The 284,123-nt window shown below is 41.2% G+C and overlaps 8 protein-coding genes across 16 annotated transcripts; 4 read left to right on the top strand and 4 right to left on the bottom strand.

The window, feature by feature from the left end:
* Positions 1 to 18,080: 18,080 nt before the first annotated feature.
* Positions 18,081 to 41,227, top strand: ifngr1 (interferon gamma receptor 1). 2 transcript variants are annotated; one of them, XM_061231665.1, is made up of 8 exons: positions 18,081 to 18,133; positions 18,244 to 18,317; positions 29,367 to 29,484; positions 30,084 to 30,262; positions 33,676 to 33,845; positions 34,497 to 34,650; positions 39,821 to 39,942; positions 40,259 to 41,227. In XM_061231665.1, the coding sequence occupies exons 2-8, from the start codon at positions 18,251 to 18,253 to the stop codon at positions 40,697 to 40,699; spliced, it is 1,251 nt and encodes a 416-aa protein (XP_061087649.1). In that variant the 5' UTR covers positions 18,081 to 18,133; positions 18,244 to 18,250; the 3' UTR covers positions 40,700 to 41,227. The 2 variants fall into 2 exon arrangements, with proteins under 2 accessions (XP_061087649.1, XP_061087648.1); XM_061231664.1 differs by having other exon boundaries at positions 18,123 to 18,317.
* A 23,733-nt stretch (positions 41,228 to 64,960) lies between these two features.
* il22ra2 (interleukin 22 receptor, alpha 2) lies at positions 64,961 to 69,173 on the top strand. Its single transcript, XM_061233260.1, has 6 exons — positions 64,961 to 65,075; positions 65,758 to 65,899; positions 66,196 to 66,374; positions 66,531 to 66,700; positions 67,101 to 67,262; positions 68,968 to 69,173. Exons 1-5 carry the CDS (start codon positions 64,997 to 64,999, stop codon positions 67,248 to 67,250), a joined length of 720 nt encoding a protein of 239 aa, XP_061089244.1. The 5' UTR covers positions 64,961 to 64,996; the 3' UTR covers positions 67,251 to 67,262; positions 68,968 to 69,173.
* A 21,377-nt stretch (positions 69,174 to 90,550) lies between these two features.
* Positions 90,551 to 101,103, top strand: LOC133122891 (delta-type opioid receptor-like). Its single transcript, XM_061233155.1, has 3 exons — positions 90,551 to 90,960; positions 94,929 to 95,284; positions 99,363 to 101,103. Exons 1-3 carry the CDS (start codon positions 90,710 to 90,712, stop codon positions 99,893 to 99,895), a joined length of 1,140 nt encoding a protein of 379 aa, XP_061089139.1. The 5' UTR covers positions 90,551 to 90,709; the 3' UTR covers positions 99,896 to 101,103.
* Positions 101,104 to 103,070: 1,967 nt separating this feature from the next.
* On the top strand, positions 103,071 to 104,973 carry sf3b5 (splicing factor 3b, subunit 5). Of its 2 annotated transcripts, none has more exons than XM_061232439.1 (2): positions 103,071 to 103,203; positions 104,410 to 104,973. In XM_061232439.1, exon 2 carries the CDS (start codon positions 104,416 to 104,418, stop codon positions 104,674 to 104,676), a length of 261 nt encoding a protein of 86 aa, XP_061088423.1. In that variant the 5' UTR covers positions 103,071 to 103,203; positions 104,410 to 104,415; the 3' UTR covers positions 104,677 to 104,973. The 2 variants fall into 2 exon arrangements, with proteins under 2 accessions (XP_061088423.1, XP_061088422.1); XM_061232438.1 differs by having other exon boundaries at positions 103,145 to 103,299.
* Positions 104,974 to 109,893: 4,920 nt separating this feature from the next.
* ltv1 (LTV1 ribosome biogenesis factor) lies at positions 109,894 to 128,932 on the bottom strand. Of its 2 annotated transcripts, none has more exons than XM_061232541.1 (11): positions 128,694 to 128,932; positions 121,432 to 121,563; positions 119,184 to 119,384; positions 118,535 to 118,622; positions 118,225 to 118,357; positions 117,701 to 117,932; positions 116,634 to 116,761; positions 114,349 to 114,485; positions 112,830 to 112,882; positions 111,390 to 111,590; positions 109,894 to 110,528 (listed from the first exon to the last, which is right to left on the bottom strand). In XM_061232541.1, exons 1-11 carry the CDS (start codon positions 128,694 to 128,696, stop codon positions 110,415 to 110,417), a joined length of 1,422 nt encoding a protein of 473 aa, XP_061088525.1. In that variant the 5' UTR covers positions 128,697 to 128,932; the 3' UTR covers positions 109,894 to 110,414. The 2 variants fall into 2 exon arrangements, with proteins under 2 accessions (XP_061088525.1, XP_061088526.1); XM_061232542.1 differs by having other exon boundaries at positions 117,701 to 117,917; positions 128,694 to 128,928.
* A 4,871-nt stretch (positions 128,933 to 133,803) lies between these two features.
* Positions 133,804 to 136,236, bottom strand: LOC133111276 (piggyBac transposable element-derived protein 3-like). Its single transcript, XM_061221467.1, has 2 exons — positions 136,206 to 136,236; positions 133,804 to 135,500 (listed from the first exon to the last, which is right to left on the bottom strand). The coding sequence occupies exon 2, from the start codon at positions 135,284 to 135,286 to the stop codon at positions 134,009 to 134,011; it is 1,278 nt and encodes a 425-aa protein (XP_061077451.1). The 5' UTR covers positions 135,287 to 135,500; positions 136,206 to 136,236; the 3' UTR covers positions 133,804 to 134,008.
* Positions 136,237 to 143,737: 7,501 nt separating this feature from the next.
* On the bottom strand, positions 143,738 to 211,055 carry phactr2 (phosphatase and actin regulator 2). 6 transcript variants are annotated; one of them, XM_061221678.1, is made up of 14 exons: positions 210,827 to 211,055; positions 186,339 to 186,435; positions 183,135 to 183,302; positions 173,635 to 173,709; positions 171,321 to 171,440; positions 162,181 to 162,402; positions 158,604 to 159,135; positions 156,287 to 156,465; positions 150,252 to 150,408; positions 149,261 to 149,316; positions 147,073 to 147,134; positions 145,354 to 145,491; positions 145,081 to 145,157; positions 143,738 to 144,662 (listed from the first exon to the last, which is right to left on the bottom strand). In XM_061221678.1, the coding sequence occupies exons 2-14, from the start codon at positions 186,370 to 186,372 to the stop codon at positions 144,647 to 144,649; spliced, it is 1,836 nt and encodes a 611-aa protein (XP_061077662.1). In that variant the 5' UTR covers positions 186,373 to 186,435; positions 210,827 to 211,055; the 3' UTR covers positions 143,738 to 144,646. The 6 variants fall into 6 exon arrangements, with proteins under 6 accessions (XP_061077662.1, XP_061077654.1, XP_061077672.1 ...); XM_061221670.1 differs by lacking the exon at positions 186,339 to 186,435; XM_061221688.1 differs by lacking the exon at positions 186,339 to 186,435 and having other exon boundaries at positions 162,241 to 162,402.
* Positions 211,056 to 256,055: 45,000 nt separating this feature from the next.
* Positions 256,056 to 273,694, bottom strand: capn9 (calpain 9). The gene is made up of 20 exons (XM_061222975.1): positions 273,373 to 273,694; positions 270,986 to 271,055; positions 270,373 to 270,491; positions 267,886 to 268,019; positions 267,521 to 267,689; positions 267,280 to 267,363; positions 266,974 to 267,059; positions 266,817 to 266,891; positions 266,267 to 266,427; positions 265,615 to 265,772; positions 265,179 to 265,387; positions 265,010 to 265,046; positions 264,044 to 264,124; positions 262,706 to 262,763; positions 262,494 to 262,558; positions 261,260 to 261,328; positions 260,650 to 260,728; positions 256,983 to 257,099; positions 256,665 to 256,723; positions 256,056 to 256,455 (listed from the first exon to the last, which is right to left on the bottom strand). The coding sequence occupies exons 1-20, from the start codon at positions 273,565 to 273,567 to the stop codon at positions 256,429 to 256,431; spliced, it is 2,052 nt and encodes a 683-aa protein (XP_061078959.1). The 5' UTR covers positions 273,568 to 273,694; the 3' UTR covers positions 256,056 to 256,428.
* Positions 273,695 to 284,123: the final 10,429 nt, after the last annotated feature.

The raw sequence follows: 284,123 nt of genomic DNA, 5'->3' as shown, positions 1-284,123 counted from the left end.
GGGGCTCCGTTTGGTGGAGTCTCTGGCGTACCCGATTGTACTAGGTCACGTGTGGTTAATAAAACATCAACCCCAAATAAACTGGGGAGACCGGAGCAATCCGGTGTCCCGGTGGGGCCCGCAGTGCGCTAATCACTCTGAGCAGACGCACACTCCCGCAGCTCCACCCGTAGAGACCGATATAGACTCCGAGGGGGACGAGGGGGAGGCTAGGGGGTTCCCCAGCGTTCAGGCTAGTCCTCAGGTATCGGATGAGCAGGCGGAGAGTCTGGAATGGGACTCCGTCTGTGACTGGAGTCCCCCCGTGGACGAGGGGGAGGTCAGTGACGTCACCGACTGGGACTCTGAGAGATCCTTGCAGGGCTCTGACAGTGGAGATGAGGGGCGGATGATAGGGGCGATTGCGTTTCCTCGCCCGCAGAACGTTCCCAGGGAATATAGGGAGGTAGCGGAGGTGTTTAGCAAACAGCGAGCCACTACGTCACCACCGCACCGACCCTATGACTGTGCCATTGAGTTATTCCCTGGAACATCTCCACCTAGGGGGTCGTTGTATTCGTTGTCGGCACCGGCGAGCAAGGCTATGAACGAATACATTCGCGAGGCATTAGCTAACGGGTTTATTAGACCATCTACGTCACCAGCGGGGGCCGGGTTCTTTTTTGTGAAAAAAAAGGACGGGAGCCTGAGACCCTGCATAGATTATAGAGGGTTGAATACGATAACCAGTAAAAACAGGTATCCCCTACCGCTAATGAACTCCGCGTTTGAGCGCCTGCAATCTGCATCTGTCTTTACTAAACTCGACCTCCGTAATGCGTACAATCTTGTACGCATACGCGAGGGCGATGAGTGGAAAACGGCGTTTAATACCCACACAGGGCATTATGAATATCTAGTCATGCCGTTCGGTCTCACTAACGCCCCCGCAGTATTTCAGGCGCTGGTGAATGATGTGCTCAGGGAGATGTTGGAGAGATTTGTGTTCGTCTACCTGGACGATATTTTAATATTCTCCAACAATCTCACCGAACACATTCAGCACGTGACCCAGGTCCTCACACGTCTTTTGGAGGCTCGCCTATTTGTCAAGGCGGAGAAATGCATTTTTCACGCGAATACCGTGTCTTTTCTTGGGTTTATTGTGTCTGAGGGGAGAATTGAAATGGACCCAACTAAGGTAGCGGCTGTTAAGAACTGGCCTACTCCTGCGTCAATAAAGCAGGTTCAAAGGTTTTTAGGGTTTGCAAATTTTTATCAGAGGTTTTAGCACGGTGGTTGCGCCCATCACTGCGCTTACCAAGAAGACGGTTCCAGCGCGCTTTGTGTGGAACTCTCGTGCGGAAGCGGCGTTCGCGGAGTTAAAAGAGAGGTTTTGCACGGAACCCATCTTAATAACCCCAGATCCTTCGCGCCCATTTATTGTGGAGGTGGATGCCTCCGAGCTGGGGGTGGGCGCCGTTCTTTCCCAACGGTCTCCCCTAGACCAAAAAGTGCATCCCTGTGCGTTTTTTTCTCGGTCCGAGAGAAATTACGACGTGGGAGACAGGGAACTGCTGGCGGTCAAGTTAGCTCTGGAGGAGTGGCGTCACTGGCTGGAGGGGGCGGAACACCCGTTCACTGTATGGACTGACCACAAAAATTTAGAGTACATACAGACGGCCAAGACACGGAACTCGCGGCAGGCCCGCTGGGCCCTATTTTTTGCACGCTTTTCATTTACCCTGACCTACCGTCCCGGTTCCAAAAACACTAAACCCGACGCCCTCTCCAGGGTGTTTGATAACACTGACAGGGAGCACACTCCTCAACCTATCATCCCTGAGGAGCAAATAGCGGCGCCAGTGGTTTGGGAGGTGGAGGCGGCGGTGCGAGGAGCGTTGCGCCTCGAGCCGGATCCAGGAGGGGGTCCACCTCATTGCCTTTTCGTGCCCGCGGGGGTTCGGTCTCAGGTACTGCAGTGGGGACATGCCTCACGGCTGGCAGGGCATCCCGGGGTTCACCGCACTAAGGACTTCTTGTCAAGGCGATTCTGGTGGCCCGGGATGGAAAAGGACGTTCGGGAGTTTGTGGCCGCGTGTCCAGTCTGTGCCCGTAGTAAGGGATCGCACCAACCTCCCTCAGGGCTATTACGTCCCTTACCGGTCCCGAGACGTCCGTGGAGTCACGTGGCCCTTGACTTTATTACGGGGTTGCCGTCATCTGATGGCAATAAGGTGATCTTGGTAGTGGTTGACCGATTTTCTAAGGCGGCTCATTTTGTGGCACTACCGAAACTACCGTCGGCGGCGGGGACCGCAAGGTTAGTAGTCGACCACGTCTTCAGACTACATGGTCTGCCCCAGGACGTGGTGTCCGACCGCGGACCCCAGTTCGCATCTAGGTTTTGGCGTGTGTTCTGCTCCTTGTTAGGGGCCTCAGTAAGTCTGTCCTCGGGCTTTCATCCTGAGACCAACGGGCAGACGGAGCGCGCTAACCAGACGCTTGAGAACACACTGCGGTGCTTAGCCGCGGCCAACCCCACGTCCTGGAGTCGTCAGCTCGCGTGGGCCGAGTACGCACACAACACTCTGCGCAACGCCTCCACCGGGTTCTCACCCTTCGAGGCTCAATTTGGGTACGTGCCGCCATTGTTCCCGGAACTGGAGAAGGGGGCCAAGGTGCCCTCCGCGGAGGCTTTTGTTCGGCGGTGCCGAGGCACCTGGATAAAAGTACGGGCGGCACTCCTACGGGCTACTGCTACCCAGAAGCGACTGGCCGACAGACATCGCCGGTCGGCCCCTTCCTACAGGGTAGGGCAGAGGGTGTGGCTGTCCACGCGCGATCTGCCATTGCGAGTGGAGTCGCGGAAGCTCGCCCCCCGCTACGTGGGCCCATTCCGTATTGTTAAAAGGATCAACCCAGTTACTATGAGACTCCAACTGCCCCGGTCCATGAGGATCCACCCCACCTTCCACATCTCACGCCTTAAACCGGTGCTCACCAGCGTGCTGGCCCCGGCGGAGGTTCCTCCACCGCCTCCACGGTTAGTTGACGGGGGTACGGCCTATACGGTGCGCCGCATCCTGGCTGAGCGTCGCGTGGGCAGGGGTAGAGAGTACCTTGTGGACTGGGAGGGCTATGGTCCTGAGGAGCGCTGTTGGGTTCCCACTAGGAACATTCTGGATCCAGAACTCATCCATGAGTTCCGCAGGCGGGGGGCTGAAGGAGCGTCTGGGGCCGCTCCTTAGAAGGGGGGTCCTGTCAGGGTTGGAGGTAGTACTGATGGTGGCCACCAGGGGGGCTTATTACTTTCACCTGGTGGTCGTTAGTGCCTACTTGATGTCTACCTCCTGAAGGTATTTAAAGCCCTCATTTCCCCTCAGTCTCCGCTTCGGTGTCACTGTTCACTCTGCCACCTAGCCGGTATTAGCACATGGTAAGACTCAGCATTCGAGTCAGGTATTGTGCTGGTTCTGTGTTCAGAAAAGGTAAGGAAGGGGTCTGCGCGTTAGTGTGTGTACACTGCAGCCGCCTTCCTGTAGGTTCTTTTGTTCTTTGTTTCTTTTTGTTTTCGGCTCGTGTGAGTCCGTGGGTGAGGGACGTTGTCCCCGGTATTTTGTATTTTGGTTTGTGTGTTTTTTCGGAGCTGCGACTCCTGAGTCTTTATTTTTGTTAGCCCAGTCTTTTATACTGGGTTGTACTTTTATTTTGGGTTTTCCCCGGTCCGGGGCAGAAGTGCTAGCCTTTATGCACTCATTTTTTGTTTGTGATTTTCGCCCTGGTTTTGGAGGGTAGTTTTTATTTTCTGAGCCGTTATTTGGGGCTCTTCCTTTTATTTGTGCGGAGTTGTCTCCGTGTACAGTGCTGTCTCCTCTACCCCCCCGGGGTCTTAGTGGCGGGCTCGTTTGTGGGTCCGCTTACAAGGGGTCACCCCCTTAGTCGCACCTGGCTCTCCGCACCTCCTCAACCTCACAGTTAGAGCGTAGCAAGGAAATGGAAAACAGGTGCGATGGATGACAAGTTTAACAAGGTGATTAGTAATCGTTAGTAATAAACCTATCCTGCCCTAGCATTAGTAAATTAGTAAATGACATGCACGAGAAACGTAAGGTAACATGAACACATGATTAGTTTGTTAGTTTCTACCCAATCCTGATCTAGCGTTAGTAGTTTTAGTAAATAGACAAATGGAAACAATTAGGGAGTGAATGACAGAAAGAGAGAGAGAAAAGGCGGAACGCAAGGTTTGCGGAAAGACATGTAAAAGTGTATGCATAAACAACGACCAGTTAACGTAACAATAAACATAAATCAAAACATAACACAAAGCGAAACTAAGACGATAACCACTCAACATAACAAGGTAATATAATCGTAACGAAACATAACTAGACATGACGAGAAAATAAATCGTAACAAGAAATAAACTAAACAACATGACGAACCTAGACTAACATAATACATGATAAGACACTACGTGGCTAAGACAACATGAATAAACATAAAACATGGCAAGACAGACCTGAAAGGTGACATTATCTTTATTGATAATTATTACACCCCAGTTTTGCTTATGTTCATTAATACTGATGTTTTTATTTCAGTTTTTAGTTAATCTGCTGAGTTTCAGCACAAATGTAACATATAGGAGTAAGGATTTCATGTTTTTTGCAACCAAAAAACAACATCAATTCAGGGTAAAGGCTATCCACTGTAGAGCCCAGTATTTTTGTTATTTATTGTTTAATTGGTTGCAGTGTCTTCAAAATAAGTTTTATTCTCTGAGCACATTTCCGCCAGGTACCCTGCTGAATATAATAAAACGCAATGGTATGTCCTATTGACATGGCTCTATGTTGTGGTTACTCCATACAATCAGTGGATCATTCTAAATACACATCACAAGCCATGTGACCATGACTGTGCTATGTTGACTGTCCCCGCTGACCCCCTGTGAGGACTTAGCGGTCACAGGGGGACTATGGAACTGCCAGTCTGCCACTCGGAAGGCTGACTTCATCCCTGCATATGCCTCCCTCCAGTCCCTACAATTCCTTGCCCTAATTGAGACCTGGATCACACCTGACAACACCGCTACTCCCGCTGCCCTCTCATCCTCCTTCTCCTTCTCTCACACTCCCTGGCCTTCCTGCCATGGCGGTGATACTGGTCTTTTAATTTCCCCCTCATGGAAATTCTCTGTTCTCCCCCTGGATGGACAACCACCATCTAAAGCTCAACCCAGATAAGACTGAAATTATATTCATCCCTGCCATTACCTCTCCCCATCTGGATCTCTCCATTTCCCTAGGGGATACCACACTTACGCCATCACCCTGTGCAAGGAACCTCGGCGTGGTGATGCAGACTGTCCCTCTCCGAGAACATTGCGGCGGTGACCCGGTCATGCAGGTTCTTCCTATACAACATACAGAGCATCTGCCCCTTTCTCACCCCCTACTCGACCCAGCTCCTGGTCCAAGCGATGGTTTTGTCCCACCTGGAGTACTGCAATTCCCTCTTGGCTGGCCTCCCAGCGTCCACCTTCAGACCCCTCCAACTTATCCAGAATGCAGCAGCTCGTCTGGTCTTCAACCTTCCCAAATACTCACATGTCACGCCCCTGCTTATTTCCCTCCACTGGCTGCCTGTCATGGCTCACATCAAATTCAAAACATTGGTGCTAGCCTTCCAAGCAGTTAAGGGGTCTTCCCCAGCTTACCTACAAAAAAATCATCAGACCCTACACCCCTGCCAGACCTCTTTGTTCAGCCTCCACAGGCCACTTGGCACCTTCCCCTCTCCAAACTTCCATCTCACGCTCACGACTACTGTCTGGTCTGGCTTCACGGTGGTGGAATGAACTCCCATTGAGGTCAGAACTGTAGAATCTCTTCCCACCTTCAAGCGCAAACTGAAGATGCACCTCTTCAAGCAGCACCTCTCCCTGTCCCTCCCTACCTCACTGTAAACCTTAATTGTTGTCTATCTGTGATTTACTTGTGTATCAGGATGTTTTAGTTTTGTTCATGCATTTGCTATATGTTGCGGTTTATAAAAAATAAAATAATAAATAAATAAAAAATAGGCCCTGTTCCTTATCTTTGTTGTGCAGGTAGCAGTTGAAATTGTACTTCTCTCTAGGGTCTTTCAGCGCACTTACCCCTGGTTATGGGTATGCACTGGATAAGAGCGTCTGCCAAATGTCATGATTGTAATGTAATGTAATGTTGGAGGACAAGCTTTTCAAATCTCAGGTCAATGACAAAACATATAAATTGGGAGATAACAGACACATTATGGGAAATTTATGCACAGTTTATGGTTGCTTAAATCGAGCTGATCCAGAGAGAGAAGTAATTTTTTTAATTTGCCAAAAATTATTACACACAAATTGAATTGAAGCAAATTGAAGCAAATTGAAGCAAATTGAAGGTTGTCAATAGAAAGAAGAGCAGGGTGGATTTTGAATATAAGTAGGCAAGATCTTACAACAGATAAAATGGAATATATATACAAGTTTGTTCAGTTCATTTTGTCACTGTTAAGCTTACTTTTGATGCATTCTATCATACAACTACTCACATTCAACTACAGGCCACTAGGGCGTAGCATAGTGGTTAAGGTAAATGACTGGGACATGCAAGGTCAATGGTTCTAATCCCAGTTTAGCCACAATAAGATCCGCTCAGCCGTTGGGCCCTTGAGCAAGGCCCTTAACCCTGCAAGGATTGTCTCCTGCTTAGTCTAATCAACTGTACGTCGCTCTGGGTAAGTGCCAATAATGTAATGTAATGTAATGGAAATGTAACTAACCAATAGGGGTACATAAGTACGGCATTTGTGTGAAATACCCGTTCAACCAACTAAATGGGGTGACATTGGCTCAGGAGGTAAGAGCAGTCATCTGGAAGTTGGAGAGTTGACGGTTCGATCCCGCCCTGGGTGTGTCGAAATGTCACTGAGCCAAGACACCTAACCCCCGATTGCTCCTGATGACCTGGTTGGTGCCTTGTATGGCAGCCAATCGCTGTGTGTATGAATGGGTGAATGAGAAGCATCAATTGTACAGTGCTTTGGATAAAGGCACTATATAAATATAAATTTCCCATTTAAATTATCTGTATCCATACTCATACTTGGAATTGGGTGTGACGTATACAATCCCCCGTATTACACTGTGATTTGCAGTAAAGTACCTTGTAAAGCCAAGACTTTCACCTGAAGCACTACTATAGTTTTCCACAAAAAAGTAAATCACAGAAAGACAATTAAGGTTCACACGGAGGTAGGGAGGGACGGGGAGAGATGCTGCTTGAAGAGGTGCATCTTCAGTTTGCGCTTGATGGTGGGGAGAGATTCTACAGTTCTGACCTCAACGGGGAGTTCATTCCACCACCATGGAGCCAGAACAGACAGTAGTCGTGAGCGTGAGATGGAAGTTTGGAGAGGGGGAGGTGCCAAGTGGCCTGTGGAGGCTGAACAAAGAGGTCTGGCAGGGGTGTAGGGTCTGATGATTTTTTTGTAGGTAAGCTGGGGAAGACCCCTTAACTGCTTGGAAGGCTAGCACCAATGTTTTGAATTTGATGCGAGCCATGACAGGCAGCCAGTGGAGGGATGTAAGCAGGAAGGTGATATGTGAGTATTTGGGAAGGTTGAAGACCAGACGAGCTGCTGCATTCTGGATAAGTTGGAGGGGTCTGATGGCGGACACTGGGAGGCCAGCCAAGAGGGAATTGCAGTACTCCAGGCGGGACAGAACCATCGCTTGGACCAGGAGCTGGGTCGAGTAGGGGGTGAGAAAGGGGCAGATGCTCTGTATGTTCTATAGGAAGAACCTGCATGACTGAGTCACCGCCGCAATGTTCTCGGAGAGGGACAGTCTGCTGTCCATCACCACGCCGAGGTTCCTTGCACTGGGTGATAGCGTAAGTGTGATATCCCCGAGGGAAATGGAGAGATCCAGATGGGGAGAGGTATTAGCAGGGATGAATATCATTTCAGTCTTACCTGGGTTGAGCTTTAGATGGTGGTTGTCCATCCAGCTCTGGATGTCAAGCAGAGATACGGGCCGAAACCTGGCCAGGCAACCTGGAAGAAGCGACCAGAGAGGTAGGACCCAATCCAGTCCAGGGCTGTGCCACAGATCCCTGTTGCTGACAGGGAGGACAGGAGGATGGAGTGATCCACGGTGTCAAAGGCAGCAGAGAGATCTAGAAAAATGAGGACAGGAGAGGGAGGCTGCTCGTGCCACATGGAGTGATTCACTGATGGAGAGGAGCGCGGTCTCTGTCGAGTGGCCAGATCTGAAGCCAGACTGATGGGGGTCTAGCAGGTTGTTGTTAGAAAAAAAGAAGAGAGTTGACTAGAAGCGGCTCGTTCTATGGTTTTAGAAAGAAAAGGAAGAGATACCGGGCGATAGTTCTGGATGATGGAGGGATCCAGAGTAGGCTTTACCAGAGTGGGCCCTCTTGGAGGATGCTGGAAAACAGCCAGAAGACAGGGAGGAGTTGACAAGGGAGGTGATAAATGAGTGAATGTCATGTGTGATAGTCTGGAGGAGAGAAGAGGGGATAGGGTCAAGGGCACAGGTTGTAGGACGGTGGGAGAGCAGGAGTTGAGAAACATCAGAGTCTGTGAGGGGGGAGAAAGTGGAAAAGGAAGGGATGGGCCTGGGGGGGGAAGCGCACAGTGAGGGGGGCGGTGGTTGTAAAGGATCTGCGGATGCCTGTGACATTTTCATTGAAAAGAAATCAGCAAAGTCATCAGCAGCGAAGGAGGACTGAGGTGGAGGAGGCGATGCGTTGAGGAGAGAGGAGAAAATAGAGAACAGTTAGAAGTGGAGTTCTGAATTTGTGTTTCATAGTATTTTGCTTTGGCGGCAGTGACAGCGGAAGAGAATTCCACCAGGAGAGACTGGTAAGTTGTGAGGTCTGAAGGGTCTCTGGATTTTCCCCACTTCCTCTCCGCTGCATGGAGGCTGGCCCTGGAGGTACGGAGGGTGTCAGATATCCAAGGACTGGGAGGGGATGTGCAAGGTGGCTTTGAGACAGGGGGACAGAGAGAGTCAAAGGCAGAGGAGAGAGATGAAAGGAGGGTGGCAGATGCAGAGTCAGTGGGGAGTTTGGAGAAGGATTCGAGAGGGGGGAGTGAGTCGGTGACAGTGGTGGCAAAGGAAAAGGGTGAGAGGGAGTGGAGGTTACGGCGGGCTGAGGAAGTGTGGGTGGGAGGAGGGGGAGGACGATGGGGAGGAAGAGAGAGAGAATGAGATGAAGTGGTGAACAGATGTATGCAGAGGGGTAACTGTGAAATCGGAGCATGAGCAGTTCCTCACGAAGACAAGGTCTAGGACATTACCTGCCTTGTGGGTTGGAGGAGAGTGTTGCAGGGAGAGGTTGAAGGAGTGGAGTAGTTTTAGGAAGGCAACAGCCTGGGAGGCTGTTGTTATTAATTATTAATTATTTTTTTATAAGATAGGATCTAATGAACAGAGAGAATCACCATTGTGGGATGAATGAATTAAATCAAGTCATGTATTTAGCTTTTCTAAGATTGTTGTCATTATGAGAGTTGCAAGAGAGTAGAAGAGTAGACGACAACATATGGGAAAATGCAATGAAACCCCGTCGGTTTCAAGACAAAATCCAAGGAATGAATTGCCACAGAATTATGAAAAGCACTCCAGACCTGAAATGAAAACGATAGATGCACACAACAAAAATCTGACTGAAAAAAATGGAGGAAGAATACAGAAAGGGTTCAAATGGACTATACTAATAAAGCATAACCACAGTAATCTGCAAGGAAAGAAAGAACAAGATGGACAGCCAACACTTCTAGGAGGTTCTCATTAGAGATCCGTCCCTACACCTTGTTGAAGAAATCAAGACCCATGAAGTTCCAGAAGGTCTGAAATCAACCACTGAAGAAATTCTCAGTTATCCCATTGCTGAAGAATGGGAAAGCTATGATTGCAGATGATCAGTATGACCTTTCTGACCTATTCAAAATTCAGGATGTTTCTGGTCTGCCGGTCTGTTACAAGGGCTGCCGGAGCTAGAAGTAACTAGAAATGATAAGTGAACCAGACACAGTGTGTGGAATATTCTGGTGCTTTCCTTAATTGATTTGCTTCTTTTAACTCTCACCAGAACTGAGTTTCCTCATCACTGTTGGTTCAGAACGCTATCTACAGGAACTAACTAGTATGACATGTTAGCTTTTAACTCAGAGAATACTTGGTAACTTTTAAATGATAGAAAAATTGTGAAAGAATAGTGGGGTACTCAGTCCAAATACAGAAGGTTCATCAATGCTGAAGTGGGGTGTTTCTCAATACCATGAACAGAAGAATGGCCATGTGTACTTGGGAAGGACATTCTTGCCATGTGTTCTTGACGAGAACGGTCTTGCAAGAACACACGGACAGACAACACTTATTGCATGTCAAATGCATGTGTGCTTGTGACGTGTGCATGAACTACCGCTACAAAACAGGCAGCAGCCTTTCCTGACAGCTACTCACTACCTTTCTTTTCTTTGTAAAGCTGCTTTACTATGGTTTTTGGTATAATTTTTTCCAACTGCGGACAAACTGTAGCCTACTTAAAACATTAAAGTGAACAAAGCGTCCCTTTCCCGCAGAGTACTTAATGCATTTAGGTTGCTTCAATCCCCACAAAAATCTTACTAGCGCTTACAAAACAGTTGGATGTTGTATGCTAAAAATGAGCTGATATTCAGCGATTGTAATACATATTTCTTGCTAGATTTAAGCAACATTTATTGCAGAAATGGTGAAATTAAACACCTGATTTGTGATCTTGGCTTGTCTCATCTGCCATCTCGCAGCCACAATGAACGGTGGGATATTAGGTCAGTTCTTGTTGGGCAAGAATCAATGGCTGTATCCCATTATTTTTCACTCCACCCTCCTTTACTCCACTCTCACTATCAGAAATAGCAGAAATATGTGGAGCAAAGGATTGAACGAGTGGGAGTGAAGAAAATCTTTTTGCTTCGCCGTCATCAAAGTCGACATCCTGTGTTGAAGAAATAGCCCTATCATTATCGTTATTCTTTTGCCGAGCCCACACCTACTGTATTCCCATAGCCAATTACAGATCTTACACGTGGTCATTTAAAGCTACAAAATCACTTGTAAGTTTCAAGTACAAGCTGCATAGTAGGATACAATAGCCTGTAAAAAACAGGAACCGGGCATTATTTAGTGTAAATATGTAAGCAGCAACATTGCATAGATTTTTAGTTTGACCCAAGCATAACTATTTGCTATAATCCCAGAATCACAATGTGTCCAATCTGAACACCGTGTACTATAATAGTTTATGTCTTGGCTATTGTCAGTTGCATCTTGCATACACCAATTCAGAAATATTTCTGTAAATTAATGGCATAGCCTATATGGCGCTTCATATGTCAGTTATCGTTTCCAATATTCAGTGTTCACATTGAAAAAACATTATTGGTAGCACTTTACAATAAGGTTACATGAATTTGCATTAGCTAATGTAATCGTTAATGATCTAATTACTGAGATGTTAATCTGAACAGCTCTGTTTGGTATTTGGACATCATTAATTCATGTTGCAAGTTAATCAGTAACTGCCAATTCATGTGACCTTACTGTTAAGTGTGACCCCATTATTTCCCACTGTAACATCAGTAACACATTTATTAGTAATAAATATGTAGTTTGGAAACAGTTGGTTCAATAGATTCATCCATGCATGTTTACATAGGCTATTAATTGTAGCGACCATGCTTATTTAGAATCAAGCTGGTTTTATTTACAAATATATAAACCCTGATTTAAATTGCCACATTTGTTTGTTGGATATGAGACACAAAAACAAACTAACATTTCACAATCTGGGTAGGATGATATGCACAATAATAATGACACACTAATTTGGCTAAATATTATGCATAATTGGGAGAATTCAAGTTCCCTGCCGTCTCTGTTTTCTGGATCTGGACAGTGCCAGATTTGGTGGGTTGGGTTTTCATAGTACGTGGGTGTGAGCGTAATGAAGTCATCCAGAAATGTGAAAAGATTTCAGTTGAAACATACATCTTTGTACACTACACCGAGGGAGTGGAGGAGGGTGAAGTTTAAGCCATTTTGTTCAAATACTTCAAAAATGGGACAGTGGAGGGAGGGAGTCCACAAAGATCAGTTTCTGGGGCACGGTGTGGAGGAAAGTGTTAGTGGAGTGAAGGAGTATATGCTTTCCGGGTAATGATGCAGCTGGGTAGGATATCCCATAATTCTTTGTGATTAACCTAAGGCATCTTACTTCCATTAAATTAATAGGCCTAACTCACATTTCCAGGAAGGCAAACTGGAAGCAGGGTTGGCAGCCTTCCTGTAGCTTGGTTCTGAGTTAGTTCATCACAGAAAATGGATGAGTCCCAATCACAAAACTGGTTCTGAAGCAAATAAAGCTTGCAGTGTTTTTCTGCTTCATCTCTAAGACGAAACAACCCTATTTGTCATTTAATTCCTTTCAACGCACACCAAAGCTGTAGATAAGGACTATTAGGAGAGATGAAGGAGAAACAAAATGCAGCTGGTAGCACTGTCCTGTGCAATGGTTCTGTCTTGTAACATAACTTGTCACTGCAGTGAGTCGTACAAACTATTGTATAACCAGTTGATTGCGTTTTCTTAGGCTAGAACACTGATACTTAAGGACCAAATAATTCAATATCATAAAAGAAAAGCTTTAAAACCACAACAATAACTAGGCCATTGTTTGATATAGGCAAATATGCATGCATAAGTATCACAGACTACTTTTGACTCCAAATCTTCACATATTATTAATATGAAACATAACCAGATAAATAGCTAGTGAAAATGCTACAAACACCACCACAGCTAGCTAGATGCTAGTTGGCCTAAGCGTTGTTCCTTTAGCTAGTGTGCCCAGGCTGAAACAAATACAAATACAAAATGGAAGTCCCCCATTCATCTATACATATAAATATGCATATGTAGATGTACATCTCAAAATATTCTAATATTGTGGAAAAGTACATTTTTTCCCGTAATTTAATTCAAAAAGCGAAACTATCATATATTCTAGATTCATTGCACATAAAGTAACACATATCAAGTCTTTTGTTGTTTTAATCTTGATGGTTAAGGCTTACAGGTCATGAAAAATAAAAAATCCAGTATCTCAAAATATTAGAATATTACACAAGACCAATCAAAAAAGGATTTATAAAACAGAAATGTCGACCTTCTGAAAAGTATGTTCCTTTATGCACTCAATACTTGGTTGGTGCTCCTTTTGTATGAATTACTGCATCAGTGTGGCATGGCATGGACACAATCAGCCTGTGGCACTGCTGAGGTGTTGCTGCTGAGCCCAGGTTGCTTTGATAGCGGCCTTCAGCTCGTCTGTATTGTTGGGTCTGGTGGCTCTCATCTTCGTTGTGGCTTACCCTCCTTGGGGAGGGTGTTAATGAGTGTCTTCTGGATAACTGTCAAGTCAACAGTCTTCCCCATGACTGCCTGACCAAATATTGAGCGCATAAATGAACATACTTTTCAGAAGGTTGACATTTCTGTATTATAAATCCTTTTTTTTTTTTTTATTGGGTAATAAAAAAAAATTTGAATGTAATATTCTAATATTTTGAGATACTGAATTTTTGATTTTCATGAGCTGTAAGCTGTAATTATCAAGTTTAAAACAAAAAAAAGGCTTGAAATAATTCACTTTATGTGTAATGAATCTAGAATATATGAATGTTTCAGTTTTGAGAGCTGTGGTGGTGCATCAGGCTAAGATGCAGCGGTTGCAATTCATTGTATTCGATTCCCCCAAAAAAAGCAGAGTTCGGCCGGCTCAGAGTTTCAGACTTCTAACGGTCAAGAGAGGATTTACAGCAACAAACACCTTCAAACCACAACATTGTTTATCCTACCCCTTCTCTGTGAACGCACTGATGTTGAAACGGCATTGGCTGTGGCAATTAGAACCAATTTTTAACCAATGAGCTTGAATTATTGTACAGCTATACAATGTTTTGGTACAGAGTGCCGCCCCGTCACCTGCATATTTTGAAACCCGAATTTAACATTTAACGGCAAGTTAACTTGGTAAAATGACCTCAAATTACCCTGAAACTAATCAACACTTAATTCTGCAGCTGACTGTAGCTATATTGCAAGAGCTGGACAGGGCTGTAGAAGAGAAGACAATTTCACCCTATTTTGTACTGGTCCTATAAAAGTGTCAATATCCCAAGAACGAATTACTGCACACACTTGGTTGAAGACTTAAATTAAGGAAGAGGCTTGTACCATTCAGAAATTTGAAACGGCACAAATTTATGTCAAATGTATGTCATTTACAGTACTGTGCAAAGGTTTTGGGCAGGTGTGAAAAAATGCTGTAAAATAAGAATGCTTTCAAAAATAGAAATGTTAATAGTTTATTTTTATCAATTAACAAAATCCATGAACAGAAGGAGTGAATGAACAGAAAAAAAAACTAAATCAAATCAATATTTGGTGTGACCACCCTTTGCCTTCAAAACAGCATCAATTCTTCTTGGTATACTTGCACACAGTTTTTGAAGGAACTCGGCAGGTAGGTTGTTCCAAACATCTTAGAGAACTAGCCACAGTTCCTCTGGATTTAGGCAGCCTCAAATGCTTCTGTCTCTTCATGTAATCCCAGACAGACTTGATGATGTTGAGATCAGGGCTCTGTGGGGGCCATACTATCACTTCCAGGACTTCATGTTTTTCTTTACACTGAAGATAGTTCTTAATGACATTGGCTGTATGTTTGGGGTTGTTGTCCAGCTGCAGAATAAATTTGGGGCCAATCAGATACCTCCCTGATGGTATTGCATGATGGATAAGTATCTGCCTATACTTCTCAGCACTGAGAAGACCATTAATTCTTCAAATCCCCAACTCTTGCAGCCCCAAACTTGCAAGGAACCACCACCATGCTTCACTGTTGCCTGCAGACTCTCATTCTTGTACCGCTCTCCAGCCCTTCGGTTAACAAACTGCCTTCTGCTATAGCCAAATATTTTGACTCATCAATCCAGAGAACCTGCTGCCATTTTTCTGCACCCAGTTCCTGTGTTTTTGTGCATAGTTCATCCACTTGGCCTTGTTTCCACGTCGGAGGTATGGCTTTTTGACTGCAGTTCTTCCATGAAGACCACTTCTGACCAGACTTCTCCGCACAGTGGATGGTACCTGAGTCCCACTGGTTTCTGCCAATTCTGAGCTGCTGGACATCTTCCGATTAAGCATGATGTGTCTTTCATTTGCTGCAAAGTTTCCTTGGCCGACCACTGCGTCTACGGTCCTCAACGTTGCCCATTTCTTTGTGCTTCTTTGACAGAGCTTGGACAGCACATCTGGAAACCCCTGTCTGCCTTGAAATTTATGCCTGGGAGAGACCTTGCTGATGCAGTATAACTACCTTGTGTCCTGTTGCTGTGCTCAGTCTTGCCATGGTGTATGACTTCTGACATTAAACTGTCTTCAGCAACCTCACCTTGGAAGCAGAGTTTGGCTGTTCCTCATCCAGTTTTAACCCTCCTACACAGCTGTTTCATTTAATGATTGTGTTCCAACCTGCATATTAAACTATATGCCTCCAAAATCCCTGACTTTGTGCAAGTGTACCTAGAAGAATTGATACTGGTTTGAAGGCAAAGGTGGTCTCACCAAATATTCATTTGATTTAGATTTTTCTTCTGTTTAGTCACTTTGCATTTTGTTAATTGATAAAAATACTAATAACATTTATATTTTTAAAGCATTCTTACTTTACCCCATTTTTTCACACCTGCCTAAAACTTTTGCACAGTACTGTATGTTTAGCTGAACACGGATGATTTAACATGTAAAGAGATAAAAGGAACATGTAGTTGCCCAAATTGCACTCCAGACAAGCGATTTGAAACTCTGAATTGCTTATTTAGTTGGAAAATGATACCAGTTCACTATCAGTAACAAAAAGCAAATTAGCTATAACCAGTTACCTAAATTTACAAATTTCCACCTGAAGCAAAATGCTTGTGCAATCGCTACTATGTTCGTATTGCCTATACTTTATTGTAAGAGGATATTTGTAAATTTGTCAAGCTAACTATAGCTAATTTGCTTGTAGCCACCGATAACAAACTGTTATTTTATAACTAGATATCTAGTCTTCACTTGGATAATAAGTAATAGTATACAGAGTTTCAGTAATCACTTGTCTGTTGGGCAATTTTGGCAACTACACGAACAATCAGAATAAGCCCCCATGCCATTGGCTGTGGCAGTTAGAACAAATTTTCAACCAATGAGCTTGAATTGTTGTACAGCTGTACAATGTTTTGATACAGAGTGATACACTTTGAAACGCAAATTTAGGGATTATAAACACAGGCGAGGTGAGTCAACATGTCAGTGAGCCTTTTTCAATGATAGGAAGGGATTTACAATGGTCTTGTAACTATGTGACCTCAGCTACTTCTACCTAACTAACACAAAAAACTCACCTATTGTATCTTTAAGCCTCCAAGGTTAAGTTGTTGTGAAGAAAATTCATTTATTTTAATATTGGCATGGCTTTGTCTTCCCTTTGTAATTATAGAGTTTGGAGGTGAGTACTAGTGTGTGCCTGCATGTGTGTGTGCGCACATGCGCATGTGTATGGTGCCCCACCCAGGTAAATGGCCACCAGCCACACTGATTAGGTGCTGAGACTTTGACCACCAGTGCAGACTGAAGACGTATCTTTTCAGGCTGCACCTTTCATTTGGCTACAACATGTGGTCACAAGCTACAATTCTAATGAAAATTCACTGTTGGGATGGTTGTCACATTTACTTTGGGGTTGGTTGTCATATCTCATTTTTCATGTCAAATCTATAGCCTAAAAAAATGTCTATTACTACACATGTGAAATGTTATGAAATGTTTTGTCCGTCAAAGACAAGTGCTTTTTACCTAAGCAGTACCTTACTTAATTGAAGAAATTTTGCTATGAAAGGTTGGATAAGTGGTTAACCCACTTATCCTGAACAGGGTTGCAGGGGGACTGGAGCCTATCCCAGCATACATTGGGCGAAAGGCAGGAATACACCTAGGACAGGTCGCCAGTCCATCGCAGGGCACTCACACCCATGGGCAATTTAGTCCAGTCAGCATGTCTTTGGACTGTGGGAGGAAACGCACATGACACAGGGAGAGCATACAAACTCTGCACAGAGAGGGCCCCAGCCAACCGGGATTCGAACCCAGGACCTCCTTGCTGTGAGGCAGCAGTGCTACCCACTGCACCATCTGTGCCAGTGAAAAAGCAGTGCAAATTTATTTTTATTTTTTTAAGCAATAGATATTTCACATCTCAACAAATGTAGATCTTATTTGGGGACTACAATATTTATATTTACATATATTTACAATATTTACAAAAAGATTATTTTATACTGAAAACTGGTTGGTGACAACCAGCCCCATATCGTTGTCACAAAGCGACAGGTTATCTGTGAGCTTCTAACTTTTTCTTATATTAATGCAAAAGGATAATAAACTATACTATTACCCAAGATTTAAAGGGTTGCACTAGTGTTGAAATGAATTGATATTGATTTGCTGAAATTGAAAGGAGAAAAAATGTCACAACCATCCCCAGCCTCCCCTAATTATTTCACAAATGTATACTTGTTTTACTATTCTTAGTGTTATAGTGTTATATTTGCAGAAACTGTTTCAATGCTGCTTCTTGGTCAGTTTTTTATTTGATTCATCAACAAGGATTAAAGTTTGTATCTCTGTTAAACTGCTTAAATCTCTATAAAATAACATGCAAACATACGAAATTGCTCTTTAATTTTTTTCAACATTAAGAAACCGATATTGTGCGATATGCTTCGGTTGCATTGACAAAATCTACTATTTCGGTTCTATACACAACTGCGCCTGCCTGTAGGCTACTTAAATTTATTTTAATAGCAATATAGTATATTGTATTCTGCAACGTTTGTTTCGTCGATAACCTGTGCATTGTTTGTCAAGACACTCCCTCCACAAAAAAACCCACGGCTATCAGTCATGCATATGACGCAGCCAACCACCTCAGGTGATAAGGAAGTAAGAGCTTGTCGAACGTAGTTCTTCGTACTATCTAGTCTTTGGGAATTACTTCAGTCGATATTTATATTAGTTTAAGAGTGATAGTCCTAATGTTTTTTTCCTTTTAGCAACACTATGAAGGAGGGTCCGCTGGCCTATGTTCTCATTCTGATTGTTATAGTTCAACATGCACGCACATTAGGTAAGTGCCGGCTGGAATCACTTCAGTATTACTACTTCAGTAACCTAGTTACGTACAGTAACCTAACCGGTCACACTTTACAATAAAGTTACACGAATTGGCACGACCTAATGTAGTTGTCAACTAACTACTGAAAAGTTCTAACAGAAATATTAGTTAAATATATGAAAAACAAGCTATAGTATAATTGTGCATTTTTACACGTAGGTATTAGGATACAGCACCAGTATAACGTCAGTTTGATCGCAAGTTAGGGTGTGAAGTCCATTCTAAATGTTACATTGTAACTAATTATTAGTTAGTTTAAAGCTAAGGTTGTGTCTTAGTTCGGTTGCTCAATTCATAAGTAGGCTTAACTTTGTTCAGAGAAATGTCCAGGCAATTTGTGCGTATAATGAAGTTACATTGGCTATCTCGTTTAAACGAGCTATAGTTATTTTACAGGCTTGCTATATTACCGCATGAGCATTCATTTCAGAGGTGCGGTAGCGCAGTGAATCAAGATCCTTCAAATCGCTACGGTTGTCTGTGTTATCGTATTTGAACAACGTCACATATGACGTTGACACGCTGCCTGAAAGCATAATGCTGCGGGCTGGGAACTGCATCGCATCTGTGCATATTGGTTGATCGTAAAACGTGGGTAGCTAGATGTAAGAATAATTTTTAGTAGGGCAGGCAGTAGGCAAGGTGATGGTAGTTACAGGACTTTCTTCCCATCTTACTGTAAATGGCAACACTTATGTATTGGCACTATTATTTAATGTGTGCATTTAGTCATATGAAGTTTACAGAAATTGTCAATCACGACTATTTTTCTGTTAATTAAAGACTGTCATACTTCAAAAAATAAAATAAAAAACATTTTTTTTAAACTTAGGCTGTGTTAGCTAAGTTGACAGGAAAAGCAAAACGTTGTTGCATGTAGTTGTGTTTCTATGTTCAGACAAAGCGACCACTAGCTGGTTGACCAGCTCATACCCAGCTTGACCAGTTTATGACTAGCCTGAACAGCATGATTTTCATGCTGGCCAAGCTGGCATAGCTGCATTTTACAGCAGGGAACGTCTGCATACAGCATTCTAGCTGGTAATTCTTTATGGGCTTTTAGTGTTTTAGCTTTTAGTATTTGGACTGCCGTAACCCTTGTATGGTGGTCAGGTCTGTGGAGTGTGGGATCCGTTTCAATGTTTACTAAAAGAAAGATTATACAATTGAATATTTTTCATTTTCTGTGAAGAACATGTAAAATAACACAATTTTATCCCCGCTACACATTTATATGACATGCAGTGCCCTTCATAAAGATCCATAATTTATTTATTTGTCTCTGTACTCCACAATTTGAGATTTGTAATTTTAAAAAATCACATGTGGTTAAAGTGTATATTGTCAAGTTCTAATAAAGGGCATTTTTATACATTTTGGTTTCACCATTGGCGGCAGGGATGGTGCAGTGGGTAGCACTGCTGCCTCACAGCAAGGAGGTCCTGGGTTCGAATCCCCATCGGCCGAGGCCTCTCTGTGTGGAGTTTACATGTTCTCCCCGTGTCTGTGTGGGTTTCCTCCGGGTACTCCGGTTTCCTCCTGGGACAAAGCAATGTTATGTAAATGAAAGAAGTCATGTTTAGTATTTTGTTGCATATCATGCATGCATGCAATGACTGCTTGAATTATCCGATTCATGGACATCACTAGTTGCTGGGTGTCTTTTTTGGTGATGCACTTACATGCTTGTATTGCAGCCATCTTTAGCTCATGCTTGTTTCAAGAATTGACCATTTTTTAGCTTTGAAAAACTATTTTGTTGCTTAAGCAGTATGTTTGGGATCATTGTCTTGCTGTGAAGGAATATTAATTAAAATATCCTACAGATTAAACGAATGCGTAGGTATCTAGTACCAAAAGATCACTTTCTCAAAAGATCACTTACATGGCAATACACATTATGTTTCATTGTGGCTAATTACTAATAGACAGCTACATATGTTTGTGTGTATGTGGATTGCAGGATATAGGCCTATGCAGTTTAACAATAGCCGATTGGAAAATGCTGGGATGCAATGTATAAGTGCAACAATGCAGATTTTGGAACGCACTGGGATCAAATTCTTGTCCTTGTCAGTTGTGCAGATGTTTTTGACGGTCCCCCCTGTCTGCTGATACCCATGTTACGTTAAAGTCAATGACAGGCGCTCGTAAAAGTCTACATAGGCTACAACATATTGTATGCCTACCAAAACAACTTTAAAATAAAAATGTAACCGTGTTTTATTTTAGTAATGCAATGTCAGCTCTATTTCTAGCAATGTTCTGTAAAATTAAAAGCAAACAAGCATGTCCTTCCTGTGATGGACCTATTAAGCAATTAGAATTGATCAATGTAATTCACTCATAGGCTGTTCCTATAGCAGCTCCTAAGGCAACTTCCCCTTGGTTTTCTTTATCACAGCAGTTCTTAAAAAAAAAAAAAAAGGTTACGCCATCACTTCATTACATTATTATTATAAGGGCTAGGTTTTTCATTCTGAGTCAATATAGGAGGGGCCTTGTGTCTCAACCTTGCTGGGAGGCCCAGCAGAATTGCGCTACGCCACTGACTGTAGGCATTCAATGGCAGCTCACAGCCATACAGTTCTAGCTAAATCCCTTATTTTTAATTTGGCAGTATTCCCCCCAATTTTTCTATTAAGTGAAATCCCGGCCAAAAACATGTACTACATACAAAAGAAAGACGTGTGAATGCATAAAAAAATTCTGTAAATAAAAAAAGTATATATTTTTTGCCCTGAAGACTCTATATGACTCTTATTTTATGAGTCTCTTGATCTTACATTTCCACATAGACTTGTGATAATAATTTTTCTAATCATATTGTAATCAATCTGTATATTCAGCCATGTCTGGTATTGCCAGTCAACTGCCGAAACGTCAAGCACTACTTTTACCTTATTGGTATATGGAGCTCCTAATGTAAGAAAGCAGGATTTGGATTTGTTTTGTGCAGCTCCAATGGCAAATTGTATCTTGCTAGCTAGCAAGACAGTTAGCCAGGCAATATTGATTGTGATAGCCTATTTTATGCCTTAGGCAAATTTTAGTTAGCAGACACGGTTCAGCAGTCTAACATGCAGTTGGCCTAAAAGTAGCAAGGTGATGGGAGCTGAACATTTCCAAATCCAACACTACCTAGACAATACATATCCAACTGGGAATCATGGCACAACCCAGTCAGATTGTACAATTCATTAATCACATCCAAATAATTAAAGTTCAAAGTTCAAAGCCCTGTTTTCAAGTAGGTTTATATTAATTGTGAAAATATTTGAGCAGCAGAAAGGGCTAGGCTATAACAGCAAAATAAATAAATAAATACACTTGCTGAGCACTTTATTTTTGTACACCAACTTATTCATTGTGATTATCTAATCAGCCAATCTTGTGGCAGCAGTGCAATGCATAAATTCATGCAGATACGGGTCAGAATGGGGAAAAAATTGATCTCAGTGATTTTGACTGTGGCATGATTGTTGGTGCCAGACGGGCTGGTTTGATTATTTCTGTAACTGCTGATCTCCTGGGATTTTCACACACAACTCTCTAGTCTCTAGAGTTTACTCAGAATGGTGTGAAAAACATTCTGCAGTGCTGCAGACGGAAATGCCTTGTTGATGAGAGAGGTCAGAGAATGGCCAGACTGCTGAATTTGGCGCCAACAGCATGAATCCATGGACCCAACCTGCCTTGTGTCAATAGTCCAGGCTCCAATGGTGTGATGAATGTTTTCTTTGCACACTTTAGGCCCATTAATACCAATCAATCACTGCTTGAATGCCATGTGCATCCCTTCATAGCCACACATCTTCCAATGGCTACTCCAGCATGATAATGTCACAAAGCAAAAGTCGTCTCAAACTAGTTTCATGAAGTTCTTCATTGGCCTTCCCAGTCCCAGTCATGATGCAATCATGCCAATATTGAACAGAATCTCAAAGGAATGTTTCAACATCTTGTGGAATCCACAGCACAAAGAATTGAGGCTGTTTTGAGAGCAAAGGGAGGCCCTACCCATTATCAGTATAGTGTTCCTAATAAAGTGCTCAGTGACTGTATATACAGTGGGCTCAAGAATTATTGGCACCCCTCACCAGCAATGCACAAACAAGGCTTAAAAAAAGAATAATATAATTATAGAGAAAGGTAATACACCAACATGTGCCAAATACTGTACTTTATTAATGTTTCAATGGAAACGACCAAAATCATAACAATTATTTAATAAAAAATAAATTTCAACAAAATCAAGGTTTCAGAATTATTGGCACCCTTCACCTAGTACTTGGTGCAACCACCTCTGGCAAGGATAACAGCATGGAGTCTCTTCCTGTAATTTTTGACAAGATTAAGGAACACATTTGGAGGGATTTTGGACCATTCCTCTTTGCATATCCTTTCAAGATCCTTCACCTTCTTGGGTTTGTGCTTATCAACTGACCTCTTCAACTCAGCCCACAGGTTTTCGTTCAACGTTCTGCAATGCAGAACGTTGATTTTGTTGTCACGGAACCATTTCTGTGTGGATCTTGAGGTGTGTTTTGGGTCATTGTCTTGTTGGAAAGTCCACCTACGACCAAGTCCCAGACTTCTGGCAGAGGGAACCAGATTTTCAGCCAAAATTGCCTGATACTTGCTGGAATTCATTATGCCATCAATCCTAACCAGTGCCCCTGGACCTCTGGAATTAAAACAGCCCCAAAACCTGACTGACCCACCACCATATTTCACTGTGGGTATGAGGTGCTTCTCCTTGTATGCATCTCTGTTCCTACGCCAAACATACCGATGCTGTATCTGACCAAAACTTTCAATTTTGGTCTCATCTGACCAGAGAACCTTGTTCCAGTCATAATGTAAATGACGTTTGGCAAACTCCAAGCGCTTTCTTCTGTGTCTTGTGGTCAGAAAAGGCTTTCTTCTGGCAACCTTTCCAATGAGGCTGTGGTTATGGAGGTGGCGTCTGATGGTGCTTTTTGAAACCTGGTGACCCCAAGATGCCACCAAGGCCTGCAATTCGTTCACTGTGATCCTTGGGGATTTTGTTGCTTCTCTCACCATTCTATTCAGTATCCTGGGGGGCAAGATGCAGTTGCGTCCTCTACCCATGAGATTTTCAACAGTTCCATATCTTTTGAACTTTTCAATAATTGCTCTGACAGTGCTTAGTGGTATATTCAATCGTTTGTGAATTTTCTTGTAGCCATTACCACGTTTATGAAGGTCTACGATCATCTGCCTGTTTTGAACTGCCAATTCTTTTGTTTTCTTCATGGTATTGGATGACAAAGGGATATTGCATGTGTGTTACCTCAGTTTTATACCCTAGTGAAACAGGAAGTGATGTAATCACTCAATACAGTTCCTTAACACATAGATAAACTTAAATAAGTGGAATTTAAAACCTGGTTTCATTTTGGTAGGTGTTATTTACAATAATCTTTAAGGGTGCCAATAATTGTGAAACATTGATTTGGAGGAAATAGATTTTTAATTAAATCAGTAAATGATTTTTGGTTCCATTGAAACATTAATATAGCACAGTATTTATCACATGTTGGTATTTTTTTGAGTATTGTTTGTTCATTTTCTGTCAGGGGTGCCAATAATGTTTGAGCGCACTGTATATGCAATTTATGTAAAAGAATACTTCCCTTTTCTTTCACATGTTTGCTGTGAAGCTTCTACATTGCCTTTTTGCAAGGGGCAAGAGTCTATGTCATCCATGCCTGAAATGTACATTTTGTATTCATTAATACCCTCTATAATATATTGTCACACAAATAGATGATATATAAACTTTTTATAGATGAGGATGAATGAATTCTGCAAGGCATTTTGGGATAGGTGCTGACAGAAGTCCAGAGACCCTCCCCTGACTCAAACTAGTGAAGTGACCAGAAGGGCAGGGAACATGGCTTGAGTGCCAGGCAGCTGATTGATTTGTCCTTCTACTCACACCCTACTTTCCTACTTTTCTAATGTTCAGTAATTCATTTTTAATTTAGGTAATTTGGTAAATTACTTACTTCATTACTTACTTCATTTAAGCCTATTGCTCATTATCATCTGGAAAAAACAGAAGAACATGGTATTGTAGGTCAGGTGATTAAGTAGTTCCCAATGAATTTTCTGTGCCATGACTGATAGGAAGGCATCATATTTCAGAAATGTTTGGAACCAGGACTCTCAGGTGGCAATAGTATCAGGCAGTACTCTTTATTCCTATCATGTTTTTATAAAGTTACAGAACAAAATAAAAAAAGTATTCCGGGAAAATAATTACCCAAGGTACTGGCATGAGGAAATGGAAGTGGTTAGGTTACTTCTGTCAAGCAACACGACAGTGCAGCTTGTATCAGTTCCTGTAAAGGGTGAGGGAATATCTGCTGCAAGGAAAGCTCTTGCTTAATTTGGTTTCTGTCATGTGTTTCTCTTTGGTGGTTCTGTGTTAGCACTGAGATTGTGTAATGCAGTGCTTGACTAAGCTGGTGTGCAAAGCAATAAATTAGAACCAAATCAGAACTTTACTTTGATTTGCTAAAAATCGAAATATATTCCTCAACTGTTATTAGCTCTCTGGATTATTTTGCTAACTGATTTACCATGTGGGAAGCAATTTAATGCCATTAGCAGTAATTCCATGGTAAAGCCACTATCACTATCAGCCAGTAATCATTTCATTCCCAGCCAGAGCACACTGTGCCATGTAGGCTTAGCATACATGTTAGCTTACAGGTCATGCCAATAATTCTCATTAAGATTCAGCATGAAGATTTAGGAATTAAAGGAATACATGCAAAGCTTTATGCTACTGTGTGTTGCCTTAAATTAGCGATACATATGTCCATTGCATTTGTTACTTGGATTTAATGAATTTTGTTTGAAAAGTGTCAGGTTTGAAAAGCTTCCTTTACTTGGTACTTTAATGCCGATTTTGTAGCCATTCTCTTTATTAAGAGACATAAGTTCCACCATACGTTTTCCACAAACCAAACACAATGCAAACTCAAGCCAGTTTAGAATTGTCTGAATTTAAAATAAAAAAGCCTTGTTGTCTAAGGCTAAAACATTTAAGTAATTAATCCTGGTGTAAAATCCAGCTATGACCATCTTGAAATTACCAGCTGCCTGCTGTTTAAAAACATAGCTTGAGCTGTTTTTTTCAGCATGGAAAACATTTATTGACTGAAATATTGTGCAACCTCTTCTTGTGGGAGGAGCATTGGACTGTACCAGATTTGTCCATGCATCAGACTTTGGCCAGTCTGTAAAGTGATTGATGAACTGCCATTATTTTGTGTCTACAATGTGGGGAATGACTGAGTACTACACTGGTTTTGGAATGTAGTAGAAGAAGAAGGGTTTTTGCATGTGTTCTACCGAAAGGGAGGGAATGGTAATCTTTTGGTTGTTTCTTTTCTCTTCTCCTTGTTTCTTTGCAACAATCCTGGGGAGAAGACTTTGACTCGTAGACTTGTCCCTCAGTGCTGACAGCAGAACCCTCATTTTTATTTTGTGTAACTTTTTGGCTTTTTGTTGTACAAGAGTACCCCAAGGCTGAGACTGAGGCTGTATGTGGACTTTCCAGCAAGACAATGACTCAAAGCATACCTCAATATCAACATAGAAATGGCCCAGCTAAATTGTAGGGGGCTCATACTGGTGACTCCCCACTGACTCTTTACAGGGCTGCGCCCTTCGCCCCTTGCACCACCACTTCTCAGATGTTCAGGAGGGCCATTCGCCAAAGAGATGTTGCCCATTAATAGACACAATGTTCAATAAATAGTGAATTCTGGGCCTGGATGCATTTCCTAAATGAGGATGTGAAGGCGGAGCACAAGTCACTTTATTCAGCTGCTTAATCTGGTAGTAACAGAAGAGACGTGTTTCCCACTTTGTATGACTTCAAAGGAATACAAAAGCAGGTGATTTTAAGATCCTTCTGATATGATAGGAGACTGATATGATAGGAGAATGGTTTGTGGTCGACTTGCATCTAACCCGGTACTTTGACGGACAGATATAATTTCCTTTTGCAAGTTATTGATGAAAGGTCTATCCGGACCGTTGTGCACCTAATTTTTATACAATCACTGTTTGTTTCACAGAAAAGGACAGTAACAGGCTGAGACTTATTGGAGGTTGGTAGACTCAGAATGAGTTAATCTGCATTTATTGGCCAGTTCTCAGGAATCTCTTCTAAAATGCTCTGGTTTATAAGCCCAAGATATATAGTACCACTAACCACTATTAACATATTGTTTCGAAATGATTGGAGGCCAGACCCAGCCCAGTGACCTGGCAGGAATGCAGTTTGGCTTGACTCATTCTGTGGATATATGACAAACATGTTGTACAGTTTAAATCTTATCAGTATTTATTGCATACCATGTAGTCAATAGTTAGCTGTGCCAGAAGGTATCATGCCAGACCTCCATATAGCCTACAGTATGATATGCACATTCTCATTAACACCTCTGTCAGAGTAGTTTGCAAACTATATTGTATCAATATATCTATTAACGTTATCCTTATGTTCAGTTCAGCATTTAAGTTATGTTTACAGTTAATCTCTGCTTTGAAAGACTGTTGAAGACAACTTTTGATGGATACATACACAGTAGGGGCAGTCCTAAGTCATGTAGTTCAATGTTCTTTTTAATTTGAATACATTCAATACATTACAAAAAGTTTTATGTTGCATACTTTAAAGGTACAATAGGTTTTTGGGTTAACACATTGTCACAAGACCTTTCCTATCACTGAATAAGGCTCAATAACATGTTGACTCACCTCCTGCCTGTGCTTATAGTCCTTAAATTTGGGTTTCAGAATATAGAAAATATATTGGTTGAAAATGGGTTCTAATTGCCACAGCCTGTTTACAGAGAAGGGGGAGGGATAAACAGTGTGGTGGTTTGAAGGTGTTTGTAGCTGCAATTCCTCTCTGACCGATAGAAGTCTGAAATGACCTATTGTACCTTTAACTTCCATTCCCAAATTGGAATTACTCTGCTCCCTAGTGGTCAGTAGTTAGTTTGACACTATTGTGTGGATTTATTCCTTTGTTTGTGAGGCCTGTATTGAATCAGCATTTTCTTTTTCAACCAGCATTTGCACTTTACAAACTCATTTTGGCAAGTTAGATATGAAGATCACCAAACACACAAAACTGTGTTCATGTTGAAAAGGAATAATGATTGCCTGTAATTAGTCAAAGTGATTTCATTTAATCCCAGGCACAATTTTATGTATTCGGCTTCATTTGTGATAATTTATTCGCAGCAGTTCTAGGTCAGATAAAATACTATAATTATATTGTGCATGTATGTGTGCATGTTAGCGATACTATGATAATCTAATGTTGCTTATCTTTTTACTTTATTGGTTGTATTCGTCAATCATAATTCTAATGATACCATTATAAGCAATAGGATCTGGGAAAAATACAAATGAACATAGGCAGGTGCATGTAAATAGATGTCAATCATTCTTCATGAAACTAGACTATTCTGGGCTCCAGAATTCTATAAAAATACTACAGTTATTGAAATAAGCTTCATTTCCAAGTATATTATGTGTAAAATAGTGTGGTTTTAATGATTCAATGGAATCAACCAACATTAAATGAAAAATGTATTTCCCCCAAAACAGTTACACAGTTATTGGTTTAGCTTTGTGCAAAACCCCTGGTAAAGATGAAAGCAATGAGTCTTTTCTTGTGATAAGGTTAACCCATTTGGAGGGATTTTTGACCACTCCTGCTTATGGACCCCACTCTTCAATTCAGACCACAGGTTTTTGATGGTACAGTATTTAAGTCTGGATACTGAGATGGCCTTTGCAGAGCATGGATGTTGTTTTCACTTTCTGTGTGGATTTTGATGTATGCTGAACAGTCGATCTATGACTTCCTAGCAGAGACAAGTCAACCATATTTTCTGTGAAATTCCTAGTAATTATCATTGTGCGATTGATATTAAATATATTGATGGTATGTATGACCAAAACTTTCAATTTGGCACACTCTAATTCCAATTAGGTTTGGCAAAATACAGATGCTTAGTTTTGTTTCTTGTTGTTTTCGTGACACCCTTCCAAAGAGTTTGTTGGTATGGCGGTGCCATTTAATGGTTCTTTTTGGTGATCTCAGCCATTCTTAAACTGTGATCCTTGGGTTCTTTATGGCCTCCCTGACCATCACTGTCCCATGCTAATGGATGCTAAAGGGATTTTGCATGCTTGTCACCTCTATACTCTAGTAAAACGGAAAGTGATGGAAAGACACAATGATGGAATCATACACTGAGATTAACTGAATTAAGTCAATGCTATTGCCGATTTCACTTTGTTTGATTTTATTTACAATAATTGCTAGGGGTGCTAATAATTTGGACACCTATGGTTTTCAGAAAAAAAATTAGATTTCTTAATAAAACACATTGAAACGTGAGAGGGAATGTATTAAAATAAAAGTTTTTAAACTGATTTCCCATATGTTTGAACATAACATAGATTATTATGTGTTTTTTCTACATTTTTATTAAGGGTGCCAATCATTTTTGGTGCCACTGTATATGGTAAATTAATTAATGTCATGATATTGGAATGTAACCAAAGCACGTGCAATACAAAATCCCTTTAACGGACAATCCACGGGTCTGTGCCCCAAGTCCACCCATCAAATATCCCGTCTTCTTGACATAATTGGTATCCAGCCCAAGGGATGCATTAAGGAGAGGATATCCTCTGTTGTTAGTTGACAGTTTGTCTGGAGAAAGGATTTTTGTTATTTTCCAATGAGAATGACAAATTGAAACATTGTCACCCCCCTGTGTCTGAAATAAGTGACTGGAAGAATAATAATGAATGTTTATTTTTATTTTTTATATTTAAATATTTTGGCAATGCAGACTTGGTTTGTGCTGTTGACATATATCCTTTTTCTATAATGCAGGCTAGTTCACTGTGCTATCCTTTTTTCAACAGTTCCTGCTTCATTGGATGTGGAAGTGAGATGCCACAACTTTGAGACTTTTGCCAATTGGACCTACGACAAAGGCTCTCTGCAACCAATCTTCAGAGTGCAAATCTTAAAGGATATCAAGTGGGTTTCCATTGACCATGCATAGTGTCCAATTTTCCTTTCAACAATACCAATAGATCTCCACGTGTATGCCTTAGAAAGTTGTTGCAATGAATGCTGTTGATGAATGCCATGCAGGAGATTGCAGAACCTGGAAAATTCATCTTGAAGCTACATATGTTTGCATATTGGGAGCTACAATCCAGTACCTAAAAAAGAAACATCTGGCTACCCAGTAATTTACTTCAGCTAACGTTACCCATTACCTTCATTTAGCAGACGGTCCTAACCAGAGTGACTTGCAATGTACAATGCAAGTTGCTCAGCATGGGGCAATCTATATAATGCATCCACCAATATTAATATGAGCAATACAGTGCTAATAACATTCCCAGACCATTGTGTATTTAAAAAGAAGAAGAAATTAATGCCAGTCATATGGAATCGAAGAACCAATGTACAAATAAGTATTTTTTCATTGTTAAGAAGGTAGTGTTACCCCATATTCCTTCTATATAATTGCTATTTTAAACTGTTTGTTTTTAAAACCACTGAGAGAGTACAACTGTAATTGTTAATGCTTTGATAACCTCAAATTGTTTTAATCTTTCATTATGAAGTAATGCAGACTCTGAAACAAATTGCACAAGCCTCCATCATCTGAATATTTCATCATCTGTCACACACATTTATGACACTTACTACGTGAATGTGTCTGCTATGAATGGATCGAATAAGTCAATATCTGCAGTGTCACCTCAATTCTCCTACCGCAAGGATTTACCAGCAGAGATTCGCTGTGAGTTGCCTTTTTCTGTCACAGTGTGCTTTCTTGTGCTTGAGGAGGGGTGATGTGGTTAGGGCGCCATCTGCAGACGGAGAGGTAGCGGCTTAGCTGGCATGTAACCGTTTTGTGGACACCTCACCCCTTGTTTCCCCGTTCGCATTCTGTTTGGTTTTGTTTTTGTTTTCTAGCTTGAAAATAAAGACGTTAAAAAATATGGATTGAGCGGTTTGTGAGAGAGCACCCTAGGAATTTGTTAGTGGTGGTCTTCTGTTATTCGATCCACCCAGTCTAGAATCGCCCGCTTCAGGTCCTAGTAGTTGGATCTGGAGGATGTTGGCAGGTTGTGCACTGCTTGCACAGCCCATTCCTCTGTGGCACAGCACAAGCAGCCACTGTACCCTCAAACATGTGTTCACGTCTTCAGACGATGCCATCCATGGCATCTGCAGTACGGCGTACCTGCCAGTTGGGGCTGTCGGTGACAGCTGTCCTTCTGGATTTGACTGCAGGAGAGGCCGATCCGCCACATGCTCCTGTGTCAACTCAACAAGGGGGGCAGTCTGCCCTCTCTTGCCCCTGTTGCAATTTCATCAACCTCGCTCCCGCTTGCCCTTCCATCGATGTTTCCGTCTCTGCTGTTGTCCTCTCTCCCCTGTTCAGGCCACCACTGTAACTAATTCCCACGTTTCTCTCTCACAAACCACTCGCTTAACGCACACAGGTATTTCTTTTTTACATACAAAACAAAACCAAACAGAACACCAATGCAGAGAAGGAAACAGGGAGGGTATGTATCCACAAAAATTTGTCTCATTCCCGTGTGTGTCTATTGCCTCTGCCCCCATCTCTTCTTCTTTTCAATTAGGTTGGTGGACTGAACATCATCCGGTGTATAACCGGCAAATGATTTTTATAGGTTGTCTTGTTATAACATCCATAATATAATAATAAATAAAAAAAACTCCAACTCCTAAACCTCATTCCAGTCCCTTATTTTTGTCCTTTTTCCTTTTCTATTTTCCTTTTCTTGCCCCTAGCTCTCCTCATCGTGAGAGGCTAGGAAGAGATGAAAGTAAAAGAAGTAAAGAAGGGGAAATCGAAAAAATGCTAATTAGGCAAATAGAATGCCCTTGCACCTTCAAACATCAGTTCGAAGCCACATCAGTTACAGATGTGGCAGATGCATGGCAGATGGGGAGAGGTGGATCCACAGGTCAATCATTTATGTATCAGACTTTCCAAAATAATAGTTGCACAAAGGATGCACTGATGTTTTCTTGCTCAAAGGAAAGATTGGGAGTTCCTAACTTCTACTTCTAGCTCCTAGAAGGAGCATTAAAGGAGTTGGAATGTCTTTAAAGATGGCAGACCTCAGTCGATTTCCGGGTCAGTGGTTCTAATCCCACTGTAGCCACAATAAGATCCACACAGCCGTTGGGCCCTTGAGCAAGGCCCTTAACTCTGCATTGCTCCAGGGGAGGATTGTCTCCTGCTTAGTCTGTACATCGCTCTGGATAAGAGTGTCTGCCAAATGCCAATAATGTAATAATGGGTCAGGGGCAAGTAAAAGACAAAAGAGAAGAAAAATATAAACGGATTGGAATGAGCCCCCACAATCTTTCCCTGGTGTCTGACTCCCCCCCCAAACCCTTTCTTCAGAGATTTCCTGGATCTCATCCCCCTTCACATGAGTTATTATCTTTTGTTGCATCCACCACCATCCTGCTCCTTTCTCATTTAGTCTCAATTCCACATGATCACCATTGCTATAAATGCTAAACATCTTCCTCAGTCCATACTCATGCTTTCTCTGTCATATCCCCTTTCCTGTTTTTTCCACTGTCACAATTCTATCCTGTTCTTTCCTCCCAATTGCCTTTTCTGCTCTTATTCTCTTTGCCACTTCTGCATTTAAGGTTGTGATCTGTTCCACATCACTTTCCATTTTCCTTCTTTAACATTGCCTTGCACCCACGTCATGATTTGGCCCTCTTTCCCACACCTTCTACACTAAGAGCACCTGTTTCTGGCCACGAGTCCATAATCCTGACACCAGTACCACCTAAATGGAGCACTTTCAAACACTCTCACCCAGTAGCTTAGAGAGTCCAAATAGTCACCTTCAAATTTAGCTTTCTTCTTCTTTCCCTTCTCTGTAACTTCTCATTCGCCTTGCCCCACAAAGCCCTTCCACCTCTAGGTCAGCCTCCACAGACAGTGGGACCCTACTAAGTAGTAATGACTATCAAATTGCTGCAGCTGCGGTCGGATGCCGGCTAAACTGCTGCCTCTCCATCTGCAGATGGCACCCTAACCGTGCCACCCCTCCACAGTCTTCTTTCAGTAAAACAAAATGAATGTGTTTTTTCCACACAATGTGTTGCTACAAATGTAGATAGACCACTACATGAGAACAAACCCCAAGAAAGATCTGCTGCACCTGCCATTGTATGTACGGGCATTGTATTTCAAAAGTCTTGAAAAAAGAAATAGGCCAGCAGGGTAGTACTTATTTTTTGTTGATGATTTAACTGACTTCAGGGACACATGCAGCGGGCTCCAGAATTATTGGCACCCCTGATTGGCAATGCACAAAACATACATACAAAAATAAAGAACATGATTACTGGGATAATCAGTAAGGACAAGATTTACTAAAGGACTGCGACTGCTTACCAGACATAAATAACAGTCGCTATAAGGTGGCAATATCTGCGTGGGATTTATTAAACAGCCAAAATTATTAAATGGGTCAAAATCGGTATTAGAATGTAATTTGTGGGAGTTGGGTCACTCTGTGACTTTCCTGTTGATGCATGGGTAAATATGTTCATGCATATGTATACTTGTAGCAGAGGCGCTAAAACAGTGTGGATATTAAGTATGCCATCTGATTTACTAAAGCAGACATTAATTGCAACTCCATTCCCTTCTCCTGAAAGCAGGTGTTATTTTTATGCACCTGTCACCTATAGCTCACACACATGATGCCAGGGTGCTCGGTTCTAGGCTAAGCACATCCATGGCAGCATGGATGAATTAATGCATTAACCTTCTGAAAGGAGACAGGATTTAATTTTATTTCACATCTGTTTCTACCATCTCTTCTAATGTATTTTCAGATGTGAAATTATCTTTGCAATGACGCAAAACATCGATTGAAGTCAGCTAGCAGTTAGTATAAACACTCAGTTTTGAATTAAAAATTCTGCATAGGCATTCATTCAGGTAGTTACAAAATGAATTGTGCGAAAGAGGGTGTTTAATTTATTTGACTGCATAATTAGTAATAGTCTTTAATTGTCCTAAAAGTCCTCCACAGACAAGCCACAGTAGAGTGAATGTTTTTGCGTTGTGGCTGTTTCCTTTGTAAATCTCGCCCTAAGATTTACCCAACACTTTTCTTGGTCATTTCCTCTTCTCAGGTATGTTGGACTTCCCAAACGTGACCCTATCAGTCAAAGGTGGACAGATCACATTTACCTTCTCTCACCCATATCAAGTCTACAAAGACACCCCTACAGTGAAAAACCTTAATAGGCTATATCCTAATGGATGTGAAGAATGCAAAAACTTTAAGTACAGAGTTGGAATGGTAAGAACATAAATGCCTACTTTTACACTGTTTAAAGACACATCAGTGAAGCCCATTTGAGTTTAGTCAAAGTACATTTTTTTGTCATTAAAATTAAATGTCTCTGTACCACTGTTATGGATCTAGCATCTCAAGACAGGGGCCTGTGTTTTCAATTACGGTTACTAATGAATACAGCAGTAATGTAACATTGATAACATAGTACTGTGAATACTGCAAAACAAGATGGACAATTGACAATAGCCATGAGCACTATAACATTAATTAATGTGCATTTGTATTTAAATAAGTCATAATTACATTAATAATTAATTATTTGGTTGTTGATAATGCAGATCCTTTGTAATAATGTACGCCCTTTTCAAAAAATGCGTGGTGGATGGTGTAACCAAGGGTAAAGGTGTTTCTTAAACTCATCACTTTGTATGCTTCTTAAAACTATAGTATAATTGGACATAGAAGTGTATGCTGAACTCTACAAACTGTTAGGTTAAAAAAAGATTTGCTTTCATGTAGAGTAAGAACCAATCAATGAAACAGAATTTTAAGAAATGTAATCGAATAGTATAGTATGTTCCCAGCACCCCTGTTGAGGAAGCTTGATCTGAAGTTTTGGTTTGTTGATACGTTTCATAAATCTTTTCTCATTAGGATACATTATATGATGAGAAAATTTGCAAGGAGGAAGTATGCAAAGGAACTTTTCAAGTACCTGGAAATAGTGAGCGGTACTGCATCAGCTTAAACGGAACAGACCTAAACACCAAGTCTGGGATGTTATGTCAACTTGAGGAGAGCCAAATTGGTAAGGATCAAATGATGTCAAAGTGAAGTTAACCAGTTAACACTGACGTTAACAAGTGATCACTTGTTTCTGTTGTCTGTTGGCAAACTCTGTGTTTGAATATTTGTGTACAAATCAACTGTTATTAATGGAACTAACTTTTACATGTTTTTCAAGTGTAAATTACTATATTTTAATCGGTATAGGGTGTAAGATATCTATTGGTCCAAAAGTCTATCCAAAGCCTGTCAGAAAATAATAACATGCTTTTTGTCCATTAAAAGCATATAGTGAGGTCTGTAAATATTTGGATAAACGGCAGGTGTAAACTGAAGCGTGCAAGTGAGACAGAAACACAGGCTCCAAATCTTGAATAGCTTTGCACTGAAATAATCTTTGCAACACAAACTCCATCAATCAGGGCTGCATATCCCGTAGCCTTCTTAACGCTACGTCGTTTGTAAGTTATACTTTAAGCTCTACCTTAACATTTCAGCGTGTTTCCCGAAATGTTCTTAGCTAAGTATACCATCTGTGAGTGGTACTTTCGGCAATTCGGTTGGTCTGGACCACTCTTAGCTATCCCTTATTGATGTTGTCAGCTCACTCCGCTAGTGGCCACCCATGTTACGACCACAAGCCTCTGAAATCAGCTGTTGCTCTTAGTTATATCTCAATCTGTTAAGCAATATGTACACTAATAATTATAGTTGTAGTTGGCAAATAATATTACTAAAATACAACATTAATGGGGTTGTTTTCATGCAAAGAATTGTACATTACGAAGGATGCATGATGCTCTTACTTGAACATGTTGGCTAATTGCCTTTTAAAGGTACAACATGTAAGATTTTTGCGTTTAAACATTGTTACAAGACCATTCCTATCATTGAAACAGGCTTGCTGACATGTTGACTCACCCCCTGGCTGTGTTTATAGTCCTTCATTTCAGGTTTCAAAGTGTACATTTGTCAGGTCGTTACTCTGTATCAAAACATTGTACAGCAATTCAAGAGTTCATTGGTTGAACATTGGTTCTAACTGCCACAGCCAATGGCATATGAGACTACATATCTAGTTATAAAACAATACCAGTTTGTTATCGGTAGCAACAAGCAAATTAGCTATAGTTAGCTTGACAAATTGACAAGTATTCAGAAATAATTTACAAATATAAAATATAGGCAATACGAACATAGTAGCGATTGCACAAGCGTTGTGCTTCAGGTGAATATTTGTAAATTTGGGAATCTGACTAGTAATAGCTAATTTTCTTGTTGTTACTGAAAGCAAACTGGAAGGCTATTGTTTTCTAACTAGATCAGCAATAGTATACAGAGTTTCAGTGATCACCTGTCTGGAGTGCAATTTTGGCAGCTACATGTTCCTTTTATCTCTTTACGCGCTCAATCATCCGTGTTAAGCTAAACCTTTATTTCACTCAAACTGTAAGTTACAGTTAACCGATACTGCTTATGACCGCTTATGTGTCATATATATATATATTTTTTTCTCTCACTGGATTACTGAGAAATTTTATAGCAAATTAATTTATTTTGGGCCATCTCAATAGTTAAATGTAAGTCAGATAATAGTAAGTCAGCCTAATTGGCAAATTAAATATTTACATTTACATTGACTTTGTGCAGTGTAACCTCACAGTTGCAGTTAATCTTAGTTAATCTGTAGTTAATCTTCTGTTTTTGTTTGCTGTCGCAGTCAAATTGAGTTTGCTAGGCTTTTCAAGATTGTCTTTCTTTTTGTGTATTCCTCTAACACGATACATTTCTCCTCCCCTGAAATTTGGCTTCCTTTTTTTGTTTTCCATATTTTCAGTTTCGTAAAATAAAATATAGCTAGGCTACCGTAAATTATGGGTTAAAACCTCAGTGAATGGAGAACATAACTTTAAGATTCTTATTTGAATTATGTATAGCCTACAGTCAATGATCATAACCGATGACATGAGGGCATCCATGGTTACAGTCAAATATTACTAGAGCAAAACATAAGCGCTTAACTGTTTCCCTTACTTAAGAAAAACAGGTTTATATGCAACACCCTCAGGTAATTCCCTTAGCTAAGGGGAAAACGTAAGGTGTTTTATGCAACCGCCCACAGTACTTTTGAGTAAAGTTTCCCGCAGATTAAAGACACTGGCATGTAGTTGAACATTCAGTCTTTCTTCAGTAAAATTGTAACAAGTCATTTTTTGGTCTCTATGAAATGATTAATTCCTTATAGCAAAATTTATGGATCCTAATGTCAAAGGTCCCACCTGGTCCCAAAAAGCTAGATATAACAGAAGACCATCCAGGTCCGGCGACTTTCCTCTTTTATAGAGATTTAACTTCTAACTTGAGTTCCTCTAGGGTTACTCCGATTCCTGGCTATCCAAAGGGTCAAGACTTGGTAGGACTAGGCTGTTCAGGAAGGATATGCAACTATCTGTGTCAAGAGCATATTCTGATGTATAACGATTGCTATAAAACTCTCATTACATTTCTTGGGATCTGTCACCACCATTCCTTCTGTACGAGTCCATTTATCACTGTTTTAGCTTCGCTCTGTTTTAAATAATAATCTGCTAGTGCTAATAATCCCCCTCATATTAAAACTTTCGTTTAGTTCTATGTAAAATAAATTCAGCCTTATTAATGGACAGACTTAAACTGAAACTGAAAGAGTGTACTGCTGATAGCAGGTAGGAAATTGGCATCAACTATTTGGCGCAGAAATAGATGATGACAGATCGTCATATAATTTATTAAGATTAGCATAAACAAATCTCCCTTAATTATCATTACCTTCATAGTCTATAGAAAAACTGCAGTTTTCTTTCCCCTAAAATCAGAACACCTTTATATTTATTTGTTGTATATGAATGACCAATAATAATGTTTGTTTTGGAATCGGCCGACATCATTTGCAGTCAGGTGGGTTTCCTGAATAAGGGCATCTGCGGTGTAAATATTCTATACAGCGAATGCGCTTTACAGGCAAATTCAGGCCCCAAAGTTTCCAACTAATGATTTTTAGGGTATCCATTTCCCCAGTGTACACCAATTACAGAGAGCTGAGGGGGAAAAAAACACCACCACCTCCCCCTTGGAGTATCTGTTCTCAAAAACCAACAAGAAATGCAGAACGGAAATTTACCTCACATAAGCTATCAGCCATACAGTAGTTTTTACACAAATGAAAACAACATAGAAACACTATATACACTCTCTGAGCACTTTCTTAGGACCATTTTTACTTTATTACACCTACTTATTAATGTGATTATCTAATCAGCCAATTGTGGCAGTAGTGCAATGTATACAATCATGTAGATACGGGTCAGGAGCTTCATACTAAATACTTAATATTGAGTGCAACCACTATCCAACTTTTGTTTTTGTGTGTTGTAGTGTTCTATAACCTATAATTATCATTGGGCAGAACTACTAGCTAGCTTAACTACATTTTTCAGTAGCCTACCATGGGTAACTATTTCCATGAAGTAGAAATCAAGTAGAATGGCACCTCTATTGGCATAAAAGTACAATTGTTAGACCAGTATTATGTATTATTACTGGATGGGGGGGGGGGGGGGGGGGGGCATCGTACAGTGCATCCGGAAAGTATTCACAGCGCTTCACTTTTCCCACATTTTGTTATGTTACAGCCTTATTCCAAAATGGAATAAATTCATTTTTTTCCTCAAAATTCTACACACAACACCCCATAATGACAACATGAAAGACGTTTTTGAAATTTTTGCTAATTTATCAAAAAAAAACAACTAAGAAATCACATGTACATAAGTATTCACAGCCTTTGCTCAATACTTTGTTGATGCACCTTTGGCAGCAATTACAGCCTCAAGTCTTTTTGAATATGATGCCACAAGCTTGGCACACCTATCTTTGGGCAGTTTCTCCCATTCCTCTTTGCAGCACCTCTCAAGCTCCATCAGGTTGGATGGGGAGCGTCGGTGCACAGCCATTTTCAGATCTCTCCAGAGATGTTAAATCGGATTCAAGTCTGGGCTCTGGCTGGGCCACTCAAGGACATTCACAGACATTCATTGTCCTGAAGCCACTCCTTTGATATCTTGGCTGTGTGCTTAGGGTCATAGTCCTGCTGAAAGATGAACCGTCGCCCCAGTCTGAGGTCAAGAGCGCTCTGGAGCAGGTTTTCATCCAGGATGTCTCTGTACATTGCTGCATTCATCTTTCCCTCATCCTGACTAGTCTCCCAGTTCCTGCCGGTGAAAAACATCCCCACAGCATGATGCTGCCACCACCATGCTTCACTATAGGGATGGTATTGGCCAGGTGATGAGCGGTGCCTGGTTTTCTCCAAACACCTCCAGGTGGGCTGCCATGTGCCTTTTTACTAAGGAGTGGCTTCCGTCTGGCCACTCTACCATACAGGCCTGATTGGTGGATTGCTGCAGAGATGGTTGTCCTTCTGGAAGGTTCTCCTCTCTCCACAGAGGAATGCTGGAGCTCTGACAGAGTGACCATCGGGTTCTTGGTCACCTCCCTGACTCAGTTTAGACAGGCAGCCAGCTCTAGGAAGAGTCCTGGTGGTTCCGAACTTCTTCCATTTACGGATGATGGAGGCCACTGTGCTCATTGGGACCTTCAAAGCAGCAGAAATTTTTCTGTACCCTTCCCCAGATTTGTTCTTGAGACAATCCTGTCTCGGAGGTCTACAGACAATTCCTTTGACTTCACGCTTGGTTTGTGCTCCGACATGCACTGTTAACTGTGGGACCTTATATAGACAGGTGTGTGCCTTTCCAAATCATGTCCAATCAACTGAATTTACCACAGGTGGACTCCAATTAAGCTGTAGAAACATCTCAAGGTTGATCAGTGGAAACAGGATGGACCTGAGCTAAATTTTGAGCTTCATGGCAAAGGCTGTGAATACTTATGTACATGTGATTTCTTAGATTTCAGAAATTTCAAAAAATGAATTTATCCCATTTTGGAATAAGGCTGTAACATAACAAAATGTGGGAAAAGTCAAGCGCTTTGAATACTTTCCGGATGCACTGTAAATACCCTCAAATCAGAGCTATTAGTTAGCACTTTAACCTCATATGCATCGTTTCATTTCAAATCCAGTGTGCTGGAGTACAAAGCCATACCCCTGCATAACAAGTAACCCCCTAAAATCTTTGACTGGTTTACAGGTTGGATAAGTGTCACCATCATCATCATCGTTCTGTGCATTATGACTGGCTCTTTTATCGTGTTTGGGGCAATAGCGTGCTCCATAACAAGGAAGACTATGCCATCCCTCCCCAAGCCCTTGGTAAGTATCTCTATACACAATCCACAAATAGATTTCTCAAACCATAAGTATATAACACTGTACACCAATTTCTCATAGCACTGATCTGCATTGACCAACCTGTTTTCCATCTTATTCTCTCTTGTGTGTTTAATCAAAACATGTAAAGGAAGACACAATTATCTAATAATAGTACACTGCATTGTAAATAGGGACAAAGATGTAACTTTAGTGCAGTAGATAGCAGTGGTAGTAGACTTGTAACAAGCAGCTGTATTGTGAGTACAGCTTTGAAATTTATATTTAACTGGCTTCTGTGGGTATTTGATTTTGGTAGCTCCCCTTGGGCTTCAAGATGCACCCAGAGAACACAATGATGCCTAAGGACTACAATGGGCAGATTGTGTTGCCCTTCGTCAGCCACAAGCCCCTCTTTCTAACTCCCAAGGAAGAGATCCCTGTAGACACTCCCAGCTTAGCTGCACCCCATGAGGGCTCTCGGCTCCGCATTGGCCAGGCACACCTGGAGGAATGGAACAGCAACCAGGAGGCCATGCATCTCATAGAGCTCAGGGACCCCTGCCACAAAGTCTGGAGTGACCAGTCCAGACAATCGGGACCGGCAATGGAGGAGCCAGTGGAGAACAGCAGTGGCTCCCCGCTCGGCTGCAGCCTTTCGGGGTATGACAGGCCACAGGTTCTGGAGGTGGAGATCAGCCCTGGGGACATCGTAGACGGATATGGCCTAAATGACCATACCAGTCAAATTGTCTTCTAAAATGAACATCAACTGTTCTTGCTGTTGCTGTATTCTACCACTTTAACCTAAACATGAATGAGAAATGCAAGACCCATTACTTGAACATCCAGAGGCATTTTCTTGAAGCTAGTGGTTAGGGGAACAGCACTGCGGTGTTGAGACATGGCTGTAGTGAGTGACGTAACTGTGTTGCCATATTTTGCACATTTCTATCCAATACCAGACACACTCGTTACCAGATACACTACTTTACTCCAAAGCAAGGGGTGGAATGAGAAAAAAGGTAAATTATTAATTTATGGGCTATTAGGGAATTGACAGTCTTGAATGTCTTGTCTATAAATTCTAATACACAATGAAACCAGTCATCTGCTGAGACAATTATAAGGAAATTGTTTTTTCAATTATTCAGCTAATATTGTAAAATAGTGACTGATATATTAAATGTTCCTGGTGGGGATCCTGACTTGCCATTTTACCAACCCAATTATACTGTGTACTGAGGACTGTATGCAATAAATAATACTGCTAAGTTTGTTTACATTATATTACATTTCATTTACTTTCACTCATAGCCAAAGTACCTTACCGTGTAAGATAGAGATTATGTGCTGAACATCCCAGAACAGGCCAAAAACATTCCCAGTCCCAGACCAGTGAATGTATGTGCAACATCTTATGAAGTATACCAACCTAAAACCATGCCAGTAAATGCATGACAAAAAAAGGGTGAAAAGTATTCCATGATATTCCCAGCGGAAAACTCATTTTCCACCAGCAGCTGCTCCTGCCGATATCAGGAGGAGATTGCAGACAAATGATGAGTCTCACTTTTACCACACTGCAGAGGCACCACTGATCATACACTGCCCATGTCACTGGAGGAGGAGGAAGTAGGCATAATCTATGTGCTTCTGCAGGAGCCTGGTCTGACCAAGAGTGGCCGCTATAGGGAAATTTAACAGAAATGCCAGCTTACCCCAAATCATTCCCCGGTGAGGCTGAGCCAATTGTTGCCTCACCAATGTGGACTTCCGGCAATGGCACGACTGGGACTTGAACACCCAGGCCATGTCCAAAACAGCTTATTTGCCTACTATTTCGCATATTAATTCAGTACACTGGAAGAAATTAAGTGATTCTTTCTCCAAATGTAGTGTTTTTTTGTTTGGTTTTTTTAAATCCCCGGATGATCTACAATGGTTTCAGAAAGTTTTCAGACCCCTTCACTTTTTGTACAATTTATTCTGTTGTATTTCATTTTAAATGGATAAAATTGCCATTTTTGTCCATCAATCGACACTCAATAACCCATAATGACAAAGTGATAACATGAAATCTGAGGTATTCACCCTAGTCTGAGGTCACGTGGGCTCTGGGGCAGGTTTTCTTCAAGGACCTCTCTATATTTGCCTGCGTTCACCTTTCCCTCAATTCTGACCAGTCTTCCTGCCCCAGCCATTGAGAAGCACCCCGTAGCATGATGCTGCCACCACCATGGTAAGGTATTAGCTAGATGATTATGACCTTATAGTATATACACAGGTGTGTGCCTTTCTACACTATGTCCAATCAGTTAAATCTGCCACAGGTGGACCGCAATCAGGTTCTAGACACTTCTCAAGGATAATTAAAGCAAGCAGGATGCAGCCAACCACGATATGGAGTGCAGCAGCGAAGGCTCTGAATACTTATATGACAGCTTTCAGTTTTTGATTTTTAATACATTTGCTAAAATCTCTAAAAACATGTTTTCATTATGGGTTATTAGGTGTAGAAATGGGCAAAAAATATATTAATGGGCATGTAAAATTACATCTACAACACAATAAAATGTGCAAAAAGTGAAGTGGGGTCTGAATACTTTCTGAAGCCACTGTACATATTTCCATGGTTTCGCTGAGTGTGGACATCCCCGAAACATCCATTCATCCATCCATTATCTTAACCCACTTATCCTGAACAGGGTCACAGGGGGGCTGGAGCCTATCCCAGCATACATTGGGCAAAAGGCAGGAATACACCATGGACAGGTCGCCAGTCCATCGCAGGGCACACACACCATTCACTCACACACTCATACCCACGGGCAATAAAAAATCGATAGGAATATGGAAATTACTTTCTGCTCCACTGTCATTTATGCTTAATACGTTTTTCCATTCCTTTATATTAATGACAATGATGAATTTAGGTGCTTGCAATGGCTTTTCAACATTAATATACTTTTCCAGAATGTAGCGTCACTATGGGATTTAATGTGCTTTCCTACATTTTATTTAGTTTATATGCATATATCGTGAAATATTATTTTGGCAAAGTGATTGTAATAATAAGGATTTAATGTTTCACTTCAATTTTCAATTGTTTATTTTTCAAGTTGTCGTGTCTAGGAAACGACAGCGTCCAAATCTTCAATTTGTCGAAAAAAATCTTTGCGAGGGAAAAGATGACACCAGGCAGTAAGATCTTCAGGAAAATCAGACTTTATTAGCAGCAGAACATAAAGCCGGATAAAGCTCTCCAGAACTGAACCCCGACTGTCATTTTTACACCCATTTTATACACAGTTACTCCACCTACAACTCCTCCTCAAACCTCATTCTGGCAAATCACCCACACTTTTCTTATCGTAACTCCTCCCAATGCTCCTCCCACAACGTCATTGTGGCAAATTGCCAACGGTCCTTATGCTCTGCCAACGTGTCCTCACTTCACCCGGCACCTGCTCTTGGCAAACTACCAGACCTCATAAAGTTCTGGATGCCCTCCCTCTAACACGTCATCCATACACGTCACTCGGTATCTTTCGCTTTTATAAGACGAACTAAGCAGCAGTAATCATTGAAAATATACAGACAAACTAAACATTTCATTAATATTCACTTCTAATTTACTTTTCTAATATACAGACATACTAAACATTTGATTAATTATTCACGTCTAATATACTTTTCTAATATACAGACATACTAAACATTTGATTAATTATTCTCTTCTAAGGGAGTAAATGTACGTAGCATTCTTTGCTCTCATTTCAACAGTTTTCACTGTCGTTTCTTGCGTTTTCATAAGCTCAACTATAAATGATGTTCTAGGTCAAATAGATACATATCCTTCACAACAGATGCATAAAACATCGAGAGTCCCGGAGAAATCAGCTGTACAGTCATATCTTGCTCTGCCCGTGTCTGTCCTTGACAGTTTGGTCTACACAGTACACAGTTCAAGACGGCCCCCCCCCTGCCAGCTGGCTGGGCTCACTGTGTAATCCTAGCACAATTTAGCAGTTAATCAGTTTGAAACTATACAGGGTACATATCATACTTTAATACAGATATATTGATAAACTTTTAGCACACATCGTCGAGAGTTTTGGAGGAACCAGCCTGCTCACTAAGGCGGAGTCTGATTTTGACTTGTGATTGGTTATCATGCTTTTAGGAGGGAGATCTGTCGTTCTGTGAATTTTCCCCTACAAAGTCTATGTTCCCGAAGTAAAATTTAAGAGGTAAACTGAAATATGCGAACTTCGACAGGATACTAATCTTAAAACCTACAAAACAGGGAAGCGATTTTTGCCTCAAGGAACTTGAGCAAGAGTTGCGGAAAGGGTCGTAAAACATGTCAAACAAATTATGTTCTCTTAAGCTGCTGACTTTTGGGAAACGCTTTACTTCCAAAAAGGAAACAACTCAGCTCAGGACCTTTGTGTGGCTTTGAGCAACATCACTACATACGGAAGAACTGTGGTATTTAAGTTTAGGTCGCTGATTGTTACCAGACTAGAGCCCTCCAAGGTACAGTGACTTTCTTGCTAATCAATTATTACGTGATGTTTTCGCACGATCAGAGACAAGCTAGCCTGTTGTAATTCACAGTACTCACCCACATACACACCTTCTTTCACCTCGGATTTCAACGGACTATTTTCATGTCAATTTCATGCTCCGATTTCAGAAGGTAGAATTTCCATCCATCCATTAGCTGAACCCGCTTATCCTGAACAGGGTCGCAGGGGGGCTGGAGCCTATCCCAGCATACATTGGGCGAAAGGCAGGAATACACCCTGGACAGGTCGCCAGTCCATCACAGGGCACACACACACACCATTCACTCACACACTTATATCTACGGGCAATTTAGACTCTCCAATCAGCCTAACATGCATGTCTTTGGACTGTGGGAGGAAACCGGAGTACCCGGAGGAAACCCACGCAGACACGGGGAGAACATGCAAACTCCACACAGAGAGGCCCCGGCCGATGGGGATTCAAACCCAGGACCTCCTTGCTGTGAGGCGGCAGTGCTACCCACTGCACCATCCGTGCCGCCAAGGTAGAATTTATTTTTATTTTTTTAAATCACGGTTTTTTTTTACGTTTATCATTTTAAACCACAATATGTAGCCTGTCAGTAGATATTCTTATTGAAAATTGTTGTGTCAAGATACAGTCCCCTCCAACAATATTGAACAGGGACAATTCCTTTGTTTTTGCTATACACTGAAGACAATTGAGTTAAAAGATGTACATCAGATGATTTCCGCTTTTATTTCCTGGTATTTTTATCTAGATTTGAACATATCACCTTTCGTATCAGACCACCCAATTCCTAGGTGAGCGAAAGTATTGGAACATGTGACTGACCGGTATTTTTTATTGCCCAGATGTGTTCTGTTAGATCGATTGGATGAACAATAAATAGTTCTGAATGTCTACTCTTGATTTTTGCCTTGGGTTTTGCCTGTGAAGACTGCATTTAAGTTAGAAAAGATAAACCAACATGTAGAGCAGAGCCGTCTTTGGGAGAAAAGCAAGCCATTTTGAAGCTTAGAAAAGAGAGGAAATCGATCAGAGCCATTGCACAAGCATTGGGGATAGCTTGATAGGCTACGTTTGAACTGAAGTACAGCTGGTGCAACCTAGTCCTACAGGGCATGCAAAGGGTTGCTGCAGCAATTAAGTTCCCTCCCTTAGATCTTCTGTTACAAGTCAAACATCCAACCTAACCTTGAACTGATATTGACTGGGCACCATCATAATATTTTTTTAATGGATGCCATGTCATCTAGGCCTAATTTAACCCCTGCCTTTTACCACAAAAATGAATGGGTTGCTATGGCCATCCTCCAACACGTCATCATCAAGGAAATTGTCACGTGATTAAGAACAATCCATAGCAGGATCTACAGGATTTTATAGGGGAAAACATTTTTAATGTAATGTAGCTTCTATGTTTCTGCAAGTTAAATTAATACATAAGTCTGGAATAGAAGCATTTGGCAGCATTTGACTATAACATTACAGGGAATGCTAATGTAATGTAAGCCAGCTAAAAAGACTGAATTAGTCAGAAGTTGTCGTTAGCTAGTTAGCCAACTAAATAACTGTTATGTTTGACAAGCTAGCCATTGAGTTGTATCACAGTAGAACAGTTGTTGCTGGTGAACTAACATCCGAACAATAACTCTTAGCAGGTGCGTGCTGTGTGATGTAAAATCATGTGGACCAAATTGGAATTAAATAAATTCCAGATCTTCTTCTGTGTGGCTCAGAAAATAATATATTTTGGCCAGGGTCAATTCATAGGTTTGAATGGACTGACAAAAGAGGCTCACAAAACTACAATACCTTGGGTAACCACTGGAGTTAGTCAAGCTTCTCAGAGAATGGCAAACCCTAGGCCCCAGGCCCACGCCCCATGGTACCAGTGGTTCCATGAGAGTGACAGCATTATGACCAAGGCACTCTGTTGTGAAGGATAGTTTTTTTTTTAAATGACAAAGTAAATTTGTGAGTAAAAATGTTGGGGTGACTGGGGCACAAACTAACACACAAATTGCAAATACCAGAAAAGCGAGAGCGAGAAACAGATGAGCCAGACCTTGCCAGAGTATTGCGCCCTTCTACTTTCAGTGCCACAAGAACAAAATAAATTAGCTGGAGAACTCAGAGCCAAGGAATCACCACCAAAATAATCCTTCTCCTCAAAAAATCGAAATTCTAACAGACAAACTTGTTCCTGCAGCCATCTTAAATACCTTAGTCAGGCTACCCATGGATCCTTGGAAGGAGGGGGGGTGTCATAGTCCTTTAGGCCTTTGGGCTAGAACAAGCCCATCTACGAGGACAATGTACTTATTAATTACTTTGACCTCATAAATTAAATTTAAAGCAGGGTTAAACACAATTATATTATTATGAGAAAATTAATGGTTTTAGTTTCTTTTTAATTAGACCCGCTTAGCTATTGAATACCTCTGAACTTTTTACTTCTGCTTCCAACACTCCGGTTTCCTCCCACAGTCCAGAGACATGCAGGTTAGGCTGATTTGAGAGTCTAAATTGCCTGTGAGTATGAGTATGAGTGTGTGCGTGAATGGTGTGTGTGCCCTGCAATGGACTGGCGACCTGTCCAGGGTGTATTCCTGCCTTTCGCCCAATATATGCTGGGATAGGCTCCAGCCCTCCTGCGACCCTGTGCAGGATAAGGATGGAGATTGTACAGTATGTTGAATGTTATAGCTTGCATTCAAACTTAAAGCATGGAAAGTCACACTCCTGGAAGGGCCCTGCCCTGATTCTGGTGTCTCTTCAGTGACTAACTCAACAGGAGGTCAACATATCTTACAAACCATAATGCAAAACATGCTCGCTCATGTACAGTATTTTCATATTTTCAAGGTTCACAGAATGCAAATATCATTACTGGTCTAGCCTACATTAATATGTATTAAATCAATTTCAGTATTCAGGGTATTCTAACTGCCTACTGTGGTATGCTAGTTGGAAAGTTGATGTACTCTTCAAGGGTTATAGTTTTATCAATGTGATCACTCTAGGACTTGGAACTGTACTTTCTTCTAGGGTCTTTAACATACTTGTCCCTGGTTCTGATTTGCACTTTATTTTGCATCTGCTAATTTACATGATATTACAAGGAATTTAGCAGACGCTCTTATCCAGAGCGATGTACAACAAAGTGCAGATCAAACACAAGTACAAGTGCGAAGAGGACCTGAGAGGACAGTACAGTTCCAAGTGTAACCATGCAGATACAATTGGAACCCTTGAAGAATACATCAACTTCCAAACTAGCATACCACAGTTGGCAGCTAGAATACCCCGAGTACAACAACACAATAGCTAATACAAAAAAAAAACAACAACAATATCTATACAACTATATACAGTGGTGTGAAAAAGTGTTTGTCCTGATTTCTTATTTTTTTGCATGTTTGTCACACATAAATGTTTCAGATCATCAAACAAATTTAAATATTAGTCAAAGACAACACAAGTAAACACAAAATGCAGTTTTTAAATGAAGGTTTTTATTATTAAGGGAGAAAAAAAATCCAAACCCTGTGTGAAAAAGTGATTGCCCCCCCTGTTAAAACATAACTTAACTGTGGTTTATCAAACCTGAGTTCAATTTCTCTAGCCACACCCAGGCCTGATTACTGCCACACCTGTTCTCAATCAAGAAATCACTTAAATAGGACCTGCCTGACAAAGTGAAGTAGACCAAATGATCCTCAAAAGCTAGACATCATGCCGAGATCTAAAGAAATTCAGGAACAAATGAGAAAGAAAGTAATTCAGATCTATCAGTCTGGAAAAGGTTATAAAGCCATTTCTAAAGCTTTGGGACTCCAACGAACCACAGTGAGAGCCATTATCCACAAATGGCGAAAACATGTAACAGTGGTGAACCTTCCCAGGAGTGGCCGGCCGACCAAAATTACCCCAAGAGTGCAGCGACGACTCATCCAAGAGGTCACAAAAGACCCCACAACAACATCCAAAGAACTGCAGGCCTCACTTGCCTCAGTTAAGAAAGAGACTGGGCAAAAATGGCCTGCATGGCAGAGTTCCAAGACGAAAACCACTGCTGAGCAAAAAGAACATTAAGGCTTGTCTCAATTTTGCCAGAAAACATCTTGGTGTTCCCCAAGACTTTTGGGAAAATACTCTGTGGTCTGACACAAAGTTGAACTTTTTGGAAGGTGTGTGTCCCATTACATCTGGCGTAAAAGTAACACCGCATTTCAGAAAAAGAACATCATACCAACAGTAAAATATGGTGGTGGTAGTGTGATGGTCTGGGGCTGTTTTGCTGCTTCAGGACCTGGAAGACTTGCTGTGATAAATGGAACCATGAATTCAGCTGTCTACCAAAAAATCCTGAAGGAGAATGTCCGGCCATCTGTTCGTGACCTCAAGCTGAAACGAACTTGGGTTCTGCAGCAGGACAATGATCCAAAACACACCAGCAAGTCCACCTCTGAATGGCTGAAGAAAAACAAAATGAAGACTTTGGAGTGGCGTAGTCAAAGTCCTGACCTGAATCCTATTGAGATGCTGTGGCATGACCTTAAAAAGGCGGTTCATGCTCAAAAACCCTCCAATGTGGCTGAATTACAACAATTCTGCAAAGATGAGTGGGCCAAAATTCCTCCACAGCGCTGTAAGAGACTCATTGCAAGTTATCGCAAACGCTTGATTGCAGTTGTTGCTGCTAAGGGTGGCCCAACAAGTTATTAGGTTTAGGGGGCAATCACTTTTTCACACAGGGCCATTTAGGTTTGGATTTCTTTTCTCCCTTAATGATAAAAACCTTCATTTAAAAACTGCATTTTGTGTTTACTTGTGTTGCCTTTGACTAATATTTAAATGTGTTTGATGATCTGAAACATTTAAGTGTGACAAACATGCAAAAAAATTAGAAATCAGGAAGGGGGCAAACACTTTTTCACACCACTGTAAGTGCCATTACATTCTATGGCATATATAAGGTTAATCATGGTGGTGAGTTAGGGAGGGAAAGGTGTAGCCTTCAGTCTGCGCTTGAAAGAGGTCAGAGACTCTGCCGTTGTGACATCCACCGGGTAGTGCAGGTGTGGCGAGGGGGAGGCGCAAGACGGCACAAAGTGGCAGAACGGAGGGGTCTTGCTAGAGTATAGGTCTTGATAAGTGATTAAATATATACAGGGGCTGATCCCTTAACTGCCTGGTATGCGAGCACCAAAGTTTTAAATTTGATGGGAGCCATAACAGGCAGCCAGTGGAGGTTGCTGAGCAGGGGGGTGACATGTGAATGCCTGGGAACATTGAATACCAGACGGGCTGCAGCATTCTATATCAGTTGTAGGGGTCTGATGGCAGATGCCAGCAGAGAATTGCAATAGTCCAGGCGGGACAGGACCATTGCTTGGACAAGGAGCTGAGTGGAGTAGGTGGTGAGAAAGGGTCAGATTCTCTGGATGTTGTACAGGAAGAACCTGCATGCCCGGGTCACCGTAGCGATGTTCTCGGAGAAGGACAGCCTGTTGTCCATCACCACTCCAAGGTTTCTTGCACTAGGGGATGAGGTCACTGTGGTATCCCCTAGTGAGATGGAAACATCGGAGAAGGGAGAGGTTAGAGCAGGGATGAAGATTACCTCAGTCTTACCTGGGTTGAGCTTTAGATGGTGGTTGCCTATCCAGCTCTGGATGTCTCTCAGGCAGGCGGGTAGAGACCTGTGTGTCTGATGGGGGGAAGGAGAGAAAGAGTTGGGTGTCATCGGCATAACAGAGATTTAATCCAGTCTAAGGCTGTGTCACAGATCCCTGTAGATGCCAGGGAGGCTAAGAGGATGGAGTGGTTGACCACGTTGAATGCTGCAAAGAGGTCAAGAAGGATCAGGACAGAGGAGAGGGAGGTTGGTCATGCAGCCTGAAGGGACTCATTGACGGAGAGGAGTGCGGTCTCCGTCGAGTGGCCAGGTCTGAAGCCGGACTGGTGGGGGTCCAGCAGGTTATTCTATGAGAGGAAGGAAGAGAGTTTGTTGGAGGCAGCTCATTCAATGGATTTGGATAGAAAAGGAAGGAGGGATACCAGACGGTAGTTTTGAATGCAGGAGGGGACTAGAGTGGGTTTCTTTAGGAGTGGGGCGATGTAGGCCCTCTTGAATGATGAGGTAAAGCAGCCAGAGGACAGAGAGGAGTTAACAAGGGAGGTGACAAACGGGAGGATGTCAGGCGTGATTACCTGAAGGAGGTTTGAGGGGATGGGGTCCAGGGCACAAGTAGTAGGGTGGTGGGAGAGCAGGAGGTGAGACACATCAGCATCTGTAAGGGGACAGAAAGAGGAGAAACTGGGCAGGCACAGAAAGGGAGGCATGCAAGGTGCCAACCAGCTCGTCAGGAGCATTTGGGGGTTAGGTGTCTTGCTCAGGGACACTTCGACACAGCCCAGGCGGGGGATCAAACCGGCAACCCTCCGACTGCCAGACGACTGCTCTTACTGCCTGATGACTGCTCTTACTGCCTGAGCCTAAAAACACACCTTTTCAAACTGTACCTTAGTCCTACCTCCTGATTTCCCCCGCGTCCTTTCTGTTATCCCTATCCCTTTTGTCTAACCCCAAACTAGTTATGGATGTGATGCTTTAACTTGTGGAAGAACCTATGCACTCGCTTTGGATTAAAAGTGTCTGCCAAATGACAAAAATGTAAATGTAATTTTGGCAGTGGTGATAGTGGAGGAGAATGCCGCCAGGAGAGACTGGTAGGAAGAGAGGTCTGATGGGTCTTTTGATTTCCTCCACTTCCTCTCAGCTGCACGTAGGCTGGGCCTGGAGGAACGTCAGAAACCCATGGACTGGGAGGGGAGGATCGAGCAGGCCTGGAGACAAGAGGACAGAGAGAGTCAAGGGCTGAGGAGAGAGGGGAAAGCAGGGCAGAATATGCGGAATCGGTGGGTAGTTTGGAGAAGGATTCAAGAGGAGGGAGAGAATCGGTGACTCTGGGGGCAAGTGAGGAGGGTGATAGAGAGCGGAGGTTACAGCGGACAGAAACAGTGGGGGTGAGAGAAGGGGATTGAGGCAGGAGAGCTAGGGGGATGGAGAAGGAAATGAAGTGGTGATCAGACATGTGTAAAGGGGTAACAGTGGGGTTAGAAGAGGAGCAGTTCCTCAGAAAGATCAGGTTTCCAGCCTTGTGAGTTGGGGGAGAGTGCTGCAGGGAGAGGTCAAAGGAGTGAAGTAGTGGTAAGAAGGCAGCAGACTGGGAGGCTTCCAGGTGAATGTTGAAATCTCCCAGCCGTGAAGGGCCACGTCGTTGGAAGCGCATTCTGTAGGGGAGAGTGCAGACTGTAATGGGGTACTGACACACCATACCATGCCAAATGGGAGGGAGCGACGCTAGCACCTATATAAACTGCTAATTACCAATGCAATCTAGCAATCTAATAATTACCCAAACAATTGCAGCATCCAAAGTATCTAACTGATTCTGATCACCTAATCAGAATAACAGTAACGAGCAAAACTGCCGGCGGCTGGTGGAAAATCCACTAGATTTGCTAACTAATAACAAAATGCAACACACCGGGTCTAACTAACACAGCAATTTCACTAACAAATCTACCACAGCTGATAAACTCACAATGTTTCCTTAATACCTAATGCCCACACGTAAAAAACTGAAACAATACTTAAGCTCTCTGGACGGTCTTCAACAACTACACGTACCTAGTGGAAAAAATGCACTTCTCTATGCACGTCACTAAATGACTGTAATGTAATGTGACTATTCAAAAACAATAAGAAACAAATAGTTTGGTACGCGCATGGAATTAAAGTTGTTTTTAATAATCATTGGCCAATAGGCTTACATTTATTGGAATATACACTCACTTTATTAGGACCACTGTACTGAAACTGTTACCCTTTGCTCTCAAAACAGCCTCAATTCTTTGTGGTATGGATTCCACAAGATGTTGAAAACATTCCTTTGAGATTCTGTTCCATGTTGACGTGATTGCATCACACAATTTCTGCAGATTTGTCAGCTGCTCATTCATGCTGTGAATCTCCCATTCTACCACATCCCAATGGTGTTCCCAATGATGTTCATGAAACCAGTTTTAGACAAATTTTGCTTTGTGACATGGTGTATTATCATGCTGGAAATAGCCATTAGAAAATGGGTACATTGTGGCCATGAAGGGATGCACATGGTCAGCAACAATACTCAAATAGGTTGTGCCATTCAAGCAATGATTTATTGGTATTAACGGTCCCAAGGTGTGCCAAGAAAACCAGCCTGGACTGTTGACACAAGGCAGGTTGGGTCCATGGATTTATGCTATTGGTGCCAAATTCTGACCATACCATGTGCATGCCTCCGTAGAAATAGAGACTCTTCAGACCAGGCTATGCTTTTCCAGTCTTCAACTGTCTAGTTTTGGTGAGCCTGTGACCACTGCAGCATCGGATTTCTGTTCTTGGCAGACAGAAGTGAAACCCAACGTGGTCTTCTGCTGTTGCAGCAGAGTGTTGGATGTTCTTTGTTTTTCACACCATTCTGAGTAAACTCTAGAGACTCTTCTGTGTGAAAATCCCAGGAGATCAGTAGTTACAGAAATACTCAAAAACAGAAAAACCAGCGCTGGCAACAACAATCATGCCATGGTCGAAATCACTGAGATCACATTATTGTAATGCAGCAGCTCATCTGGTCTTCAACCTTCCCAAATGCTCACACGTCACCCCCTGCTTACTTCCCTCCACTGGCTGCCTGTCATGGCTCGCATCAAATTCAAAACATTGGTGCTAGTCTTCCAAGCATTTAAGGGGTCTTCCCACAGGCCGCTTGGCACCTCCCCCTCTCCGAACCTCCACCTCAAGATCACGACTACTGTATGTTCTGGCTCCACGGTGGTGGAATGAACTCCCCATTGAGGTCAGAACTATAGAATCTCTCCCCACCTTCAAGCGCAAACTGAAGACGCACCTCTTCAAGCAGCACCTCTCCCCGTCCCTCCCTACCTCCCTGTGAACCTTAATTGTTGTCTTTCTATGATTTACTTTGTGTATCGGTATTTTTAGTTGGCTAGGTAAGCAGTGTTTGGATAGTTAAGTTTGGTCACTTTTGCTTTGTTGTTTGTTTGTTTGTTTGTTTATTTGTTTGTTTAAAAAGAAAAAGAAAAATTCAAATAGGCCCTGGACCTTATCTTTGTTGTGCAGGTAGCAGTTGAAATTGTACTTCCCTCTAGGGTCTTTCAGCGCACTTATCCCTGGTTATGGGTATGCACTTTGTTGTACATTGCTCTGGATAAGTGTCTGCCAAATGGCATTAATATAATGTAATATTCCAGGACCAGCCAGCCACAGACACAGGCTGTGCACCTGCCATGCCTAGCTTTATGTGTGTGCCTGAGCCACCAATACCAGGAAGTCTGGTGTTTGACCCTAGGGGTGGCTTTGATTGAACCAAACTATTAATTATCGCTTCCTCCCAGAGCTCAAACAAACAAAACAGTGGAATCAGAGCCAGAGGTGTAACAAGTGGAAATTGCAGAGCAGAACAACTGTTGTACTTTTAAGTTAAATCTAAAGCACTTTGAGTTCATTATTTGAATATTGATTTAATTTACATAAAGGGAATTTGTATTCGATGCATTTAGATATGCATAATTGCATTATTACATGTTGTTTGTTAAATACTACTGTAATTGACAAGCAGTGAGTTCATGAGTTAAGAGTAACTATGTTACCCATAATGCATTGTGGAAAGCACTTCCTGAATTTAACTACGTGTCTAGAGGGAGACAAAATGCTAGTGATGTACACGTGAGATTCGGCTAGTAAAGTAAAGTAAAGTTTGAGTGTTTTTTACCCAGTTTTCAGACTCCATTTATTTGCCGGCTAGTTAGATTTACAGAACATTGTTTGGTGCTGAAACCCGGGATATCTAGTCTGCAAACGACAAAAGAAAATGGAAGAACACCTGAACAGATCGATATGAAAACGTGGAGCAGTGCGTGGAGCTACAACGAGACTCCTGCAAACTATCCAAACGGAGCTAAGCCAGGAAAATGCGGATATCGGATGTTTGCGTGAGTTATTGGTGAACTTGTCTGCTAAAGAAGAAACATTGCTGGATTTAGACCGTGGGATTGAACAAGGAACTGCTACGGACGATTTGGATGCAGAAATAACGAACACGGAGGAGTACAAGGAATGAGTCATCACAATGAGGACACGTGCACAGAGAGTGATACAGGCTTGTGATAGCGTGAGTAGCCCAAGGAGAAGGGCAGGAGAGAGAACTCCAATTCAGAACTCTGTTAAATTACCCAAGTTGACGATTCAGAAATTTAGCGGAGAAATAAGTTTATGGAGAAAATTTTGGAACCAAATTTTGGACTGCTATTCACAAAAATGAGACTCTGAGCAAAACAGAAAAGTTCACCTATTTGAAATCGTACGTCTCTGGCACTGCAGCTAAGACAGTAGCAGGACTGATGTTAACAGACAGCAACTACGACCATGCGCTGAAAATACTGCATGATGGATATGGAAGAAAAGACCTTGTAGTGAATGCGCACATGACAAAGTTGCTGAATCTTACCCCTGTGAAGAAAGCGTCAGACGTGGTTGCATTGAGACAGCTCTATGATGAATTTGAGATCCAGATATGCAGTTTGGAGTCACTGGGTGTTGTATCAGTGACATTATGGCAGTTTGCTCTGCCCAATCCTGCTGCAGTTGATACCTGAGGAGATAGCTCTTCAGTACAGTAGGCAAAGAGGAATGAGCGATGAATGGCGAGTCTCTGAAGTGATGGGCTTTCTTCAGAATGAGATCCTTAGCCGAGAGAAACATGCAGCTGACACGAGGCAACAAAGAAAGGGATAACCAGAGCCACCATAAGCCATTTAAATGGACTGACACAACGTTTGAGCTAAAACAGAAAAAACTGAGCCTGCCATCAGCTGCTGCTTTGCACACTGCCAGCCAGAGAACACAGAATTGTGTATTTTGTAACAGTGCTGAGCACAAACCCGAACATTGTCCCTCACACAATGTAACTGAGCGGCGGGATATTCTGAAAAAGATGGGAAGATGCTACGTGTGCCTAGGACAGAGGCACATAGCAAGAAACTGCAGAATTAAAGACATGTCATGTGACCAATGTGGAAAAAGACATCACAGTGCTGTGTGCGGGAACGGTGAAGAGCCTACGCCCATCACCAGTGACAAAGTAGAAGATGTGGTCTCTTCATTCACCACTCATTCCATGAAGGTGAGACCTAAAGGCCAGAATACAGTGCTGTTGCAGACTGCCCAAGCACATGCAGTGGGTCCAGGTGGACGGGTAGTAGTAGATGGTGGAAGTCAGAGGAGCTTTGTGTGTGAAAAACAGTCAAGGGCCCTGAAGCTTCCTGTTGTAAGACAAGATACCTTCACTCTCCACACATTTGGCTCTGCTGCTCCCGTGACAACCAAACGCAACACTGTAAAACTGGTTCTGGAGAACCTTTGGAATAACCTTTGGGTTGAAACACCACAAGTATGCACTGCTGTGACGAAGGTTCCAGGTGAGGAGATCCAGTGTGAACTGAAAAAAAGAGGACTGCAGTTTGTAGATGCTACTGAAGATGGCCCTGATGACACAGAGCTATCAGTGCTAATAGGTGCAGACTACTACTGGAGCACGGTATCAGGCCGTGGAGAAAGACTCACTGACACACTCGTGGCACTCGAGAGTGTGTTCGGATGGTCTGTGCAGGGTCCAGTAACAATGTCAAGCATTACTGAAACAACATGCATGCACATTCACATTGAAAGGGACACACTGATTTCAAGCCAGCTGAAGGCCTTCTGGGAAATAGAATCTCTTGGCATCACGAAACAAGAACCAAGTGCTCCAGAAGAAGAAGAGGCGCTTCAAAGCTTTGAAAAAAACAACACGATTCAAGAATGGGTGATATGAAGTGGCGTTGCCATGGCGGCATGAGAAACCAGAACTCCCTGATAACTATAGAATAGCAAAAAGAAGATTTGAAGGACTGAAAGGGAGGCCACGGGCAGATGTGGTCTTCTTCCAGCGATACAACGAGTGTCAGGGTTGGGAGGGAGTACCGGCTGTGGCCACCAGGGGGGTGCTTTATTACCTTCACCTGGTAGTCATTAGTGCCAGCCAGGTACCTACCTCTGGAGAGTATTTAAAGCTCTCATTTTCCATTGGTCTTTGCTTCGGTGTACACTTACGCTCTGTCACCCAAGCTGGTATAGCACACGGTAGACTCTGGTAGTTGAGTTGGTATTGTGCTGGGTATCGGTTCTTTCTGAGCCTTTTCTCTAATCGCAAAACTATCAATATAGGTAAGGAAGGGGTTCTGCTCGCTGGCAGTGTGCCTTATGCGAACACCTTCCTTGGGGTTGAGTTTCCTTGTTTACTTTTATTTTTCGGCTCGTCTGAGTCCGTGGGTAAGGGACGGTGTCCTGGGTATGTACTTTTATTTCTAAGTTTTCCGGAGCTGCGACTCCTGGTGTTTTATTTTCGGTGCCTAGTATTTTACACTAGGTTGTACGTTTATTTTGGGTTTCCCCCCGGTTCGGGGTTTGAGTGCTCACGTTTATGCACTCTGTTTTTTGTTGTTATTTCTTCGCCCTGGTTTTGATGGGTAGCTTTATTTTTTGAGCCGTTATTTGGGGCTCTTATTTGTTCGGAGCTGTCTCCTATTGTACCATGGTCTCTGCTACTCCCCCGGGGTCTTGGTGGTCTGTGTGTTCGCTTACTTAGGATCACCCTTCGTCGCGTTGGCTCTCCGCACCTCCTCCTTGTCACAACGAGGTGATAGAAGATTATCTGCAACAGGGCATTGCCGAAGACGTGACTGAGGGTCAGTGCTCATCATCAAATGTCAGATACCACTTACCTCACCATGCTGTGCTCCGAGAGGACAAACTGACAACCAAGTTGAGAGTGGTGTTTGATGCCTCATCACATGAAACAGGCTGTCCCTCTCTGAACAACTGCCTGCTGGCCGGCCCAAACCTCAATCCTCACCTGCTTGGCATATTAATCAGATACAGACTGCATGAAATTGCATTGATGGCAGATATAAAGAAGGCATTTCTCTTGCTGAGAAGGACAGAGATGCAGTGAGGTTTCTGTGGTCACTGCCCCACCCAAAGAAGACACAGGTGAGGAGCTGCGCGTGCTGAGGATGACCAGGGTGGTGTTTGGTGTGTCCCCAAGCCCCTTCCTCTTGGCAGCTACTGTGCGAAGACATCTGAAGCAATATGAAGAACAGCACACTGCACAGCTTATCAAAGAGTCGCTGTACGTGGATGATTTTGTGGCCAGTGTCTGTGATGTCGACAAGGCTGTGTCTGTGACGACAGCAGCAAAGGACATCATGGCTGCTGCTGGCATGGACCTGTGCAAGTGGATGACGAACTCAGCAGCACTGAAAGAAAGGTGGAAAGAGACACCCATTGGCATCACTGAGGAGCCAGAGGCCCATGGAACAGTGCTTAAGGTACTAGGCTTAGTCTAGGCTAGACCTCTGCTGGAGAAACTGACTAAGAACAGCACAAAGAGTAGCGTGCTGCAACACTCTGCCAGTATCTTTGACCCCCTCGGCTTCCTAACACCTTTTACTATACGGGTTAAATGCTTGCTGCAAGAGATGTGGGAGAGAGGGCTGAGCTGGGATGAGGAGTTGCCAGCTGATCTGAATCAACAATGGAACAGCTGGCGCTCTGAACTCCCCCTGATTCACCAGATCTGTATACCGCACTGGTATGGAGAAAAAGATGAGCAGAGCAGCAAGACAACCAGACTCCATGTGTTCTGTGATGCCAGTGAGAAGGCGTACAGTGCTGTGGCTTACCTAGAGTGGGAAGAAACGACAGAAAGATGGCTGTTAGTCTGGTCGCCTCAAAGTCCAGAGTGGCGCCATTAAATAAATTGTCACTGCCATGTTTGGAGCTGATGGGAGCTTTAATCGGAGCAATGCTTGGAAGAAATTTGATAAACCTGCTGAAAATGGAAACCCATCAACTTCACATGTGGACAGATTCAATGATCGTGCTACACTGGATTTGCAGCTCAGCGCACAAGTGGAAGCAGTTTGTTGCAAACAGGGTGACAGAAATCCAGTCCCTTACAGACCTAGCCTTCTGGTCTCACTGTAAAGGAAAGGAAAATCCTGCTGATCTACCCACTCATGGCCAGACTGTGGTGAACCTGAGTCAGAGTCGCCTGTGGTGGAAAGGGCCTGCATTCCTGACCTTGTGTGAACATGAGGAAGAGTCTGATGACCGATCAGCGGAAGACGATGCGGCTGAAGATCAACTGAAAGTAAGTGAACATGTAACAGTACAACTCAGCACTGAAGAGTGTGAGAAAATAGAGCCGGTGCTAGACCTACAAAGATACAGTAAGCTCAAGACTGTATTGCAAATAACAGCTTGGATAGAAAGATTCACAAGACAACGCACGCTCTACAACAAAGAGACGTGGAGAGCTAACAGCTGAGGAAATGCTTCAAGCTGAGAAGTACTGGATAAGGCTTACACAACACCAGAGCTTCATTCAAGACGTCGCTCTTCTGAAGGTTGGAAAATCATTGAACAAGGATTCAAAAATCAGAGAGCTGAGGCCGTTCCTGGACGAAAGTGGATTGATGTGTGTTGAAGGCAGACTTCAGCATTCAGACTTTGGCAACAGCACCCATGGATTTTGCCTGCAAAGAGCAGATTCGGTGAGTTGTTAGTTCAACAGAACCACCAACACCTGATGCGGAGGGAGACAGCTTGTGAAGGGTGTTCTGTCAAGGTGTCACGTGTGCAGAAGATTCAAGGCGAAGCCTGTGCAGCAGGTTACTGCTCTGTTACCCCATGACAGAATCACAGAATCCCCTCCTTTCGAAGTTACAGGTGTGGACTTTGCTGGGCCGCTATATGTGAAGGTTAGTGGTGCACTTTGCTTACATTGCGTTGTTCACCTGCGCTGTGACCAGAGCTGTCCATCTCGAGCTTGTCTACAGTCAGTCAACAGAGAATTTCCTGTTGGCTCTGAAAAAATGTATTGCTAGAAGGGGACTATGTAAAGTGATTTACTCAGATAATGCTAAGACCTTCAAGTGAGCAGAGCAAGATCTAAAGGAACTGTGGAGAAGCATCAAGGATCCACAGCTCCTGGAATACTTTCCAGACAGGGGTATAAGCTGGCGATTTAGCGCTGAACAAGTCGCCTGGTGGGGTGTTTTTTGGGAACGACTTGTCCAGTCAGTGAAAACCTGCCTGAGAAAGGTGTTAGGACGAGCTTCCCTTAGCTTTGAGGAACTGACCACCATCCTCACGGAGGTGGAAGCTACCTTAAACTCCAGACCACTTGCCACTTGCGGCTCATCCAATGACCTGGATGAGTCGCAGCCGCTTACACCTGCCCATTTCCTTGTGGGAAAAAGATTCATCTCTCTGCCACCAAAGCAGCTTCCAGCTGCTAGCGGGATTACAACCCTGAACTGAGAGGAGATGACCAGGAGATGGCGCTACCGGTAGCGCCTCGTGACAAGATTCTGGAGCAGTTGGCGAAAGGACTATCTCTTGGACCTGAAGTCAGCTCATCACTGTGACAAATATCAATGAAGAATATCAATGACGTGCTGAACACCTGTCCGATGTCATGGCAGACAGGTGGGATGGAGGACAGGTCAGGAGGGGTCTCAGGAACGGCAGGTGAGGAAGCAGGCTGACTGGAGGCAGACAGGAGACAGGATTGGTGACAGTTGGGGCTCTAGCCGGTGATGGTTCCCCAGACCCAGTTGATTTGGGGATTGTGTTGGAGAAGCCGGAGTCTGCCCAACACCAATGGAGACTTCATAATGTAGAAGGTGATCTCTTCCTGGTGGTTGCCAGAGATCTGGAGCTTGCAGGAGAGGTGATAGTGTTGACTGCAGCCAGGGGGGTGCCAGTGAACGCGTTGGTGCAGAGAGCTTGGGAGTGTGTGGAGATGGGTATTCCAAGCCGACGGACCAGAATAGGGCAGATAAAGTTGGCTCTCGAGGTCGAGCAGAACCCGCACCTGGTGTCGCACTCCCTCCCAGGAGATGAAGGCGAGCAGAGTGGAATGGGAGTGTCATGGACTAGCGCCGTGACAAGACTTACACTATTACCGACACGCAACACAAACACCGCAACACAACACTCTTTACATTTTTTCCAGCATCAGTAACGATAATAAACAACGCACAGTGAGTGCATTCACGTATGATTGTTTTAATTTCTGTTTAGTACCCCCTTTGTTGTTCTTGTGTGTTTAGCTGTTTATTATTATTGTCATGGCCATGTTTGTTATGTTCTGTTTGATCATTTTCTGTTTTATTTTGTTAATTGATTTTTTTTTTTTGGTTCATGGAAGGTGCCAGGTGGGAGGGGCTATGCCCATATAGCTCCGGGCATTCATAGCTGCGGGAGAGAGTTGAGTGGGGAGTTGTTGTTTTTTTAGAGTTGGAGGTTGGTGTGCTGTGTCATGGGCCTACTTTTCAGGCATAGTCAAAGTACACAGCATTTTCATTTGCATTTTATTTTGTTTGTGTTGTTCAGTTTTCTTCTTAAGTTTATTATTATTTTTGCTCCTATTTTTGTTTTTGTTGTTGTCACTGTAAATATTTCTGCACCGCCACCATTGCACCTGTAAATAAATGACACCATCAGCACCTCAGTTTGGTGTCAGAAGCGGGATTTAGCCCCTATCCCTGTGGGGCGACCCATTAAAAAAGGGGATTTTTACACTGAGTTTTGATTGCACTTGGACGGCGTTTTGTGGACATGCCAAGAACTGGATTTCAGATCAACAAGGTCCAAAGGGAGAGCCAGATGGGGCTGATGGTGGACCATTGAGGACCCAGACAGAACAGTGGGGCCCAGAAGTGGGAGCAGCTGGAAAACCCCTTGATTGGCCGGGGAGCTGTAGCTGGCTCTTTTGGAAGGGGTACTGGTCCGGAGCCTTATGGGACAACAACTCTGAAGGCCAGTATGAGGAGCCTGTAGCCCATTGGGAGGCAGTCTCCTGGCCCTGCAGGGTAGTTTATGCCAGAGGGAGGAGCTGCCTAGTGTCCCTAATCGGGGGGGTGCTAACCTCGACAATCTAGGAGAGGAGCTACCCAGTCGGATTTCACTATCATGGACTGTTCTTGGTAAAATTCAACATTCTGAATTGACTGCTTGGGAACATCTGCCCCTTGTCTTGCAAACTGTGGTATGCAAGACTGGAGAAGGGGGAGGAAATGTGAAAGAGTGGCCCTTCATCAGCCGTCAGAGCTGGTCAGTTTATAGAATTTAATTGGTTGATTACTTGAAAGCCAGGTGTTGGTGTTTAAAATGGAACACAGGTGCCACTATATGGCTCTGCCATTTCAGTGTATCAGTTTGAAAAGGAGATGGAAAAGGCAAGTCACTATGTTCACTTGTGGGTTTGTAAAATTATTACTTTTTATCTCAGTTGTTTTTAAAGCCTTTTTTACAGGGAGGTTGAGGGGGGTGGATCCATGGTGGCATGAACTCCAAGTTGCATCGGTTAAACTCAGTAAGTAGAATCAGGTGGGTAAATAATTAGTGTGATTGCGTAGCAACACAGTATTGTTATCCGAGTTATCGACACCAACCATGTCTGGCATGGTGTGCTTGTTCACAGCTTGTTGATATACCCATTACGTTCTGAGATATTTAAGGTTTTTCAGCAAAAAAGTCCCATTGGAATGAATGGAGGAATGTTCAGTTTCTACAGTGGTGACAGGTGGAATAAATGTTGAATTTTTTTAGACCGCCTTTACACAAGTGAATTGCATTAAACTACTCCGAGGCAGGAGGACTCAGCAGGGTGAGGCTCACCGCATGCAACAACATTCCCACCCACAGAGAGGCTAAGGGGCTAAAGAGCACTAGTGTGCTTGTCTCGATTGTTTATTGTTAATTGTGTATTCTGTATTGTATGTAAGGTGCACAACTGATAGCAGGTAGCAAGCTGATTATTGTTGGAGTATTTGTTGATGTATTTGTCTTGTCGGCCCAAACAGTACTGTGTTTATTATTTTATAAAGTGATTATAATAACTAGAATAATAGGGTTATATATAATGTTACTAGTTAACTTACTTTCCATAAAACTGTATTTCTGTTTCCCTCCTCAATGCTGAAAACATGCAGCCATAGCTAGCTGGGAGCAGAGTCCAGTGGTCAGAAAGTAAAAGTCCTGCCACATGTGTTTCTTCCACTCATGAACTCAGGTAGTTGATTTCACCCATTGATTCTTCTTCCTGGCTGAAGAAATGTGCTAATGAGCAAAAACAGGTGATTGGAACAAAATATTGGGGAGGACCTTTACTTATTTTTGTAAACTGTTCAAAAAAGGTGTTTTTCCAATAAGAATAAAGATGTGTTGGTTTTGTTTTTTTCTTCTCCCAAGTGTGAAAAAAAACCCCTCTTTCTACTTCTCTTCACCTTTCTCAGCAGCACCTTGTAGTTTTCCGTTTTCATTTCAAAAGAGAAAAATGACTGAACCGATGCAGAGACACTATTGCAAAATGCACACCATCTGCCAAATAATGATTGATATTTCACTGATTCAACTGGTCTATTGTAACTGCTAGTTTATCACTGGTTTGTAAATGTGAAGGGTGTGAGGTCTGAACTTTCTCAATGAAGGCCAGCTGCAGTCCCCAAAAGAGGAAACCTCATCATCAGAAGTAAGCTGACCTTTTGGTTTCTTCCTCACTTTGTCTCTCTCACTTCACCTTTATGATAAACATGTTATTCAGCTGATTTCAAGATTTTATGGTGCTCATGAACTCAAATTGCCTGCTCCTCCAACAAGATAATTTATGAAGCATGGTGAAGAGGTTGGAAGAAAGTGGTTAGGCTGAAAAAAAGCTGAACATTTTAATGGTGTTTTGGAAGTGTTTACAGTGGGGTTTTACAGATTAAATTAAATTAAGCACAGTCACCCAATAGTGAAGTCTGACAGAAAGTACAAATCACTCTTTCTCTACACACAATATATATCACAAATACCAACAGACAGCATTAATTTGGTCCAGCTCTCTTATTCAACTCCAAGCTTGGAAAGGATAACTTGTACTACGGTGTACTAGAAAAATGTTTAAATCACGGTGGTTGTCTCAATGCAACCATCATTCAAGCCAAACCCATCTTTGGACAACTACCTAGTTTTGGCAAAGACAACACATTAACCTTTCTACTTGGGTTTAGCCAAGTCTTTATATTGTAAATATTCAGTACACTGTGTGAGCATAAATTTGGCACCCCTGGTAAAAAAAATCATTTTACAATTAATATATATAAGTGAAAAGAAGCAAACCTGACCTCTAAACATTAAACATGACATTTCTTTACATTTCAAAGCAAGATTACTTTTTATTCAAATTTTTTACAGTTTCAAAATAAATAATTAAATAAAAAAGGCCCTGTGCAAAAGGTATAATATTCTTTGGCTTGCCCGTTTTGTTATTGACCCTTTACCTCGTTTTGGATTATCCCTGCTATCTCTGTTTGCTGGTGTACTGACCCTCTGCCTGGACACTTGTTTACAAACAGCCTATTCCCTGCTGATTCTGTTTGCCGGCTATCGACATTCGCCTGTATACTGAGGCGAACGCCCCTACCCAAAGCATCCCCAAATGACTTTGGCTCAGCTTTGGCCCGGGTTATATCTTTGTTTCTGTTACAAAAAATATCTGAAAAGTAATTTACGTTTCTAAAAAATATATACATCAGTATATAAGTGGAAGTATATTTATTTTGCTTTAAATGACTAATGGTGTCCAATGGGAAAACAAATTTTTATTACCAGCAGGGATGAGTTTACATCCAGTGCTGAGGTTAAGAATTGTAAACTTGGGCCCCAAGTAAATGCCATGTGTTATGTAACCAGTACAACCCTGTCTTGTGCCAAAAGAGACAACAAAAACAGCAGCCCTGAGATCAAATATGCTTCAAATGTCAGTGACACTGGATATGGTCATACATAGTAGCTATATCAAGCATCCGCAGAACCAGGCATTTCTTTCCCAGTTGTAAAATAATCCACTGTTATTAGAGATATCAACTGACAGTGTTTGTTCTGTCTGTAAATGAATATAGATGTGGGAAGGTGCCATAATTAGCCTTGCTCCAGATATTTTTTAAACTGACAATATGTTTAGTTAAATCCTTGTTTGTCTAATTATTTGTAAAATGATTTCACAAACAATTTAGACCTTATACTGCTCTGTTTGCTTAGAATATTTACAATGCATATTTATTACCATTGTATTATTGATTCTGGATATCTGGTCTCAGTGAGAAAACTTCCTGATGAAGACAATTCCTGGCATTACTCTTGGCTGGCCACGCATATATGGCCAGGGGCCAAGAGAACACCCTTAAAAGGCAGCATCTGAGAGAAACTAACAGTTCCTAGTTACGGCAACAGTGTGCTGCTGAATCTGTGTACGAGTTCAATTTTATGGAAGTCATGGTTCAATATCTGCAGCTTCCCGCAGCTTTTCTAATGCTGTGCTTCTCACTTATCCAGTGCTCTAAAGGTAAGCAATTATCTTTAAAGTTTTTATGTAATTCACTTAGAATTATCTGCTTATAGTATCTTTTATTTATACCTTTCTTCCCTGGAAGAATAATATTATGAGTTTAGCTGTGTCTAGTCATATATCTTCTGTAACTATATATAAATAAATGTGTAAATAAGTTTTTTAGTTTTACATTTCGTAAGTGTAAATGAGCCTCTGTGCCTTCTTGGTCATAGCACATTTTTGCATTCCTGGGAGTAACACTGATGGTCTCCACTATTGTACATTGCTCTGGAAAAGAGTGAGTTTAAGGTAATTTAAGGTACAGTAAAGGCAAGGAAAGTGTTTTGGTTTACCTATAACAATTGTTTACTTTGGTTGAGCTATAGCAATGCTTTCTATTCTGTTCAAACATGTAATGCTGTGAAAAATGTAAAAGTGCTGTAACAATTATTTTTCATTTTCTGTTCAGATTTAAAGACGACATAAAACAGAAGGATTAAATGAGCCTTGAAAGTAGTTCAAGCATTACTTTCACAATAAAATTTACACAGTAAATTCCTAGTATTAGGAATATATTCCTTGCATTTTACCTAGGGTTTGTTTACTTTTATTCAATATTTTGTGTGATTCTATTTTTCAATCAAAACCCAACTGAATACTTGGTTGTTTTTCCCATGTTGTTTTTACTCAAAACAAGACTTCAAGTCCAGTCCAGATGGCCAGGGTGAAATCTCACCGCAGGACGTAAAGTTCCATTCTGTGGACTACAGAAATGTTTTACACTGGAAACCCAATGCCCTGTTTTCCAGTGAGCAGAAATATTTTGTCCAGTACAAAATGTGAGTTTTACCACAAAGCTGAGCCAAGTTTGACAAAATATATTGTTTTTAAAACATATATTTTTTATTTAAATGAATATACTGTTGTGACAGTCTTACAGAAGAAAACAAAGAAATTGAGTATGTCTTAAGGAATTATTCCAAAATACATTCATAATATTTAAATTACCAATCCTAACTTAATAAAAAAATGAATGCTCATCAGAATGTTTCTCATCAATACAGTGCTCATGCCACAGTTGCCATTCTCCTGTTGCCAGATCCATCTCATGGCTTTTCTTTCCCCTCTTTCTCAGCTATGGGGATAAACACTGGATCAATGTGACACACTGCCAGGGTATCAGGCAGTACTTGTGTGATCTGAGTGAGGAGACCGCAGATGCCCGGGAGTATTACTATGCTAGGGTCCAGGCAGCCCTTCCAGGAGTCCGTTCCTCCTGGGTGCTCAGTAGCAGGTTCAACCCACACTGGCAGAGTGAGTACAGGAGCACACTGGTGGTAACCACTGGCCACTGGTCATATTGGAATTATAGCTAAGGCTTTGTGTTTACCAACATCAGAGTTTGGTTATTTAGGTGGTCATCACTGAACTTGCCGAAATGTATTTGCAATTGTGCATTGTTTTTTCTAGCTTCATTAAGCCTACCTAAACTGAAGCTTGAGGCGACAGAGCAAGGCATTGTTGTCCAGCTCAGAGCTCCAAGCTCACCAAACATGAGGAAGAAGGACAGCTGTGTTTCCATAAGGAAGTGGCAGAGGCTGATTTACAGAATATATGTCACCTGCGATGACATAGTACAGGCAAGAGTACTTCCTGCATGGCAAATAGTTTACTGACAACTGGAGACACACAACATTATTTCCTCTATTAGTTAATAGGGTATGAAGAAACCATAACAAACCAATTCTTATTTGTGTCTGTCATTATTGTGTCATAGCACTAGCTTCTAGACCTGGCATGGTAAATAGATATGTTGAATAACTGCAAAATAAACTAATCCATTTACTTAAAAAAAAAAAAAAGATTTATGAGACCAACAAGACTCATTCAAGTCTAACCTGCATGCTCACATACTCACAGATCTCCTCCAAATGGAAGCTGTTTACTGACTGTTTATCTTAGTTAATGACCCACTACACGTGACACATAAGGGCATCCACATCCAAGCCGTAACTGTCTTTCTTGCTTCCGACTGGGCAGGAAGAACACAGCATGGAGGGCTGCGTAACTGAGCTCTTGATTGCAGACTTGAGACCACGGACACCCTGCTGCTTCCAGGCAGAGGTCCAAACACAGAGACTGGGTCGCACCTCTGCAAAAGGGAAGAAGTCATGTATCACCACGGTCTAAAGCCACATTCTCGTAGGTACATCTGTTTTTACACAATTATATTGATATATACAGTCATGGACAAAAGTATTGGCACCCCTGCAATTCTGTCAGAAAATTGTTGCAATTACAAATGTTTTGGTTTTAATATCTTTATTTGTTTGGCTTGCAACGAAAAAAAAAAAAAACACAAAAAGCAATAGACAAATCCAAATCAGATATAATTTTACACCTAAATCTAAAAAGGGCCGGACAAAAGTATTGGCACCCTCAACTTAATATTTGGTAGCACAGCCTTTAGAAAAAATAACTGAAAACAATCGCTTCCTGTAACCATCAATGAGTTTCCTACACCTCCCTACTGGAATTTTGGACCACTCTTTCTAAACTACCCCAGGTCACTCAGATTTGAAGGGTGCCTTCTCCAAACTGCTTTTTTGAAATCTCTCCACAGATGTTCTATGGGATTCAGATCTGGACTCATTGCTGGCCACTTCAAAACTCTCCTTTACCAAAAAGCTCTACTTTAGTCTCATCTGTCCACAATGGAGTTTGCCAAAACTTACCTGAGGAAGCCAAAAACCTTTTGGGAGAACGTCTTGTAGACAGATGAGACTAAAGTAGAGCTTTTTGGTAAAGGATATCAACGCAATGTTTACAGAAAACAAAATGAGGCCTTTAAAGAAAAGAACACAGTCCCTACAGTCAAATATGGTTGAGGTTCCAGGATGTTTTGGGGTTGCTTTGCTGCCTCTGGCACTGGACTCCTTGACTGTGTGCATGGCATCATGAAATCTGAAGACTACCAAAGAATTTTGGAGCGCGATGTTGGGCCCAGTGTCAGAAAGCTGGGTCTCCGTCACAGGTCATGGGTCTTCCAGCAGGACAATGACCCAAAGCACACTTCAAAGCACTCTGAAATGGTTTGAGGGAAAGTGCTGGAGAGTTCTGAAGTGGCCAGCAATGAGTCCAGATCTGAATCCCATAGAACATCTGTGGAGAGATCTCAAAAAAGCAGTTTGGAGAAGGCACCCTACAAATCTGAGTGACCTGGAGCAGTTGGCAAAAGAAGAGTGGTCCAAAATTCCAGTAGAGAGGTGTAGGAAACTCACTGATGGTTACAGGAAGCGATTGTTTTCAGTTATTTTTTCTAAAGGCTGTGCTACCAAATATTAAGTTGACGGTGCCAATACTGTTGTCCGGCCCTTTTTTGATTTAGGTGTAAAATTATATCTGATTTGGATTTTTGTCTATTCTTTTTTGTGTTTTTTCCATTGCAAGCCAAACAAATAAAGATATTAAAACCAAAACATTTGTAATTGGAACAATTTTCTGGGAGAAACTGAGCATTATCTGACAGAATTGCAGGGGTGCCAATACTTTTGTCCATGACTGTATATGTATAGTGCATTGACTGTGTCCTTGTGCCACTGACTGAATCACAGTCCTATTGATATACAGTATAACTGCTCTCCCACTCGTGATATCGTGACATTTTGTTGTAGAATGGAATGGAACACCTAAAAACAAATTACATAAGCAGCTATGATAACTATAATCCATCAAAAAGAGTGAAAACACCCCTAAGTTCATTTTGGAAACTTTTTGCCATTGTACAAATGCTCCTATTGTTATGTTCACTTTTTAATACTGTGTCTTTGTTGTTTGTCATCATTAAACCAGTCTAGAGTTTCTTGAATGTTCAGCCTCTGGCATAATTCTCTTCTTTCTGTTTCAGTGATACTGGGACAGATGGTGCTCGATATCAAAGGTGCATTGAAAATCAGAGACATATAATTATCTGAAAGCCAAGCTTGCTGATTATGAGTCATGATGTGTTTACATTACCTCTTCATCACCTTTGATGCTGCCAAAGCAGGGGTGCTCCTTGTGTTTGTACTGTATGCAGTTGTTTTGTAGGCAGATGGATCTTTTTCTTGTATGGTCAGCTGAAACTTGTGCTAATAAAACATGTAACATTCTAATTATAAATAAATGTCTTATAAATGTCAATTAGTTGTGACAGTTTTCTACATTTCAGATAGCACTTTGGAGTGTGGAAGGACACAATGATCCACATTATTTAAAATGAGGAAAACATGGTTCATTTGAGGCATTTAGCTCAGTCTTATCATGTGGAACTAAGAGAGATTACCTTTGTTTACATAAAATCCACTTATACAGCAGGATATTGTAATTCAGAAGGCAAGTACCTTGCCAAAGGGTATAGCCAGTGAGCAAAAGCCAGAATCTAGATATCAAGAGGGGTGGAAATCTATGTTAGAAATCAAACAAAAATGGACTAGGTTGACTCCAATATAGCTCAGTCAGGTTTTACCTTGATAAACCTTTGCTGCGTCTTGGCAGCTATAAAGACTTCACTTTTCAACCAAACAAAAGAGGAAGATTATGCAAAAAACTGAAAACAACATTAGTTGCATCAAGCTACAGTGCAGTCCTTATGTATTTGGGCAGTTGGTACAATTTATGTTATTTTGACTCTAGTCCAGCACACTGTATTTGAAGGTGAGGTTAAAGTGCAGACTGTCCCCTTTAATCTGAGGGTATTTACATTCATATCAGGCGATGTGTGAAGGAATCACATCCATTTCTATACATAGTCCCCCCCCCGCCCCCCATTTTAGGGGACCAAAAGTAATTGGAGGGTTGGTTTCTCAGCTGATTCAATCGCTTCCTTAGTGCAGGTATAACAAAGCTTTCAGTATCTAGTCTTGATTCTAAGCTTTTGGTTGCCTTTGGAGTCAGTTATTGGCATTTGTCAACATGAGGCCCAGAGCTGAGATTTTATGGCAAAAAAGGTTGAAAAAACCAAAGTTGCGATGTCTGCATCTAAATAGAGAACCTCCTTTGGGAGACTTCCAAGGAATCTCGTCTGTCTAGCCTCTTAAATATTCTCGAGTTAATATTTCTGAGAACGACCTTTGGCTCCACAATAGAGGGTATTTTCATTGTCGTGACCCCATTTTATATCAGTGAAAATGTTAATATATTCTCAAAATATTGTATTATTTTTCAACATGCTTATAAATAAGGAGCAAGCCTGCTTTTGAATAATAAATAGCATGTGAAATTGTGGAATGTGTTTGACTTGTTCATGGGGTGTCAATCAATGGACCTTAATTAGTATACAAGATGGTAGAGGTGCCAATTTGTCTTGCCACATCTCATTTTCAGTGCTGTGAGGCTATTGTTTCAGAAAGGATCTGTTTGTTGCAGTAATGGAGAGCACCTTTAGGCATCAGACAGGCAACTCTTCTTGCCTACATGCCACCGTGTGTGTTGATACTGCAGTAATTTATTCCTGCTGAAGGAAAGCAATGTCTTATCATGGATCATGAAAGCTGGACACTGTTCTGTGATTACATATATTCAGTCATAACTGTTTTAATGTAATGCTGCATCATTAGAAACATCTAAATGTGTATCTAAACATCTAACAGCTGACTAATGCTCCCATTCCTTTCATGAAGCAATAGTATGAATATGAAAGCATTTTCTGCCACATGAGAGCTTTCCTATAGCTGGAAATTCAGTTCAGCACCGATGGCACTTAATTCTATTGAATGTAGGGCTGGTGGTGTGGGTGTGGTGGTGTGCCATGTAGGTGATCCCATTTTCATTTTCCCCTTTTATGAGAATCTGTTTGTTTTTTTTCCTGGCACTTGAAGGACCTGTTTTTCAGGGTTGTGTGTAGACCAGAGATTAGTATGGTATGCTATTGTAAAAAAAGACACTCCAAAGGTCACTGTAAAGAGCGGTATTTGTCTTCTGTATGCCTTATATAATTCTGGAAAATTGGAAACTTGTAATTTAGCATTTGTATTTCATGTCACTGTATATTCAGTCAGGTGTAGAATTATTGGCACCCTTATAAATACAGTCCCCTCAAAAAGTATTGGAACAGCAAGGCCAATTCCTTTGTTTTTGCAATATACTGAATATGTTTGGGCTTCAGTTAAAAAAATGAAGACAAGACATGAGTTCAACATTTCCAACCTGGTCTCAAGGTCAATATTTAATTTCAAACTTACATTTAGAAAAGCTTTCTTATTTCAGAATTGCACTTTAATGCATTATGACGAGTTATTCTCTAGCTTTTTTTATTGCGTTTATTATGACACATAGCAATTCTTTTTTGTATTAGCTACTTACCAGCTGTTTAAGCTGGGTAGGTGCACTTAGATTAGTGAGGCTGCGGTATTATGATTAATAATGTGTTTATCTCGTGAGCTAGTCATCAGCGTGTGTTGTTTCCAGTTCTTTTTAAAAGTATGACACGAGAGAACCACATAGATCTATTTTCAGGAAAAACACGGTCTGGACATCTTTGAGGGACTTCATTTCCCAGAATCCAGTGTACTGTCTGTATGGACAACCAGGAATTTTCATTACCCCCGCAAATGACAGTGGTTAACGGATGTATTGCAGTTTATTAGGTCTCTGGTGCCAAAAAGCACATTTCTCCATTCAAATCCATTCAAAAGCAAAATTATAATATTTTGAATATTTAGACATTTAATTTCTAAGCTGGGCAGATGAAGATATAAGATTTTATTTTCATTCCTATCCATGCCTCTAGGTTTAGGTACTGATGACAAAAAAGCCAAACATGGGAGCCTAACTACACTTCCCATGATTCCACAGGACACTTCCGCAACACAACCCTGGCATGACGTCTAGTTACATTACATTACATTACATTATATTATTGGCATTTGGCAGACGCTCTTATCCAGAGCGACGTACAACAAAGTGCATACCCATAACCAGGGATAAGTTCGCTGAAAGACCCTAGAGGGAAGTACAATTTCAACTGCTACCTGTACAACAAAGATAAGGGCAAGGGCCATTTCTTTTTTTTTTTTTTTTGGAACAAACAAACAAACAAACAGAGCAAAAGTGACCAAAGTTAACTATCCAAACACTGCTTACCTAGCCAACTAAAAATACCAATACACAAAGCAAGTCACAGAGACAACAATTAAGGTTCACAGGGAGGTAGGGAGGGATGGGGAGAGGTGCTGCTTGAAGAGGTGTGTCTTCAGCTTGCGCTTGAAGATGGGGAGAGATTCTATAGTTCTGACCTCAACGGGGAGTTCGTTCCACCACCGTGGAGCCAGAACAGACAGTAGTCGTGAGCGTGAGGTGGAGTTTCTGAGAGGGGGAGGTGCCAAGCGGCCTGTGGAGGCTGAACGAAGAGGTCTGGCAGGGGTGTAGGGTCTGATGATTTTTTGCAGATAAGCTGGGGAAGACCCTTTAACTGCTTGGAAGGCTAGCACCAATGTTTTGAATTTGATGCGAGCCATGACAGGCAGCCAGTGGAGGGAAGTAAGCAGGGGGGTGACGTGTGAGTATTTGGGAAGGTTGAAGACCAGACGAGCTGCTGCATTCTGGATGAGTTGGAGGGGTCTGATGGCGGACGCTGGGAGGCCAGCCAAGAGGGAATTGCAGTAGTCCAGGCGGGACAGAACCAGCGCTTGGACCAGGAGCTGGGTCGAGTAGGGGGTGAGAAAGGGGCGGATTCTCCGTATGTTGTATAGGAAGAACCTGCAAGACCGGGTCACCACCGCAATGTTCTCGGAAAGGGACAGTCTGCTGTCCATCACCACGCCGAGGTTCCTTGCACTGGGTGACGGCGTGAGTGTGGTATCCCCGAGGGAAATGGAGAGATCCAGATGGGGAGAGGTATTAGCAGGGATGAATATCATTTCAGTTTTACCTGGGTTGAGCTTTAGATGGTGGTTGTCCATCCAGCTCTGGATGTCCCTCAGGCAAGCAGAGATACGGGCTGAAACCTGCGTATCAGACGGCGGGAACGAGACGAAGAGTTGGGTATCGTCCGCGTAGCAGTGGTAGGATTGCCCATGTGCAGTGTTCACAGGGCCAAGGGAGCGAGTGTAAAGAGAAAAAAGAAGCGGGCCAAGGACTGAGCCCAGGAGAACTCCTGTGGCGAGGGGCCGAGGTGTCGATACCGAACCAGCCCAGGCAACCTGGAAGGAGCGACCAGAGAGGTAGGACTCAATCCAGTCCAGGGCTGTGCCACAGATGCCCGTTGCTGAGAGGGCAGACAGGAGGATGGAGTGATCCACAGTGTCGAAGGCAGCAGAGAGATCTAGAAGAATGAGGACAGAGGAGAGGGAGGCTGCTCGTGCGGCATGGAGTGACTCACTGATGGAGAGGAGCGCAGTCTCTGTCGAGTGGCCCGATCTGAAGCCAGACTGATGGGGGTCTAGCAGGTTGTTGTTAGAAAAGAAGGAAGAAAGTTGAGTAGAAGCGGCTCGTTCTATAGTTTTAGAAAGGAAAGGAAGAAGAGATACCGGGCGGTAGTTCTGGATGATGGAGGGATCCAGGGTAGGCTTTTTTAGCAGCGGAGTGATGTGGGCCCTCTTGGAGGATGCCGGTGTGGTCAGGTGTGATAGTTTGGAGAAGAGAAGAGAGGATAGGGTCAAGGGCACAGGTTGTAGGGCGGTGGCAGAGCAGGAGTTGAGAAACATCAGAGTCTGTAAGGGGGGAGAAAGTGGAAAAGGAAGGGATAGGCCTAGAGGGGGGGAAGGGCACAGTGAGGGGGGCGGTGGTTGTAAAGCATCTGCGGATGACTGTGACCTTCTCATCGAAGAAATCAGCAAAGTCATCAGCAGCGAAGGAGGACTGAGGAGGAGGAGGCGGTGCATTGAGGAGAGAGGAGAAAATGGAGAAAAGTTTCCGGGGGTTAGAAGCGGAGTTATGAATTTGTGTTTGATAGTATTTTGCTTTGGCGGCAGTGACATCGGAAGAGAATGCCACCAGGAGAGACTGGTAAGTCATGAGGTCTGAAGCGTCTCTGGATTTCCCCCACTTCCTCTCCGCTGCGCGGAGGCTGGCCCTGGAGGTACGGAGGGTGTCAGATATCCAAGGACTGGGAGGGGACCATCACTGTAACACCGGGAGCAATATACTTTCATAGTATAAGAGCTAGGCTAAGCATTGTTCAGCCCTCTTTTTGCCCTCTTCACCCTCTCAGCCCTTTTTCACTTCTGGCCTCTGGCTCCTGTAACTGCGTTGCCCTGCTCCCGACACTCGGACAAAGGCTGAGTTCTCCACAGCACACAACTAGGCCTCACAGACACAATTAGCTTACCTCGCAGTAACTTAAAGTGGCCTATTGAATGGAAATCAGCTCACCACAAGAAACTGCAGCGAACAAACTTTTCCACATGGAGAAAGGACCAGCGGACGACGGACCAGCGGACAAAGGAGCAGTGGACGACGGACCAGCGGACAAAGGAGCAGCGGACAACGGACCAGCGGACGACAGACCAGCAGACAACGGACCAGCAGACAAAGGAGCAGCGGACGACGGACCAGCGGACAAAGGACCAGTGAACAAAGGACCAGTGGACAAAGGACCAGCGGACAGCCCACGGGACCACCCCAGCTTTGCGCACCTCCATTCGCCGCTTCTACAAGGACAGCACCTCAACTGATATTGTGAATCTGTGTTTTCATATGTGTTTTTGTTCAACATTTGAATGCATTCTGACTGTTAGTTGTTAATATGAATCGGTTCGCCATCTTTGGTTCGGTTCGGTCCTTGAAACTAACTTTAACACTCTCATTCAGATCGCTAATGTAGCGGGTAGTTGTGAATAACCGACTAACCATGTATTGTAATACTTTGAGTTGAAGCTATGTGTAGTATCTTCACATAGATATTTATGCAACAGACACCAGCTTCAATAGTGTTCACTCTTTATTTAGGAGAACAACATTCGTGGCAAATACAGACTTGCTGGCTACCTATTTCTTCTTCTGCACTCCAACCTCGGGGCCCGGGTTGACTAACCTAACCTAGGGTCCCTCTATAGGAGAAGGCATGTAATTGCACTCTATAACACTATGCTTCTCTCTTTGTCGAGTGATACCTGTTAGTTTATTCCACCATGCAGGCCTACACTAGCTACTGATACCCATTTCCTTCCTTTGTTCAGACAAAATACACGTGTGCTTACGTGCACATGTGCACAGGCAAAATCATTACCTTATCCTACCTAACTTCACATTAGCTCAACCCCATATATGTTCTGTGTTTGTATGTCTGTGAAATAAATTAATTGTATTAATTCATTAGTCTGTTTTGGTGTCATATGAACATGAGAGCCGAGTCAATCAGTCTTTCGAAGAACTTCCAACCTTCAGGTTATGTTCAATAATTAATATTGGTTATTTTAATTATTAATTAAAATACAACATTTGTGGTTAGATTTTGTAGGGGAAAATTCACAGAACGGAAGATCTCCCTCCTAAAAGCATGATAACCAATCACAAGTCAAAATCAGACTCCGCCTTAGTGAGCAGGCTGGTTCCTCCAAAACTCTCGACGATGTGTGCTAAAAGTTTATCAATATATCTGTATTAAAGTATGATATGTACCCTGTATAGTTTCAAACTGATTAACTGCTAAATTGTGCTCGGATTACACGGTGAGCCCAGCCAGCTGGCAGGGGGGGGCCCCGTCTTGAACTGTGTAGACCAAACTGTCAAGGACATGGGCAGAGTGAGATATGACTGTACAGCTGATTTCTCCAGGACTCTCGATGTTTTATGCCAGGAGTGTATCTATTTGACCTAGAACATTAATTATAGCTGAGCTTATGAAAACGCAAGAAACCACAGTGAAAACTGTCGAAATGAGAGCAAAGAATGCTACTTACATTTACTCCCTTAGAAGAGAATAATTAATCAAATGTTTAGTATGTCTGTAGATTAGAAAAGTATATTAGAAGTGAATATTAATGAAATGTTTAGTTTGTCTGTATATTTTCAATGATTACTGCTGCTTAGCTCGTCTTATAAAAGCGAAAGATACAGAGTGACGTGTATGGATGACGTGTTAGAGGGAGGGCATCCAGAACTTTGAGGTCTGGTAGTTTGCCAAGAGCAGGTGCGGGGTGAAGTGAGGACACGTAGTTGGCAGAATGCCCTGAACTTTGTACAGAGTTGGCAGAGCATAAGGACCGTTGGCAATTTGCCACAATGACGTTGTGGGAGGAGCGTTGGGAGGAGTTACGATAAGAAAAGTGTGGGTGATTTGCCAGAATGAGGTTTGAGGAGGAGTTGTAGGTGGAGTAACTGTGTATAAAATGGGTGTACAAATGCCAGTCGGGGTTCAGTTCTGGAGAGCTGATCCGGCTTTATGCACGTCTGCTAATAAAGTCTGATTTTCCTGAAGATCTTGCTGCCTGGTGTCGTCTTTTCCCTCGCGAAGATGTTTTTCGACAAATTGAAGATTTGGACTCTGTCGTTTCCTAGACACGACAATTTCAGATAGCAAGAGTAATTTTATGAGACTGATTACTTTTTGCAGTTATACTGCTACATAACGTTAATTGGCACCATACAAGGGCCATATCCCTTACAGTTTGTACGCCCCATCTGAGGACTGAGACATATACGTTTCAAATAGTCATCCTTACTATTTTGTAGAGTGTAAAATCCCTACATAACTTGGCGGCCCCTGTGAGGACCTTACATGTCAGCCTGTTTGAACTTAATCTGGCCCAGAATGAGCTGCTCTGCATCCATATCTAAGTCTGATCTCCTCTGATCCATATATATGTTTGATCTCGTCCAAGAAGCAAGAGCAGCCAATGACCATCTTCTGGTGTAGACTCAATACTCCTCCTCAGATTGCATCTCGGAACCCTGACTTGATTGTGTAAGTCGGATATAACATTTTAGGGGTATATTAACAGTATATAACATAGATACTAGCCATGTTCCTACCATTTTGGCTATTGTATTACTTGCATTATACTGTTTCTTTAAAGAACTGACAATTTATTAGCTCTTGATAAGTGGGTTCAGTTGTCTCACTCTCTGTTTGGGTTTTCAATCACTATCCTTGTTGCTATGCAGCCATATTGCTGGATTGATTTGTTAAACAATAGTAAATAGTTCTGAATGTCTAATCTTGGTTTTAGCATTGGGTTTTGCCTGTGAAGACTGCATTTCTGTAGGAAAATATGTACCAACATGAAGAACAGAGAGCTATCTTTGGGAGCAAAAAAAGCAAGCCATTTTGAAGCTTAGAGAAGAGGGGACAAGCACAGCTTATACAACAACTTGGAATGTCCTGAAAAAGAAAGAAACCGCTGGCGTACTGAACAACAGGCATCGAACAGGTCAATCAAGGAAAACAACAGCAGCTGATGACAGAAATATTGTGAGAGCTGAGAAGAAAAGTCCCAAAACATCAATCAGTAACATCACAAACTATTTTCACAGGGCAGGGCTGAAGGTATCTCAATCAACCGTTCGGAGAAGACTTAGAGAGCAGCAATATAGAGGCTATTCCACGAAATGCTAACCACTCATCAGTGGTAAGAATTGGAAGGTGAGATTACGACTTGCAATGAAGTACAGCGATGAGCCACAAAAGTTCTGGAACAAAGTTTCATGGACTGATGAGACCAAGATGAACTTCTACCAAAGTAATGGAAAGGCCAAAGTGTGGAGAACGAAGGAATCTGCTCATGATCCAAAACATATGAGCTCATCTGTGAAGCACGGGAGAGGTAGTGTCATGGCTTGGGCTTGCATGGCTGTTTCTGGAGTGGGATGACTAATCTTTATTGATGATGTTAACTCATGATGGTAGCAGCAGGATGAATTCAGAAGTGTACAAAAACATTCTGTCTGCCAACTTACAGAAAAATGCTTCCAAACTAATTGGGAGGACCTTCATCATGCGGCAAGACAAGGACCCAAAACACACTGACAAGACAACAAAGGACTTCATTAGGGTTTTAGACTGGCCAAGTCAATCACCAGACCTTAACCCAATTGAGCATGCATTTCACCTCCTGAAGAGGATATTGAAGGGAGAAACCCCCCAAAACAAACAACAAAAGGCTGTAGTAAAAGCATCACAAAAGAAGAACAGTTTGGTGATGTCAATGAGTTGCAGACTTGATGCAGTTATTGCAAGGATTACATTACATTAATGACATTTGGTAGACTCTTATCCAGAGCGACATACAGTTGACTAGACTAAGCAGGAGACAATCCTACCCTGGAGCAATGCAGGGTTAAGCCAATTAAGCCAATGGCAGTTCAGATCTTATTGTGGCTACACCGGGGATCAAACCACTGACCTTGCGGGTCCCAGCCATGTGCCCTAACCACTACGCTACAGGCCGCCCAAGCAAGGGATATGCTACCAAATGTTAAGTGTTATCTACTTTCATTTACTTACATATTCTCTGTTCTAATACTTTTGCTCACCTATAAATTGGTGCTATGTTTTAGGTGTAAATACCAGGAAATGAAAGCTGAAATTATGAACTCTTGTCTCGTGTTAAACTTTTTATCTCAACCCCAAATGTATTCAGTGTATTGCAGAAACAAAGGAACTGGCCTTGCCATTCCCATACTTTTGGAGGGCTCTGTAAGTACAGTCTGTGGTACAGGCTACCAAATTGGGATAAAAAGGGAAAAATGTGGAAAATAAAATATAAAAAAAAAAAAAAAAAAAAAACGAACATAGGGACATATTCGCCGTCAATTACTTTACCCAGCTCCTGACGTCGGCGTCCTCGCCATTCCACTCCAGTGGGGTATCGATCCCTGATTGGGCCACCACAATATTTAGATGCTCACTAATATAAAATGGGGTCACGTCAATGAAAATGACAAAGGTTTTTTCACGGTTTTCCTCAGAAATATTCACTTGAGAATTTTCAAGAGGCTAGAGAGACATGAGATTCCTTGGAAGTACTGCAAAGGAAGTCCTCTATTTAGATGTAGGCATTGCAATATGTTTTTTTTTTTAGTAAAACATCAAACGTTTTGGCCATAAAATCTCAAGAACTGCCTAACAGTCTCAGTATGCATATTGAAAATGCTACAGTTTTGTTACGTAGGCAAAATATTACTGTGTTGTTTTATGCAAGCCTAACAAACTGTACATCATTGGAAACGTAATGTGATTCCCTAAAATACTTCTCAGACGCTATTTCAATACCATGCCACAGGCCAGTTCTAGGCGGAGCTGAAGTTATAGTGTATTTCTTGCTCACAGATGGGGATCACACATTTACTGGGCAACTGGATTACAGATACTGGTCGTTCATAAGTTGTACCTTAAGCTCTACCTTAACGTTTCAGCGTGTTTCTTGAAACGTTCTTAGCTAAGTATACCTTCTGTATGTGGTACTTTCATAAGGTTGGTCTGGACCACTCTTAGTACACTAATAATTCTATAGTTGTAGTTGGCTAATAATATTACTAAAATACCACATTAATGGGACTGTTTTTATGCAAAGAATAAAATTGTACATTACGAAGGATGCATGTTGCACTTTATTGAACATGTTGCCTAATGGCCTTTTAAATGATATTCATAAATTGATGATTTCCCACTCTCTCTGTGGGCTGGAGCGATGTTTATCCATAGTTCTTTCTTTGTTTTGTTGGACACCGTAGCCCTAAAACTGTAAAATACCACATGCAGGGCCATGTAATTCCAATAGAGGGAAGAAGGGTGAAACTGATGTATGGCAGGTGGTCTTTATTTTTTTAAGATTCTACATGTCCTGGAGCACCAGTTAAGACGTGATCTTGAACTCCACTACCTACCAACATATTGAAATAACAAAACAATGCACCCCCTGGCCCAATGAGCTTACAAGATTTCCATTTTCTTTTAAAAATGTAACTTCTTTTTTATATATATATAAATTTATTTCAAATTTTTCTGCTTTTCTCCCAATTGTACCCTATCTAATCCAATTAGTGTTAGCTGGGGTTAGCCAGGCTACCGTGCTGATCAATATAATTTCCTGTCTTTTAAGGCTTTCAGCAAATGCAAACATTTCACCTAAAACATACTTTTTAATTTCCTTAGTTTTTATAAAAATGTGCAATAAAATGAATATGCAATAAAAATTAAATTCTTGGTTGAGAACTGCCTTACATTAAAGAATCCATTTGGGCCAATTTTCCAACATGAACTAGAGTTACAGTTTTTCTCAATCGCTTTGGCCCAATTGTTGAATGACAATTAACATTCTCAAAACAATATGTGAAAGCCTCCATCGCTTGTTCACTGCAGAACACCATTTCTCATTGCATTCTACAAATTGCAAATGTGAAGGATTTATGCAAATGATAAAGTACAATTGTCTACAATTGCTGATCAGAAAAGATTTTTTTCTGTTGAATAGTTTTACTATCAAACACATCTGTGCAACTACTCTGTGTGTATGTCATCATATGCAAAACGGTCCATCCAACCATCATGATATGTCAAGTAGATACCCCATACATTTTTGACATGTAATTGATAAATTGCTTGTCGGGTGAATCTTGGATTTTAATTACAAAGGGAAGTTTCCCACATATGAGATCATAAATTACTGTCAACACAATACAAGTACTACACATTCTGATCATGGAGGAACCTGCTTAAGCAGGCAAGTGCCTGCTCATCCAAGAGGAAGAGAAGTAATGATGCATGGTGATATGGTTAGCAGAAGACCACAAAACAGAGGAAGTGGCAGAAGAGGACAGATGCACAGAGTTGTCTCCAATTAAGTGGTCATACAATGGCAGAACCTGGTTGAAGAGTGCAACCTAATGTGGGCCAGTCCACGGTGTTATTAATCATATCAACATTCCGAAGGAAAAACAGGTGCAATATTGTGTGTGTGTGTGTGTGTGTGTGTGTGTGTGTGCTATTTTTCATGCTATTTTGGTTTACAATCAAAGCATTTTTGAAGTTCATAAAGAATACAGGAACTATACATTTTACATTTACATTTTAGTCATTTGGCAGACGCTTTTAATCCAAAGCGACGTACAAGTGCATAGGTTCTACCATAAGTCAGAGCATCACATCCAGAAACTAGCAAAATACACAGGAAATGCTGTTCAAAACATAGTTGTCATCAGAAGTGCAATTTTTATTTTTATTTTTATTTTTATTTTTTTTTGGGGGGGGGGGTTAGACAAGGATAGGGATATCAGAAAGGAGGGGCAGGGGAAATCAGGAGGGAGGACTAAGGTAGAGTTTGAAAAGGTGGGTTTTGAGTCTGCGTCGAAATAGGGGGAGGGATTCTGCTGTTCTGACAGTGGTAGGCAAGTCATTCCACCACTGAGGAACCAGAATGGAAAACAGGCGTGAACGTGCAGCTCGACCGCCAGGTGCATGTAGAGAGGGAACCGTAAGGCGACCAGAGCTGGCAGACCTAAGTGGTCTAGCTGGGGAGTAGGGAGTGATCAGGGATTGTATGTAAGGTGGGGCAGTCCCCTTAGCAGCCTGAAATGCCAACACTAGGGCCTTGAAACGGATGCGTGCGGCAATAGGAAGCCAGTGGAGGCCAATGAGAAGCGGGGTGACATGAGCCGACCTGTGCTGACTGGTGATCAGGCGGGCTGCAGCATTCTGGACCAGCTGGAGGGGCTTGATGGCACATGCTGGGAGACCGGCTAGGAGGCAGTTGCAGTAATCCAGGCGGGAAATGACGAGCGCCTGGACTAGGAGCTGGGTGGCTTTCTCAGTCAGGAGATGACGGATACGGCGTATATTATACAGAAAGAACCTGCAGGTTCTGGCAGTGGAGGATACTTGTGGAGCCAGGGTGAGGCAGTTATCAAGAGTCACCCCAAGATTCTTTGCCGTACGGGAGGAGGAAACTACAAAGTCCTCAACAGTCAATGAGAGGTCGATTGACGGAGAGGACTTAGCAGGGATGTAGAGAAGCTCAGTTTTGGCAAGGTTGAGCTTCAGGTGATGGGAAGTCATCCACGCAGAGATATCAGCCAAGCAGGCAGAGATCCGTGTGGTGATTTGGGTGTCGGGGGGGAAGGAAATGAAGAGTTGGGTGTCATCAGCGTAGGAATGATAAGAAAAGCCGTGGGAAGAGATAACAGAACCAAGAGACATGGTGTATAGCGAGAAGAGGAGAGGCCCAAGAACCGAGCCCTGCGGGACTCCAGTTCGTAGGGGGTGAGGGTCGGAGACTGCGCCCCTCCAAGTCACCTGGTAGGAGCGACCAGAGAGGTAGGAGGAAAACCAAGCGAGTGCAGAACCTGTGACACCCATCCCAGACAGCGATGAGAGCAGAATCTCATGGTTGACTGTATCGAAGGCGGCTGACAGGTCGAGGAAGATGAGGACAGAGGAGAGGGATTTTGCTTTAGCAGAGTGGAGTGCCTCAGTGACCGCGAGCAGGGCGGTTTCAGTGGAGTGGCCACTCTTGAAGCCAGACTGGTTGGGGTCATGGAGATTGTTCTGGAGAAGATAAGTGGACAGTTGGGAGCAGACCGCCCGTTCCAGAGTTTTAGCGAGAAAGGGAAGAAGAGAGACAGGCCGGTAGTTGTTCAGGGCAGAGGGGTCAAGAGTAGGTTTTTTGAGCAGGGGAGTGACTCTGGCCCTCTTCAGGGAGGAGGGCATGGTGCCGGAAGAGAGGGAGGTGTTGATTAGAGAGGAGAGAAAAGGGAGAATGTCATCAGATATAGATTGTAGGAGGGGAGAGGGGAAGGGGTCAAGAGGACAGGTGGTTGGGCGGTGGGAAGTAAGGAGTTTCAGTGTGTCGGCGTCAGAGAGGGGAGAAAAGGAGGTTAGGGAGTTGGGGAGGGTAGGAGGGTCAGCAGGGGTGGAGGGTTGGGAGAAGGAATTGCGAATAGCATCGACCTTCTTTTCAAAGAAGGAGACAAAGTCATCAGGTGTGAGTGATGAGGGGGGTGGGGGGGAGGGGGGGCCAGAAGAGAGGAGAAAGTTGAAAACAGTTTGCGGGGATTAGAGGCGGCCGCGTTAATTTTCGAGTGAAAGAAGGAAGATTTAGCTAGAGAGACAGAGGAATGGAAAGATGATAAGAGGGCATGGAAGGAAGCTATATCACTGGGGAGACAGGACCTTTTCCATTTTCTCTCCGCCGCCCACAGTTCGGTTCGGACAGCTCGTAGAGCATCAGAAAGCCAAGGACTATACTGTGAGCCAACTATACTGTGATGTATTGGTGTTTTTCAATTGATTCCCATGCATTGTTGTCTTCTCTGTTCACTCTATTGCACTGTCACAGTATCAATAAACTCAAATAACTACAGGAGACTGATTTGAAGTTACTCTGACAAACGTTCTTCCAGGGTACACTGTCCTAATGACAATAAGTCTAACCTTTTTGACGGTCTTGATTTCAAACATTTATAAAGGAACTTTTTGTTTTGATGACACTGACTTTGAAACAATTGTAAACTGTAAACAAATCTAGTCTTGCAAACCCATTACTCCCCAATTCTTATATGCGATGGCCATCTACTGGCAAAAAGTGGTATTTGCCATTCATTGAACTCAACCAAAGGTTTTTTTTTTCTAGCTAGCATGCATAGCGATGCATGATTTAGAAATATATATCAATACTTTTCCATTTCAACGATAATTCTGCTGTCTGAAACACATTTCTTCAGTCAAATCTTAAGGAGACGGCCACTGTATGCCATCAACGCATATTCTGTTATGCATTTAATGTGTTGTTTTAGCAGCCCCTGCTGGATAATATTATATTTATTTGTGTTCAGGTAATTTATCTGATCCAGGAACCTGTATTTGCATCTTCCTGTCAAACCAGGAAGTAGTGTTCAGTAATGTGTTCAATGCAGCAACAAGCTTGCCTCATGGCAGATATTCACTAGAAATATAAAGCCATCCTTTGTTTGTGTGCCCTGCGTAAGCATCGATTGTAAGTATTCTGTTATCTTACGTACATCTTGTGATATATTTTGTATGATGATGTAGTTTATGTACTTTGGGAACGTTTATACATTTTTCTGTGTGCTGTGTAGATAAGCAGCCCAGCTCATTTACATTACATTAATGGCATTTGGAGGCGGCACGGATGGTGCAGTGGGTAGCACTGCCGCCTCACAGCAAAGAGGTCCTGGGTTCGAATCCCTGTCGGCCGGGGCCTCTGTGTGGAGTTTGCATGTTCTCCCCGTGTCTGTGTGGGTTTCCTCCGGGTACTCCGGTTTCCTCCCACAGTCCAAAGACATGCAGGTTAGGCTGATTGGAGAGTCTAAATTGCCTGTGGGTATGAGTATGAGTATGAGTGTGTGTGTGAGTGAATGGTGTGTGTGCCCTGCGATGGACTGGTGACCTGTCCAGGGTGTATTCCTGCCTTTTGTCCAATGTATGCTGGGATAGGCTTCAGCCCCCCTGCGACCCTGTTCAGGATAAGCGGGTTAGGATAATGAATGAATGAATAATGGCATTTGGCAGACGCTCTTATCCAGAGCGACATACAAAGTGCAAAGTGCATATCCATAACCAGGGATAAGTGCGCTGAAAGACCCTAGAGGGAAATACAATTTCAACTGCTACCTGCACAACAAAGATAAGGACCACGGCCTATTTGATCATCGGAAAATATTTTTTTTAAATGTAATTGTAATACCGCAACACGCAAATGTATGAACAAACCTCTCACCTAGCCAAACTGCTTACCTAGTCAAACTAAACTAAACATCCTGATACACAAGTAAATCACAGAAAGACAACAATTACAGGGTTTACAGGGAGGTAGGGAGGGACAGGGAGAGGTGCTGCTTGAAGAGGTGCATCTTCAGTTTGCGCTTGAAGGTGGGAAGAGATTCTACTGTTCTGACCTCAACGGGGGGGTCGTTCCACCACCGTGGAGCCAGAACAGACAGTAGTCGTGAGCGTGAGGTGGAAGTTTGGAGAGGGGGAGGCGCCAAACGGCCTGTGGAGGCCGAACAAAGAGGTCAGTCAGGGGTGTCGATTTTTTGGAGGTAAGCTGGGGCAGACCCCTTAACTGCTCGGAAGGCTAGCACCAATGTTTTGAATTTGATGCGAGCCATGACAGGCAGCCAGTGGAGGGAAGTATGCAGGGGGGTGACATGTGAGTGTTTGGGAAGGTTGAAGACCAGATGAGCTGCTGCATTCTGGATAAGTTGGAGGGGTCTGATGACGGACGCTGGGAGGCCAGCCAAGAGGGGATTGCAGTAGTCCAGATGGGACAAAACCATCGCTTGGACCAGGAGCTGGGTCGAGTAGGGGGTGAGAAAGGGGCGGATTCTCCGTATGTTGTATAGGAAGAACCTGCATGACCGGGTCACCGCCACAATGTTCTCAGAGAGGGACAGCTGTTCATCAACACGCAGAGGTTCCTTGCACAGGGTGATGGCGTCAGTGTGGTATCCCCTAGGGAAATGGAGAGATCCAGATGGGGAGCGGTAATGGCAGGGATGAATATCATTTCAGTCTTACCTGGGTTGAGCTTTAGATGGCAGTTGTCCATCCAGCTCTGGATGTCACTCAGGCAAGCTGAGATACGGGCTGAAACCTGTGTATCGGATGGTGGGAATGAGATTAAGAGTTGGGTATCGTTCACATAGCAGTGGTAGGATAGACCATGTGCAGTGTAAAGAGAGAAAAGAAGCGGGCCTAGGACTGAGCTCATGTATCCTGCTATTAGCAGCAAACTTTGCATATTTTATACAAGCCATATTTAATTTGATTCTGCATTATGTATTTTTGCAGTTTCACTCCTTTGTCATTTGCACACGTTCCGAGTCTTCAATAAACCTGGAGCTAGAAGGCTATTTCCTGACTCTCGTGTCATCCGTGATAGGAGTTTGGCTGGCTGTCTAATTTTGGTTAGATACACCTTAAGAAGAACAGTACAACGCGCTATTTCCATATTAAGTTAGATTTTGCTTGTGAGATTACATGCTCTCTCATATAATGAGAAATATGCCATATCAGCCAGTCAGCTAGCTATCAAGGTATAACTAATTTTAAAATAGGCTAGCTAGTTAACTAGCTAGCATTAACACTGTCACTGCAATTTCTCCAAGTACCTATCCAATGTGGAGATCAATGTACAAAATCAGGGTGGGCAAACAGGATCGAGCACAGGTGATACACTGGGGTGAACAACAGCAAAAGACAAGGCATGAAGTCAAATAAGTTGAGATATTTGTCATACACAAAATTCAATCAGTAAACAAATTAAAAGGGCTAGGTGAGAGTTGAAAGTCAAACAAAAATACGGTCATACACAAAGTCAAAGTAATGAATGACGATCAATGCAAAATGCGGCATTGAAAGTGGAAGTGGAAATTGCCAATCTAGGGCAAACCTAGAAAAAAGTAAACCAACGATAGTCATGCATATAGCAAAGATGCACAACTGTAAATGAAGGTTTATAAGGCTGTAACAGTAGCCACAGCTTGCAGAGCATTCAAGTGTAGCCCAAACCTTTGTCAGGATAGGGAGAGCATCTCTTTTGAAAATACCCCTTCTCATACACCAAGAGGGCCAGGAACTATGTGACTCCCCAACCCCTCTCTCACACACACACACACACAAATCATCAGTGCACTTTGCAACATTCTAACCTTACCAATAAAGAGAACGCAGACTCCCAACACCCACAACAGCAACATAAATAAACATGCTATAATATGAATTGTACTGTATATACAGTGTTGTGAAAGTATTTGCCCCTTCTAATTTTCCATATTTTTCACAATGAAACTTAGACAAAGAGAACCTGAGAAAGAGAAACAAATTTTTAAAAATGATTGATTCAGTGATTCCAAACGTCAGTGTCACCCCTGTGAAAAAGGGGTGCCCCCCCCCCCCCTTAAATGTAATAACTGGTTTTCACCTTTATTAGCAATAATTGCAAACAAACACATCCTTTAATTTGATGCGGGGGAACTGGGGGAACTGGGGGAACTGGGGGAACTGGGGGAACTGGGGGGAAGGAATCAAGGGCTCAGGACAAGAAAACAGGACAAGGCGAACTAGCAGCATGCAACTGAAAAGGACAGGTATAAATACACAGGGGAATGAGACAAACTAGGCGGGGCATGGGAGTGAGGGCGGTCTAACAAATAAGCATCAGGTGAGACACATGAAAGGGTAATAGGACAATAACGAGGGGGAAATGAAAACGCGGACTGGATTCACAAAGACACACATGTAATACAAACGGCTCCGGACTAGGGAGTAGACAATTTGCAGAGAATCGGGAGATGCAGAGATACGAAGAGACAGGTGCAAATACTTCGCTGAAACTAAGCAAGTAATCAGTGATAGAATAGGGAGGCAGAGTTACAGAACAGAATTGAAACTGGAGAAGCATTAGTAAGTTAGTTAAGTGATTTAAATTACAAATACCCAAAACTAGTGAATGTTAGTTTGTTAGTTTGACAAACATATTAGTGTGTTAGTATAATTAGTACTGTACAACTTCTATGTTAGTTGGGATTAGTATATTAGTGCTATGTACAAACATGAAATGGAGAGAAAGCAGGAAGTAAGGAATGCAAGATTGGAAGGAAGGTTGAACCCCGGAACTACCGTAAACACCCGAATAGTGGGGCACGCAGACAGGGGAGTGACTGGGCTAGTAAACATTCAGACTCAGACATCACAGGGGAAGACGAGTGCAAAGACTAATGAATATAAACAGAACCAGACATGAAATATGAAAAATAATAAATTACAAGAATAATGATAAACAATGATAAACTAACACAGGACAGAACACAGGAACATAACACAATCCAATTAAAACTGTTAATACCTTTGATTCTTGTCTCTGCTTCTTATAAGTTATATTCGTGTTTAGCCAGCTAGCTAGCCAGCTCCAGGCCAGCTATAGCTGATTTGTTGCTAGTCACTGGAGTTGGCTTGTTGGGTATAAATATAATTTTACAGAAGGCTAACACGATTAGTCTAGCTAAGTAAATCTTTCAGCATGGATAGGTGGCTCATGAAAAAACAGGCATCCTCAACCCCAGTGCATGCTGCCTCCACTGTTGAGCCCAGCACATCTACCAACACCGAGCAGTGTTACTGCCTCTGTGTCAGGGGCAGCAAACTTCTGTCCTTCAGAAAATCCAAACACACCATCCTCCAGCTCTGCCATGTCTGCTCCTGACTTAAATATGGATAGCCAATCCCAGCCAATTTTAAGTAGTTATATCAAGTGCCCATTTGGACAAACTGTGAGTAGTTACTGTAGGCTGGTACCAGTCTCGACTATAGCTAGAATATTCTGTCTTTGATGTTTCCAAAAAAAGAGAGGACATTCATTAAGCGTGGATACACTAGTTGGAAGAGTGCACTTAATCAAGACAGTAGTTCCCTAAAACATGCCTCTAGTATTCCTCACATTAGAGCATTGTCTGCATGGCAGGAATACCAGCGTCTCTCAGAGACAGGTGAAAGTATTGTGCAGCTCCTGGGTCAAATCCAGATTGAAAAGAACAGGTACTATGTTAAAAGCAGACAAAGTCAATTCGTTTTGCACTGTAAATGCTCTTTGTCGGCACCGTCAGGGGGATGGGAATGAGGCAGATTGAGACGGATGCGTGGGGGGTTGGACCCAAAATGTGACTCAAACAGTGGTGTAATAGTCCCGTCAGGGCTTTATTCGGGGACTATCCAGAGAGCGTGGTCAAAAAACAAGTACACATGCAAGAAGTCTGGTAGCCAGGAAAGCTGTCAGCGGGGCAGAAGTACAGGCGGGCGGTAGGCAGGCTCAGGGTCGATGACAGTGCAAGATTCAAGACCGAAGTCTGCTCCGCAGGGCAAAAGTACAAAAAAACAGCAGGCAAAAATCGTGGTACAGGCAGGCAATGGTCAACAAAACAGAAGTCAATAATCTTTGGTCAGTAAACAGGCTTGGCTCGTAACAGGTAGACAATGGCTTTGCATAACCACTCAAGCACCGCACTGACAATTCCAATTTCACACAGACATGACATGAAACTGAGCTTATATGCAGGTGTAGACAAGTGTAGACAATTAGTTTGAGAGCAGCAAGAGAATGGAAATCAGGTGTGGATGATTGACAAGTTAACAAGATAATTAGTCATCATTAGTAATAAACCTATCCTGCCCTAGCATTAGTAAATTAGTAAATGACATGCACAAGAAATGTAAGGTAACATGAACACATGATTAGTATTACCCAATCCTGATCTAGCATTAGTAGGTTAGTAAATAGACAAGGGAAATTGAAACAGAAAGACATGAAAAAGTGTATGCTAAATCAATGAACAGTACAACATAACATGGAACATAAATTGTGACATAACCAGTTTGCAAAACAATGACAATAAACTATATAACATGACATGGCAAGACTAATAATTAAATCATAACAACTAAACCTGAAACATAACATGACATGAAACATAAAAACGTGGTGAGACTACACTACGTGACTAATATGTGACATGACAATAACATAACCAAGACAATAACTAAACATAAAACATGACATGACAAACATGAAACGTGACACAGATCTTTTAATTATTCAAAAAATTTGAAAAAGAAAATTGCTAAATGCATCTCTGAAAATGGCACGGATGGTGCAGTGGGTAGCACTGCCGCCTCACAGCAAGGAGGTCCTGGGTTCGAATCCCCATCGGCCGGGGCTTTGGAGTTTGCATGTTCTCCCCGTGTTTGCGTGGGTTTCCTCCGGGTACTCCGGTTTCCTCCCACAGTCCAAAGACTGATTGGAGGGTCTAAATTGCCCGTAGGTATGAGTGTGTGAGTGAATGGTGTGTGTGCCCTGCGATGGACTGGCGACCTGCCCAGCGTGTATTCCTGCCTTTTGCCCAATGTGTGCTGGGATAGGCTCCAGCCCCCGGCGACCCTGTTCAGGATAAGCGGGTTCACAGATAATGGATGGATGGATGGATGGATCCCTGAAAATGCTAAAAACACATCAAATGTCATTCAAAACGAAATCATTGAAACCCCTGCCAAAAGTTTAGTGCCAAATATGGAAGTTGTATATAAAAGTGATACCACCAGGGATCACTGTAACATTGAGAACTTATCAATAATAATGAGATTTGTCCGCAACTCGACCCATCTAGGCCGCCATGGGATGGGGTCGTAAGCGGTTTATCCCCAGCTAACTGAAATACTAATAATATAACATAATAATGTACAGAGCTGATCTGGATCCAGACTGATTGTTCATGTTACGTCATCTATGTCAATAATGTATTTGGGAAAACTGACCCCCATCCCGGTCAACTTCAGCAGCACACACACACACACAGGCGCCACTTCAGCAGTCTAACAAAATGGAGTGAAAATAAAGAAAACCGTTTCGTTTGACACAAAGTTAGCTTGTAAAATACATAAATACATTATACAAATTATAAAGAAGGAGCCGTTCTGGGTGCGCCGCAGTCTGCATTGAATGTACGATAGTTTGCCCTGAAATCCGTCATCTTTGTAGGATTATTTGGTTTTCGGCGTCTGGCAACACTGGTAGCACAGCACTTACTGCTCGACGAGTGATTATTACGAGATCCTGTGTGCAAAACTCAGCTGTGCCGTGCACCTTAATGCAATTGGTGGAATAAACGGAACGATAACTGAACAGTCCGAGCTTGTATTAGGTTATCCGATAAAACTACACACCATGGACAGCTTCATCAATGCGTCAGACGACCTGCATCCTCCTATTCATGCGTTCATGGCTAACAGCACCGTTTTCTGTCGAAACTTCAGCAATGCCGTCTCTCTTTTCGGAACGAACGGGTCCGAATGGGACAGGCCAGATGCTCTGGATTCTACTCCTCTCATCATCGCTATTCTCATCACTGCGCTTTATTCTGTCGTCTGTGTTGTTGGGTTGATTGGCAATGTACTCGTCATGTATGTTATTATCAGGTAAGATTTTGTTAACTTGTTTACGAGACCGTTTCCTCTGTTTCTTGTTTCCAAATTTTTTGTTTCGTATCGCACCTTCGTTTAGCCTATACACTGATGCTTTACATGCTTTAGTTAAATCCAAACGTAGGGATTGCCATATAAACAAATAATGAGTAATCCTACTTGTATCCTAACATTTTGATCATAGGGAGGAGTCATAATATCACACCTGTTGCAAGATCCGTTGGTGGGGTCCGTAGTATATATTTTTTATCAAATATATTGGCTACATATAATATTAGCCGTTTTAGCAGCCAAAATAGTTGCGTAGGCTATTTCTTTAAGTGTGATCGCTGAATGGGTCCCCCTTTACGCAAACGAACCTATTTATGCAATAAATCCATCGAACGTTATTTAAAAATAATATTGGTGACTCAAAAGGCGAAAATAACATTGGAATTGTTCACTTCTATTCAACCTGTGTATACGCAGGTCCTTTCATAATGGCATGGCATCTTCACTAGAACCCAGACGCAAATATGCTTTCCATTCGAATAAATGCATTGTCCAAATGCCCATGTTGTAAATGATGTTGGGAAAGATAAAATAGTTAATTTTGATAACATGTTGCCCTAGTTTGGTTCACTAGGTTGCCTTTTCAGACCGTTGCGCAGTGTAATTGTAGACTGCAGTCTTCGCTCCACTCGCTTTCGTCGTTGTTGATTTGAAAAAATTGACATAATATTTAGAAAATATATAACTAAATACTGCTAATAATTAGCCTACCATCCGCAATGTTCTGCATTCTGCAAAATGTAAAAAACTGGGATGGGAAATTACATCTCATACCCCATTCTGCATCTTTAATTGCGCCAGCATGCCTGCAAGCCAAGCTTCATGCTTTAAGTGAGGGTTTTTTTGGCATTCATTCCTTTTTTCAGCCTGCAATTTTCAATCACTATGGTAACAGGATATACCGTTTGAAAGCATTAAAACTCGCGGTTCTATCCGTATAACCAATTTTAACATACCATTGCTTTAGTAACAGTTGCTTATTTTGTAACACATTGTTGGTAAAACAAGTGTGGGTGGATCTCACCTTCTCTGTATTTTGGAAATCCGCATACTACAAGAAACAAGGTAACAAGGGTAATGCTTTAGTAATGCTTTTTTGTTTGATCCCATTTACTCCGAATAGATAGAGATCCCATGTTTGATGACATGTTACTTTTGTCCCTACTGCGCAGGACAAAAGTAACACAGGAGTGGGTCGAAAGTAACAGTAAACTAGGGATGCGCAGTGTGTTGTATCTCTGTTTTTTGTATTTGTAATTGTCTTTTCTTTCAATTAATGCACTAAAACACACATTTTCCTGTTTGTATTGATTCAATAAATTCTATAGATTCGAAATCCATGAAAATGAACCGTGCGCAAGCATTGCACTGTTGTGCAACCAATAAAATTAATTGGACTAAAATTCAATTTATTAAACCTGTCAATAAAAGTAGCCTATATCGTGAGTTTGTGATGTTTGTAGACTCATTTTCAAACATTATGTCAGTTCATTTTGGCAACAGAGACCCTTGAACATTTTATTAAACCTGTAGATAAATGACAACGCAAAGCTTATCAAGCAGTCACAATTCTAATGATACCATATTTGTAGACTCAAACATTAGGTTGTTGGTTTTGGCAACATAGAATTAACTATAAACAAACATATTTTGTCTATTTTTTACTGCAGGCTTAAACAAGTATCCTGAACAACGGGTAAGAGTAGACATAAGAAAGTGCAAGAAAAAGAAACATATGGAACTACAAACGATTAATGAACTTCAATAGATGACATAAGCCATGCTCATCTGCGCACAGATAGCTTTCCCAGTCGGACATATGTTTACCTCGCTGTGTCGGGAGCGTGTCTATGTTCCCACAGCTCTATGTTCCCACAGCCCTATGTTCCCACAGCTCTATGTTCAGTTGACTTCACACTCAGCAGGCTGCTTGCATGGGACCTGAAGAAATCCAGTGTATGTTTGTGCAATTTAGACACAGTACACGTTCAATTATCTATAAGTTTTTAATGAACAAGCAAACAAGCGAAATAAGAAAAAAAAAAAAACACTATTTGTGCAGTTCACTTAAAACTGGAAAGGGCTCTACATCAGTACTTTTCAACCTTTTATGTGCCAGGAACAGGCATCTGCAAGTGCTGTCCTTTGAGGACTATTTTGACAACTAAATATATAAAGTTCAGTTTACACGATCAATAATAAACATTTAGAAAAAAAATTAAATCTTAGAAATGTGGGAACATAGGGCTGTGGGAACATAGGGATGACCCCGCTGTGTCTTGCTAATTTACTTAAACAAGTAAACACAATTCTGCTATTGTACTATCTACAACCTTTTTATCTACAAAAATGTTTTCCAAACGTGTTCCAATGGCGCAAAAATTTTGTATGAAGCTCATGCACTATTATATTCACATGCACAAGTGTACATGATATGCACATGCACAATACCAGTTCGCCATCGGTAGCACCAAGCAAATTAGCCATAGTTAGCTCGACAAATTTACAAATAGCCACCTGAGGCAATACGAACGTAGGGTAGTAGCAAGTGTTGCAAGCATTGTTGCACACGCGTTGTGTCTCAGGGCGATATTTGTAAATTTGGCAAGCTAACTAATGGCTAATTTGCTTGTTGCTACCGATTATGCACTGGTATCGTTTTATAACAACAGGCTCTGTCAACTTTTAAAAACAGTGCACGTTGTGGTTTGAAAGTGTTTGTTGCTTTATTCCTGAAATGAAGCTTTGGAAGATTATAAATCCTATTCATAGCTGATGTATTATTTTGGCAACTAAGCAGATGGCGTTTGTGCAGTATCATCCATACTGCGAATCATAATTAAACAGATGTTCAATGTATTGACCACCTGCCCGCATAGCAAGTGACGATAAATTCTATTATCTACATACAACCGTCTCTGAACAGTATTTGTAATTTAGTTGCAGAGAAAATGCGTTAACCACATCCATGTGCAAGAAAATTCAGTTTAACTTCAGCTCATCAAATAACCAACTACAGGCATGTTATTGAAGTGACGACTAAAAAGCATTTTAGCTAATGAAATTACGTTTGCTGTAACGTAAATTGCCGTGTTCCGAACAGTGCAAATTTGATGACGAATAATAAAATAATTACTTCAAGATCAGCTTTGGTTTTTGTGTGTAAAAAGAGCAGAAACTGAATAGAGCAGTTTGTGCTCAAAACCCTACCTAATTGTCTAATTTAATAAGTGTACAGGTGTTCTTAATAAAGTGCTCAGTGAGTGGATATCGATTATAAAAGATGAACTAAAGCTAAAAAGCAACAAAGTGTGTTGCTGGTTTTTACAGTTCCGTCACCCACCACCGCCACAAAAGGGGCTCAAAACCAAACCATGGATTTAGTGCAATTTGAAGTGACATTGGCTCAGGAGGTAAGGCCATCGGAGGGTTGCCGGTTTGATCCCACACTGAGTCCCTGAGCAAGACGCCTAACCCCCAAATGCTCCTGACGTGCTGGTTGGTGCCTTACATGGCAGCCAATCGCCGTCAGTTTGTGAGTGCGTGGATGAATGGGTGAATGAGAAGTATGAATTGTAATGAGCTTTGGATAAAGGCGCAATATAAATTCCAACCATTTACCATTTAGAAAAACATTACAATTGAGAAGGACTAAGAATAAGAATTAGTCGCCGCAAATTCACAGTGCATACAAAGACAGCAGTTGATTAGGCTTAACTCAAAACTAAATCTATAAATCAATAAAATGACATGAAAGCACAAATTTCAGACTCACAAAATAGGATCTCTATACCTTTAGCTCATAGGAATGCAGGTAATAATCTTTGTTGCCAAACAGTCCAACTTGCTTCCATTGCACTTTTGCCTCCCTGAAAGGTATGTAACTGCTGCATGTTTTGTCCCCATTCCAGGTATACCAAAATGAAGACGGCCACCAATATCTATATCTTCAACCTGGCATTGGCTGATGCCCTAGCCACCAGCACGCTACCATTCCAGAGTGTCAATTACCTGATGGGCACCTGGCCCTTTGGGGATGTGCTCTGCAAGATGGTTATGTCCATTGACTACTATAATATGTTCACCAGCATATTCACACTCACCACCATGAGCGTGGACCGCTACATTGCTGTCTGCCACCCAATTAAGGCTCTGGACTTCCGGACACCCCATAACGCCAAAATCATCAACGTGTGCAACTGGATCCTGTCTTCAGCCATTAGCCTTCCTGTCATGATCATGGCCACCATTGCCATTGACTATAATGGCAAGTATTCAATGTCCTTAAGGGTCTCCCTGTTGCCCCTTGCTTGCCGTCAAGACTATAAGTATAACAATAATGATGAAGATAATAATGTATAGCATCCACCACGTGTGATTTTTGGTTTATGTTCACCTGGCGATAAAAATTCACATGCTGAACAATCAACACTCACAACTAGTTTTAAAAGAATTCAAGTTTTAAAAGAGTCTTGCCTAGCAACCGGGTCCTGTACGTAAGAGCATCCTTCTTCACATGTTTTGCCCTCGATTTTACGTGGACACGCATCTGAGTCAATGTAAAATAGCGTCTAACAAAGAAAACATATGTACAAATGGAAGCATTTTGGAATATAAAAACTTTTACTTGAACAAAATAACCTTTAATATGCATTTATTGGATATACAGTCCCCTGAAAAAGTACTGGAACAGCAAGGTCAATTCCTTTGTTTTGCTAAACTCTGAAGACAATTGAGTTTGAGGTCAAAACATGTACAGTACTGTGCAAAAGTTTTGGGCAGGTGTGAAAAAATGCTGTAAAATAAGATTGCTTTCACAAATAGAAATGTTAATAGTTTATTTTTTATCAATGAACAAAATCCATGAACAGAAGAAGTGAATTAACCAAAGAAAAATCTAAATCAAATCAACATTTGGTGTGACCACCCTTTGCCTTCAAAACAGCATCAATTCTTCTCGGTATACTTGCACACAGTTTTTGAAGGAACTCGGCAGGTAGGTTGTTCCAAACATCTTGGAGAACTAGCCACAGTTCATCTGGGGATTTAAGCAGCCTCAAATGCTTCTGTCTCTTCATGTAATCCCAGACAGATTCGATGATGTTGACATCAGGGCTCTGTGGGGGCCATACTATCACTTCCAGGACTCCTTGTTCTTCTTTACGCTGAAGATAGTTCTTAATGACATTGGCTGTATGTTTGGGGTTGTTGTCCAGCTGCAGAATAAATTTGGGGCCAATCAGATACCTCCCTGATGGTATTGCATGATGGATAAGTATCTGCCTATACTTCTCAGCACTGAGAAGACCATTCATTCTGACCAAATCCCCAACTCTTGCAGCCCCAAACTTGCAAGGAACCTCCACCATGTTTCACTGTTGCCTGCAGACACTTATTCTTGTACCGCTCTCCAGCCCTTCGGAGAAACAAACCTCCTGTAGCCTCCTGCTACAGTCAAATATTTTGACTCATCAGTCCAGAGAACCTGCTGCCATTTTTCTGCACCCCAGTTCCTGTGTTTTTGTGCATAGTTCAGCCGCTTGGCCTTGTTTCCACGTCGGAGCTATGGCTTTTTGGCCGCAGTTCTTCCATGAAGACCACTTCTGACCAGACTTCTCCGCACAGTAGATGGGTGTACCTGTGTCCCACTGGTTTCTGCCAATTCTGAGCTGATGGCACTGCTGGACATCTTCCAATTGCGAAGGGAAGTAAGCATGATGTGTCTTTCATCTAAATGATTGGCATTTATATCGCGCCTTTATCCAAAGAGCTGTACAATTGATGCTTCACATTCACCCATTCATACACACACTCACACACTCACACACACTCACACACTCACACACTCACACACCAACAGCGATTGGCTGCCATGCAAGGCACCAACCAGCTCGTCAGGAGCTTTTGGGGGTTAGGCGTCTTGCTCAGGGCCACTTTGACACAGCCAGGGCGGGGGATCGAACCGGCAACCCTCCGACTGCCAGACGACTACTCTTACTGCCTGAGCCATGTCGCCCCTCATCTGCTGCAAAGTTTCCTTGGCCAACCACTGCGTCTATGGTCCTCAACGTTGCCTGTTTCTTTGTGCTTCTTCAACAGAGCTTGGACAGCACATCTGGAAACCCCTGTCTGCCTTGAAATTTCTGCCTGGGAGAGACCTTGCTGATGCAGTATAACTGCCTTGAATCTTGTTGCTGTGCTCAGTCTTGCCATGGTGTATGACGACATTAAACTGTCTTCAGCAACCTCACCTTGGAAGCAGAGTTTGGCTGTTCCTCACTCAAGTTTAACCCTCCTACACAGCTGATTCTGTTTCAGTTAATTATTGTGTTTCAGTTTGAGTTTGAGTTTGCATGCTCTCCCCATGTTTCCTGCGGGTACTCCGGTTTCCTCCCACAGTCCAAAGAAATGCATGTTAGCCTGATTGGAGAGTCTAAATTACCCATGGGTATGAGTGTGTGAGTGAATGGTGTGTATGCCCTACGATGGACTGGTGACCTGTCCAGGGTATATTCCTGCCTTTTGCCCAATGTATGCTTGGATAGGCACCAGCCCCCCTGCGACCCTGTTCAGGATAAGCGGGTTCAGATAATGGATGGATGGATGTTTACTCTTGTTTTTAGCCTTGGTTTTTGCCTGTGAAGACTGCATTTCTGTGAGAAAAGATAAACCAACATCAAGAACAGAGAGCTATCTTTGGGAGAAAAGCAGCCATTTTGAAACTTAGAAAAGAGGGGAGCCATTGCACAAGCATTGGAGATAGGTTGTTTGTAGAACAATTTGGGATGTCCTGAAAAAGAAATAAACTGCTGCTGTACTGAGTAACAGATATTGAACAGTTCGACCAAGGAAAGCAACTGCAGTTGATGACAGAAACTTTGTGAGAGTTGTGAAGAAAAACCCCAAATCACCAGTCAGAGACTTCACAAACAATCTCCATAGGGCAGGGGTGAAGGTATCTCAATCAAGCATTCGAACAAGACTTAAGATCTGCAAAATAGAGGCTATACCACAAGATGCAAACCACACATCAGTCGTAAGAATATTAAGGTGAGATTACAATTGGCAAAGAAGTACAGAGCCACAAAGGTTCTGGAACAAAGTTTTATGGACTGATGAGACCACGATTAGCCTTAACCAAAGTGATGGAAAGGCCAACGTGTGGAGAAAGAAGGGATCTGCTCATGATTCAAAACATACACGCTCATCTGTGAAGCCAGTGTCATGGCTTGGACTTACATGGCTGCTTCTGGAGTGGGCTCGCTAATCTTTATTGATGATGTAACTCATGGTAGCAGCAGGGTGAATTCAGAAGTCTACAATAACATTCTGTCTGCCAACTTATGGAGAAATGCGTCCAAACTAATTCGGAGGAACTTCATCATGCAGCAACACAACTGAAAGAGTAAAATTCGGGAAAAGCATCACGAAAGCAGAATGCAACAGTTTGGTGGTGTCAGTGGGTCACAGGCTTGATGCAGATATTGCAAGCAAGGGATATGCTACCAAATATTATTTTTTATTTACTTAAAAACTCTCTTCCAATATTTTTGCTCACCTAAAAATTGGGTGGTCTGGTACCAAATATGCTATGTTCTAAGTAGTTTAACACATCTAAGTGTAAATACCAGGAAATAAAAGCTGAAATTCTGAACTCTTGTCTCGTGTTCATCTTTTTATCTCAACCCCAAATATATTCATTGTATTTGGAAAACAAAGGAATTGGCCAGCTGTTCCTGTACTTTTGGAGGGCACTGTAACTGAAATTACTGCAAAGTACATTGCCTATGGACATTTTAAACATTTTTCTGAATGATTTATTCTGTGATATCAGGTGCTGTCCTGAAAGCTAAAAGGGTGTAAAATTTTCTCTTATTCAAAAAAAAAGTTTATAGTGTCCTTTAGGGTGTTATAAGCAATGGGGAGGTTGCTTTTGTTTTATTGTCCTGAGCTAGAGGGAGAAGAGATAGGCTACAGACTAGCCTTGTTAGCTTTAGAAGTGTCTTATGCACGCTGACATGAATATAAACTAAACCTGGCTTTAGCAGGTTGTAAAGCATGTTGGGATAGGTTGCGATGTGTAGCTTTCCGGGCAAGAGGGCGATGCGGCGTAAAAGATGGGAAGAGTTTATCTCCAAGTGCCTGGCCACACCACTACACCTCGCGGCAGCAAAAAAAAAAAGTCTAAATTGTCCCACCTTTCAAATTTTAGTTCCCCATTCATTAGTTCCGTTGTCACAGAAAAATTGTCACATTAAATTGCTACCTCTCTCTCTGGCTCTCTCACATGTTATATTCTCCTGTCTGGTATGCATTTTACTCTCCACCATTCCTCTATCCCACAGCCTCAGGCAGCATTGAGTGCACACTGATTTTTCCCCATCCCTCCTGGTACTGGGAGAACCTGCTGAAGATCTGCGTCTTCATCTTTGCCTTCATCATTCCCGTCCTCATCATCACTGTGTGCTATGGCCTGATGATCCTGCGGCTTAAGAGATCACGCATGCTGTCCGGTTCAAAGCAGAAGGACCGCAACTTGCACCGCATTACCCGTATGGTACTGGTGGTGGTGGCCGTCTTCATCATCTGCTGGACGCCTATCCACATCTATGTTATCATCAATGCACTGGTCAATGTCCCTGGCTCCCTGCTGAAGTCGGTCACCTGGCACTTCTGCATCGCTCTGGGCTACACCAACAGCTGCCTCAACCCTGTGCTCTATGCTTTCCTGGATGAGAACTTCAAGCGCTGTTTCAGGGAGTTCTGCTTCCCCACTGCCTCAGGCCTGGTGCTGCAGAGCTCCACTCGCACCCGTACCCTGCACCGGGATCGCAACTCCAGTGGCCTCACCCTGGAGCGGAGCAACCATCAGGTATGACTAGGCCGGGAGATGTCCTCCCTGGACTCTCGATGCCAGCAATCCAATGACACAAACTCTGAGGGCACCCAGGTCACCACCAGGCTCTGATGTTTTATAGACCTGGCTGTGGTGTGATGGCATGGTCGATACCCTATTCTGCAGACTGGTCTGCTTTTGCTGAGAATTTCTGCAAGGTGATGTCCTCAGGTTAGTTGAGGCTTACTTGAAAATCACAGTAAGATACACTTTATCGAGTATTGTCCTTGAGTTTCTGTGATTTGAAATGCCTACAAATGGTTTTCTCATGCTAACCCTCCTTTGTAAAATTCAGTCTTGATCATAGTTCATTATTCTTTCATAGTGGCCTCACAAATATTTACAAATGTGCTATACGATTGTCAGTTGCTTTAAATGCACTTGAATATTTTTTTGTGGTCTGCATTTTGTGATATATTTTTGTGATATATATTTGTGATTGTACAATTGTACTTTTCTGTGATTGCAGGGGTGTTTCCTTATGCAAATCAACATGAATTGCCCACACATTCAATTTAACAACCGTTTGCATGCAACCTCTAATACATCTGGGATTAGGGTGCAAAGGAAGGGAATTTTTCACATGTTCAGTAATTTTAGCAATTGTCCTGGAGTTTTGGAAATTTCTTATGACATTTGTCATCTCATGACATCATGCTGTGGTCGAGAAAAATATATAAAAATAATATCCACTCAGTAAGCACTTTATTATGTATTTATTATACTATATTTATTCTACTGCTGTAGCCTATCAACTTAGAGTTTTGATATGCTCTTCTGCATACCACTGTTGTAATGTGTGGTTATTTGCATTACTGTCACTTTCCTGTCAGTTTTGACCAGTCTAGCCTCTTCTGACGTCTCTTATTAACAAATCACAGTTCTCCAAATCGTGTGTGTGCACCCAGATAGCCACAGTAGAAAAAACTGACTGACACGTTAATGTTGTAAAAGGTTGACAAATAAAAAAAAGATTATTCTATGCTTCTATTATCTGTATATTTATCGGTTTGTAATTGAGCTTCGCAAAGGTTTATATGCTTTCTATAGTTCTTATGAAGGCTTGTAATTAAAGTGTCACCTCCACTGAGATCAGTGCCAGAAGAAAAATGTCCCTAATGTATTTCCCCATTTCAACAACCTGCAATTATAAGGGGCATGTTTTTTTAAATACAATTTCAAGACTTCAATATTTTGTACATCGTTGTCTTTTCTCTCAAACATGGTATTTCCTAGGTCGTTTGGTTTAAAATTATACAGATTACAGTCATTAATATTACATAGGCTACTACATTAACAAACAACAATCCCCCACAGTATGGAGTCACCAGATTATACGTCACTGCCCTTGCTTTTCAATGACTGGAAAATGCTCATTGTGATATATACGAATTGTAGACAGCTTCCATTTACCAGTGGTAATTTATTTAGCCATTTATTCAGCCTCTGGGGCCGCTTGCACCAACAGGACATAAAAAAGTTGGTATTGACCGTCAGGTGTAGCTACGTTCAACGTTGTGTTCAATATTTACACCTGTTACACCATCTAAAATACAGCTAGGCACAGCTATGTCTAGCTTGTTGATTCATTCTATCAGGTGAATGTTGCTAAGCAGTATGCGTTGCTAGGCTACAGTACTGCTACTGCTTGATATCGCTAACCATCGACTAGGCTACCTGTCCATTTATATTTTACAGAAACAAAAAAGTGAAAACTACATAGACACAGAAATGAGAAAAATAATTGAATCATAGCTATTGAAAATATATGCCAATGCTAAAGTCCAAACAGATTAACATGGTTACAAATAAGAAAAAGCAAAAGAAGTATAGGAGAAGCTGTCAGTTGGATGCAGAAAAAAAACAGCACCATTATAATTGACCTTCATGAGGAAGACTCGCCAGCTTTCTGTGGTCTAAATGCTGTAGATAGCACAGAGGAAGGGTTGAAAGCTGCCAAGGCTGAAAAGAAAAACCTAAGGCCAGCCTCCAACATCAGTCTGACATCAGACTCCAGTCTGATGGACACAAGTCACAAAGGTACCTATAGCCTGCCACGGGTGTTTTCAGTCAGGTAAACAATACCAAAATAGCGTAAGCAGCCATCAAACCAGAGTGGAAAGCAAAGTTTACCTTCAGAATGTCCGACTGGAGAATATGAGGTGCGGATTCAATCGAAAGTCTGTGGAGAACAGTGCAGGGAGCGTCGAGGTGAGGGTAACCCACGCAGTAGATCGAGGGTAACCTGCACAATGGATCGAGGGTAACTGTCAAGGAGTGGGCAAGACTATGGCGTTTGCACATCTATAACTTATTCTGTTCCTAAAAAAGTTGATGATACTTTTGAAAAGATGCTAAACTCACCTGAGACTAATGATGATATTGGTCATATTACTTACCCAATTGATGAGAACTTGCTATATTTGTGCAGGTGATATCATTTTACATTTTACTCCATCAGTGGGTCAGTTCTCACACTATATGGGGTAAGTTGTCACATTGGATTTTTAAACAAATAACAGAAACAAGTTGTGTTTTTTTTTTATTCATTTCAAATTCAAGACCCTGTTATTGTCAGCGGCGAACCCCATTCCCCGTCAATATTCAACAAGCACCCAAAGCACCCCCCCCCCCAACGACAACCAACAATGAACAACAGCAGTACACTGTGGCTTGTGGCAGTTGTAGTCTACTTTCTATCTGACTAATCTAACTCTTCACAGTCAGATTCACAGTTCTGGCACATACTGTGTACTGTACATTGTGTGTCCTTGGGTACAAGCATCAATTTGCTCAGCAATAGCTCAGCTGTTGTGTTGTCCAGGGAAATGAACTCTATGTGTCGTTAACAATCAATTTAGAATAACACTGGTACATTTACAATAACCTTACAAGAAACATAGTTGAGGATGATACAATATCACAACAATGAAACTATAGAGCATTTAATACTTTATTGCTTTAAGTATTCTGAGGAGATGAAAGAGGTAGTATTACAGCTTAAAGAGAAAAGATTGCATTTGTATTAAAGAAATATTTTGCCAAGAAATTCAGGAGATCTGTTTTTTATTTTTATTTTTAATTAAGTATCTTTAAAAAAGTTCATTAATAGATTTTTTTTTCCTTTTTTTTTGTTAAATAATATTCCCGATTCACACTCCATTCCAGTAGGTGGCGATAATGCACCTTTATGTTGTTCAAGAACAGTAAATTAAACACCTCGAAGAAGAAACCGCAGTAAAGGAAGCCATCTTCAGCTTTCCTGTTTAAGATCTTGGTCATCGTTTGTGGTACGTTTCTAGTATCTTTTTTTGTGTTTTAACTGAAGATATATTCTTGAACTTTTTTACAAAATAAATATTATTAATATATTTTTCTGCCAAACGGTAAGACACCCCTTTTCAAGCATTTTCGTTTATTTTGGTAGGCTTCAATGTAGTTCAATGCATGTGTTACTTCTATGAACTAGAAACTAAGAGTTGGCTAGCGAGAAAACAAGTTGTATACCAATATGGTCGAATGATCTTAAAAATGTATCATTTTTACGTAACGTATGCGGTATATAGCTACTGTTTAGCTGGCTACTTGGCTAACATCACACTGTAGCTAACAATAGCTAACTATTCTACAGCACCGTTGAATGCTATCCGTTTGAGCTAGTTGGGTGTCTGCCGCTATTACGTAGCTACATAGCCAGCTAACTTTATCTAGCATCATCTTTCATATCAGCGCAACATTACCTAGTACGTTATATAACATATACTTGACCAAAGAGTGTAAATCGTCTAAAGATCAGGCTGTATGTTCTCACTGGGGGTAATCATGAAGTGGGTGTAAAGCAGTGAGAGAAGGAAGATTGAAAGTGAGGTTGAACCCTATGGGTTGAACGGACTAAAACATTTGTGATTTTAGTCTACAAAGAGAGTGAGGGCAGACAAGGGAACTGTGAGGAAAGAGCAGGACCGAGTTGGGTCAGTGGAAAAACAACAGAGGTGATGGATAGAAGGTTTTTGGCATTTATTGCCATAGTTATAAATTGTGCCAGTAAGATTAAATGGGAGAAACTAAATGGGAGAAAATCAAGATGGTGATGTACACTGCTGGGGAGATTCCATGTAAGCAAAATACAGGGGATTTCGGAGAAAGGGCTTTGTGGGAGTCAAACTTCTGGGAAAAATAGTTGGTGAAGGTGGGTTTAGGAATGGGAGTCTTACTTATTTATAAAGAATCAAATGTAATTTGATTACTTTCAAAAGTAATGTAATGCATTCAGTGGGTGGTCTTAATACACAAATATTTTTATTTTTTCAACCACCATTAAAACCGAAAGAACCATCTGGTCACCAGTTAGGTGAGGTGAGCGTACTAAGTCTGATAATTAGTGTTGGATGAAGGATGCTAATGCCATGTTTGGTGTACGTGACTACGTGTCTAGCTGCATAATTTAAAGCCACTCATAAATTCTAAAACCGAATTATTTGGTGTTTTGTCCGCAGTCCAATATGACCGACCGATACAACATTCACAGCCAGCTGGAGCATCTGCAGTCAAAGTACATTGGGACTGGCCATGCCGACACCAGCAAGTGGGAATGGTTGGTGAACCAACACCGGGACTCTTACTGTTCCTACATGGGACATTTTGATCTGCTCAACTACTTCTCCATTGCTGAAAATGAAAGCAAGGCCCGTGTACGCTTCAACCTCATGGAGAAGATGCTACAACCCTGTGGCCCTCCGGCAGACAAGCCAGATGACGCATAAATCATCTGAGGAGGGATTATTTTGTGGTGTAGTCATCTGTTTCAGTGGCCTGAAAGGATAGACATTGTGAACATAAAGGACGTGAATATATATCTTTTTCCCCTATAATTCATTCAGACATTGCATAACACACACTGTGCCAAAATTGTATTTTGAATATTGCTGAAACTATTTGTGGGAATTGAACCTTTGTACTGTGATTTTTCTCTGAGCTTTTGAATTTTTATTTTCAAGTTGGCTTGTGAAAGTGAACGGATGCATTGATACAATAAAAATGCTGTGTCTGGCAAAAAAATATATATATATATTTTTTTTTACTTGCTGTGACCAATTAAGTTGCATAGAATGACATGTAGGATATGTGGATATTAATGAAGTCTGCCTGGTCTTTAATTCTCCTGTTTGAAACATTACAGTTTATGTGCGGAAAGAACATTAGCTACTAGAACTGCACTGATTCTTGAAACACAAGCAGCTGTTGAGACAGCCTATGAACAAAAGATCTTTGCACTCTTGTGAACTTGAGAATTAACATCAAAACCTGAATCTTGGTATGTACATTTAACCACTTTAACCATATAACTTTAAGAATGGCCTTGCTACTCCCCCCAGAGTAATTTGAGTCTTATTTGCTTCAAGACAAATCCTCTAAAAAGTACTGTAGTTATATTCTGCAAACTTGTATCAAACACTCACCTCACATGTTTACCTGTGCATGCAGTAGTTGGCAGTACATTGCCATGGCAAGTGTTTGCCCCACTTCTTGACTTCCTCTCTTGACCATTAGGAGTACCTTTAAAGTGTGGAAAGACAAACTCCTGGCAGGGCCCTGACAACCCATGAATACCAATGTATTCTGGTGTCTTCAGTGACAACTGCAGGAGGTAGGGCCCATAGATCATAGGCCTAGATTAGGGCATTTTAGACATTGATGTTTGTTCAGCAGCATTCTTAGAAAAATATGCCCTGTTCCCTCTACCCATCAAAGGCCATAAATCTACACATAACATTTCTCACAGAAATAACATGTAAACAGTAGGCCTGAATGTTCTTTTTGGGTTTAATTTGGTGATAATGCATTTTATATACATTTATTTTGGCTTTCCTGAATAGAATTTAGTGTTCCCCGCAGGAACTGTGGCGAGGGGACTTTGAACCATATTGGGGGGTATGGGGGCATTAGGGTAGATCATTAAAAATCAAAAAAGAAATTCCCATTTTTCTCCCAATTCGCTAGGTAAATGGTTGGCATTTATATAGTGTCTTTATCCAAAGCACTGTACAATTGATGCTTCTCATTCACCCATTCATACACACACTCACGGCGATTGGCTGCCATGCAAGGCACCGACCAGCTCGTCAGGAGCATTTGGGGGTTAGGTGTCTTCTGACTGCTGGACAAGAGCTCTTACTGTATGAGCATGTCGCCCCATGTTAGGTAACTGTACCCTGTTTATTATCAATTCCCATGTGCAGCAGAAGAAACGCTATCGCAACCCTGCTCCCCGGCAGCCGGAATTAAAACTGCCTTCTTCAAGCCTTACTGTCTCTAGTCCCGGACTGTAATTGCAAGGCGATCCTCCCTGCTGAGTCCCTCCTCCATCCAATTATTGCCACTCCCACATCCGCCCGCTATACTCGGATCTGGCAGGACCAGGATGCGAACCCCGGTCCTCGGTGGGTGACTGCATCAAAGTCCAATGCCTTAACCGTCCCCTTGAACAAACTTATTTCCTGCATTTCCGCTGTTAACCAGTTGCAGCTTCCAAAGCTGTCGCCCCCTTATGTTGCATCACATAGAGCATGGTAGATGGGAGACGGCAAAATGGATATCATTATAGTTCAGAGCACAATGGTAAAATATGATCAGGACAATAAAGAACTCTGTCGGTCTACGGCAGACGACACCAGATGCGTCGCTCTCCTGCAAGCAGCGGATGGCCATGATCAGTGCCTGGGTGTGGACCACCATGCGTGAACTGCATCATTCTACCTCACTCAGTTAAGCTGGTTGGCAGAGGTGGAATTCTCTGGTAGCCCAGGATTCCTTCTGTCTGGTGTGGTCCCTCTAAAAAGACAAGGGTGGGTGCACTACCTAGTAAGTCTTCTGAATCTTCTCCAATTAAGGCCCTCCTATTGTACCTCCAGCCTGCCAATCAGGCAGCCCCTGCAACAGCCTCCAGTGAGCTCCCCGTACCGGGATAAAAAGGCCTCCTACAGCAGTTTCTATGAGAAGGAGTCAAAGGAGGAATCAGGCTCTTGAGTGTCAGATCCCAGAAGATGGATAAGGGGACATTGGGGAGTTTGGAGCAAGAAGGCTCCACCATCACCAGGTTCAGAGTATAGGCACTGCTTCCTGGTCCTGAGGATGTGGAGGAAAAGCCAGGGTGTTCCCTTGGGGATGATTCTGTTCTGTTCTTCTGGGAACTAGTGCACACAGATGCTTGGCCCTTTTGGGGCCAATCAATTTTAGGGCCTATTCTTTTCTTCCTGGACATGCTCATTACTGCTCAGTTCTCAGAGAAATACATTATCTCTTTCCACTGTTATGTGGACAATATTCAGCTTTACCTCCCTTTAACAGCAAATGACAAGTGTTCCCTTAAGATCCTGTCTGGTTGTCATGCTGACATTCAAAGACTTGATGACAAAAACTTTCTCCAGCTAAATGCATGCAAGACGTAGGTGATCCTGTTCAGTCTGCCTGACTCTCTTAGAGGTGTCTATTGACCTAGGGCTTCTATCCCACTCTTGGATGTCATTTTTTATTCTGCCCTTACATTCAGCAAACACATTAATTCTGTCATTAAAACCAGCCTTTTATTTTTTTTTTTACTTCATTTGGTATTTATTAAGACTTCTACTGCTGTAGCCTATCCACTTGATGTTCTGTTCCTGTCAGCTTTGACCAGTCTAGCCATTCTCCTCTGACTGTCTGCCGAACTGCTGCTCACTGGATTCATTTGTAGTTTTTTTGCACCATTCTTTGCAAACTCTACAGACAGGTGTAGTTGAAAATCAGCAGTTTCTGAGATGCTCAAACCACCCTCTCTGACCGTGGAATGATTGTTGGTGGCAAAGTCACTTCCCCATTCTGATGGTTGATATGAACATTCACTGAAGCTCCTGACCGTATCTACATGATTGTATGCATTGCATGCTGCCACACCATTGGCGGATTAGATTATTAAACCTATTTATTCATGCAATTGAGTTAAAATGTTCCTAATAAAGTACTCAGTGAGTGTACACCTTCAAATCCTAGCTGAAATCGCACTTCTTTCCCCTTGCTTTTAATTCCACATGAGTCTTTGTTGTTGTTTATGGTGTAATCTGTTTTTATTTTTTTACATACACTCCCCTCCAAAAGCAGCAAAGTCCATTCCTTTCTTTTGGCTATACAATGAAGACAATTGCATTTGAGGTCAAAAGATGTAAATGAGATTCCAGCTTTTATTTCATGGTATTTTTATCTAGATTTGTTAAACAACTTGAAACATATCGCCTTTTGTATCAGACCACCCAATTTTTAGGTGAGCAAAAGTACTGGAACATGTGACTGACAGGTGTCTTGTTGCCCAGATGTGTTCTGTTAGATTGATTAGCTAAACAATAAATTGTTCTGAACGTCTACTCTTGGTTTTAACCTTTGGTTTTGCCTGTGAAGACTGCATTTGTGTTAGAAATGATGAAGCAACATGAGTTGTCTTTTGGAGAAAAGCAAGGCAATTTCTTGAAGCTTAGATCACTGGAGATAGCTTGGACAACAACTTGGAATGTCCTGACAAAGAAAGAAACTGCTGGCGTACTGAGCAAGATGTTGAACAGGTCGACCAAGGAAAACAACAGCAGTTGATGACAGAAACAATGTGAACATTGTGAAGAAAAACCCTAAAACATCAGTCAGTGACATCACACACAATCTCCACAGGGCAGGGGTGAAGGTATCTCAATCAACCATCTGAATAAGACTTAGAGAGCAGCAATATAGAGGCTATACCACAAGATGCAAACCACTCATTAGAAGTAAGAATCGGAAGGCAAGAGTACAATTGCCAAAGAAGTATAGCAATGTGCCATAAAAGTTCTGGAACAAGTTGTATGGACTGATGAGACCATGGATGGAAAGGACAAAGTGTGGAGAAAGAAGATATGAGCTCACCTGTGAAGCACGGTGGAGGAATCGTCATGGCTTGGGCTTGCATGGCTGCTTCTGGAGTGGGCTCACTAATCTTTATTGATGATGTAACTCATGAATGTAGTAGCTGGATGAATTAAGAAGTCAACAGAAGTATTGTCTGCCAACTTATGGAGAAATGCGTCCAAGCTAATTGCGAGGACCTTCATCATGCAGCAAGACAATGACCCAAAACACACTGACTTCATTAGGGAGAACAAGTGGAAGGTTTTAGACTGGCCAAGTTAATTGCCAGACCTTAACCTGATTGAGCATGCATTTCACCTCCTGAAGAGGAGATTGAAGCAAAAAACCCTTGAAACAACAGAAAGAGGCTGCAGTAAAAGCCTAGATAACCATCACAAAAGAATGCAAGTTTGGTGATGTCAATAGGTCGCAGGCTTGATGTAGTTACAGCAAGCAAGGGATATGCTACCAAATATTAAGTGTTACTTTCATTTACTTAAGTACGCTCTGTTCCAATAGTCACCTCAAAATTGTGTGGTTTGATACCAAAGGTGCTAAGTTTTAAGTAGTTCAACACATCTAGGTGTAAATACTAGAAAATAAAAGCCGAAATTCTGAACTCTTGTCTTGTCATGTTTTATTTTTATATTTTTATTGCAAAAACAAAGGAATTGGCCTTGCTATTCCAATACTTTTGGAGGAGACTGTATATAGTAATTAGAAATTGTACAGCACTTTGGTTGACGGCAGTCATTTTAAATGTGCTTTATAAATAAATGTGACTTGACTTGACTGTTGGGGTGGGGACTGGAGTGGTCTGGCAGCACAGAGCAGCTGGAGGGCTGAGGTGCAGACAGCAGGACACATTTCTATCCCTCCAGATTCTTTCCCCATGGGAATGGAGTGGAACAGATCTCGCACAGATTCAGCAAAGCCAATGTGGAGAAGATGGAACAGATGGCCCTGTGATTCTTGTGTGATCAGGCAGTTGTAGATTACATGAAGTAAATTTTATGATTGTTCTGGGCCTCTAACCCTGTTAGAATTACTGATGGAAAAAAACCACCAAAACCTAGAGTACTGAACAGCACCACAACAGCTACTGCTCAATGCCATTTTGTGATTTATTGTTGTTCATGGCAAGATGTATAAAATGTCGTGTCAACACATAATTTCACGTTTTAATACTTTCTTTTCCACTGCAGAAATGCAAATAAAGTTCATTACCTTATGAATAAGGTCAGGAAATCTGTTGATCTATAGATAATTGCATAATTCAGCTTATTTGGCAAGATGATAGTCCAGAAAGTACACAGGCACAACAAACCTAGATGTCTAAAATACAGGAAATGCCCTAGAAATATCAAAATGGCGCAGTGGACACAGATCTGTACGTATCAAACATTTCCAGGTGAGATGAAGGAAAGTCTTCAAAATCATTCAGAATTAAGCAAAGGTGGTGTCTGGGAATTCCCCTGTATGGTCTGAAGACAGCTTGGAGGGTTCCAGCAGTAAAGCGCACTCATGTCCCACAGTTGAAAGCCATTCTCACAGTCAGGGTAAGATGCGGGGAGCCGATTACATACAACAGAGGCTAGGACAGTTTGAGCCCTTGCATGTTGGTCCGAAGGTTTATCTGTTCCATTTCCTGCCGGGTTTTCTCTTGCTTGAATGCCATCTTATTGGCCTTCTTTTCCACTCTCCTTTCCTGTTTGGATAAAGCAACAGTTACTGCACATTTTTGCATTTAGCATCACAGTACTACAAATGCTTGCCTTTAGAAAACAGCCAAGTACAGGTGTAGAGAGGACTCCACACTGAAACTGAAAAAATTATGAGAATGCTAGTGAGGTAAAGGGGAATTTTCAAGGGATAAGATGAGATTACTGAGAATTAGAATAATATTACAAGGAAGAGTGCAAAAGACACAAAACAAACAGAACCGGGGGCTGCTAGGTAGCTCAATCTGTACAAGCGCTGCTTGCACAGTGAGGATCACAGTTGTGGATCAAATCTGGCCTATGCCACTGCCAACTGTGACCAGCAGCCCTGTAGGGGAGGAACTTTATTGGCTTGCCTCACCCAAGTGATATATGGGAGGAATTCAGTCGGATTCATTACCATAGCAAGCCCTGTTGGCCTTCTGGGTCCCCGTGGTTTGCTCTCTATGCATAAATAGGTTTGGGTCTCCCCATCCTGTGCAACTTGTGGCTGCAGCTGGCTGGCACTGCTTTCTTCAGAAAGCATGAGTCGTCATGGCTCTTCCAAGCCAGTAGCAGGGGGTGTACATGAGCACGCTTGTGCATAAAAACCAAATAAAATGGCGGAGACAGCCAACAAGCTGCACAACTGCTTGCCACGTCCAGTGTACAGGGAGGCCCGTAAGTATTTCAGGAGTGACAATTTTTAATTCCTATGCGGTTCAGGGATGCAAATACCCTCAAATGTAAGTGTGGACTGCCAACTTTAATTTGAGGGTATTTCCATCCACAAGGAGGAATTACAGCCCTTGTGTCACTGTCCAAATACAGAGGACCTCACTGTAGATGTGGGGTGAAGAGTGAATCACCTTGCGCTCCTCTTTGATGGTCTGTTTCCTTGCCTTTCTTGCTTCCTTGCACTCCTCTTTGGGTCGCGGTTGTGTAGAGACACGGGGGAGGTCCAAGTCGTTGATCCTCTCCATGCGCTCGGCCTGCTTGGCCGTGAGACCTCGCCCTGGCAGGACCTCCTTTGGGATTCCACTCTTGCTGGACACTTTGATGGGCTTCAGCTGAAAACGCAAGCTCTGATTCAGCCACCTAACATACACAGTGGGGCCTTCACAGTCAACTCCTAGTCATGAAATGGAGGCTACTGAAGGTTAAATTAATGCAGGTTTCTTGTTGGTCAAACAGACCATTTTACTGCTGATGGTTTTTTGTGAGAGTTCAGTAGCCTTTTAACTTAAGCTTCCCGTGTGACATGTACAATGATATACAGTGCAGCTCTGAAGTATTTGGACTGGCTCTTTGTCTCTATAGTCCACCACATTAGATTTGAGATGAAAAATGAATGAGGTTAAAGTACAGACTGTCAACGTTAATTTGAGGGTATTTACTAGGCTTGGGCGGTATACTGGAAATACTCTATACCGGGGTATTAAACCTTTTCTCATTTCATCTCAGCCAATGTTTGGATGAACAGCATGTGTATAGAATACAGAAGTGCCAGGTTTCTTTCCAATTGCTTCAGCTCATTTAGCATATTATTCCTGGAATGCTGCTTCCAAACAAACTTGCTAGAAGCAAGCAGCCATTTCCTGGTCATGCTGAGAGACAATGCTCACTAGCACCACTGCAGTTGGCTCCAGTATAGTCTACATACTGAAAGCTGTCTTATACGGAAGCGACTGAATACACCCAACTAATTGGAGCTGAAAAGCAAACTGTGCAATTGCTTTTTGTCCCATAAAATAGAGGGACTTTGTATAAAAAGGGATGCGATTCCTACATCGATCCCGAAATCCCAATATGGTTGTAAATTGCCTCAAATTAAAGGTGACAGTGTACAAAGAGTACAGTGCCAAAAGAACAAAAATTGTAAGACTGTGCAAATACTTACAAACTACAGTCTAAGCTATTCATAATGCACCAAGATTAAGTCTGTCTCTTCTCTAAACGTGATTGTGACTGTACATTTGTAGATGGTCAATCTCTAGTTCTCATATTGATATTACATTATAGAATAATATAATTCTAAGCCTGTAAATTAAAAAGAGCTTAATTTGGCTAACCTGAATATTGAGGTAATACTTAACTTTTTTACGGTTAACAAATGAATGGGGGAAAACAAGTTTCATAATGGTGTAGTTTACTGTGACATGGTGCAGCACAATTAATTGTACAACATAATAAAATTACTAACCTGATACAACATATATTGAATAGTGAGTGCATCATATCAAGTGATCTACAATTTCCTTTTATAAAAAAATTACACAAATGCTCTTCTCCTGAATAGACACACTTACCATAGGTGGATCTTGGATAAGCTTTGGATGGTTATACAGGTTTGAGTAAGTACCTATAAATATATACAGTCAAATTATCATGGCACACATTTGAGAACACATATAGAAATGATTAGTCGACCAACAAATTAAATAGCCTAAGGTTAACACTATGTTCGACCAGTTGAACACATTTGCTAATGTTAGCTAGCAGTACCAGAAAAATGCACTACCACAGCTTTGTTGCATCAATCTCAGACGGCTTGGTGACAGATTTCTCAGCAATCACTAACGTTATACTAAGCGCTATAACCAGCTAGCTTGGTTAGCTAGCCTACTATGTTATATAATACAAATACAAATTGTTTCAGATTATATCCCGATTACATTACACAAATCCAGCTAATGCAGAGCACTAACTTTTTGAACTGGTGGCACTGGCACCACTAACGTTTTCAACTGGTGGCACAATCACAAAATTTAGTGCCGCACATTTAAGTTGTATACATTATATTTCTCAAACTTTTTTGATGGATGTTTGGAATTGAAATATTGTTCAAGCTCATGGTTCAACAGGTGGACACAGTAGTTGTAGAAGCAGCAGAAGGTGTGAAATGTAACTATTCACTGCAAGCATACAGCAGAGAGCGTCCCGAATGCATCTGTGTCTGAAACAGCCACATGCCCTTGTTTTACTCCCCGCATCGACACGCCAACCTGCTGATGCACAACCATGATGATGAACGTGTGAACTGATCAATGGCACTTGATTATGTGCAAATATAATACTAACCCACAGAACTATAATTCTAATGGTGAGATTTTAAAGTAAAGAATATTAGAAAAGTTTTTGGGAAAAGAAGAAAAACATCTACAGTTAGTTCACAATGCACATATAATATCGATATTTCTAAAAACTACAGGGAAATATTTCTTAAAACCCAAAGGCACAAGTACAGTATTCAGGCATTAATTACTACGTTTGCGCTTTTTTGTCTGTCTCTTCATAATATTTGCCATGACAAAAAGGCACTTAAATAGCAACACCACTGAGAGGCCTTGTCATTTAGTCATTTTTAAGTTATTTGTTTTGATCTTATGTACATAATGACATAGAATGGTAATCAACAGTCAGAGATCTGCCGTATCTATACTATTCCACTATTACTATTCTACATTTCTATTGACTAGGTTATGAAATATATAAATAGTCAAAGAGCTGGTGTTTTTTTTTATTCATAATGGTTTGGTTTAGGAAGAAATGTCCGCAGCCGCAGGTTGCAGCCATGGTTAATTTTTGTATCACATTATTCCACTATTGTATCACACTGCAACTTACTGAGGGGGACATGGAGCAGTGTGCAGTTAAGAGAGCAGACTGAGTGGTGCAGAGGATAAAGATTTTCAAAATTTTTCTATTTTCAGAAATTATGCAGGTCTAATATCTAATCTATGTACATGAATTAAATTTACAATGATACTTAAATATTGGTGGACCCCACCATTTACAAGTCACAACAAGGTTCTTAAGAGATCTTACTGAGAACAGTTTCACAGTCCCATTTCTCTGTGGGTGGCTCCTCGATTAGTATAGTCTCTATCTCTGGTTTCTCCAGTTCCTCCTCTTCATTCACTACAGGAAGTGGTTTTGGACCCAGGTCTTCAGGCTTCTGGTATCTAGTCACACATATACACCAGGGTTAATCACCAAATCCACTCAAGCAGTTAAACAATTTTCAATAACTAGGGCCACAAGCTTGATTTGCTGGTTCTTGCATGGAATTCAGTCCTTGATCAAAGAGGTCAATTGTATCCCAATTACCACACTAATCATCCAAGCAGAAATCACACTGCTAGTTTTTCCACTGCTAGAGTGAACTACCATGGATATTTACCATATAACAGTATAATATTTCTTCATGTGTATCCTAGAATCCCCATAGCAACACTGCAACTCTGCACTGTTCTAGTGCAAAAAATACCAGCTACCAGCACAGTCATCAAAATCTGTAACCAAGTCTAATTGGATGTTATCATGATGATCAAAAAACCTGACAGCCTTAATACATTTTGAGCTGGTTGACACAGAAGCTTATTTTCTGCTTGCATATCGAAACATCAAAGCGTGCATTAGCCAGCTGTGAACTTTAGTTGGCAAAATTGTGCCAAGACAATATAGGAACTATTAATTTATATCAAACAGTTAAGCCAAGAGCCACCATTTCTGGTTGAACTGCCCCTTCAAGTTCAGTTTCATTTATAGAGGTTCCTGCTGCAGTAGATACTAGGGATGTGACATTCTTGTAAACGTTTACCATCCCATTTGTTAAACGGTTAACCGTGTCCCCGGTACTGCTTATGACCACTAGAGGCCGCATCTTATTTAAAAAAGAAAAAAAAAGAAAATAGACAAATTTAATTGCATTTCATTTTGGGCCATCTTATTAGTTCCATTTAAACGTCACATTGTCAACGAATCAGATAATAGCCTAATTGCTAAATTAAAGACTTAAATTCACATTGACATTGGACAGTGCAACACAGTTACAGCAATCTGTAGTTAAATCCCTGTATTTCATCGGTTAAAATGATAATTCTTCATGTTTTCATCCCTCTTGTCTCTGGCTTCTGCCTGACTTGATTATCATGAAATGTGTAAATCTGCTGCTGTTAAAAACTTTGTTACACATTGGGCAGGGTTGAGCACTCAATATTTTCCTGATATAATATAACTCCAGGTCTATTCAACCATGGAGTTATCCTATAACTCCATTATATAAGGCGACTGATAGAGGCGATCATATAAGGCGACTGGTCTGATGAATTTACCTTTATGCCAATACAGGTCTCTATACAACAGCATACATTTTCATGTAATGGTAAACTTTGTTAATGCATTTGATTTTATATGGTACAGAGCAATCGTGGTGATGAGATTAACGTGGTGCATTTTTCGCTGAAAGGAATTTTTGCAATAATATGCAATAATGACAGGCTACTTGTCTAAAGACTAAGCTCTGGCCAACATTAGATAGAACACAAGACTGTGATTGCACTATTAAGAAGACTCAAAAGTTGTTAGATTTAATAAAATGAAATTATAGCCTTTATGTGACTTTTTCAACTTGCTTACGGAGTAATATTGTGTGCAACATTTGTCCAGTGATGTATTGCTTTGTGTATTTTTATTGTAGACACGGCATACTGGAAAGCAACGTTCAGTTTGCTGGTAGTTTGAATTTGTGGGTCAACGAATAAACACGGATCCTCTGTGAACCTCTAGAAACAACATAACGTTACAATAAGCCATACTTGATTCAACAGCTACAGATTTAAAACACAAATAAATTATTTGATAACTATAATACTGTAGCATTCAATTCCCAGTGGTATTTGCATTTTAAATCCCCTGATTTAAAGATTGCTTGCTACTATAGCTTGTCGATTGCTAGTTTAGAACATAAACAGCAATAATATGCCTGGTGGTGAACGCACATTTATTTTAAACTGAGTTTACGATTTCAGCTTCAGAAAAAACTATAATACTGTAGCATTCAATTCCCAGTGGTGTTTGCATTTTAAATCCCCTGAAATGGCCAAAGATTGCTTGCTAGAACTACTATAGCTTGTCGATTGCTAGTTTAGAACATAAACAGCAATAATATGCCTGGTGGTAAACGCACATTTATTTTAAACTGAGTTTACGATTTCAGCTTCAGAAAAAAATTATCGGTTAACAATTTTTTGTGAACGTTTCGAGAGTTTTGGTTAACTATTCAAACGTTTAACCGTTCACACCCCTAGTAGAGACTGCCCCACACTCACTCTTTTGCCTTCTGTATGAAGTAATCTTTAATGACTTCCTCCAAACGAGCATTGTTAGGGTCTATGAAACCTTCTAGCTCTGCATTGTCCAGGGCCCCAATCTCGTCATCGTCAAACTGTTCAAAAAACTGAAGGAAGAAGGAAAGATTTTGTTACAATTTACTAAGAACTGCAAATTGATTCATGCCTAAAGCCTATTTATTTCACAAAACAAAGTGCTTTTGCATTTGGAACAGAAGAAACCCTTCCAGGGTGCAATATAACAGACATTGGTTCTACGACTTATTATGAATTGGCATCCTGAGATGATATAGTCCTGGCAATTGCTGGGCAGAGCCATTCCATTATAAAAAAAAAAAAAAAAAAAAAAAATCAGGCTGAAAGGAAGAGCAGTATTTATGGACACATTTATTTATTTATACAGTTCATTGCCTTTAGTCCCACACAGAATTTGTACACCCCGCTATATTGACTCCTTTTGACAGGTGGCGGAGTTCATATGGCAGCTGTGCCAGACCACTGGTGACCATTTACCAAGTCTAAATTTAAGACAAGACTGGAAGTCGAATAATAGACAGCAGTTTGAGAAATGCAATCTCTTTCAGACTGGCTGGAGGCACAAGCTTCATTAGGCATTATCGGAGTATTCAAGCTTTCATAAATGCAAATCTTCCCAAAGAGAGGAAATGCAACAGATAGAGGCAGACTTCAGAAATATAAATTAGGAACAGGGTGGTTCAGAACTGTGTAATGTTTCTAAGTTTGAAGTTAAAGTTAACATGCATTCATTTTAATTTGAAAATGTAATCGTTTGAAATTGTTACCTGCATTATTTTTAACAGGCTCTTATTGTAGCAAATCTTAAATAACAAATCATTAAACAAGCCACAGGCTGTCACAGGCTGTCATTAAAACATTAAAACATTAATTAAAACATTAATTAACGTTCATTTAATTAACAGTGTGTTCCCCTTGGAACTGGGTTAATCAAATAAGTGCTAGGGTTGGACGGTATGATGGTAATATGGTATACGAAAATGGTATTTGAAAATAACAACGGTGCTCACCTTTTCAAAGCGGTCATCAAGGAGTGTGAGCTGCTCATTCCTTCTCATGACTGAGGAGGTCAGAGAGTACTCAGTGAAACGGCTCTTTGTTTCCTCGTCCGCAAACAGGAACATTGCATCGCCCACATCCTCTGAAAGGGGGCCATCTGAATTACAGTCGGTGTCCTCTTCCTCACCACTCTCTTCCTCGTCTGTGTCCTCCCACTCATCACTGTCACTACAGTGGGAGAGACTGATCCATAAACAGTCCGCAATATAAAAATACAGGCATGTCCGCAAATTCATTCCTTCTACAGTTTAACATGGTTCACAGTTAACTTTTCAGTCCTTTTATGACTTCCACAACCACAAATCTCATGCTATTCAAATGCCAATTTTGCCTCAAAACTAAAATTTGTTTTACAAAATTATCCTACGGGGAAATATTTTGATTGCATGCAGTCACAGTCACATGGTAGTCCTTACATGGGCAACCACTGATATACAATTGTACAGAATTCTAAATGCTGCATCATCACACTTACCCCTCTTTGTCATCTCCTACAACATTGTTGGCCTTCAGAATGAAGTCATCCTCAAGCACGTTCTCTGGGTCATCATAGTCAAAGTCTTCATCTAGAGCTGCCACAATATCAGGATCCATATCTAGCCTTGGACCTTTAAAAAAATAAAAAGTAAAAAATAAAAAAAACAGAATTTGTTCAGTCCTAGAATTTGTTCAGATCACTGAAGGTAAACGTTAATACTTTTTGATCTTGTGATTAATCACAGACTAACAAATTGTTTAACAGCACAAATATATTACCAGCTCATCAGCTTACCGAGACCACTCACCTGATATAGGTGCTGCTTTGTTCAACAAACCCACTTCCTCCTCAAACTCAGATGCGAAAACAGAGGATGGCAGATTGATGGATACAGCCTAATGAATAATATTGCAAGAAAATTACCACACAAAAGTCCTCATTTTCCAATTCACACACATTATTTATAAACAGCAGCATAATTATTCAAAGCTCAGCAAGCTGAAAGAATATATACAATGAAACAAATGATTCCCCCCTTACAAGAATATAAACAAGAGTCCTGTTCTTACAGTATTTCCCACACAAGTGAATTTCTTTTTCTTTCTAAAAGCATTATTTTTACTGTTCAGACTACCACATCACATCTAACATATGTTGCTTGGGTAGTAGGTCTGTGCATATTCCTTGTGTAGAGTGCAGGTGCTCAATCAAGCACAGGAGTCGTGTACAGTAAGAGGGCAATCCCACTGACTAAAACCCTCCAATACTGAACAATGTTCTGACCGTTAAAGCACCACTGCCAACATGCCAGAATTTGATACCAAACCTGGGATATATCTACACATTGGAACCCCCTGTTTTATAAGGATGAGCCCTACAGCTCCAATTTTTGGCTTTAAAAAAAATGTTGCGTTTACAGGGCATTACAAGTTTAAATATTTTACAGAATGCCTTACAGGAAGTGTGTGCGTCTGAAGCTCTTCCTCCTCCACCTTTCCGCCCTCGGTGATGATCACTCGTCCTTCTTGCAGCGGTAGGCTGGCACACACCAGCTCTGTGGGACACATGGGCTCCTTGAGGTGTTGCAGGTAGTCGTAGCCATCATCAAAGAACACACCAAACTGCCTCTGCTCCTCTTTTCTCTTCTCAGCCTCTACCTGCCAGGATGGCAAGATGCGCAATGGCAGGCAATACCACATGTCAACCAGGGGATCATTTTTCATGGATACCTTTGTTCCCGATTCTCATGTTAATTTTAATAAGCTTAAACTCCGGTTGTGCTGCCGTCCAATTTGACCAATTTACAACTTTTCTGTGTCAAAAACATGGTTTCTTTCTTAATTGCCACAGGGTTTCATTAATCTGTCCATAACAGGCATCTGAAGAAATGGCATCACTTTCAATACATTTTAGGATTTTTATCCAAATATTGCACATCCGTCTCATTTCCAGTCAAATACTGCTGGTCATACATGGCTCCAGATGGGGAGTAAAATGCGACTTGAAACATCTGCTGGTGATTGAATATTTAAGATTGGTCGCTGAATGTGTGCTACCCTGCCAGTTATAATGTAAGCAGAAATCTTGTTGAACACCTTTTCCGGCATTGTTCCTGTATACTGCATTATGATTTATGTTGAATCTCTCAATGTGGAAATCCGTATTCTTGTTTTTGTAATCCGTAGCCTATGTTTTGTAATTGGTGTGATTAGTTGTGTTGTATGAGCTAGCCAATTAAACAGATAAAATAGCCTGTTAACTAATCCAAACATGAAATAAGTGTTGCTTAGTAACTTAATGAATTCAGTATAGAGATCCTGTTTTTATTTAAAAGATTTTAAAGACGTGAAAGATTTAATAATAATAATTAATATGTAATCAAATTAATAATTAATCAAAAAGCTTATCCTCAAAGGACTGGAGAAACAAAAACCCTATCAGGAAATCTGTCTGTACTTTTTATGAAAGAATTTGCTTTGGCACCAAGTGGGTTTTGGTATCAAAGTCAGAAATTTTGTATCAAGCCAAGCCAAGCCAAGCCAAGCCAAGCCAAGCCAAGACCACACACACACACACACACACACACACACACACACACACACACACACACACACACACACACACACACACACACACACACACACACACACACACACACACACACACACACACACACACACACACAAATGGGACTATTCAGCCCAACAGAGCCTTGAAATGCATGCTTCACACACCATTGCACTGGAGAAGCAAGAAATGTTGCAAAACCACAGAGAATAATGAAATAAGTTGTCAGACCAGACCAATAATTGACATGTTTGAATGTGCAAAAGTTTTTTCTGTCTGTAAAAACTGTAAGAATCTTGAATAGAAACCTGAAATAGCCAATGAGAGCCCAACTGACTGGGAAGTGGAATGGTTGTTTGTTCTGAAATCATGTTGGATCACGTGTTTGTGCAAGATCCCATGTTCCAAGATTTGCTTTGGATACTATATGGATGCAGACCATTTACCATTAAAATAAATGTTAAGTGTGTGATGCTTCATCTTGTGTGTGTGCATTCTGACAAATGAAAGACAACAACAATCTGTGAAATCGGTTACGTGTGGTCTCCCAAGCTTTCAATATCACTTAGGATTTGAAGTCCTGTAGTGTGCACCAGCCATACACCACACTGGAGCCAATATTGAACAATATTTCACATATTTACACAGCGATTTGAATTTAGGAATTTAGATCTTTAGGAATGCCCTCCATTAGGATAGAAATGTTCATTTGGACATAGGTTTTCAGGTTATGACGTCTTTCACAATAAAATTGCATTGGTCAGTTTCGACCAATAACACAACAGTTGTCATTATATGGCAGAAATTTGAAAAGGTATTAAGAAAAAGCTTTACCAAAGTCAAAATAATACATAGATTATGCTTCTTTTTCTCAAATTAGGTCTACATTAGGTCTACAGACCAAATTCCAAAAAGAAGGGTAAAACTTGTGATAATGACTGGGAATGAAGTTTGTTAAAAAAGAATTAAACAATATTAGGTCTTAATTTATGCTTAATGATTGCTTGATAAACATTTAGACCGCCCGATTTAGGACGGGAAGACATACTATACTCGAAAACACAACGAGTCAAACCACTGCCACTGGGTGGATTTTCATAGCTGCCTTAATCAGCTGGCACATACCGATTGATTTACCTTATTGGCAGGTAGCAACACATGCTGAGGGGCCTTCTCATCAGCCACTAATGGATCTCTCTGGCTTCTGTGGACCAGGTGAAAGGTCACAGCCTTCTTCTTCTCAATGAATGCTTTCTTCTTTCTGTGAGGCTTTAAAAAAAAAAAAACAACAACATTATTTTCAATAGACAGACAAAAACCTAAAACAGCGACAGGTAGATCAGTCATCAGTGGCCAGACCTCATCCACTCCACCCGGGTCCGCCGCTCTGAGTTCCTGGACCACTGCTGTCCACCTCCTCTGGTTAATCCCCATTCGTCAACACATCCTGGAGCTACTAATGCATTACCCCTGCCCCTCTCGACCTTTAGGCACGTGATTCTTGTTAGTAATGTGAAAGGCCAGTAATGATTAGATGAGGATTGTTCCTTTTGATCCGTTCCTATAGTGAACTCTCTTTCTAAAAAATAGGTAAGGCTATTCCACGGGTCATATACAGTACTGTGCAAAAGTTTTAGTCAGGTGTGAAAAAATGCTGTAAAATAAAAAATAGAAATGTTAATAGTTTATTTTTATCAATTAACAAAATGCATGAACAGAAGAAGTGGATGAACCGAAGAAAAATCTAAATCAAATCAATATTTGGTGTGACCACCCTTTGCCTTCAAAACAGCATCAATTCTTGTCGGTATACTTGCACACACACAGTTTTTGAAGGAACTCGGCAGGTAGGTTGTTCCAAACTAGCCACAGTTTGTGGATTTAAGCAGCCTCAAATGCTTCTGTCTCTTCATGTAATCCCAGACAGACTCGATGAGGTTGAGATCAGGGCTCTGTGGGAGCCATACCATCACCTCCAGGACTCCTTGTTCTTCTTTACGCTGCAGATAGTTCTTAATGACATTGGCTGTATGTTTGGGGTCATTGTCTTGCTGCAGAATAAATTTGGGGCCAATCAGATGCCTCCTTGATGGTATTGCATGATGGATAAGTATCTGCATGTACTTCTCAGCATTGAGAAGACCATTCATTCTGACCAAATCCCCAACTCTATTCGCAGAAATGCAGCCTCAAACTTGCAAGGAACCTCCACCATGCTTCACTGTTGCCTGCAGACAATTATTCTTGTACTGCTCTCCAGCCCTTCGGCGAACAAACTGGCTTCTGCTACAGCCAAATATTTCACATTTTGACTCATCAGTCCAGAGAACCTGCTGCCATTTTTCTGCACCCCAGTTCCTGTGTTTTCGTGCATAGTTGAGTCACTTGGCCTTATTTCCATGTCGGAGGTATGGCTTTTTGGCCGCAATTCTTCCATGAAGACCACTTCTGATCAGACTTCTCCACACAGTAGATGGGTGTACCTGGGTCCCACTGGTTTCTGCCAATTCTGAGCTGATGACACAGCTGGACATCTTCTGATTGCAAAGGAAGTAAGCATGATGTGTCATCTACTGCACAAGTTTCCTTGGCCGACCACTGCATCTACGGTCCTCAATGTTGCCTGTTTTTTTGTGCTTCTTCAACAGAGCTTGGACAGCACATCTGGAAACCCGTCTGCCTTGAAATTTCTGCCTGGGAGAGACCTTGCTGATACAGTATAACTGCCTTGTGTCTTGTTGCTGTGCTCAGTCTTGCCATGGTGTATGACTTCTGACATTTAACTGTCTCCAGCAACCTTACCTTGGAAGTAATTCCTCTGGCTGTTCCTCACCCAGATTTAACCCTCCGACACAGCTGTTTCTGTTTCAGTTGATGATCATTAGCTCCTGTTTGGTATAATTGGATAATCACAGACCTGACTATATGCCTACAAAATCCCTGACTTTGTGCAAGTGTACCTAGAATAATGGATGCTGGTTTGAAGGCAAAGGGTGGTTACACCAAATATTGATTTGATTTAGATTTCTTCTGTTCACTCACTTCGCATTTTGTTAATTGAAAAAAATAAACTATTAACATTTCTATTTTGAAGGCATTCTTACTTTATAGCATTTTTTCACAGCTGTCTAATACTTTTGCACAGTACTGTAAGTTAAACGGTAAAATGGATAGAATGCAAATAAGATACTTTTTAGAAAATATTGGAGGTGCAAAATGTAGGAAATTGGAATCCACCATGCACAACACTTGCATAGCCTAAACCACTGATTTTATGGTATGGTATGGTCATAAGACTGTGTGACTCGGGAAACAGAGAAAGATTCCCATGACAATGTCCATCTCTGCAGGACATCTTCATTAGATGTAGTTTGTGTGGTGATCCAGAATCAAAAAATGTTTATTTCTTCTAAATGGCTCGCTGAGTATTGCTCTGTGAAAAGGCTTTGTCTTAGAGGGAGGGAGGGAGGAGGCAGGCCAGGTCGCATAACTCATAAATGTTCATTACAGAAAGGCCATTAGCCCTCCTACTGTCACCTGGTGCTGAAAAATTGTGTTAGTAATTTATTTTATATTTCTCATTGGATTTGCTACAATATTTTGCCATCGTTTGATATCCAATACCTTCATTAACAAATGTCAGTGATCCACAAAAAGTGTTACTATTGGTCGTGTTTTTACAACATTCCTGTACGTGATCAAAACTACAATTTACAAGCTGGGTTTCTAGAGGGAGCAATTTACAAACCACATACAGGTGCATCTCAAAAAATTAGAATTTCATGGAAAAGTTCATTTTCATTTCACCTGAATTGTTTTAGTTTGAGTCTAGTTTTAGTCTACTAAATATCATAAGATTTACGTCGACTAAATAAACAGTAGATTTAGTCGACTAAAATCTAATGGGTTTAGTTAAAGTGTAATGCATTATTCAAGCATTTCTCTAGAATTTCCAAACTCATTATATATTCCTGGAGGAAACATCTATTAACCTGTTATTATGGAATGGTATTAAGGATTGAATGTGCAATACAGACACAGGTAACTGTTGTGATTATATGAAACATATCTTTATCATGAAATTTAATGTATATAAAACCAAGTCTCATAAAGAAACAAGAATACGGCCTTGCTTTTCACAAAAGACCAATAATTATATATGCATTGTTTATAACAACTTGCATATGATATTCTTCCTTCTTTCAAGCAGAAGTGCAAAACAAATATTTAAAAAAGAAAAACTGTATTGGCTGTAATGCCAGAGCTGGTTTCTTCTCCTTCTGCTGTGGTGAGTTTAAATGCTGCCACCATATTACTCCCATTGTCTGTTATTAAGTAAGGATCTTCTCCTTTGGTATGCCCCACTCTTGGATACATTTGTCCACACATGTCTTGATTGATCGTGCAGTATGTGGGTGGGCTACTTGTTCAAGGGCCAATAATATGTGTTTGGGTTTATTTTGTTCAACACAAAAGTAGCTTGAACTTATAGCAAGAAATGAAGCTGTCAGTCCTTTTTTTTTTGTCCGCAAGTCAATGCCAATAGATACTCTCCAGGCAGCAGCCAGCTTCTTTTTGAATTTTTGTCTTTCATCTTCATAATGTTTGTCAATCAGATGGCTTATTTTAGTTTTCTTTGGAACAGTCAGCCTCCTATCTACTGTCTCCATCATTAGAACAAAATCCTCATCTTCAATCGTTGTGACTAGTAAAATCCTGTGCGCCCAATCCGTTTTGCCATGGCCTACTCCTTGGTCTGTTGTTCTTTAGAGTCACTTTTGTACTTTGAAGCACTCAGAAGTGCTGTTGAAATATTCTGCTGGGATGCACTAGCTTCATTTGCCCTCAGTGGCCCGTCCTTGTCATTGGAGGTCTTCTGTATCTATGAGGTTGAATAAGGGGGAAAAATCAAGTTCAGATTTTTCTCTCACTCCCCTCTCTCATACACACGCGCGCACACAGCTCCAAGTTGTCTCTATACTAATTTCTCCCGTCATATGTCTAACAATAAGTAAACTACATTTCTTAAAACATGCATTCTTCTTTTTATTACGTATTTGTTTCAATTTGAGGACAGTGAAACTTCATACGTAGGCTATTATCTTTAGCATGTCAATCGATCTTTTGATTCACGGCCTAAGATTAGGAACTCTGAGCCATTCACTTCTCTAATCAGTACAGGACAGCGGTGGTTTCTTTTAGCTTGTATTGTATTTCAAGTTTAGCGAAAACACACCAGCTCAGTTAGCTGATAAAATAGCGTTAGCTTGAAGAAAAACATTTTAAGTAAGTGTGCTTACCTTTGCATGAATTTCGGGATGACTCGTCTGCAAATGTTTACAAAGACTCTTGTTTTCCTTGACATCAAATGTGAAATTTATCCATGTCTGTTCTTCTCTTTCTCCCAAACGTTGACATTTCTGTACTAGTTTATGATGCGTCATGCAGCCAGTGTATTCTAGTGCATCGTTTCTCAATCTATAGGCCGCGGACCGGTGCCGGTCCGTGGAGATGTCGCTGCTGGTCCCCTGAATCCTGCCCTTCCCCCACTCAAAATTCAATTTATTTTACCATCTATGATCGCGACTCTGCCCGGCATGCCCCCGTCCCTACGTCGCCCATCCAACATTCTCTAACGTGAAGCTTTCCCGCCCGCGAGAGGTTACGTGCTCTGTTCTATCTCTGTCACTGTCACTCTGAACGTTCAATCGCAGGCCTACACACACTACGTCTACGAGCTCAATATGGCATGCTCAAAGCAAGCTAGCATCAAGGGTTTCTTTAAAAGGAAACCTGATACACCTACTAATGCTACACCTGACGTTCCCAATGAACCACCGGCAAAAAAGCATCGCCCATTTACTCAAAATTATGACCTAAATTATGACCTCAAATTCGGCTTTGTGTCCAACAATTCTTCTCCCCCCCAACCCATCTGTGTTATTTGCCAGGCAATGCTAAGCAACAAGGCAATGAAGCCATCGAAATTGTGCCGGCATTTAGAAACTCAACATCCCCACTTAAAAGACAAACCAGAAGACTCACCTACTGGGCCTTGAAACGCCAACGTCAAATATGACTGGGCCCCAGCACAAAAAAGTTTGAGAAAGGCTGTGCTAGTGGACTTCCCATCGGGTAGATCAGTATGTTACTATTTAATTTCAAGTGTGTGCATTAGATTAACCTCCATACCATGCAGAGTTCCACTTTGGGATCTCATCCCAAATCGTCCCTCCCTAACATTTTTGTCTCGTTTTTAATCGTTGACGAAAGTGTCAATATATTTTGTCATAGTTTTTGTCATCATCAATTAGTTTTCATTTAGTTATCGTCTTGTTTTCGTCAGTGAAAAAATGTTGTTGACGAAAAATGACGAAAATTATTCGTCAACAAAATAATAATACCCTATGGGGTTCAGGTCAAGCGAGTTGGCTGTCCAATCAAACACAGTAATACCATGGTCAGCAAACCAGTTACTAGGAGTTTTGGCAATGTCCTGCTAGAAAAGGAAATCAGCATCTCCAGAAAGCTTGTCAGCAGACGGAAGCATGAAGTGCTCTAAAATCTCCTGGTAGATGGCTGCATTGACTCTGGACTTCATAAAACACAGTGGACCAACACCAGCAGATCACATGGCACCCCAAATCATCACAGACTGTGGAAACTTCACACTGGACTTCAAAGCAACTTGGATTCTGTGCCTCTCCACTCTTCCTCCAAACTCTGGGACCTTGATTTCCAAATGAAATGCTAAATTTACTTTCATCTGAAAAGAGGACTTTGGACCACAGAGCAACGGTCCAGTTATTTTTCTCCTTAGCCCAGGTAAGACGTTTCTGACGTTGTCTCTGGTACAGGAGTGGCTTGACACTAGAAATGCAACACAATTGTCCATTGCCTGGACACGTCGGTGCGTGATGGCTCTTGATGTACTGACTCCAGCCTCAGTCCATTCCTTTACTTGACAATCCGCTCAAGGCTGCGGCCATCCCTGTTGCTTGTGTACCTTTTCCTACCACACTTTTTCCTTCCAGTGAACTTTCCATGAATATGCCTTGATACAGTACTCTTGTGAACAGCCCGCCCTTTCAGCAATGACCTTCTGTGTCTTACCCTCCTTGTGGGGGATGTCAATGAGTGTCTTCTGGAAAACTGTCAACTCAGCAGCCCCATGATTGCCCGACCAAGTAGAGTGCATAAACGAATATACTTTTCAGAAGGTTGACATTTCTGTATTATAAATCAATGGTCTTATGAAATATTCTAATATTTTGAGAGACTGGATTTTTCATGAGGTGTAAGCCGTAATCCAAGATGAAAACTAAAAAAGGCTTGAAATATTTCACTTTATGTGTAATGAATCTAGAATATATGAAAGTTTAACTTTTTGAATTACATTACAGAAAAAAATGAACTTTTCCATGATATTCTAATTTTTTTAGATGCACCTGTACTTACTCTTGCCATATTGTTGTAACTGAGTTTGCGCGAAAAACAAAAGTATGAAACACTTTGGAATCACTGGACATAGCCTAAAGTTGATTAAAATTACACAAATGTCAGAGCGTGGCACAGTCACCAGTTTTCGTCCATTTACACTCAGACCCCAGAGGGTCGATCCGTTTCAGGATTTTGTTCTAGTCTTAATTATTGAATTGACTCAATAATATCTTATCTGACAACCAGGGTAATGTATAGAGAAAATTAAACACAAGGCAATTGGTTGGAACAAAACCCTGTACGCAGACCATACCTCGAGGACCGGAGTTGTGCACCGCTGATCTAAGTTAATTCCCCTTCTTTACCATAATGCGTCATTTGCCAAGCTGGGGCATTATTTAGCTAGCGTAAAACTGTGTTCCGAAGACCAAGTTAGCTCACGATGTACCAAACAGTGCAACTTTCAAGATTAATAAATGAAAATGACATCAAGATCAGCGTTGATTTTTGTTTGTGTGTGTGTGTGTATGTGTGTGTGAAATTCCTTCCATTTTGATTAAAGATTTAGCTACCTAAAATCGTGAGCTAACACGCGCTTCCTAAGACAGGGAAGTCGTGTAGTTATCTTTCGTTTTCTCTATAATTATCTTATTCACGTCAACCAGAGTGTTTTGGTGTCTGGGATAGACAATAAGCAACCATAATCATAAACTACATTCCTCGTTGAACGAACGTTAACTTCTGGAGGAAGCGGCCGTTTCCCCGTGTTCTCCTCGGAGCAAAGTACGTTGCATTTACTGTTATTTTACCACTGTTATTGAACGTTAACAGCGAACGAATAACGAATAAGCAGCTGGCCGGGTTTGCAAGCTAACTTTACAAGACATACGTATACGTTAATGTTATCAACAACATTGTGTGTGAACGGAAAACACGCTTTTGAAATACAGGTTGCTTACCATGCTTCCACGGAGTTTCTGTCAGTATTTGAGCTTTAAATGTTATCCACGCAGATATGTATTGGCAACAGTATGAGTTGGTACCATAACGAGCAGAACTTAACTTTTATTTCTCAAAATTGAGCATTTCCCCAGTATAAAACGGGAAATGTTTGGTATGGATTATTTCCACAGTTCAATGATTATTTCTCACACGTTGCCTCCGCCATGATAGAAAGGACCATATCGTCAAATGTACGGGTCGAATGAAGACAACGCTAGCTTTCTTGCTGTTAATTAGTCTCTTAATTCTAGAAAACGAACACATAATTTAATATCTATTAAATAATTAAATAGAGTGCCTTTAAGCTGCTGCCAAATATTCATTTATCAACAAATGTAGTTCGGTAACGTTAAAATGTTAAAGTATTGTGTCCCCTTTCTGCTTGAATTTGGTTCTTACCACCAGACTAGACTAATCGGGCATGAGCGACGACTCTCAAGACGTTAGTATTGGCTTATCTGCCTTTAAAAAAACTGACGTGCTGCCATTGATGAAATCCTACTTTTGTCTAAATGAAATAAATAAATACGCTTTTATGCTAAATAAACAATCAAATCAATGAATGTTGCAGGTGTAAAAAAACAAAAAAAAAACGCCAAAAGAACAGAAATTGTCCAAATACTTACGGACTGCACTTCATATATTGTAATACACACACGCATAGTGGTCACTTTATTAGGTTACCTATTTAAATTTTATTTTTATTTACAATTATAATTGAGAAATTAATAAAACACTGAAGCCTCTGAGAGGGAAGCAAAGAAACAGGAAAAAAAAAAACAAGGCTAAATTTGGACATGGACAGACATAGACAGGACACAGTTGATGGGGAGACTGGTGAAAGGAAAACAAACAGATTGTCCTTTCTTCCTTTTATAGTATATGATTTATGAATGATATGCTTGCGCAAGTGTCCATGTTTGTGATGATAAGATTTTTGTGTCCCCTTGTGTGAGTGTGGGTGGGGTTAGGTTTGGGACAGCTGGACATACAGTGAGGTCCGTAAGTATTTGTGCAGTAATACAGTTTCTGTTCTTTTGGCTCTGTACTCCAGCACATTGGATTTGATGAAACAATGAGGTTAAAGTGTGGACTGTTACCATTAATTTGAGGGTATTTGCATCAATATCGGGTGAACTGTGTGGGAATTACATCCTGAATGTAATGAATATGTAGGAATATACATAGTCCCCGAGACAGAGTGGACAGAGTCCACAGAGTTGTGCCAATGAAAGACAAGGAAGCCATTATGAGGCTGTGAAAAAAACAGTCCAAGACATAGGCCAAACTATTACCGAAACAAACTGTTTGGAACATCATTAAAAAGAAACAGTTGTATATTTGGGATCATTGCTGTGCTGTTGGATGAACTGTCGTCCAATGATTTCGGAGGCATTTGATTGAACTTGAGCAGATTCTGTACACTTCAGAATTAATTCTGCTTTATATCAGCAGTTGCATTATCATACACGCCAAAACTATAGTACCCCATCACCATGTTTCACAGATGAGGGGGGGTGCTTTGGTTCTTGGACAGTTCCTTTTAGCCTACACACTTTGCTCTTGCCATCTCTCAGAGTCAATCTTGACCTCATCTCTCCATAAGACCTTTTTCTAGAACTCTGTAGGGTTCTACTTAGCACAATGCAACCTGTCTATCCTGTTTTTTCTGCTAACCAGTGATTTGCATCTTACAGTGTTACCTCTGTAGATCTGATGAGTGTTTCTGATCTCTTGGGTCGGTGTTTTTTTGTTTTTTTTTTAATTATGGTGAGAATTCTTAGGTCATCAACTTTAGAGGACTTCCTTAGCCTGGAAATATGTGGAGGGTAGGAGCTGAGACTATGCAGAAGCATTCATTTACACTCTTCATCAGAGATACTGGTAGAGCACCTTAGAATTGCAGCTGAACACCCACTGTTGGAGACCATCTGCTTGCAGTCTCCATTTTAGCAAAGGCTCACTGGGCATAGCCAGGGCGTTGTAGTGGGGGGAAAAGTGGGACTGACTACCCAGGACCCAAATAGTGGGAGGGCCCTTAAAAAATATTTTATTTCAAAGTAATTTGTGTCATAAATAAATTAAAATTAGCTGAATAAATCGGTTGAGAGACTGAACTTTGTATCAAAAAACAATAAAAATAGTGGAGGCTATCTGAGGCCCAAAGGCGCAAAATGGTGTAGTTTGCCCCTGCGTTAGGATTCATCTCTAAACACAGCTAATCGAGCTGAGTGACTGACTGCTGATTGAGTCATGACTTTCCCCAAGAAAGGGAAATCGGGGTACCAAAAAAGAAAAGAAAAAAGAAAAGGAAAAGCAACTGAGGGAAAACAACTGCTAACTACTTTCTTTCAAAAGAAAGGTGAACATAACACAGTTTAAAGGTACAATGGGTAATTTCAGACTCCTAACGGTCAATCGAGGAATTGCAGCAACAAACCACCTGTTTATCCCTCCCCCTTCTCTGTGAACACATGTTGAAAACCCATTGCTCGCTCCAGGTTCTTCTCATGCACTGTTTTGGAAAGCTGACAGTGACAAATGGCAACAGAGCCTGCCGTCTTTTCGTACTGCTCTAGTAAGAAAAGGTGACTTGATGCTGACTTTATGAAATGTTGACTTTATTGTGCTACACAACACAATTTCTATTTTTATCTTTTAAATTTAGCTAAGCAACTATATTATGAGCAAGCAACTTATTTAGCTATGTAACTATCTAACTACCATATGATAGTCCACCACAAATGATGAAACTGTGACTTACAGTTTGAGACAAATAAAGGTTTAGCTAAACACGCATGATTGAAGACGTAAAGAGATAAAAGGAACAGCTGCCAAAATTGCACTCCAGACAAGCGATCACTGAAACTCTTCACTATTACTTATTATCCAAGTGAGGAATACATATCTAGTTATAAAACGATACCAGTTTGTTATCTGTAGCAAGAAGGAAATTAGCTATTAGCTTGCTGAATTTGCAAATATCCATTGCTACCGATAGTGAACTGGAATTGTTTTGTAATTAGACATGTAGGCTTCGCTTAGATAATAAGCAATAGTATACAGTTTCAGTGATTGCTGGTCTGAAGTGCAGCTACACGCAAGCAATCAGAACAAGCCCCCATGCCATTGGCCCCACCAAAGGCCAAGAGGCCTTGCTCCTAAATTACAAAATTCCAGGCCTGCTCATATCCATAATTTATCAAGACACATTGTACAAACACGCCAAAATTTCACTTGTGCACAAGACTCTTCCAAAGCTATCTCTTCTCCCTTTAGCTCAGGACAATAAAACAAAAGCAACCTCCCTATACCACAATTGCGTATTACACCCTAAAGAACATTATAAACTTATTTTTGTTATACTTTCTACAGTTATCCAATCTCAGAAAACTTTGCATGAAAAAATTCAACACCCTTTTAGCTTTCAGGACTGTGCCTGAGATCAAATAAAAATCTTTCAGAAAAATGTTTTAAATGTCCATTGCATAGGAGGCTGGTTAATAGACATGGGCATTTTCCCATGAAAAAGCATTTATCTCTCCTTCGGAAAGATTCACTCTTGTAATATTGCAAAATGTATAAACAGTGACACCTACAGGTCAGAATGGACAAAAAAAAAAGCTGACCTACCTGAAAATGGGTGCGCCTACTTCACCCTACTAACTCCGTATTGACTAAAACACATAACATGACGTGCCAACCGAGGTATAGACCAGACCGGCAACACATCACCGCCATAGCCACGCTCCTTCTTGGGGGTAAAAATAACATTCCTGGGGCCTCATTTATAAACGTTGCGTAGGCACAAAAGAATGCGTACGCCACTTTCTAAGCAAACTTTGGCATTTATAAAAAACGAACTTGACCGGAAAATGTGCGGTCCTCCACGGAAACTCTGACCCATGCGTACGCACATTAACTGGGGAAATGAGAAACTGTGCCTTTAATGCTCGTGACGTTATGCCAGGAAAACGGGAAGTGAAACAGGATTTAAACAGGTATAAAGATTTGCCGGGAGTTGTGGCTGGGTATGGCTGCTGTAAGGACGTGCTTCGTCCCTGTTATACTTATTAAAGTGTTGTGTTGTTGAATCTCGCTATACGGGTTCTCTCCCTTCCTAAGTGCAACACAACATTTGGCGACAAGAGAAGTCGAAAATTATATACAACAGATACCACTGTGTAAAATAAATCGAAATTGATTGTTGTTTATTGTACTCTTAAAGGGTTCTGATTTTCTGCATGTTTACACTAGGACTCGGAACTATACTGTCCTCTCAGGTCCTATTTGCACTTGTTCTTGTGTTTAATTTGCACTTTGTTGTACGTCGCTCGGCGGCACGGATGGTGCAGTGGGTAGCACTGCCGCCACACAGCAAGGAGGTCCTGGGTTCGAATCCCCGTCGGCCGGGGCCTCTCTGTGCGGAGTTTGCATGTTCTCCCCGTGTCTGCGTGGGTTTCCTCCGGGTACTCCGGTTTCCTCCCACAGTCCAAAGACATGCACGTTAGGCTGATTGGAGAGTCTAAATTGCCCATAGGTATGAGTGTGTGAGTGAATGGTGTGTGTGCCCTGCGATGGACTGGCGACCTGTCCAGGGTGTATTCCTGCCTTTCGCCCAATGTATGCTGGGATAGGCTCCAGCCCCCCTGCGACCCTGTTCAGGATAAGCGGGTTCAGATAATGGATGGATGGATGGATGTACGTCGCTCTGGACGTACAAGAGCGTCTGCTAAATGCCAGGCAATGTAATGTAATGTAATGTAATGTAATGAAATATTACCTATCACGTATCATATACGAAGAGTTAATTTGCAAAAACGGATAAAAGCCTCTCTTACAACAAATAAACAAACAGCTGTTTGATTGATGCTCCCTGGAGGGCCCAAAAATATCCTCCTGAGAACCAAAGAAAAAAAGTGTCTTACAATTTCTTTTTTTGTGTGATTTCCTATCTATTTGGGCCTAAAAAAACACCTTACAATTTTAATTTTTTTGAACATATTTTTAATTTTAATTTCACAGCATGTCCACTGTAGAGGACAACAGGACGATTTCCGTGTGAAAATACAACTGAATTTAGAAAATAAAAAAATTAGCAGATTTTGTCTTTAGAGTGATATTAACCCAAGAATACATTTCATTTGATCAAATTCATTTCATCTTTAGCATTCTTCTGTTGCTTGTTGCTTGCAAGGACAAAAGAACATAAACATAGAACATAAACATAGAACATTTATGCATTTATACATTTCTTCTTCCTCTGGATATTTTAGCGGTGATAATCCTGGAAGCATGTTTTCTTTTTGGTGATGCAGAGAAACATCTTGCATTTGATGCACCTCATGTATGTCTTGCCATTGCAGCCCTTATTCCTGCACCTTTCTGCATGTTTGATGTCCATAATCTCTGGCATGTGCCTGGCTCCTAGTCTGCGTACAGATGGCTCTGGTTGTGGGATCCTTGTTTTGGTTGGTGGCTGATACTCTTCCTCACTGTCTTCACTGCTGTCATCAAATGATGGACTATCCAGCAGCTCTTCAGCCAGGTGCATTTTGAAGTCCAGGTACTGCTGGGTGTTCTTAGCTGGTCGATTCAGTGCCTTACTGTCAGCCTTGTACTGGATCCAAGCGTTTGTGATGGCAACATCAAAGAAATGCATGATCACACGTGATGTCCACTTCTTGGTCCTGGTTGACATGCGGTAGAAGCTGAGCATTCGGTCACACAGGTCTACGCCACCCATGTTGTCATTATATTCCCTGATCACTGCTGGCCGTCTCACCTGGACGTGACCTTTTTCTTTTTTGGACCATCTGCTACAGATATCCTCTGGATCTCTCCCATACACAGTGGAAGCCATCAGAACTGGTTTATTGTCAAACCATTTTGTGACTGCCAGCTCAGGCCCCTTCCGGACCACCGTCACTGAAGCTCCTCTCCCTTCTTTTCTCAGCTGCTTATCTCCTGGCAGCTGGCATTGCTTTGGAACCCTGTTCTTCATAATAGTTCCAGTTGCTGGAAGACCCTTTGAGCGCAAAGTGTTCATGAGATCAATCGTTGTGAAATATCGATCAAAGAACACGTAAGTTCCTGTAGGAACAGACTCGACCATTCGCAAGACTGCTGCAGCTCCAACTCCCAGTCTTTGGCCCCTGAATGTGTTCTTGCCCTGATAGACCTCAAAATCCAGGACCAGACCGTTTGGCGAGGCAAGCACAAAAACCTTTAGGCCAGTAGGGTTTGGCTTTCCTGGCACATACTGCCTGACTGGGCAGCGGCCTGTGAACGGGATGATTTGCTCATCAACGCACACCTTGTCACACCTTGGAAGGCTGAGACAACCTTGCCTCACACGGTCAAGCAATGGTCTGACTCTCCAAAGAATGTCTGACTCCTTTGTCTCTTCAGTTACATCCAGGTCATTGACAATCTTGAGTGAGCTTCTCAGCTTGTAGAACCTATCCCTTGTCATTTTCCTGCTAATAACTGGCACTTTAGTTTTTTTAGCCCAAAACATTTTGACTCTGGGATAGCCAAGGCAGGCCATGTGTACTGATATGCCGAAGAGAATCTTGATTTCTTGGGCAGTAGTATTCAGTGACACTCCTGTAGTTTGCAGCTGTCTTTGATTAGTAAAAGCTGCCAGATCTTCAAAGATTTTGTTGTTGATGTACTGTGAAAAGTACTCGATTGGACTCCAGTATTCACAGATTTTAGGGTCATCTTGATAGACAGGAAGCCCAGGTAGCACAGGTGTGAATCTATTATGATGAATGGAAAAAAAACACAAATAAATTCCAGTTTATAAAAGGAGTAACAGTTAATCTTTTACACATCTATTTCGATTAATGCAGTAATTTCAGTGTCATCGATGTGATATGAATCCCTATTAACCAACCTCATAAGCATATTTTTAGGCAATTTGCATATATTTAACAGCAGTAACACATAGTACAAATACAACAATAATCTAACATGATAATAGAATTGAATACATTAGCCTGAAACTAAATAAAACATACAAGTTAGTCCTGGCCCACAGAGCACGACGACTTTCCTGCTCCCTCTCTGGCTCTGACTCTGTCTCATCAGATTCTCCTGCATCTTCTTCCTCTCCTCCTTCATCACCATCTTCCCCTATCACAGGCTGATACTCATCCTCATCCTCATCCTCATCCTTATCCTTTTCCTCATCTGACAGCTCCAAATCTGAATCTCCCTCTACTATCCGGTATAGAATCCTCTCTGCTTCACTTGTTTCTGCTACAACAATGTGCAGTCATTAAATACACTGAAATGGTCCCGGTGTCCACTACAGTTGACATTCATAAAAGGACTGTTATTTCAAAACAGAAATTATAAAACAGTTTTCAGATGTAAAAATATTGTTACTGACATGTTGATAAACAAGAATATATATAATTATCATGGTAAAAATAGCAGTAGATAAAGAATATTTGACTTACCTCTCCTCTTTCCATAAAATGTGGTTGTTGGTATGGCGGCCATTTTGATTGAAAAAAAAGTAAAGTTGCCAGCATGCAAACCCATCACATGACACATCACTGGAAAGCCCAGGATGTCCTCTACAGAATGAAATAGGGCTTGATAGGGTAACTCCAAATACTTAAGGAAAATACAGGTTAACAAAATGTCCATTATAAAGGACACAAATGAATGGGCCGGTTCTCAGGAGGATAAGATTTAGGATGATAAATATAAACTGAGATGTTGTTGTAAAATAATCCCTCAAATATGTAGACGAATTGTTAAACAATACTTCATGTTATTAAATGTATTCTCATAAATAATATGGTGAACAGTCGGACAAATTGCGCTGCACTGATGCCATTTACAATGCGTCAGTCGGGCAGATACGAGCATAGTTTCATATATTGTTATCATATTCATATATTACGTTTTATAATATGTTTATTGTTATAAATTTTTGTTCGTTTTATCTCTTAATTTTGTAACTGTGTTTTCAATGGTGCTAGACAAATGACGTGTATTATTATTATTATCGTCATCATCACATTCGTTGTGCAGAACTGTTCGTCATTTACAGGATAATTCCCACACCTGTAGCTTTTCAGAGGTAATCAAATGGCTGAAATTCTTGGCCTTCTTTTCAGCGTTTGCCATTGTCGTCTTCGTGAAATGCATATTCATTAGGGGCGTTTCACTGCCTATTTATAGGCAACTGTGGGCGGGACATGAAGCCGGCAAAGCTGCGCCACATTTAGAGTTGATTGTGATTTATAAAGGAAAATTGGCGTGGGACGTGCGTATGCACAGTTTTATAAATCAGACTATTGTTTTGCGTACGCACGTCCTAGGTTTCATGCTTACGCAACCTTTTGACGTGAATCCTAAGCACAGTTTTAGGCCCCTGGGGCCTCATTTCCTGTAAAAAAAATTCCTGTGCTGGAAAATGGCAGCGCCCGTTCATAGCATTAGCAGCTGAGGGGACATATTATTGGACACCCTGGGGCGTCTACTTGACACATTGAACTGAAATATAACTTGAAGGGAAACAGCTTGAACTTTCTATTCAAGTGACATCATCGTAATACTATGAATTGCCGACTGAAGTGTGTGAAGTGCTGTACATATTCATAGTATTCTGATGACGTCTCTAGCTGGTCACCATATTGTACGGATACTAACCGCTCACTTAAACGAACCCGCCAGCCACTATGTGGAGTAGAATTAGATAAATGTTTCTGTTCACCTTTTCTTCGAAAAAGGTCACAACATGTGTAATTTATCGTTGACATAACACATCCGATGGTGACAAGAGTAGGCAGTTCATAGAATCCCTGTAGTGAGAGAGAATGAGGGCGAGGATACGAGGAGTTTAAGTCAAGCTAGGAGGAACTTATGGCTAGCCAGAATAAACCACCACCTCCTTCAATTCCTCCCACCTCCACCTCCTCCCACTTTCAATCGTCCCAATGTTCTTCATCATACATTGCAGCTTTGGCGATCCCAAGTTGATATTGTATCGGCAGTAGCCAGCATATGAATTTAGACCAGTGATCATATTGACTAGCCTTGACTCTTCTATCATCTTCTGTAGAATAGGAACAAACCCCAAGCTGCTTAGCAAGCTGAGTGTTTATGTAACTAGGGGATATCAAATAAATAGTCTTCATCATACATTTCAGTTGCAATTAGCTAAGTTGATATTGTGTTGGGGGCAGCCAGTGTCTGAAATACCGTTAGCTATGCTTATAGTAACATTAGCTAACGTTACTGATGCACGTAGCATTCTGAATCAGAGCATGTGATTAATCTACGATTGTGTGTAGAATAGGAATCAACTGCTTAAATGTCATCGATGTTAATATTTACATTGAAAATATAGCATGTTTATATTATAACTGTATGGCTTTGCTTTTATATCATAAACTGACCGTTAACCCACACCTGAATGATGGTTTGGGAGTTGTTGGAGGAGGCAGGGAGGAGTTGGAGGTGTCTTCAATCCGCCGACAGACCCCTCCCGAATAAACTTGTAAGAGAGTGTTTTCTGATCACTTAACTCAATGTAGAATCTAGCCAGATCAAATGTATTAATGCCAGTGTTGACAACTTAGTATCACATTAACGTTAGTATGATGTTTGTAAAGCAGGGTAACATTAGCCGGCTAGCTACTTGACGTTAGTTGGCTGATTACAGCCGTTGGGCCCGTACAAGGGCTCGTACAGCCGTTGGGCCCTTGAGCAAGGCCCTTAACCCTGCATTGCTCCAGGGGAGGATTGTCTCCTGCTTAGTCTAATCAACTGTATGTCGCTCTGGATAAGAGCGTCTGCCAAATGCCAATAATGTAATGTAATGTAATGGTTAACATTAGCAGAGAGAGATCCTTAGCACACTGGCCACTCTGCTGGTATCTGTCATTTGGCTAAACAGCTCTGTGACTGCAATAAATGTGTATTAATCAGCCACCTCAGCTACATTTATATCTTCCCTTCCCTATTTCCCTAGGCAAACCGGAGTGGCAATTGTCAAGTTTTGATATGTTCATGTCGTATGGATCTCCATTGATAAGACTATTTTTTTTCGTGTCTTTTCTTTATTGTCTCTGTGATAGTTTATGAGAAACTTTATCTAAAGTGTTTTTATATTTGATATTGATATTGGTTGGTTCTGGTTGTCATTCATGATATTTTGTCTCAATGCCTTGATGGTTAGTATTAGCCTGGTGGTGCACTGTGTATCCATACAATATATATCGCTTTGAGTGACGTCATCGAATACTATGAACAGTGACATGCCCCTTCAATTTGTTATCCATTTGGGCTAAATGTATTCAGCCCGTTACAGTCTGAAGCATAGACTGTAGGTCTGAAGGTCTGTGTGAGACACCTTCAGTTTGTTATCCATTGAAGGCGTGTGAGTAATTAAGGAAATGGCGGGCACAAGCATGAACAAGGTGGAATAAAGAGATTGGGGACCAGACGATGTGCAGCTTAGACAACAGGACAAACGACAATGTAAGTTTTGTGTTTCTTGGTTTGAACAAAAGGATTGGCTAGCTAACAGCTAACGTAGCTAATAATTCTCTTTTTGACTTCCCATGTTTGCTTTTTGGAGGAGACATGGCAAGGCATTACAGATTTGAGATATTTGTTGGAGAAAATGTCGAAGCAAGATTTGCAAACTCATATTGGAAATTACATCAATCTGCCAATTCTGGGTAATGCTAACATAACGTTAGCCTGTCAGCTTGATGAATGTAACGTTTGCTAATTCCAACTCCATACAGAGACATAATTAACTTGTAAATTGTATTACATTTTTGGAGGACAGAAGTTAGCTCTGCGATGGGTAGGCTCATACTTATCATATCATACCTGCTCCTGGTCCAAGCGATGGTTCTGTCCCGCCTGGACTACTGCAATTCCCTCTTGGCTGGTGTAAGCCAGTCATAAGTAACATTTGGTCTCATGCGCTGGTCAGCTTGCTGACTTCCCCCTCCTGGGGCATACATTGTTAGCCCCCACCGTTGGCACACATGCCTGTGGGGGAGAGCTAGAGAAGGATTCTTAGAGGCACCTTCTTGAGCCCTGGGGCCCCCCCTTTTCTCACATTCCTACAGGATTTGAGTACAGGAGTACTGGAGATGGCATAAAGATGTTTCATGATAATCCCAGGTCAGAATATAGTAATGTTTGGTGTTATTCTGATTTTGTAACAGTCCACCGTTGATATCATAACCATTCAGGAGCCAAGGGGAAACTGGGCAAAAGCTGTCTCTGTAGAAGCCATGTGTTTTAGCCCCCTGCCTGGTGGGCCTGGCTGTAAATTATAGATGGGTGACTCACTTTTAGGGTCAAGAACTAAGGCCTGGCTTTCGGAGATAAGGAGAAGAAACCAAACAGTCTGGGGTGTCTCCTTTCCTTTCATTCACCCAAATCAGGTTTATCCAAAAGGTATATTACCATGAGAGGCACAAATACATATTTACAGCATAATGCAGTTATCCTGAAAACTCCCAACTACAGCATTCATAGATATGATGGGGCGGCCTATAGCGTAGTGTTTAAGGTCAGGAAGGGCTGCCATTTGTGAGGGGCCTGAGAGCTGGGGTTTCAATGTTGTTTAGACTACCTGTTGGGGAGTTAAGATGTATGAGTGGTCCAAGGCCAGTTGGGTCTTGGGAAAAGAATCCTCCCGAACATTGGTTCCACATTCACTTCCAAGGGGGAAGACTCCGGACAATGCCACAGTGCCCTCATTTGGGCACTGCTGTCATTACACCGGTGACTGCTCTCCTAGATTAAATATTCAAAACTGCTATTAAGATAGTAAATAGACCCGGTAACACCTTGAAAACATTGCCCATGTGATCCTTGTATTATTGCATTAAGTCTTATGTAATGGTAACAGGAATTGCATGTAAAATGGATAATCAGGAGGGAAGTTTCATGATAACTGCAACATAATAAAACATAAGGGTAATCTGTTTGGTATGGATGTGATCTGATAAAATCAAGGAATCGGATGAGATACATTTCATACCAAATGGATTTTAATAAACCATAGTTTCAATAACTCAAGGGAAAACCTACACGTCCTCTCTTGGTAATCATCTCATTTTCCCTACTCAACAACCCCCAACGGTGGGGGTCTAAATTCCAGGTTGATTTATGGCACTGCCGCCTGGTTCCAAACGTATGATTTGGCATAAAAGCAAGGGAGACAGACCAATCTGGGAAGATCGTATTCGACTTCCCACACAGCATATTGTACGTGTATGTAAGTATCAGGAAGATCGTATTCGACTTCCCACACAACATGTCTTGTGTATGTATGTATGCATGTATGTGTAGCAGCGGAAGATCGTATTCGACTTTCCACACGGCACATCTCTATTCTTAATTTGTGTATTTTGTAATTGATTGTGATATTCTAAAGCTAATAACCTACCTGTCTGCGAATAAACTATTTTGTTTGTAACTTGCGTGATCTCCATGACTCTAATTCATCTTGTACCTTTTCAGCCTTAATTATAACTGAATACTCAGGGGGAAATGGTGGCCAAAGACCGACCGATCGGCGTGGCGGTACACCTGTGGTAGTTCTAAGCTGTGAGGCCAGCAATTTCTGTCCCTTAAAGGGTCGGGGGACGCACGGCTCTTGTGATTTGGTGCGAAGGGAACCCTTGCGCGTTACGGCGCTGGTTCCTGCCAAATTAGCTCTTAGGAGCCCAGTTAATGCTACGCCGACCTGGGCTCGCAACTATCATGGCAGGTTTGCATGTATTGTGTTGACTGGACCCTACCGAACTGAGATTTCAGCAGTAATGCTAATCCCGGGAGCATCTATGGACTAATGGTGGCGCAGGTACAAGTCGAATGTAATCACTCCCGAGGTCCGCGTAAGTTGCAAACCCAAATTTCTAAATTATATTTTAAATGGAGTCAGATAAATGAGTAAAACTATAGTAACCACTAAGCGTACAATACGGCCCCGTTTGAGAACGGAGACTATTGTACTGATTCGTTTCTGGCCAGCTGTAAGCGGGATATGGGGCAGGTCAATCCATATCCGACCCATGGCAATGGACCCAGTATATTCTTAACATAATTGTGCTCTGTTCTTGTACGGAGGATAATAATTAACCCTACTAATTTTCTCCCGGCAACGCCAGAAGGACAAGCACGCAAAACCAAAATCAAATCCTTATCTTTGTTGTGCAGGTAGCAGTTGAGATTGTACTTCCCTCTAGGGTCTTTCAGCGCACTTATCCCTGGTTATGGGTATGCACTTTGTTGTACGTCGCTCTGGATAAGAACGTCTGCCTAATGCCATTAATGTAATGTAATGTAATACCATATCATTGTGCATGTTTCTAGACTTGGTTGACCATTTCTCTTTTTCTTTTTTTTAGTTAGCCGATCATTTGTCTAACACAGTCGCTCTGGTACACGTCAGAGACGAGTCAAAATGAGCAGCTTGACTATATGTTCACTGTTCTGTTCTGGTTCAGGTGAGAGTCAAAAGAAGCGAATCGATTAAAAAAGCACCATAACATTCCGCACACTGCGTGAGACCGGTCTCCATGACCGGTACAAATATGGATGATGGTCGGTATGACCTTTCTGACCTATTCAACATTCAGGATATATGCAACAGAGCTTTCCCATTCTTCAGCGATGGTTAATGGGTCTGGGTTGATGTTCAGACCTTCTGGAACTTCATGGGTTTTGATTTATTCAACAAGGTGTAGGGACAGATCTCTAATGAGACCCTCCTTGAAGTGTTGGCTGTCCATCTTGTTCTTTCTTTGCTTGCTGATTACCTTGGTTATGCTTTATTAGTATAGTCCATTTGAACCTTTTGCCACAGATCAGATTCGATGTTCTTATGTTGTGAATTGTTCCATGCTGTATGCCTGCTGCTGTCATTAATGCATTTTTTCTGTATTGTTCCTCCATTTTTTTCAGTTTGATTTTTGTTGTGTCTATCTATCATTTTCATTTTAGGTCTGTTTTTCACTTGATTGCTTGTCATAATTCTGTGGCAATTAATTCCTTGTGTTGCATTTTGTCTTGAAACTGACAGGGTTTCATTGCGTTTTCCCATATGTTGTTCCCTACTCTTCTTTTGTGCTTTTGAATTAACATTTTCCTCAGAAGTTTGTAGTAGTCAATCATGCCAACACTAAATATTGGTGTTGTCTTTGTTTGTGGTGCTGATTGTTTCAGCTTTAGCTTTATTTCTGCTGTGGTGCGGTGGTTATTCAAGATATTTTGTCCCCCTTTGCAGCTTGACATCCCTTAAATACTTACTTGCTGTATCTGCAGTGTACATTATTATAGGATTAGATTGCCAGCCATTTGTCTAACCATTCATTCATTCATTCATTCATTATCCTAACCCACTTATCCTGAACAGGATCGCATGGGGGCTGGAGCCTATCCCAGCATACATTGGGCGAAAGGTCGCCAGTCCATCACAGGGCACACACACCATACACTCACACCTATGGGCAATTTAGACTTTCCAATCAGCCTAACCTGCATGTCTTTGGACCGTGGGAGGAAACCGGAGTTCCCGGAGGAAACCCACGCAAACAAGGGGAGAACATGCAAACTCCGCACAGAGAGGCCCCAGCCGACGGGGATTCGAACCCAGGACCTCCTTGCTGTGAGGCGGCAGTGCTAACCACTGCACCATCCGTGCCGCCTTGTCTAACCATGCCCCATGATAAGGTTCTGTTTACACATAAATGCTGGAATTATTAAACAGGGCCTAACGAGCACCAACTGTGTGAATAAACGGATCTGTAAATGATCAGTATGGCTGCAATATCACTAAATTAATTATACTGATTTTGATGAAACCAATAACATACAATATTCTATGACATACAATATTCTATGCACCATGGCACATTACAGAACGTGGCCACTAAAAACTTTTTTGTTTTTACTAATTTTGTGTTTTTCTGGGCAAAATTCAATAATGCATAGTGTACACTACTTTTTTCTTTTAAAAATAAGACATTTATTTGGGAGGGTAATGTTCAATTGTCATTGTAAACAATGTCAGGATACTTTCTTTTCAGTCTCCATTTCATCTCTCCAAAAATGGCAAATGTTGGTAAAATTAAGCTGTATCTAGTATTTACATTCCAACTAGCAGCTTAAAATAAAATGAGGAAACTCAGGATGGCTTGCCTTGATAGGGACAAGAAAAAACAATTTGCTTTACCTTCTCCCAGTGCAGTAGATATGTAATATTATGGCCATACAGGAATACAGTTCTATGACGCGACATATATACTCCTCTTTTCTTGAGGCATGGTGCAAATTCACATTGACGAATACCCTATCATTATTTTTGATTAACACTCATGGACAAGTATTAATGCTCAGCATGCATCTCCTGTTGAACACGTGGTTCACGCTCACAGACACGGTGTGCGGTACTTTTCATAGCAAATAAATGAAATGCGAATATTTACACATTTATATTCTTCCATACTGTTAAGATTTCTTAAAAACATAAGGGATGTGTACATATACATGTGCATTGCTTATCGTCGTTGAATCAGTTACAGCATTATAGCTTCCGAGAGACAGCAATAAAATAATGCAGGTCGTTAAAATAGTCGTCCAGCTCATTCCCGTGTCTGTGTTGGCTTCTTTAACGTTTAGTGCCCAGCAAAGGGACAAGGCACAAGATACACAGTCTTAGCCAGGCAATGATGTCTTCAGCCATTGATTTTCAGAGCTGGAGACTGTCTCTTTTTCCAGGCCAAAGCCCAGCAGAGTCTGTAGCAGAAGCTTCCAGTGTGTGAGGCCCAGGTCAGAGAGTCATGGTTTGGTGCCCCCCACCTCCCCCCAGCAGGATTGTGTGTGGTGTCCTTGGGGCTCGAAAAGCCAGGCATCAGGGGCGATGGAACCTGTCAAGAGATGTGAAAGACAGAAAACAATGAGACTTGTGGCTGACATTGGAAATGTTTCTCAAAATACTTAGGGATGTTTCATGAGTATGTGCAATTCGGTAGGTTTTGAAAAAGCACTTTTGGGAATTAATGATTGAGGGGCACTTACTGGCTTATCTTGTATTTTGTTCATTAGGAGATATGGCTTAAATGAAACCGCATAAGACAAAAATATAGGGTGGTGGTGTCATTTTAACCAGACGGTTCAAGGTTCGAATGCCATGGGACACTGCAACAGCAAGACACCTTGTAGCTGAAATATATCACCGGCTAATATGCAAAACATCATTTAGGTTACCATGGATATAGAAATCGCCAAAAGACACATTATTGTAATGTATGCATTATTATTTTATTAATACTATAATTAGTTTACCTCGTGAACTGTTTGCTCTCCTCGTGCACTTCCATTTCCTTGCTTTTAAATTCGTTCAGCTCTTTTCGAATAGCAGCCTGTGGAGAGAAGAAAATGATTAAGACCAGAAAAGGTTCTAGGAGCATGTGGCCATGGTCAGGGCTAGGTCACTGCACATATCAGACTGCTCATCTGAAGAGCCTGGTGTTCTGGTACAGGTGTTGCAAGACCTGCCCTATGTTCAGGAACACCACAAGGGGGAGGGGGCATTTCGGGTAACCTCACAGAGCTTACTTTATCGGCCGGTGTCAACCTGGTCCAAGGTTTGTCTGCACGACGGTCATAGTCCTTGGCGTCTGTGACCTCCACATACTCATTAAATCGCAGGATCCGCCTGGCCACCAGCTCCGCCACTGTGGGCCGCACACTAAGCTGTACCAAAGCAGGAGAGGGCAGTCTTCATTGGCTGTAAGCTGCAAGTATGGGAGGGAATCCTTTCCCGCACAGTCAGGCATCAACAGGCACATCGAACAGTGTGAAGTAGTGTCCAGAGATTAGAATCTGGTTTGCTGGATGAAGGCTGGATTTAAAATAAATTATGTTCCTTAAGCAAAAAGCCTCACTGCATTGCAGTAAAATGGTTATGCACTTTGCACTTTGTTGTACATCGCTCTGGATAAGAGCGTCTGCCAAATGCCATTAATGTAATGTAATGTCAAATTCATTCATTCATTCATTCATTCATTATCCTAACCCGCTTATCCTGAACAGGGTCGCAGGGGGGCTGGAGCCTATCCCAGCATACATTGGGCGAAAGGCAGGAATACACCCTGGACAGGTCGCCAGTCCATCGCAGGGCACACACACCATTCACTCACACACTCACACCTATGGGCAATTTAGACTCTCCAATCAGCCTAACCTGCATGTCTTTGGACTGTGGGAGGAAACCGGAGTACCCGGAGGAATCCCATGCAAACACGGGGAGAACATGCAAACTCGGGGAGAACATGCAAACTCCGCACAGAGAGGCCCCGGCGGACGGGGATTCGAACCCAGGACCTCCTTGCTGTGAGGCGGCAGTGCTACCCACTGCACCATCCATGCTGCCGTAATGTCAAATTCCCACAGATATTAAGGCAGGTGATACAGTATAAACTGTCATAAATTAAGTGCATGAGGATAAATACAGGTTAATGAGGATACATTTTATGAAGTATGTAGGATGAACTCAGTTTCATATATAGAAGTACATGATCAATACATTTGGCATGACAGATAAAAGCAGGGTAAAGTTTGACTGCTTTCCATGTTGACCATTTTGCTGCAGTGCTAATTTAAACTGAATACGTGAAAGAAATCTTGACATGCTGCATATCTTTCTTGGGTAATAAGGCAATTTCTCTCCTCAAACTGTCATGGTGTTGGCTGCCTTGTCACCAAAATAAAATGATGAATATTATACCTGTTGACTTACTGCTAACAATATTTATCATACCATATGTAAACAAACAATAGCCATTTTATACTTTAAGTAAGAACACTGCTACCACACACCAGCAGAGTGCCCACACCAGCAGTGCCCACACACCAGCAGAGGGTGCTTTGTATCACAGAAGAGCACATGTAACCAGGACAGATTGAGCCTGACAGCATGGTATGCAGTTTGCTGTTAAACACAACTGGAGGCAGTCTTTTACATAAGCACCATAATGCTGAATGACTACGAGTACTCATTACAGGAAAACCATAATAATAATAACCATAATAACCATAATAATAATAATAATAATAATTATTATTATTATTATTATTATTATTAATAATAATAGATTAAATTGGATTGAGCACTTAAGAAGAAAACAAATGCTGCCAACCAAAACAATTTTTTATTTATTTATATACATGCTTTATATCAAATACGATTAAGATTATGCCCCCTTCTGTATATAATTCCAGGAGATGATGGTTCACTGAATTACACATTACCGTGTGACTAAAAACTATATGTACCTTTCGAGATAGCCTTCGTTTAATTTCTTGCTTGGCTTCTTGTTCTTCTTCCTCATTTTTCTCTGTAATGAAACTAAATGTCAACACATACACCTTCCATGACTGATGGATAAATATACCCATAAATAAACTTCCTAATAACGTCATAAACATCCAAAACTAGTTGCAGTCCATGCCTTACATTCAGTTGTTTGTTCGGCAAAAGCTTGAATCTATAACAGCTTAAAACGATTCAAATCCACCTACAGGATTTGTATCTCATATTTCCCACATCAAGTCCATCCAACGTACTTAATAAATAAATACAACCCCTTTACTCAGAATGTCATCTTGATTTTCTTTAAAATTCATGTGTGGTTTGTAGTTCCAGGCATCCTACAATTAAACACCAGCCTGGGGATCTCAAGCCTAAAACACTGTAGAAGAAACACTGCCCAATCACCATCACATCACTGTAGACATTGAACAAAATTACATTTTGAGAGACTACAGTTGGGACCCCATCATCATTTAGTGAATCGTTTGTACTGTGTTATGTCCAAGTGTATTTATTTTTGTGTATTGTGGGACTTTGTGTGCCGCTGGCTGTCGCGCTTGTTTCCGTCTCCCCTGTAGGTGGAAAGGATGACATTCCAGGTCTTTTAAACCGAGGGCCAATTCCATCTCTGGCGTGGGTTCTTCCACTGATTACCCGGTCAGACACTGCAAACTGTGCTAAGCTTATAGCTATATATGGTTAGATATAAGCTAGGCTAATAGCTAATAACTTTAGGCTAACTCCTTACTCTGCTGTTAATAAACGCCTGCTTAATTAACACATCACTTTTGACTCGACTGGGTCTTATTTGAAGTTGTGGTTATAGTTGAAGTGGTTTCATGTTATGGCCACTAGCGTACACCTGTTTATTTGAAGACGGCTATGACCCTAAATCCACCTGCATGTGATCCAGTATTCACTTCCTTGGAGTACAATACAATGCAAACCTCCAAATGCTTCCAATGGCATGTTCACCTACTGCCCCTTATGAGCATTTTTCTTTTAAAGGGAATGAATCCAAGAGAACACATTAAACAATATTGATCCTCCAACAAGAATATGAGGTAAGCAAACTGTCATTGATCTGTAGCTGGGCATACATTTCTGTCTGCACTTAAGTGACTGTCCTTAATGCATTGCTTACCTAAGCTAAAATTAGATGGCAGGGCCTTTTTCAGAAAATGTATACAAAAAAAGTACATAAACAGGAAATGAAATTATTCAGCCCTATGCAACTCCTATACTCCTATCCTAAGTGTTGAAACCTTGCTGGAAAGAGTTTAATTTGCATGACATACAGTACAGCTTTTTATTTTTTTACAGCCCCTGTAATGTTACAATATAACGATAAAACTATGGGATACAGAGCTGATGCAACTGCTCCCTTTTCATCTTAAACTGGGTTGAAAAAATTTTGAGCAATGTGTCAACCATTTGTCAAATGGTTCCCAGAATAAACAACAGGTGAGGAAACTGGGCATGTTGTATTTGGTAAATCAAATTTACAGTAAAAAACCAAGACAATCATAGCACGCTCAGAGAAAAATATATGGCTATCTTCAAGCTCTGGAAAAAGCCACATACAGTAATTAACAGGGTGCTAATTGAACAAAGGGGCAGCTTTAGCAGAAAAAGCTAGCACAGACGGACATCACAATGCAAGGGGATTAAACTGGGTTTACTTAAAGGCATTTCAATTCATCTTCCTCCTACAAGAGTGCTTTGAACTTTATTAAATTCCTATATCAGTAAGTGAATACATTTAATGGAATGCAATGGGCCTCATATTGACATAGTTAAAAGCATGAAATGGAATTTGTATTTCAAGACCTACTTCTCCCCCACAACTTTCCACTGTGACCTCTAGGTATCAAATACAAGCAAAACAAGCACAGCAGGAATTGATCAATTGATCTTTTGCACGGATTCAATATGGAAACTGCAATACACATTCTAAATTTTAAATGAGCAAATTATACACAGCAATTTGAAGGTTTTAAACTTTTTGAGGTTTACAAATAAAATGGATGTAAAAGTGCTCCACTTCTACATTACAGGAGGCCACAGGTAAACCCAAAGTCAAATTTTAAATATCAAAGCCGATCAACATCATCATACTGACAAAACTCTACTCAGGTGGAGTTAACTCACGTTTAAGAATGTTTCTCTGCTCCAACTCTTCTGTGGTGGGCCTTTGACTTAATCGCCTGTAGGGAAGACAATCATTTCGTAATCAGAACCTAGGCCTCATCGATTTTCCACTGCAGTTACTCAACCGGTAACCCCTTTACAATAGTGAAGTGGCAATCCAGACTTTCGTTCAAAATGGAAAACGCTAGCTAACGTTAAGCCAACACATTGTTACTTTCTTCTGTTCACCACGAATGTTAGCGAACAGTTTGAAAGGTAGTGTGTGGCGAACAAAAATGAGATGCAGAGAGAACAAAGGTTGACAATTATTTGGCTGTTATAATACACTTAAATCTATGTAATATTTGTTCTTACCTTTAAAAATAAATCACGGGTAAGCAACAAATCAACTATCTGGCATTGTTAGACCAAAGTCGCATCCGTTTGTATTAAAAAGACGTTGGTGTCAAACTAATTGGAATGTTAATTTAAGTCATTCAACAGTAACCATTTGCTGCAAACATAGTTCGCCACCAACGTTTGCTGTCTTCAATGCATATCTGGTACTCCTTCGGAGGCTGTGATTCACTAAATCACACAGAAATCCAAGACTGTAATTTTGGCTAAATAATTATTCTACGATTCACTAATTTTGGAGACAGCTAAATTATGGCAGAAAATCGCGGTGTATACCCATCTTAGTGAGCATTCCAGTATTCCAGTAATTTAAAAAATCCTTTCCATTAGTTGACTAATTTTTAGATAATGTCTGTAATCACTAAAAATACAGAACACACAATGCATGGTAAGCCCCAATTTATCCAAATAAATGGATCTATATGGCAGCTGGCTGTTATGAATCTACAAAGTTTACACTGAAACTATACAGTACATAAGTGTAGTGGCATATAGCTAGCAGAAAGTTAGATAGCTACAAGGTATATATGCCACTACACTACACTACACTAGCTTGGGGCTGAAGCCCAGCAAAGGCCATGGGGGGAAAGCTCACCTCACCAACTTGCAGCCAATCTGCTGCCTTAGTTCATGCCGCTCTGTCTCCGATGTGCAGGGCAGGATATTCTTCTCCTCCAGCTCCCTCTTGCTGGGCCGGTTCCCCAATTTGATTGCTAGTGTGTCCCTACGCCGGATCTTACTGGCAAGAGAGCCTGCAGGATGGATGAGAAGGTTACAAGGTGGGGTCTAGCATTTCAGAGCCACCTGAAGCAAGAAGGTCCTACAGCAGGGATCATTGAAATGGTCCTCCAGGGGCGATCACTGCTGGTTTTCCACCTTCCCTTTACCTGGGAGTCAGGTGAGAAGACAGTTTGGCCAGTCTCACCAATCAGTAAATCAGCTAATTGTTCAGTTAATAACCCGGGGAAAAGAAAACTAGGGTTGGATTTGGATTTGAGGGCCAGAATTGATGATCCCTATAGCATGGGCATATGATATGAACAAGGAGAAATGTGGAGAAAATAGCACATATCAAGAGAAAATAAAAAACAGGATGATACATTCAAGATGGGATATAAATCAGTTTGAACAAGTATCTTGATTAATAAATATTATTTCTGGCTGTAATTTCATGCAAACAGTTAAATATAAAAGTATTAGGAGGGAGACAATTTTAGTTGTTTTGGCTGTGTATTCCAGCACATTGGATTTGAAATGAAACAAAGAATATGACGTTTAAAGGGTCAGTTCACCCAAACATTTAGCAATTCTTACTCTTCTGGAGCGCTATTTATCCATCCATATAGTTTCACTGAGATTTCTGATTTCTGATTTCTGAAGTTTTCTCGATAACTGCTCCAGATACATGTGAAAAACGTACAATCAAAAAACTGAACAACGTCTTTCTAAACATAACACTACGGTTATTCACAACCAATACCTTGTTATATATTGTTGCAACATTGTTTTAACAATGATGCCACTTGCACCCAGAATATCGCCATGCTTTGGTTGAGACTTTGGATATACAGTTGAGGCCAAAATTATTAGCCCCCCAGGAATTATAAATTATAATTATAAATATATTATACTAAAATTCTGGCCAATGCTTGCATTATTGCTAAAACTTGATATAATCAAACATTCACCAGTGCTATTTAGTAGCTTTTGGTACATTTTGGAATGTAAAATACATTTTTAGGCTTGCTTTATATCAAATATAGTGAACAATGGGGTGGTCAAAAATATTAGCCCCCATGTGCATTTTTGCTTCAAAACACATACAATCAACCAATTAGCTTTCAAACCACCCCTGTGCAGTCAATTAGCTTCCCAACAACACCTGAGCATTCAATCAGCATTGAGCTTTACTTAAGGGACTCCAAAGAACAGGGCACTTGAACACATTGAGAGGGACTACTCTTACTCACCATGCCAAAGACAAAGGAAATCAGTCTTGAGCTCAGAAAGAAGATAGTGGAGGCTCATAAGGGGGAAGGCTATACTGCCATTTCCAAGCATTTTACAGTGTCTAGAACAGCTGTACATTGCATCATTGCTAAGTACAAGGTGACAAATTCTGAAAGGTAAAGGTGAGTTCTGGAAGTCTGTCCTTTGGTCTGATGAGACTAAACTGGAACTGTTTGGGCACATGGATGTTGCTTATGTTTGGCGAAGAAAGGGCGAGGCCTTCAACCCTAAGAACACAGTTCCCACAGTTAAACATGGTGGTGGGAGCATCATGCTGTGGGGCTGTTTTGCAGCCTCAGGCACAGGGAGCCTTGTTCGGGTGCATGGCATCATGAAAAAATAATATGATAATATAAAGAAATCTGCTCTTAATCTAGGTTTAGGTCGTCGCTGGGTCTTCCAACAAGACAATGATCCAAAGCATACCTAAAAATTGGTTCAACAGTTATTAAAGGACACCAAAACCAAGGTTCTGGAGTGGCCCGCACAGAGCCCAGATCTCAATCCTATTGAGAATCTGTGGCTGGTGCTCGAAGTGAATGTCCATGCTCGGAAACCACGCAATTTGGACCAGCTGGAACAATTTGCAATGGAAGAATGGGCCAAAATCCCTCAAGAGACATGTGCCAACCTGGTGAAGAACTCCTCTAAAAGGTTGTTGTCAGTTGTGGCCCAGAAAGGGTACACTATTGACTATTAATGGCCAGGGGGCTAATAATTTTGGCTGTGTCATTTTTGCCTTTTCTTGTTTCAACTCAGTGCATCAATAAAATATTCTAATCAAACTTAGTGGGTATTTTGTCTTTGATATTTTAGAAACAAACAAACTATAAACACTTGTTGTTAATGGTCATTTCCATGGAGAAATCAAAGGTTTTGTCTGATTTCACAAGGGGGGCTAATAATTTTGGCCTCAACTGTACACAGTTGGCGAACATCCTTGACACATGATCTTGTTATTGATCTGTGCAACAGTTGAAAAGGTGTTTCTTCACAATAGAAAACAATTATGTTCTGGCTATGCCTCTGATCAATTTATTCAGATTTTTCAGCCTCATGATGTTCACTTTTGGCTCTGTAGTCCAGTACATTGGATGTGAAATATATTACTGAATATGAGGCTAAAGTGTCAATTAAACCTTTAATTTTAGGGTATTGACATTCATATTGGGTGATGACGAGGAATCACAACCCTTTAAATACATTGGTCCCCCCATTTTAGGGGACTAAAAGCAATCAGATGGTTGTATTGTCTGCTGTTTCTGATCAGGCTTATCAGGCTTATTCCATTGTTTTCTTAGTGCAGGTATAAGAAAGTTTCAGTCTTGAATCTAGGCTTTGGAGTCTATTATTGGCATTTATCAATATGAGGAAAATATTTTTTCCCATTTCTCTCACAGTCAATTAAAAAACCCTTTCATTGCCGTGACTCAACCAAATCACAGGTCATCTACTGATCCAAAATAAATTCACACCGATATGGCATAATCCAGACATTCAAATTAAAAATAAACCTCTAACATTCAACTCATGGAAGAAATCAGGCAACATCTCGGACACTTACTTGAAGACCATTCACTAATACCACACGAGTCACAAAGACAAAGGTATGATATCGGTGGTAACAGCTTCCTGCAATACTCGCTACTGAAATTGGAAACTATTGGAAACAAATGTGGAACATTTTCTCAATGTCCTCCAACACTAAAATACAACTAATTCAGTATAAAATCCTACAGAGTCCACTACACTCAAAATGCACAAAATGGGACAATGACACTTGCATACACTGTACACTACACACCATAGATGACTCCCACCATGCAACCTGGCTCTGCCCACCCATACAATCATTCTGGACAAACATTACACTCAAACTATTCTCCACTCTTGGTCACAGCATTCCAGTCTCCCCATCTGTTTGCCTCTTAGGAGACCTTTCCGCAGTTGAACCGCCACTCAGCCATAGACAACCAACTTTGATTGCCTTAACAATTGCTAAGAAAACCATTCTCCTTAATTGGAAAACCAGACACAACCTCTCAGTAAAGCAGTGGCTCCACCTACTATCAGCACACATTACATTGGAAAGAATGAAGGCAATAACAAAGTTTACCTCTAATCATCATTGGGCCCCATTCAGTTTTACACCCCTACCAGCACAAGATACCCCACCACCGCATGATGATATACAATACAATATTCACTAACCCACTCACGCATCCATAGTCACATATAAGAATGCCCAAAAATAACAAACGCCATCCTTAGCCAGTAAAGTCAATGCCTCTATGCGCAGTCCAACTGCAGATCAAAAAACTCCACCCCACTATAGCCTACAATTCCTCATAAACAATAATTTTCTGTGCTCTTCCTAGTGGGATGAACCTGTATGACCACAATAATAATATTTAATTTGTTTCATGGTAATATTACTATTGCTGCTATTATTATTATTATTATTATTATTTTTTTTTAATGTTTCCCTTTTTCTCCCAATTTGGTAGCCAATTGTACCCTATCTAATCCAATTAGAGTTAGCTGGGGGATACACCGGCCACACCCCTCAACGGCCCGAAGGGATCTGGCGATCTGAGAACAACACACCTTCTTCAAGCCGTCTCGTCTCATGCTCGTGACCGTGATTCCGAGGCGTGTTATTATGGCAGCGCGATCCACTAACCCTGCCAAGTCCCTCCCTCTGGAGCAGCGAGCCAATTATGCTGCTCCACGAGAGCCAAACTCTCCCGCAGGAGCGGGAATCGAACCCTGGTCCTTGGTGTCCGCTGCATCTTAGCCTGTTGCGCCACCACGGCCCACCTATTAATATTATTTTTAGAACATTATTATTATATATACTTACTACCCAGCACTTATCCCCCTTTTGCTAGTGTCATGCCTATTGTTATTTTTTTTCTTGTTCTCAGAGAGTTGATGATAACTATTATTTTATTACTGTTGTATGCGTGTATGTATGTGTATACTACTGCAAAACAACAAAACAAAAACAAAACATGAGGAAGAGTTGTGCCAATGACAGACCAGGAAGCTGGTATGAATAAAAAAGATCGATAGGCTTCTTAAAATACAATTTGCAAAGGGGTTGGTAGGCCAAGGAAGACCAAGTTGACAACCAAAGAATTCTCGGCATAATGAAGAAAAAAAACACAAATACTTGTCGAGACAGATCAGAAACAATCTTCAGGAGGCAGGCGTGGATGTGTCAGTGACTACTCTCTGCAGAAGACTCTGCAAACAGATCTACAGAGGCTACAGATTGCTCTCGCCATCTTATTCTTGACATTGAAACAAGTCAAAGTGTGGAGGTTAAAAAGAACTGCCCAAGAACCAAAGCACCCCCCACCCCCTCATAAGTAAAACATGGTGGTGGGGGTGTCATAGTTTGGGCATGTATGACAGTCACAGGTGCAGATTGCATCTTAGTGTACAGAAGCAGCTTAGTTCAATCAAATGCCTCATAACTCATTGAACAGTGCTTTATTTCACAGTAAGGCAATGATTGCTCTCCAATGCTCTCTTTATTCTTATTCTTATTCCAAACAGTTTATTTTGTTCTATTCTGTTTTCGTCTGTTGTTTGGCCTTTTATTTATTTACTTTGTTTTTTTCTTATTGCTCAGCTTCATATTGGCTTCCTTGACTATCATTGCCGCAACTCTGGTACTAATGTTGACAATTGCTAATAACAGACTCCAAAGGCAATCAAAAGCCTAGAATCAACAGTAAATAATGAAAGCCTTCCTATACCTGCACCAAGAATTGCCTGAATACACCTGACTAATCAGAAACAGCTGAGAAGCCAACTGTCCAAATACTTTTGGTAACCTAAAATGGGGGGACTAGGGATGTAATTCCACCACCAATCACCTGATATGGATGTAAATGCCCTTAAATTGAAGGTGTTAGTCTGCACTTTAACCTCATTCATGGCTTCCTTCAAATCCAATGTGCTGGAGTCCAGAGGCAAAAGAACAGAAATTGTACCACTGTCCAAATAATTATGGAATGCACTGTATTGAAATGATTATTATTATTATTATTATTATTATTATTATTATTATTATTATTGTTGTTGTTGTTTTCTTGTGGGAAAGGCTGGGACTTCTAAAAATCTGTGCAGAACTGAAAGGAACAAAGAAAAAAAAGGCCAAGCACAACAGTCTTTTGCACATGAAATCCCCTGGCGTGTGTACAGTGTGTCGCGTCTTGGCATTTCCTGAGTTCCTACATAAAAGGAAAGGCATCCTTGCCTTTGATGTCTGATGCAGAACAAGTATTCATGGCATCAGGCCATGTGGCAGCAAGATCAGGAGAGCTTTACCAGTTCTACGTATTTTAGCCACAGACGAACAACAGAGAGGATGGTACTTGTAGAAAACTGGGATCAACAAAGATCATTCTAACATGCCACCATGACTGAAGAACTTCATTGTGCAATATATTGAAAAGAATGTGTTACATTAAGATAAAAAACATATTCTCTTTGATATTTATGTCACTCCCATATATTGACTGATTTTTTAAATTTAATTGGCATAATCTTGGCTCGGGGCTACCGATCAGATGAAAAATAATCTGTTATCAGAGGGAAGTTTCGTACTTGAAGTGTACTCATCTTCTTCATCCTCCTCCTCCTCATCTCTGTAGAGGATGGGGCCATCAGAGTCCGAGTCACTGGTATGGGACTCCCTGTTGCTGTCGGGGATTATCGTGACGTCAGGGCTGTCTGGGATTGTAACTTGGGTCCTCTGTTCGTCACCCCCCACTTCACTTATGACCCTGAAGGAAACAGAGAGGCTTGTGAATTAGTGGTGTCGGGTAAAACTCTCCATACTAAATAAGTGGTAGAGATGATGTTGTAAATGTAATAAATAAGCACTTGGCTTGCCCAGAAAGCATTAGAACAGCGATCAGCTGTCTTAATACATATTTAACAGTGTTGTGTTCTGCGATGTAAGGTGGAAAATAAGAACAGAACTAGGGGTGGGACATGTTTTGATCTTCTGTAAACAAAGTTGACTTTTCCTTGTGTTCACACAAATGCACTTTTTTGGGTGCCTAAAGCCAGTTTTACAGCTGACTTACTTACAGGTGTTGCAAGCTTATCAAGCTTTCCACTTTACACTTAACACAGGGACAGGAACAAATCTCCTTTCCAATAATTAGCTTTAGAATACTGATAGGCCACACTATTTGATAAATGTTTTGTTTTGCCACTCTGGGAAATTAAGACATGAAAAAATCCTCAAGACCATTAAGAAAGCCTGAATAATGTCCATTATGCTACTGGCTTGTATTGCAAAATTGTATTTCCAGGGGTAGACCCATTAAGTTTGTGCTACAAAATGTATTTGTCATGGGCATGGCTAAATATTTAGATTGTTTTAATATTCAAGTGATTTATTGGATTTAGATTTGCTAGTTTCTTAGTTTCATCCAGTGGATCTGAAGTGCAAAACACAAAAACAAAAAGGCGTGGTCCCGAGGTGCAGATGCAACATACAATAAAAAAAAAAAAACACGCAGTCCTGAAGTGCAAAACACAAATACAAAAAACAGAAGCTTTTGGCCCTGCAGTTCAAATACAACATACAAAAACTAAAAGGAGCAGCCCTGGGGTGCAAAACACTAACATACAAAAATTAGTCGCCCTGAGGTGCAGATGCAACACACAAAAACAAGAAGTGTAAACACGAACAAACACTTGCACTTCTGGACCACTCCTTTTTGTTTTAGTATGTTGCATTTGCATCTCAGGGCCAAAAGTTTTTGTGTTTGTGTTTTGTAGTTTCTCCACCAAAACATGGATGCATGTATTAATCATAAGGAAAACATTCGATTCCAGTGCTGTTCAATGAATACTCATTACAGAATGACAGAATACAAATCTTTCATCAAAAATTGTAAATCCATGAAAATTGTTTGCTTGCATGTGTTTTTCATTTAATAGTTATACTTATTGAAACTCATTTTGCCAAAATGAAAATAATACAAAATACAAAGCCATCGTCTGTCTATACATATATATGATTTTCTGATTACGTTTTTCCTAAGTGTTAAGAATCATGTAGTTAATGAAATGTGGTTTTTAATTACTTATAGTTTAAAGAAAATTCCAGGTACTAGTTCTAGCTCTCAACAAATTTTGATTATGGTATACTCATTGTAACCCGTTTACATTTTGTTTTAAATTTTATTGTTAAAATGCAGCATCATAAAAACAAGGTTAACAGCCCAGAATATCATGGACACATCATATTATCTAGCAACATTCTTGGAAATACAGTTCAATGATCCATGTCAAAAGAACTTATAACTTGTATATACCTTGGACTTTTAAAATGCAATCTGCATCAGATTTAATTTTAAACTGTTTTCTCTGCAGTACACTTTTTTTACTTGATATGATCCAGGTACATTCTGACAGGTAAACCAGAAATAACACCATCATCTTCCTTTGATTCACTGTAGTGCCAGCATCATTAGAGTCATTATTTCTAAAATTGTGAATGCTTAAATCCAAGTATCTCTCCTAAATTTCAATTGCTGCAGACCTGGATCAAAGTTTTTGCAAATAGATACTAATTTTTTTTTTTAATATCCTTTTTTTAAATATTCAATATGAAATTATTCTTTCCCAGGATTGCATGCCCTGAACATGAAGAAATCGTAATGGGTCAATAGGAATGTTTTCAGATTTAACTTGCATTCAAAGAGTTGCACTGGCCTGTTCCTTTGCTTATGTCCACATAAGATTCATCACCATCCTCTTAGCAGGATATGGAATTCCAAATTCCTAAAAATCCTAAAGTTTCCTTACAGCGGTCAACAACTGATCTAAACCCACTTCCACCAAAACAACAATTGGTGCATAAAGCCATTGCAGCAGAAGCGCAATGTGATCTAATCATACTCACTGTTGGGGCCTCTCTGTGGGGCTCTCCACGCTGCTCGATTGACATCCCTCACCATCGCCATCCCCGGACTCTCCCAGGAGCTCCTCAGAACCATCTGAGGAGACCTCACTGGGGGACTCGGTGAAAGTAGTGTCCTCCACGATACTTTGGCTATTGGACAACTCCTCACCCATCTCCTCCAGGGGTGACCTGGGGTCCTCCGCGGTCAGCATCAGCTCATCCTGCTTGGGCTTCTCCTCCAAACCTGGGGCTTTAGATTTTCCATGGACCTCTTCCTGGGCAGCTGGCTTCAAGCCATCTGTAGATTGGCTCTCTGGCTCAGGAGCGGCTTTCGGTGAACCTGAGAATCTGATGGGGTCCGTTCCTTTGCCCCGTTTCTTCACTGTCTTTGCAGGGCCTGAACCTTCACCCTTAGCCATAGTTCCTTCCTTGGAGTCTCTGCTCCGTGCTGCTGGGAAGGAGGAGGGCAATGTCGAAAGCTGGGTCGTATTCTTGGATGCACCCGCTGATTTCTTAGGATGCAAGGATTTGGCTGTTGTCAAAAGATAATTAGAATTTTTTAGGAAGCACATTCTGGAACAGCACAGCCACAAAAGAAAATAATAACAACAAAGAATACATGCTATTTTTTTGGCTTTGACCCAGTTGATTCAATTTGCAATTTGGAATCAAATCTCATAACGAAGGATTACATTAATTTGAAACCATGTTTTACTGAATCATGTTATTTCTGTATTGAAATTCCCCCCCCATTTTTGCATGAATGATACATTCATGATGACTGTATTTCATGTTATCTGTGTCGAGGGACATTCCAAGAAATAAAATACAAAAAAAGTAATCTTGTTGACTACAGAAGGAAAAGCATTTTTTGGATCTTTTATCCTTTACAGGAATCTGAAAAAGAAATGATGTTCTCAAGCCGTATTTTCCAAAATCACCCTTGCATTGCGCATGGCAAGCAAGGCAAGGCGCACTTTGGTGTGGCTACTGACTGTGCTGGTATTTTCTGGGCGAGAAGCACAAGGCTCAAAGTGGGTGGTGCAGGTGGCAAATGTGCTGGATTCTGCCAAATAAAATATCAGTGGGCGTGTTTTGGTATCAGACCACACAATGTTTACGTGAGCAAAAATATTGGAACAGAGAGCATTTAAGTAAATGTAAGTAAATAACACTTCATATTTGGTAGCATATCCCTTGCCTGCAATAACTGCATCAAGCCTATGACCCATTGACATCACCAAACTGTTGCATTCTTTTTTTTGTGATGCTTTTTCAGGCTTTTACTGCAGCCTTGTTTACTTGTTTCCGAGAGGTTTTTCCCTTCAATCCTCTCTTCAGTAGGTGAAATGTATGCTCAATTGGGTTAACATCTGGTTATTGACTTGTCCAGTCCTCTCTAATGAAGTCATTTGTTGTGTTGGCAGTGTGTTTTGGGTCATTGTCTTGCTGCATAATGAAGTTTCACCTAATTAGTTTGAACACATTTCTCTAAGTTGGCAGAGAGAATGTAGACTTCTGAATGCATCCTGCTTCTACCATCATGAGTTACATCATCAATAAAGATTAGTGAGCCCTCTCCAGAAGCAGCCATGCAATCCCAAGCCATGACACTTCCTCCACCGTGCTTCACAGGTGAGCTCGTATGTTTTGGATCATGAGCATCTCCACACTCTGGCCTTTCCATCACTATAGTAGAGGTTAATTTTGGTCTCATCAGTCCATAAAACTTTGTTCCAGACCTTTTATGGCTCAACAATGCACTTCTTTGCAAATTGTAATCTTGACTTCCGTTTCTTACTTCTGATGAGTGGTTTGCATCTTGTGATATAGCCTCTATATTGCTGCTCTCTAAGTCTTCTTCGAATGGTTAATTGAGATACCGTCACCCCTGTCCTGTCCTTTGTGATGTCACTGACTGATGTTTTGGGGTTTTTCTTCACAGCTGTTTCTGTCATGGACTGCTGTTGTTTTCCTTGGTCGACCTGTTTGACGTCTGATGCTCTGAACGCCAGTAGTTTTGATCTTTTTCAGGACGTTCCAAGTTGTTGTACAAGCGATCCCCAATGCTCATGCAATGGATTTCCCTTTTTTCTAAGTTCCAAACTGGCTTGATTTTATCAGAAAGACAGCTCTCTGGTCTTCATGTTGGTTTATCTTCTCTAACACAAATGCAGTCTTTACAGGCAAAACCCAAGGCTAAAACCAAGAGTAGACATTCAGAACTATTTATTGTTTAACCAATAAATCTAACAGGACACATCTTGGCGACAAGAAACACCTGTCAGTCACATGTTCCAATACTTTTGCTCACCTAAAAATGGACTGGTCTGATACAAAAGGTGATATGTTCTAAGTTGGTTGACACATCTAAATAAAAATACCAGGAAATAAAAGCTGAAATTAGGATCATGTACAACATACAAAACATACAACCTCATCTGTGAAGCACGGTGGAGGAAGTGTCATGGCTTGGGCTTGCATTGCTGCTTCTGGAGAGGACTCACTAATATTTATTGATGATGTAACTCATGATGGTAGAAGCAGGATGCATTCAGAAGTCTACAAAAACATTCTGTCTGCCAACTTACAGAACTTCATCATGCAGCAAGGCAATGACCCGAAACACACTGCCAACACAACAAAGGACTTAATTGGGGAGAAAAAGTTTTGGACTAGTCAAGTCAATCACCAGACCAGACCTTCACCCAATTGAGCATGTATTTCACCTCCTGAAGAGGAGATGGAAGGGAAAACCCCCCTAAAACAACTGAAAGGGGCTGCAGTAAAAGCCTGGAAAAGCATCACAAAAGAAGAATGCGACAGTTTGGTGAGGTCAATGTGTCACAGACTTGGTGCAGTTATTGCAATCAAGGGATATGCCATCAAGAAAAGTGTTATTTACTTACATTTACTGAAATACTCTCTGTTCCAATACTTTTTCTCACCTAAAAATTGGGTAGTCTGATACCCAAATGTGCCATTTCCTAAGTAGTTTAACACATCTAGCTATAAATAACAGAATCACAAACAGCATAACTTTCTCCACTTCCTTATTCATTATGATTGATGGTCCTTGCTTTAATTGACTAGTTGTGATGATTTTTTCCCTTCTGAATAACATAGGACTCCACATAATATGGCATATTCTAAATCACTGACATAAAAGCGGGGCAGCAAGGATGGTGCAGTGGGTAGCACTGCCGCCTCACAGCAAGGAGGTCCTGGATTTAAATCCTGGTCGGCCGGGGCCTCTCTGTGTGGAGTTTACATGTTCTCCCTGTGTTTGCATGGGTTTCCTCCGGGTACTCCGGTTTCCTCCCACAGTCCAAAGACATACAGGTCAGGCTGCATGTCTACCATGGGTATGAGTGTGTGAGTGAATGGTGTGTGTGCCCTGCAATGAACTGACGACCTGTCCAGGGTGTATTCCTGCCTTTCGCCCAATGTATGTTGGGATAGGCATAAAAGCAACAAAATGATAGTTGAGGTCAAAGGTGGACTGGGACCAATTTGCATGCGAAGAACCACGTCATGCAGAAAGAGGGCCGCTGTGCTGGCCACTACTAATACTCACCGGTCCCACTTCTATTGCTTGGGGGGTTTCGTTTGGAGGGTGGGGTAGAGGGCTGCTTACCGCCACCTTTTGGCAACTTTTTGCCATTACTAGCTGCCTCTTTCCTTGCCGCTGTGCCTGAAGCCCCGCCGCTCCTTTTGGGAGGTACATGGGACTTCCTACTGGGAGTGTCCTCCGATTTCGATAGGTTCCCCTTTGCGACAGGTCTTTTGTCATTCCTCTCTATGGGAGTAGATGCGGACATAGTGTCCCCTACTGTTAGTCAGAAAGTCAAAGCATGCAAGAACAACAGCCCAGGGTTTGGCAGGGGAACTAAAGCTATTCAGACTGTTAGTAGATATAGTGCAGTCTGTAAGTATTTGGACAGTGGTACTATTTCTGTTCTTTTGGTTCTGTACTCCTGCACAATGGATTTAAAATGAAACAATGAATATGATAAAGTGCAGACTGCCACCATTAACTTGCAGATATTTACATCCATTTTGGGTGATGTGTGTAGGAATTACATCAATTTCTATACATAGCTGGTATAAGAAAGCTTTCAGTATCTTGTCCAGATTCTAGGCTGTTTATTGTCATTGGAGTCTGTTATTGGTGTTTGTCAACATGAAGATCAGAGTTGAAAGAGCCAAAGAAAGTGAAGGAAGCCATTATGAGGCTGAGAAACCTCACAAAAACAGCCAGAGACATAGGTCAAACAGTGGGCTTTCTGAAACAAACGGTTTGGAACATAATTAACAAGCACTGGCATACGATTGGGACTTCTCCCAGTCTGAGCAGATTCTATACTCTCTAAAATTAATTCTGCTGCTGCTATTAGCAGTTCCATTATCAATGAAGGAAATTAAGCCAGCACCTGTGGCAGCCATACATGTCCAACCACAACACCCCACCACCATGTTTCACAAATTAAGGGGGGTGATTTGGATCTTGGCCAGTTCCTTTAGGCCTACTACTGTCCACAAGACCTTTTAACAGAACTTTGCAGGCTTTTAGGTACTTCTTTGCAAAATGCAAACCACTAATAGGCTGCAAAACAAGATAGCCAGATTACAGCTTGCTGTGTAGCCTCTATTTCTGTTTGTGAGCTCTTCTGCAGACAGTAGTCATTGACACATCATGGTGGGAATTCTTCAGTCATCAACTGTCTTGGTCTACCTAGGCCTACCAGACTCCAAAAGCAATCAATCAAAAATCAATCAAGCTTGCGTAAAGTAGTGCACTTCATTAATGATTCAATGGAATCAAGTCTTAGATTTTTCAAAGAAAAAATATTTTCCCCAAAAAACAGGTTCCACATTTATTGGCACCACTGGTTTAATACTTTGTGCAAACACACCTGGCAAAGATAACAGCCATGAGTCTTTTTTTATTATTTGTGATAAGGTTACAGGGTGAATTTGGAGGGATTCTTGACCATTCCTCCATGCAGAACTTTCCAGAATCATTGATATCCTTGGGATACACCCTCTTCACACCACAGGTTTTTATAGGATTTAAGTCTGCAGATCGATATGGCCCTTGCAGAACATGGTTGTTGTTTTTACTCAATAATTTCTGTGTGGATTAAAATGTATGCTGGGGATCACCGGCAGCATAATATCTGAATCCCACTGTATGTGTAAAAAGTGATGCAATTCCTAGACCGATCACCGAATATGAATGTATATACCATCAAATTAAAAGTGACAGTTTAACTTCATATTAGTTTAATTTCGAATCCAATGTGCTGGGGTACAGAGCCAAAATACCACTGTCCAAATATTTAAAGACCTCACACATATAGGAATGTTAATGCATTTTCTGAAATGGCTTGTGAGTGATTTTCTCTCAGAATCATATAATTAACCCCTTAAACACCACCTCTTTTCTTTAGACAAGCTTGAAAAATGACATGCCAAAAATAAAATGCCTACTATTCTTGAACCCTTTTGACTACATGCATAATCCTCTTCTGAAAGGTAACTATTTGGGCTTTGTTTTGCAAGAGTCAGAATTATTGTATGAATTATTAAATCAACGTTACAGAAGCTCAAACATAGTGGAAGTGGACGATTGTTTTCTCACTGAAAAGATTTACTGTTTTTGAGTGGATACAGATTATTGTAGTGGTGCTGGAGTGCTTAGAAACACAATGGAGCCACATCCAAAACCCTGGACAAATTCCCTTTCAAATTTGATGACGATATCGCCAAAAATTAGCATTCTGCATTGTTTTTTCTAAGCTATGTCTAGGCAGTTTTCCAAAAAGAAACAAAATCTATTATGCGTCTTCACATGTAAAATACCGTATTTTGCTTACTAAATGGTAAATGGCCGCCTTTATCCAAAGCGCTGTACAATTGATGCTTCTCCATTCACCCATTCATACACACACTCACACGCCGACGGCTATTGGCTGCCATGCAAGGCCCCGACCAGCTCGTCAGGAGCATTTGGGGGTTAGGTGTCTTGCTCAGGGACACTTCGACACAGCCAAGGCGGGGGATCGAACCGGCAACCCTCCAACTGCCAGACGACTGCCTTACTGCCTGAGCCATGTCGCCCACTCTTATTTGCAAAACAGGGCAATAAAACTCCAGCCTACCCCATGCCACTCTCATGGTTTACAACTCTCTTCTAACAATCCTTGAGAAGATTTCTCTATGTCAAAAAAACATGTTCCAGTATAAGAACAAAAATATACAATTCGGAAGTTTCATGAGTAAACACATTGTTATTGTTTTTTTCTTTGCTCACTCTTACTCAAGTCCAGCCAACATATTTGCAGTTTGGTAGGAATATAAATTTATTTTGCAAATTATTCGATAGACATATTTACGGAACCAAACATCCCACCTGGTTATTAAGCTATGACTGTTTTCTGACAAAAGAGAAAACAATATTTTTGCCGGGACTATACCAAAGCAAATAAGCAAATGTTGTCTTGAACTACTTTTTATTGTTGCGTAAATGTAATGTAAATGTAAATTGCTAGGTCATTTCAGTACCAAACTAATGTAAAACATATGTTTCTTACCCTACATATGTTTCCTACCCTTTCCAACAAGGTATAATGTGTCATATTCAGGTGACAGATAGTTTAATGAATATACAGACATGCATAATTACAGGATTTGCACTTGCTGTAGATAAACCTGTAATTGTACTGCCTAACGGGACTCTGGTTAACCTAATTTTGAAATAAAGTTCAACTTTAAATGTGATAAAGGTTGGTTAGAAAGCTTTAGGGTGAGCAATCATATTTTTATAAAGCATGCCCAAAGTGTCCAAAAAGCTCTCCAAAAATGTGTGAGAATAAAAAACACATGAAGGTTCATTTTATTGACATTTTGTATCATAAAATCTGTTTTAATGGAAAATTCATGTGCCTGGACAAAAAGCTATGCAGATGTTTTGCATTTGGAGAGATTTGACACTTGATCTGGGTGCAGTTTTAAAACTCCTATTGATATCTTTACCATATTTTGTACACAAGTTGACATAAAATTTGTGCACAAATATAAAGTAGACAAGTTGGTCCTTAAACTGAGATATTCAGTGCTAAACTATAAAAATAAGTTTTAATTTCTTTGTATCTTTTGTATACACTGTATGTACATGCTCTAACATAAATTTGTTCTGTCTGAAATGGTACAAGCCTTTTCCTTGATTGAAGTCTTCAACCATGTCAGTGCAGTAAATATTGCAAAAAAATAGTGCAAAACATTATTACATTACATTACAACGTACAGTTGATTAGACTAAGCAGGAGACAATCCTCCCCTGGAGCAATGCAGGGTTAAGGGCCTTACTCAAGGGCCCAACGGCTGTACGGATCTTATATTGGCTACACTGGGATTAAAACCACCAACCTTGCGTATCCCAGTCATTTACCTTAACCACTACACTACAGGCCGCCCAAAACATTTTGAGATATTGATCATTTCATAGGACTAGTACAAAATAGGTGGACATTGCCCTCTGGGGACAAGAGACTAATCACATAACAATGTGCAATATAAGCACAATGCAATATTCTCAATGTAGCTTCATTTTGTATCCCCTACAAAAGTGTATTGAATATTACATGAATATTCAATATCTTAAAGGCCTATCTTAAATACAGTCCTTTTTACTAGTAGTACGGTTTTTTTTCGCAGATGGAACATACTGTTTTTGCTTGGAATGCTGCATCATCACTTTAAGATTAAATCACCTTGTAATTGTTCTTTTCCTGAAATCTATTTTTGGTTTACAGCATTATGATGTAACCCTTGTGCTTTTGCCTCGTAAACTTAGACCGTAGCCCTGCTTTACTCAATTTGCAGGATTTTTCAAATTGCTGAGTTTAGAAATAGAATAGAATAGAAATACAACAGAAACACAGCGGTTAGCACTGTTCTAACACTGGCAGCCTTCAGAGCAGTTTCTTAGCTTTCACCAGTGTGAAACAGCTATCCTTATTCGATCCAAGCCATTATTTACATAAACCCCATTATAATACACAGTCTGTAACATGTCCTGTGCTGTAATCACTTTCTTTGGAAAGATTACTCTAAGGAAAAGTTGAACATCGGCGATCTTAACATTGATGTCCACTTGCTTCTATACAATATCACATTTCACTTCCTACATTCTTAGCATTCCAGGGTAGACTTCGGAGTACCTCAAGGATCGGTTTTGGGCCCTTTGCTCTGTTCTCTATACATGCTCCCTCTCGGGAACATCATAAGCAGACATTGTCAACAACTGTCATTGCTATGCAGATGAGACACAATCTCTTAAGCGAGGTGATGCTGCCAAGCTAGCCAAATTAGAGGCCTGTCCACAAGATGTTATGGCTTAGATGACCGAAGACTTTCTCTTATTGAATCAGATGAGACTGATATATTGATAATAGGTCCCGAATCGCTGACAGATAAATTCATACTGTTTTCTTAGTAGATGGCTTCTCTGTTTCCTCTAAAGCAGTTGTTACAAACATTTATGTAACTACTGACTCAGGCCCACATTAATAATATTGTTAGAGTGGCCTTCTTCAACCTGAGGAAAATTTCTAAATTAAGGAAGATATTGTCCCTCCAGGAAGCGTAAATAATGCATGCATGTGTTGGATTACTGTAATGTTTTGCAGTCTGGTTGAACAAATTCAGCCCTGAAACAACTCCAACTTGCAAAGAATGCAGCCACTAGGATTCTTATAATAAATAAATGTGAACATATCAGTCCCTTACTCTCTTCCAAGATTACTTGTTTTCAAGATTCTGGCTATTTGGAACCCATAAATGACCAGTGGCAAGGTGGTCCTGGATTGCTGCAGTCCTGTTCCTCCTTGAATTTATAGTCTAGGGATGGATGGACATCACCCTTGCAGTCAGCCTTTTTCTTGCCACTGTTTGAGGGTTTTTCTCCCCAATAGGGAGTTTTTTTTATATTATGTGCTATCTGGGGGCTCAGGGCTGGTATTACCCCATAGGCTACATGCAAATTGAATTACTCATCTCAATACTATGCTAATGACCATGAGGTTTAACAATGAAATATTAAGTTAATACTCAGTGGAAAATCTTCAGTTCAATCATTTTTCCTCCATTCATGCATTTCACATTTTAATCAGTTACAAGTCAGTTTTAGGTTTTAGCATTCTTTTAAACATAACATTGACAAATGAGTTGTCCTGTATGTCCTGATTTTTTTTTTATATTGTCCTAATTATTCTGACAAGTCTGATATGGCTAATCTAATTTTCCAAAAATACTCTAAACATATTACAAAACATTTTAAAAAATTGTGCTGACAATTTGTAAAACTCTGCCCCATTATTTGAAGTATGAAAATTTGGTTCTAACAGTGGGCTCAGACGAAGACTGAAGTGATTTGGAGGAGAGAGCAACAACAACCAGACGGAAAAAGGGTACAGACTGATCATGTATGTACAGCTGCACAAACATAAAAGTAAATACTTTTGTTTAGGCATCAGTGAGATTAAAAACAGTGGATGTTTGTTCTGAGTGATGCCCTTGGGAGTGCTATACAAAGCACAACCAATATATACAACTGTTCAAAGGTTTGGGGTTCACCTGTCTTTTTATACATTTTGGTTTCATCATGTGGTAATTACAGCACTTTTCATTTGCACTCACCCATTTCAATGTTTGAGATAAATTAACATAATGTCAAATAAATTATTCATGTATTGTATTTGGTTGCATATGTTTTGCATGCCATGATTTCCTGATGTCTGTGACCCATCAACATCATCAGAGTCTGGATACTTTATTTTCTGGTTGTTCTATAAGCGCTATTAAAACTTGCATTCTATGGGAATTAGGGGGTTCAGCGGTAAATTATGCTGATAGAGCATGGAACACATTTGTTGGCTGAATGGTTTTAAGTCATCAAGGGTCCAAGGTATCAATTTAGCCTCAAATCACTAAGCTGCTGTCAGATATGCAGTATACACTACAATAATTGTTTCTCCTGAATATTTTTCCATTTAGTTCAACAATTAGTCAGGAGAAAAACTTATTGTCGTGTCTACTGCATATCTGGCAGTGGTCAGATTGAGGTTTAATTGAAAAAACATTCTTTTAGTATCTACTGCATATCTGGCAGCAGCATGACACATGCCTTAATACTGTCTATACATCGTACATATTTTATGGCCCAACATTGTTGATAGCTACGGGATGCAATTTAACAAGTTTTGCTATTACAAACTGACATCCCTTTTCCACAAAAATACAATAGACATTTCATGATGTGCGTAAATATGGCCAGTATATATGTACCTCAAATACAAGCTTACTTTATGAAACGGTTTTCATTCACTTGAATTACCATTGCATGTCACAGATTACCAGTAGTCCGTGGTTAATAGCAACTAAACACTCTGATAGTAGCATACAGAATATAATAATATAATTCCTCTGACCCACACTCCAGCACAGCTTACAGTAGTAATGCTTTTATTGTTGTGTTTTCTAACCGCTTCGTGCAAGCTCCCTAGTGGCCATTGCGCTGGTGGTCCCAAGATTGCTCATCTTAGGTATTCAGTACTCCTGCAACCGTGAGTGGAAGCAACAAACCATGTTCCAGCTTTATTAGGGTCCAAGGTATCAAATGAGCCTCAAACCACTGTGCTGCTGCCAGATATGCAGTAGACACTACAACTAACTGTTTCTCCTGAATATTTTTTCCATGGAATTCAACAGGAAAATTAGTCGAGAGAAAAACTTATTGTCGTATCTACTGCATATCTGGCAGTGGCATTATGGTTTGAGGCTCATTTGTTGATGACCTAAAGCCATTTAGCCAACAAATGTGTTCCTTACTATATCGGCATAATGTACAGCTGAATCTAGTCCCACCCCTCAATTCCCATTGAGATCCATTCAAATGTAAAGAGTTTTAATTAAATTAAGACACCGATAATGTTCATAGATCACAGACATTAGGAAGTCATGGCATGGAAAGGATATGCAACCAAATGCAAAACATGACTGTTTTACTTGACATTATCTGCTTATCCAGGTCGCTGTGGCAGTAGGATGAGCAGGGTATTCCAAGCGTCCATAGGTGAGGGTTGGAACATAGATTGACCGGTAAATCGAGAGCTTTCCCTTCCGGCTCAACTAACTCTTCACCATGATGGTCCAGCACAACACCCGCATTACTGATCTCACGCTCAGTATCCGCCTGTCGATCTCATGCTCTATTTTACCCTCACTTGTGAATAAGACCCTGAGATACTTTAACTCCATTCGCTTAGGGCAGAGGCTCATTCCCAACCCGGAGGGAGCAATCCACTGTTTTCGGGCAGAGAACCATGGCCTCGGACTTCCCGGCCGCTTCACACTTGGCTGCAAACCGCCCCAGTGTGTGCTGAAGGTCACGGTCCAATGAAGCCAGCAGAACAACGTCGTCCACAAAAGCAGAGACATAATTCTGAGGTCACCAAACCTATCCTCGCCTCGGCTGCACCTTGAACTTTTGAATGCAATTCACTTATGATTATCTGCTTATATAAGCACACATATCATATTACGAAAAACATGTTTATAGAGTTTAAAGCGTCATTAATCTTGAAAAAACTGGTTTAAGCAGGTGGGTTTAATGTTGTGGCTGTTCGGTGTATAGCCCCTCCATTAGACATCATGTGAGGAGAACGGCACTTCGAGTTGTCTGCCCAAACTAGCTCCGCAGGCTTCGCCTCAATAATAACGGTTCATATGAAGATAATTCAGCAGTTTAATGTAGGCCAGCTCACTGTTGGTAATGTTATAATCAGCTTGAACATGTATTTATTTGTCCAGCATTTTATACATGAAGTGATAATATTCATGCTGATAAAAACAAGAAAGTTGTTTTTGCCTTTTTTGTACTTTATTTCAAATTCCTGATTTCACACAATGTCATATATATTTTGAATAGGGGAGAACTGGCAGAATTTCCACTTCCACATGAATTACAGTTTTTCACTACAATCTTGTCATGCCTGCGCTGCAGCATCTGACTTTTGTTTGATGCAGTTGCACACAGAGGACCAGGGTTAGCGCTGTGCTACTAGCAGATCCAAGTATGGCAGGCGCATGAGGGAGCAGCAGGGAGATTTGGAAAGGCTGGGGGGAGGGACTCAGCAGGGAGATTCACACCATAGATGCTGATTTGGGGCTCAAGATGATGCTGAGTGAAGAAGGCGTATCGATATCTTTCCAGCTGCGGGGGGGGAGGGTTGTAGCAGTGTTTCCTCAATACACAAGGAAATAAACAGGCTACTATTGGCCACCAAAATTGGGGAAAATATGGGAAATAAATCAAATACTATCATGCTATTGACTGATGAGATCATTGATAATTGTAATAAAGATTGCAATTATCCTCTCAGCTCAAGTGCATGGTTTGAATGTTGATGTGATTGTTTTACACTTGCAATATTGCAGCCATTAAATGTTGAAAGGATAAACTGTAGACCATGACTATGCAACAACGGTAAGTTGTTGGTTTCACTTACTAATGAAGCTTGTGCTAAGTAGTTAATGGAAGCTGTTTTTATAATCTGCCATCTAATTCCATGAGCAAATCATTCTTTCAATACTGTGGCTTCTGAAGACGCATTCAAGTCCCAAATGAGAAGAGTTACTCACACAATGCCCTACCTGTTTTGTCATCTGTATCTCCTTGCGAGTCGTCCATAAGCGAAATGTCCACCTCCTCAATCACAGGCTCCACGCTGATGGATGCAGTGTCTCCATTTGAATGTATAAGTTCTTCTGAATCTTTGAAACCAAATAAAATGAAGTAATTCCTGAAATATGTGTCATTTTGTCACCCTCTGGTGATTCAAAGACAATTATGCCAACCTCCTGGGCTGCCCACCACAGTCTGTAAATTTTTACACTGAATTCCAAAGTCTTAGAAAGACAGCATTCAGCAGGCCCAATTTCAGTATTTCTGCAAAGAATTGAACTGGATCTTTGTAATGATCCAGTTCAATATGAAAATCCCCACCAGTTCACGAGCCAAGCAATGCAGGAATACAGTGCCCCCAGTATTCAACATACAGGTTTCAATCCCCATTGCCTATGTTATTGCTTATTTCGCTGTGTTGCATATATCTTCAGGATTAGATTAAGTATCCCTATTAACAGCCAGGTTTCCGGTTTCTTAAGCATTCACACTAAATATATTATAGGTCCATTTATGTTTCATCTGTGTTCAGTTGTATAATTGCAGTTGACATTTTAAAGTTGGCATGAAAGCAAAGTGCTATGTTATCTGCAAACCAAACACAACCCATAACCCCATGCCTAAGAACATCCCTACTCTCAGGCAAACCTTGAGGTTTTATTCCACAAGGTTTTCAGGTTGAAAATGTTCCAACAACACAAGAAAGAATGTCTTAAAAATAAGATGGCCAGTATTCTGGAATAACCCTCTGGAATAACCCAGCAAAGCCCAGCCCAAAATCCCACACTTTCTGTCTAACTAGGCCCGAGTTGCATAAGATTTGTCGGGAGGGATTGGCGATGTTGGTGATCGGCAAAATTGCAATGGATATTTCAATGCAAAATATTAAGGTGTAACAGGGCAAAATGAGAAGGGAGGCAAACAAAATTTCTGTAGGCAAAGTGCAGGAACTGCTATACTCCACGCAGAGGGAACTGTAGCTTAATCCCTGGGAAATTAAGGAACACTTGGCAGTTTCTCAACAAATATATATCAGTTGATGACAGCCCACAGGAAAGCACTGGAAAAATGTGATAATCTGGGCAAAAACCTCTCACCTTGCGGTTATGGCCCCCACCCCACACCTACTACCCAGAGATGCTACAATAAGGGCAGTGTGTCATGAGTCTCCAACACTTCTTCAGTAAATAGTTATTTACACAGGTTCTTTTCCAAAGAAACAGGGATCTTTTCACCACCAAATAGGTTCATGCTGCCTGTTCTAACGGTGTTCTAAATGCTTCCATACATTTACAGAGAGCAAAATTCTGCTGATACCTCATCATGGCCAACTTTTTGATGCACTTCATTCAATCTGAGCATGGCCGTCCAGTTTCACTTCGTTCTGTGAGCTGCACAGCTGTGTATTGCATGATACAAGCAGTGAGCTGCACAGCCACTTCCATACTGATTCATTCTTATGCTCATTTCTTGTTCCACTGCTTTATGTGTGTAATTTCAGGGACAGTGTAATATTGTACTCTGCTTTATCAAGTTGTTTGTTATGTAATATCCAGATATAATCCACCCCTACAGGCCAGAATCAAAGGAAACACTGCTGTCAAACATTTGATGAAGGTAACTTCATCCGTGTTGTCATCAATGGTCATTGGAATTGTTTTCACGTATTTCCTAATTTCATAGCCAAACCATAACTGTGATTCATTCATTCACTTTCCTTTCTTGTATGCTGAATAAGAGGCACAGTGCAGTCACCTTCTCTGGCCAGGTACAAATAGGAGCTTTGTTCACGCTCCCCCTTGAGGGGCCCCCGCATCTTGTTCAGTGAATGCGTCTGAAAAAAGATTCATCATCCCTGGGCACTGCAGCCTTAAGCGCCTGTTTTCTCTGTCTACATGAGCCCAGCCTTTGCTAATGCACACATGGGCTCGAGGGGGTTAAGCCAACTGACTGCCGTTTGTTCCGCTCAGGCATGTGATTTCTCACGATCAATACCACTGTGACCACATGTTCCGAGACCTCTCCTGCACCACTCAGAGCCAACTGAATGGAACAGTGGGCCCAGAGGCAGAGCCAGAGGCAGCGAGGTGTTGAATGTCACATGTGATAAAAGGGAACATCAGAGGGCTGCAGGATAATGTTTTCCTTGACACGCCAGTGACGCCATTGATATGTTATTGCGGCTGTAAGTCTTCATGGACGGTGGTGTTAACAAGGCACAGATACAGCACTTTTGTGGAGTAGGCCATTGTTTCCAGCCCTTCTATTGAATGGAAAACTCACCTTGATCGGGAATAAGGACTCCCTTTCTTATCAGCTCCTCCCGTGTCTGTCGAGTGGATATTTTCCTCTCCAATACTGCAAAGAAAATGAGGGATTGTTAAACACTATGCAGGGTGTAGGCAGCAGGATTGTGGTTACCTATGAGTTGCTCAAGCTGAGCTAAAGAAAGTGAATCTAAATGATTAAGGCAGCAGTGTGAACTGTAGAGTCAGGAGCCTGGGTGTAAAGTCCAGGCCAAAGGTCCTTCAAACACCTCTGTGAATTCTACTCGCCTTCACAGCCACAGCAAAAATAGAATTTTACTGCATGTCCACACATTTTTTACGGATTACACGATTTGTGGGAAGTTCACTGTTCACTGACGTGTTGCTGGCTGGCTTATCCTCCTTGAACCTGGATGTTGTGATGCAGCAATGCTCACATACACCCAAGTACACATATCTAGCATATCTAGCAGTTGAAATTGTACTTCCCTCTAGGGTCTTTCAGCGCACTTATCCCTGGTTATGGGTATGGACTTTGCACTTTGTTGTATGTCGCTCTGGATAAGAGCGCCTGCCAAATGCCATTAACGTAATGTAATGTAATGTAGCACTGGACAGTACCTCAGAACAGCCTGAATTATTTGTATTGTGGATTTGACAAGGAGCTGGAAACATCCAGGTTGACATGATAGCATCATGCAGTTGCTGCAGATTTGTAGGCTGCACAATCATGCTGCAAATCTCCCATTCCACCACATCCCAAAAGTGGTCTATTTGGATTGAGATTTGGTGAGTAACCAGCAACCAGTTCATGAAACCAGCTTGAGATGACGTGTACTTTGTGTTATCCTGCTGGAACTAGCTCTCAGAACATTGGCAGACTATAAAGGGATGTACATGGTCAGCAACAATACTCAGGTAGGCTGTGGCATTTAAATGATACTTAACTTATATTTAGGGGCCTAACATATGCCAAAAAAACATTCCAAATCATTACACCACCAGTAACCTGAACAGTTGACACAAGGCAGGATGGATCCATGGATTCACGTCGATTACGCCAAATTCTGACCCGACCATCTGCATGCCGCAGGAGAAATCAAGATACATCAGACCATGCAACGTTTATCTTCAATTGTCCAGTGTTGGTGAACCTGTGCCCACTGTAGCCTCAGTTTCCTGTTCTTAGCAGACAGGAGTGGAACCCATTGTGGTTTTCTGCTGCTGTAGCCCATCAACTTGAAGGTTTGATGCATTGTGTGATTCTCTTCTGCATACCACCCTTGTACCGGATGGTTATTTAAGTTACTGCTTGAACCCTAGTGTTGGCATTTCAGGCTGCTAAGGGGACTGCCCCACCTTACATACAATCTTTGATCACTCCCTACTCCACAGCTAGACCACTCCGGTCTGCCAGCTCTGGTCGCCTTATGGTTCCCTCACTACGAGCACCTGGCGGTTGAGCCGCACGTTCACGCCTGTTTTCCGTTCTGGTTCCTCAGTGGTGGAATGACTTGCCTACCACTGCCAGGACAGCAGAATCCCTCCCCATATTTCGACGCAGACTAAAAACACACCTTTTCAAACTCTACCTTAGCCCTCCCTCCTGATTTCCCCCGCCCCCCTTTCTGATATCCCTATCCCTCTTGTCTAACCCCCCCCAAAAAAATAAAATAAATAAATATATATAGAAATTGCACTTATGATGACTATATGTTCAAAAAGCACTTCCTATGTATTTTCCTAGTTATGGATGTGATGCTTTGACTTGTGGAAGAACCTATGCACTTGTAAATCGCTTTGGATTAAAAGCGTCTGCCAAATGACTAAAATGTAAAATGTAAATGTAAACCAGGCCAGTATCCTCTGACTTCTCTCATTAACAAGGCATTTTTGCACACAGAACTGCTTGTCACTGGATGCTTTTGGCTTTTCACACTATTCTCTGTAAACTCGAGACTGTTGTGTGTAAATATCTCAGGAGATCAGCCATTTGAGATTGTCAAACCACCCCATCTGGCATCAAGAATCACCAAGAGTCACTGATTACATTTTTTCCTCATTCTGATGTTTGAACTGAACCTCTTGCCATGTCTGCATGCTTTTATGCATTGACTTGTGGCAATATGATTGCCTAATAGATATTTGCATTCGAGAGCTGGTATACAGGTGTACCTAATGAAGTGGTCACTGAGTGACCAAAAATAAAACCAGAGCTTTTGTTTGAAAACTGTGTATACATTTCCCAAAATTCTGGAAGTTTTGTCAGCAGCAGTAATACCTGATGAAAATGCATAAAGAGCTCTGAGAATATGCGGCAATGGAGTGTAATTATGTTTCCAGAAACTTTATCATTCAGAACTTCAAGCCATTCTTCATTCTATTGGTGATGATTCAGAAAGTGAAAGTGAAAGTCGAGGATACCGATTTCCATGTACTGCACACAAAGATAAAATTATTGGTCATGGAATAAAATTCAATTTCATGCTCTCTCTATATATATATATATATATATATATATATATATATATATATATATATATATATATATTCTACCACTACATTCACCATTATACACATTAGAACAGAATCATATTTTTTTACAGCTAATATAAAACCTACAGTGGTTTCGTGTTTCATTTGGTGCTCCCCTTTTTTATTTTTGCTGGGCAGTGGCAAATTTGGATATTTTTTGGTTTATCCACACTACTTGCACTACTGTTTGCACAACCACCATGAGGTGGCATATGCGTGCACTAATCCACAGCAGTCTGAAATACTTGCAGGTTCTGACAGTAGAGGGGCAGCAGTTCCCTTTTTCATCATGAGGAGCTTTCATTATCATTGTAGAGCTAAAAAGTCAATACAGTACCAAAATACTCACCAGAAGGAAACAGACATTTGAATCATGGTTTGTTCCTATTTATACATAACTCAGATAAGAGGTGTTAAATATGGATGTATTTTTAAAGGGGTGCAATTTACAATTTCTCAGAATGCAGACAATAAACAGTACCAAACCTCTGTTACAAATGTCCCTCACATACTTCAGAATTGGAACGACAATGTTTGTTTAGCTAAATTGTACAAACATAGTGTGACTTACTGCAGACAAGTGTACGCTCTCTGAAGTGACATTAATGAAAGGTTTCGTCTGAGGCACGCCCCAATCCGTGACGTGGCGCCAGGGTGAAAACCTGCATAAACGTAAGCATATTATCTCAACTCTTTTTTTATCCAGTCGGCAAGAGTGGACATGCCCACAAAAACATCATAATCTCTCCAGGTTCATGTCCCGAGGGGGAAAGTCTGGCAGTGTTTCCACAGGAACTAAACCGTCAGTTACAAGTCTTTGAACGAGCGCAAAATGGAGTCATACGTATATTAAAATCACAGCGATTTTCAAAACACCAGAAAGTCGCCGTGTGGCTTACTGCACAGAAAACGAGTTTAAAACCCAGATTTGCACTTTTATTGAATTACCAAGAAACCCATGGCTAACGGCCAACGGCATTTGCCTAAATCATTAACATTGCTTCTGCAACGTGCTGTTAAAAGTGAAACTGAACAATTATGATCTGTAATCTGGTTAGTTAGTCTAGCAAGTCTAGCATAATCACTTTTCATGATTATGGATCATAATGTAGTTTACATGCCAGTAACCACTGGCAGCCATTTTGGAAAATGGCCGCCACAGTCATCAGAATGCCAATCTGCAATGCCCCAATATCCAGATTCATTCAACATACATTAAGCAATAAATGTAACAAATTCGGCACTTGTATCGCAAAATGAACGATAGTTTAGCTATGTCGCCCCACTAATAATCTTCTTAAATATTCAAAACTCCCTGTGTAAATTTTCCATTTGTGAGCCATTTCTGGCCCATTTTTGTGTTGAATACATGCAATGTAGTGCCATTATTCAAGTTAAAGGCACAACACTACACTGACCCATAATCAGTCATGTATCCATCCCAAGCATAAGGGTTCTCCGGAACTCCATGGAGCCCCACCTGTGACCAGCCATAAAAAGTTGCCCGGAGAGGATATTCAGGACTTTCTTAACACCATGCAGCACAAATGGCTGTGAGTAATGCAAATTTGCAGGCCACAGATCATTTTTAGCTTTGGGACAGAAAATACACAGGTATGTCACTTCTGCATTTCCCACAGTACATTCCAAAGCCATGAAAGTATGATTTTATGAGGCGCTGGCAGAACATTTTCAACATTACGTCCCCCATTTTCTCCCCCATATTGAATGCCCAATCATACACAGACACAGTCATGCTGCAACCTCCACAGCCAAATCAGGAGCGTAGACGGCTGCATTTTTCCATAGCCCAGCCCAAACAACAGATACGACTAGGAGGAAGACTCTGCCGCACACGCAGACTATGGGAGTCGGATTGACCAGCAGGGGGTTTTGATGGGATGTGGATCCCAGCCTAACCCTCCCAAGCTGACATGACCACTAATTATGAGTCTCCCTGCAGGGCCACTGTCACTGACACTTGGCAGCTCAACATAAGTCCTTCTTTTGCAGAGCACAAAAGTTAAATTTTATCACTGAAAAACCTCAAGCTATATATAGTGGCTTCAGTCATTGTTTATGGAACGTGACATCTGCGGCAGCGCACTGAGCAGGCGGCAATTACGCGCACCACCTACTCGAAGGGTGGCTTTTTTCAGACTGTGAACAAAAGGATTTCTGCGTTTTACTAATAGCCATGAGCATTGGTGATTTGTTTCCAGTTCCATGTCAATGAAATTCACATTTGCATCATTGCCTACCGCAATCACTGCTTTTTTTATTTATTCCTGTCTTTTTAGGTTATATTTTCGTACGTGTGAGAATTGGAATTAAGCAAAATGTTCAAGTCAGAGCCCTTCACTTTTTGCACACTTTATTGTGTAGTAAATTTCATTTTAAAATAGCTATTTTTGCCCTTCAATGACAAAGTCAAAAAAATTTTTTTGAAATTCTTGCAAATTAGCCTAATTAAAAATCTAAAACCTAAATCTGAGGTATAAGTATTCAGACCTTTAATTCAGTGCTTTGTCTCTCCACAGATGTTGGTTTAAGTGGGGTTTAAGTCTGGGCTTCGGCTGGGCCAGTCAAGGAAAGCCATCACCCCAGTCAAAAATCGCATGCACTCTGTTTTCTTTAACAACCTCTCTGGCTGCATTGATCCTTCCCTCAATTCTTTCAGTCTCCCTGTCCCTGCCACTGAGAAGCACCCCCATAGCATGATGCTGCCAGCACCATGCTTCCCCATAGGGATGGTATTAGCCAGGTGATGAGCAGTGCCTGGTGTTCGCCAGTTTGGAATTCTGCCCAAAGTTACATTTTTGTCTCATCAGACCAGAGAATCTTTTTCCTCATGCTCTCAGAGTACTTTAAATGCCATTTGGCAACTCCAAGTGGGCTGTCATATGTCTTTTACTCAAGAGTGGCTTCCATCTAGCCACTCAAAAAGTGGCTTATGAGTCTAACTCACACATAAAGACCTGATTGATTAAGTTCTGCTGAGATGGTTGTCCTTCTGGCAGGTTCTTCCATCTCTGCAGACTTCCGATGCTCACTTTTAGAAAGTTTTAGAAATGTTTTTATACCCTTGCCCTGATCTATGCCTGCCCAATTTTATCATAGAGGTCTACAGAGAGTTTCTTGGACTCCATGGCTTGGTTTTTGTCCTGACATGCAGTGTGCGACCTAATACAATGCACACAGGTGTGTGTCTTTCAAAACTATGTCCAACTAATTCAATTTGCCACAGTTGGACACAAATCAACTTTTATACACATATCAAGGATAAAGCAAACAGTGCCACAGCACAGAATGTTGTCATTTCATATGCGTAACAACTATGTTATAATTCAAATGAAAATACGAAAGGCCGCTTTACATTTTAATTTTCAAGTTAATGCGCGGATTTTATCTCACAATATTAAATGCAAACATCTACGACAAAACCCTGTCATTAAAATGAAAATGAAAAACCACATTTGAAATAAGTTTCTTATTGAAGCTGCATTATCAATGACAAAAATCTAATGAAATTCCAAACGCTCCTTTGCATTTTCATTTTCAAAAGACCTGCCAGTCAAAGGGCTGGGGTGTTACAGGGGCTGTTCAAACCCAACCAAGAACTCTCCCTTGGAGTCCCTACAGACTAGTGTTACAACCTCTGTCGTAAGCGTTTGTATTTTCAGTTTTGCATTTGCTGGATGCACAACTATCTTTGTTTTACTTGCAGTTTGCCATAGATTGGCAATTTCTGCTTTGTTCCTTTGAAAAAGGCCACCAATCCTACTGATTGGGGTAGACTAGCTCTGCAACCCCTTTTGCGTTTGACTGTGGATTTGTGATTGCTTCAACTTGAGTTGTGTGTGACCTTCTTAGTGTTTCACTTCTCTCTTAGCCCTTTTTGTTTGTTTACTGTTCAGGTCTTGTGTATGACCACTGCCTCTTTTGTTTTAGATTCTGACCCTTGCCTAGCCCATTTTGATCGGTTTGCCAATTGGATTTTGACCCTTGCATCCCTTATGACTCTGATTCCTGCCCAGCCCTTTTTGATCTGTTCACCCCAGTGCCTCACTTGTGCTTGACCCTGTTTGCCCACGCTGACTGTGACTTTGATTTTCCCCTCTGCCCGCCATATAGTGACTCCAGTAAAGTTAGAGTGTCTACAGCTGGATTGCATCCTTCCAACGGGACACTGTTTGTTACTTTTCTTTTGTTATTTTTCTTATTCTTGAAGGCGTTCCTGGGAGGAGACTTGATCTCCATTGGGAGTTGGCTACATGCCACTTTGAGCCTTCGAAGACTAGCTGAGGGTTATTTCGATTTGTTTAGGCAGACAAGACGAGAGTTACTCGTCGGTCTGCAGTGTTTGTTTCGTTCCCCCTCCCTTTTCTACACTCTACCTCCCTATTATTTACCCTGTCACCGCCTGACCCTAGACCACGTTGTAACACGAGGCTGCTATTGTGACTAGGCATGTAGTTCTCTGTGTTTGGGAATGGATCACAGATCTTTACAAGAACTAAAGGAACCCGTGTAAAGGACGTTATGAAGCAGTTTTTTTTCCTGCTTTTGTGAGTCTGGATAGAATGATTCATTGTACCACCAGAACGCACGGTCATGTGTTTCTGTCGTTATTGATGCCATGTACGGGTTTGCATAGGTAAATAGGCCGTATGGTTATTTCGCTTTAATAACCAAGATAACCAAAACCAATTTCCAACATGGGCAATTAAAAAGAAAAAAAGAAGGTAGCTTTGATATAGGCTGATTCAATAAATCAACCCATCTTGAGATGGACTAATAGTCTAACAACGGCATCCCTGGCAGGCTATAGCCTATCTTCAAAATAGGCTACTCCTTGCACATTTCTATCAAGATCTCTAGCTAAGTCCTTATCAGATTGTTTTTGTCCAGAGCAAAGCAGGTCAACAGAAAGGCTGAGAGAGATGCGACGGTAAAATATTTTTTTCTGAAGTATGACTGTTTGGTTTATTTTCTTTTATACATCGAGCGACCTAGGGTACAATCAACAGGCTTTATGGACTACAATAGCTAGGCTACTGGCCTCTGCCCACATTCTGTGGATCACTACAGCCACAGGCTATACACGGCACTGAAATCACAGTCGTTAAAAAATACTTTTAGTGCGTTACACTAAACATAGGCACTAATGCTAGCTAACTAGCTAGCTAACAAACTTTACGTAATTTGTCATTGGGTGCAGGTAGGTATTTAAAGAGCCAGTCATTACACCGGAGAGAAATGTAGCTAAGTAACACCAGAGAGGAAGAGGCGGAAGTAACACAGCCCCCGCCTACACAGTTCTCTTCACTTTGAAAATCCATCCATCCATCCATCCATTATCTGAACCCGCTTATCCTGATCAGGGTCGCAAGGGGGCTGGAGCCTATCCCAGCATACATTGGGCGAAAGGCAGGAATACACCCTGGACAGGTCGCCAGTCCATCGCAGGGCACACGCACCATTCACTCACACACTCATGCCTACGGGCAATTTAGACTCTCCAATTGGCCTAACCTGCATGTCTTTGGACTGTGGGAGGAAACCGGAGTACCCAGAGGAAACCCACGCAGACACGGGGAGAACATGCAAACTCCGCACAGAGAGGCCCCGGCCGACGGGGATTCGAACCCAGGACCTCCTTGCTGTGAGGCGCACTTTGAAAATGAAAATGCAAATTGGTTTTTGCATTATCAATTAGAAGGGTTTTTGCATGACCACGTGGAAATGATAATGCAAATAGAAGCAATGCCATTTAATTCGATTTTTGTTACCCTTATGCCACAAAAACATGACAATTAAATGATAGAGTTCAGTATGGTCAGAAAGTGCATTTACTTGAAAATGCGGGCTTTTGCATTTTTACACACATGGAATGAAAATGAAAAGTAATTGCCGATTTGCATTTTCATTTTCATTTTGGCGAAGATATGCTTCCATAGAATATAACCTAAAAAGACCGGAATAAAAAGGCAGTGATGGTGGTGGGCAATGACGCAAGTGTGCATTTCATTGACATGGAACTGGAAACAAATCTGACTCACCAATGCTCATGGTTATCACTAAAGCGCACAAATCCTTTTGTTCAGTCCGAAAAAAGCCTCCCTTTAAGTAGGCGGTGTGCGTAATTGCTGCCTGCTCAGTGCTCTGCTGCGGATGTCTCCTTCTATAAACAATGACTGTGTCCTTCAGCCACTTTGGAACACAATAACAACAGCCGTAATAAGATGCACAACTGACATTTCTTGGTACCAATCCTAATTCTACTAACATTCTACCCTTCTCAATTTTTCTCCCAATCTACCCTATTTTTCCACAATTTGAATTTCACAATTAGGCCTCAAGTAAAAGTTATGGCACCCATGCCCATGCAAGGAGCTCAGCGGCTGAAGTCATGCACTTTTGTGCTGCTCTAGACTATGACCCAGTGTTTATTTTCCATCTATGGGCCACGCAGTACTACAGGAGAGCTTGAGCTAATACCAGATGACCCCCAGTAACCTGAGGTAGCCTGAAATATCACTAGGATAAATGAATACAGTGGTAGCCAAGGGACCCTGGCCAAGTCAAACCCACTCTACCTCTGATGGAACTAGACTGCTTCCTGCTGCTGTAGGCTCATAGTTGGCCGATGACATAATGCAGACTTGAACCTGCAATGTCTGAACTGTAAGTTTAGACATCAGAAACTTCTCTCATGGTGAGTGATTTTACCAACGTTATGCAAACATTTCTGTGGCTGGACAACATGCTGAACAGGACAATGGAGGCCAACAGATCACAAATCTGAGATAATGATCAACATCCCCCTTAGTGCATAAAAAAAGAAGATCACATGGTGGAACAACTGCCATTAATCTGTTTAACACTGTGTTTTGTGTTCATTACAGACAGCTCTGTATATTGTTTTTGAACACCATACAGCCTAGACTTGTTCATTGAAAAAATGTTGCTCTGGCCTACCTTTGGAGAGGTCCTGGAACTTGTCGCTGGTTTTCTTCTTTCGCCATTTCCAGGGCTTGAAGATCTTTCCAAGCGACGAGAGCTTGCCCCTCTGCTTGAGCTGTGGCGTTTGGGCTTCAGCAACTACTGAGTCTGAATTTGCCAAAGAGGCCTTTTCCAGTCCATCAACTGCAATCGGAAAGAAAGATATAGCCAGAGGAGTTGAAGATAGGATGGGTGGCTTTTCAGGCAGGCTCGGCCAATCAGCATTTAGTTATACTAGTACAACTTAAAATCTCTTTATAGCTGGAATTGATTTAATGTTTTCTGGAAAACAATGTGTTTGATATGAAAGTTAAGGGAAATGGTTTAAATGGGCATACTATGCAACAGTTCTTATAATGTGTTACTTATGGAGGAAAACTACAGTACGTTTGTATTTCTACTGACACTATATGTATTTGTGGACGTAGGGTAGTCCTGTAAAAACAAAGCAGTTGCAGATGTTGCAAATAAACTTTCAGTTCATGACATTAGCTGAGAGTTTCCTTTACCTTCCTCCCTACATTAAACCATTACCCTACATAACCGCAGAGAATCGCACCGAAAAGACAGAAGTCAGCTTCTGAAAAAAAGGTATTTTGGACTGTGTCAGTTTGCAGCTTGCAGAGCAGAGCTCCACCACCCCTCTCCCCTCTCCCCTTCCCTCCCCTCCCCTCTTCTCCTTTTCCTTCAGCCCAGTCCTCTCTGCCCTCTGCCTGTCCTGCTGAGACAGAAACAGGAAGAGGAAATAGAGGTGTGGCTTTTCCTCATGGGTGAAATCCGCAGCAGGCAAGTCCAGCCAACTTCATTGTGGCAGGCTGGAAAACCTAGGATATTTTTCTTCTTTTTTCACGATATACCATTACGTGAAAGAAAAATACATGTCTGTTCCTTTCAAATAAGGGTAAAAAGGTTTTGAAACATTTTTACATAAGTAAAAAAAAGAAAAACAATAATAATCAGACTTAGCAACAACAAGAGGGCCTTGCGATTATGCACCAGTGCTGACTAGAAGGATCATCTATTTTAAGTTAAAGGAAAAAAATCACTGCCAGCCTGTTTTATGTGAAAATATGAAGTATACACTCCATTGTTATGACAAGATATTCAGTAATAATGAACACTAGAATCAGTATGATTTGCTCCTTTCAACTTTTGCAAGTTGCTTCCAGCCTAATCAACTCACAAGCAAGGATTTCACATGGTAAGCAAACAATCAAATACGTTTATATGCTTACATGATTATATAAGACTGCTCCTCAATTCCTTAGCATACTCTGCACTTTGATATTTCAATTATCAGAATAACTGCAATATCATCTTACAGCAATAAATATGTCCAGCCAAATGAAATGATCAAAGAACAGGGTTTTGGGCTTTCAAATGTAAACTGGCACACCCAAGAAACAGAAAAGAAACATTGTATCAAACTGTCTAATATTAAATTATTACAGTGTTTCAATTATAGATTTTTGATACACAAAAATAAAAAAAATAAAAAATAAAAACCCACTAATTCTAGACATTAAATTATGAACGGTGTTGGTAGACCCAAAGAAGGGTGGATTCAGAAGAAGAAGAGAACTCTTAATTTAAAAAATGTAAATGTTCAATCGTGTAATGGAGGAAGAAGGGCTTAAATATAGACATTGACGTGAACACTTCAGAGCAGAGTAGGCCTCTACAGCTGTACAAACAAGACAACTCGATTGAGAGGGAGGGGGTGCAAAACAGCTCTGGAAGATACTGACTCACAAATGTATTCCGGGGGGGGGCAGGGGGGACTCTGAGCACAGACTACAATTTTACTGTCCATGATGGGATTCACACATGCCCCTTTAGTAACAATTGCTTTGTGTTCTGTGACTGGAAACACTTGCAAGAAACAGAGTCAGTCTCTTTGTTTTACAAGTGACATTAGATTAGATTAGATTAGATTACATTACATTACATTACATTACATACAATGGTACATACAGTGCTGTGAGTTTTAAAAAGAAAAAAAAGGATTTGCCTTTCTGATTTCCTCTATTATTGCATATATTGTATTTCATATCATTTTTTATTTTTTTTATGTGGACTTGCTTTTATGTTTTGGATTGTTGTCTTGTTGAATAACCCAGTTACGCTTCAGCTTCAGCTCATGGACAGTTGACTAGACACATTCCCCTTAAGAATTTTCTGGTACAAAGCATTCATGGTTCCTTCAATAATAACACGCAAAGCAAAAGCTTCCACACACCATCACACTAATATCACCATGTTTGACTTTTGGTATGATATTTTTGCAATTGTCAGATGAGCATTGATGTTCCTCTTCGTTTCCACCTTGCTACTCTCTCATGAACCCCTTGCCCAGCATCTTTCCTATTGTAGAGTCGTAAACACAGATATAGCTGAGGCTTGAGGCCTGCAAGTATTTGGATGTTCTTCGGGGATTATGTGTGACTTCCTGGATTACTTGTCATTGTGCCTTTTGGAGGAATATTCACCACCATTCCAATTGTTCTCAATTTGGCGATAATGGCTCTCACTGTGGTTCAGTGGAGTCCCAGATCCTTAGAAATGGTTTTGTAACCCTTTCCAGACAGATATATTTCAACAACTTTTTCTCTCATCCCTTCTGGAGTTTCCTTTGCAGTTCCTTAAAGCAGTTCTGCAAAGTAAAGTGGGCTAAAATACCCACAGCAATGTGAAAGACAAATAACAAATTATAGGAACTGTTCAATTGTAGTTATTGCTACTAAAGTTGCAATCTGTTTTTAAGATGCATAATTTCATGCATAATTCTAAACAGTTTTTTTTAGTTTTAGAATTTGACTATTATATCACACTTTCCTTAACACAGTTGAAGTCTGTGTTAGCTCTTGAGATGTATTTATAATAGCCTAATAAGACTACTACATTATTTGCATGTGTTGATTATGGATAGAGATGTTTATATTAGATTAGGAACAGGGAATTATATTGATTCTAAGAATGCTGCTATCCTAACATCAAAATTAGATACCCTTATCTACGCCTGCAACCTAAGGGCCCAACCTCCTGAGTTGTCACTGGAGAGACACCAGAATACATTGGTATTTATGGGGTGTCAGGGCCTTGCCAGGAGTTTGCCTTTCTACATTATAAGTTTGAATGCAATCCATAACATTCAACATACAATATAAATATGCAACATACCGAAGACAGTTGCAGTAGAGGCCTGGCTGAGCATCACCAGGGATGAAACCCAGCGTCCTGTGATGTCTATGCGTTCCAGACTTCAGGCGGTAATTGACTGCAAAGGATTTGCAACCAAGTATTAAAAAGTGAAAGTTTGATTTATGATTGTTAGTTTGTCCCCTTACTTTTGGTCCCTTAAAAAGTGGGAGGCACATATAGAAACTGTTGTAATTCCTATACCGTTCACCTGATTTGGATGTACATACCCTCAAATTAAAGCTGAAAGTCTGCAGTTAAAGCATATCTTGTTCGTTTTATTTCAAATCCATTGTGGTGGTGTATAGAGCCAAAAAGAGGAGAATTGTGTCGATGTCCCAATATTTATGGACCTGGCTGTATACCTTATATAAGATGTCTGAGTTGGTATACTCATTATAAGTAGACTCCAAAGTAGCATGAGAGTCCTCTACAGTCAGGAGAGATGGAGTTCAAAGGTCAAGACACTCTTCCCAGCCTCCCAGAACAAGGCTGGATCAGGTTACCAGCCCTGGTGCATCACCCTGTCGACCACTGAGGAGACACAGCAGCTGAAAGGGTCTTCACTGCGGCCTGAATCTTGGATTTGAAGCTTGCAAGAGCACACGAGCGGTGTGAGGCCTGAGATAGATGGCTATGGCTTGTAGCCAGACAACAATCATTAGAGGCTGCGTGCTACATGCAACGCAATGAATCGTTGCCTAGGCACAGTTCCAAGGTCTACGCGCTTCTCACACGTGCTACAAACATAACTTTGAGCGGTTTCATGAAACAGGGACCTGAGGAGCATCTCCACCTCATGGCATCTATGTAATATCAAGTGAGTGTTTTTAATACAGTCCAAAAAACACATAGTGGGTTATAATTTGAAGGCACCAACATAAGCAATAATAGTTGTATAATAATGTATCATTTGACAATGGGCAATGGTTGTGTAATTGTGAAACAAGGTATACAATGAATGCTGTACCACATGGCAACATCTAGATAGTAGTACAGTGGTCTTGTCTGTCTTAGCACTCCCGTGAATGTTGAAGGCACAATACGAACATTTACGTGACTGAGGGCTCTATTTTCCAGCCATTGCACTGGTGAAATAATATTTTCATCATGGATGTTGACGTGCCTGAGCCGCTTGGTAATTTCGTAGCTTGATGCGCCAAAATGAGAGGAGAGCCACTGTTCGAGGTGTGTCACTCAAGATTGAGCAGCGCACTGCAATTTTGGTGTCAGTGTAGTTTGTGATGCCCGTGCCGGCCCCTGCTCCGACCAGGTTGCAGCCCAGTGTTTGGCGAATTGCTCATTTCGGGGCTTGCCCATGCAATGCACATATGATCATATCCAGGGCACCCTAGCTCTCTCACATAGTCTCTTTAGTCCATCACCAGCTTGACGTCACAACAGCCTCTGCCATTCTGCCACAATGATCCACACTTCAACTTGTCACATGGTGCAATAGCGTTGAAGTTCTGAGTCTTACAGATGAGCAGAACCACTACCAAAGAGAAGTGCATAAAAAGAGGTGCACGGATACCATCTGAAGCATTGGTATCGGTGCCGATACAGCCATTCAGATGCCACGACCATTACTTTAATGACATGCACATCATTTTTTATGTTATTTTTATGTTATTGTGCTGGGCGGCTTGTCATAATTTGGGCAAATCTTTTGTTATATTGGGTTATATTTTTCCCAAACTTCCCCTTCACTGGCACTCATTGGTGCTGGTGCAGTTCTCCTCCTCCTCCACCACTATTTATCCATTGTCATTGTACCTGAAGTGGCTGTATATATATATATGCAGATGCTTGCCGGTGGTTGGAATTTGTCAAGGAATAATTCAGTTCAGAATAATTCAGGTCTACTTCAATCATGGTCCAGCTTTATTTCATGATCATGGAGAGAAGTACAAGCATTCGTAGTTTTAAAGTTTTACCCATCTTTATACCTAGGCAGATACAGATAAGTAGAAAAACACACACAGGACTCTTGCCATATATTATTCAGTTGGGGAAGGGAGCTTAGGGGGTGACACTCTTCCATACTGAAAAGAGCAATAAACCATGATTGTTTAGACAAGAACAAAGGAGCCCACCAGTTCACATCATTTAGCAAATTCCTCACAAATTATTAGCAGAATTAGTTCACAAATTATTTTGCTCTCACTGAAGCTATGAGGCGCTGATCAGCTGTGTGTGTATCAGCTACACACAAGTTCAAAATTGTCTGTTGTGTTGCTTTACAAAGGTGATAGGACATTGTTAGTTATCTCTAAACGTTACTGTTATATAGGCTGCCATTTTGTGCTCATTAGCCTAAGCCAAAGACATGGCAACTTATTTTCAAAGTTTGAGAATGCTTTCATTTGTGAGAAATTAGCTGCCGGTATTTCAATGGTGCTGAAGTTGCCATTTGAGCGGGCCAGAGCTTGCAGTCCCCAATTGCGCATAATTAGCACGGTAGAAAATGTTTCAGAAGGAGAAAATAACGAATGCATATAATGTCTATATTCGCGATTATCCAAGTCGAACATATGCATATTTTTTTAAGAGCGGGTTTGAGGCTCAATTTCAGAAACTTTAACACATTGACCCTAATAAAATATCTAACGGTTCGTCACCCAAATGAGCACGATTAATACACTACAATGAAATAGCAGCAACTATTGAGCACTAGCCAGGAAAAGCAGAGAACACTACAACAATCCGTGCACAGACGTGAGCAGCTTCTGAATGTCGGCATGAATGACTACTAACATAATAAGTAGCCTATTCGGCTCGGTTCTCGGTATCAGCTGATCCTCTTAATTAAGTACTTGGTACTCGTTTCTGATAAAGTGGTTTCGATGCACCTCTAGTCATTTTTTTAACCATCCATATGGTACTCTTGGGATTGTACAGACGAATGCAACAATATATTTCACCCTTCACCTTCCGTCTTCCACTGATTGAGCGCTGTGATCCGCACACCTTCCTTCCCCCCCGATACCCAGGTCACCACACAGATCTCTGCCTGCTTGGCTGATATCTCTGAGTGGATGACTTCCCACCACCTGAAGCTTAACCTTGCCAAAACTGAGCTTCTCTACATCCCGGCTAAGTCCTCTCCGTCAATCGACCTCTCACTGACTGTTGTAGTTTCCTCCTCCCTTACGGCAAAGAATCTTGCGGTAACTCTAGATAACTGCCTCACTCTGGCTCCACAAGTATCCTCCACTGCCAGAACCTGCAGCTTTGTTCTGTACAATATATGCCGTATCCGTCATCTCCTGACGGAGAAAGCCACCCAGCTCCAAGTCCAGGCGCTCGTCATTTCCCGCCTGGATTACTGCAACTCCCTCCTAGCCGGTCTCCCAGCGTGTGCCATCAAGCTCCTCCAGCTGGTCCAGAATGCTGCAGCCCGCCTGATCACCAGTCAGCCCAGGTCGGCTCATGTCACCCCGCTTCTCATTGGCCTCCACTAGCTTCCTATTGCCGCACGCATCCGATTCAAGGCCCTAGTGTTGGCATTTCAGGCTGCTAAGGGGACTGCCCCACCTTACATACAATCCTTGATCACTCCCTACTCCCCGCCTAGACCACTCCGGTCTGCCAGCTCTGGTCGCCTTATGGTTCCCTAACTACGAGCACCTGGCGGTCGAGCTGCATGTTCATGCCTGTTTTCCGTTCTGGTTCCTCAGTGGTGGAATGACTTGCCTACCACTGTCAGGACAGCAGAATCCCTCCCCATATTTCGACGCAGACTAAAAACACACCTTTTCAAACTCTACCTTAGCCCTCCCTCCTGATTTCCCCCGCCCCCCTTTCTGATATCCCTATCCCTATCCCTTGTCTAACCCCCCCCCCCCCCCAAAAAAAGAAAAAAAGAAATTGCTCTTATGATGACTAGTTATGGATGTGATGCTTTGACTTGTGGAAGAACCTATGCACTTGTAAATCGCTTTGGATTAAAAGCATCTGCCAAATGACTAAAATGTAATGTAAAGGTAGAGACAAATCCGGCACAAAGTGCGCTCACTCACTTGTAAACAAAACTCAGATGACTAGCTAGCTAGCAAACAATTTACTTCTGATCATGGCTGACTTTGTAAGAGAGGATGAAGATAATTTATTCTAGGCAGACAATGATCCAAAATCTTATCTGTTTGAGCCTGAGTTTACAGATGAGGAACTACTGCTTTTTGATGCTGAGCGGGAAAGAAGGGAGGCTCAACCAGCAGCAGAAGGATATATGTGTCTTCAGTGGTTATAGTTCTAACTTCTCAGAAAACAACGCCTCTCGTTTAAAATAAATAATAATTCCCCACACTGGTATTTCAAATACATATGATACCTTGTGTAAATAAGACAGTTTCGGAGATGCTGTAAGGTGTATTCCTTCACTTTGAAGGAGGTAGGCTACTGACTCCTATCAGCTTCAAGCATTTATGCTAAGCTAACACATTATGCTAACATGGAAACAGAGCCAGTGAATGCACACAAATGAAAATGAAATTTAACATCTTGTCTAAGTCGAAAAAAATGTATATTTCCCAAAATGATGGCGTATTCCTTTAAGTACGTACCTAGCATAGGGGGATTTTAACAGCTGTAATCTGGACAAAGTGCAACAATCTTTAACCATTCATACTAAAACTTATACTGGCAATGTTACTGATGCATAAACTGCTACAGCTCCTAAACTGCTGGGCAGCACGGATCATAACATCCTGTCACAGCTTTTGCGTTACAAGCAGCAACTGAAACAATGCAACCCAACAACGCACAGCATCAGCCAGTGGTCGGAGGACGCCATTACAACTCTGCAAAGTTGTTTGGGCTGCACTGACTGGACAGTCTTTCAGAGTGGCATAGATGAGGTCCCTGTCATCACAGACTGCATACAGTTTTGCCTAGCCCTTACAATCCCCAGCAGATTACCCAAACTCAATATCATGGATTACACCAGAGATCAAGCACTAGCTGGAGGAAAAGAAAGAAGCTTACCGATGAAAGGACCTGGTCCCCCTGAAAGACAGAAAGTGCCACCAACACCAGACACAGACCCCCTCACCTTTGCTTGTAATCTCAACAACTCTTATGCTCGGTTTGACACCAAGGACTACAAAGCGGAGTGTGAGGACCCCCTGAAGTCGCTACCCACTCAACACCCTGAACTGGTGCCCACCATACCCTTCACAGATGATGGCAGCTGATGAAGTGCAGCACCAACAAGGCATCCAGTCCAGATGGCATCTCAGGGTGGGTCCTCAAGTGCTGTGCCCCGGAACTTGCCCTGGTCTTCTACTCCCTGTTCCGGGAATCCATACTCATCACCACCAGTACAATGGAAGACATCAACCAACATTACATCAGTGATGATTAAGTATCTTGAGAGGTTGGGGTGCTAAGCAGCATCCTCCCATAAGTCAAACCCCACCTCGACAACTGCCTGTCTGCCTAAAAGGCAGACCACGGTACGACTATGGCAGGATACACTTCATTGACTTCAGTTCAACCTTTAACACCATACAGCACCACCAGATGATTGAGAAGCCACAACACCTCCATGGTCCACCCCCACATTTTGTCATGGACACACAATTCCCTCAGCCAAAGACCCGTCACCCACCATAATCCCCAACACCAGGGCACCACAATGCTGTGACCTGAGCCCTTTCATCTACAACCTCTACACCAACGACTGCCAGAGCCTATCCCCTGTTACCACCTACTTTACATACGCGGGCAACACTGGCATCCTAGCACTCCTGAACAACAATAATACCCTCACTGTCTATCAGGACACAATCACTCACTTCACCACCTGGTATGACAACTATCTTCAGCTCAATTTAATCAAGAAAGAACTCCTCATTAGCCCCCCTGCCAACCTCCCCCACAGCCCCATCACCATGAGAGGAGTGGCGGTTGAAACTGTAGAGGCCATGAAATGCCTAGTCATAACCCTGGACTCAACTTCAACCAAAAAAGCACTGAAACCCATAAACGCTGCCAACAACAGCTTTCTGCAATACAAAAACTCAAAGCCCTACCAGAAAAACAAAAAACATCTATTGAACGGAAGTTCTGTGGGTGAAAATGCCTTGTTAATGAGAGACGTCATTCGAAAATCCACAGTCGGGCCTCCTGAAGGACGCTTCCTCTGAAGGTATTCTCCGCTGGTAATGCCACAGGGGTCCACTGGTCCAGGCCTTTCAACCCAGAGCCATGCAAAAAGCAGGAGGCTAAAAACAGACAGTCTGACTTGATAATACCATTTATAATATTAATATTATAACTGGGGCATAATGTTTATTCATTTGGGTAATCTTTTATTGACATTTTTTGACAGTAGCAAATTTGAACAGAAACAAATTTCTGATTTATTCAGAAAAAGGGACAGCCCAAGCACCTATGGGCAATCGGTCATAATAAGCTTCTTTTTTTCATGGACAATGTGCTCTTACAGCCCACATAATATGATAGCGCAGTATGAAATATAACAGCTGCTATATTTTTTTGGCAAGGAAAATGCAGTAGTAGCCCAAGTTAAACGGACCCTACAACATAAGATTTCCTGTCATAGTTGGCTTGTAACATAGCTGAGACAAAAACCTGAAACTAGCAGTTGTGGCTAGTGTCGCACTCATGAGACCCATGGATGTAATTATTTTAACACTCTGCTAACAAGTCATAAAATTTACATTGAAACCATGCATCTGTAACCTGCCACTGCATATGAACACATTAGAAGCAAAGAAAAATATATGAATTTTCGAGGAGGTATTGACTGCTAATGAGGATATTTTTTGCAATGATGACATGAAGGGTCTGAATGAAGGGGAAGTCTTATTTCAGCAACCTTCATGATGCAATGAGTAACAGTTGCTCAGAAGAGCATTAGAAGAATGCAGGAGTCACATGCCAGACATCCCTGAATGGATGGCTTGATTTTCCCTACAATACACATTTCCCCTACCTACTGGCAGGAAAGAACTGCATAATTTACAGCTATAATATCATAAGCACAATATATTCTGATGAAAATCTTCAGATTTTTGAGCTGAGAACAGTTTGATTTCTTACTGAGGCCATCTTTGGATTCCAAAGACAAATTGTTAAGCAAATCTGATGTAAGTGTATTGTTACCTAGTGTGAAAGCTATAGTACCGATTAAGCCAGAAAGGCAGAACCTGTGCTGGAGTAAGCTGGGAATTCCATGTGCCGAAGGCATTTTAGATAACTTAATGATTTATGGCAAACATGACATCTTTATAAAACTGGCTTCTTTATGCTTTAGTGGTTTTATTGACTTTATCATAGGGGTGGGAGCCAAAATAATTCAAGAACTCAATCACACTGACAGAAGCGTGTGTTCATAAACCAACTCATTAAACAAGACGGTTCAGTCTGATAATGTAAAACCACTTTTTACAACTTCCCTATAACAAAGGGTTGAATCTGAATAGATGACAATTTGTGTGGTCAGAATATCTGCCAGGCAGAAATCACTTGGCAGTACAAATGTCAGAAATTAGATTTAGCCTGTAATGATCATATGTGCAATCCGTAATTTAGTAATGCAATAATTTAGTGTCAAAATTAGGAACACGGTCTAGTTTGGCGGTGATGATCCACACAGCAGTGACCAAGAGGTATAGATTTCCAAGTTGCAGGCGGAGAGAAAATGCATTGGCAGGACATAGTCTAAACAGGAATTCATAAAGAGAACAAAACTTTGTTGACAAACAGCTTCGGCCCTACACTGCATAGTCCACAAAAGTGGCAAGCTGGTAACCATTCAGCAAAAAACTTATGTGTTCCTGTTGGAGCAGTGATATATTGTTCCATAAAGGAAAAGTGAGTGTTTTCAGCCACTTCAGTTCTGCAACTTGGTCCATGAAGGAGCCTTAAGGGGACCTCAGCAAAACTGAAATAGTAAATTGTTATTTAAAATCAACTTATATGGTTCCTTTCTAATATTGTGAATTTTGGTCACCATAATTTTTAAATGGTAAGTTTCCAAATAATGACTCACCCCACACATATTAGACCAATTGACAGATCATAAGCCATGTCCACTTGTCATTGAAGGTCCAATTACACTTTGGAAATCTTTGCTCACACTCTTGGTCAACTTCGGTCCAATTAAGCACCCATGACATTATAATGAATTGTAATTATAGGGATAAGCAAAGACATTTTTGTCATTCATAATGCTTTCTAGTACTATTCCAAGTATATTATTTTTTCACTTGGGATAGTTGGTTAGCTCAAGTGAAAACATAGTGTTATGCAGCACACTAAAATCACTAAATCATTTCATAAAGTCACCTGTTCGGCCAATATTTTCTTACTAGAACACTACAAAAAGACACCAAACGTGTTTGTCAAGGTTAACTTTCCAAAACAGTCAATGTTGTGGTTTGAGGGTGTTTGTTGCTGCAATTCCTCTCTTGACCATTAGGAGCCCAAAATTACCTAAATGGTAAATGGCAGGCATTTATATAGTGCCTTTATCCAAAGTGCTGTACAATTGATGCTTCTCCATTCACCCATTCATACACACATTCACACACCAACGGCGATTGGCTGCCATGCAAGGCCCCGACCAGCTCGTCAGGAGCATTTGGGGGTTAGGTGTCTTGCTCAGGGACACTTCAACACAGCCCGGGCGGGGGATCGAACCGGCAACCCTCCGACTGCCAGACGACTGCTCTTCCTGCCTGAGCCATGTCGCCCCCGTACCTATTGTACCTTTAAACAGAATTTGAAATATAAGAAGTAGATTCAGCTAGGCTAATGTGGGAGACCTCATCACCAACTGAGCATTCACAACATCTCCAAAGACACCCAATTCTGTTTACAGATGAACATTCAGTTAAAAGACAATTTCATCTACTTATTAAATGTCTGCCACCTGACGTCAGCTTATTTGATTGTCTAGACTCTAGCTGCAATATATGCCTACATAAGTTCAGAGACTAACTAGATCAGTGCTTTAGGATGACTTTCTAACGTTTGCATGTTTCCGCCTACCGCCGCGGGAATTTTTGTTAGTATGGCTAAATATTGAATAAAATTATTGCTGACGGAAACACCCGAAGTTACACCGGAAACAGCGGGAACACAAACAGTTCTGGTATTATACTTTAGGTTGAAAATATGAGCGAAATGGACACCAGACATTTAATTCCAGATGAATGGACAGTAACAATGACCCAGATGACTCTTGAATGTATTGGAATTCAGAATGGTAAATTAACCTTTTAATTTAACTAATATACAATGGTTTCAGAATGTAACATTTTGCCTATCAATCCACACTCAAGAACCCATAATGACTAAGTGAAAACTTTATCTCATTCTTCCTGGCAGATCTCTGAAGCTCCTTCAGATTGGATGGGAAGGGTCTGTGGACTGCCATCTTCATCAGATGTTCCACAGATGTTCTATGGGGTTTAAGTCTGGGCTTTGCCTGGGCCACTCAAGGACAATCAGAGACTTGTCCTGAAGCCACTCCAGCGTTGTCTTGGCTGTAGGCTTCAGGTCATTGTCGTGCTGAAAGGTGAACCATCACCCCAGTCAGAGGTTGTGTGCACTCTGGAGCTGGTTTTCTTCAAGGACCTCTCTGTATTTGGCAGCATTTATTCTTCCCTCAATTCTGACCAGTCTCCCTGTCCCCAAGAGTGGCTTCTGCCTAGCCACCATAATGGTCTGATTAATGACATGCTGCTGAGATGATAGTCCTTCCTGCAGGTTCTTCCATCTCTGCAGAGGACTTCTGAAGCTCTGTTAGAGTGACTGTTGGGTTCTTGGTCACCTCCCTGACCAAGGCCCTTACTCACCATCTGCCAACTCTAGGAAGAGTCCTGGTTGTTCCAAACTTTGCCACTGTGCACCTAGGAAGACTCAAAGCTTTAAGAAATGGTTTTACACCCTTGCCCTGATCTATGCCTTGCCACAATTTTATCACGGTGGCCTACTGAGAGTTCCTTGGACTTCATGGCTTGGTTTTTGTCCTGACATCCAATGTGAATTGTGTAACCTTATATGCACAGGTGTGTGCCTTTCTAAACTATGTCCAATACAATTTACCATAGGTGGACTCCAATCAGGTTATAGACACATCTCTAGGATAATTAAAGCAAACAGGCATTCATCTGACCACAAATTGGAGGGCCACAAGCATACACACTCAGTAAGCACTTTTTTCAGCCTACTCCCTCCTTGTGGAAAATTACAATCACTGGGGGAAGAGCACACATGTCCCAGCAGACTGGAAAAACATGTGAACAGACTCAACCAGTTTGTTCTCTTTAGACGTCAAGGGTTTGCACTAACAATGGTGTTTTAGCATGACACCTGAAGCTGGGGGAATTTTATAAAATAAGGACTAAAATTGAGCAAAACAGTGTGTATAAGAATAAGCTAAATCTAGGAAGGAATGGAGTGTTTTGAACTGCACCTCCTACAATGTCATATATGGGACAAATTATTCAAGACTCCATTATAAATGTGGGCTAAGTCAAGATGTACAAGCAAAAGAACAGGAAGTTGAATTGAGGCACTTCCTGAGAATTTCCTCATTTCAGCCTGAAATGGTTTGCAAATGCAAATGATCTATACTGTGTTTCTACAATAATCTAGCTAGAAATAGACACTTGTTGCAATGACAAGTCTACCAACTGAAGTTCCAATGAATTATGTGGACGTAAGAAGAAAAGGATAAGCACAGAGACAATGCAGCACACAGATGTGGCTATAAAAAGGATCTAATGTCAAATTCTTCAAATACCTCATGGGTAAAGGGTGTCCAATGTTTAGATCCAACACGCTTCCCTCTTTACAAGTGGTTAAGATTTCCACCCCAGCGTAGGCATTTGACCAGATAATGTTCAGATACTGACAAACACATAAATTGAGGAAAAGTACTGGAGGGCGAGTGAGGCTACATGAAACCCCAAATATGTGGGGATGTAACATGTTATCAATGATTCCTTGATCAAGAATCTGAATCAAGATGTTTTGCTGTGGAAAGCAAAGCCTTAAAGGAAAACACCAACATCTTGGGAAAATATGCCCTTTTTCTGACTTATTTCCATGTTAGCATAACGTGTTAGCTTAGCATAGAGAACTGAAGCCTATCGTCAGTCAGTAACCTAAATAGACCTTACAGCAACTGTCATTTACACAAGGTATCATGTCTATTTGAAATACGTGTGCGAGGAAAAAAAACAAAACAAGAGACGTTCTTTTCGGTGAAGTTAGGAAAGCAGAATTTAAGGACTATAAACACAGGCAGAGGGTGAGTCAACATGTCAGTGAGCCTTTTTCAATGATAGGAAGAGATTTAAAAAAGTCTTGTAACAATGTTTTAACACAAAAATCTTACCTATTGTACCTTTAAGTCTCACTTAAACTGTTCCATCAGCTTTTTTTAGCAAAAGCGAATTACTGGAGACTGTCATCGGTGCTTCGCCTACATTCAAACAGCAGGGCCGCCGCTATAAGATTCTCACCACCGCTGCAATCAAATGCATTACATTACATTACATTACATTACATTATTGGCATTTGGCAGACGCTCTTATCCAGAGCGACGTACAACAAAGTGCATACCCATAACCAGGGATAAGTTCGCTGAAAGACCCTAGAGGTAAGTACAATTTCAACTGCTACCTGTACAACAAAGATAAGGACAAGGGCCATTTTTTTTTTTTTTTTTTTTTTTTGAACAAACAAACAAACAAACAAACAGAGCAAAAGTCACCAAAGTTAACTATCCAAAAACTGCTTACCTAGCCAACTAAAAATACCGATACACAAAGCAAGTCACAGAGACAACAATTAAGGTTCACAGGGAGGTAGGGAGGGATGGGGAGAGGTGCTGCTTGAAGAGGTGTGTCTTCAGCTTGCGCTTGAAGGTGGGGAGAGATTCTATAGTTCTGACCTCAACGGGGAGTTCGTTCCACCACCGTGGAGCCAGAACAGACAGTAGTCGTGAGCGTGAGGTGGAGGTTCTGAGAGGGGGAGGTGCCAAGCGGCCTGTGGAGGCTGAACGAAGAGGTCTGGCAGGGGTGTAGGGTCTGATGATTGTTTGTAGATAAGCTGGGGAAGACCCCTTAACTGCTTGGAAGGCTAGCACCAATGTTTTGAATTTGATGCGAGCCATGACAGGCAGCCAGTGGAGGGAAGTAAGCAGGGGGGTGACATGTGAGTATTTGGGAAGGTTGAAGACCAGACGAGCTGCTGCATTCTGGATGAGTTGGAGGGGTCTGATGGCGGACGCTGGGAGGCCAGCCAAGAGGGAATTGCAGTAGTCCAGGCGGGACAGAACCATCGCTTGGACCAGGAGCTGGGTCAAGTAGGGGGTGAGAAAGCGGCGGATTCTCCGTATGTTGTATAGGAAGAACCTGCAAGACCGGGTCACCGCCGCAATGTTCTCGGAAAGGGACAGTCTGCTGTCCATCACCACGCCGAGGTTCCTTGCACTGGGTGACGGCGTGAGTGTGGTATCCCTGAGGGAAATGGAGAGATCCAGATGGGGAGAGGTATTAACAGGGATGAATATCATTTCAGTTTTACCTGGGTTGAGCTTTAGATGGTGGTCGTCCATCCAGCTCTGGATGTCCCTCAGGCAAGCAGAGATACGGGCTGAAACCTGCGTATCAGACGGCGGGAACGAGACGAAGAGTTGGGTATCGTCCGCATAGCAGTGGTAGGATAGCCCATGTGCAGTGATCACAGGGCCAAGGGAGCGAGTGTAGAGAGAAAAAAGAAGCGGGCCTAGGACTGAGCCCTGGGGAACTCCTGTGGCGAGGGGCCGAGGTGTCGATACCGAACCAGCCCAGGCAACCTGGAAGGAGCGACCAGAGAGGTAGGACTCAATCCAGTCCAGGGCTGTGCCACAGATGCCCGTTGCTGACAGGGCAGACAGGAGGATGGAGTGATCCACAGTGTCGAAGGCAGCAGAGAGATCTAGAAGAATGAGGACAGAGGAGAGGGAGGCTGCTCGTGCGGCATGAAGTGACTCACTGACGGAGAGGAGTGCAGTCTCTGGCGAGTGGCCCGATCTGAAGCCAGACTGATGGGGGTCTAGCAGGTTGTTGTTAGAAAAGAAAGAAGAAAGTTGAGTAGAAGCGGCTCGTTCTATAGTTTTAGAAAGGAAAGGAAGAAGAGATACCGGGCGGTAGTTCTGGATGATGGAGGGATCCAGAGTAGGCTTTTTTAGCAGCGGAGTGATGTGGGCCCTCTTGGAGGACGCCGGAAAACAGCCGGAAGACAGGGAGGAGTTGACAAGGGAGGTGACAAATGGGAGAATGTCAGGTGTGATAGTTTGGAGAAGAGAAGAGGGGATAGGGTCAAGGGCACAGGTTGTAGGGCGGTGGGAGAGCAGGAGTTGAGAAACATCAAGGGGGGAGAAAGTGGAAAAAGAAGGGATGGGCCTAGAGGGGGGGAAGGGCACAGTGAGGGGGGCAGTGGTTGTAAAGGATCTGCGGATGACTGTGACCTTCTCATCGAAGAAATCAGCAAAGTCATCAGCAGCGAAGGAGGACTGAGGAGGAGGAGGCGGTGCGTTGAGGAGAGAGGAGAAAATGGAGAAAAGTTTCCGGGGGTTAGAAGCAGAGTTCTGAATTTGTGTTTGATAGTATTTTGCTTTGGCGGCAGTGACATCGGAAGAGAATGCCGCCAGGAGAGACTGTTAAGTCATGAGGTCGGAAGCGTCTCTGGATTTCCCCCACTTCCTCTCCGCTGCGCGGAGGCTGGCCCTGGAGGTGTGGGAGGGGATGTGCGAGGTGGCTTTGAGACAGGGGGACAGAGAGAGTCAAAGGCGGAGGAGAGAGATGAAAGGAGGGTGGCAGATGCAGAGTCAGCGGGGAGTTTGGAGAAGGATTCGAGAGGGGGGAGTGAGGCGGTGACGGTGCTGGCAAAGGAAGAGGGTGAGAGGGAGCGGAGGTTACGGCGGGCTGAGGAAGTGTGGGTGGGAGGAGGGGGAGGAGGATGGGGAGGAAGAGGGAGGGAGAATGAGATGAAGTGGTGATCAGATGTATGCAGAGGGGTAACCGTGAAATCGGAGCATGAGCAGTTCCTCACAAAGACAAGGTCTAGGACATTGCCCGCCTTGTGGGTTGGAGGAGAGTGTTGCAGGGAGAGGCCGAAGGAGTGGATTAGCGGTAGGAAGGCAGCAGACTGGGAGGCTTCTAGGTGGATGTTGAAGTCTCCAAGGAGAATCAGTGGGGTGCCATCCTCAGGGAAGGAGCTGAGAAGGGTGTCTAGCTCATCAAGGAAGTTTCCCAGGGGCCCTGGAGGACGGTAGATAACATGCATAACATGCATACAATTATCCAATTTCCCATCAATAGGCTAATATGCTCCTGACCCGTATCTGCATGATGATATGAACTGTACTTCTGCCACAAGATGATCGCATTTACTAGTTGGTGTACAGGTGTTCCTAATAAAGTGCTCAGTGAGTACTATAAATAAATGTATAACGGGAATATTGTAAGTTAAGCCACACAGCCTAATGTATTTATAGCAAGGAATCGTCTATGGGGGAAAGAAAAGTGGTGGTAATGACATCACCAACCTGTATAGACAGTTAATGTAATAAAAGCGGTTCATGTAATAATCTTGCCCTCTTTAATGAAATAACTGTCAGTTAAAAAATCTTGGACGTTAACTTGTCAATGTTATAATACCTTTTTATTTAATTGAACTTTATCCGTTTTAATAACATTTTGTAATACATTCACCGGCTGTCATTACATAAACCAAGGTTACAAGTTTTTTTTTTGCTTGAATGTAATACTTCAACTGTTAATGTAACAACATGCCATATTACAGACTATATTTTTGATTTCATATCTAATTAGTATCAATTTAGCCTTGGTGGCCAAGGGTGGTGCACTGGTAAAGGCCACTGACTCCAACGGTTTGAGTCTTGCCTACTGCCCTTTCTATATTCACTCAAATATACACACAGTACTGGTATAGGCATATACCCCCTCGTCAAAGCACGATAACAATTTTACTGAAAACCAACAGAATCCTTTTTTTAGATAATAGCATGAGGTTCCATTTAAGTCTCAATTACTCTGATGAATCAGAAGTGGGAGGGTGATGTAAATAGAACTTTTATTACAGACATGTATCATGCTTTTCATAATGAATGGTGGCAACAGAGAATAAATCAAATCTTACTTTCCATAGATTTTGGCCATTCATCAATGGCAAAAACAGCAGACCACAAATATTTCTTCCTTTACAAACAAGCTTAAAACTAAATTATTTTTGTCAATTTGGTAAATTCTTCATAACCATACAAACACATCTTAAAGTAAACAGCTCACATGCAATGCAAAACGGTGCAAATGAAAGTGACAACAGGTGCAATGGAGATGCAAAAGCAAGACAACCCCCAAAAAGGTAATGGTTTTGCATGTAGTGGCCACAGACAATTTCTCTCTCCTTATCCTTCCTGACTGATTGATTCTTCTCTAGTTTTGTGTTCGGCTAGTGTCCTTTCACTACAGGTAGCATGAGGCGGTACTTGCAGCCCAATCAGGTTGCACAGGTAGTCCAGCTCCTCCAGGATGGCACATCCATACATGCGGTCACAAGAAGGTTTGCTCGATTGGCATTCGCGAGAGACCACCAGAATTGGCAGGTCCGCCATTGGTGCCCTGTTCTCTTCACAGATGAGAGCAGGTTCACACTGAGCACGTGACAGGCGTGAAAGAGTCTGGAGACGCCTTGGTGAACGTTATGCTGCCTGCAACATCATCCAGCATGAGTGGTTTGGCGCTGCGTCAGTGATGGTCTGGGGAGGCATATCCTTGGAATGTCATAGCCAACGGTACCCTGACTGCTGTTAGGTACCGGGATGAAATCCTCAAATCGATTGTCAGACCTTAAGCTGGCGCAGTGGGCCATAGGTTCCTCCTGGTGCAGGACAATGCCCGGCCTCATGTGGCCAGAGTGTGTAGGCAGTTCCTGGATGAGGAAGGCACTGATGCCATTGACTGGCCCTCACATTCCCCTAACCTAAATCCAATTGAGCACCTATGGGACGTTATGCATCGGTGCATCCGACTCCGCCAAGTACCGCCACAGACTGTCCAGGAGCTCACTGATTCCCTGATCCAGGTCTGGGAGGAAATCTCCCAGGACACCATCCGCCAACTCATCAGGAGCGTGCCCAGACTTTGTTGGGAGTGTGTCCAGGCATGTGGGGGCCATACACACTACTGAGTTACATTATGAGTTGCCATGATAAAATTTGCACAAGTTTTTCATGAGCCCGTGATTTTAATTTTTTCATTTTTGGCGTGATTTTGAATCCAGCCCTCAACGGGTTGATGATTTTGGTTTCCTTTGACCGTTGTTACATCATTTTGTTCACAACAAATTATACAACGTAGAGCAAAAATAGACAGCCATGGTACAAACATACAGTGGGCTCCAGAATTATAACTACCATCAATAAAACATTTTTTAAAAGGCTGCATATGATAAACAACATGGATAATAATCAAATATGCTATATGTTCAAACATATGGGGAAACTATAGACTTTAATTTCAATACATTTACTGTCAAAATCAGTACCTTATTTTGTAACATGTGGGTGGCAAAACAATTGTGTGGGATCCTCACCCTCTCTGCACTTTAGAAATCCATATACAACAAGAAATACAGTCAGTGTCCTTTTAATGGCAAGGGCCCAGCGAACCAATTGCATAATAGTTTCTAATTCTCTAATGTGCTAACTCGGAGAAACATTGATAGAATGTCTATTGTTTACTTATAATTATAATTATCATTGTTGTCCGTTTAGCTGCTGCATAGTTACTTCTACAAAAAGTACCAAACCCCTTAACTAGCCAAACACTGCTTACCTAGCCAAACTAAAAATACTGACACAAAAAAGTAAATCACAGAAATACAACAATTAAGGTTTACAGGGAGGTGGGGAGGGATGGGGAGAGGTGCAGCTTGAAGAGGTGCATCTTCAGTTTGTGCTTGAAGGTGGGAAGAGATTCTTCAGTTCTGACCTCAACGGGGAGTTCGTTCCACCACTGTGGAGCCAGAACAGACAGTAATCGTGAGCGTGAGGTGGAGGTTCGGAGAGGGGGAGGTGCCAAGCGGCCTGTGGAGGCTGAACGAAGAGGTCTGGCAGGGGTGTAGGGTCTGATGATTTTTTGTAGGTAAGCTGGGGAAGACCCCTTAACTGCTTAGAAGGCTAGCACCAATGTTTTGAATTTGATGCGAGCCATGATAGGCAGCCAGTGGAGGGAAGTCAGCAGGGGCGTGACATGTGAGTATTTGGGAAGGTTGAAGACCAGACGAGCTGCTGCATTCTGGATAAGCTGGAGGGGTCTGATGGCGGACGCTGGGAGGCCAGCCAAGAGGGAATTGCAGTAGTCCAGGCGGGACAGAACCATCGCTTGGACCAGGAGCTGGGTCGAGTAGGGGGTGAGAAAGTGGCGGATTCTCTGTATGTTGTATAGGAAGAACCTGCATGACCGGGTCACCGCCGCAATGTTCTCGGAGTCTGCTGTCCATCACCACGCCGAGGTTCCTTGCACTGGGTGATGGTGTAAGTGTGGTATCCCCGAGGGAAATGGAGAGATCCAGATGGGGAGAGGTAATAGCAGGAATATCATTTCAGTCTTGTCTGGGTTGAGCTTTAGATGGTGGTTGTCCATCCAGCTCTGGATGTCACTCAGACAAGCAGAGATACGGACTGAAACCTGTGTATGAGATGGTGGGAATGAGATGAAGAGTTGGGTATCGTCCGCATAGCAGTGGTAGGATAGACCATGTGCAGTGATCACAGGGCCAAGGCAACGAGTGTAAAGAGAAAAAAGAAGCAGGCCTAGGACTGAGCCCTGGGGAACTCCTGGGGCGAGGGGCCGAGGTGTCGATACCGTACCAGCTCAGGCAACCTGGAAGGAGCGACCAGAGAGGTAGGATTCAATCCAGTCCAGGGCTGTGCCACAGATGCCTGTTGCTGACAGGGCGGACAGGAGGATGGAGTGATCCACAGTGTCGAAGGCAGCAGAGAGATCTAGAAGAATGAGGACAGAGGAGAGGGAGGCTGCTCGTGCACCATGGAGTGATTCACTGACGGAGAGGAGTGCAGTCTCTGTCGGTTGGCCAGATCTGAAGCCAGACTGGTGGGGGTCTAGCAGGTTGTTGTTAGAAAAGAAAGAAGAAAGTTGACTAGAAGCGGCTCTATGGTTTTAGATAGAAAAGGAAGAAGAGATACCGGGCGGTAGTTCTGGATGATGGAGGGATCCAGAGTAGGCTTTTTTAGCAGCAGGGTGCTAAAGACTTATGGCTCTTGGAGGATGCCGGAAAACAGCCAGAAGACAGGGAGGAATTAACACGGGAGGTGACAAATGGGAGAATGTCAGGGGTGATAGTCTGGAGAAGAGAAGAGGGGATAGGGTCAAGGGCACAGGTTGTAGGGCGGTGGGAGAGCAGGAGTTGAGAAACATCAGAGACTGTAAGGGGGGAGAAAGTGGAAAAGGAAGGGATGGGCCTAGAGGGGGGGAAGGGCACAGAGAGGGGGGCGGTGGTTGTAAAGGATCTGCGGATGTCCGTGACCTTCTCATCGAAAAAATCAGCAAAGTCATCCGCAGTGAAGGAGGACTGAGGTGGAGGAGGCGGTGTGTTGAGGAGAGAGGAGAAAATAGAGAACAGTTTCCGGGGGTTAGAAGTGGAGTTCTGAATTTGTGGTGGTACAACACCATCAGCTCATGCATGAACTTCTCTGACTAGTAAGCGTAATGCAGTTGCTACGTACAGGCGTTCTCCCCATCCGTGCACAATCAACGACAGTATAACGGCTGTCCAACAAAGAACCGACTACATGCATGTTATTGAAGTGCCGACTGAAAAGCATTTTAGTTCATGATAAACCGTTTTAAAAACGATTAATTTCCAACGGTATATAGTTAAAACATTTTTTTTTGTCTGTGTAACAAAACCATAGCATTTTCAATACACACACAGAAACTGTTGAAATTGTGGACTACAGACTTTTGCAACTATGAGGTTACACTACACAGTGTCAATGTCAATGTCAATGTAAATGTAAATTTTTAATTTGGCAATTAGGCTATTACCTAACTTATAATTTTGACATTTAACTATTAAGATGATGAAAAATAAAGTTTGAAAATGCAATTCAATTTGTCAGTACAGTTGAAAAAAAAAGGAAAAGATATGACCTCTCGCACTCATAAGCAGTTTCGGTTATATGGTTAACTGTTTAAAAAATGGGATGGTAACCGTTTACAAAAGCTGATGATTTTTCACATCCCCATTTTCAAGCTTACTTATATGATACTTAACCCTTTCGCACATACCATCACAAATTTGAAAACATGAAAATAATATCAGAAATAAAGTAAGTTTTCATCACATGAAGCTGACATTGATTGACAGTGCAGGTAGCTAGCTATCATGTCGATTCCCCCCCGAGCCTTGCACACACAGCTATTAGCTAGAGTTGTTGTAAGTTTAGCTACATTGAACTGAATTAAACTGTCAGAAATCCAAAGCACTGTGGTTATATGGTGAGGAATGAAGGTGGCTGGTATCTACTGATGTGGGGGCAGTTTGGCGGTTTCCACTGTTTTTATTTTCAGTATTACATAAGTAGGACAACAGTATAGTATTATTACTATATCTGCAATAATTGTCAGCAGTCGATTATCGAGGATAACTTCTACCATGCAAAGGCTATTGTGATGTAACAATACAATTTGAGAATAGCTGCAGTACCCAGAAAGAAAAAAAAAACGAATGCTGTGTGGCCACAGGAAATATTTGCGCACTTAGGGGATAAATGCTGGTCTGCGTGCTGGTTTTGTTCCAACCAGTTATCTTAGTTTTCATTTTCTGGCAACACTACATGCTGGTTCACTCCTGTACTTAGGATACATTTGCAGTCTGTGGCTGTAGCTGGTGTTATACCAGCTACCATATACTGGCCAGATCAAGAAATAATTGAACTAATTAAATAATTAAGAGACAAAAATCCTGAAATGGATCGGCCCTTGTTGTGCAGCCCTGGGTTAATCTCAGTCTAAACTATAGTGTTATTCCATCACTTCCTATTTCACCAGAGTATAGAAATGAGGCATCAAGCATGCAAAATCCCTTTGTCAACCATCAGCATGGGAAAAGCCAAGGAACAGTAAAATCAGAAGAAACAGATGGTAATTTACCATCACAAGTCTGGTAATGGGTGTGTGTGGGTGTGTGTGTGTGTGTGTGTATATATATATATATATATATATATAAAAACAGTTAAGCATATCACTTAGCACTGTAAGAACAATAATAAAATGGTGGAAAACTTGCCAGGAAGAAGTACATATTATCCCCATGGACAGTAAGGAAGATGCTGAGGGAGGGCCATAAGTAACATGGAGGAATGGTCAAAGATCCCTCCAAATGCGTTCTCTAATCTTATCACAAATTATAGGAAAAGACTTTGCAAGAGGTGTTTGCACAATGAATTTAACCAGGGGTGCCAATAATTGTGGAACCATTTTTTGGGGGATTTTATTTATTTACTTGTTTTATGAAAGACTGTAAGGTTGATTTCATTGAATCATTAATAAATCTTACAATACTTTACACATGTTGGAAAATAAAGCTAAATATCAATAACTATGATTTTTTTGGTTTACCACATTTTGTGCATATTTATCAAGGGTGCCAATAATGCAAGGGGTAGCCTACTTTAAATTCTTTGGACTGGGGATCCATATTCAGTCCTTGCATGAATCTGAATCATGAATAATGACTGGAATAATCATTCTAGAAAAAGACCATTGTCTGTTAAATATGTGGTTACAGTGGTATACTGCTCAAACAGCAGGGCAAGCAACAAACCATTCACTACCATTTTCACAATGTTTCTTATGATGCCACAACATGAATCACGCAAGATACACAACTTTCAGAATTACAAAATACAAAGTAACAGCCATAAGTCTTTAAATTCCCTTCACAGCTTCCTTTTACAGTGCATTAGGTTACATGGACCACATGTAATGTCAGCTCCCTACCGCCCAGTGACATTATAGAAATACATGCCCGTTATAAAAACCTGTGAAGTTATTAACTGCATAAGATGTTTCGTTTTTTTTCTAGCCAATGACCACCATCTGAGAATCTTTTTATAGATCATTTTTGAAAGTGACTGCAGTAAAACAGGAAGGCTTAATTCCCTTAAGAAATAACAAAAGCATTTAATTTTCCAAATACACAAGAAGATATGGCAAAAAGTCACATAATAATAATAATCAAAACCACTGTTTAAAACATGCAGAGTCTTACGTAGGCCTTACCATAACTAATATACAGTGCCCGCCCTAGTGTTTGGGACAAAGACCCATTATTTATTTAATTGCATCTTTACTCCACAATTTTAGATTTGTAATATAAAGAAAATAGTGAAAGTGCACATTTTAATAAAGGGTATTTATATACATGTTGGTTTCTCCATGTAGAATCTGTCCACCAGACCTTTTTCCAGAACTGTGGCTGCTTTTTTAAGCACTTCTTGGCAAACTGAAACCTGGCCCAGTTTTTGCAGCTAACCAGTGGTTTGTAGCTTGCCGTGTAGCCTCCGTATTTCTGTTAATTAAGTCTTCTGCAGACATTGGTCACTGACAAATTCACACCTGACTCCTAAAAAGTGTTTCAGATCTGTCAGGTGGTTTTGGATTTTTATTTATTAAGGGGAGAATGATTGTTATCAGCTGTCTTCTTTGGCCTGCCAGTCCCTTTGAAATGAGTAAGCTCACCTTTCTTCTTAATTATGTTCCAAAAACTTGATTTTGGTAAGCCTTAGATTTGGCCGATGTTTCTAATGGATTTATTCTTATTTCTCAATCTCATAATGGCTTTTCAATTTAAGTGGAACAACTTCGGTCCTCATGTTGATAACAGCAATAATAGTTTGAGCGCTCAGTCTACCTGCAATAAGGAGGCAATTAAGCACACCTAAGCAATTACAAACACCTGTGAAGCAATGTGTCCCAAACATTATGGTACGCTGAAATGGGGGGACTATATATAAACATTGCTGTAATTTCTACACGGTGAAACCAAAATGTATAAAATCTGATAATGTGCACATTAACCACATGTTAATTGTGTGATTCTAAATCTAAAATTGGTGCAAATCAGAGGCAAAACAACACACAATGTCTCTTTGTCCCAAACATTATATAGGGCACTGTACATATTTCCAAGTCTGTTGAAGTACTGTGCTTTGTCTTCATACATGCATTTTAGCTATCTTTAGCAAGCTTTAAGACAACAAGGTTCACAGGCATATTTAATGATTACAGGATTTCCCACACTTACATTGTTGTACAAGTTCCCTCTGCACTTCAGTCACAAATAAGAAAATGATCATAAGGAAATTACAAACAGACTGCATTGTTTTGCATCAAACCTTAACAGTGGGCTTTCTGTGTTTTTCCATTGGGAAAGGAAACTTGTTTTCAAAATCTATCTATGAAAATCAGTAAATATGTATTAAGTAAGCTGAGTGTAGAGTGAGACCAACACCACTTGTTCCTCAGATGTTTTCCTAAAATAATGCAATGTTGAGAGTGTGATTTCCTTCATTATTAATCTGCAGAAAAGGGAATGCCTTGCATCCCAAAACATTGTGGTGCTGTTTCAGTCCACTGATAAATCCAGGAGCAGCAATTAAGGAAATAAAACGTGTGTACTGAAGACCCATTCTGCCCATTCTGACATGACTGATGTTCCTCGGCTGTACTGAACGGGGCACTTTATCAGAATTGATTCTTTAAACATTTTTCACCCCAAATAAAAGGACTGTAAATACATTCTTAACAGTTCTCTCTACCTTGTGGACAGTACCATTTTGTTAAAGACAAAAAATGTATGCGGTATTATGGGCATAACGGCTGCTGTTGTAATCTTGACAAATGCATGGTATCAATTTGCATTACATTGATACTCATGGCGGTACCTATATTTAGGTAATATATGATTTGAGTTCGGTTGTAAGAAAAGCTTTTTTTCTTTGACAAAAGGTGCGTGCAACTTTCTAACACATTAGGAAGGTTATTAAATGAAACATTCTACACAAACGTGCTCCCATAAATTCTCGATTGGCATAGCCCTCCCATTCCTTAGGCTCTTCTTGAGTCTTGAATTGGTTAATTATCACCAGTCAAAACAGTGGGTGGGATAAAACTCAAGGTTTATCATATAAAACGGCGTCTGCAGCAGATCAAATCTCATGACACCGTTGCTGGAGGCATCTGCCCCTCAGGACTACCAGCACTGCCCTGGTTCTGAGTCCAAAAGACTGACGCCCATAAACAGTGCGCTATGCTTAGAGGTACAAGCAGTGTGAAAGATACACTACTCTCTGAACAGTCCGATTGTAAACGACATTGCATTAATATATTGACATGCTAAAACGTCCTAAAGTTTTGAGAACAGTCACTATACACGTAGTAGCTAGCTAGCATATGCCCAGAAATACGATGCATTGGACAGGCATTTCGGGACGTGTTAAGTTATCTTAGCTGGCGAACGCTACATAATATTTGAACAATCTTTGGCTCCATTACAAAAAACAATACAATGTTATCCGCATGAATAAATCCGGGGCACTGGTCATACCATATTTTACAAGTCCATGCATTTTCCTAGCTAGCATTCTTTGGATAACGTTAGCTAGCTAAATTCATTCATGTATGGCAAACTGATATCCAGCAAAAAAGTGCATGTCCAGGCGTTAAAAATATAAAGGAAAATATGATATAAAAATATGCCCCAGGAAATAAATCGAACTTGTTATCCTAAACCATCTGTTTTAGATTTTGGGTACGGAATTTCATTGCTAATCTTGTTAATCTTCAGAGAAACCTCGCCCCGATTGAAGCAAAATATATAACTTACCTCGAACTAACTTAAGTAACAATAGTAATTTAGCTAGCTAGTAGGCTAAGCTGTTTTCACTACGCTAAAGTTTGTTAGTGGTTCACGATATTTATACATTTTACATTCTGCTCACTTTCTAATTAGCAAAATGTGTCAGTCGCTCATTTCCGTTAAACAGAAACCAACAAAATAATCAATTGCAGACTGTTAGTAGCTAGCTAACAGCTCCAGTTAGTCACGCTATTTCTTTTGGATTGGTTCATTTCCTTCATGAGCTCTGCTGTCAGTCGCTAAAAAAATCACCGAACATATGCAACGGAAATCAGGACGCAAATGTAAAGCATCCATATGAGACCCGTTAGATCAAGATTCCACTTCAGAAACATTGAATAACGTTACTTTAATATTTTTATCAACTTGGACTTTGCTTTTGAGCAATACAGGAAGTCTGATCACATAGCGGTATGCGTGCACATAGGCTACATATGAAACCGCTTTAAAATATGGATGACAAATTCACTTACCACTCGGATTTTGAGACAACGTGGAAACTGACGTCTGGCCCATTTCTTACTCTATCTACCACTGAATCATACGGTCACTGATGGTCTTCTACAACAAGGTCTTCGCGATCGCCTTCTCCGAGAGTTCATTTCACCGTCTGAATTTGGGGTAACGTTGCCAGTAGTTTGACGGTGCTCTCAAACTTAGCAGGCACTCCCAAGAACTGCGTTGCCTCTGCTTCTCTGTACAACAGCCGAATGCCCGTCATTCTTCTTTGCGGATTACTCCCTGTCAAAGGTCACGGAGTGGGAGTCCCTAGATACTCCCGTCCAGTTTTCGTATGGACATCAAGCTCCTTTTAAACATAGCTAAGCTGCTTTTAAACATAGCCTACATTAAATCCTTACAGTTTGTGTTAAAAAATCGCCGTTTAAAAATGCATTTGATAGGTCACTGGAGGTAAAAGGGTCAGAGGGTTGCTGGTTCAATCCCACTCTAAGTGTCCCTGAGCAAGACACCTAACAAGCCATTGCTCCTGATGAGCTGGTTAGTGCAGCATGGCAACCTGTTGGTGTGTGAGTGTGAGTGTGTGTGTGAATGGGTGAATTAGAAGAATCAATTGTACAGCACTTTGGATAAAGGCGCTATATAAATACCAACCATTTACCATTTAGTCACGCTTTTTTCCCCCACCCAGTATGTGAGTTCGTTTGTCACACTGTAGTACTCTGTGTGTCAAGCCATTATAACTCAGCTAGGTGCTGTCTCTCGGTTTGACCAACAGTACAACTCACATAAGCAGCCAGAAACGGTTTGAGTCTCTTGTACACAACTAGCATGTAGTGGTAAGTCACTTATTTATTTATATATCGTAACTTATTTATTTAATGTTGAAACATTTATTTAGTATCAATAAGAGGCATGGGATAGCGACACCATTTTTGCCGGCCTTCATTGCTAGTTTATAAGCACAATGTTTGTAGCTACAGAAGTTACAGAAATGTAACAGTCTTGCTACGTGTAGTCATTCATTTGATAGCTAGCTACCAATTTAGTAATATTGTAAAAACACTGCTTCATAAAAGATGTTAGCTATACTGTGCGCTGCCCAGATTTAATAAATTAAGTTATAAATTAGCGCTTTCCCGAATTATAGTTAGCTCGCTCGCAGTTTTTTTTTTAGAACATTTTTTTTAATCCTTGGTGTAATTTATACTATTGCACATGTAGCTTAGGTCGAAAACCAAGGAAGTGGCTTTCTTATGCTCTGCTAAATATTATAAAAGCACTGAAGCAGTGATATGTGTAGTGTCACCAAACCAGTATCATTCAATGCAAATTATAATCTACACTCACCGAGCACTATATTAGGAACATTTTGACTTTATTACATGTACATATTCATGCGATTCTAATCAGCCAATTGTGTGGCAGCAATGCAATGCATACAATCATGTAGGTATGGGGCAGGAGCTTCAGTTAATGTTCACATCAACCATCAGAATGGGGAAAAAATTTTATCTAATTTAATTTGATCTAATTTGATTTGACCGTGGAATGATTGTTGGTGGCAGACAGGGTGGTTTGAGTATCTCAGAAACTGCTGATCTCCCGGGATTTTCACGTACACTAGTCTCTAGAGTTTGCAAAGAATGGTGCAAAAAAGCTAATAAGTGAGCAGCAATTATGCAGACAGAAACACATGGCCAGACTGGTCAAAGCTGACAGGTAGGTGACAGTAATGCAAATAAACACATTACAACTGTGGTACGCAGAAGATCTGTGAACACACAAAGCATCATAACTCTGGTGGATAGTGGATAGGCTACAGCAGAAATAAATTGCTAAGTGAGTGTATATAATGGATATGTATTTCAAATTTGTACTTTGGTTCTTGGTTAGTTACAATAGTTAACATGCAATTGGTGTTTTAAAGTTACTCTCTGTTTCCTTAAGGCCCGGACACACCAAACCGACGGTCGGCCGTCGGACGTCGGTGGCGCCCTGTTGGCCGAGTCTTTCCGGTGTGTCCCGCACGCCAACACTCCGTCGGCGTGTTTTGGAGGGCTCCGACAATCGGCGTCGGAGCCCCCGGAGCCGTCGATGAGAGAGAGCTCTCTGATTGGCTGTCCAGCTAGCGAATCAGTGCACGAGAAGAGAAACGGAAGCGATGAAAGCAAGCCATTCCAAAGTTACTATCACTACCAGACATAATTTTCGATTAGTATTACTAAATAGCGAGAGAACAAGGAAATTGCTGCAAACTGTTTGTTGTGAGCGAGACAATGGCTGCTTCTAGGTCCAACGCAATGCAAACGCATTCCCCGGTCTTCCGGTTTCCATTTTTTGAAAGACAAATACAGACTACCACCACCTGCTGGTGTGGAGAGTTATTACCTCTCACGCAGGCGCAGAACGTACGTGCAACTCGGCCGTCGGCGGACCGTCGTTGCGGTGTGTTCGGCACAGCCAACATTAACGACGCGTATCGACGCGAGGCGATCTTTTTCGGTGCTCCGCGGCCGACCGTTGGTTTGGTGTGTCCGGGCCTTTACACACTGGTGTGGGAACGTTGTTAGCGCTGTATTGCTAAACAAACGCTAGGCAAATGCAAAACCTGGCAAAGGCCATATCCAGAGTGACTTACATTGTACAATGTACTTGTATTCTTAGTCACTCTGGATAGGAACGTCTGCTAAATGACTGAAATGGGTAACGTTAGCTGCGAATAAACTATTACAGTAGGTAGGACTTTGATGATGTTCCTTTTTTCGCAATTGGATTGTAACTCCCAAGCTGCAAGATGACTTGGCCAGGTTTTGTGATCTCCTTTGTGGAACAGCAGATGCCCCTGTTCCACTAGGTTAATTGACAACATGTTTGATTGATACTGGTTTCAAGTGATTAGGTCATGTGGCCTGGAAGCTGTTGAAAATTGAAAAACATCTATTATTTTTCCATAAAACAATTGATTAAAACACTACGAAGCAAATATTGACAAAATAAAGAGTGTTTCCTATGTGCCATAGAATTAATTGGTTTTGATTTTGAGTTATTGGGTCATTATTTTTCCAGTCATATAAGACAAATCCATTATTTTTCCACTTAAATAATTATTAAAACACTACAGAGCACATACTGTCAATAAAAAGATGTGTGCCCTGTGTGGGATTAACAGTAGAATCATTTGGTATTGGTCAATTGGTCATGCAACCAGGAAGCTATTGAGAAAAATCTCCATTATTAAAATGTTTTGGCAATTTATTGACTGTTCCTAACCAAATACCTCGGTCACTGCCAGCCCTGAAGGGTTCTTTGTACCTTCTGAGTACTAAGGGTGTGTAAAGAGCACAAGGTTATGTGCCACTGACTCTGAGAGGGTAATTCAATTGTCTGTTGAATATCCAACATTAAACTGATTTCACTCCAGCAGCACAAAATTATCCGTTTTATTTGTGATCAAGAAATACCTTGAGTATACCTGAGTATCCATACGAGACACAAACTGTGAGTAGGCTAAACTGTACAGTACAGTACCTGTACTGTAGTACTGCGCTAAACAACACAGACACTGCAGCAATGGGAAGAGTGCAGTCATTCTGCATACACCTGCATGTTGCAGTTAACATTTTCTTTAATTACATTACATTACATTATTGGCATTTGGCAGACGCTCTTATCCAGAGCGACGTACAACAAAGTGCATACCCATAACCAGGGATAAGTTCGCTGAAAGACCCTAGAAAGTAAAATTTCAACTGCCACCTGTACAACAAAGATAAGGACGAGGGCCAATTTTTTTTTTTTTTTTTTTGTTGTTTTTTTTTTTTCAACAAAGAAACAAACAACAGAGCAAAAGTGACCAAAGTTCACTATCCAAACACTGCTTACCTAGCTAACTAAAAATACCGATACACAAAGCAAGTCACAGAGACAACAATTAAGATTCACAGGGAGGTAGGGAGGGATGGGGAGAGGTGCTGCTTGAAGAGGTGTGTCTTCAGCTTGCGCTTGAAGGTGGGGAGAGATTCTTCAGTTCTGACCTCAACGGGGAGTTCGTTCCACCACCGTGGAGCCAGAACAGACAGTAGTCATGAGCGTGAGGTGGAGGTTCTGAGAGGGGGAGGTGCCAAGCGGCCTGTGGAGGCTGAACGAAGAGGTCTGGCAGGGGTGTAGGGTCTGATGATTGTTTGTAGATAAGCTGGGGAAGACCCCTTAACTGCTTAGAAGGCTAGCACCAATGTTTTGAATTTGATGCGAGCCATGACAGGCAGCCAGTGGAGGGAAGTAAGCAGGGGGGTGACGTGAGTATTTGGGAAGGTTGAAGACCAGACGAGCTGCTGCATTCTGGATAAGTTGGAGGGGTCTGATGGCGGATGCTGGGAGGCCAGCCAAGAGGGAATTGCAGTAGTCCAGGCGGGACAGAACCATCGCTTGGACCAGGAGCTGGGTCAAGTAGGGGGTGAGAAAGGGGCGGATTCTCCGTATGTTGTATAGGAAGAACCTGCAAGACCGGGTCACCGCCGCAATGTTATCAGAAAGGGACAGTCTGCTATCCATCACCACGCCAAGGTTTCTTGCACTGGGTGATGGCGTGAGTGTGGTATCCCCGAGGGAAATGGAGAGATCCAGATGAGGAGAGGTATTAGCAGGGATGAGTATCATTTCAGTCTTGCCTGGGTTGAGCTTTAGATGGTGGTTGTCCATCCAGCTCTGGATGTCCCTCAGACAAGCAGAGATACGGGCTGAAACCTGCGTATCAGACGGCGGGAACGAGACGAAGAGTTGGGTATCGTCCGCGTAGCAGTGGTAGGATAGCCCATGTGCAGTGATCACAGGGCCAAGGGAGCGAGTGTAAAGAGAAAAAGGAAGCGGGCCTAGGACTGAGCCCTGGGGAACTCCTGTGGTGAGGGGCCGAGGTGTCGATACTGAACCAGCCCAGGCAACCTGGAAGGAGCGACCAGAGAGGTAGGACTCAATCAGTCCAGGGCTGTGCCACAGATGCCCGTTGCTGACAGGGCAGACAGGAGGATGGAGTGATCTACAGTGTCGAACGCAGCAGAGAGATCTAGAAGAATGAGGACAGAGGAGAGGGAGGCTGCTCGTGCACCATGGAGTGACTCACTGACGGAGAGGAGCGCAGTCTCTGTCGAGTGGCCCGATCTGAAGCCAGACTGATGGGGGTCTAGCAGGTTGTTGTTAGAAAAGAAAGAAGAAAGTTGAGTAGAAGCGGCTCGTTCTATAGTTTTAGAAAGGAAAGGAAGAAGAGATACCGGGCGGTAGTTCTGGATGATGGAGGGATCCAGAGTAGGCTTTTTTAGCAGCGGAGTGATGTGGGCCCTCTTGGAGGATGCCGGAAAACAGCCGGAAGACAGGGAGGAGTTGACAAGGGAGGTGACAAATGGGAGAATGTCAGGTGTGATAGTTTGGAGAAGAGAAGAGGGGATAGGGTCAAGGGCACAGGTTGTAGGGCGGTGGGAGAGCAGGAGTTGAGAAACATCAAGGGGGGAGAAAGTGGAAAAAGAAGGGATGGGCCTAGAGGGGGGGAAGGGCACAGTGAGGGGGGCAGTGGTTGTAAAGGATCTGCGGATAACTGTGACCTTCTCATCGAAGAAATCAGCAAAGTCATCAGCAGCAAAGGAGGACTGAGGAGGAGGAGGCGGTGCGTTGAGGAGAGAGGAGAAAATAGAGAAAAGTTTCCGGGGGTTAGAAGCGGAGTTCTGAATTTGTGTTTGATAGTATTTTGCTTTGGCGGCAGTGACAGCGGAAGAGAATGCCGCCAGGAGAGACTGGTAAGTCGTGAGGTCTGAAGCTTCTCTGGACTTCCTCTCCGCTGCGTGGAGGCTGGCCCTGGAGGTACGGAGGGTGTCAGATATCCAAGGGGACGGGGGGGATGTGCGAGGCGGCTTTGAGACAGGGGGACAGAGGGAGTCAAAGGCGGAGGAGAGAGATCTGGTGGCAGATGCAGAGTCAGCGGGGAGAAGGATTCGAGAGGGGGGAGTGAGGCGGTGACAGTGGTGGCAAAGGAAGAGGGTGAGAGGGAGCGGAGGTTACGGCGGGCTGAGGAAGGGTAGGTGGGAGGAGGGGGAGGAGGATGGGGAGGAAGAGCGAGGGAGAATGAGATGAAGTGGTGATCAGATGTATGCAAAGGGGTAACCATGAAATCAGAGCATGAGCAGTTCCTCACAAAGACAAGGTCTAGGACATTGCCTGCCTTGTGGGTTGGAGGAGAGTGTTGCAGGGAGAGGCCGAAGGAGTGGAGTAGCGGTAGGAAGGCAGCAGCCTGGGACGCTTCAAGGTGGATGTTGAAGTCTCCATGGAGAATCAGCGGGGTGCCATCCTCAGGGAAGGAGCTGAGAAGGGTGTCTAGCTCATCAAGGAAGCTTCCCAGGGGCCCTGGAGGGCGATAGATAACTGTAATAAAAAGGTTAGTAGGGTAGGATACTGCAACAGAATGGAATTCTAAAGTGGATATGGACAGGTCAGAGAGGGGGAGAACAGAGAATTTCCACGAGGGGGAAATTAAAAGACCAGTACCACTGCCACGGCCGGAAGGCCTGGGAGTGTGCGAGAAGGAGAAGGAGGATGAGAGGGCAGCGGGAGTGGCGGTGTTGTCAGGTGTGATCCAGGTCTCAGTTAGGGCAAGGAATTGTAGGGACTGGAGGGAGGCATATGCAGGGATGAAGTCAGCCTTCCGAGTGGCAGACTGGCAGTTCATCGCTCTGAAGACACCTATTTAAAGCACCTACAAATCGCTCACAAGCAGTATCAAATTAGCGCTAATCTCCTGACAAACTCCTGACAAACTCAGCAATTTCAAAACAAACGTTCAATCACTCTACAGGTATGCAACCAGTATGAGTGATTAACAGAAATACAACAGCAATACAACAAACAGACTGGCTCAAGCCCTAACCTTCGATTGTTCAAATTAGCAATGATAAAATTACACTTTACCGCGTCTAGTGGATGGTCCGCAACGATACCACACACCTGGTTACAATGATGCACTAATTCATGAAGAAAGTTTGGTGGATAGGCTATTTCAGTGTTTTGTATTGCTAAATGTGTGATTTGTAGGCTGTGGTTACGATACATTTGCAAAAAGTAAATCTCACACACACATACACTTGACAAAAATGTATTGTAGGCCTATTTCTGTGATAGATACATCAAGTTTGTGCTTACAAAGTACAGTTTCTTCACCATAATTGAAATTGGACAATACACCAGTTTAAATTACTGTCCAGTCAGAATGGACAAACTTCCACTTCTACTGTGTTTGAGTTTCGATAATATTAGCTTTATAAAGAGTTACCTTTCACAAGAGACCAGGACTATGGCTGTAGTCAAACAGGTTAAAAAATAGTAACCATTTTATTTTGGGTATGCCATTTTCAAGCTTGTGTTAAGAAAAAGGGGCAATAAACACGGAGTTAAACACGCTATTCTATAACAAAGAAAATAACAGTATCTTTCAGAAAGTGTTTGGGAACCCTTCTTGGGCAGCTATAACAACTTGTAAACACTTCCTGTTGCCAGCTAAGAGTCTTTCAATTCTCGCTTTTGGAAAATTTCACCATTCTTCCTGGCAGAAATATTCTTTGGCCTCCTTGGATGTACAGCATGTTTGATATCTCTCCACAGATTTTCCTGGAGGGACTTCATGGTTTATTTTGAGGTATGCTTTGGATCATTGTCTTCCTAGAATACCCAACCTCTCTTCAACTTCAATGTCTGGACTGACCTTCAAGCATTAGCCTCTAGAATTTATTGAATCCATTCTTCCTTCCACTTGCACAATATTTGTGCCCCCAGCTGCCACACAATGTCAAAGCATAATGGATCCACCTCCAAAAAGATACAATTTGGTTTCATCAGTCCAAAGCACATTGTTTCAAAAGGCTTCAGGCTTCTCAATGTTTTCTTTTGCATACTTCGGATTTTTTGTTAATTTTTTGTTGAGGCCGTTCTTTCTGGCAAGTCCACCATGTAGGTCTTTGTTGTTTAAAGTATGTTGTATTGTTGTCATTGAACAGCTAAAGCTGTATCTGCTATTCTTTTTTTCAGCTCTTTTGCAGTGAGAATTTCTCACCAGGTCTTGGGCCATTCTTTCTGAAATAATTTATTGAAGAGGACCTGAGAGGACAGTACAGTTCAGAGTCCTAGGGTAACCATACAGATACAATCGGATCAACTTCCAAACTAGCATACCACAGTTGGCAGCTGCTAGAATACCCCGAGTACAACAATACAATAGCTAATAGAGAAAAACAACAATATCTATACAATTATATAAGTGCCATTACAGTCTGTGGCATATATAAGGCTAATCATGGTGGTGAGTTAGGGAGGGAAAGGTGTAGCCTGAAGAGATGAGTCTTCAGTCTGCGCTTGAAAGAGGTCAGAGACTCTGCCGTTCTGACATCCACCGGGAGGTCATTCCACCACCGTGGGGCCAGGACAGACAGCAGTCATGAGTGAGAAGTGCAGGTGTGGCGAGGGGGAGGCGCCAGACGGCACGAAGTGGCAGAACGGAGGGGCCTTGCTGGTGTATAAGTCTTGATAAGTGATTGAATATATACAGGGACTGATCCCTTAACTGCCTGGTAAGCGAACACCAAAGTTTTAAATTTGATGCGAGCCATAACAGGCAGCCAGTCGAGGTTGCTGAGCAGGGGGGTGACATGTGAATGTCTGGGAACATTGAATACCAGATGGGCTGCAGCATTCTGGATCAGTTGTAGTTTGAAACATTAAGAGTTTTTGTAGCCTCCTCCTTCTTAGTAGAAATGAACTATCTTCATTCTGAAATCATAGGACCACTCTTTAGAGGAACCCATGGTTTTTCACACCAGAGAGAAAGGCCACTGCATGGATACTTTAGAAGGCATGGAGTTACTTCAGAATAAAAAGTTCAGTTCTGGAATTATAGTATGATCACCTGATTCATTGAAGCCCTAACAGGTAAATCACCTGGGTCTGGGCCTTGGTAATCATACTTTTAAAAAGTAACAAGGAATAATCCAAAAGAGTTCCCAAACTTTTTCACTAGGCCATTCCCTTTTTTATATCATTTATGAACTGTGCTTGCTTTAAATGTTTCAGAAAGGTCTAATCTTTAACTCTGTACCATTTAAAGTTCAGGTTAACTTTCAGTCTTGTACAGATTTATTTAAACCAGGTGTGCCCAAATTTGTGCACCCCACTGTATGTATAAAAAGTGCTGTCCTTTCTACATGCTAAAACTAAAATGTATGGAAATACACTTTAATAAAATGAGATAATATGCACTGCAACCACGTGAATGGTTTTGATTACAATTGCAAAATTCTGGAGTAGAAATCAAGAAAAAATCTGCCTTTGTTGCAAACATTATGTGGCACTTTATGAGGTAATTATTAGATTTATTTTTTGACACATTGTGTGTTCAGAGATGCAGTTTTGCATGCCACTGTTATGCGTGGTTATTTGCATTACTGTCACCTTCCTGTCCGTTTCGACCAATCTGGCCCTTCTCCTCTGACCTCTCTCATTACAAATGCGGGTCTGCCCGCAGAGCTACTGCTCACTGGATGTTTTTTTGTTTTTCACAACATTCTCTGCAAACTCTAGAGCCTGTTGTGCGTGAAAATCCCAGGAGATCAGCAGTTGCTGTCTGGCAAGAACAATCATTCCACAGTCAAAGTCACTGAGATCACATTTCTTCCCCATTCTGACACTGGAAAAAAAAACTGCTGAACCTCTTGACCATGCCTGCATGCTTTTATGAATTTAGTTGCAGCCACATGATTGGCTGATTAAATATTTGCATGAACAACCTGGTGTACCGTACAGGTCTACCTACTGTAATAAAGTGGTCTCTGAGTGTATGTATGTGCATGGAACACATTTACAGAACACATTTTCATAAACTTGTATACAATGTGATTTAACAAATGCATACAGGCCTTTATTTTAATACATATATACTACTTTTGATTTTATATTTTTTTGTTTATTTAGCTTTCATTTTTATCGACCCTTTCAAGACCTTGCATGTACTGGACTATGAACTAGATTGCCTCTATATAATATTCCTTGGAAGGAATCCCTCACAAATAAGCAATAAAACAAGGACGCTCATGGGGTTTATAGTCCAAGGACAAATCCTTAAGGAAATGGCTGACAGATTCACAAGTGCCTCACCTGTTGTGTCATAGCCACTTAAACTAACGTGTCATCAAATCTATACATGCAGACTCAATATTCAGCTTTCCATGCCACAACAGGGTTCTGCAATGTACAATGTACAAGTCCATCCATCCATCCATTATCTTAACCCGCTTATCCTGAACAGGGTCGCTGGGGGGCTTGAGCCTATCCCAGCATACATTGGGCGAAAGGCAGGAATACACCCTGGCCAGTCCATCGCAGGGCACACACACCATTCACTCACACACTCATACCCACAGTCAATTTAGACTCTCCAATCAGCCTAACCTGCATATCTTTGGACTGTGGGAGGAAACCAGAGTACCCAGAGGAAACCCACACGAACACGGGGAGAACATGCAAACTCCACACAGAGAGGCCCCGGCCGACCGGGATTCGAACCCAGGACCTCCCTGCTGTGAGGTGGCAGTGCTCTATTCCTGCTCTATTCCTGCTGTATTCATGAACATAGAGATACACATATGTGTCTGTGTGTACCATCTTCACAGGCAGTTTGGTAATTATTCAATAGAACACATGCAGCACACAGCTTAAACCATTAAACACACTCATAAAACATTTTGTTTAGGAGGGTTGTTTTGTTTTGTGCAGTTATGGAGAAATCTGGTCTCCCAAAGAAATTTCAGGTCTGTGGGTAACAATCAGTGTTGTTATGAAGCGTACTTTGCTACTCCATTTCTTTATCTACTTTTCTTGTGTATGCCATCCATTAATGTGAGGAAGTATAGCTTCAGAGACCCCCACCAATCAGATGCATGGGTGGAGCCCCTGCAGGAAGGACTGCAAGGAAACTAAGCCAGCTCTGGTGACTCAACACTCACTACCTCCCGTCCCCATTCAATCAATACCAGTGCTTTGCGAACGAAATAACCACAATAGGACTTAGGTAATATTTTCACCTAGGGTCTTTTTCTCCTGATTGCAGAGGTCCATCCCATTCCTGTCCTTGCGCTTCCAGTTACCAGTTCTTTTCATTCTGCACGTACTTAGATGAGCTACAAAATTATTGTACTGGAGGAGAGCACTACATCTGCTGCCAACTGAAAACCAATGCTTCAGTCCCCAAATGCACCTTGCACTTCATATCTTCTGAATAATTATAGATGAAGTCACTTCTTAGTTTTGGTGATGGAGAAGGCAGGGTTGGAGTTGACTGATGTGTTGCCTTTGTGTGGGTGGGAAATGTTTAACACTGCTGTTGTGTTTCTTTTCTTGGCAGGTATAAATCATCAGACGGTTTTTGTTCTGTAAGCTTAATGCAATTTCAGTCTAAATACTGGGCGCTCTTACAAATGACCAAAATCCATACAAAGAATTCAGTCATAATAGTGACCAGTATTCATTTAGAGTTGTGCTACCCAAACAAATATCCAGGTGGATTCTGTTCTTTCCAATAGACATTCACATGAGTCAAATGAAAAAAGCCACATTATGCTCTTTCAACTCCATTATTTAGTCACATGGGGATTTATCCAGTTTTATTTGTTTCTTAATACGGACTTCTGAGACATTTACAATGTGTGTAAAAAAAGACCAAAAAAAGGTTTTTGCAAGACAGAGATGATAGTAAAAACATTTGAAATCATTGGCTGATCATTCTAAGAAGGGTAGGTCACAGGAAATATATTGGATCATTCAGTGGGTTCAGGGTTTACATTTCTGGAACTGCTGCTTTACAGTTGTGACCTCTAGACCTTAGAATGCAGCTGATGCCTCTAGTGTGCAAGATAATTAGTGGGGCATTTCGTTCTGACATCAAGCTGTGTGTCATTCCAGTGTTCTGCCCTCTGTCTGCAACACCATGCTTTGATTAGCTAAAGATACTCTCACACCACTCTACGCACAAACACACCAACATGCAGTATACACCCACAGAAACGTATGCCTGTACAGAGCCAAGCAGACATTGTCAAACACATTACCAACATGGCACCAATTTCTAGAAACAAGTACAGAAACTTTTTGGTGTGAATTAACCCTTCAAGTGCATCCATTTCCAGTGATCCATATTGGAATTGCAGGCCTTTTTATCCAGTGGGCTCCAGAATTATTGGTACCCTAAATAAAAATTGATGAAAAAGGCTGCATATAATAAATAACATGGAATCATCTATATTTTATGTTCAAACATACCAAAAGACTATATATTTGTATTTCAATACACTTTCATGTTTCAATATATTTAATTTAGTAATCAATTTTTTTCTGAAAACCACAGGTGCCAAAATTATTTGCATCCTGAGCAATTATTGTAAATAAAGTCAAAGTGAAATTGGCAAAACAATTTAACTTTAATTGAGTTTATCTCAGTCTAAAGAAGAAAACTATATTGTGTCATTCCATCCTGTTTCAAAGTTTAAAAATTAGGTAACAAGCATGCAAAATCCTTTGTCAACCATCAGCATGGGAAAAACCAAAGAACTGTCAATTCAGAAGATACAGATGGTAATTGCCCATCACAAGTTGGGTAATGGGTACAAAAAAATACAGTACTGTGAAAAAGTTTTAGGCAGGTGTGGAAAAAATGCTGTAAAGAGGGAATGCTTTCAAAAATAGAAATGTTAATAGTTTATTTTGATCAATTTACAAAATGCAAAGTAAATTGAATCAATATTTGGTGTGACCACCCTTTGCCTTCAAATCAGCATAAATTACTCTCGGTACACTTGCACAAAGTCAGGGATTTTGTAGGCATATAGTCAGGTGTGTGATTAACCAATTATATCAAACAGGAGCTAATGATCATCAATTTAATATGTAGGTTGAAACACAATCATTAACTGAAACAGAAACAGCTGTGTAGGAGGGTTAAAACTGGGTGAGGAACAAAAAGTGAGGCTGCTGAAGACAGTTTAATGTCAGAAGTCATACACCATGGCAAGACTGAGCACAGCAACAAGACACAAGGTAGTTATACTGCATCAGCAAGGTCCCACCCAGGAAGAAATTTCAAGGCAGACAGGGGTTTCCAGATGTGCTGTCCAAGCTCTGTTGAAGAAGCACAAAGAAACGGGCAACGTTGAGGACTGTAGATGCAGTGGTCGGCCAAGGAAACTTAGTGCAGTAGATGAAAGACACATCATGCTTACTTCCCTTTGCAATCGGAAGATGTCCAGCAGTGCCATCAGCTCCGAATTGGCAGAAACCAGTGGGACCCAGGTACACCCAGTGGTCTTCATGGAAGAATTGTGGCCAAAAAGCCATACCTCCGACGTGGAAACTAGGCCAAGCAACTATGCATGAGGAACTTTAAATATTTGGCTGTAGCAGAAGGCAGTTTGTTTGCCAAAGGGCTGGATTGCGGTACAAGAATGAGTGTCTGCAGGCAGCAGTGAAGCATGGTGGCGGTTCCTTGCAAGTTTGGGGCTGCATTTCTGCAAATGGAGTTGGGGATTTGGTCAAAATGAATGGTCTCCTCAGTGCTGAGAAGTACAGGCAGATACTTATCAATCATGCAATACCATCAGGGGGGCATCTGATTTGCCCCAAATTTATTCTGCAGCAGGAGAACAACCCCAAACATACAGCCAATGTCATTAAGAACTATCTTCAGTGTAAAGAAGAACAAGGAGTCCTGGAAGTGATGGTATGGCCCCCACAGAGCCCTGATCTCAACATCATCAAGTCTGTCTGTGATTACATGAAGAGGCAGAAACATTTGAGGCTGCGTAAATCCACAGAAGAACTGTGGCTAGTTCTCTAAGATGTTTGGAACAACCTACCTGCCGAGTTCCTTCAAAAACAGAATTGATGCTGACTTGAAGGCAAAGGGTGGTCACACCAAATATTGATTTTATTTAGATTTTTCTTCTGTTCATTCACTTCTTCTGTTCATGCATTTTGTTGATTGATAAATGGTTGGATGTTGGGGTCACAAAATCTCAAAAATGACCAGAGAAAAGTCCATCTCCATAGTGACAAACACTTTGGAAGGGTGGCACGAAGTCAGCCCTTACTGAGCACAATAAACAAAACCAAGCATCTGCCATACCACATTAGAATTATGACTGGAAGAGAGTGCTATGGTCAGATGAGACCAAAATTGAATGCTTTGGCCATACACACCATCGACACAATGGCACAATTAATTCAACAAAGTACCTGTAAATCTTGGCAGAAAATCTGGTTGCATCTGCAAGGAACTGAGTCTTGGTCATAGGTATATTTTCTAGCAGGACAATCAAAATCAAACAAAGGACAATCAAACATCAAAATCCACAAAGAAATGGTTCAGTAAAAAGCAACAATCCTATAAAAAACCTGTGGTCTGAAGTGAGGAGGGGGGTATCCCAAAGATTTAAATGATTCTGAATTGAATAATTAATAAAACACACTGCATTACACATACACATATTACAAATCTTTCCAATGTCCAAAAAGGCAAAGATCCAACAACCAAGTGAAATCCCATGGAATAAGGGAACACAGGTTTCCTGAAGTAAACATTGAATTGCACGGACTTGCGGTATATATGGTTAAATGCAATGCCCTCCAAAAGCATTGGAATGGTGTGAAATGTGTTATTTTTGCCATAAACATGAATAACAATATGAATATGACTGAAAATACAAATGAATGAGACAGATGAATATGATACATATGAAATAGCTGTTTTTCAGTCCCCCTATTTTCAGATGATTGTGAAGCTGATTCAAGCTTAAATCTAAAAGCCTAAAGTACAGAGGAAAAATAACAACTTTAACTCGACCTATTCTACACTGTTGGAGGGCATTTTTACACACACTGGCATATATTCAATGATAAGGCCTACGTGGCAACAAAATCTTCATTACAACCAAAATTTTCCGATGTGGATGTGGATGCTACATATTACATGGCACACAGTAGAAATAAAAATATTTTTGTTAGTTGTAAAATGGATACAAATCCAGTGGTTTGGAGAGAATTTGAATGTTATTAGCACATGGTTGCAATGAAAAGAACAGACCAATGGGAAGACTGCCACCTACTGGTAAATCCACAGTCATGCTTGTGGTAATGCATTGAAAATGTAAATTAATTGTTGTTTAACTTAATGTTTTTGAATTTTATTTATTTATTTTAAAACATATTTCCTTAATTGAATGATAACAGAGGCTTTGAGTTCAAGCCACAGGTAAACTGCCATATCCAGGCAAGTATAAATTTTGTTTCAGCATGTAGATTTCTTTCCAGTTTGCCTGACCTGGCAAATGTGCAAAAACCATAATGTTGAACCCTGGGTTGAAAGATCATGCATGCTTATTATCTTAGAGCACAAAGAGCCAATCCAGGGCCAGGATATCTTGCAGGGAGTCAATAAGTCAAACCTGAGTTGGTAGTCGGAGAATCAGGGGCTAACTTGGCAATGCATCCATTTGCCGTGTGTGTGTGTGTGTGTGTGTGTGTGTGTGTGTGGGTGATTGTGGGTGCCAGATGGTGTGTTTAGAGTATCTCAGAAACTGCTGCTGTCCTGGGATTTTCATGCACACCAGTATCTAGAGTTACAGAGAATAGTGCAGGGGGAAAAAGACCCAGTAAAGGGCAGTATTGTGAGTGTTAATGAGAGAGGTCAGAGGTGAATAGCCAGACTGGTTCAAGCTGACAAGAAAGCAATAGCAACTCCAATAACCAAATGTTACAACAACAGTGATGCAGAAAAGCATGTCAGAACACACAACACATTGAACCATGAAGCAGATGGGCAACAGCAGCAGAAGACCAATAAGTCAAAAAAACAAGTCTAATACCTAATAAAGTAGTCACTGAGTGTATATAGCTCACTGGCAACCAGTAGAGCCCATCAAATATTAACAGGCCACTCAGCTCACAAACATGGCAATCATTGTTTAAGTGGTTCTCAATTAACTCCATATGCTTTTAGGCTATACCTCTTTTAAATTATTTATTCATTAACCCTTGATTCCATGGAAAATCTTTACTAAATAAATAATACATATGCATTAATATGTACATTGAATATTATAATATTACACAATATAAATGTTGTAGATCAATGTTCTGTCTAGTCTGCTAGTGTGCATTTCACTTTGACAGTTTTTTATCCCATTTTGCACTGATGAGAATAGCCTTTTTGGCCACAGATACGGTACACTACAGATACCCTCACTTTGGAAGTGTCAGTTGCAACAAGAAAATTAGTAATGTCCCCCACCCCCGTGAATTTTCGCCATCTCCGATTTGTGGGAGACAATTCATTTAGGACTGACATTGGCAGTATTAATACAATTAAGCTAAACTGTTAATGAAAGAACAGTAGACTAACTTGAAGTAAGCTCAAGCTAGATTTTGAAACAGCTTGTAGTTGGTTGACCAGTTCAGACAGCTCCATACTCAACATGGTTTTACCAGCTCAAGCTATGTTTTGAAAACGTCACAGCTGGATTTTACACCAGGATAGTTGGCTAAAATTGCATGGAACTGTTCCAAATCAAGAACAGTCAACAGTGACATTTGCCACTAACTGTAAATCAGGGCTTTATCGGCTGGTGTAAAGAGGTTCGAACCTGCTACAGTGACTCACAGTTTCTTTTCCATGTAGCCTGGAAAAAATCATTATTACTCACAGGGCTCTATACACTCCCAATTTTGCAAGGAAAAGAAATATGATTCATACAAGATACACTATTTATGCAGGGCCCATGTAGTCAAACGTGTTCAAACATATGGGCAAGCATATATGGGGTGGCCTGTAGCATGGTGGTTAAGGTAAATGACTGGGACATGCAAGGTCAGTGGTTCCAATCCCGGAGTAGCCACAATAAGATCCGAATAGCCGTTGGGCCCTTGAGCAAGGCCCTTAACCCTGCACTGCCCCAGGGGAGGATTGTTTCCTGCTTAGTCTAATCAACTGTACATCGCTCTGGATAAGAGTGTCTGCCAAATGCCAATAATGTAATGTATAGTGAGCGCGGTATGTTTGCGTTGGTTGGTTGGTACTTCCATTTTGAACCTCAATATCTCACCCATGTCAATCTCAATGCCATTTCGAAGGTCTACTTCAATGGCAACAGGCTTGCCATCTACTGATTTTGGTATTGCTATATTGCACCATTTCATATCCTTACAAAATTAGAAAAAAAAAATAAGTGTCATGTTTCATCTTTGTCATGTCATGTTTTATGTTTAGTTATTGTCTTGGTTATGTTATTGTCATGTCACGTATTATGTTAGTCTAGTCTCACCACGTTTTTATGTTTCATGTCATGTTATGTTTCATATTTAGTTGTTGTTACAATTTAATTGTTAGTCTTGCCATGCCATGTTATATAGTTTATTGTCATAGTTTTGCAAACTTGTTATGTCACTATTTATGTTTCATGTTATGTCGTACTGATTAGCATACACTTTTGCGTGTCTTTCTGCAAATCTTGCATTCCTGCTTTCTCTCTCTCCCTTTCTGTCATTCACACCCCAATTGTTTCAATTTCCCTTGTCTACTTACTAATCTACTAATGCTAGATCAGGATTGGGTAATACTAACATTCTAACCATGTGTTCATGTTACCTTATGTTTCTTGTGCATGTCATTTACTAATTTACTAATGCTAGGGCAGGATAGGTTTATTACTAACGATTACTAATTACCTTGTTAACTTGTCAATCCTCCACACCTGATTTCCATTCTCTTGCTGCTCTCAAGCTAATTGTCTACATCTGTCTACACCTGCATATAAAGCTCAGTTTCATGTCATATCTTTGCGAAATTGTTTGCCTCCTGTTTGTCAGTGCATTGGTTGAGTGGTATTGGCAAGCCATTTGGCTACCTGTTATGGGCCAAGCCTGTTTATTGATTTCTGTTTTGTTGACCCTCACCTGCCTGTACCACGACTTTGCCTGCTGTTTTTGACTACTGCCCCGCTGACAGCTTTCCTGGTTACTGGACTTTTTGCATGGTGTACCTATTTCGAGACTGCCTTCTCCCTCGGTACTGTACTTTGGTTTTGGCTCGATTATACGTGTATGAACTTTGCTTGTTTTTGACTACGCTCATTGGACATTCCCTCAAAGCCCTGATGGGACTTTCACATCTTTGTTGTCTGAGTCGTGCATTTGGGGCCAACCCCCCATACACCCATCTCATTCAGCTCTTCTATAAGCTATAATTTACGATGTTCAATTGTACCATTTTCAAATGAAAAAAATGACATTTGAACTGAAAATGAATGTCCCCATTTACTATACAAGCAGTCCCATTTTACCTTAACATGCCATCAGCGTGAGAGAAGGGACCTTGGTGCGTTTGAAGGTCAGTAGTTTCTAAACAAGTATACTTTACAACATAATTTCTGTCAGGTTTGGGGCACAGAGGAACGAAGCGCAGACTCAGGAGTACAAGAAAATAACAGGTATAATGATGCAATAAATGAGGGGCAGGCAGGGTTCAAAAACCAAGTGGTCAATCCAAATGGGCAGAGGTACAGAAATCGTAATCCAAAAAGTCAGAGTCTAAAGACAAGGCAGGGGTCATAAGCAAGAAATCCGAAACAAAACAAACAAGGCAAAACTAAGAACAGGGTACAGGTACGGGGAAGCTAGAACTGGGGAAGGAAACAGAACCACAGAAAGACAAAAGAGAAACTGAAAAGGAGGCAATCAGAGATAGAACTGGGAGGTGGAGCTATAGAGCAGTGCCGAAATAGGGAGAATGTTTATATGTTAGTTTAGGTGATTAAACTATAAATACCCAAAAACCAGTGAAAGTTAGTTAGTTAGTCAGACAAACATTAACGAGTTAATATAATTAGTACTGTACAAAACTATGTTTGTTGGGATTAGTAGATTAGTGCTATCAACAAACGTAAATTGAGAGAAAACAGGAAGTAAGAAAAATGAGACTGAGAAGGAATCATGCTCAGAACGACACAGACATCACGGGGAAGATGAGTTCAATGAATAATTCATGTAAATGGAAAACAGACATGAATATGGAAAATAATACAGAAACACAGAACCTGACAAATTTCAAAACAAATATTGCAGAGATCCATGGTAATTCTACTAAAAAGTGTCCCAAATTACCCAATTCCACTATACTGCAAAAGCGAGATCAGCAAGATCAGGGCAGTGGATGAGCTTGCCAGATGAACTTGTCAAATTTAAAATGCACAGACCTAAATGTATTGCTGTCATTAAGTTTGTCCTGGCACCACACTTCAGAGAGGAGTTAATAGAAGATATCGGCGAGTCTCCTTACTCTCTGGACATATGATTTTTATAATGCAAAACCTACTATTAAGCAGAACAACCAAAAAATCTACATAAATATTGTGATTAAAATATCAGTTCAACCTAAAAAAGAACCTATTGTGGACATAACTTGTCCGTATCTGGCATTTTAATGTGATACACTGTTTCAGTGACTTTTAACACAGTGTTCTATTGATGATAAGAGTAAGACTCCAACGGCACCGAAAACGGCACCACGGCAATCAAGTGTTCCATTTGAGAATTATTAGTATTCTGGAACTTCTGTTCGCGTGCATGTAATTAAATGTCCTTATTTCATAATCAACCAGCACAATAACTAATGTAATTACTACAATAGGCTTTCTTTTCCTTAGCTAAGGAAAGCATCTATCAAGAATTCTTTAATAAAGATCTTCTGGGGTTAGTTTAATGACTTCAAAAGGTCTGTGATGCATATTAAAATAGGGAAGATTATATTAAAATGCACGTAATTAATTCATTGGAAATGGATGTTTGATTTGATGGAGCATGTATGGATGACACAAAGCATTGCTGGGGCACGACATCGATAAGCATTTGGCCAAAATGTTGCACTCATCCAAATGTTCATAGAAAGGACACTAACAAGAAGAACATTTCATATATGGAAAAACAACGTGGACCTGAAAATTATTAACGCTAAAAAATAAAACTAATCAAAATTCTGAAGCAACTCAGAAAAAACATAAAATAAAAATAAGATCTAAACATTTTGCCCTATCTACTAAAATACAGAAACAAAAAACTATTTAAATAATTTAAGTGTTTATCACTGGGATGTAGCCGGTCAGGACAGTAAAGTGACCTAATTGGATGCCAGTTCTTCAGAAATAATTGATTGGTCAGTAATGATAAATGGCACCCTCTATCGCAACTATATACTGAGTACCTACCCTACTAAGCTTCCATCTCAACACCTATAAAAGTAACATGATTTACCTGTACTATAGAATATCTAGGGCTGGCAACTGGTTAACAGGGAGTCACCCTCTCGGGCCCCCTGTCTCATATCACCAGTTGCCAGTCTATGATCATTTACTAACTTTTTTTAAATGTTATGGGCACTTTAGTTGAATCTAAACCAGTGTATTGTTCTCCTATATGTCTATTGAGGGCTGACAGCTGTCTCATATCATATCATATCACTGTCTCATATCACCAGCTGTCATTCCATAACTATTTAATTTAAAAAAAATGTTTGGCCCCTTTCCTTAAATATACAATTGAAGTCTACCTATCTAGAACCACCTATTTAGAGTCTCCTATTTTGTACTGCCTATTTAAAATCAGCAGTTCACCTATAGAATCAGTTAATTAGAATTGCCCATTTAGAAACACCTATTTATAATTGCCTATTAACAACCTATTTACAATCTCCCATTGTGCGCTGCCTATTTAGACTATTAGACTATTAAGAAGCACCTATTTAGAACAAAAAGGGTCATAAAATTATTATCTGATTTAAGAAATTTTGGTTGAAATGGGCGTGATTGGGCGGAAATCTGCCAGTCCAATCTGGCAACACTGTAGATTACATTTAATATTAAACCAACAGGCTAGCAACCACCAGTCTCACTGCCTGTCTAAAGTGGCAAGTATTCAACTTTTTGTTGGATACAGTAAAGCGAGGACAGCCAAAAAGGGGCCTGCTAGGTTATAAACAGAAAACTTTCAGCAAAATCGGAATTAGGAAAAGCACCACAAAGTGAGTTCACTAGGCTACTCTGTTAGCTCCAACTACACAATAAAATGGCAGTGACAGTGTTAATGCCAGCTACTTAACTAGCTAGCTAGCATCCTATGTGACACATATGTAGTCATATAATGACAAAAATAAATAAATCACATCACACGTAGGCTACACAGCATTTTAAAGCAAAGTTCACATTTCACATCTCTTTAAATTGCCTGAAATTGAATTATGTGGTCCATATAAAGTATTATAGGGGTGTCAATTTATGCTAATCATAAGTTCTGTGCACTGGCTTTTTCTTTATGATTGATTGGTATTTATCAATAGACACACGTGGATAGAAAAAAAGCTGTGTCTATGTGTGTTTGACAGTCCCATGGCTACATTAACTTCATGATCATTTACTTGGTAATGAAAATTTAAATAACTTTAGGACGTTCTAAACTGGTGTTCCTAGTGATAACAATTGCAGTTGAACATGCCTTTCCTCAATAGCATAGTCCACAATCTTAAAATAGGTTTTAGTCGATAGATTTTATGTCTCATCACTTTGCCATACCTTAGGTCAGGGATACTCAATTTCCCAGAAAGAGGAATGCAGGCTTTTGTTTGAACAAAGCATTTGATTCAAATAATCAACCATTAGATTATTTGCGAAGGACTTTGATTATTAGAATCAGGTGGGTAACTGCTTGGTTGGAACAAAAGCCTGCACCCTTTCTGGGTAAGACTGAGTATCCCTGTCTTAGGTTTTGCTGGAAATACACCATTGGTAAAAAGTAATCAGGTAAACAGTTAACACACACTCACAAATTAATGACTGATACAAGCTTTGGGTTCCACGGTGGCTCATCTGGATAAAGCACTCACCTTGAATCTAGGCTGGGCAAGATATCAGATGTTCAAGGCTCAGGTTCTTAACGTCATTGGCTGACTATGGCCGGATGTCTGCAAGCCTGGTTTGTCTCAGAAACAGTTGGGGGGGTTTATGTCATTGAGGGTTCCACAGGGTGGAAAATGTGTACTTGAATGGCCCTGGGACATGTTTTATGAAAGTGAACATGTGAGCTGAGATCTGAGAGATGCAATACAGAATGTCACATACAATGTGCAATTGTAAGCCACAACTGCATGTCACAAGCATGTTCATGTAGGCAAGCGGTAAATTGACTATCATTCGCATCCGCCTGTCTCGTTTTGGTTTTGTATCGCATGTTTGCTTTTGTGCACAGCATTGCAGCACTCCTCAGCTCTACATGGGCTGGCGATGAGTGTCAGAAGCCTATATTTCAAGGGGTAGCCAGGGGGTGGAAATACTCAGCTTGCAGTCAGATTGAATTAGAATTATAGGCCTATGATGTAAAATAAAAATGTTGTTTTAAAGTCCCTTTTCTTACATTTAATTTGTTCCTTTAGTCACAAAATTAGTATATGTAATTTTTTTTCTACTTATTAGACTTTGAAAAGATAAAAAACCTGCTTTGATGTAAAACCTGAATTTCATAATATAGCAGACTCAAGACTGGGAAGGCGTGTCAGTTCTGTCCTAATTATTTATGCATTCACTTTTGAGTGACAGCCTGGGCCGCTCACTCCCAATGTTAACTAGTTATCATACGACCGTAATAATGGCAATCGAGTACAGCAATAACAGTATTTTAAATATTGTGCCGTATAAGTATGAGCCCATTGCTCTTAATACTAGGCCAAAATGAAACCGTTGCAATTGCTGAAACGGGACCCAAAGTCACTCGTACTTTCCAGAAGTAAATGGATTTAAAATAATTAAAGTATACCACAGATGTTACAATAAATGTTATAGGCCCTATGTATTTCAGGAAATACTTTAGGTTAGGCTATACTTAAAATGGGCCGAATTAGTTTCATGATTTACTGATGTACCTTAAAAATAAACAATGTACTTAAGTAACTCTGAGGGTGTAGATAGAACAGTAGTAACAGCATAGCTAAAACTGTTCCAAATGGGAGAATGATTGTGGAAAACACTCTGCGTTTCCTTTTTTTTAATAGAATGTTACTTATTTTTCATAGACATAGACCAAGGTAACAAAGCTTCTAATCAACATATTTGTTCATGTTATTATGAAATCTACACTGGAGTGCCCTAGCGGAAATGGGTGTACGTTTATCATAGCAGTCTAATGTAATATAATGGACTAATGGAGAATGCATACTTGTGCTTCCCCACTGCAGGAAATGCATTCTTAGATAAGATAGTTGTGGATGTAATCACGATGGGAAAGAGGTTGCTTGACTAATTAAGCCTAGTCGGGCCAGAGTCACAGAGACATACATACTCATGCCTGCTGACTTCAGTGAGCAAAGTTCTATGTGGTCACATACCTCTGTGCATACATGCATGCAAGTGCACACTCACAAAAGAGTAATATTTCACACTTCTTTCCCCCTAGCCAGGCATGGAGACTCGCTCAACTCACTAGCTGTGTAAACACGTTACATGATACAGTTTGTTCCAAGGGCCCAAATTGTATTTTGGCACAATGTTGGACCACTTCCTCCCTAACAGGGCATTAAAGTGCAACATGATACCTGATCAATAAATTGCATCCCGGCAGTAAGTGACAAATTGTGCTGCTTTTTCAATGCTTTGCCTGGTTCATTGCTGTAAAAGTAGGGCATTTAATAATAGCAAATGGCAGGGAAAAATCGAATGCACCGAAAAAGCTAATGCATGCATTATGTTTCACTGTGCACAGAAATGAGCCTTTATGGCTATAAAGAGGCTCAGTCAGAACAAGGGAGAAGCACCAGTGGCAAAAATGTAATGAATGTAATCTGTTCTATTTGGATAGCCCTGCAGAGACTTGAGCCCAGTTTAGACCCTCTGTTACCCATTTAAACAATGCTGCCTTAATTTACATATTCACTTGGCATTCATTTTAAGAGAACAATGTAAAATTTTGTCTGTATGAAATCCAAATTCTTCACCTGCCACTTCCTAGAGCAGGGGTTCCCAAACATTTTTCTGATGTGAGCCTAAATGTATGTACACGACCCCAACACCTCACCCCCACACACCATGACAATACTGGAAATATACCACAACCTCTCCTGCCTCCTCACTTTATTATAGCTGAGTTGTTGTAATGTGAAACATGTAGTGGACTACATTCACATATTTTAAAGAGACAAAAATGTAATTTTATCGTTTTAAAGATTTTCAGGCAACCAACATTAGGGCTGCACTATATACATAGATAACGCAGTAGATCAATTTTTTTTTTAACAACTATCTCTGGCAGGTGGCAGTAGGTTTTGTTCCTTCTTTTTATCTTTAATCATAATTGATAGGGCAAAACAGCTTCAAACTTCAGTCAGATGCTTCCGGGGGCGAAAAAACATCACTTGTATGTATTCAATGTTGGATAACGAACCTATTAGTTTTGAAAAACACATTGCTCATGTTTTCGCTCTTCGTCCTTGTAGTCATGTTTTTATCGACTACATGGAAACAGCATGGCCCTGATGCTTATAAGATACAAGTGACCGCATCAGGTATGATTAAATAAAAAAAGACTGAAAGACATCTAAGATGCGCTTACAAACCCACAGTTTGGGAACCATTGTCTTAGAGCAGGGGTCGGCAACCCTGGTCCTGGAGAGCCGCAGGGTGTGCTGGCTTTCGTCTCCACCTTAAAATAAGCAACCGATTCAGACCCAAGAAACCAGGTTAGGTGAGTTAACTGTGTAATCAACGGCTTTCATTGATCAATTACTGCCAAGTAACAACGAAAGCCAGCACACCCTGCGGCTCTCCAGGACCAGGGTTGCCGACCCCTGTCTTAGAATATATCTTGGGTCTACAGCTGAGACTTCTGACTACAAAAATAATCTAATTTGCAACATTAGCTCTGACCTGATAGAAGTAACTTATATTCACTGCATTCATACCCTTGTCTGTAGAATTGGAATCAACAGCAAAATGCTTAGTGTATATGTAACTAAGATCTTACATATAAAACCAATGTTCTTCATCATACAGTGCAGCTCTTGCAATTCCAAGAACATATTGTATCGGTGGTAGCCAGCATGTGAATTTACACCGGGGATCATACTGATAGCCTTGCAACATTTGTTAAGGTAACATAGCCTATTGCCTTGATTCAAAGATCGGAGTCTTCTATCGTCTTCTGTAGAACAGGAACAAACACCAAACTGCTTAGCTAGCTGAGTGTTTATGTAACTAAGTGGTATAGAACCACTTATATTTCAGTTATTGCAATTAGTTGATATTGTATCAGGGGCAGCCAGAGTCTGAATAGCCTATGCTGATAGAGGAGTTGAAAGTTAGGGGTGGGATTTGATACGATACCTAGTAATACTAAGCCAGTATCATCGATATCGATACCGATAACCCTATACCGATACCTTTCAATAATAAATGCTGTTGTAGGGATTTCCTGTTGTCTTGGAGCGTCACCTAAAAAAACCCAAAAAACTCTTATGACAAATAGTTTATTATTATTATTATTATTATTATTATTATTATTATTTTATAACAGATTATTATTATTATTATTATTATTATTATTATTATTATTATTATTATTAGCATTATATATTATGCTTATTTTCAGCCATTTCACATGGTTTTCTTTTCAGTCTCCTGCTCCTGCAAAGTTCTGTGAGGCGAGGAATCAATTAGGAGCAATTGCAGGAAGTTCATGAGCACTCAACGCTGCATAAACGCTGTGCAGGAATTCCTGCACAAAGAATGAAGACACATTTGTGCAGGCAGCTTCAAAATGGATGACCTGCACACAACTAGTGTACTTGCGAGTTTGAGAAATACAAATACAAATACAACAACATAACTGAAATGTACCATTCATCTGGTAACCAAAGTTCCCATTCCATTCCTTCATTTTTGCTAAAATAAAACATAAAAAAACATGCATGGAAATAATTGAAATACATTTCAACATAAAATGTAAAAGCACATAAGTAAAATAATCAATTTGCCTACATTGCTACATGCAGTACAATGTGAAATGCACCATACAATTCATGTACTGTATGAAAGTCAGGATAAGCTCTATATATTTTTGGATTCACCATATTTGGGCAAGTTACTAAATATTTCCTGCCGTAGTATCAGGAGTTTTTCATATATATTGCACAACAGTCTTCTTTATCACATGAATGGATAACTTATTCCCACCCATTTCCTTCCTTTTGAGAAGCAAAAATGAAAAAGAGCCCTATATAACTAGCTGTATGTTGGGAGTGGACAGACCAAATTCTGTTTGTGCTTAGAAGTCTTTATATACTGTAAACTAAGGAAACATAAAATGGAAATACATTGCAAACACAGAGTGCAGATACACATAAGAAACTAAAGGTTTAGTTGACATCTTTGTTATTCGGTGATCACAAAGACCAGTCGTGACTTACCATTTGTTACAGAAGCTGCTATTTTAAAATAGCTTATTGACTGCTTTTGCAGACAGTTCACTAAATGCTTTTTAAATGTCTTATTGAGCTGCATTTGCGAGGCACTGCAAAGGGCATGTAAAAAATATTGCCCAAAGATTCATTTTGTCTGGAATGTCTGTTACTGTGAACTCCAGTTGTAAATCCAAGTAGCATACCATGATATAAAGGACCAGTCTCTCCTGTATATAGTGTTGTGGTGACCCATGGACAGAATGACTCAGCATGACATGTAATCAATTATTATAAATCTTTAGTATGGGAGTAATCCAATCTTCCAAAATTATAATCTGATTCTTACGGTAATACTGAACCAGTTCATTAGCTGTTTCTCCTATTGATTGTATTATTGCTGTGCAGTTAGTTTGGAGGCATCGGGCAACAGAGGTACTTTGTACATGTGGAATTTGCCTTAACCCAATGTTCATCAGATTGTTATATACCCGTAGATTGAAATGCAATATGATTTCTAAAACCACTTTCACACACAAAACCAAGGGTTGACACAGAATAGTGAACACAGGTTCAACCCACGTTTGACACAACATAACTGCCCCCCAAGTTGACACAAGGTGTGTCCGACAAGACAACATAACACTCACTTATCAGACATAAAATAGAGAGAGCGGACAAAAGCATAAGAACTGAACAAAAGCACTTACCAGCATTTTCCATGGCAAACTAGAAGGACAGTGATTGTCCCAGAGAATGTGTACCGATCAGCTTTCCCTTCTCAGCAGACATGCGCACATGCACACACCCGCCCCTGTGGTTAGGGTCACACATAACCACTCATCACCACCCTCTGAGCCTTTGACAGACAGCTCATAGTCTTTCCTGCCTGCCAGACTGCAGCAATCAGAGCCAGGGAGTGCAGAGGATGACAAACAGCCATTAGCTCTGCTGGAGAGCTGATAGGACTGGATCCAGCCTATCACAGAAGAGCTTCATGGTCCACCAGGAGCTTTTAGCAAAGGTCTGGGTAATGGGGAAATGGGGACAAAACTCTTTGGCCTTCATTACAATACACTAATATCCTCAGGGTAGCTGATGTAAATGAGAAGACCTTTGGTTTTCTGAGCCATTTCAGAACTCAGCACTTAAACATCCAAATCTGACCATCCAAATCAGCCATCCAGCTGTCCCCATTAATTAAATGTACACCAAAAAATGTTTCTGTCCACAACTTTTTTTACATTTTGCTACTCCATTTCGCATTCAACCAGGAAGCCAGTAATTTCAGTTGTGTGCTGAAGTCTTAAATAACGCTCAGGAAGACATGTTTTCATTTGAATGCATTCAATGTGGTAGTGAATAAGCAAGGGAAGGGAAGCCACGACTCACAAGAAGTGTATATACAGCAGTAGCCACAATCTATGTTTTGTAAGTGAAAAGTACTCCACACATACAAACCTGGTGTACATGTATGTATCCACATACTTAATGGCAGACTATAAGCTTTCTGAAAGCTCTCAGAATTATACCGTAAGAAGAAAGATATGATGGGTTTCTGTCGGCCTACTGAACATTATTCACTTTAATGATGGCTTGTTACAATATATTTTTTTACAGGACAGGAAAAAAGACTTAAAAGCTATTTGATAGAGAAGTTGCTAAGTAACTGCTTAACTACATTTGGTTACTGTTTCATAATTGGATTGGTTAATGTTACACGTAGAATATTCTGTAGAATATTATAAAGGAAGGCGCATATTTGAAGATTGTGCTCACTGAGTGACCAGGCACTCAATTCCCACTCTGTCAGCTCTTTGTGAGGAATGGAGCAAGAGTCCAAGTGCTCTGTTGCAGTTGGCTGCAGATGGGGACTGTGATGTTGTCATGTTGTGGTCAAGGCCCCAAAGTGCACCATGGGTATTTCTCAAAACCATTATTCATAATTTCTCTTCAGAAGCATACTATGCAGGATTATTAACTTTAAAATATTATGAAATGAAATTAGAAATAAGGCATACAGTGGGCTCTAGAATTACAATAATGAAGAATACAAATGAAGGAAAATGGCTGCATATAATAAACAACACGGATAATGATCGATATGTTATGTTCAAACATATGAGAAAAATATAGATATTTATTTCAATACATTTCCTCAATTCTTTGTGAAAAACCTAGGCATCAAAATTATTGACACCCCGAACAATTTTTGTAAATAAAATCAAAAAAAGTGAAAAGTCAATAAGATTTTATTTCATTTAGATAATCTCGTCTAAAGGAACAATATTGTCATCTAATCACTTCCTGTTTCACTAGAGTAACAAAAAAGGCGTAACAAGCATGCAAAATCACTTTGTCATCTATCACCATGGGAAAAGCTAAAGCACTGTCAATTCAAAAGAGACCATCACAAGCATAGTTTCCACCAGTGTATTACAAACTGTGTTATTGCCTCATAAATTTGTTTTATATTAACTTAAGCAGCGTGTTGGTAATGTTAAACTTGTTGCATACGAATGTAATGTTCAATACATTGTAACGTTACATGACTTAATAATCAGCATCGAAATAATGACTATACTTCTTTTTGCTCTCACACTTTATTTTTCATTAATTTTGTTGTTGAAATGTGCCCAGCGTTGCAAGGCTGTACATTTTTGTAAGATTCAGTTGACTTGAAGACAGGTTTTTTTGTAGAGTGCAAAAACTTTGATGTTATATATTTTAATTTAATTTATTTTGTTGTTGAAAACACAGCATTCCAAGACTGTATATTGTTGACAGATTCTTTGTCAGACTCTGCTGTGTGTTGTGTTGTTGTGTTGAGGTGTATTGTATAAATTACTTATTTATAGCAATATTCACATTATGTAGGCATATTTTCAAATCTCCAGTCAGCTTTTAGCACTGATTTAATGTAGGGCCCTATGGAATCTGTGTTATAGCTTTTTTAAATTCTCAATTCCCTGATAAAATCTGTGATTTTTTTATCACAGAAGCTGTAGGGCTGCTGGCTCCCGTCAAAACATACTTGCCACCAGGCCTAATAACATTTCTGGGGGAAACCCTTGATCACAAGTCTGGTAATATAAAAATACAGAAACGATAAATATGGGAACACGGAGTCGCTATCACCAGCACAACATGATGTAATTCAGATGAATCATTCACGCTACAATGATGCCAATCCATTCACTGATGCAGATGAACAGCCATATGAAGCAGAGTCCACAACACCTACAAAGAGACCTGTACCTCAACTCTTAGCTCATAAGAACTTGGACACTACTCCTGTTCAACCTCCACACAGAGAAAGGGAACGGTTGTCAGAGGTTAACCCTGATAACCAGACATGGCACCCCATCCAAACACAGCCATCCAAGCGGGACCACACTCTGAGAACTTTAACAAAGACTCCTGATATAGTGGATTTTGCCAAATATTTAGCACGCAGAGAGCTTGTAAATTCAGGCCTCACAAAATTTAATGACAAACCAGAAAGTTACAGAGCATGGCAGTCATCTTTCCTCAATGCAACAAATGGCTTGAACCTGAGTGCTAGTGAGAAGCTGAATTTATTGTCATCATGGCTAGGCAAAGAATCTTCAGAGCATGTCCGTAGGATCCAATCTGTGTATATAGATCTCAGGCTTAGAGAACTAGGAGACCTTCTGATGGAGTTTCAGGCAGCCAAAGAAGATGGATACTTTACCAGGGCTTACATATTTAGATACTGCCTATGGCATTAGCCTCATGCCCTCCAAGAAAGGTAGATCTCCATAGGCCCAAAATTCAAGGAAGAAAACAGCATATGGTTTCCTCTATTTTCTTTTTTTGCCAAATTTATTTGGAGACAGGCCAGAATTAGGAATGATCCAAGCTTTGCTCTGTCTAGCAATGGTAGTGGACCTTCGAAGTATGAGAAGCCCAGCTCAAAGCACGTTGGCATTAGAACTCCTGTATCTGTGCACAAGATGGATGTCACTGCTAAGAACGATGCCAATACGATGCAGCAGCAAAGCGGAAAGATTACCTCAGGAAAACTGACTCATCCACCAAAAGCCTCATCCGCTTGCAAAGTGCAGAAGCTTCCGAAATAAAATTATTGATGAGTGCAAAAGCTGTCTTAGAGAAAACAGAATATGTTTTAGGTGCTGTGCTTCTGTTTCACACATTGCAAAGGACAGCAAAACGCTCCTGAAATGTAATAAGAGTGACTGTCACTGCTCTGCAATGCACCAAGACCTTGCTCACAAAATCACAATCACAAAACACCCAAGAGTCTGAGCACAAAGATGAGAAGAAGGAAAACCTCCCCTTTGCACCCTTTCCATATGCACTGAGGTGTGTGGTCAATCCTGATTCAAAATATGCTTAGTAAGGGTCTATCAATGAGGGCAGCATGAGTGCTCAGCCAATATGGATGCAATACTTGATGACCAAAGCAACTTGCGCGGTCAGACTTTTAAAAAAATATTTAGGATCCAGAGCAGCCCATCCCTGTACTCAATGAGAACCTGTGGTGGAATAATAGAGATGACAGGAAGAAAGGCAGGTGGGTTCCAGGTGAATGGGGGGTTGGGCATATATCTACCATCTCTTATTAAATGTAATGAAATTCCCAAAGCAGCACTTCACCATGCTCACCAAGGCCCATTGCAGCACACATCCCTACACAAGGCGCAGATTCCCTCCTGCTCGGGAGAGATGTAGTGAGGGTGCATAAGGTGAGAGAACAAGTACATGGACCACACAATTACCCTTTTGCCCAAAGGCTTGATTTAGGCTGGGTTCTCATAGGTGAGGTGTGCCTAGGTAAAGCAGACAAGCCTAACATAAACACCTTTAAAACAAATGTCCTAGAAGTGTAATGTTTCAGATTTTAGTCTGTTAGTTTGTTGTTTATTCCTGTTATTTATTATTACGCATATTTGGTTATCTGTCATCCATTACAGTTCATTGCATATGTCTTCCCCTGTTATGTCTGTGTCTGTATGTTTCTAACCCTGTCTGCATGCTTCACTATTTGGCGATTTTCTAATTAGATAGCACTAATAAACGAATAACAACTAACATAGATTTTGTACAGTACTAATTATATTAACACACTAAATATCTGTCAAGCTAACTAACTAACAGTCACTAGTTTTGGGTAATTAGATTTAATCACGTAAACTAACATACTAACGTTATCTGCTATCACTACATCTCTTTACTCTGTCTTGTCTACTCCCTAATCTGGAGCCGTTTGTATTACCTATGGGTCTGTGTGTATCCAGTCCGCGTTTTCGTTTCCCCCTTGTCATTGTATTACTACGCATTCATGTTCCTCACCTCTTATGTATTTGTTAAGCCTTCCTCACTCTCCAATGTTTTGCTCAAGGGTCCAGACTTAAATAACCATGGTATGGTAACCAGATATTTTACTGTTTTGTGGTGAGGGAGGATCATAGGAATTATTTGAGATTTCTATGGTACCACGACAATGATGTGTCAAAAGACATCACTGAATAAAGGATGAGCGTCCATGTTTTTGGAAACAGCCCCTCCCTTGCTGTCTCAATTTATGGGCTCAGACGTGCAGCCAAAGTGAGAGAACACAAGTAAAGACATTTTTATGTTGATGACGAATTCATATCCTTACCTTCAGAAGCAGAAGCCATCAACCTGTTAAAGCGAACTCAGGCATCACTAGCACAGTCAAACCTGAGGCTGTAACAATCGAACAGTGCAATGGTGATGAAAACCTTTCCTACTGAGGATCTTGCTAAGGGCATCAAAGATTTAGACTTCAGTGATGAAATCATGACAACCCAGAGAAGCCTTGGTTTATGAGTCCATTGGTGTGTTGTCAATGGTTCATTTACTCTTTGATCCCCTTGGCATGGTGGCACCTGTGACCATACAGGGAAGAGCCCTGTTGGGAGAACTCTACACAAATACAAGTGATTGGGACACCCCTCTCCCTGAGGACAGGTTAGAAGAATGGGAGACATGGATCTTCACATTGCACATACCTATACTCCATACACACTCTCCCAGGCAAGGCACTCTGAGTTACGTGTATTCATCAGAGGCATCCAACTGCCTGAGAGTCTTGATGAGGATGACTAAAACAACGAGGGTTTTGTTTTGGGAAAGCAAAGTTGACACCCCAGCCAGAGCCCACCATACCCCGGCTAGAGCTATGTGCTGCAGTTTGGTAGAAATGGCGGACCTCAATCTGGATGAGATAGACTTCAAGCTTGATGTAGTGAAGTTTTACTGTGATAGCAAAGTTGTGCTTGGTTATATTTATTTTTTTTAAAGATATTTTTTCGGCCTTTTTCAGCTTTATTGGACAGAATATAGTATAGAGAGACAGGAAGAATGGGAGCGAGAGAGAGGGGAAGACATGCGACAAATGTCAGATGGTCAGATTCGAACTGCCGACGTCGCGGCTCGCAATGAGCATGCGGTCAGTGCTCTACAGGCTGCACCACTGAGACACCCACTTGGTTATATTTATAAGAAGACCAAGCGGTTCTTTGTCTATGTACACAACAGAGTCCAGAGAATCAGTCAATCAACATGCCCTGAACAATGCCACTACGTGCCAACAGCTGAATCCAGCTGATCTTGCAACCAGGTCAGTGCCCGCCTCTCACCTCTCTCGTACAATGTGGTTTAGCCTTCCTACACAAGCCTGAACAAACTCACATGGCGGAAGAATCATTTGAGTTTGTTAACCCAGAGCTAGATGTTGATGTCCATCCACAGGTGACTAGCTTAATTACTTACACTCAAGAGAGTAAACTCACCTGTGATCGCTTTAAGTGCTTCTCCATCTGGCGTCCACTTTTGGATGACAGCCTTGGAGGGCAGCTAAAACACTCAGAACTGAGTATGCCAGAAAAGACACCTATAGTCCTACCGAGACACAGCCACATCACAACACTGCTTGTAAGACACCACCACAAACACCAAGGCCGCTTGTTCATGGAGGGAGACATTAGAGCAGCCAGTCTATGGATTGTCAGTGGTAAACGGCTGATTGGATCTGTGTTGCATCAGTGCATCACATGTAAAAAGCTCAGACAGAAAATTAAGGAGCAGAAGACAGCAGATCTGCCACCGGAACAACTTAGCACATCACCTCCATTTTCTTATGTTGGCTTGGACGTATTCAGCCCTTGGACCATCACGACTCGCCACACTCGGGGTGGTGCCACTCATAGCAAACACCGGGCAGTGTTATTCACATACATGTGCACAAGGGCAGTGCACATAGAAGTGATAGAGTCCATGGACACATCCAGTTGTATTAACGCATTATGAAGATTTCTTACCATTCATGGACTGGCAAAGCAGTTAGGATGGGACTGCGGAACAAATTTCATCAGAGCCAGCTGAGAGTTGGATTTAAGGAAGGAACACAACCAGCAGTCCAGCATCCTGACATACCTTAGCCAGCAATGTTGCACATGGGAATTTAATCCAGCACACACTTCACACATGGACGGAGCATGGGAGTGGATGACTGGAGTATCGCACCGCATTCTCAACTCCATGAGTACCTACCCACTTTGCAAAGGCTCATCGGAATCTTCCAGTAGGTGATGTTGTGCTACTGAAAGAAAACCAACTGTCCTGTGGCCTATGGGTTTTGTCTCATCTGTCTTCCCTAGCAGGGATGGTAGGGTATGCAAGCTTGAGATCAAGATTACTGGTAAAGGGACATTTAAGAAGCTTGTCAGACATGTTTCTGAGGTCATACTTCTCTTACCAAAAGAGGATTGATCCGATAATTTAATTTGTTTTAGTTTGTAGTGGCATCTAATTGATGCCAGACAGGAAGTGTTCTGCCATTTAATAAAATAAAGTCAATGTTCTCACTGCCATGTACAATGTGTATATCTTTACGAGTATTTGTTTTATTTTGCTAACCGCTAGTATGATGCTAACACTCCTGCCAGTCAATCACTATGTAAACTAGCATAGATTGCTATATGTAGTGAATCTATGAAATGTGGCTATCTTTTTAATCTTAGCTACCTGTTTTAACACAAGCTAGCTAGCTAAGTAACTATGTAGCATAATGTGCTAAAGTCACAGCAGTTTTGTGTTAGAAAATAAGTAAACTCAAACATTGTAATATATGCAACTTTATTTGTGAAGCTCAGATAATAACGGTTTCTAGTTTTACTCCAACCCAATACATGTCATTGCTGTATTGTTCAGTGACGTCATGCAAACGCTATTAAAGCATTGGATCTCAGAAATTACATCCTGACTCCCATGTCATTGAAGGAGTTTGGCTAGCTGTCTAACTGCATACAGATACTAGCCAGGAAGAGGATGGCAAGTGCATATTATCCCCATAGAGAGCAAGAAAGATGGTGAGGAAGGCCATAAGTAACCAAGGATCGCAGATTATTGTGGAGATTGGTTGTGTCTTGGGTCCAGCCCTTACTGAGCACAAAAAACAAAACCAAGCATCTTGAGTTCACCAAATTTAATTGGAATTATGATTGGAAGAGTGCGCTATAGTCAGATTGAACGTTGTGGCCATCCACATCATCAAGATGTTTGGCGGCAAAATTGAATGCATATAAGGAGAAGCACCTCATACCTACTGTAAAATTTGGCAGTGGGTCATTGATGTTTTGGAGATCTTTTGTTGCCAGTGGCCCAGGGGCACTATTTTAGATCAATGGTACAATTAATTCATCAAAGTAGCAGGAAATCTTGGCAGGAAATCTGGTTTCCACTGCTATGAAGCAGAGTCTGAATGGGGGTTACCATGGTTCCTAAGGTAACCAATGATTAATAAAGTTATGCATGGAGGAATGGTCAAAGATCCCTCCAAATATGTTCTCTAACCATATCACAAATTATTAGAAAAGACTTGTGACTGTCATTTTTGCCAGGGGTGGGAATAATTGTGGAACCAGTTTTTTGGGGAAATGTTTTTTATTTTATTTTTTTAATGTAAGACTTTGGTTGATTCCATTGAAACAGTAATAAAGCACTCTACTTAACACATGTTGGAAAATAAAGCATACATCAATAACTGTATTATTTTTTAGTTTACAGCACTTTTTGTGCATGTTTATCAGGGTGCCAAACCAATAATTATGGAACCCACTGTATTTATCAAGGGTGCTGTAGGGACCACATAACTACACTTCCCATGACTCCACAGGACACTTCCGCAACACAACCTGGCCTGATGTCTAGGTACCGTTACACCAATTCTGTAACACCAGGAACAATAGACATTCACGCTATAAGAGCAAGGAAATTTTTCTAGCTTTCCGCTCATCAGCTTTCTTACCCCTTGATTGCCCGCTCGGATAGAGGCCGAGATCCTACCATGCAACTTAGCTTACTTTACAGTAACTAAGTCTAAGACACTTTCAACCCGGTGAACTAGTGTACGTGCTGCGCTAGATAGCCAACGGGAAAACTTCCAAAGAACGTGGAACTTGGTACACACTCCGTATATCACAAACAGCGAAACAAACTTTTGTGACCTGTGACCAACACCACCAGTGCCCATCTTTCAGATGACCAGACCACGCAACTGGTACGCAGCTCCCCACAGAAATTCCTCATTTACGGCTCCATCATTGCGTCTCTCCAGGACATCTGCGACCGGAGACAGCAACGCATAAACAGACGCATTAATACTGACCAAACATCCCAGGCATTAGTTACCATTTAGTTTAATCTTAATTGTGGTTCCACTGCTGTGAATGTATGTGTTTTATGTCTGAAACATTAGTTCACTTTATTATGCGAGTATGCTTGTTAACCGTGTAGCTTATTTTTGTGAATCGGTTATCGCGTATGTAACCTGTAGAATAATCACACACGTTTTACTCCTAACCACAGCTAACTCTTCCAAACTCAACTAATAACCACTAATGCACACTATCTCCCCCTCTTTGTCCAGAGACAAGAGTTACGGGTGCAATTATGCGCACACCTACACCGACGCGCACACACACACACCTCTCCTTTGTTTAAGACAAAGCGCACACACACACACACACACACACACATTCCTTTGTTAGCATTCCATGTAGCATTTTTTGTTAGCATTCAAAATCCAAATCTTCAAGTCGAAAATCTTCAAGTCCAAATCTTCAATTTGTCGAAAAACACCATGGCAGCAAGTTCTTCAGGAAAATCAGACTTCATTTGCACACGTGCATAAAGCCGGATCAGTTCTCCAGAACTGAACCCTGACTGTCATTTTTACACCCATTTTATACACAGTTACTCCACCTACAACGCCTCCTCAAACCTCATTCTGGCAAATCACCCACACTGTTCTTATTGTAACTCCTCCCACAGCTCCTCCCACGACGTCATTGTGGCAAATTGCCAACTGTCCTTATGCTCTGCCAACTCTGTACAAAGTTCAGGGCGTTCTGCCAACTACAAACAAAGTTCAGGACTCCCCCTGTCCTCACTTCACCCTGCACCTGCTCTTGGCAAACTACCAGACCTCATAAAGTTCTGGATGCCCCCCTCTAACACACACGTCATGCATACACGTCACTCTGTATCTTTCGCTTTTATAAGACGAACTAAGCAGCAGTAATCATTGAAAATATGCAGACATACTAAACATTTCATTAATATTCACTTCTAATATACTTTTCTAATATACAGACATGTATATTTTGTACGTTTCATTCTCTCATTTCAACAGTTTTCATTGTGGTTTCTTGCGTTTTCATAAGCTCAGCTATAATTAATGTTCTAGGTTCATTTGATTTGATAACGAGCAGCATACATGGGATATAGTGATTATAAGTCACTTGCATATAGATACACTTCTGGCATAAAACATTGAGAGTCCCGGAGAAATCAGCTGTAAAGTCATAACTCGTGTCCTTGACAGTTCGAGACGCCTCCCCCCCAGCTGGCTGGCTCACTGTGTAATTCTTGCACAATTTAGCAGTTAATCAGTTTGAAACTATACAGGGTACATATCATACTTTAATATGGATATATTGATACACTTTCAGCATATATCGTTGAGAGTTTTGGAGGAACCAGCCTGCTCACTAAGGTGGAGTCTGATTTTGACTTGTTTGACCTGATTGTTTATCATGCATTTAGGAGGGACATTTTTTGTTTTTGTTCTGTGAATTTTCCCCTACATTAATAAATTACTTTAGTAAACCCGGTGTCTGTTTTGGTGTTGTATGACATGAGAGCCGAGTCAAATTCGTCTTCTGAAGAACTCCAACCTTCAGATTGTCTGTATGTTTAATCTAATATCGGTTATTGTAATTATTAATTAAAATACTAAATTTGTGGTTAGATATTTCAGATAATAGTAATTTTATTAGACTATTAGTATACACTGCTTCCCTAACATAATTGGTGCCCACGTGAGGACTGAGACGTATACGTTTCAAATAGTCCTCCTCACTATTTCGTACAGTGTAAAAACCCCATAGTGCCAATAATTCTGGCGCAATTTCTGGGATATTTCTGGGCATTTTCTGTGTGCTCTGTGTTTTGTGTGAGTTTTGTGCCTGTGAGGTGGGTGGAGTACTTGTAGCTAACTAGCTACTGCAATGGCAGTGGTGAAGAAGCTGAAGTGGGCCACAAACTAACACAGGGCATGTTTAAACATGGGGATTTTGCGTAGAAATTTGTGTTCAAATAAATAGCAGTGCATTAAAAAAGTGAATAAACCGCAAATATTTTTTCATAGTTTTTAGTTCAATATTTCAAATGTAGCGTAAACATTACACATTCAATTCCAAATCAAAGCATTAGCTAATTTCATCAAGTCTGCGTTATTCTTTTACAGGAAGCAAAGAAAAGGAATATTAATATTAACAAGATTTAACTTCACTTTAAATTTCTGAACTAATATTTAGTTGCATAACCATTGTTTTTTATAACTGTGCTGTGCATCTGCGTTGCATCGAGTCAAACAACTTCAGCCCAGGATGAACAAACTATATTCCAGAGTTCCTGTGAATTTTAGTGTTTTGCTTCAGAAACTGCATTTTAATGTCACCCCACAAGTTTTCAATGGGGTTGAGGTCGAGAGATTGAGCTGACCACTCCATTACCTCAATCCTTTTTGTCTGGAACCAAGATGTTGCTCGCTTACTGTGTTTGGGGTCATTGTCTTGTTGAAACACCCATTTCAGGGGCATTTCCTCTTCAGCATAAGGCAGCATAATCTCTTCAAGTATTTTGATGTATTCAAACTTATCCATGATCCCTGGTATATGAACCTAACATCGTAGTATGAAAAGCATCCCCATACCATGATTTTTGCACCACCATGCTTCACTGTCTTCACAGTGTACTGTGGCTTGAATTCAGTACTCAGGGGTTGTCTGACATACTGTCAACAACCACTAGACCTGAAAAGAACAATTTTACTCTCATCTGTCCACAGAATGTTATGCCATTTCTCTTTGGGCCAATCGTTGTGTTCCTTGGCAAATTTTAACCGATTCTGCGCATTGTTTTTTCAACAATGGTGCTTTACGGGGGCTTCTTGCTGATAACTGAGCTTCGATCAAATGTCTTCTGACTGTAACAGCACTTACAGGTAATTGTAGATCTATGATCTTTCTGGAGCTGATGAATGGCTGAATCTTTACCATTTTGACTATTGCTCGATTCTGTTTAACAGTAGTTGCTTGTTTCCTCCCACTTGTTTCGGGTTTCTGTTGCCATTTTAAAGCATTTGAGATCATTATATCTGAGCATCCTATAATTTGCTGCACTTCTTTATATGTCACTTCTTTGTCATGTGTGAGTGAGTTTTTTTTTCCGATTAACTGATGATGTGAATGCCATAGACTATATATGTAATTTAAATCACTGTCATGTGGGTTATAATGCAGTGTAGCTTTGACACATGTCACTAGCAAGCAGAAACTGTGAGCCATGCATAAGTACAACATGAATATCCTCCTTCTTTAAAGGTTCAATAGGTACAATTGTGTTAAAACAGTGACATGTTGACTCACCCTCTGCCTGTGTCTATATTCAGGTTTCAAAATATACAGTTGACGGACCAACACTCTGTACCAAAATGTAGAATGTACAATTTATAAATGTACAATGATTCAAGCTCATTGTTTGAAAATTGGTTCTAATTGCCACAGCCAATGGCATGGGGGGGATTGCTGAAATTCCTCTTTTGACTGTTAGAAGTCAGAAATTTCCTATTGTACCTTTAAAGTGAATACTAACAGAAAGTAGGGGTGGACTGATTATCGGCCTGGCCTATAATTGTGTCCTATATTCAACATGTTTCCAATTATCAGAATTGTTATTTTGTCTGATGTCTGATTGCCGATAAAATTTAAAAATGCGCACCTCTCTTTGAAAGGTTTCTGTTTGTAGTCCTGTCCGTAGATAACATTGCAATAAACATCACAATACAGTAAGAGGAAGTTGCAATAAACATCACAATCATGATGATCTATTTCTGTGATGGCAATACCCAGATGGCAATACCCAGTTTAAATCTGTTCATAGAGTTAATGCTGCTGCATAGCTGACGTGGCGCAGCGAGGTCAGTAAAGTAAAATATGTCACAAAAAGGGATTTGTCACCATTCAGGAAATCGTAAAAGGACATGGCAGATAGCAACTCTATCTCCTGTGGAACTTCTGTTAAATCAACATAGTCCTCTGTTAAATCTATATGCTCCATGTCATGCAGCACTAACATGACAGCAGCACTGGCATGTGCAGAGGCCCTGCAAACTTATGCTAAATAAAAATGGAGATTAAGATAGAAAAGGCTCATCTTGAAACAACATTAGAAGCATTGAGGCTTGGATGATAATCCAGATAATCCAGAAAATTACTGAGGATGGAAAGCAACTTTCACCATTGAAGGCTTATCCATGTCAACCCATGGGGAAGTAGACCTGGTATATTAGGTATTAGGTATACAGCAAGCCGGCTTGCAGACAAAAAGCAGTAAACACAAGACACCCCTCTACTGGCTGTGATATGATGAGGTTAGATGAAAGCTACAGTTCACCAGAGGCAATTGAACACATATTATTTTAGAAATATGGAACACTTTGCTTGTATTGCAAACAGAGACAACCACAAGTTACATGAACTAAGTGATCTACTGCTCGAAATAGATGCTGCAAAACAAGATGGCTACATTCCTGGTTTAACTTACCTCAATACACCCAGAGGTGTAGGCCCCAAAGTAGAAAAGCTACCTTTCAATGTCAGTAGGCAGACAGAAAGAGCAGTATGGCCTGGCATTCTCGTCCTTCTCCTTCTTCTCAGACTTTGTGTAAAGAGAAGCAAAATCCAGAAATAGTCCTGAAGGTCATGTTGAACAAGCAGGAAGATGTACCTGATCTCAGATGATCTGAGCAATGTGTCACTGGCCCGAGTTCTTCAACATGTTCAAAATCCATGGAGACACTACTCCATATACCCTCAGAATGTGTGCAGGTGTGGTGGATACAACAGGACAAAGTCCTCATGGCTACATAGTAGAGTTTGTAGATATCCCTCTCCCCAGTGCGATGAGATTCTGGACAACAGAACAGAAATCTTCACTCCAGAAGCAGCTCATCCCCAGTCACCTATGACTTATAGCCCAAGAGATACCATCAATGGACTCAAACATCTTACTCCTTCTTGGCAGAGACATATTAAGAGACCACAAAGTGCGCAAAAAATTCAACAGCCTCCATGGTACCCTATACCTATATTAACCTTTCTTTAAATGATTGAGAGCGAGTACGCTAAGGACCTCCCCACTTTCAGTGTCTACCACCCTCGAATGCCAGGACAAAAATGTGCTGTGTTCAACTGGAGTGCAAAATATGATGGAGTGTCCTTAAATGATGTGTTGCTGTCTGGGCCCGATCTCAACTACAGTCTCCTGGGAGTTCTCATAAGATTTTGGAAGGAACTAGTTGCCATCACAGCAGGCATACAGCAAATGTTTAACATTTTCGTCGTCCAAGAAGACCACAGAGAAATTCTGCGATTGCTATAGCACCACGACAACAACTTTGAAAATGAAGTAGTTGACTACCACATGATAGTTCATGTCTTTGGTAAAAGCCCTTCCCCAGCTGTAGCTATATTTGGATTGAGAAAAGCTGCCAGAGAGGGAGAAGAGATCTTCAGCTGCGAGGTGTGCTAATTTGTATAAAGAAACTTTATGGAAAAAAAGCCAAATTTGCTGTTCACCATCCCCAGACTCAAACTCTGTGCTGCAGTGCTAGCGGTAGGGATAGCCAACCTCATCAAAGATGAATTAGACCACATACTGGACAGATTCATGTTCTAAACAGACAGCAAAGTGGTGCTAGGCTACATACACAATCAATCACAGATTTTATGTGTATGTCAACAATGGTGTGCAACGCACCAGACAGTCAAGCAAACCGGAGCAATGGAAATATATAAACACCGAAGAGAACCGTGCAGATCATGGCTCACAGTCAGTGCCAGCAGGTCTTCTAGCTAACACAAATTGGCTGTGTGGCTCATCGTTCTTCCTCGAGCCTGATAAATCAGCACTAGCAGACAAAGCCGCATTTGAATTGCTGAATCCGGAGTTGGATGAGTAAATCCGCCCCATGACCACTCTTTCCACTACGTCTTGGAGAAGCAACTGGGCACAAAATGCTTTGAACGCTTCTCCTTCTGGACCTCGCTCACTACAGCAACTGCTTGCCTCCTAGTGCAATGCTTCACCTAACCATCTAACAGAGGGTGTGTAGGTTGGCATGTCTGCAAGAGAGGCACTGACCAACTAATTTCATAGCTGCAGAGTGTGTGATGATCGAGAGGGCATATCCTGATGAAATCAAGTGCAGCCAAGCAAACGAGACCTTCCACAAAATATCCCTAAACAATGAACGGGAAAACACAACATAAATCAAACTTAAACTATGACAAAACAAGAAACGAACTGTGACATGAATAAACTATATAACGTGACATGACAAGACTAAAAAATAAATTGTAACAAGAACTAAAAATGAAACGTAACATGACATGACAAAGAAACGTAACAAGAAATAAAACAAAACGTGGTGAGACTAGGCTAACATAATACATGACAGTAACTAAACATGAAACTTGACATGACAAGCATAAAACGTGACACTATCTTCTGTATCGACATTCCAAATATAAACAATTCAGTTGGAGTGCTTCGCTTGAGCAAGATAATTCTGTTCAGAAAGATGTCTGGCAATGGTGTATGGGCCAACAAACTTAGTTTGAAAAGGTCTGCGGCAGCACCACCACCTGGTCACCTGGCTTAAAAACTCAAGACTGAACTCATGCAATTTCTGGCCAGCTGCACAAGTCTGATAGAGATGGTATTGAAAACCACAGAAAGTCCAAGACATTCTCAGGAGGCTGTACAATACTCCATTCATTAGCAAGGACAGCAGTTGGTCCCCGAAAGGCATGACCAAGATTAATCTGGGCTCAACCCCGTGCTCTCTTGGGCTACTTCCTGAATAGCTGGACATAACCAACAAAGACCCTCCTCCCAGTCACATCCAAGGTCATCACAATAGGATCTCAACAATTATTTCAGGGTTTCATGAAACCTTTCAAGGGCACCCTGGCTTCCTGGAATGTATGCACTCAAGATATTGTGTCCCACTTTCAACTGTCGTAAAGACCTAGAGAACTGTCTGGACATGAAATTTGCCCCCTGATCTGATTGTATAACTCAGGGAATTCCTGTCAGTGCTTTTAGTATAGACTTATGGCTGATGGATCTTAATGGGTAAGCAATCTGGTAACGAATGGATTGGCACATTATTGTCAGCAATGTCCCGCTCTTGAATGGGCAAAGCACCAACAAAATCAGCCAAGAGATACTCAAATGTATAGGAGACTGTGGGAATAGGCTGCAGAGGTACCTTCTGGTTGGGTTTACCAGTGACATGACAGGTATGACATGATTTGATATACCATGTCTTTTGGATAATGTTTCAGGATCTATAACCTCATCTGAAGAACCAAGTTTAGCCCCACAAACAGCATCCTTGGGCTTGTCTTTAGGATCTTCACAGTCATTAATCGCAGTCTGGGCATCAGTGGAACTGTTGACAACAACAGGCTCAGCTGTACTAGTGGTCACAGGGTAGACAACAGAGAGACTCAATCTGTTCTAATTCTGGCTCAAATTTCAGAACTTCATTTTCCTGTGTATCCCTAACAATAGCAGAAGAAAAGTCATTGAAACACAGTGCACAGTGTCTGGGCGTTTAACTGACTGAAAACATTTTTCCTTAGCTCTGCTAATGGCTCATGCAGTGAACACATCACAGAATTCCTGGACATACGTATTTAATTAAAACATTCACATGATATTTACATGTCACCCCCCTGCTCAGCAACCTCCACTGGCTGCCTGTTACGGCTCGGATCAAATTTAAAACTTTGGTGCTCGCGTACCAGACAGTTAAGGGATCAGCCCCTGTATATATTCAATACTTATCAAGACCTATACACCAGCAAGACCCCTCCGTTCTGCCACTTTGTGCCGTCTGGCGCCTCCTCCTCGCCACACCTGCACTTCTCGCTCACGACTGCTGTCTGTCCTGGCCCCACGGTGGTGGAATGACCTCCCGGTGCATGTCAGAACGGCAGAGTCTCTGACCTCTTTCAAGCGCAGACTGAAAACTCATCTCTTCAGGCTACACCTTTCCCTCTATAACTCACCACCATGATTAGCCTTATATATGCCATAGACTGTAATGGCACTTATATAGTTGTATTGGTATTGGTTTTTTTTTGTATTAGCTATTGTATTGTTGTACTCGGGGTATTCTAGCTGCCAACTGTGGTATGCTAGTTTGGAAGTTGATGTATTCTTCAAGGGTTCCGATTGTGTCTTTATGGTTACACTAGGACTCAGAACTCTACTGTCCTCTCAGGTCCTCTTTGCACTTGTACTTGTGTTTGATCTGCACTTTGTTGCATGTCGCTCTGGATAAGAGCGTCTGCTAAATGCCTTGTAATGTAAAAAAAAAAAAACCCGGTGTCTGTTTTAGTGTCATGTGAACATGAGAGCCAAGTCAAATCTTTTTTTTTCGAAGAACTTACAACCTTCAGGTTATCTGAATATATTTGACCATTAATATTGGTAAATTATATTATTATTAATTGCATTTCCACAATTTTGGTTCGATAGTTTAGATAATACAAATTGAGACCGTATGTGAGGATTATTAAGACGGAAACAGTCTTAATTATCAATCCTCACAATCTACACATAGCATGTATGGGCATATCCCCTACATTACTGTTCTTCACAAAACCATTCACACTTATATCCGATGCCATTTCACAATTTTAAATGCAAATAGCTTTACTGGCATTACTGGGTTGATAATCAGTTCAAACCAGCCTCAAGTCTGGAATGCCCCCACGATTGTTGGGTGGGGGGTATCGGGCACTAGGGGATTGGGGGGTGATGCTTGCTATTGAAATGGATGATGGACTGAAGAGTGATCGGGTGGCAAATTCATTACAAACAGTAATGTTTTTGCATCAATTGTTTGTATTGGACAATTGTTGATTTGGGACTACAAACTGGAACTGTACTAATAATTTGAAAACTCACTGATGTATGGTTGGCAATACTGAATGGTTGAAATCTTTATCATAGATTGTCTTCCATCATACCCATTTGCTGAATAAAACAATTTTGTCTTTATTGTAAAATTGTGACAAGGCATACCTTTTTTGTTGTGCCAAACAATAAAAATGTCTTGCGGCAATGGCATTGAATATACAGGAATCCACCAAAAATAAGAACCCAGAAAATAACTTTCATTGCAACAGAACAGAGGAAAATACAGTATACAGTGTGTTACATTTGAATCAGAAATCTCAGGGTTGAAATTTGGTTAGCATTACACTAAATCGGACAGACAGCACAATTACTGTGTATGAATTATTTTGTTAGTTTCAGCAGATATAGACATTGTTGCCATTTAAAGAGAGAGTTTCTGTCATATTAATTTCCTTTTCTAATCTTCTAATTTCCTCAGATGGTTCTTCAGGCATTCATGGTCCAAGACAGGAACTTTTGAGAGAATAAACATTGATTACATTAATTTCATTACCCGGCACAGCATTGATCTTACATCACGTGATGAAATAACAAATAGCAAAACTAAATTGCAAACAACCAGATCACAGGCAATATTTCTTGTATTATTGTTAATATTATTATTGTTAATATTATGTGCCAAAGTAATGTTTACAGGGTATATAAGGAGATAACAGCAATACCTGTTGGAAATTCATGGAAACCACTCCTCTTTTGGCCTTGTCCATTGCTTGGAAAACCCCTGTATGGATAGAGGATTTGATCCATCATTTACTAGTCTGTGGTTTGTAATCCACTGCTGGGTTGTGAGAGAAGTTCAGGTGGAGTGTAGGTTGACATGAATTACACACTTTTCCCTGATATTCATACTGCACTCATGCATGCACTCCATATGCACTTGCAGTCATATAAAAAAATATTTTCATATTTCCATATTTGAATGTATTCACGCCTTAACTGTGGCAATTCATTTTGGGAAATACTAGCAAAGTGACACTCACTAAACATGTTCTCCAGGCGCACAATGCAGGTCAGGTAGTCATCAAAGTCAATGTTGTAGTTGGAGTCAGCAAACCTCAGGCTCAGCAACTGCAGCAGCTTGTTGTTGAGTTTAATTCCTGTAGTTAAGGCAAACAGCACTGCTTTAGACAGATTCCATTCATATCCATTAAATAATAGTTTTCAAATACCTGGCCAATGTTCAGTCTTTGTGTCAGATACTGACATGACGTTACTTGCAATTTCACAAATAGTCTGTAAAACCAGAATGCCACATTATCAGTTTGCTTCTGGCAGCCTGATGGTGCCGTCTGCCACTAATGTTTGACAAGATATTCATGCAGTTGTATTGTTTGTCTTTAGTTTCACAGAGTAGGTATCTGTAACGCATTGGGAAACATTGCCAAACTTGCCACGTACAGTGGGGCAAAAAAGTATTTAGTCAGCCACCAATTGTGCAAGTTCTCCCACTTAAAAAGATGAGAGGCCTGTAATTTTCATCATAGGTATACCTCAACTATGAGAGACAAAATGAGAAAAAAAAATCCAGAAAATCACATTGTCTGATTTTTAAAGAATTTATTTGCAAATTATGGTGGAAAATAAGTATTTGGTCAATAACAAAAGTTCATCTCGATACTTTGTTATATACCCTTTGTTGGCAATGACAGAGGTCAAACGTTTTCTGTAAGTCTTCACAAGGTTTTCACACACTGTTGCTGGTATTTTGGCCCATTCCTCCATGCAGATCTCCTCTAGAGCAGTGATGTTTTGGGGCTGTCGCTGGGCAACACAGACTTTCAACTCCCTCCAAAGATTTTCTATGGGGTTGAGATCTGGAGACTGGCTAGGCCACTCCAGGACCTTGAAATGCTTCTTACGAAGCCACTCCTTCGTTGCCCGGGCGGTGTGTTTGGGATCATTGTCATGCTGAAAGACCCAGCCATGTTTCATCTTCAATGCCCTTGCTGATGGAAGGAGGTTTTCACTCAAAATCTCACGATACATGGCCCCATTCATTCTTTCCTTTACACAGATCAGTCGTCCTGGTCCCTTTGCAGAAAAACAGCCCCAAAGCATGATGTTTCCACCCCCATGCTTCACAGTAGGTATGGTGTTCTTTGGATGCAACTCAGCATTCTTTCTCCTCCAAACACGACAAGTTGAGTTTTTACCAAAAAGTTCTATTTTGGTTTCATCTGACCATTTGACATTCTCCCAATCCTCTTCTGGATCATCCAAATGCTCTCTAGCAAACTTCAGACGGGCCTGGACATGTACTAGCTTAAGCAGAGGGACACGTCTGGCACTGCAGGATTTGAGTCCCTGGCGGCGTAGTGTGTTACTGATGGTAGCCTTTGTTACTTTGGTCCCAGCTCTCTGCAGGTCATTCACTAGGTCCCCCCGTGTGGTTCTGGGATTTTTGCTCACCGTTCTTGTGATCATTTTGACCCCACGGGGTGAGATCTTGCGTGGAGCCCCAGATCGAGGGAGATTATCAGTGGTCTTGTATGTCTTCCATTTTCTAATAATTGCTCCCACAGTTGATTTCTTCACACCAAGCTGCTTACCTATTGCAGATTCAGGCTTCCCAGCCTGGTGCAGGTCTACAATTTTGTTTCTGGTGTCCTTTGACAGCTCTTTGGTCTTGGCCATAGTGGAGTTTGGAGTGCGACTGTTTGAGGTTGTGGACAGGTGTCTTTTATACTGATAACGAGTTCAAGCAGGTGCCATTAATACAGGTAACGAGTGGAGGACAGAGGAGCCTCTTCAAGAAGAAGTTACAGGTCTGTGAGAGCCAGAAATCTTGCTTGTTTGTAGGTGACCAAATACTTATTTTACCGAGGAATTTACCAATTAATTCATTAAAAATCCTACAATGTGATTTCCTGGATTCTTTCCCCCATTCTGTCTCTCATAGTTGAAGTGTACCTATGATGAAAATGACAGGCCTCTCTCATCTTTTTAAGTGGGAGAACTTGCACAATTGGTGGCTGACTAAATACTTTTTTGCCCCACTGTAATTAATAAAATTAAAATTTGCTGTTTTACACCGCAGAAAAGTAAGCTAACCCAAATCAATCTTGGCCTTGGCATTTATTACCATAATCAATGAAAATCTCCATTGAAATGCATATACCCACGTAAACATGAGATTTCACTTCACAGCAAACTGCTAGGAACAACACGTTACCAGTGGAAATGTCAGCAATATTTGGTTTTAACGTTAGCTAAATGATAGCAGCGCTATTTTACCCATTCCGATGTAGGGACTACAACTTCCACATTCCCACAGGAAAATTCCGCGATGTCCACCACGAATGACGTCTAACTTGGTTCAGCCAATCCCGTAATGGCGGGAGCAATAAACGGTCCCGTATAAGAGCAAGACACGTTCTTGGGATCTCTCTTCTGTCTTTTCTGTCTCTTCTGCCTCTTCTGCTTCTTCTCTTCGACGCACCCTTTTTGGCCATTCGCTTCAGCTCATCTGCTTCGAGACTCGGACAGAGGCTGAATGCTGCACAGCGCACTACCAGGCCTACGGACACACCCAGTTACCTCGCGGTAACTTTGTGGCCTATAGCGAGTGGAAACTGGTGTACGCGGAACATCAGTGCTACATCAGTTTACCCCTGCAAAGCTCACCAAAGAACAACAGCAACGAACTTTTCCACCCGGAAAAGGGACCAACGAACATCCTTCCAGCAACCGAGCGGACCAGACGACAACGCGCGGCTAAGACGCCCCAGCCTGCGCATCTCTCCGGGACACACATTCACAGCACCATCGCGGCTCCTACAAGGACAGCACGTCTTTTGGATCCAATGCGTATGAACTCAGTAAGAGAACAAACATTCAGGCATAGCCAGTGTTTAGTTTAGTCTTAACTGTTTTTGTGAATCTGTGTTTCCATATTTGCCGTCTTATCATTGGAATGTATTTTGTTAGCTATATATGTACGTGAATTGATTTGCCGTCTTTTGCGCATATATAGAGTAAACTACGCAAGTAGTCTTCTCACAGCTAACAATAACTAACACACCCAGAACTCTAGCTTACCCAAGCTAGCTACTCCCACTTTTACCTTTCCTTTGTTCAAGCGACACGCGCGATTGCGCGCGCCACACACACGCACACACACATACCCAACTTAATTTCCTTACTAACTTCCCGTTAGTTTATCTGTTCTGTGTTTTACTTTTGTTTAATAAATATATTTTATTAAACCCCGGTGTCCGTTTTGGAATCACGTAGACATGAGAGCCGAGTTAAAGCAGTCTTTCGAAGAACTTCCAACCTTCAGGTTATCGGTATGTTTAATCATTAATATTGGTTATTTTAATTATTTATTAAAATACTAAATTTGTGGTTAGATATTTCTGATAATAGTAATTTTATGAGACTGATTACTTTTTGCAGTTATACTGCTACACAACGTTTAACTGGCGCCCCGGTTTCGTAGAGAGTAAAATCCCTGCGTTATTTGGCGGCCCGTGCGAGGACCCTACATAATTTGGAGTCCCGTGCGAGGACCCCATAGTGAAGGATCAGACCCTCCTGTTGTGCCTGTGTCCATCCATATGCTTCGCTGAACAGCCATGATTTTTACTCTTATTTATTCCATAGACTCAATAACCCAATACATGCCTTGATGGCATTTTTATTTACCTGCCGCTTTAAGAGCAAGACGCAGCTCGTAAGAAGACATACATCCAGACCTATCCGTGTCATAGGACAGGAACAGCATCTGCAAAAAACAATAAAAGGAATTTAATATGATCTGTGAAGTCCGATCACATATACTTTATTTAGAATGGAGCACTTTGAATGCAAGATGTTTTTGTAAGGTAATCCATCCATCCATTCATCTAACCTGCTTATTCCTGGTCAGGGTCATGAGGGTGCTGGAGTCTAACCCAGGAATACATTGAAGGAATATACCCTGGACAAGTTGCCAATCCATCGCAGGGCACACACACCATTCACTCACACACTCATACTTAGGGGCAATTTAGATTCTCCAATGAATCTAACCCGCATGTCTTTGGACTATGGGAGGAAACCGGAGTACCTGGAGATAACCATCAGGGCACCATCTTGCCGCCATTTTTGAAAAGTAATACAGTACAATTTTCAATGTAGGCCTCTGTATGCACATAGGCATGTTATGTTTGCTTGTTTGGGTGGCACATGCCATGCATTGACATTGTACAATGAATCATTTGATTCAATCAATGCTTCAATCATCAAGCATTCAACATTTCTCATTTATACTTACGATCCATTTCTTCAGTTTATCCCACAAAATCTTGAACTCTTGAAAGTCTAACATCCCAGAACAGTCAATCTTTATTTATTGAGTCAAGGCAAACTCTCATTCCTGAGGGCACCCATTAATTCAACTGATCAAAAAGAACACAAATGTCATCATACAACAAATCTGGAAAAACAGTAGAACCTCAGATAAATACACCAGAGACTTACAGTCGGATTGCGAACTGAACAGGGTGTCAACCTGGAAGTAGCATATATGCCTTTTCAAAGTTAATATATACTACTACAGTTTCATTTAGACAGGTAGATTGAAGGGACCGGAATACTAAATACTAATTTCTTTTCACGTATCTGAGAAGTATCTGGTGTTTTTCTTGAATTCTATACAGAAGATAATCACAGTGAATTGGCTATACACTCACCGAGCACTTTATTAGGAATATTTTTACTTTATTACACCTACATATTCATGCAATTATCTAATCAGCCAATTGTGTGGCAATCATGTAGATATGGGTCAGGAGCTTCAGTTATGTTCACATCAACCATCAGAATGGGGAAAAAATGTGATCTAAGTGACTTTGTCCATGGAATGACTGTTGGTGGCAGACAGGGTGGTTTGAGTATCTCAGAAACGGCTGATCTCCTGGGATTTTCACACACACTAGTCTCTATAATTTGCGAAGAATGCAGTGAGCAGCATTTCTGCAGACAGAAATGCCTTGTTATTGAGAGATGTCAGAGGAGAATGGCCAAACTGGTCAAAGCTGACAGGAAGGTGACAGTAACACAAATAACCACACATTACAACAGTGGTATGCGGAAGAGCATCTCTGAACACACAACGCATCATAACTCTAATTGGATAGGCTACAGCAGTAGAAGTAAAAAAAAAAAGTCTCAAATACCTAATAAAGTGCTCACTGAGTGCATTTTTCATTCCAGTTTGAATCACATTTCTTTGTGGTTGTGAGTCCGATATATGGGGGTTGGATAAAATACAAATACCACATAATAAAGGACTTTAACACCGAAGAACTAAATCACAATTACAAAGGCAGTGACATGGGTGAGTATATAAAACTAAACGGCAATTGTCAGTATTTCCCAGCTATGAAAGGAGCTAACAATTAACACTTGGACTGTTTTCCTTGGGAGAGCTGACCAACATGCTCAGTGTAATGTCTTGTACTCATGCAAAACTTATTTGCCTGCAGTCCAGGGCCAAGCAAGGATACATCCATCAGGTTAATGATGCTGTGGCAGGTGTTCAGACTAACACCATCAAACTGGATCTCCTTCCCTGTAGAAATACAGAGAAAATACAGAGAATGTATTGAAGTAAGTTCCAGACATATACATATTAATATGCAATCATACAGACAAGCCTGTACTCCATACACATATCTGCTATATTTAGTGGTCAAGAATGCAGCAGAGGAACACTCACTTCTCATCAGCACTCCATTCAGAACTTGTTGAAGCTCTCTTGCACTGATTGCTTGATCCTGAACAGAACACACATTGAGTGGGCACAAGAATTATTGGCACCCCTTGCAATGCACAAAAAATACTAAGAAAATAGAAAATATAATTATTGATAAACTGAAAAATGCCAATATGTGAAAAAACTGTACTTTATTTATGTTTCAATGGAACCGACCAAAATCAAACATTCATTTAATAAAAAATAGATTTAACCAATATCAAGGCTCCATAATAAGGATAACAGCATGGAATATTCCCTATAAAGCTTGACAAGGTTAAAGAACACATTTGGAGGGATTTTAGACCATCTCTCGATGCAGATCCTAGCATGATCCTTCACATTCTTGTGTTTGTACTTATCAACAGCTTATCACTTCAGTTCAGCCCACAGGCTTTCAATTGGATTGAGGTGACGAAATTGAACATTTTGATCAGATACATAGATTTTGGTTTAATTTAATTTAATTTTTTTAATTAAATTAAGGCTTGATTTTGGTTGGTTAAGTTGAAAGTATAAAGTATAAAGTACTATATTTTTCACATGTTGAAATTTTCAATAATTATATCTTCTATTTTTTAAAGTGCATTTCCAAAAAGCACAAGTCATTTTTTTCTTTTCTATTTTTTTAAGTGCATTGCAATTCAGGGGTGCAAAAATTCTGGAGCCCATTGCATATTGGTCAGCACAAATATAGTACTGTAATATTATAATACTGACACTATTGCCAAAGAAAATGGGAGTCAAGCATGCATAAAATACCATAAAACACTGAAGACAAGAAAGCACTTATCCAGGGAAGAAAGCATAGAAATCACTCATAGACCTAAAATGAACAGTATGTGTTTAAATTAGACAATAATGATCAATATTTATATTTTTGTTATTTATATTTTCATTCATTTACTAGTTGGGGACAGTGCTTGTCACCTGTCTTCCTGGATAAGCAGCAGATACCGACACACAGGGAGTAGCTCAAACATACAGTAGCTCTGGTCTAGAAAATGTTCTTTCAGATGCAGAACACTTACGTCAGAGAACAATTCCATTATTTTGTATTTATTTATTTATTTCATGCTTGGTCACATTCCTCTCCGCTTCAGAATGGTGCAGAATGATTGATAGATAGAAGACACAAGGAAGAATTAGGTTTGCAGTACTGGAAGGATTTTCATTTCAGGCCATTCCACCAGATCAGTATTAATTCTGCTATCTCTGAATCAATCTTAATTAGCGTAGAAGAGATTTTGAAAGTTTGAAAGCCTAGAAACCTGTTAGTGAATCTCCCTCCCCTTAACTTACTGAGCCAGCAATCTGTTCGAAGAGCCTCCTCAGTCCTTTCTCCTCATTGGTCTCCTCCTCAGGTGGGTTGGGTGCAGGAGGCTGCAGATCACAGCACACATTGCCACATTGTTTTTTCCGAGTAAACTTCAACACTTTTACTCAGAGCCTGCCTTAAAATCATCAATGTTTTCTTTCACTTTGTTATTTACTTCAAGAGCACATTAACAGTACATTACATTTAATGACATTTAGCAGACACTCTTATCCAGAGCGACGTACAACAAAGTGCAAATCAAACACAAGTATAAGTGTGAAGACGACCTGAGAGGATAGTACAGTTCCAAGTCCTAGTGTAAACATACAGATTATCAGAACCCTTGAAGAGTACAATCAACTTCCAAACTAGCATACCACAGTTGGCAGCTAGAATACAACAATACAACAGCCAATAAAAAAACAACAATATCTATACAAGTAACAATATCTATACAATCTATACATACGTGCCATTACAGTCTAAGGCTAATCATGGTGGTGAGTTAGGGAGGGAAAGGTGTAGCCTGAAGAGATGAGTCTTCAGTCTGCACTTGAAGGAGGTCAGAGACCATCCATCCATCCATCCATTATCTGAACCCGCTTATCCTGAACAGGGTCGCAGGGGGGCTGGAGCCTATCCCAGCATACATTGGGCGAAAGGCAGGAATACACCCTGGACAGGTTGCCAGTCCATCGCAGGGCACACACACCATTCACTCACACACTCATACCTACGGGCAATTTAGACTCTCCAATCAGCCTAACCTGCATGTCTTTGGACTGTGGGAGGAAACCAGAGTACCCGGAGGAAACCCACGCAGACACGGGGAGAACATGCAAACTCCACACAGAGAGGCCCCGGCCGACGGGGATTCGAACCCAGGACCTCCTTGCTGTGAGGTGGCAGTGCTACCCACTGCACCAGGTCAGAGACTCTGTAGTACTTACATCTGGCAGGTCAGCATCAATTGTGTTTCCCATCTCCCTGTTGAGAACATCAAAAACTGGAATGATGATCATACAGTATAATTTATTCCAGCCAAGGAGCAGAACATGACTCACATGGTGCATCATTCTATAGGGGTACTGAAAAGGTATAATGGAGGGATAGACATACTGGGTGCCAGCCTGCTTTTCAGAGAAGATCCTGAGCATGAAGTCTGCCTCGTGATGTGGTTGGAAGGTAGTTGGTACCAGGAGGTAATTCCCTGGGGCAAGCTCGAAGCGCTCAGAGATCTCCCTCATGTTGATGTAGGTCTTGCTCCTGGCTTTTGAGCCATTGTAACGGAAGAAATCTTTTCCCGGCTGATCCTCATCATCAGGGGCCTACAAGGGTGGAAGGGGGTTACTTACCTTCCCGTGTAATAATGACAGGAAAATGTAACGCTCTACTACAGCACATATAAATTCTGTCAACAAGCAGTCACTGAATTCTCCACTGATGATTCAAAGAACAAGCTATGATGGTCTGAGTAGTATCTACCACCAGGAAGCAGCTCTGGAGTTCTAGAAGCATACCCTACCCCTCTTGTGATTTGATAGAGACGGCTTACTTCATAGATGGCAAATCCAATGGGCTCCAGGTCAAGACCTTCAGAGCGCAGCTTGCGTCTGTTCTTCTGCATCAGGGCCACAATGACGCTGCACTGATCATCATCATCATCTGCATCTTCCAGTTTCAGTTTGAACTGTGGGTTGGTCCAAAAGGTATCTGGAGTAAAAATCAGGCCAGAATGATTATTACGTACATTATTACGTAAATATAGCCCACAGTATTGCCCATAATAATAGTATTATGGTGAGTATGGTGATTACATTTTAAATGCTCAGAAAAAAGGGTCAGTCAAGCTTTCCATGAATAAATGAGTCATGCAAGGGAGAAGTCTTTTAAAAATCTTTACTTGAACCCCTGCCAAAAGGTTGGCATAACACTGTCATACACATAGCATAACAGCTGTCACAAGATGCCATAACAAATTATGTCAGGTTATAGCAAATGACATGAAACTGTCATACTTTTATCCATAAATTGTATAACAGTAACATCTGTCATAATATTTACTGATATAAATATGACAGTCCTATGTTATTTGATATCAACTGACATCATCAGTTATGTCATCTTGTGACAGCTGTTATGTCAGCCTTATGGTGAGGGGTTAAAGTAAACGCACACAGTATGTGCATTGCCTGCCTAATCCTCACCAATGAAGTTGCGGCAGCCCCCTGCCGTAGACCCTCGGATCCAAGAACCCTCAAGCATGGTTGTCTCCCACTTTCGCTTTGTGTCGTCTGTCAGCGAGTCTGGAGTCAGGTTGCAGATCTCAATCTTGTCATAATTGGCCTTAAAATCTTCAAACTCCATCCTGAAACAGTAATAGTTTATGAATGTTGTCTCTTGCATCTAAAACACATGGCAAACAAGGGGAGATACTTCAAGGAAGAAAACATTATCTTTGTCTTCAGTGTACCACCTGTATTCAAACAAATAACAAGACAAATAACATGACTCAAATACAAGTGTGCAGTTATTTGCTTATTTATTTTATCTCTTCTTTTCACATTTTTGCTAAATCTAGTCATTGTATTGGGACTGACTTTCTTGCCCCTGGATTTTCTGCGTTTGGAAACAAATTGAAACCAAAGATGACATTTTGAGAGAGCAGTAGATCCCTCTTTTAAAGGGCAAACAAAAATGAAACCAATTACTTTTCAGTAATTCTGATCAGGAAAAAACAATTGTATGCATATTTACCAGAATTCTCCATCATCTGACTTCTGCAGGAGACGGTTCTTCTCCGATGCGTCAATCATGCTCCACTCTCTGGAGCTGTGAGAGAGAAAACATTGGTATGTGGTTTATAAAGGACTGGGGGCCTAACAGTAACATCAGGTATACTTCTGACACCTACTCATCACTCCAGGGCCCATTCCACTCCACCTGTCCCCAAGGGTTCCTGACTCGAATGAGCTTGATCTTCCCTCCTCTGTAATTCACCTGCAACACAACATCACATCGCTATACCATCCACACCTGCACAACCCATATGGAAAAAACCTACAAAAATTAGACCAATGTCTCCTAAATATCAAATTGGGAAATAAATGTATACATTTTTTTTTTTTTAAGTCCACCGAACATCAGTAACATCAAATCAAAGTGAAACTAAATCCAAATTTCTGTGACTAAAATTAAGATAAAAGCTATTACTCTGCACCTCCTCAAGGCCTGTGATGGAGTAGGCATGCCCCTTAACCAGACCTGTGGATGTGCGTGCCTCGGATTCAGCAGAGCTGGTGATCTGGAGAGAAACAAATACTGGGTAGGTTACTGTGTTCAGTAAACATACAATAATTTGAGGACAAATTAAAGAGACATTTTCATGCAACTGTGGTTCCATCCACATGTGTGGTTGGTGGGAGTTCATCAATGCATGGGGTTTGATTCAGAACACTTACATTAATGGAGCAGCCCAGCATAGACCCTCGTTCGTGAGCCTTCTTGAGAATGCGGAAGAGGTTATCAGGGGCACTCTTTGTCTCATACATTTCCCCCACACCCCCAGTGAAATCCTCCATGGCCTCCAGGGTGCTGCCCCCCTTCAGCGCCTCATAACTCCCATGAAGCCTGCCCAAAAAAATGGGATGACAAATAATCATCATCATCGTTGTTGTAGCTAATGCTGTATTTATTGTGACTGTGTAGATGCATGCACAAAATATATTGTGGTCACCCAGGAAATAGTTTGTCTTGGAAATGGCATACAAAACTGAGCTTTATCCATGTTGAGGCTTTCATTTGTGGTGATTGCGAGGGGACTCACTTGGCATAGGCCTTCTCCAGCAGGGCGCTCCAGAACTCGTTGTTGTCAGCTGAGTGGACAAACACCAGGCGGTCCCGTACTGTGGGCAGCTTGTCATCCACAACCACATCTAGCCACTGGTTGTGCTGCCAGAACTGCAAACATGTGCACACATTAATGCTTGCTCCATTGTGTGAATTATTTTAATATTCACATGTACCATACCAAAAAAATATTCATACTAGACCCAACCAATCTACTCTAAGGTGCTCAAGTGACAACTGGAAATCCTCCCTACAAGGATGACCTTAGTGTACTATGTGTTCAGAAGTCTGGCCTCACTGGGAGCAAATGTGGAAAAGCAAGGGAAAAGCAGTTATAGATCATCTCATCCAAGCATAAAATTGTCGAAAGGAGACACAAAAAGGGAGGATATAGTTTGAAATAATCTTCCTTGTTGTCTTGTGTTTTTTTAATGTGATGTGAACTAAACATTGTACATTAAAAACATATTATATTTTTGGTCTTATAATGGGTCCTACATTCTTTTACAATATACATTGGGCTCCAGAATTACTGGCACCTTTGCACAAAAATACTGTACAATAACAAATAATACTGTGATTGACGTAAACACAACATGTGTAGTATGCTTTATTAATGATTCAATTGAATCAACAAAAGGTTTCACAATGATTGGCACCCCTAGTTTGATGACAGCCAATAGTCTTTTCCTGTACTTTGTGATAAGGTTAGAGAACACATTTGGAGGAATATTTGACCATTCAGAACTTTCAAGATTATTGATATCCTTGGAATTGCTCTCATGGACTGCTCTTCAGTTCAGAACACAAGTTTTTGATGGAATCTAAGTCTTGTGACTGAGATGGTTATTGCAGAACATGGATGTTGTTTTCACTTAACCATTTCTGTGTGGATTTTGATGTATGTTTGGAGTCATTGTCCTGCTGGAAAATCCACCACATGACCTCAGGAAAGTCTCAGTTTCCTAGGAGAGATTTTCTGCCAAAATTGCATGGTATTTTGTTTAATTCATTATGCCACTAATATGAATTACTTTAATAGGGTAAATAGTGCCCCTGGACCACTTGCAGCAAAACATCAATGACCCACCTTCATATTTGGCAGTAGGTATGAGGTGTTTCTCCTTGTATGCATTCCTGTTTTGCTGGCAAACATGTCATTGGTATGTTTGGCCAAATGTTCAATTTTGGTCTCATCTGACCAAAGTACTCTTTTCCAGTCATATGGTGTTTGGCTCCAGATGCTTGGTTTTGTTTATTGTGCTCATTAAGGGCTTTCTTCATACCACCCTACCAAAGTTGGTATGGAGGTGGTGACGCCAAGATAGAACCAATCTCTGCAATTGGATCTTTGAGTTCTTTGTGGCCTCCCTCACCATCTGTGTGCACAATGTGCACATATATCCTCTTTCTGGAAAGTTTACAAGCATTCCATGTTTTTATTATTGCACTTACAGAACTAAGTGGTATGTTTAACCATTTATATATTTATTTGAACCCATTACCAGACGTGTGATGGTCAATTACCATCCATCTCTTTTGAATTGACAATTTGTTGGCTTTTCCCTTGGTGATGGATAACAAAGCAATTTCGTATGCTTGTCAGCTAATTTTCCCAATATCGTTTAGACTGAGATTAACTTAAGTAAAACATTTTTTGCCATTTATTCAGAAATACTGTGATTACTGAATAAAAAACATTGAAACATGAAAGTAAATGTATTGAAATAAAAGTAAATAGTTTTCCTATTGGTTTCAGCATAATAGATATATTATTATGTTTTGTTTATTATAAGCAGCCTTTTTTCTTAATTTCTTTTCATATCTACACTAAAGAAGCGATTACACCTAACTATTCTGAAGGCATCTGAGAAGGCATCAAGACTATGTATGAAAAGGAATGCCATTCCTACACGGATCACTTGATATGGGCATAATTACCATCAAATTAAAGGTGACAGTGTGTACTTTAACCTCATATTTATTGTTTTATTTAAAATCCAATGGTGGAGTTCCGTGCAAAAGGAACAGAAGTGGTGTGACTGTCTAAACACTTATGGACTGCACTGTGTGTAGGTTTGACTTGGAATTGTAGTGTTTTAGCAATTGTCTTTAATTAAACACCCCCACCCCCCACATCAAATAAGGGACCCCCCATAACTGGTCACTCAGTTTAATCACTATGGATGTGAACTGCATTGGTCCATAGCATTCAAAAAATCACAAATGCAGAAGATTAAGATGGTAACCTGTGGTTACCGTAAAATCCTAAAGGTTTGGTAATATATAATACAGGAAGAAACTTTAAATAGGCGAAATACATGTCTCATGTTATCACACTCCTGGGACTTAGCATATTTTGAGAGAAAGGGATGTGCAGGGTATGCTGTGTTGTATGGAACAAAATGAATTAATTTCGAAATTGTACATCATGCAGTATGCCAGAACTAGATAACAACACTACCTGGAAGTGAAAGATCCCAGCATATCTGTCATTAAAACTCTGGTCATGAGGCACCACTCTGGTCAGTGTGTCCTTATGGAGAGTCAAAGAAGCAATGGCTGCCAGCAACCAGCAGTCACCTGGTAAAAAGCAGTGCAGCACAGTTTGAGCCAAATGTACAGGCAGATGGATCTTTTATTCATTCAGCCTTAGAGAGTAACAGGTTTGCGCTTCCACTATGAATTATTGCTTGATTATGGATACTAAAACTACTACAGTGTAAATAATTATTACACAGTATTATACATGTCAATATAAGGTCAAATACTGTATTTTAAATGTGAACAGTAAAATAAATAGGTCAATACATATAGAATTAAAATCCTGTATTTTAAAAGTGAACAGTAAAAGAAATATGCCAATACATATAAAATTCAGGATGTTCTACTTGTGCTTCAATTCAAAACAAATGAATATGGCAATAATTCCATTCTTTTCTATAAGTATTATAATAATTATACAAATATAATTACACAACTTTATATACTGTATGTTATTAGACATTTGCAATAAGGCAATTTAAACTGAGAACATTCTGTTTTACTGAATGTATATATTGAGCAGCTATACTGACCCAGCTGTCCTTGGCAGATATCTGTCCGACTAGCTCCACCCAAGATGAATTTTGGGTCTTGGCAGATATCCTAGAAGCATACACATTCATATGTTTGATACTTTTAGAAGAGACATTGCTTTGATAATCAGTGCATCACACACATTCTCTCCTGACACCTGAAATGAAATACACAAGCACCAAAAACATGCTAGGTGTATCAGTCACAGACAGTATTTATTTAATATGTACCTGAAGGTGGCAGTAGAATCTCTCTTACAGACAAAACTCAAAATTATGCAAGAAATCAGGGCTACATAATGACAGAAACCGGATTAGGTTCATGCCTCATTTCAAGGGGGTGGGAGAGACAGGTTTTACACACCCTAGTTCTAATATAAACCATTTTGAGTCATAGTTTGGCAGCAGCCGTATCCACCTCACTTGGGCAGCATTCTGACCGCACCCTCAGCTACAACCGAAAACTTGAATGGCAGAATTTCTACATCTTCCACACACTAAGACAGTTATTCAAGAAATGTGGCAACAGATCTATCAACTTTGCTCTCCCTTGTTTTTTCTAACTGAACTGAACCCTTTCTGAATTACTTCAGAAAAGCATTGATAGATATGCATTTTGCTGTAATGTTTAAGCAATTTATGTAGCTTTAGTTACTTGGTTACAGAAGGGATTTGAATGCATTGGAGACATTCTCCCTCATCTCCAGTCATTACCAAAATTCCTCACCCAGTTAAATGGAGACTAAGGATGCCAATCCTGAATAGGTTAAGTGGGCGTTTGAAGTAGGTGCCGCACATATTTTTGTCTTGTTTTGAATGCCAGAGACCAAAAGCACACATGAAAACAGGTTTTGTTAGGGACACTGAGGAGTTGACTCTACAGAATTTGAGGGTGTGTTCACATTCTTGAAGGTCTAATCAGTCACCATGAAGCTCAGGCAAGGGAATATTACGCACAGAAACGAGGTAAGCAGGTAACAAAGTGGTCACCTCAGGGAACACCCATATGGGAATCAGAAACATGCATGGGAAATGCCCATACTAAAAACCTAATAATAAATAAACATGAAGCATTAACTATCAGTATTTTATCAGATTTCGCAATGCCCCTGACAGAAAGGGAGGGTAAATCATCCCATCCAAATGCATTGATGGCAGGGAAGAAAAATCCACCCATAGTGTGGCAATGACATGTGTCTGGGTGAACAATGGCATTTAGTACAAAACAGTGTATATAACCAGAATAATGAGGTTTTAATGCTATTTTGTCACAGTATTTCCCCAGAACAAACATACTACATTTGTAGTAGGGTCATTCAAGGGAAACAAGGATATGGAAACACATTTGCAAGAGATATATGCTTTTCTGATGTACTTATTCATTGAATACCATACTGTATGTGTCTTTTTGACACTATACATATACTCAAAATACGTTTATACATATATATCTTACAGAAGCAAGTCAGGTTGTGAGCTTTGTGGACAGAAACAGGAATGCCCCCTTCTGTTTCTACCACAGGTATTCAAACCTTAGCTGCTAAACAGTACTGCAGTGCAAGCATCTTCTTACATGCTGGAGACTGGAACAACTTTAAAAAAACATTTGTTATTATCAATTCTTGACATTTAGTAATTTTGCCAGCAGTGAGTAATACATGATATAGCTTGTCTTTTAATGTAATCTTTTTTCCTACAAACCTGAAAACAAGTGCTTTCACTTTCAGGCTGTATTTATTACTTTCTTTTTACCTTTTTTAATGTGTGTGACTGAACTGAGCTGCTCCCGTAGAACAGTCAGTGGAAGGACTGTAGTTAACAGGGATGGTTGTGTTTTCATTCAACCAGGCCAGGGTATGCCACAGCCATCTAAATATTCTCCTGGGCCACGGAATTATGCAATGACTGTACGATGTCAGGTTTAGTTCTGTCTCTTCTTGTACTATAGTTCCATGCAAGCCATACTACTATACAATATTTCTAGCTACTTTTCTTTTTGTTGGAGTTACTGAAGTTGATTGAAGTCTTTGTGCTAGAATTAAATGGAAACAGTTGTAATTTGAGTTATGAGTATGTCTCTAGCTCATTATACTCATACTAGGTAAACATATTAGACAGCTGATGTCCCAAATGAGATGCATGCATACTTGCCTTTCTTCATAAGCAGTTAATGTACTTGAAATACAGATATTGTTCTGCTGTGTAATGAAAATGAAGACTCTAAATGCTCTTCCCTAATTCACAAAAGTTGGCTACTTTACATTTCTCATGAACAGAATAGATTATAGTTTTTTATTACACCAAATACAAAGCTTTGCCAATATTAGCAAGATACATACATATTACTGTCATATATGTATACTGCACATTTGAATTACTGTACATACCAGGGGTCGCTTCCATTGAAAATTTATGGGGACACTTTTACTGTAGAAAAGGCTTGAGTCGCATGCAGGAAAGTCAGGATCCTCAAACAACTCATTCTTTTGTAGGCATTCCCGTCGCAACTCCTCAAATGTTCTTCCATCTGACTGACAGCTGATTGCCTTCCTAGGTTTGCCTCCGCTTAAGTCGAAAGGCATCTTAAAACTCTTTTTGAGGACAAAATAGTAAGAGTTGACACAAAAGATCCACTGATTGAACTGCAACAGGCAATCTGTTCAGTGTTCACCTGCTCCCCTGTTTCTATCTGTCAGACAGGTGGACCAGGTTGGCTGGTAAGACCACACCTACTCTGTGGCAGAACAGGTTTGGCCTCCTGAGCAAAGTGCCGTGCCCATCCCTGTAGCCAGACAGCTCCCACAAACACAGCCCCAGAATTTATGAAGGTATACGTTCTGATCCCCTTGTTTCCGAGTATGAAAATGCTCACCATCACTGGTGACAATGATAATGCAGGTATCTGGTATCTCCAAAGCTGCAATAGAATGAGCAAAAAGTTAAATAGTGATAATTCAAATAGTGGCTTAATTTCAGAAAAAACACGACAACATGGAGTCATAAAATCTGGCCGCTAAAAGCAATCTAAAAATCAAATTTGAGGTAGACTATGTTATCAATGAAAAGTATGCAGTAAAATATTCACTTTTAAACCAATGCTTACAGAGTAAATAATATGGGTCCCTCTCAGACTCTCTGCTAGTTGAATTAACACTGAACATTTTACGGTGTATGTACAATGGGCCAGAATTATTGGCACCCCTGATAAATCTTCACAAAATGTTCTGTAAACTAAAAAAATATACAGTTATTGACATACTGTAAGCTTTATTCTCCAACTTGCGTAAGTTAGTGTACTTTATTAATTATTCAATACAATCAACCAAAGGCTTACATTTTTCAAATAAATAAATAAATTCCCTAAAAAACAGGTTCCACAATTAATGACATCCCTGGTTTAATACTTGTGCAGACACCGCTGGAAAAGTTAACAGCCACAAGTCTTTTCTTAGAATTTGTTACAAGTTTAGAGAGCATATTTGGAGGGGATATCCTTGGTATACTCCCCTCTTCAGTTCAGACCACAGGTTTCCCATGGGATTTAAGTCTGGAGACTGAGATGACCATTGCAGAACATGGTTGTTGTTTTTATTTCTGTTTTAATTTTGATGTATGCTTGGAGTACGCTTCCTAGCAGAGGCAACCAGGTTTTCTTCCCAGATATCCTAGTACCTAGTTCCTTTGTTAAATTAATTGTGCCATTGATCTTAAATAGTGCTCCTGGACCACTGGCAGCAAAACATCTCCATAAAATCTTTGTAACATATTACTCAACATTTTTATTATGATGGTAACATTTCTAGGATGAATCATAGTACACCACATGGTGTATTAAATAAATAAATATCCTAATGTCCTAAAAGTATAAATAATACCTAGAATTATTTAGGAATGAAGCCAACACAGAAATCACATTTAATAAAAAATAAATGCTTACAAATAAAAGGACTGGGCTAAATTAATTCAACTGTGATGAGTCACTGCAGCCTTCCAGTTCAAAAATTAGGAGTGACTAGCCTCCCATGATATAATTCATAATTATTCAGTTCTGGGTCTACTCTCCTGCACCCTGATGTCATATTAAGGCATAAGATGGAGATGGAAGTAGTGATGGAAGGCTTTAATTTTAATCCCAATTATATCAATCATGCTAGTATAAAAAGGCTTTGCAAGCAGAATTGTTTCAAATAGGCAAAGCATTCCTGAGGTTACATTCATAAAAATGAATCGGAATGTAATTGTTCCTAATGTCCGATGGGGATTTAAACCCAGGACCTCCTTGTTGTGAGGCGGCAGTGCTACCCACTGCACCATCAGTGCCGCCTGTACAAAACATAAACTATTCAATGAAATAACTTGTGCCAGGCTAATTCATTTGGTGTTATTTTCTGATATGCTGCTGGGAAATATGTTTACTGTTTTCCAGTGTGAACTGCCTTGATCATGTGTTGATATTTGTCAGTCTAATGTGTAAAATATTGAGCGCCACTTAGCTGCCTTGTGTGAAAATGTCTGGACCCTGTTCCCAGTAGCAGTTGCCCACTGCACCTGAAGGCGGTGCAAGTAGGATAGCAAGCTACATATAACTTTAGCCTACCTAGCGACTAAGATGTAGCAATGCTATATGCAGGTAAAGAATTAGCCAAGGAAGCTGCTAATTCTCCCAGCAGTTACCATGAATTAGATTTGTTTGTTCAATTTCTGGACTGGTTTTCTGCTGTAAACTCAGCATTCCACCAATGTTAAGTCAGGGGACTGTTTTATGATTTATGTTTTATGATTATGTTTTATGATATTGAAAGTTGTATCGCTTAACAAAGAGCAACCAAATAGGTCCATTTAATTTCATCAAATAATTACCAGCAATAAATAAAAATATACTGTTAATTTTTTAAATAATGACAAGGTGAAAGATAAAACAAAAGCTTAGAAAGTGAAGTGATTAATTCATATTTTATTGTAAAAAATGCATTCAGTGAATTAGGCATAAGAACACAGTGAACAATACATTCAGTGAATTTATTGTGTTGTGCTTTTCTTCTGATACTGACACATGAGTTGCATAGGCCTATGCTTTAGTTATGTAAACATCCCAACTATCGTTAGTTGATTTGTTGACTTGTTGATTTGATTCTATGACCATCCATATTGGTCCATGGTTCTGACTTGATTAATACAAATGTTATAAAGTATCGCAAAGGATGTAGCCTGTGCCCAATAACCAAAGTTACTCATGAGGCAAATAAAATCCCAAGTATTACCTGTAAAATTGCTGTCTAACGGTGCTGTGTGTGTGTGTGTGTGTATGTGTGTGCGTAGGTTATATGCGTTTGCCTGCGCCACCCTGCATCTTGGTTGACATTTTTTGTCAGAGGAAGGGCCCATAAAAACATCTTGCACCGGGGCTCATCCTAACTAGCTGCCATCATTGGTTAGATCAAAGTTGGTTATGTCAACATTATGTTCAACAAAGGAAATATCTGTTTTATTCTCAGAAGAAAATGTGTTATTCACATCCAGTGATTACTGCCAACAAGTAAATAATTCAGCAATTAATATATTTGAGAATTCGGTGAGAAGAACTACATTGCTCCAGAAGTTGTTACTAGGCTACTGTAATGTACTTGCAAAGAGCCGGAACTATTTTATGTTGCACTGATACACGGCTATAATGTATGCACGTATGCTGCGCAGTGATATGTTTTACAGTTCGCCCAGTAAACAAAGTCAAACGTTATCTCTGCTCCGTGCTTTATTATTTTATGTAGTTGTGTTACAAAGGCCAGACACAACAGCTACGACTGAAATAAAAAACTACCAGGTGACATGATTTTTTTAAAATAAATTTTGTCATTGCATTTTTTGGTTCATCTAGTGACATCGATGAGAAGTAAAATGATCCTGATTCTGTGCCCCTCCTTTGTTGTGACCAACCACGTGTATGTACACCCCTTTGGCCTGTTTACCTTGGACAATGTCAGACTGTAAAGGCTCAAGTGGAGAAGCCCTTGAAGATAGTTGAATTGATGCACATAGAACCATAGGACATCAGAGAGACTGATATCCACACCCAAAAAAGCACGGCGAGCAGGAAGCAGAGCAACAGCCAACATACATACAACATAAGTATGATAAATCTAAACGTCACAGAATTCCCTTAAGTGTGTTTGGTAACATTTTCAATAAAGGGACCTAAACCAAGGACTCTAAAAAACATGAATAGACATGACATATAACATTAAGCACCCCATAAATACTTTAACACTTGTGTTGACTGTCATTGGATGTGCAACATTAAAGTAATTTACTTATTCTTATTTAGTTTGACATAGCCATGACATCAGTTTCATCAGCTGGTAGAAGTTTTCTTGTAGCGCTTGTGAATGAAAGAATGCATTTAAGAGGATGTAAATTTTACAAAATATACAAAATATATATGGTAAATATAGTAGCTTTTCTGCAACCTACCTGCAGGCTCCTGAAGTTGCCCCTCCCCACATTTTCCATTGACACTCTGAATGACCTCAAGGCCACGCAGTCTCTGCTGGGCAGAGGTGGTAATATTCAAAGACTTAGCACCAAAGACAACTTCATTGTTCATCAGGTGAGACACTCTGATGAGCTAAACCTTTTTCATCATACTTACAGCATCATTTATGAGCTCTGTTTCAGTTACGTCCTTATTATGTACCATTCAAGTATTTCTCATTTTATTCCCATTTCCCATGCAACATGTACAATAAGAAGTATTGTTATGAATAGGGATGGACATTATATTAAATACACAAAGTTAAAATAAAATATGTACTGTATTTGCATGTACTGTATGTATTTCATATGTAATACAGGTTAGTAAGCACCTGAAAAGCAAACTACACCTCTATCATTATATCATTATGAATATGGTATACAGTGCATCCGGAAAGTATTCACAGCGCTTCACTTTTCCCACATTTTGTTATGTTACAGCCTTATTCCAAAATGGAATAAATTCATTTTTTTCCTCAAAATTCTACACACAACACCCCATAATGACAACATGAAATAAGTTTTTTTTTTTTTTTTTTTGAAAATTTATTAAAAATAAAAAACTAAGAAATCACATGTACATAAGTATTCACAGCCTTTGCCATGAAGCTCAAAATTGAGCTCAGGTGCATCCTGTTTCCACTGATCAACCTTGAGATGTTTCTACAGCTTAATTGGAGTCCACCTGTGGTAAATTCTGTTGATTGGACATGATTTGGAAAGGCACACACCTGTCTATATAAGGTCCCACAGTTGTCAGTGCATGTCGGAGCACAAACCAAGCATGAAGTCAAAGGAATTGTCTGTAGACCCCCGAGACAGGATTGTCTCGAGGCACAAATCTGGGGAAGGGTACAGAAAAATTTCTGCTGCTTTGAAGGTCCCAATGAGCCCAGTGGCCTCCATCATCTGTAAATGGAAGAAGTTTGGAACCACCAGGACTCTTCCTAGAGCTGGCCACCCGTCTAAACTGAGCAATCGGGGGAGGTGACCAAGAACCCGATGGTCACTCTGTCAGAACTCCAGCGTTCCTCTGTGGAGAGAGGAGAACCTTCAAAATGGACAACCATCTCTGCAGCAATCCACCAATCAAGGCCTCTCTGGTAGAGTGGCCAGACGGAAGCCACTCCTTAGTAAAAGGCACATGGCAGCCCACCTGGAGTTTGCCAAAAGGCACCTGAAGGACTCTCAGACCATGAGAAACAAAATTCTCTGGTCTGATGAGACAAAGATTGAACTCTTTGGCGTGAATGCCAGGCGTCATGTTTTTTTAAAGATATTTTTTAGCTTTATTGGACAGTATATAGTATAGAGAGACAGGAAGAATGGGAGCGAGAGAGAGGGGAAGACATGCGACAAATGTCGAACGGTCGGATTCGAACCGCCAACGTCAGTGCTCTACAGGCTGCGCCACCGAGACACCCCCAGGTGTCATGTTTGGAGGAAATCAGGCACCGCTCATCATCTGGCCAATACCATCCCTACAGTGAAGCATGGTGGTGGCAGCATCATGCTGTGGGGATGTTTTTCAGCGGCAGGAACTGGGAGACTAGTCAGGATTGAGGGACAGATGAATGCAGCAATGTACAGAGACATCCTGGATGAAAACCTGCTCCAGAGCGCTCTTGACCTCAGACTGGGGCGACGGTTCATCTTTCAGCAGGACAACGACCCTAAGCACACAGCCAAGATATCAAAGAGTGGCTTCAGGACAACTCTGTGAATGTCCTTGAGTGGCCCAGCCAGAGCCCGGACTTGAATCCGATTGAACATTTCTGGAGAGATCTGAAAATGGCTGTGTGCCGACGCTCCCTATCCAACCTGATGGAGCTTGAGAGGTGCTGCAAAGAGGAATGGGCGGAACTGCCCAAAGATAGGTGTGCCAAGCTTGTGGCATCATATACAAAAAGACTTGAGGCTGTAATTGCTGCCAAAGGTGTATCACCAAAGTATTGAGCAAAGGCTGTGAATACTTATGCACATGTGATTTCTTAGTTTTTTTATTTTTAATAAATGTGCAAAAATTTCAAAAAAACTTCTTTCAGGTTGTCATTATGGGGTGTTGTGTGTAGAATTTTGAGGAAAAAAATGAATTTATTCCATTTTGGAATAAGGCTGTAACATAACAAAATGTAGGAGAAGTGAAGCGCTGTGAATACTTTCCGGATGCACTGTATACTGTGTCCTCCATAAAGGACAAATCGGACAAAGAACCATAATTTATTCATGTATAGTCTGTATTCCACAATTTGAGATTTGTAATAAAAAAAGATGTGGTTAAAGGGTACATTGTCAGATTTTAATAAAGGGCATTTTTTATACATTTTGGTTTCACCATGTAGAAATTGCAGCAGTGTTTTTACATAGTCACACAGACAGACACAGCAATGTTATGTAATTAAAAGTAGCCATGTTTAGTATTTTGTTGCATATCCTTTTCATGCAATGACTGCTTGAAGTCTGCGATTCGTGGAAATCACTAGTTGCTGGGGGTCTTCTCTGGTGTTTTGCAGCCACATTTAGCTCATGCTTGTTTCGGGAGCTAGTCCCCTTATGTTTTTTTAGTCCCCTTTGTTGCTTTTGCAGTATGTTTGGGATCATTAGGATAGGATGTGTCCATACACTTCAGAATTCATTTTGCTACTACCATCAGCAGTTAAACCATATATGGCCAGGTCAGAACACCCCCACCACTGTATTTCACAGATGAGGTGGTATGCTTTGGATCCTTCTGTCCTCCATACTTTGCTCTTGCAATCACTCTAATATAAGTTAATCTTCATCTCATCTGTCCACCAGACCTTTTTCCAGAAGCGTGGTTGCTGTTTTAAGTACTTGTAGGCAAACTGTAACCTGGCCATTGTTAAAGTTTGATCAAAATGTTTTTATTGAAACTATGAATGTTTAGAATAATGACAAAGTTTGATTTAAATTCTTTCATTAAAACTGTGTGTCTGTTCAAATATATTGAGCTGTACAAGAGCTATTTTTGTACAAGAGTACACAAAGTACAAGAAGCTTGTTTAATTGTTTAAAAGGCCATGACGCCGGTTTCTGATTGCAGGCCTAGTAGCGTGCGTCTTCACAAGGGAAATGTTTTTGTTTGGTGATTGCAGGCCAGGCGGCCTGACATTGCAGAGATGGGGGCTTAACACAGCTCAGCTGTGAGTGACAGAAAATATTAAGACGGGTTAAGAGAGACAATGTGATGTTTGTATGACAATGTGATGTTTGTTTGGTTAGCTAAATTGCATAAAGTCTAGGACATTCCTACTGCTACTTTGGAATTCTCTGGACTCTCGAAGCTTCTTGCATGGAGCACACAGATTCCCCAGATTAATCAGTTTTATTTTAAACTAAAGATTTGTAGTTTGAACAACTGACTTTGACTTTGAGTGCTTTTCCACAAAACAATTTCACCCACCTAAAAGCGACAAGGAGGAATAGCGACAGAAATATTTCCTCCACACCATCCTGTTTTTTGGCTAACCAGAGGCTTGCAGCTTGCAGTGTATTTCTGCTAATTAAGTCTGCAGACATTGGTCATTGACAAATCCACACCTGACTCTTGAAGAGCGTTTCTGATCTGTCCGACAGGTGTTTTGGGACTTTTCTTTATTATGGAGAGAATTTTTCTGTCATGTGTGTGGAGGTCTTCCTTGGCCTGCTAGTCCCTTTGCAAATTAGTAAACTCACCAGTGCTCTCTGGCTTCTTAATTATGTTCCAAACTGTTGATTTTTGTAAGCCTAAGGTTTGGCCGATTGCTATAACTGTTTTATTCTTGTTTCTCAGTCTCAATGGCTTCTTTGACACAACTTTGGTCCTCATGTTGATAAACAGCAATAATAGTTTTGAAAGGTGATCAAAATACAAAAGGAAAGACTAGGTGCTGAGCGCTCTCTTATACCTGGATTAAGGAGGCAATTAAACGTACCTAAGCAATTACACCTGTGAAGCCATGCGTCCAAAACATTATGGTGCCTTGAAAATAAATAAACTTGTAAATAAATAACTAAGGTGAGCAAACTGTTCTCTTGTTGGTCAGAATTTTGGTTCGGGAAATGTTTTGTCTTCCTTTGAGGAAAAAAAGCAAAGTATCAAAAAAAGGTTTGTGATGCTTACATCTAAATAGAAGACTTCCTTTGGAGGAGTTCCAAGGAATCTCTCCTCTAAGAGAATATTTCTGAGGAAGACAGTGAAACTCCATCTCAGAGGGCATTTTCAGTGATGTGACCCCATTTTATTTTGGTGAGCATCTAAATACATTCTCAAAATATGTTGTTATTATTCAGTATGCTTATAAATAAGAAGTCAGCCTGCTCTTGAATAATAAATACCATGTGAAATTACGGAATGTCTTGTTGACTTGTTGATGGGGATTTGGTATTTGCCAAAAACTTCAATCAATGGACCTCAATTAATATATTAGTATACAAGATGGTATTATTGCGAATATTGTACTTATTCTTTTATGATATTCTCGACATGAAGACAGACAGGTAGGGGGAGTGTGACAGGCGGGAAGAAGTGCAAACACTTTTTTGCTGTATTTTACCACCTCATAAGACACATTATTAGTTTCATGTGTCCTTTTGGAGTCTCCATACGTTTTTGTTTTTTTTAAACTGCCTGAATGCACAAAATAACAAAAACAAACGAACAATACACAATGCTCATTTTTGGTTATATTGTCCTCAAATTTGAAGGGGGATTTGTCTAGTGTTGTGACTGTGGCTCCATCATGTTTCTAACCGCTCCAGCCACAGCTACAATTATCTGTATCCAGTCAAAAACAGAACATCTTTTCAGTGAGAAAAGAAGCTTCTACTTTAACTGTATTTGAGCTTCTGTAACTTAGCTTTAGTAATATTTAGACTAATTCTGACTCCTGGAAAACAAACCCCAAAGGACTATACCTAGTCAAAGGGGTTCAAGAATAGTAACCATTTTAAAACATTAAAACATTTTTAAGCTTGTGTCAAGAAATGAGGAAATACTCACAAGTCGGTGGCATTAGCATGACCAATTCTGCAAATGTCATCACTATGAATGGGAAAGCATTATCAGTGATCTAAAACGCAAAACAGGAATTTTTACAATTTCCAAACCATCCGCTTTACCTCTCTGTGCAGTTAATGATAGGGCTAAACACCCTCATTAGCCAACATCATGTGGCCAGATAGATAGTGTTTTAACCTCATGCTCATTAAACCACCATTCAAAACTATTTGGTCACTGCTACACATTCAATGGTGTGCCATTACTCATATTGGCTTTTCACCACTGACAAATATGGAAAATGGTTGGCATTTATATAGCACCTTTATCCAAATGCTTCTCATTCACCCATTCATACACACACACTGACAGCGATTGGCTGCCATGCAAGGCACTGACCAGCTCGTCAGAAACATTCGGGGGTTAGGTGTCTTGCTCAGGGACACTTCGACACAGCCCGGGCGGGGGCTCGAACCGGCAACCCTCCGACTGCCAGACAACTGCTCTTACCGCCTGAGCCATGTCACCCCCCCAAAGACTGCAGCGCTACGGTTAAACTAATGGGAATTAAAATTGATTTTCTGATTTTCAAAGTTTTGCCCCATATTTAGGAAACGGCTACACTGACAGTGATTTTAAAAAGGCCTACACACAGAATTAAAGCATTTAATACAAATTATCGCAACTGAAACAAGCTTGACAGTGCTCCTTTGGCATAATTACTTCAACAAAGTACTAGGAAATCTGGGCAGAAAATCTGGTTGCCTCTGCTAGGAAGAGTTTTGGCTGTAGATAGTCCAGCAGGATAATGACTCCAAGCATACATCAAAATCCAAACAGAAATGGTTAAGCATAACCATATTCTGCAATGGCCATTTTAGCCTCCAGGGTTAAATCCCATGAGAAACCATTGGTTTGAACAGAAGAGGAGCATATCCCAAGGATCAATGATTATGAAAAGTTCTGCATGGAGGAATGGTCAAAAATCCCTCCAAATGTGTTCTCTAACCTTATCACAAATTAAAGGAAAAGACTTGAAATGTTCAAACAAAGTATTAAACGAGGGGTGTCAATAATTGTAGAACCTGTTTCTTGGGGAAATATACAGTACTGTGCAACTGTGAGTCGGTGGGATAAAACGATAATAATGTTATCATGGGTGGCAGGGATGGTGCAGTGTGTAGCACTGCCACCTTACAGCAAGGAGGTCCTGGGTTCGAATCCCGTTCGGCCGGGCTCTCTCTGTGTGGAGTTTGCATATTCTCCCTGTGTCTGTGGGTTTCTCTGGGTAGTCTGGTTTCCTCCCACAGTCCAAAGACATGCAGGTTAGGCTAATTGGAGAGTCTGAATGGACTGGCGACCTGTCCAGGGTGTATTCCTGCCTTTCGCACAATGTATGCGGGGATAGGCGCCAGCCCCCCTGCGACCCTGTTCAGGATAAGTGGGTTAGGATAATGAATGAATGAATGTTATCATGATTTTTTCAGAGAATTATCCCATTATGGGATTCTGTAAGGGTTCTATAAACTCCTTTGGGGCCAATCAGATGGTATTGAATGTTGGATAAGTATCTGCCTGTACTTCTCAGGAATAGTCAGACCATTAATTCTG

The sequence above is a fragment of the Conger conger genome, chromosome 2, assembly GCF_963514075.1.
Source record: "Conger conger chromosome 2, fConCon1.1, whole genome shotgun sequence".
In the NCBI taxonomy this organism is placed as follows: Eukaryota; Metazoa; Chordata; class Actinopteri; order Anguilliformes; family Congridae; genus Conger; species Conger conger.
The sequence above is the reverse complement of the archived record's forward strand: the minus strand, read 5'-3'. Positions and strand labels throughout refer to the sequence as shown.

Bases quoted from the DNA above. Each gene is read 5' to 3' on its own strand.
- ifngr1 (XM_061231665.1), top strand. From the start codon at position 18,251: ATGAAGGAGGGTCCGCTGGCCTATGTTCTCATTCTGATTGTTATAGTT. The intron at 29,485-30,083 runs GTGGGTTTCCAT...TTCATTATGAAG, and splicing joins CAAATCTTAAAGGATATCAA to TAATGCAGACTCTGAAACAA. The intron at 39,943-40,258 runs GTAAGTATCTCT...TGATTTTGGTAG, and splicing joins CATCCCTCCCCAAGCCCTTG to CTCCCCTTGGGCTTCAAGAT.
- il22ra2 (XM_061233260.1), top strand. From the start codon at position 64,997: ATGGAAGTCATGGTTCAATATCTGCAGCTTCCCGCAGCTTTTCTAATG. The intron at 65,076-65,757 runs GTAAGCAATTAT...ACTCAAAACAAG, and splicing joins ACTTATCCAGTGCTCTAAAG to ACTTCAAGTCCAGTCCAGAT. The intron at 66,701-67,100 runs GCAAGAGTACTT...CCGACTGGGCAG, and splicing joins CCTGCGATGACATAGTACAG to GAAGAACACAGCATGGAGGG.
- LOC133122891 (XM_061233155.1), top strand. From the start codon at position 90,710: ATGGACAGCTTCATCAATGCGTCAGACGACCTGCATCCTCCTATTCAT. The intron at 90,961-94,928 runs GTAAGATTTTGT...TCCCCATTCCAG, and splicing joins GTCATGTATGTTATTATCAG to GTATACCAAAATGAAGACGG. The intron at 95,285-99,362 runs GCAAGTATTCAA...TCTATCCCACAG, and splicing joins CATTGCCATTGACTATAATG to CCTCAGGCAGCATTGAGTGC.
- sf3b5 (XM_061232439.1), top strand. From the start codon at position 104,416: ATGACCGACCGATACAACATTCACAGCCAGCTGGAGCATCTGCAGTCA.
- ltv1 (XM_061232541.1), bottom strand. The intron at 117,933-118,224 runs GTAAGTGTGATG...TTTATGGATCAG, and splicing joins GTAGGAGATGACAAAGAGGG to TCTCTCCCACTGTAGTGACA. The intron at 114,486-116,633 runs GTGAGTGTGGGG...ATGTGTGACTAG, and splicing joins TTCATACAGAAGGCAAAAGA to ATACCAGAAGCCTGAAGACC.
- LOC133111276 (XM_061221467.1), bottom strand. From the start codon at position 135,286: ATGGCCTGCCTTGGCTATCCCAGAGTCAAAATGTTTTGGGCTAAAAAA.
- phactr2 (XM_061221670.1), bottom strand. From the start codon at position 210,869: ATGGGCCAGACGTCAGTTTCCACGTTGTCTCAAAATCCGAGTG. The intron at 162,403-171,320 runs GTAGGGCATTGT...CTACTCCCATAG, and splicing joins AGATACAGATGACAAAACAG to AGAGGAATGACAAAAGACCT. The intron at 156,466-158,603 runs GTGAGTATGATT...TGTTTCCTTCAG, and splicing joins CCCACAGAGAGGCCCCAACA to GGTCATAAGTGAAGTGGGGG.
- capn9 (XM_061222975.1), bottom strand. From the start codon at position 273,567: ATGCCTTTCGACTTAAGCGGAGGCAAACCTAGGAAGGCAATCAGCTGT. The intron at 261,329-262,493 runs GTATCCTTGCTT...CAATAAATAAAG, and splicing joins GCATCATTAACCTGATGGAT to ATTGACTGTTCTGGGATGTT. The intron at 260,729-261,259 runs GTAAGTATAAAT...TGTTTTTTGCAG, and splicing joins ATAAACTGAAGAAATGGATC to ATGCTGTTCCTGTCCTATGA.